This window comes from Balaenoptera ricei, chromosome 8 (genome assembly GCF_028023285.1).
Source record: "Balaenoptera ricei isolate mBalRic1 chromosome 8, mBalRic1.hap2, whole genome shotgun sequence".
Lineage (NCBI taxonomy): Eukaryota > Metazoa > Chordata > Mammalia > Artiodactyla > Balaenopteridae > Balaenoptera > Balaenoptera ricei.
Genome location: NC_082646.1, coordinates 110,676,363 through 110,942,703, shown reverse-complemented (window position 1 = coordinate 110,942,703; position 266,341 = coordinate 110,676,363). Strand labels below are relative to the sequence as shown.

Here is a 266,341-nt window from a genome sequence, read left to right as displayed (position 1 = left end):
CTAGTTGCGGCAAGCGGGGGCCACTCTTCATCGTGGTGCGCGGGCCTCTCACTATCGTGGCCTCTCTTGTTGCGGAGCACAGGCTCCAGACGCGCAGGCTCAGTAGTTGTGGCTCATGGGCCTAGTTGCTCCGCGGCATATGGGATCTTCCCAGACCAGGGCTCGAACCCGTGTCCCCTGCATTGGCAGGCAGATTCTCAACCACTGCGCCACCAGGGAAGCCCCAAAGAATGGTCTCTTAAAGGGACCCCCAAAGAGTAAGCACTTTATCAGCGGGTCTCAGTGCTGCCCCAGTAATCCAGTCTCCTGCGGAGGAGGTGAGGCCCTGGGCTTCATTAGCTTGATGACTTTAGCCATTAGAACCAACCCTGTCTGGGTTTCCCATGTATCCCTGCCAAGGTGAGGAGGGGTTCACAGACAAGGAGAAAGGGAAAGAAAGAAGACTATTCGTCTCATTTAGTTCTTAAGATAATTCCCCACGCGGCTGTTCCTGTATCCTTCCCACTGTACACATGAGGAAACTGAGGTCCCAGTGGCCACTAAGCAGGGAAGATCATCAGCCTGCGTGGTCCAGTTTCCATGGCAGTTCTGTTTCCCACAGTTGACCAATTAGGTGAAGTTTTGGCCCATGACCGAGCCCGTCCGGAGCTTGGTTGGTGCGCGTCCATCCCCAAGAGCAGGAAGGAGAAAAAGCATTTACAGAGAACCCCTAACTCGTGTAGCCTCACTCAAGCCTCACAAGTGTATCTTCCATCCTTTTACGAATGCGAACACTGAGACGCGGAGAGATCAGATTACCTGTCCAAGGCCCACAGCTTATGATTTGGTAGAAGCTGGGGGTCTTGAACCCAAGACTGCCTCCAAAGCCAGTTTTCGTGCTGCTACAACAGAAGGAGTCCCCAGGCCGCCAAAGCTGGGGACAAATCCCCTAGACCAGTGCATCAAGGCACTAAACCTGATGCCCACTGAGGGTCTACGTGCCTCTCCACCTCCTGGTCTGAAACACGCCCCATTGTCCCAACACAGTGCCAGGCACAGGGAGTTACCAGCTCCTAGAGGACCTCAGAGCCTTGCACATGGACATGAAGACGTCGATCCCTTTCATCTGTGTAAGTTTATTTATTTATTTATTTATTTATTTATTTTTGGCTGCGTTGGGTCTTCGTTGCTGCGCGCGGGCTTTCTCTAGTTGTAGTGAGCGGGGGCTATTCTTCATTGTGGTGCGTGGGCTTCTCATTGCGGTGCCTTCTTGTTGCAGAGCATGGGCTCTAGGCGTGTGGGCTTCAGTAGCTGTGGCACGCGGGCTCAGTAGTTGTGGCTCGCAGGCTCTAGAGCACGGACTCAATAGTTGTTGTGGCGCATGGGCTTAGTTGCTCTGCGGCATGTGGGATCTTCCCGGAGCAGCGCTCGAACCCATGTCGCCTGCATTGGCAGGCGGATTCTTAACCACTGCGCCACCAGGGAAGTCCCTGTGTACTTATATTTAAAAGCAAGTCATAAGCTCCTTGCAAATTGCTTCTCTTGACAACTTCATTATGCTCTGCAGATAGAGGGAATCTAATAAAAATGCCCAGCAATTGGAGGAAGAAGGGCCTGGGCAGGTAGTTCAGACTCTCTGAGGGCTCGGCTGGGGCCCCAGCCCTGACCTTTACCTTAACCTCAGGTGGGGTCCACACCCATACAAAGCCTTGATCTCTTCATCTGTAGACAGAGATAATAACACCCACACTAACTATCACGCTGGGATGTTGTGAGACTCATGGCTGGACATGAGACGTGACCACCCTGGCAGCCCTGCTGGTTCCCTGCTGAGTCTGGTCATCAGGCCTCTCTTTGAAAGGCACTTTCGCACAGTAGTTATAATTGTAGGCTCTGGAGCCCAGTGGCCTAGTTCAAGTCTTGGTTCTGCTTCTTTTTGACATGGCCGTGTATTCTTAGGCAAGTCCTCTCTGGGCCTCAGTTTCCTCATTCCTAAAGTGAGGATGATAGAACCGCCTCATAGGGATGGCTGTGAGGGTTATGCTAGTTGGGAAGGGCGATATAGAAGATCTCTATTATCACCTGAGGGGGTCCCTTTCATCCAGGCCATGCCCACCCACCCTGGAGAGAATCAGGATTGAGCTGAGTTCTCTGGTATCTCATTGCTCTTTGCCTCCGAAAGGCTAAGAGAGGGGCTGGACCCTGATCTTGTCAATTCCACGTAAGGGACAGTGCAGGGGCTTGTGGGGTTTTCTTCTCTGTCAGAAGAGAGAACAGCATGGGAGAAAGCCTTGTGGTTCTTCTTCCTATTTTCCCCCTGACCTTCAGGACATGCGGCCAGGAGCTGTGGCAGTGTCCTGAGGCCACAAGGGGAGACACTGCCCATTGGGTTTCTAGGCAGGAATTCTTTCCCACCATTTCTCATGAAAGTTATGTTTTTCCTAATCCCAAATAAAGATATCAGTCAAGACATAGAGACAAAGGGAAAAGCATTAAAATTCTCTTTGGAGAATGAAATAGTCAACATGAAGAGGTTACTGGTTGGAAAGAATCCATTGGTCAGGTCAAAAGCGAGGTCAGGAAGTGCTCTCACGTGGAGTTGAAGGATAAGGTTGAGATTTTGGGAACCAGGACAGAAGCACAGGGGCAAGAACCAGCCACTATGGAACCAGTCTGGCTTGTGGCTGCAGCACATTGTGACTGCCTGCTCGGGGCCCTGCCTGTGCCAGGGGTGAGTCATTCATGTGAATAAAATAAACATGAATGAGTTTATACACACAGGATACTTCACACAAATCCTATGAGTGGTGTTCTAAGGAATAAACAAACAAAGTCCTTAAATCAGCGAGTTTGTGATTCTGTGTAGTGCTATTAAACTTGCTCAGGGATCTCAATGTTACATGATTTGAATCCCACTCAGCAATACTTGCTGGCACTTCTCAGTGTTTGAATATTCACTGTAGGCTATGGTTTTGTGAAGCAGATGAAATAGTTTCACCACTAAAAAAGTGACCTCGTGGGGATGGAAAAAGGTATTCCATGCAAATAGAAATCAAAAGAAAGCTGGAGTAGCAATACTCATATCAGAAAAATAGGCTTTAAAATTAAGACTGTTACAAGAGACAAAGAAGGACACTGCATAACAATCAAGGGATCCATCCAAGAAGAAGACATAACAATTGTAAATATATATTCACCCAACACAGGAGCACCTAAACATATAAGGCAAATGTTAACAGATATAAAAGGAGAAACTGACAGTAACACAATAATAGTCAGGGACTTTAACACCCCACTTACATCAATGGACAGACCTTCTAGACAGAAAATCAATAAGGAAACACAGGCCTTAAGTGACACATTAGACCAGATGGACTTAATTGATATCCCTAGAGTGTTCCATCCAAAAAACAGCAAAATACACATTCTTTTCAAGTGCACATGGAATATTCTCCAGGATAGATCACATGCTGGGCCACAAAGCAAGCCTCAGTAAATTTAAGAAAATGGAAATCATATCAAGCATCTTTTCTGACCACAATGCTATGAGATTAGAAATCAACCACAAGAAAAAACTGCAAAAAAAGTGACCTTGTGGATGAACCTTGAGGACGTGATGCTAAGTGAAACATGCCTGCCACAAAAGGACAAATTCCACATACAGGAGGTCCCTAGAGGAGTCAAATTCATAAAGACATAAAGTAGGACGTGGGGGCCAGGGGTAGGGGGAGGAGGATGGGGAGTGAGAGTTTAATGGGGGTAGAATTTCAGTCTAGGAAGACAAAAAAGTTCTGGAGATGGAGAGTGGGGATGGATGTACAACAATGTGAATGTACTTAATGCCACTGAGCTATACACTTAGAACTGGTTAAGATGGTAACTTTTATATTCTATATATTTTACCATAATAAAAAAAAAAAAAAGCAACCTGTACTCTCCTATTGCCCAACTCGAAGAATGCTTTGGACTCTTAAAAATCTGACCAACATCATTGTCAAGTGAAGGAAGTTTTTCTACAACTGGCATATTTGTCATGAAACAAAGGCTCAAGACTATCAGACAGGGCAATTAATCTTTTTAATATCATGTATTTGTGGAATTATCTTTAAATTTTTAATAATTTATTTTTTTATCAAAGAATAGTTGATTTACAATGTTGTATTAGTTTCTGGTGTATAGCAAAGTAATTCAGATATATATATATAGAGAGAGAGAGAGATAGATAGATACAGATATAGATATAGATTCTTTTTCAGACTCTTTTCCATTGTAGGTTATTACAAGATATTAAGTATAGTTCTCTGTGCTACAGAGTAGGTCCTTGTTGTTTGTTTACTTTATACAGAGTAGTGTGTATATGTTAATCCCAAACTCCTAATTTATTCCTCCCCCCCTTTCCCCTTTGGTAACCACAAATTTGTTTTCTAAGTCTGTGAGTCTCTTCCTGTTTTGTAAATAAGTTCATTTGTATCATTTTTTTTTTTTAGATTCCACATATAAGTGATATCATATGATATTTGTCTTTCTCTGACTTACTTCACTTAGCATGATAATCTCTAGGTCCATCCATGTTAAAATGATTTTTAATTGGCATTTGTCTTTTACTAATAGTCCCTTCTTTTTATGTTTTCTGTTATCCAATATCTACATCCGATAGAGATCCTTCCCACATGTTATTAAAATATGTAATATTGTCAAAATATATTAGTTTATAATAATAAGAAGCCACGAGTGTATGATTTTTTTTTTTTTACAGAAAACCTCTGAACCTGCTTACTAGGGACCATCATTATTGAAATCATATAAATACAGTGTTTTGAAAAATAATTAGGGTTTGGGGAATTCTGATACCTCATTCCCAAGTCTCAAAGATGACTATCTGTTGGGAATTTGGAAACCGTGATTGCTGACTTACTGAGGAACAAGGATCACACTGAGAGGCTATGCCACCCAGCACCCACGCCCAGGGCCCTGGGAGTCAGAACAAGAAACGAGCGTGTTGTTTGAGCTCTTTCCTTGAATGAATGAATGATCTCACTGCATCCGGCAAAGCCTTTTCTTTCTTCCTGACACTTCCTTAAAAATCACTTTAACTTTGATAGATGACATGACAACTGTGGGGCGTGGCCATTTTTATCCATTTCATTAATTTATTCAACAGACGTGATCATGTCGAGCCACTTGATGCCAGGCGCCGGGCCAGGCGCTAGAAATCAGATAGTAAATCAGGATGGCAGAGCTGAGTGTCCAGCGTCGAAACAGACAAGCAAACAAAAACTGCATCTGGTTTGAAAATCACACGTGCTGCAGCCATGAATGGCTCTGGAGACGGGCTTGCATCAGTTGGATCCCCTACATCGAGAAGTAGCGTTGAGGTTGCCCCGTGGCTGAGAGCTCCTCTCTGCCCTTCTGCTCCCCACCATTACGCGGGACGGGAAATGAGTTTCCCCGGGCAGAAGCCAGAGAGAGGTGGACAGACGTGAACTCAGCGTCGATTAACTGATGAATCCGTGTGTCAAGCTAAGAGCTCCTATGTGCATTTTGGATCTTTGCCTTGGAGGGTCTGGTTGTCCATCTTCACTGCTGATACCAAGTTAATTTGGAATCAAAGGCTTAGCATTTCATGCAAAAAACCCCAAAAAAACAAAAAAAAAGCTGAAAAACTTTTTCTTTGAGATTGGCATGTGTTTTAGTTTGCTAGAGCTGCTGTAACAAAGTTCCACAGCCTGGGGGGCTTAAACAGCAGACATTTATTGTCTCCAGTCCTGGAGGCTGGAATCTGAGACCCAGGTGTGGGCAGGGCTGGTTCCTCCTGAGGCCTCTCTCCCTGGCGTGTAGACGGCTGTCTCCTCCCTGTGTCCACACAGGGTCGTCCCTCTGTGTGTGTCTGTGTCCTTTTCTCCTCTTTTCATAAGGAGACCAGTCCTATGGGATTGGGACGTGCCCTAGTGACCTCATTTTCCTTTAATCACTTCTTGAAAGACCCCAACTCCAAATACAGTCACATTCTGAAATGCTGGGGGTCAGGACTCCGACACATGAATTTGGGGAACACAGATCTGCCCATGACAGCCTGCCTCAGCAGCGTCCTTGGCAATGATGTAGATACACCAGTAATCTCCCCCCACCTTCAGTGTTAACTTCCTGCCTATCACATTTCCATTTACAAGGTCTGACCACTAACTTCCAGTCTAAGCTGGAACGGCCAGGGCTCAAAGACTGCAGCATACATTTTACCCCACTGAGAAACTTGTTTTAAAAATGAATCTGGAAATACCCGAGCTGGGGGCAGATTCTCAAATTCCCATTTTTTAATGATATTTTTTACTACCATGCCTGAAGAATACCTACAGTCGTTTCCTTATTCCACGTTGGTGAGGTTGTAAATGATTAATGACAATTTGCCTTTATGTGTAGCTTCTGGCAGATTTCTTCAACCTGGCTACTGACTTTGTCTAATTGTGTGTGTGTGGTTTTTGTTGTTGCTGTTGTTGTTTTGGGTTTTTTTTTTTGGCTGCGCCGCGTGGCTTGTGGGATCTTAGTTCCCCGACCAGGGATCGAACCCGGGGTCCCAGCAGTGGAAGCACCGAGTCCTAACCGCTGGACCACCAGGGAATTCCCATAATCCTGTGTGTTTATACCACGTTTAGGGAGGCACCTGTGATTTTCTTGCGCTGTATAGATTTTCACACATCTGATGCTCATTACAGGCCGCTTCTCTAGATAGCATGTAAGTTTAGGTCACAGTAGCAGATTTTAGCAGGTGAGTCAGATCCAATGTGAAAGGAAAAGCATCCCCACATATGAGGCAAACTTACTTCCCACAAATGGAGCCTTGACCGACTGCTCCAACCCCACGGTGCCCCTGCCCCATCCCACCCTCCTCACCCGACCCTGCCTCAACTCCTCCGCTCCCCGCTGCCCAGGCAGCCCTCTGGCCGTACCTTCTCCTGGCCCGGATGACAAGATGCTGATGGCAGGGGTGGCTCACAGCTTGGCAGGGACTGATGGGGAGCAGTGTCACCGTCCCCTCCGGCCCAGCGTTCTCAGAACCTGCTGGCTGCGGTTCAGGATGAAGAAAGGGAAACGAGGCCCATTTCTTGGGCAGTGGGTGTGGGGATTTTTTTTTTTTTAATTTGGATCAAAATACTTAGATCTGAGTAATGCCTTCCTTGACCCAGACAGCAGCGGAGTGTGTGAACACCCATGAAGGCTCCAGGCAGGGTGTGAGAAGCAGGGCTGTGAAAAGGAGTTTGCCAATTCCCGGAAGAAGCCGGACAACTGGAACACAAATCCACCACCCACGCTGTGCTGGGAGGCGCTGCCCCAAGGGATTTCTAAGAGCTGATCGCCAAAGAAAAGCCGGGCAGGCTCACAGCCAGAGTTCTGGGAACTGCCCATCCCAGGGCCTGTCCGTCCGAGGTAATTCACAGCGCTGGCTGGTCTGGGCTTTCGCACCGGGCAGGATGGGAACACGTGCGATCTCTTTACCGGGCTTCCCAGCATGGAAGTTGTAGGCAGAGGCTTTGCACAGGGAGGATGGAGGAGGCATGGGGGAGGGCCCAGGGCAGGGTCTGCTCTCGGTCGGGAGGCGGGGCCTGGCAGAACTCCGTCCCTCTCTCTGCCTGTCTCTCTGCCTTGATCTCCAGCACCGAGCAGGTGAGCAGTCGTCACCTGTGGAACAACTGCTGTCCCCGGAAGGGTCCCAGGGAGCCCACGTGGAGCAGTTCCTTCCTCCTGGATGGGTTGGGTGCCTCACTGTGACGCAGCCCACCCTGCTGGCTCCCTCGGACCAGGGCGGGAAGGTTCTGGATCACTCACACCCTGACCTCATTCATTCAGGACACGGTGATCTCTCGAGGGCCTACAGGGAAGGAAGGAACCGGACAGGCAGGATCCTGGGGAGGAGATAAGCCTTAAAGAAGTAATTACCCCAGCATTTCTTCAATCACATGGTGAGACATGCCCCACTGGAACGGATGGGAGCCAGGAGGGCTGACGGCAGTGGCAGCGGTGCTCTAACCTAGTCTGATGGGGGACGGTGGTGGGCGAGATGGCGGTGCTGTGGCCGCCAGGTGCGGGCAGGAAGACCCGGCTACCCCTCTGTGCTTGGCCCATCTTAAGAGGCCTGAGAGGGCTCCTGAGTGAGCTTCCAGCAGCCCCGACCAGACCCCATCTCCTCCATCCCATTGGGCAGCTGGGGGACCTCAAGGCGTAAGATGTGGTCCCGCCCCGAAGGAGAGGCCATGCCAGAAACAGCCCCACTCTACGGGGTGCCCTAGACTTTTGGATCAACACATCGCTAAGTAAATTTTGAGCACCTTCCTCTATGTAATGGTGGGTGGGTAGATATGTCCGCGTCCTACTCCTGGTCCCTGTGAGTGCAATCTTACTTAGAATAAGGGTCTTTGCAATGTAATCAAGTTAAGGATGTCAAGATGAGACCATCCTGGATTTAGGGTGGGCCTCACATAGAATGACTGTGTCCTTATAGAAAGAGGAGAGGACGCAGACACACAGGGGAGAAGGCGTGTGAAGATGGGGGCAGAGATTGGAGGGATGCGGCTGTAGGCCCAGGAGCACCAAGGGGTTTGGCCACCACAGGGAGCTAGAGGAGCGGCATGGGACGGATTCTCCCTCTGAGCCTCGAGAAGGAACCAACCCTGCCCACACCTTCATTTCGGATTTCTGGACTCATTTCTGGTCTTCGTTTTGGATTTCTGGTGTTGGAGGTGCTTAATCAAAAAGTCTAGGGCCGGGACTTCCCTGGTGGCGCAGTGGTTAAGAATCCGCCTGCCAATGCAGGGGACACGGGTTTGAGCCCCGGTCCGGGAAGATCCCACATGCCGCGGAGCAACTAAGCCCGTGCGCCACAACTACTGAGCCTGCGCTCTAGAGCCCATGCGCCACAACTACTGAGCCCGCGTACCACAACTACTGAGCCTGCGCACCGCAACTACTGAGCCTGCGCCCTAGAGCCCGCGAGCCACAACTACTGAAGCCCATGCGCCTAGAGCCCGTGCTCTGCAAAAAGAGAAGCCACCGCAAGGGGAAGCCCGCGCACTGCAACGAAGAGCGGCCCCCGCTCGCCACAACTAGAGAAAGCCCGCGTGCAGCAGCAGAGACCCAACGCAGCCAAAAATAAAAAAAAAAATTAAAAAAAAAAGAAGTCTAGGGCCCCCAGAATAGGAGAGAATACATTTCTGTTGTCATAAGCAGTCCAGTTTACTACAGGAAACGAATACATTAAACATTCCCAACTAACATCCTATGTGCACTCTAAGACCACAGAGCAGCTGGCATAAGGCAGGAGGAGCCCAGGAAGAGGGGAAGATAAAAGTGAAATCCGGGGTCATGGTTACCTGTGGGGTGGAGTGCAGGGGAGCCGGGAGTGAGGTGCACTAGGAGGTGTGATTGGTCCTGGCTTGTTTTATTTCTTAAGTGGTCGGTGGTACGTGGGCGTCCCTGTTATCTCGTTATTATTTTCACCTCTGTTCTTTTGTATAAATGAACTATTTCATAATAGACGTGTTTTCAGAGGGCACAGGATTGGGAGTCAGGTGCTGAGTTCATTTTCTGCACATTCCAGCCTGCGGTTTGGGATGCTCACGTGGGGGTGAGTGGTGGTGGGGAGACCGGAGTGCTTGGCTCAGGTGGGCACACCTTATTGGACCCCCCAGGGGCCGGGTTGGGACCCCAGCTCCAGTCACACAGCTGGTCCCCATGGCAGTGCAGGGTCTTTCCAATATGAGAGGAAAAGACGGGTCCTCTCTGTCAAATAATTTAACACCTGATTACATTTAACTTAGACCTTTGTGTAAATATCTTAAACCCAGATGGGGTTTAAGACAAAAGGCGTGCTGTCCTTGTTTAAAGGCTTGCGTGCTGGGGACGTCCCTGGCGGTCCAGTGGTTAAGACTCCGCGCTTCCACTGCAGGGGGCGCGGGTTCCATCCCTGGTGGGAGAACTGAGGGCCCGCTCAGTGCTCTTTGCGCCCAGTCTCCATCCCTGTGGGTGGCAGAAAAACAGGTTCTCTCGCCCCTGACCTACTTCTCACTGTGTAAGATTAATATTTCCTCCGGGAACCGGAAGCTGAGCTGTACTCCTGCTCCCCAGGATGCTTTCCTCCTTGCAGTGCCTTCTGGGAATACCGCCAAGTACTGGCCAGCGTCTGCGGGATGGGGGCAGGGGTGGGGACCGCCGTGAATCCCCCTCGAGCCCTGTCCCTCAGCCTCAACCCAACAGGCCACCCTGGCTCAGGAAAGCCCGCCCGCAGCAGCCCAGGCTGAGTCAGACCGTGTTCCTCCCTGGTTTCTGACACACTCGGGATGAAATCCACAACTCACCCAGCAGCAGTCACACTGGCTGCCTTAGTGGCTCTCAAACCTGCCAGGCTGGTTCCTGCCCCAGGGCATTTGCACTGGCTGCTCCTCTTTTCCCAGAACTCTCTGACCTGACCTCTCACACAGCTGACGTCTCCCAGTCTCTGAGTTGTCACGCCATAGAGTCACCTCTTCCAGGAGGTCACCCCGCCAGGGAGCCCCTCTCACCCCGCTTCCCTCTCCTGCCCCGTCCCTCACACAGCTCTTCGTGCAGCTCCTGGCCGTGGTCCCAGTGGGGAAGGGGGAAGCCGGGAGCCTCAGGCAGTGAGGCGATGAGCTTGGTCCTGGGAGAGGAGGGAGAGAGAGGTAACCAGGCCAACTCTCGTCCCAGCTACCGCAAGCCTATGAGGTTCCGTGGGCCCAGGTGCCGAGGACACAGGGAGGGCAAGAGGACATGGCCTCGGCCCTCAAGGAACCTAAATTCCCCGTGGGTGTAGACAGAGTGCAGGGGAAAGGAGGTGGTGGGGTCTGGGAGCCTGGGGGAAGGCACCACCTCTGGCCCAGGAAAAGCAGGGCGGTCTTCCTGGAAGAAGCAACATTAAAGGCAGGACAGAAAGGACAAGTAAGAGTTAGTCATGTGAGGAGAGTGGAGGAAGAAGGTCCATGCAGAGGGACCAGCAGCGCACAGGCTGGGAGGAGGGTATTCACTGAGGCTGGGGCGTCTACTAGACACTTCACCCCCTCTTCCCAAAGATGGGGGGGGTACTCAGGTTTGCTCTGCCTGAGGGAAGGGAAATTCCGCAAAAGGGAGAGGTGGGGGACTTCCCTGGTAGTCCGGTGGTTAAGATTCCGTGCTCCCAATTCAGGGGGCACGGGTTCCATCCCCGGTTGGGGAACTAAGATCCCGCCTTCCACACAGCGCGGCCAAAAAAATTAAAAATAGATAAATAAATAAATAAAGTTGAATTCCCAGATGACAGTCCCAAAAGATGCACTTATATATGGAAAAAAAAAAGAGGGGGAAGGGGCTTCCTCCCTCTCACCCCCTTTCCTGGGGCCCCCTGGCACAGTGAAGCGAGCCCCCAGCTGCTGCCAGGAGGAGCGGAGGCGGGGTGGGGGGGTGGCTCTGCCCCTTTCCCACGCCTGCAGGCTCCTCCCCCTGCCGTTGTGCCAGCTGGGGCTCCAGAGGGGTGTGGGAGCCGAGCTGCAGGCTCCCACCCACTGGCCAAGCGGCAACCTGCCTGGGGATGACAAGCTGCAGACTTGTGAGAAAGGCGATGAGGTCTCCTAATAAGAACGGAAGAAGCCAAACCCAGCCAGAGCAGCGAACCTCACTGGTGCGGCGTGGCGAGCCAGGCGGAGCCAGGAGTGGCTTCTCTGGGCTTTGGGCTGACCTAAGGCCATCTGCGGCCGACGGTGGAGAAGGAAGGGCAGGCTGACCAGCAGGGCCAATGCGCCGGGCCTGGGGGACGCTTGCTGGGCAGACACAAGGACCGTGACAGCCGCACGGAGGTCTGGATTCCCAGCCCGCGTGTGCAGGTCCGCTGTGATTATTATTATTACGATGTAGTCTCCCTCATTCCTTCCACACTCTCAGGGAGTCGGGGGTAGGGGAAGGGATGTGTTTCCCTCTCAGTGGCTCCACGTGTTGCCTCGTCCTGGGGGTGGAGCATGAAGGTGGTGAGTATTGGGGTGAACAGCATCAGGGGTGCCCCTTCTCCGACACTGGGGACCTCGGACAGATCAAAGGCCCAGCGGTAGCCAGGAGGCTGGCCCCAGTCACCGGCTCACTTAACAGGCACTCCCTGAATGCCTGTTACATGCTGGCCCTGTCCTGGGGGCTGTGAGTGTCACAGTGAACAAGAGCAGGTGGGGGTCCCTAAGCTGGAGGGGCTTCTGGTCCTACAGGAAGCACTGACAGCATCAGAAAAGCAATACATAAAAAGAGCCACTTGCTACTCCCCTGGCCTCAACGCTCCAAGGCCAGTGTGTGAAAGTTAAAGCCCAAATCCCGTGCGGTCTGGGTTTTCCCCAACCGTTCCCCGGAAACTGCTCTCTTCCCGGAATCCAGAGCCCCGGCTCAGCGCTTCTCTTACTCGGTACCCACAGCACTCTGCCCTGTTCACCCCACACCCTCCTCCCCCTCCCAGCCGTGGCCAAACCCCCTGGTCCCTTTTTAGGGCTCCTCACCCTATGGCGACTCCCTTAAACATTGGGATTCCATAAGGCTCCATCCCGAGCCCTCCTCTCCATCTGTACTGTACTCCCCGGGGAATCACATCCTTTCCTGAGGTTTCAATGACCATCTAGACAGTTATGGTCCCTGTAATGGGTTGAATCGTGTCCCCCCTAAAATCCATGTGTACCTGGAACTTCAGCATGTGAGCTTATTTGGAAACAGGGTCTTTGCAGATGCAGTTAGTTAAATTAAGATGGGGTCACACTAGAATAGGCTGGACCCTAAATCCAGTGACTGGCATCCTTACAAGAGGACCGTGTGAAGACACACAGGGGAGAAGGTCAAGTACCAGAAGGGGGCAGAGGTCGGAGGGATGCAGCTGTAACGCAAGGTACACCAAGGATCGCCGGAAACCACCAGAGGCTGGAAGAAGCAAGGAAGGATTCTTCCCTGAGTCTATGGAGGGAGCCCGGCCATGCTGATACCCTGATTTCAGATTTCTGGCCTCCTGAACCACGAGAGAATAAATTTCTGTTGTTTTAAAGCACCCAGTTTGTGGTCACTTGTTATGGCAGCTCCAGGACTCCCATGCAGCCTCCAATCTGTCTCCCACCATGACCCTGAATGTCACCCCTGCATTTCCACCTGCCTACCAGACGCTCCTCTCTCGACATCTGTTCCTATTCCGGAACTCCTCGTCTGGGGAACCGCATCCAGGCTGCCCAAGCCAGAGCCCAGCCGCCCCCCGGACTCCTCCCTGCCCTCTACCCCGACATACAATGACTCACCAAGCCCTGCACGTTCCACCTCCTGAATCTTCCTTAAAAGCCAAAGATTGCAACCAAATGCAATCCTGGAAACTTGACGGGTCCCTGGATTTCAAAACAAACAAAACCCAACTCTGAAAGACATTCCTGGAATAACTGGGGAAATCTGAACTCGGACTGGACACCAGATGCCATCCTGTTGAACTTCCAGCGTGATACTGGTCTTGTGGTTAAGGAGGAAAATGACCTTACGCCAGGAGATGCAGCTGAAGGGCCCAGGGACAAAGCATTGTCATGACTGCAATTTCAAGTGGTTCAGAAAAAGGAAATCTACCTGTTTCGCTATCTATCTACTGAGCTAAGGCAAAAGAGGAACATGGTAATGACTGTTGAATCAAAGTGGAGACTGTGGTCGCCAACTGTTCTTCCAACTGTCCTGCAGGATGAAGATCTTCAAGAATAAAGAGTTGGAGGCAGTCTTCTGATCTCATCCTGTTCTCTTGACCCTGCTGCCCGTGCCCTGCTCCAGGCCCCATCACCTTCTCCTGCCCCAGGCGTCTCTGCTTGAGCTTTCCAGTGGGCTCCCTTGCACCACTTCTGCTCACCCCTGCCTCCCATCCCTCCAGCCCACTGTCCACAGTGCAGCCAGACTCAGGGCTCCAGACCCAGACCCTTATCATGCCCTTCCTTGCTTGACACCCTCCAAGCCTGCTCTTGGGACAAAGTTCAAACTCCTCATGTCACTACGAGGTCCTTTGTCACCTCTCCAGGCCTGCGCTACTCTCAACTTCAAGCTCAACGCTCCATCATGTTCTCCGCACTGACCTTACCTCCCACCCTTCACAGGGAACATGCTTCCCGTCTTTACCTGCCTGTGCCACCTTCAGGTCTCGACTTAGATGCTGCTTTTCTGCAAGTCATGTGCCATCACTGTGTGCTCCGTGGCGCACATTTAGTCTGTACATAATCTAGCAAAGCTCGAATGCTGTATAGTAAATACTTTCTGATGGTGTCTCTCCCCTACCTGACAGATGTCCCCATGAGGGGAAGGAATGGAACTGTATTGTCATTATCTCCTACCCTCCTGGCAGAGGCCCTGGCACATTGTAGGTATGCAATAAATAACTGATGAGTGGATAGCTGTACTGGGGCTGGATGGGTGGATGGATGGGTGGATGGATGGATGAAATAGGACAAGCAAAGGTGTCATGAGACCCTGGAGGAGGTGGGGAACAGGTTTAACTGAAGAAGGCTTATTAGAGGAGCTGAGAGGGCAGCATTTTGATGAAGCTGTGATTTGGTGAGCACTTCTTCTTTGCTGGACACTAGACCGGGTACTTTACATGTATAATCTCCCTTCATCCTCGTGGCAGCCTTTGGAGTGAGATATCTTTCCCTTTTCTAAGTCTTGTTTCATTAGTGATTATTATTTTAATAAAATTTTTATTGGGAGTCACATAGACACACTATATAAAATAGATAAACAATAATATATAAAATAGATATACTGTATAGCACAGGGAACTCTACTCAATATTTTGTAATAACCTATATGGGAAAAGAACCTGAAAAAGAATATACATATATTCATATACACACACACACGTGTATGTATATATAACGGAATCACTTGCGGTACACCAGAAACTAACACACATTGTAAATCAACTACACTTCAATTAAAAAAAAAACTATAAAAAATTATCAAAAAAATCTTTAAAAAATTAAAAAATTTTTAATTAATGAACACTTGCATATAACACAGCATTGAAAAGGTACAAAAGGATAGACAGTGAAAAATAAGCTTTCCGAGCTGCTGAATTCCCAGACTGTCGTGGACACAGCAGGATTTCGATAAATATGCATTGAATTGAATGACATTTTACACGTGAAGAAACTGAAGCTCAGAGAGGTACGGGAATTTGCCCGATGTCTCACAGCTTGATATGAAGGCAAAGTCAGGGTTATAATCAGGTTCCTCTAACTCCAAACCTGCCCTCTCAGCCTAGGAGGAGAAATGAAGTGAGGAGGGCGGACATGGGGGGAACCACAGACAAAGGCTCAGAGGCAGGAAAGCTGGGGCCCGTTTTGGGGATGGGAGGAATTTGGCCAGAGGAGAGGGCTTGTGTCAGGAAACGGGATGAAGCTGGAGTTGGCACAAGGCCTTGAATGCCAGGCTCAGGAGCAGGCACAGCGCTGGGAGCCGTAGAAGAACCAGGCGGAAGACAAGGGCAAAGGTGGTGTTTTTGGAGCGGGGGTGGCAGGAGGCTGGGGCGAGGCAGGAAAGCTGATTTTCCGGAGTAAGGTGAAAACAGCTGCAGAGAAACCAGCCAGACAGAGAAACTAGCCTCGGCTGGGATGCCTGCACCTGGTCCTACCTGCTCGTCCTCCCCGCGTGGTCATTAATCACCTCCTGGCCCAGGGAAGGAACACGCCACCCTGCCCACGCGGCCACGGCAGTGCCTGGCAGAGACCGGGCGGCATCAGGGCGGCCGCTCCCTCTGAGTGCTGACTCACAGGGTCAGGGCGCACAGCCTGGTTTCGGAGGCTCACAGGGGCCCCGCGGCCACTGTGGGAGAGGTGAGGGGTGTCTGAGTCCCTCTGTCCTTCCTCACGGAGGTGGGAGGGTGTATTGACTTAGAATTAGGAGTCCTAGCTCCTGGTTCCGGCTTTGCCACCAAACAGCTTTGTGACGTGACCCAGAGCAAAGTTCCTTGCCTCTCTGAGCCTCGGTCTTCCCTTCTGTGAAATGGGATGATGCCTCTCTCAGGGATGCCGAGAGAAGCAAGGACACACTGCACGCGGCACCTGGGAGGCATGCAGTGTACGTCAGTCCCGGTCTCCCCTCTTCCCTGGGCCTCAATCTCCACCTCTTTGAAATGAGGGTGACGGCTGAGGATGGTGGTATAGCTGTGGGGCGCTGCCGGCTGAGCCTACGCAGAGGCCGAGTGCGGGCCGGTTCCGCCCTCGGCAGCCTTTTGCACGTGTGATTTGCTTACGGGGATGAAATCTGCAAGGAGGAAACTTCATAAGGGTGTCAGGGGCTCGAGACTTGGGGAGGGGATGAGGAACAAAGAGCCCTGGGCTCCCCAGCGGCCAGTGTCATCTGGGACAGCAGTGTTCAGGGTGGTTGGGGGGGGACCGTCCCTAGGGAGTGTCCGGGAAATGCAGGGTGGCAGGTTGCTTGTTACGGTAATTGTGGGTTCTACTGGACATTTAGTGGGGACAGGGGCAAGGTGCTAGATTGTTCTAGACACTGCATTTCCGGAGAGTGAAAAGGGCTTTATGGGTTGCTTGTTATAAAAAGCCGGCATTGGGATTCTGACACAGGCTGCCATATGGATGAACCAGGAGGACATGGTACTGAGAGAAACAAGCCAAACATAAAAGGACAAATCCTGTAGGATTCCACTCATATGAGGTCCCTGGAGTCATCAGATCCACAGAGACAGACAGTAGGGTGGTGGGGCCCGGGGCTGGGGGAGGGGAGGGGGAGTGAGTGTTTCATGGGGACAGAGCTTCAGTCTGGGAAGATGGAAAGTTCTGGAGATGGATGGTGGAGATGGTTCGCAGCAATGTGAATCTACTTAGTGCCATTGAACTGTGAGCGTAACATGGTTGAGATGGGAAATTCTATGTTATGTGTATTTTATCACAGTTAAAAAAGCGTGGGCATGAGGTTCGGAACAGCTGGTCCTGATGCTCAAGGCCAAGCCGGCAGAGGACCATGGGAGGATTTTACAGTGCGGGGTGACAGGACTGTAGGTAGTGGCCGGTGGAGTCAAGGCCCGCCCTGTCTAGATGGCCGGGCGTGGGGTGGGGTGGGTGGGAGAGAGAGAGGGGCCCAGGGGTCCTGCCCACCTCTCCCTCCACCACCCACTCAAGGAGAGAGTCTTTTTCCTGATCCTTTTCCCCTGATGTGACACATAGCAGATGCAGTTGGGACCTGCACAGATTAGAAAGCGGGGGGAGAAGTCATACCTGCGAAATACCTGGTCTTAAATGAGCTTTTAATTTTTTTAAATTAAATTAAATTATTTAAAACATTTATTTTATTGTGGTAGAGTTGATTCACAATGTTAATTTCTGCTGTACAGCAAAGTGATTCAGTTATACATATATATATATATACATTCTTTTTCATATTCTTTTCCATTATGGTTTATCACAGGATATAGAATACAGTTCCCCATGCTATACAGTAGGACCTTGTTTTTCATCCATTTTATATAAAATAGTTTGCATCTGCTGGTCCCAAACTCACAATCCTTCCCTCCCCCACCCCTCCTCCCCCTTGGCAACCACAAGTCTGTTCTCTATGTCTGTGAGTCTGTTTCTGTTTTGTAGATAAAGTTCATTTGTGTCATATTATAGATTCCACATATAAGTGATACCATATGGTATTTTGTCTTTCTCAGTCTGACTTACTTCACTTAGTATGATAATCTCTAGGTCCATCCATGTTGCTGCAAATGACATTATTTCCTTCTTTTTTATGGATGAGTAATAGTCCATTGTCTATATGTACCACATCTTCTTTATCCATTCCTCTGTCGATGGACATTTAGCTCGCTTCCTTGTCTTGGCTATTGTGAATAGTTACATGCACTTTAAAAAAAATGTATTTAAAAAAATTTTTTTTAGGTCACACTGCGTGGCATGTGGGATCTTAGTTCCCCAACCAGGGATCAAACCCATGCCCCCTGAATTGGGAGCACGGAATCTTAACCACTGGACCTCCAGGGAAGTCCTACATGCACTTTTTAAAGAGTAAAATCTTTTTCTTTTTTCTGCCATGGTTGGTAAGTCAGAGAGAGGAGCTGAATGGGCCGCCTGAACCAGGGAGGTGTCAGCAGAACTAGGGGGGTGCTAGGGTGTGTGTAGCTAGGAGTGGTAGTGTGTGTGTGTGTGTGTGTGTGTGTGTGTGTGTGTGTGTGTGTGTGACCTGCAGCTGCTGTAACAAATGACCCAACAAATGGAGTGTCTTAAAGCAACAGAAATATATTCTCACACAATCTGGAGGCGAGAAGTCCTAAAATTAAAGTGCTGGCAGGGCTGGTTCCTTCTGGAGGTTCTGGGGGAGAGTCTGTCCCACGCCTCTCTCTAGCTTCTGGAGGTTGTGGAAAATCCCTGGCGTTCCTGGGCTTGTAGCTGCATCCCTCCAACCTCTGCCTCTGTCCTCACACGGCGTTCTCCCCATGTGTCTCTCTGTCCAAATTTCCTCTTCTTAGAAGGATACAAGTCATTGGATTTAGGGTCCACCCTACTGCAGTATGACCTTATCTTAACCTAGTTATATCTGCAAAGACCCTATTTCCAAATAAGGTCCCATTTGGAGGTCGCAGGTGGACGTGAAATTTTTCGGAACGCTATTCAACCCAGTAGAGGGCGGATCACGGAAGATACCCCAGGCTAGGGTCCCCTGCCTCGGTGGCCTTCCATGCTCTCTGTGATCAGGGATCAGGATGTAACCGAGCGGGAGGACCCCACGGGGTCTTCCCGGAACAGACGGCACCCCCGTCCTCCACCTGCCTCTCGTGTGTAGAAAAACTTTAGCCTCTGAGGCCTTTTCTGAGTTCCAAAGAATAAATTTAATTTAATCAGGGAAATGAGAATGTGCAGAAACAAAGGAAAATAGTCAAGCAGGACAAAATAATAATAGTTTAGCCATTAGACAGAGTCAAGGACCTTTAGTTCCTCCTCAGGGGCTAGAGATCATATTCTGAGCCACATCCTTTGAGCCGTTTTGCAGAGACTGAAACCCCAGCAGGTGGAAGAAGTTAACTGCATGCTGACCACCAGCGTGGAGACCCTGACTGGCTGGAACCAGAAGGTTGATGATACTCTCGGTTAGCTCACCACCAGCCAATCAGAAGAGCGTCCACGAGCTGATACACACCCCACAACCCCTTCCCAGCACGTAGCCCCCTCCTCTTTTCCCTATAAAATCTCTGAGCAAGGGCTTCCCTGGTGGCGCAGTGGTGACAAATCCGCCTGCCAATGCAGGGGACACGGGTTCGAGCCCTGGTCTGGGAAGATCCCACATGCCGCGGAGCAACTAAGCCCGTGCGCCACAACTACTGAACCTGCGCTCTGGAGCCCTCGAGCCATGACTGCTGAGCCCACGTGCCACAACTACTGAAGCCCGCTCGCCTAGAGTCCATGATCCACAACAAGAGAAGCCACCACAATGAGAAACCCGCGCACTGCAACCCAGAGAAGCCCGCGCACCACAACCCAGAGTAGCCCCCGCTCGCCGCAACTGAAGCCTGCACGCAGCAATGAAGACCCAACGCAGCCAAAAATATAAATAAATAAATAAATTTATAAAAAAAAAAAAATCTCTGAGCAAAACCTGGGGAGGGGGGAGCTGGTTCTTTGGGACATGAGTCCACTTTCTCCCCAGGATTGCCAGCTTCCTCAGTCAAGCTGTCTTTCCTTCTACCCAGCACTTGCCTCTCAGTGTTGGATTCTTGAGCAACGAGCAGCCGAACCTGAGTCTGGTAACAAAGAGCGCTGCCAAGATGGATCCAGGAAGGCTGTCCAATAAGTACATACTCTGGCCCCTACCGTGGACAGTTTCCCTTCAGCAGAAATTCTTAATTCAGTGCTGCTGTGTCAGGGAGATGAAATCAAGCCACAAGGCTCTCCAGGACCTGGAAGGGACTGTTTATGCAGAGGCCGTCACACCGATGGTGGAGGCTGAGCCCTCCAGCTGGGGCAGTGTGGCCACCACGTGCTCACCCGGTGGAATGGAAACGCCCCTTGTGAATGCCCAGCTCCCATGTGCTGTCGCCGAAGCTCACCTGGCCTGGGCTAAGTGCCCTGGCACTCCTTCTGCCAGGCGTAGGGCCACTCCAAGTGAACCAACAGATCCTTACTTCTTCCAGCTGTCTCCTGGGAGTCGATTCCTGTGGATTATGAACAGGATGTAAGCTGACCAAGGAAAGGTAGGAGGGGAGCCAATCAATCGTGGTTGTAATCACCACAGAGGTCACTTATTAGGCACCTACGCTGTTTCAGGTGTTTTCCACCTAGAAACCCTCCTGGGTCCCCTCTGAGGCCGGCATGAGTGTTATCATCTGTGGCAACTGTATTTTCCAAAAGACGGTTGCAACAACATCTCCTGTCCCACACGCTCTTCTAGAACCTTCTCACTGTCCCACCAAGGAGTGGGGTCTAATTCCCCTGCCCTTGAACCTGGGTGGGCTGCGGATTCACACTGGCCATGAGCCCCGAGCCACTCGTAGGTGATTCAGCCACACTCAGGCCGCCATATTGGGAGGAAGCCCAAACTGGAGGCCTGGAACCAGAACCAGTCCACTGAGCCCTCCTGAGTGTCTGACCCACAGGAACCCCGGCAGACAGGACATAACTGGTAGTTTAAGCCGCTAAGTGTTGGGGTCATTTGTTATACAGGAATAGATCACGGCATCAACAGCCAGTTTCTCAGTGAGGAAGATGGGGCTCAGAGAGCTCGGGTAAACTTGCCCAGGGCCACACAGCAAACACACAGGAGAGTTTGAATTCAAACCCAGTTTGATGACTTCAAGGCCTGGGCTCCACACAGCTAACATTTCCTCCACCCGCACGCCTGCACACGTGTGTCAGTGAGGTCACCTGTGCCAGGAAGAAAGCCACTCAAAGCCTTTTGCTGCGGCTGCAGAAGGAACGGTGCTGGGCTGGGGGCGGAGACCTGGGTTGGAAGGAGCACCTACAGGTCAGGGGCCCTGGGCCGCCTTGCCCTCAGCCTCGCTGTCCTTGCCCATCTGGCATCTCACACGCGCATTCCTCTGTTGAAACCCCTGCTGTGTGTAGGCTCCCGCTAGGCTAGGTGCTCAGAAGTCAAATGTCAGTTGAGTTCCCTATCGTCACGGGCCCCTGTCTAGTGAGGAAGACAGGCCCCTAACGGTCCACCACCATCCAACCCCCATCACAGCAGGACATGCTCAGCGCAGAGGGTGTCATGCTGCCGGCAGGGCTGAACTGTGTCTTCTGAGCCTCTAGGTTACCCTGCCTCCCCAGGAGAGCAGAATCCTCACCTGCCCGGCTCGCTGCTGTAGCCCCCTCGCTTGACATGTAACAACAGCAGCTAACTTGTGTGGGGGGCGGGCTTCGTGAGTTCTGGGCTGTGTTCCAAGCACATGATATGTACTGATGGATGTAACCCTTTATGCCCATTTTACAGATGAGTAGGACTGAGGTGGGGAGAAGCTACATAACTTGCCCAGGTCACCCAGCCAGCAGGGAGCAAAGCGTGGTTGTCTGGCTCTGGACCCGTCGCTCAGAACCACAAACGGTGGGTTCTTGAGAAACATCTGCTAAAGAAGACCCAGGGGAACGTTTGGGCGGAGGCTGGGTGGTGGGGAGGGCAGCAGGAGATGGAATTCCAGAGGGTGATAAACATCGTCTGTGGCTGGAAGCTGGGCTGCTGCTTACGGCGGAGCCCTGGGGGAGGGCATGGAAGGGTGGTTCCAGGCTAGGAGCGGGGGTGTCAATAGGCGGCTGTGCAGGCTTCATCCTATTGTGCTGTGCTTTCAGCCTGTGGGGTGTGATCAGCTGGATGATTTTAGGGAGCAGTGAGGTAAGGGACCTGGCACTAAATAGCACCGAGTCACATGGTGAGAAAGACGTTCCATTTTCAATGATCCATCAGTCCTGAACAAACAGATTCAGTCTCAGCCTAATGATGACTAATGTCTTTTTTTTTTAAACAGAAAGAGCAGCTCTTGGGTTTAGAGCCTTGAAGGGCAGCTGAATCTATCCACAGTTTTAGAATATTATTTTTCACCGCATTCATTGTCATCTTCTGCTTACTCCAAGTGACATGGTGTTTCAATCAGTATTGGGTTTATGGCAAACGTCTGAAATCCCCAAATCACAGTGGCCTCCGTGAGAGAAGTTTATTTCTCTCATACAAATGCAGTCCTGAGATAAGCCTTCCAAGGCCAGTAGGGAGGTTCCATGACCATCAGGAACCCAGCCTCCTTCTATCTTGTTGCTATACTCCCTCATGGTCTAATGTAGCTGCCCATGCTCCAGCTATCATGTTTGCATTCCAGCTAGAAGGAAGGAAGAAGGGGATGCTGAAGCACACATCCCCCTCCTTTTAAAAATACTTCTAGGAAGTTCCAACCACCGCTTCTGCTCATGTGCAGAACTTCGGTTGAATGGCCATACCTTGCTACAAGTGGGGTTGGGAAATATAGCCTGGATCTGGGCAGCTAAAAGTCAGGGCTCTAGTGTAAAGCGAGAAGGTGTGAACAGACAGTGGGGACACCAGCCACCTCTGTCACAGATTGTTTTCCTTTTGTCATGAAGACATCCTATTCCCTTTTCATTTAAAATTCAGTGAGGAAAGAGAGTCACTTCGAAGGAAAAGGTAAGTAAATAAAAGAACAGGTGGCACATGGCTAAGGCAAAAATTTGCAAGCTGGCCCTGGAATCACTGAGATTTGGGAAACATGCTGTGAAGACAGAAACATGAAGTGAGTGTGTAAGCTGAGAACCAGGCTGGCTCTCAGGCCCGGGTGTGGAGAGGGGCCTGTGGCTGGAGAGATCCCAGGGGAGTCGGGGAGGAAGCAAGTGCTTGTTCCAGAAGAGAGGCTGAGAGGGTCTGAGCCAGGCAGCGGAGCTGGAGGCCAGAGGTGTGGGGTGAGGGCAGCCACCGGCCTGCTGAGAGGGGCCAGGAAGGCTTGCAGGCTCCTGCCGGCCTGCCTGTTTGCTTTGGAGGTAGGCGCTGAGGTCAGGGGCCCATGATGGGGTTTCAGAAGAAAGAGAAAGGTTTGGAGCCAAGGCGGTGAAGTTAAAGGGGGACAGGTCAGAGGTCAGTAGCTCAGAGGCTGCTGGGAGGAACCCACGAGGTCAGCTAGGCTAAGCCCACAGGGGGTCCTGAATAAGTGAACGAACAATGCACTGATGCGGGCGGGACTCGTGACCTTGTCTGCATCTTGTCACTGCGTCCTCACAGCACGATGAACCCGCCCTGATCTGCTCCCCACCCCCAGGCTTCCTGCACCTTGGTTGGCCGTGCTCCCTGGTGTGCCCTGATGCCAGGAGCAGGGCCTGGCACAGGAAGGCCACCGCGGGGACGTGCTGGTGAACGGTGAGTGGGTGACCGACCTCTCCTGCGTCTGTGTCCAGACTCCCTCCAGCACGCGTTGCATGGATCGAGGCAGCTCCGGTGGCGGTGGCGAGGGCTTGATTTCCCCAAATAAAAGTGGTGGGGACGGAAGTGTGGCTTTCGTGCTCCACCCTGATTCCCTGGGCGGGAAGCCAGCAGACGGGCCCATTTCCAGGACCACAGTGCTTTCAGCAGAGTATTTTTGGAGCACACGAGCCTTATTTTAGCTTTTGGGGTTGCTCCCGCCCTGGTGGTGCCTGTGGTGAGACGGGACAGCCTTCCCCGGGGGGTCCTGGCTTCACCCCCCCACCCCAAGCTGGGCCACTTTCGGGGCCTGTCTGGGGACTAGAAAGTTCTGCAGGGCAGGCTGGCTCTCTTGGTCTGGCAGAGTGACTGGAGACCTCACTCCTCCCCTTCCTGCTGCGTGACCCCGTGCTAATCACCAAATTCCTCTGCACCCCCATCTCCTCACCTGTCAAAAGGGGAAGACACCTCCCTTAATACAATTCAAGGTTTCTGTGAGACTAAAACAAGAGGCAAGCCCCAAAGCACTTTAAAAAACCCCAAAGCTGCTATACAGCTTTAACCAGTGCCACCTTCTTCCTAAGGGATAATATGTGTGTGCTACCACATTTTTTTCCGTGTAACTCTCCTGAACCTGCCTGGAACCAGCCCCACTAATCTACTTGCTGCCTCCTGAACAAACCCTCCAATTTCATGCCTCTTGGCCTTTGCACCTGCTGTTTCCTGTGCCTAAACTGCTCACCATCTGGCAAACTCCTATTTATCCTATGAAACCCAGCTCAGAAGGCCCCTTCCCTGAAACACAGTTAGATGTCCTAGATATTGCATGGGCCTTGGAGTCAAGAGGCTTGGGTTCCAGTCCTATCTCTGCCTTGTGACTTGACAAATCACTGCCACTCTCAGGACTTCAGTTTCTCCACTTATAATTGTTTCTGTTTGTCTCCACATCAGCACCATGCTTAATTTGTCCCAAGTCCTTTTCTTCCTCCCCAACGCCTAAGGCAGTTACTATCTCAGGATAATAACAAACCAGCACCAAGTTCACTGGGCTCTGCGTTGGCCTCGTCCCCTGGAAGCCCCAGGGGAAGGCAGAGTACCCCCAAATTGACTCACGGGAGATGCAGGCTGTGAGTTCAATACCGGTGAGCAGTAAGTGCCTGTAGGCAAAGCTGTGATCCCTCCCTCCGCGGGGCCTCCTCCCCCACGTGGGTCCTGACACTGGATGCTCAGAGTCACGAGGACCCAGAGCCCAGCTGCGGGGACCCAGTGGGTGTCGCAGGCAGCCCAGTGTCGCCCTCCTGAGGAGGCTGTGAGCACCGCGCCTCTCCCACTGGATTGGAAGCTCCATGAAGGTAGCTCCCGGACGCAGCTCCGTCCTGGTGACGTCCACCCCGTACACAGTAGGTGCTCACCAAACACTAGGTGACAAGTGGCTGAGTGGGTGACTTTGGGCAGGCTCTTCACCCTTAACTTCATCTCCTTCAGCTACAACCATTTCACAAGGGGTCATGTCTTCAAACTGGTTTATAATATTTTTTGACAGGTAGGCATTTTTAGTTTTTTATGTAGTCGAATTGATCAGTCTTTTATTTTATGGCCCTCTCCTTCCTCTTCAAGATGATAAATTCTCCCAGGGTTGCTTCATATTGAAAAAAAATCCAAATCTTGGATGCATTTGGGATTTATTTTGGTAGAAGGAGGGAGGTAAGGATGCAACGATCTTTCCCAGTTGTCCTAACCCCAATTATTGAATTTTTTTCCTCACTGATTTGAAACACCATCTTTATGTTCTAAATTCCCATTTGACCACTATGATGCCTTTCAGTGCATCAAATATCAGAAAATCCAACCAAAGTGTCTTAAAGAATTGTAAAAAGAAGTGTTAGCAAGTGATGGAGCCCAGAGGCAGAGCAAGTCAATTCAGCAACTCAGTGACACGTCTCTTGGCTCTGCTGTCTGCTACGCAAATGTCATCGTGGTTATGACACAGCACCCGGAACAGAGGCTGCAGGCGCCCTTGTACCCACCTTGTGCTTTAGGAACAAGTCATAGAATGCCCCCAGCATCCCATTCCTTCGAGGCAGGTCCTGTAATAATCCATTCTGCAGGTGAGTTAAGTTGCCCAGCGCCACGTAGCTGCGAAACAGCAGAGCCAGGATTCGAACCCGGGCAGTTGGCCCCAGGGGATGCCAGGTCTCTCATGGTACTGCTCACTTTATCCCTATTACATCTACCTTATTAATTCTGTTCTCCTTTGCCTCTACAGGGTCCCCCACCGTGTGAGGGAGAAGAGTTGGTCTCTTAGTCTTGTCCGTCTACTTACATTCACTCGAATTTCCACAGTCTTTGGTTTATGGTCTGGGCCGCAGACAACATCAGCGGGACCAGATGACAGAGGACCCCCTTTTCTCACGGCAGGACTCGGTGGCTGGGCCTGGGTCACGTGCTCCTCGGTGACAGGCACTGGGGCCGGTTCCCCAGGTATCATCTGATGCCTCCAAAGACCTCAGGAAATGAACGTGTGATCCGAGAGTCTCATACCCACTCAAGTTGGCGTAAAGGCAAGTCATTTTAAACATGTGCCGTCACTCCGGAATAATTACAGTAATGACATCGTGGTCTTTACCATGTGAAAGCAACTCCCAGCCACTCACCATCACTCATCTCCCTGGAGCCCGCAGCAACGGGCAGAGGGCTGGTCCTGCCAGGTGAGAAAGGGAGGTGGGGCTCCACTGTGCGGTCACCAGCTAGAGGGAGGCGAAGGGCCCCTCCCCACCGCCCCACCTGAGCCGCTAGCCCTTGGCTGAGAACCTACTGAATGAAGGTGTGGATGCGTGGGTGGGTGTGTGAACGGACCACACATTTCAGAGCTCCCAGAACCCAGAGGTGTGTGTTCTTGTGCACGTGGCATCAACCCTGCCCGGGGAGGGGACCCTTGGGGTGGCGGGTGGCGATTCGGGGGGTGGGAGAGCCGCCCTAGGGTCCGTGGTGGACCTCTTGCTGGGACTAGGCGGTGTGAAGGGCAAATCCTGGGTCTCGGTCACGGCCGGGCACGATGGGCAGAGAGGCAGCCTGGTCCCTGCCCTGGGGCCCCTGGACCTGGTCTTCTATCATCGCAGTTCACTCACCTGCTTGGAGAGCCGCTGGGCAGCTCTGGAAGCCACGGTGATGAGGAGGCCGCGCCTGGTGGGGCACGAGCAGGGCAGGCGGGGTCCACTGTGGGTGGTGGGGGTCAGGCGAGGCCTCATCACACGGGGTGTCTGAGCCGGTCCTCAGCCCCCCGGGAGGTCGGATCAGGACTCGCCTAGAGGGGCCTGGGTACCCTGCAGGTGGGCTTCTCCAGCTGGAAGCCCCGCTGGAAGGAGTAACAGGGACTCAGACTCCCAGGGATGGACAAGGTTTTATTTGTGATAATGTTACTTCAACACACACAGAGGCCGGAGACGAGCTTATGCTCCTAGCCCTCGCAACTTATAAAACGCCAATAAAATTCAAATTAGACAGAGAGAAGCCCACGAAACGAATACAATTTAGATTAATAATATAATTAAATGGTTAATTTAACGTGAAGGATGATTTTAAAAATTGTGGTAAAATAATACACAACATAAAATTCACCGTCTTCACTCACAATGTTGTCAACCATCATCCCAGCCATCTCGGGAACTTTGTCATCTCCCCAGACAGAAGGTCTGTCCCATGAAACCACACGTGCTGAAACAAAATCATTGCCTGTGTCGAGACTGTCACCAAGCAGGTGTGGGGAAGGGAAGCTTAGCCCTGCCTGGTGCCTGGGTGACCAAATGGCCCACGTTCTTCGGTTTCCAGCCTCTGCTTCATGAGGACACCGCTCACGCACTGACGCGGCCTCTGTTGCCTGGTGACAATTAATGTGGTTGGTACCCACGTGGGACTCTTGCCACAGTGTCTTAACTTAGTCACTGACTTAAGAAACTGAGGGCCTCTGACGAAAACGGGTTTCAATTGCACATTTTCCTTGTAAAAGAGAAGTTTTGCCTGTTCCGGCCGATGTAGGGTGACTGGCCATTTTCGCATAAGCACATGCTACCCTGCGTCACGCTCGCCTGTCTGGTTCCAAAACTCGCTGCACACAGGAATCCTGTGGTTAGAAAGCAGTCAGCGAGATGACTCAGAATACGTATCATGGGAAGAAAGACACAAAACTGAAAAATATGTGGAGAGAGCTTGCGGTTTCTAGGAATACAGTCAGGAGTCTGTAGTACGACTATTTCTGGCGGCTGATGGGGGCGGGTCAGAAGGGGCAGAGGCGGGGCTGTCCTGAGAAGGCCGGAGCCCCGCTGGGGGGCGGGGTGGGGGGAACGAGAGAGGCTTGCGAGGCAGGGTCCAGAGAAGCTGGTGCTGCTGCGCACCGGAGCGCGAGCCCCAGGGAGGGGGCCGCGGTCTGCGCCGAGGGCAACTGACCCGGCTGTGGCGCGAGGCACGGAACCGGGCACGCGTGGGGGGATGCTGAGGCGGAGGCGGCGTGCGCTGGGCGGAACACCTGCCCCCACGACGCCCACGTCCGAACCCCAGAAACCCGTGATCCGCTCCCTTGCATGGCAAGCGTTGCCCGCAGCTATCTGACAGTACGGGTCTGGGGGCTTCGAGAGAGAGGTGGGAGGCACCAGGGACCTGGGAGAGACGAGGCCAAGGTGCTCCCACGGGTGGGGGGCTGGTGCTGGGACAGGGTAAGGAGGCCGGGGGGAGCGGCCAGGAGAACAGGTGCCCTAGAGGCCGCACAAACCAGGAGATCGCACCGTGGGACCGGCAGCCTCCACCCTGCAGTGCACTTTGGGGGTGGCCGTGGGGTCGCTAGGGAGGAAGAGGAGCGGACGGGAGGCAGGCCAGCCAGTGGGGAGAGCAGGAGGGAGTGGGGGCTGCCAGGCCCCGCCCCCAACGGAAGAGTCTGGAGGGGGCGGGGGCCCTGGACGGGGGCCCACAGCCCCGTGCGCCCAGGAGCAGGGGTGGCCTTGGCGAGGTGTTAGAGGGAGGCTGTGAGGCCGGGAAACCTGCGGGCCGGGAGAGGGAAAGACCCTCGTCGAGGAAACACTTGTTCAACTTCTCCTCCATTGCCGGCAGATCTCCCGCACAGCATGTACACCTGGACGCTTCTTTCCCTTCCTCTCAGGGGAAAAAGGATCGAGAGCAGAATGTCGCTCCTAACGTCAGCGTCCAAGTAGAAACCACACGACTCGTGTGCAGCTTTATCAGAAACAGTTAATGTTACGTGACTGAAGAAAAAAAAAAGGGATGGTTGTTTTTGGAAAGTTGCTGTGAGAAACCCTTGTCCAAAAACTGCGGCAGTGCCCTGCCTACGTGGGGTGTAGCTGACGGGTCCCCGGGGTCGCAGTTCTGGTTCGATGTCAACCATGTCTGTCCCAGGAGCGGTTATGAGAAGACCCGGAACGGGACCTCCCTGGCGGTCCAGCGCTTAGGACTCTGCGCTTCCACTGCAGGGGGCACGGGTTCCATCCCTGATCAGGGAGCCAAGATCCCGCAAGACGCACAAAGGCCAGGCTCGATGTTCTGAGACCACACAGAGCAGAACAGCCTTTGGCAGACCTCCGGGGCTCTGGGTGACATGTGTTTGTTTTTAAGGTAAAAATAGTGCCACAGACTTGGCCAAGCACTTCATATTTATCCAATGGCCCCTTTTCAGGGAGGTGGAGCCCCAAGGGACAGAGCCCCCGGTTCACAGCCAGGTCAGGCTCGAGAGCCCACGCGGCCCCCTGCGCTCCAGGACACCCCCCCTCACGGTCCACATCACACCTGGGACTGGTATTTGGCGGACAACTGAAACCACGTTACAGAATCAGGGAAAACGTAGCTAGCATACAGAAAAACTATCATTCAGAGAACTGTTCTCCAACGTTTGCTGTGTACCTTTCCACTTTTAGGGCCCGTAGAGGCATTTGTGCTTGTTCTATACACTTTTTTTGATGTGGACCATTTTTGAAGTCTTTATTGAATCTGTTACAATATTGCTTGTTTTGGTTTTTTGGCTGTGAGGCACGTGGGGTCTTAGCTCCCCGACGCACCCCCTGCATTGGAAGGTGAAGTCTTAACCACTGGACCGCCAGGGAAGTCCTTCTATACACTTTTATTGTGCCTTTTCCTGTTGTGTCACAAAACTGGGGAAATTCTGTGCTTTCTGAGGGCAGGCTGCCTCCTTGCTCAGTCTCACCTCAATGCCTGGCAGCGCGGCTACAGTGGAAGCCTCCTGACCACTGAGGACCGAACAAACGGAGGATTCTACCTGGCCTAGAGCTCCCGCCTTCCGGGGCCAGTTTCTTGTGCAAGCTCACCCACCACCAGGCTCTGCAGCTTTGCCCCAGTGGCCCAGAGCCACCACGGCTGGCCCACCTCCAGGCCCTGGGAGGCGGACCACAGTGCCGGAAGGAGGCGCTTTCTCATCCATCACCTCTTCTGTCCTGGAACTCAGATCTGTGCCTCGGGTGGTGAGATTAGGTCACATGACTGGTCTACTGAGGCTGCTCCAACTCCCTCACCACGTGGACCAGAGCAGCTCGCCGAGGGAAGCCTTGGGATGTCAGTGCCCAGGGGGACCAGTGCCTCACCTCACGTGGCACGGAGTCGGCCCAGTGCCGGGTCCCAGGCATCGGACAATCCCGAGTGCTGTAAGCATGTGTTGTCAAAGCCTCCATGAGAACACGTGGTGCGACAGAGGGTACAGGTTCCTTCCAGGGCTGAGGACCGTGCCGGGGGTGCAGGCCGGAGGCCAGGGTGCCCAGCACCCTCACGTTTCAGTAGCATGTGCCATAAACCGTAAGAAGACTGGCAACACCTCTGAAATCTGCCTCCGTTCAAGAAACGTGGACACATTTTCCAGATCACCTATTTCCCAAAGCGACCCATTAGCCAAGCCACTCTCATGCACTGACGACGACGACGACGTGCGTGTTATCCACAGAATGAGCCCCGACCCGAGGTCCTGAAGAGGCAGATGCTCCCGGCAGGCGGGGGGATGTTCAGTGCACAAACCGGGCCAGGCCACGCCACTCCGGGGCTGAACTGGCTCAACTCCCACACTTGTGATGAACTGGCTAACACCCGTGTTCCCGGCCAGGCTTCCGGGGCCAACAGAGTAGGGCCACTTCTGTCCTGTCTGCTGCATGACCCCAGCTCCTAGCAGTGCCTGGCACTAAGCATCTGCTGAAGGCTGGGTCCACAGCCTGGTGGGGAGTGCTACTAGGGTCTCAGCAAGCCAAGGTCAAGGCGGCAGGGCATGATGTCACAAGTGGCTTTCCCAAGGTCACAGCAGGAAGGCGCACGGCATGGCCGCTGGGCTCTGCCACTTTATACAATACACAGCAGTGTGTATATGTCAATCCCAATCTCCTAATTCATCCCACCCCCCTAAACACTCCCCTCGTTAGTGGTCCCCGGAGCTGTTATGAAATGCAGCCACCCTACTCCCAGGTTGGGCCTGTAATAACCTTCAAGGGACACTGAAATCGACTACAATGGGACTTCTGAGAGCGTGTAAAATGAAATCATCATCAATGGGAAGAGAGAATTCTTTGTAATGTGGAGGTTTCCTCTGTAAAGGCCCTTGCTTCACTAGGGTTACCTGAGAAGCAGGAAGAAAGATTACTTCTTAAAATCACAGGCTCCAGCTCCCTTGCCAACTCTGTTATCAGAAAGATAGTGGTTTTGACACAAAATAGTAACACACTGTGGAATCACAGGAATCATACTTCTCCGAACTAGCATCCGCCCAGCCCTGTGTCCACATCTGACCACCTCACAGGCATCGCCTCACCCCCACGCCACCTGCCCTGCGAGACGGGTCTACACCGCCAGCCTCGAAGCCTTTGGCAACCGTGGGGACGGCAGAAGGAGCCAGTGGTTCCAAGCGCGGGCTCCAGAGCTGGACGGCGTTGGCCCCCAGCCCAGCCCCCCCATTACTACTGACTTGCCTCCAGTTCGACTGTGCACCTCCTCGCTGGGACAACGGCCAGGTTTATAACCCTAACTGCTACCTTTTATAGGTCCCTCCTACGTGTCGGGTGTGGCCCGCAGTGACCTCCGGTAGGAACTCGTTTAACCAGGAGGAAAGCACCTCCCTCTGAGGGTGATTACAGTGCCCAGAGCCCGCGTGGGCCCTCAGGCGGCTCCCTGCCGGGTCTTCACACGCTGGCACGGAGGGGACGTGTCAACTGCGGCGGAGGGGACCGAAGTTCAGAGTGGGCAGATGCCTTTGGTCCTGGAGAAGAGCAGCTGGGTCATCGCGAGGCCCCTGAGGCGGGCGAGTCTGAGTCCCAGGACGAGAGGGACACAGGGTCCCCACTCTCGCTCTGGAGGGCCCGGGCCCGCTGACCCTCCTCGATGAGGTCTGCCACCAGGTTCAGCCGGCAGGCCCTGAGTGCCCTCACCAGGTGGGATGCGGCTGCATCCTCCCTCCTGCTGTTCTTCCAGACTCTCAGCGACTCCCTCACCTGTTCTGCCAGGTTCCGGGGATACTTCTCCTCAATGGCTTCAATCTTGGCGTCAGACACTCTGAGGTGACGAGCCAGTTTCCTCCAGTCCTTCCCCACATTATCACAGATGATGTCAAACGCTGCCTGCAGGTCTGGGGAGGGAAAGAACACAATGACTGACCAGAGATTACGGGAGCTCTTGAGGAGACAGGTAACCCCACACTGCCTGATGGGCTCCGCGGTGCTGACCCAAGGGCTGGGTACCAAGAGGTCCTCCCGCAGAGGCCAATGACACGCAGCAGCAGAGGGACCCGGGGAGGTCGTAGAAAGCCCAGTCCTGCCCCAGCTAATCACACCCTGAAACACTACCCAAGAGGCGTGGCCTGCTCTGAAGACTTAATGGTTGGGGTGTGTCGTAACGGAGATACCTACGCAGGACAGGGAGATGGAGTTGCTCCCCCATCTCACTCTACAGTGGGTTGAATGGTGGCCCCTAAAAAGTATGTCCACGTCAAACCCCTGGAACCGTGAATGTTAACTTATTTGGAAAAGGGCCTTTGTAGATGAGATTAAGTTGACGATCTTGAGATGAGGGGATCATCCTGGATTATCCAGGTGAGCCCTAAATCCAGTGACAAGACCACGTGCCATGGAGGCAGAGACTGGAGTGATGCGGGCACAAGCCAAGAACGCCTGGAGTCCCCAGAAACCAGAAGAGGCATGGAGGCTCCTCCCTGAGAGCTTTCAGAGGGAGCATGGCCTACTGACACCCTGATTTGACTACTGGACCGAGAACTGTAAGAGCATCAAATTCTGTTGCTTTAAGCCACCAAGATACGGTAATTTGTACGCCAGCCCTGAACACCCCGATTCTTATTTTGGAAGATGTCCTGACTGACACCAGTCCTCAGTCTCTGTCTACTATGTCCTCATCTGCTGAAAAGTCACTACTGAGATCAGCATGAGAAACTACAAAAGGCTGTTTCTGGACGGGGGCAGGGAGAAGAGGAAGGACAAAATGCTTCTTGGAAGGCTCCTGTGAAGTTGCATCTTCAGCTACAAATCCCTGATATGCTGTCAGCCTGTGTGCCAACTCCTCCAGCTCTGTGAGGTGGGCACCTGTGTTACTGACCACTTGTACAGAAGAGGAAATGGAGACACGGGAAGGTAAGTGTAAGTTATTTCTTGAGATCACACAGCTAGACAACAGCAGAGCCAGGACCACACCTTGATGGCCCACTGTGCAAAAACTGTCCCTTATCAACCAACCCGTACCTGCTGGGACGCTCCTGGTGTACTTCCACTGCACCGGGGAGGTGAGCAATGTCCTTTCCTTTCGAGTAATCTCTAACTTACCCGGAGGGAGGGGGGAGGTGGAGAAAATACTGAGGCTGGGGGATGGGTGTCCATGCTCTGCAACTTAGGCTGTTAACTTCTGTGCACTATGGTTCTCCCATTTGCAAACGGGGTACATTACCCGTCTCCCAGGGCTGTTTAGAGAAAACCCACGCAAACCGAACCCGGAAGAGGTTAGGCGCTCGGGAGATCGAAACTACTGCTGGTCCAGCTGACCTTGCCTCCTCAGGCCCCCGCCCCGCCCCCCGGCTCCTCCGGCACGGCCCCGCCCCCACCTGGCTCCTCGGGCGCGGCCTCGACCGCCCCCCCAATCCTCAGGCCCGCGCCCCCGCCTGGCTCCTCCGGCACGGCCCCGCCCGCCCCCACCTGGCTCCTCCGGCGCGGCCCCGCCCGACCCCCAGACCTCAGGCCCGCGCCCCCGCCTGGCTCCTCCGGCGCGGCCCCGCCCGACCCCCAGACCTCAGGCTCCCGCCCCCACCTCGCTCCTCCGGCGCGGCCCCGCCCGCCGCGCCCGCCTCGAAGTCGTCCAGGCGCCGCAGTAGGTCCTGGCGCCGCAGGGAGACGAGCATCTCGCGGAGCAGCACGGTGTTCTCGGGGCTCATCTCGTTCTGCTCCAGCAGCACGGAGAAGAGGTCCAGGCCACTCTGCACGCGCTCCAGCTTCCTCTTGCCCACGCGGCTCTGACACAGGAACTTGAGCTCGGTCAGCTCGCTGCTCGACAGGCCGGCCGACACCGAGTGCAGCAGCACCAGGAACGGGTCCATGGCGGCGGACGCGGCGGGGCCCGGCCCTCCTCTGGCTTCCCCCGGCTCGGCCCGCCGCCCGCTCTCTGGCCCGCGCCCCCGCAGACCCGGCCCGCGCCTCCTCTAGCGCCCCGCGCCCCTCGGCCTAGCAGCTGAGGTTCCCACTTCGAGCGTCTGGTGCCCCTTCACCGGAAGTCTCCCTTGGGACTGCTTTCTCTCGCGAGAACTCCCGGAGCTCGCGCATGCGCCCCGAGTCCAACGTAGCCATTTCCGCCCGGGGGTGGGGGGGTTGGCTTGCGGCCGCCGCCAGGGGGCGCCCCAGACATGCTGACGGCGGGAGTACTGGGACCACCTCTGCGCCTGCGCCCTGACGACCTTCTCCCTCTGGGTGGGCGCCTGCGGCCGTGGGTGTCCCGACGGTCCGGGCGCGGGCTGCGTTTTCTGTGGAAAGTTGCACTGCGGATGCCGATAATAAATGCATTTATTTATTAACATTTGTGAAAATGCATGTCCTTTAGTGCCCCCTGGAGATCTGTGTGCAGAAAAGACTATTCAGAGGTTTATTTAGTTTTAAAAGTTTAATAACTACTTGATTTTTTAAAGTTATCCTCATTATTTTTCTGAATGCTTATTAGCGTTTACTGACGCCTACTGCGTACCACGCAGTAGGTTCTGGAGACAAATCGGGAACAAGGTGCCGAAGGCCCCGCCTGCCCGGAGCTTACAGCATCAGGACACAAGGTTACCTAACAGATAAGAAAGTGCAGGAAAGCCAGAGGTTAATGCGAGTCGCGGCCAAGAGGATAGGGGGATGGGGAGTGTGGAGGTGGGGCGGCGCACGTTGAGAGGGCGGGGTCCCAAGGTGCAGGTGCACGTGCCGGGTGTGCGGGGCCAGGTGTGTAGGCTTGGGGGGAAGAGGGCGGGGCCACAGTAAGAGCAGAGGCAAAGAGGAGGGCGGAGGTTGCAGGAGCAGAGCCGGGGAGGAAGGGGGTGGTCAGCGAGGGGAGGGAGCGAATCAGGAGGAGCCAGCTAAGACCGCGGCTTTACTGCCCCTGAGCCCCAGCAGAGGGTGAGTGGAAGAGTGAAGTCATCTGAGTTACCTAGAGGAAAAAAAAAATGTATATATATATATATATATATATATATATATATATATATATAATTGAGATATAATTCACATTCTCTACAACTCACCCTTTTAAAGTGTACAACTCAGTGGTTTTTAGTGTATTCATAAGGTTGTGCAATCCCCACCATTAGCTAATTTTAGTTTCGTCTCGCCCATGTAGAAACCTTGTACCCATTATTAATCACTTCCTTTCCCTCGCTCTTTCTCCAGCCCTTGGCAACCACTAATTTACTTCTGTCTCTCTAGATATGACTGTTCTGGATATTCATGTAAGTGGAACCATACACTTTTGTGTGGCCTTTTGTGCCTGGCTTCTTTAACTGAGAGTAACATCTTCAAGGTTCATCCTTGTAGCCTGTGACAGCGCTTCATTCCTTCTCATGGGTCAGTACTGTTCCGTTGTACGGATAGACCACATTTGTGTATTCAGTCATCAGCGGATGGATCTTTCAGTTTTTTCTGCTTTTTGGCCATTATGAATATAATAAATCCCCTACGTAGGAACCTTCAAGTTGCGAACTTTCAAAGATGCGAACGTGGAACTTACTAACGAAGACCTGATAGAATTGGAGGCCCAGAAAGGACAAAGAGAGACAAGAGGAAGAAGAATTAACTGAAGAACCAAAGAGATTCATGATGCAGGAAATGGCAAGGGGATTTTCTTTATCTGAGAAGGCACTGTTAGTCTTTGAGGCACAGGACCCGAACGAAGAACAGTACACGAAGGTTGCAGCAGCCATTCAGAATGCAATCCAGTGCTACTGTGTCGTCTATGATGGGCAAAAAAGAGCGACTACCCAGACATCACTGGATCATTTTTTCAAGAGGGTAGATAGAATTGAATCCAGCAAGGAACTAGAACCTGTGCCATCAGTGTCAGGCGTGAGTGAAATTGCAGCTTGCCCTCCGTCTCCTATTGCTGACGATCCTTCAGCTCTACCGTCTCCCACTTCCTTTCCCTCCTCCAGTCAGTAACTCTTCTTGCCTGTTCACTGGATGCCAGCCCCTGTATGCCAGCTGTTGTACTACTGTACTTTTCAAGGTACTGTACTGTAAGATTAAAAATGTTTTATTTTTTGTGTTTGTTTTTTATGTATTATTTGTGTGAAAAGTATTATAAACCTATTACAGTACAGTAGTATGTAGCCGATTGTGTTAGTTGGGTACCTAGGCTAACTTTGTTGGACTTACAAACAAATTGGACTTACGAACACGCTCTTGGAACAGAACTTGTTCGCGTGTAGGGGACTTACTGTAATGCTACTGTGAGCTCTGAGTTACATTTTTATAGAATCACTGGGTAGAACTCAGGAGACGCCACAGTAATCCAGATGAGAGGTGCAGCCTTCTTTTGATTTTGGGGTGTACGTAAACGAGAGGCATTGAGGATGCTTGTAAGGTATGAAAGATGGAGCATCCATTGGCTGACCTGGGGAGGGTGTGGGCGGGGTTGAGGCAGGAGATAGACGGGCCCCAGTTTAGACATTTACAACTAGCCTCCTATTTATGCTTTAAAAATAAAGATAATAACAGGAACAGGATAAGCAGCTGGACTTTGTCTCCTGTGGACGCTTCAAGGGAAAGGGAACGGCAGAAACAGAGAGGGGCTGAGCCCTGCTGGCGTAAAAGACAAAGAGACCACACAGTTCTCATTCTTGGGGCCAAGGAGACCCCCCCCCCAGACTACGCATGTGCAGAAAGGTTAAAGGGAGGGGGAGCTAGACCATAATATGTTCTGTTAACCTCTCAGAGACCCTTGCGCTGGAATCCATCTTGGCTAAAAGATGCACGTGCACACAGGGGAGGGCCCTGAGTCAGACCAGATATGGACTCAGAGCCAGACAAAGCAAGATGATTGGCCAGAGGGAACCTAGAAGAACTTCCCCCATATGATTTAAACCACCCCCAAAGGCACACGCCTCTCTCTCTCTCTCTCAGCCCGCCTGTGCTTTCTGTCTTCTCTCCTAATAAACACTTGACTTGCCTCACTACTTTTCATCTCTTTGCTGAATTCTTTCTTCAAAGCAGATGAGAGCCAGGGCCCTGCTCCTAGCCAATATTCCCTGGTGGTCTAGTGGTTAGAATTCGGCACTTTCACTGCTGTGGTCCGGGTTCAATTCCCAGGGAACTGAGATCCCACTTCAAGCTGCCGCTCACTGTGGTCGCTCACAGCCACCTGAGATCAGGGTGAGTTTGGGGGAGGATCTAGTAGAGATGTTGACTGGATAGTGGGATGCGTGGACCAGAGTTCGGAACAGAGATCTGGGCAGGAAATGTGAAGTTGGGAGTATCCTGCAGATAGATGGTGTTTGTGATGGTTAATCTTATGTGTCAACTTGACTAGGCTAAGGGGTGGCTGGATAGCTGGGAAAACATTATTTCTGGGTGTGTCTGTGAGGGTGTTTCTGGCAGAGATTAACATTTGAATTGACTAACAAAAGCAGATGGCCTTCCCCAATTTGGGTGTCATCATCCAAATAGAACGAAAAGGCAGAGGAAGGGAGAATTCGCTCTCTCTGCTTGAGCACCGTTGCCCCCCTCCCCTCCCCCCCAATTTTCAGGCCTTTAGACTCAGGCTGAATCACACACCAGCTTTCCTGGTTCCCAGCTTGCAGATGGCAGACTATGGGACTTTTTGGCTTCCGTCACTGTAAGTGAGCCAATCTTACAATAAACCTTCTCATTTATCTCTATATATCCTATTGGTTCTGTTTCTCTTGAGAATCTTGACTAATACAGTATTTAGATCACCTACAGAATGAGGTCACCAATGGAGGGAGAGGAGAAAGAAAAGAGGACCAAGGTCCGAGGCCAGAGGACGGCTACTGTAAGGGAGACATGGAGGAGCCAGGGGGGAGGCTGGCGTGGGAGGGTTAAACCACATCCCCATCTGCCCCAGCCCTGCTGCCGCATTTCTTGGTCCCCGGCACGTGGCATCTCCTGACTTTACTACACATTTTGCTTCCTGCTCTGTTTTTTGCCCATCTCCCCTGCAGAACACTGCAGAAGCGCCCTGCAGAAGAGCCCAGAACACTGGCTGGCACTTCATCGGAGCTCACAAAATATTTCTGACTGAATGAATCTTGTACCAGGCGTGGTTAATCTGAATCTCCATTAGCACAATTATCCCTGCGTCTGACCCACTACCTCGCAGTTTGTAGCTTATCTTTTTATCCTCTTTACATGATCTTTCACAGGGCAAAAATTTTAACTTTGGATGAGGTCCAGTTCATCAAATTTTCCTTTTATGGATTTGATGGTTATAAGGCTATTCAAATTGTCTATTTCATCTTAATTGAGTTTTGGTAGTTTGTGCAGTTTTGAGGAATTTGTCCATTTTTCTAAGCCTTAGACTTTATGAGCATGGTGATTTGTAGTATTCGCTTATTTTATGTCTCAGTCCATTTTGTGCTGCTCTAGAAAAGTACCATAGACTGGGTGGCTTATACACAACAGAAATTTATTTCTCATGGTTCTGGAGACTGGACTTCTGTGATCAGGGTGCTAGCAGGGTCGCATCCTGGTGAGGGCCTGTTCCAGAGTGCAGACTCTGAGTTCTCATTGTAGCCTTACATGGAGAAGAACAGAGAGGGAAGCAAGTTCTCTCCAGACTCTTTTAAGGGCACTAATTCCATCATGGGGGCCCCATCTTTGAACACCATCACAAGGGGGGGAGGGTAGAGTTTCAACATGTGAATTTTGGGGGAACACATTCAGTCTGTAACATTATCCTTTTAATGGCTATGAGACCTATAATGAACCCTCAATTTCATTCCTGAAATTGGTGATTTATGTCTTCTCTCTTTAAGTTTCTCTGTCTTGCTAGAGGTTTATTGATTTTTTAAATTTGTAATGAACCAGCTTTTTGTTTCAATGATTTTTCTCTATCCGCCCCCCCCTCCACTTTTTATTTCATTTTTTTTTTGCTTGTCTTGGCTATTTTATTTCCCTCTCCTTGCTTTGGATTTATTTTGCTCTTTTTTTTGTTCTAGGTTGTTGAGGTAGGCACATAGGCTATTTATTTCCAAGGTAAGCATTTAGTTTTATGGATTTTCCTTTCAACATTACTTTAGCTTTGTCCCACAAATTTTGATATGCTGTGTTTTCATTTTCATTCATTTCTATGTATTGTTATTTCCTCTGGGACTTTCTCTTTGACCCATGGATTATTTGGAAGTATGCTGTGTAACGTACATGTGTTTAGAGATTTTCGTATTGTCTTTCTGTCATTGATTCCTAGTTTGATTCCCTTATGGTAGAGAACACACTCTGGATGGTTTCAATTCTTTTAAACTTGTTGAGCTTGTTTTAGGGCCCAGTATGTGGTCTGTCTTGGTAAGTGTTCCCTGGGTTCTTGAGAGAAAAAAAGGGTGCTCTGTTGTCATTGGGTGGCATGTCTATAGATGTCAAATAAGTCCTGGAACACGCCCCCCGCCTCCAGCCCGCCCCAGGCTCCTTCTCATGCCTTCAAGTATTCTGATAGAAGTTCTGCCCACCTGAAGGATTTCTCTTCACTGCTGTCCCTCAGGGATGCCTCAGAGACGGGCTGTAGTACTGCAACTGTCCACTTTCAGGGGGTGCCTGTGTATCATGTAGAACCCCCCATAAACCAGGCCTGAGTATTCTCTTCCTCTGTCAACTGATCATAGGGAACTCCCTGTGAAGCCACAGGTGAACATGAGTGTACAACTGTCTATTTGAGTCCCTGCTTTAAATTCTTTTGTTTATATATCCAGAAGTGGAATTGCTGGATCATACGGTCATTCTATGTTTAATTTTTTTGAAAAACCATCGAAGTGTTTCCTGTAGCAGCTGCACCATTTTACATTCCTAACAGCAATGCACAAGGGTTCCAATTTCTCCACAGCCTCAACAACTCTTATTATTTTGTGTTTTTTGGATAATAGGCTTCCTAATGGGTGTGCAGTGGTGTCTCGTGGGTTTGATTTGCGTTTCCCTGATGACCATCTTGAGCATCTTGAGTATCTTTTCATGTGCTTATTGCCCATTTGTATGTCTTCTCTGGAGAAATGCCTATTCAAGGCCTCTGCGCACTTTTATCTGGGTTGCTTGTCTTTTTGTTGCTCAGTTGAAGGGGATCCTTATATATTCCGAATATAAACCCCTAATTAGAAACATGGTTTGCAAATATTTTCTCCCATTTTGTGAATTGCTGTTTCACTGTTGATTGGGTATCCTTTGATGCAAAAAATTCTTAAATTTTGATGAAGTCCAGTTTATGTGTTTTCCTTTCACTTGACATTGTCTCTTTAAAAAAAGAAATGAGAAGCCCGCGCACCACAACAAAGAGTAGCCCCGGCTCGCTGCAACTAGAGAAAGCCCACGCACAGCAATGAAGACCCAATGCAGCCAAAAATAAATAAAATTTAAAAAAAAAGAAAGAAAATGCATCTTTTGCCTGTTTCATGGATGGACATTGGTCTTTATTCATGAGGACGGTGAACAGAGTTACTTTCCTTTCTTTTTCTCCTGTGTCGTCTCACTGTGCTCCGGGCTCTTTCTTTTTCTGTTTGTTTTGGTCTTTCTCATTCCTTTTGAAGTCTCTCCTTAGATATTTGGGGACTCTGGGCTTTGCTTGGGGGTAGTTAGTTTTTTCCAAAGAAAAAACAAAAAAATCTCCTTCCTGGGGGCAGGGGTACATGGTGGACAGGACAATGGCCCCCAAGGTGTCCAACCCCAATTCCCAGACCTTGTAAACGAGTTAGTTTACATGGCAGGAGTGACTTTGCAGGTGTGATGAAGATGAAGGACTTTGAGATGGAGCGATCATCCTGGGTTATCCCAGGGACCCAACCCATCACGGTCCTCATGAGCGGAGAGCTGGAGAGACGGCCGCGGGAGAGGGACTGGCCACCACGGCTGGCCTGGAGATGGCGGGAAGGGCCCAGCCCTGCCCACACCTTCCTCTTAGCCCAGTGAGACTTGTGTCAGACATCTGGCCCACGGAACTGTAAGGTAGTACGTTGGTGTTTTAAGCCACTGGGTTCGTGGTCATCTGCCACAGCCACAAACAGAAAACCTACACAGGCCCCACATGCTGGGTCTCTTTCTTCCCTAAGGGCAGTTCCCACAGACAGCCAGCAGGAGGTGGCAGCCACCTACAAGCGAAACCAGACAAACACTCCTGCTGCAGTCAGGATAGGGATCAGGACAGGGTGACAGCTGGGTGAGGAGGGGTGACCAGAGGGGAGCACCAAAGGAGGCTTCTTGGGTGCTGTAACATTCTGAGTCCTGACTACAGAGGTGTGTGATTTCTGGGGAAATTGCTTGTATACTCAAGATCTGTGTAGTTTTCTGTATGTTATACTTTAATAAAAAATGTTGGGGGAGAGAGAGATGAGGCGGAGGGGGCGGGGGGTGTGGAGAGGGGACAGCAGGAATGGGCACACTAAATAAATTAACCTGGCAGAGCTCAGGAAATCAGACCTTAGTATGTACAAGGTTGCCTTTTTCCCAGGGGTGCATCCTGGCAGGCTCTTGGCAGGGGCAATGTCCACCAGCCCTTCTGAGCAAACCAGGCTTAAAATGCTTGTGCTGAGCCAAGTCGGTGTCTCTGGGCATCAGATGTATCTTTGCTACAGGCTTCTCTGACAAAGGCTGTGAGTGAGCATGGGGTGGGCTACTTGCTGTGGGCATATCTGTGGTCCAGAAGGCACCAGACCTTACCTCCCATGGGCCCCTTACCTCCTCCACCACCATCCCTGTCAGCTTGACTCAGAGGTCCACTTGGCTCAAAGGCAGAAAGGCCCAGTCATCAGTCTTTTTGCCATCCATCCATCCATTCAAATGTTCATCCATCCATCCATCCATCCATCCATTCAAATGTCTATCCATCCATCCATCCAAATGTCCATCCATCCATTCAAATGTTCATCCATCCATCCATCCATCCATCCATCCATCCATCCATCCATCCAAATGTCTATCCATCTATACATCCAAATGTCCATCCATCCATTCAAATGTTCATCCATCCATCCATCCATCCAAATGTCCATCCACCCATCCATCTAACTACCCAACCATCCATCCATTCACCCATCCACCCATCCACTCATCCTTCTATCCTTCCACCCATTCAAATGTCCATCCATCCATCCATCCATCCATCCATCCATCCATTCATGCATCCATGCAAATGTCCATCCATCCATCCACCTTTCCTTTCTCCCTCCCTCCCTCCCTCCCTCCCATATCCATCCACCCATCCATCCACCCATCCATCCATCCATCCATCCCTCACTCACTCACTCATTCATTCAGCACTTTCTGGTGCCTCCTCCATGCCTGGCACTATGTCAGTGCTGCTTCCTGGCCTCTTTTCTGGCGAGTGTTAGCATTTCTCTACTTTGCTGTGGCTCTTACAAAACATGGATGGGTGAATGAGTGTTGCCAAAGTGCGGGGCACACACCACCTGTGGTGGGGGGCACGGGAACCTGTAGGTGAAAGGGTGTGGGTGCTGGGGATGTGGGTGCCGGGGGCAGGGGCTCTGAGTCCAGCCTTGGGGAGGGGACAGCCCTGTCTCAGGCACACACCTTGGCCAAGCTCTGTTCCAGGGAAGCCCACAGCTGGTCCTGGATCCCAAGACAGGGACTGGGACTGCGGCTTGTCTAGAAGGGCCAGTGACTCCAGGAGCTGCAGTCTCAGCCGCCCCTTCAGCCAGTGGGAGAGTGGGGAGAGGGGCCGTGATCGTCAGAAAGGACACGTGCCTTCTAAAGAAGAAGGGCCACCACTGGTCTCCAGTCAAGTGCAAGAATGTGACATGGTGAAAAATACAGCTGTGTCATCAGATGGCGTGATTTTTCAAGAGAACATACAAATCTGGATTTTTATGTGTATGTACCGGGTTTTTATATATTAAATTAACTTAAAAAATTTAACAAGCACTGAACCTATCAAACAGAGGCATCTTGGGCTGATTGCAGCTCACAGCAGGCTCCACCTTCAAGAGAGCTGCTGAGTCCCCATAAAAGATGCTGGCATGAGTGCCCCCGGCCCCAGACCTCAGGCCCCCTGCAGGCCCTGGTCCTTCACTGTCTGTGCTTGGGGGCCCAGCCCTGCCCAGCTCCCGCCACACCACTCCAGGGACCAGAAGCAAAAACTGTTCAGCGCTGGGTGCCAGGGGCCTGGGTCCAAGGGATGGCTGTGTAGCCAGCTTGCTGTGTGACCGGAGCAGAGCCCTGACCCTCTCTGGGCTTCACTGTGTCCATCTGTGAAATAATGGCACCGTCTGACCAGCTCATCTCTGGGGGTCCTTTTGCTGCCAGATCCCAGGTCTTTGTGATGTTAATCTGTTGGCTTTCTTCCACCCACATCTACCACCCTCGTCCAAGTCCCATCATTGCTCATCTGAATTTCTGCAACTCTCCTCTGTGGCTCCCCACCCCACTGCAGTGTCCACCCAAAGCCACCAAGACCTCAAAATGTGAATCAGGTCCATCACTGCCCTAGTTAAGACTGCCAGCCCCTGCTGTGGACTTACCACGAAGCTCGAGGTCCTCACTAAGCCGGGGGCTGGTGAGAGTTGGTCCCCGATTCCTGCCGCCTCCTGCCCCGTCTCCTGCCACCTCCCCCCCGTGCCTCCCCTCCAGGCATGATGAACTTCTTGCTGCTCCTCCAAATCACCCAGCACACTGCTGCCTCAGGGCCTTTGCACATGCACTCTGCTGCCTGAACCATCCTACCTTCCTCCAGGGTTTTACATTCTGGCTCCTCCTTGTTTAGACTCCAGGGGCCTCCCTGCCCAGCTTGGTCACTCTGAGTGACTCTCAGTCACACCCCTGTTTTATTTTCATCAGCGCCCCTTCCTTCCTCTGAGATGATCTGGTGCTGGGTTCATTATCTCGTTCAGCCTCTGATGCCCACTGCAAGAGGTCATCCCCTGAGGGAAGGGGCTGCGTCTCCCTTGCTCACAGCTTCATCTTGAACGTTGCCTGGATGGATCTCTCTAAGGGGTGCCAAGGAGCCCTGTCATCTTGGGCAAGTCACCTCCCCACTCTGAGACTGTTCGCTCATGTACTCATTGGGGCCAAAGATCCTCCCCCTGGGAGGACCCATGAAAGGGGAGGGCTTCCGGCAATGCTGGCCCTGGGAGCCACCCTCATCAGGACTAAGGAAGAGGTTCCAAAGCTTTAGAAGGAACTTTTATTTTTTTATTTTTTAATTTATTTTTTGGCCGCCTTGCACAGCATGTGGGATCTTAGTTCCCCGACCAGGGATTGAACCCACACCCCCTGCAGTGGAAGCGCGGAGTCTTAACCACTGGACCGCCAGCAAATTCCCCAGAAGGACATTCTTGACCGAGCAGCAGTCAGGGCCTCGTGAGCTCGGGTTTGCTGAGACTTCCCTGGGGACGCAGCAGCACAAGGGGCGCCCGAGGCCCGCCCTGGCCCTGCAGGTGTGCCGTTCGAGGCCTTGCTGACGTTTGAGTGCGAAAGATAGTCTTTCTTTCATGAAATGATGGTGATTATAGGTAATGAATTAAAGAAAAAGTGCCCCCACTTGCCCAAATGAAAGCACTGGCAACCCTGGGATGGTCCCAAAAAGGTTTGGGGGAAATTTTAGGTCCACAAAATCCAAAATACTAAAATCTCTGTCGGGTTGCGGGCACCAGGGGTTGGGATTTGGGTATCGTGGAAGAGGCTGCTGGGAAGGTGTGACCACAATTCCCCCCCCGCCCGGCACACATACATGTACAGGCATGCACACACACAGACAAAACAACACAAACGCATATGCACGCAAATCACACACGTGTGCACACAGACACACACGCCCATGCACATACTCGCGGACAGACAACGTCCCAGGAACATCCTGAACGAGCCATGTGTCTGGGGCTGAGGATGCGGAGGCTTATGAGTCCCTCCGCATTTGCAGGTCCAACCACGGGGCTCTGGGGTTGGCCCCTCGAGTTTCCTGGGGCAAAAGTCACGCAGACAGGGTTTGAGAGGAAGGTGTCATGTATGCAAATTTATTCAGACGAGCGTTCAGCCACGGTCCTCTGTGGATTTGTGTACATTCACTTTTTTTAAAAAAAGAATGGTTTCCATAAAAGGATTTTTGGTAATCACCTCATTTTTAATACAATGTTTATATACAAAAAACCCCATTTCAAACCACTTACTGTACAAGAGAAAGTAGAAGCATCAGATTGCATGACTTTAGCAAATAACGAAAATCTGCTACACCTACGGACTTCCCCCCTAGTTGACAGCTCACAGGAATGTCAGCGTCTCACCGACCACACGTTCAAGACAGACACGTTTATCTTTTCGTGCCTCCCTTCGGTGAAACATTTCTTTTATGTTTCTCTGGGCGCTTGAGAAATTTCAGATCATCGGTTAGTATAATGGCTGCAAATTGAGATCATTCTTATCAGCTATGAGATTTGTTTTCACAAGCTTTTAAAATGATAACAGTCCAACAGTAACATTCCTGTAAGTAAAAATATAGAGAAGTGTTACCAAAATAGAAGCCTTTATTAATAAAAATCTTTGGTATTAACAGTATTTTAAATTCCTCTCAATGATATTTGGTTAGCTAATAAAATAAACGCCTTCCGCCTTTGAGCTACAGAGAAAAAACCCTTACATCCACTGTAGAATTGATTAAAAAAAAAACCCAATAAATATTCTGAAGCTGCAAAAGTACCCCCAGAAGCCTTAAGACTTCTTGCAACCCTGAAGCCGTCTGCAGAAATGCCTCCGAGGTCATAATCCCTCACCGCCCGTTTTTCTGTCACCCTGAGGTGGGGGAGGCATGTGGTTGCTGGTGGGGACCCCAGAGGTGCCAGTCACCGCTCATTCAGGACACCTGCACCCCGCTAGTTCTCCAAGAGTAAATTCAGAGCTTCCTGGCCCTCTGGGTGGACAGAGCCAGGGCACCTCTCTTTCTGACCAGTGTCTCGGTTTCTGAATCCAGGGAAGGAAAAGGTGATGAAAAATCTCACTTTTTCAACCTAGAGACAGGTGATGTCTTTTGGAACTGGTGTCAGCATCGTTTATTCCTTACCCACTTCTCTGTTTGCCCTCAGATCTCGCACCAGCTTTTGTCTAATGCCTTGGAATACCACCTCGCCTCTCTCTTAAGGCATCAGGAGGATTAAAGACGATGTCTTCTGGGGGCTGTTGCTCACCGCCAACGGCCAAGGAGACCCCAGACTCCAAGCATCGCTTCCGCAAAGCCCCTGCGTCCGCTGTGTATCACCCTGTCCCCAGCAATCACTCTGATTAACCTTGAATACTAAAGATAACAGAATTCCCTGCCTAATGGTTTTGTGCAAAAACAAGAAAAACAAAACAAAACAAAACAGAAAAAGACGGGGAAATGTTGTCCTATCAGAAGAAAGTGGTCTTCCAGGCTTGTCACAAACCCAGGGGCCACTGGACCAGGGGGTTGTGCGAAGTCGCCTGCCCCGGGAGAGGGTGCGCGTCGTCGACGGGGATGCCCGCCAGCTACAGGGCGCCCCCGGGGAAGTCGGGGCTGTCTGGCGGGGCAGGGGGCGTGGGGCTGTGGTTGTTGAAGGGCTCCGCTTTCTTCCGGTCCTTCTCCATCCACGTGTCAAGCAGCTGCTGCTTGCCCTGTTCCTCCCTCATAAACAGCTCCACCATGAGGACCTTCTCCTTGTGCATCTGCTGGCTGATGTCCTTGGGGATGTCAGGGATGACCCAGTCCACAAAGTCGCTCATGAACATGACCAGGTTCTGGAAGGAGAGCCAGCATCAGGGGGTGGGAAGGAGGACCTGGGAAGCACTCCCCCTTCCACCTGCACCCCACCTGGCAGTGCCTTGTCCCGTCACAGCCCGGCCCTGGGACCTCAGACACACCTGGACTTCCCAGGCCTCGGTTTCCCGGAAGGTATAAATGAAACAGGAAACCAGCCAGGGGGGGCCTCCGGTGGCCGACTTTCTTGAAAGAATCTGAGCTCAGTAAATAGGAAACGTCTCTGAGTGGTTCTGAATCTCTTGGCTGGGAGGCTTAAGAAATGATCTGATTGGTTACACATCACCAAATATAACAAGTGTTAAGGCTTTAAGGGAAAATAGTCAAAATACAAAGAGTTCAGAAACGCAGGGAGCTTAAACTGTCTCTGATGATTCCGCAGGCCCTTCTGCCATTTGTAAGGTCTCCCGGGATCACCCTGAACGTTTGCCGCCTCCCTGGATGCATTTCTGGTCCATAAGGTGCAAATGAGTTGGCTTTTACGGAAAAACGGCAATCTCTGGTTTTTAAACTTCCGTCTGACTGGCACTTGTTAGTATGTATGGCTGAGTTAGTCACCTTGTCACGGAAGGTGCTGGTGCCCCCCATCTGCCATCACCTTTCTGGGTTGACGCTCCCAGCCCCCAGCTGTGGTGGGTGCTGGCCGCTAAGGCTCACAGAGGCTCGTCTCCAGGGAACCGTCCCCCCCGTCTCCCTGTTCCTGGCCTGGACGGCTGCAGTCAATGACTGGCCAGGTGGGCAGACTAAAGGCACTCTTTTGCGTCAAGGTGGGCCCACGTGTGTGGTGGGATTCATGGTCCAGCCCAGACCCCCTCCCAGCCGAGCTCCGTGCCCCCAGCCCCTTGCAGGGCCTTCTCTCAATGGCCGGCTTGCACCAGAATCCTTGGCTCAGGCTCTGCTTCTAGGGAACTGGGCCCCAGACACTAGTTCTGGCTCCAGAGGGTTATGGAAAGCTGGAGGACAAGGCAGTGGGGCCTCGGGGGCCGGAAGCCCTGCCAGGGCCCACACTGTGTAGAAGGGGCAGGGTTGGGGCTTGAACCCAGTGTCTGGATTCCAGGTTCTGGGGGCCACACAGGAGGGCAACCCCAGCACGGCCTCCCCGGCTGGGACCTCAGGGCCGCGTGCATCAGCTGCTCCCCAGTCTGGGGTCCTGTCCACTGGGAATCGCTCGGGCCTCAGAGTTAGCCCCCCTCCCCAGAGACTGGGCCAGGCGGGCCCAGGTCCCCTGCCTGCGGCAGGGGGCAGGGGGGCACTGGTGTCAGCCGGGAGCCCACTGCCCTCCTGTCCCTGCCAGCCCTGTCCGCTAGGGCGCGTCTCCCGCTGCGCAGTGACAGGGGAGACTGAGGTGGGTCCCTCCCAGGTCTCCTTCAATAAAGATGCCTTGCATTTAACTAAACCTGCGTTCCCTGAACGACTCCAGTCCTTCCGGCACCCCGTCCCGCCTTCCTTTAACTGAGGAGGGTCTGGGACCTGTCCTTGCCCAGGGCCTGGGGTCACCAGTACTCCCCACCCTTGGGTGCCCAGGGCAAGTCCTCCAGCCTCCGAGCCCCCGACACCGGCCAGCTGCTGTCCCCCTGACCCTGCTCTGGGCACAGAGCGCCTCCTCGGTGCCTCAGTTCCCAAACCTGCTGGAAGCAGACAGGGCCCTCGCACCTGGAAGACGATGACAAAGGCCAGCCGGGCGGCCAGGACGGCCCAGAAGTCCTTGGAGATGTCGTACTTGTGTTCCGACCATGGTGGCTCCCGGTAATCTTTGTACCTGCAAAATGAAGGTGGGTCTTCGACAGGAACTGGGGTCTGGCCGCACCGAGGGGCTTGTGAGTGTCAGGAAAGCCTGAGTCGGACCCTGGGCCAACTGTAGGACAGCACCCTCCCTGGAGGAAGAGGCCCCCCTCCAGCCCACTCACACGCCCAGGGAGTCTCCCCACGTTGGAGGGGGTGCCAGCACCCATGTGGGCTGGACAGGCCAGAGGGGCGTCCCCATAAGTCCAGCCGTGGGCCCACAGAAGGGGGCTCTGGGACCATCTGGTCCAGGGGTTCCAAACTTCTGAAGGCAGTGGAGCCCATTTTCCAAAAAGAAATCCCACCTGAGACTCCGGTAGGTCACACAAAGCAAGTGGGGCCTCCCTGGTTGAAGAGGGGTGGGGTCCCTAAGCCTAGAACCTCAACCCAACCCCCATCATCCGCAAAACTCCAGGCAGGGTTCCATGAAATCCAGTTCTCCAGTCTCAACCCTCTCTGTCGGGGAAACGATTGGAAAAAATGAAACATTTTCTCAAAGTAGCCCTTGTACGATGTTAACCATACAGTTGGTGTGGTCAGGGCACCAGGGAACTGTCCCCAGGCCCGCCCTGCCCCACGGGGCCCAGTGCATGTCTCTCCCTCTCCCAACTGTTAGCTCCTTATCTCCGTGTAATAAATACCAGCCCACCCCTCTTCTATCACTTCCAGACATTGCCCACGAGCGCCTGCTGGGAGACAAGTTTGCTTACTTCCCTGGCCCCCAAGGTCCCACCTCTGTCCCTTGTGCAGTGGGAGTGGTGGGTACCTCCTGGGCTTTAGGTCTGCCTTTTTCTCAGAGGCCCAGATATGCCTGATGTGGGGCAGGTGAGGATGAGAACCCGGGTTTTGTCCCCACCAACCGCCCCCAAATTTGGGGGGTGCTTGGTTTTTAACAGGACTGACCCCCTCTGTGGGGGAAAAACTTCCGTAAAGCCGTGTGAGGAAGCCATGGCCGGGGCGGTTTCTAAGTGCTGGGCTGCAGGTGTGTCCTGCTGGTTACTGAAAAGCTGAGGCCCAGTTGGGGAGACCGGGAGAGGAGGCACCTAGCTCTGTGGGCACAGGCCTCGCATAGACCCAGAGCCGGCTCCCGCCTTGCTGTGTGTCCCTGCACCATCGCTTGGCCTCTCTGGGCCTCGGTCTGGCATTCCCTCACTTAGTCACGTCGCAGGTATTTATTGAGCAGCTACTGCATGTCCCTGCATTCCAGGGGCAGAGCTTGCAGGGGGCACAGACAGGGCCCCTCACCCACAGAGCTTTGTGTCTGAGGGAGCTGGATGGGAGTCTCGGAGGGCTTGTTCAGAGCTAAGCTGCCAACCCCAGAGATAGGATTGGTCTGGGAACACACCCTCTGGTGCCAGCTGCTGAGCCATGCAGAAGATGCACCACCTGATCTCCGATGGGAACAGGCATCCCCTGTTCTCCCGGCATCAGAAGCCACACACATTTTCTCTTCCCTCTTCTTTCTGTTCTCAAGGCCAGCTGCACCAGGATGCTGGGAAATGTGTTTGGGTCACCTGGCAAACTCCTATGCATCCCTCAAAGCCCACTTACATAAGAACCGTCCAGATGCCAACCCCCACCACCTGCACTGACCTCTAACAGAGATGATCTTACAGTTTTCCTTGCTTTGCTCTTGTGCTAAGCCTGCCAGCTCTCCCTGGGGAGAATAATAATGCCCTCTCTGGGGCTGCTGTGAGCATTCAATGAGACCATGCCTGTTGCAGTGCAGGAATAAATGGTAGCCAGCAGTGGTCACAGTGCTCAGCTCTGCTAAGCTGCCTTTCCCATACTTGCTGCCCCAGGCTGGGCTGGGTGCTGCTCCTCCCACAGCCAACCCCTCTGGGAGGCGGCTTGACAGGGGAGCGGCCGGCAGTACGGAGCTCACGGCACCTACAGCACTTAATAGTGGGCAACGGTTGGGTGGGCCTGGCTAAAGCCCGAATCCCAGGGAGCAGAGTGGACTGGCCCATGGCCTTCCTTCTCTGTGGGGGTAAAAGTAACAAGGGTCTCACTTAAAAACCAGGTCTCTGCTCTGTCTCCTTGGCCTCCCCCTGCGTGGCCAGGACTCCTGACCGATGCTTGGATGGGGAGCTGCTTCCGGGGGCTGGATGCCCGATGCCCGATTCTTACCCAGGAAACACCAACACTGACATTTCTGAGGGAATTTATAATAAAATGACCACCTATATCCCTGCCTTCTTTGTTCTAAATCATTCTTCCTCTAAAATTCATTTTGAGTTAAATTGGTCGGCCTGAGTGTGTTCTTGGCGTGGGATGTTCAAACAAAGCGAGAGAAGTGCAGCGCTGGCTGAGAAGCGGCAGGGGTCCTGGACCGGAAGCTCGGGGGTCTCTGGGGCCCGTGCCTGCGGAGGAGGGGGAGGAAGCGACCTTGAGCCCCTGCCCTTGACCCCCAGCTCTCCAGGCCGACCCTGCCTGAGGCGACCACGAAGGGGGCTGAAGCAGATCACCTGGGCCTTTCCTGTGATGTACGTGCTCACATACATGTGCCTTGAAACATGCGGTGGGTGGGATTCTGAAAAGCGGGAAGCATGTCGTGTTGCATGTTTGTCTGTCACATGCCCTTTCTCGTTGGCAGGCCTGGCTGTACCGGGTTCCAGAGTAGGTGTGGTCCCTGCCCTGACACAGAACACACGGCACGTCGTGTAATTTCTCTTCAATCACTCGGGGTCACCCGGGCACATCTGCTGTTGCAAAGCCATCGGTAGCACCTATGCTGGATAGGTCTGCCTGCCTGTTCCAATGACCGCACGCGGTGCTGTTTTTCCATTTCTTGGGCCAGTTTTTTTTTTTGCAAGCAGCCACATGCCACTGCTTGTTGCTGTCAGCACCCTGGACCCTGGCAGTCTCCTCCACTTCCTGCTACTAGGGCAAGGGTATGAAGACAGACAGGTAAGCTTGATAGAACTATGGGCAAAGTAAGAGTAAATAGCCTTGGGGTAAATTATCCGCCCTACGCAGACAGGGCTGCGCGTCATGGCGTGGGCTTTGTGACACGTGTTCTGGCCCTTGCAGTCTTTCGTGTTCTGAATCTCAGCTGGGCTGGAGGCGGTTCGGACTGCCAACAGATGCTGAGCGTGCCCCACTCTGCCTCCCCAGTCTCAGCCTCATGGCAAAGCCCGTGGCCAATCACTCCACAGTCGTCTGTTTCCTGACCCAGGATGCCGTGCCCCTGCCTGCGCCTTCAGTCCTACCGTCCACCACGTTTCCCTTTATGCTTTACGCTCCAGAACAGGCTGCAGTTTCCCACCCACAGACACCCCTGCTCACCACTCTTCTTCTACCCACTTTGCCCCTCCCCTTGGAGTGACCCCTACTGCCTCCACCCTCTACCTGGGCAGCAGGGATCATGTGGCCCACTCCCGAGCCCCCAGCCCTGAGCCCCCGGCCCCTAACCCAGCCAGGCTGGCACGGGGAAGATGCACAGCGAATAGCCAGGCCTGGCTCTGCCCCTCACTCGTGCCACCCCCTTCCCCATCTCCGTCTTTCCTGGGGTGCTCTCTGCCCGCCCTGAGTGTCTGGCCAGCTGATGGGGCCCCGCAGGTTGGACCCTCTCAGACATCTGTTGCTTTTGCCTGCCCGGCACCCAGCACCCCAGTTTTCCTTGGGATGCCCCCCCAAATCTATGGCCATGACTCCATACCCTGGCACACAACCCAGACCTAGCCAACAAGAGCCCCGCACACTCTGGCAACAGTGATTGGTTCAGGGATGGGCCTCTGACCCAAGACAGGTCACTGAGACTCAATCCTAGGACTTTTGCTGACTAGTGGGAAAGAAAGTCCCCCTACTGGGACTGCTGAGCAGAGAGGACTGCTGGGGGTCGCTTACTGCCTGTCAGGAAATGATGCCCACATGCAGGAATGTATAAAATCGGGAGGCAGTGTCAGAATGGGGCCGGATGACAAACAGCAGCCCCTGGATCCAGCCGTGCCTGAAGCCTACCATGGACTTCTTAGTTAAAGAACTAATAAATCACCTCCTACCCCCACCCCAGGGATATTTTGTTTTTTTCCCTTGAAGCAAGATTGAGCTCTTCTGTGATTTGCCCTGAAAGAATCCTGGCTTGAACCGGGGTTTTCCCAGAAGCCCACCAAATGGGGCTCTTTAAAGAGAGCTGCCTGGGTGGTACCTGCAGATCTGCACCTCGTAGCCCAGGTCTAGGGGGTCGCTGGGGGCCGTGCCGTTCTGGAAGTCGCTGACATTGAAGGAGGAGAGGGTGTGGTTGACAAAGCCGTGCATGGTCCCGTTCTCACTGTACATGTAGAGGTACACCAGGCGAGGGATGAAGTCCGACGTGAAGGAGATCACGAACGCCTGGGCCGGGGAACAGAGCAGTGAGTGTGGACGCCAGCTGGGAGGGGGAGGGGGACGCACCCCACCTGAGCCAGGGCAGCGCTGGCCCTGGGGCCCGGCCATGTGACCCAAGCTGGCAAACATGACCCCATGGCCTCGGCTCGTCAAGTGACAAACGAAGGGTTGGGGGCATTCCTGTCAGCCCCTCCAGCACCCTGAGGAGAGGGCCTGGGGGCTGGGAACAGGGCGCCCCTGAACGAGAAGTCTTGGGGACAATGTTGGCTGCCTCTCACTGAATGTGTGGCCCTGGACAAATTGCCTGACCTCTCTGTGCCTCCATTTTCTCTTGTCAAACAGGGCTAACAGCGCCCACTCTAGGTGTTTCTCCTTCCTGGCTTGTTTGAAAGAGAGCAAGGCAGGGAGGAAAAGTGCTTTGTAGACTGTGAAGTTCAGATCCAGCTCACCCTATTCTAGAGCAGTCCCTGGGGCAGCGTAGTGTGAGGCCAGTATCAGAGCATGGACCCGATGGCCTGGGGTAAAGTCCAGCTCTGCCTCTTGTTGGCTGTGTGACCTTGGGCAAGTCGCCTGACCTCTCTGTGCCTCGGGTGTATCACTTGTAAGATGGGGCAATAACCCTCTGCCTCCATGGGCCGTGTGTGCACTAGTGGGTGGGTGCACTGAATGGGCTTAGAAAGGCCTGGAGCATTCTAGATGCTCAATAAATGTTAGCTGCCATTATTATTATTGTTGCTGCTGGCTGTTCTCACGAGACATCCAGCTTGTTCCTAGCTGCTCTGCTCTCAGTGCCCCCATGCTCATGCCCCAGAGGGGCTGTACCTTGGTGTTTCCAGCCTCTCCCCATCAAAATGTGCCCCCCAGCTCAGCTCGGGTCGCGGTGCGGAGATGTCGCTGTCCAGTGTGCAAGCTCAGCCCACGGCCTCCCTGTATAAGTGGGGTTTCAAAGCCTTAACCCAGGGAGCTGTCAGCCAGCAGGGAAAGCAGGTCCCAGGGCTCTGAGGGTCCCTTCTCCTGGGCCGAGCATCACTTCCTATGCCATGGGAACTGAGTATCAGGGCCTCACTGTGACCCTGACCCAGCACTGTGACCATCTGCTCCAGGGAGCTGCCTGCCCGCCCCCCGCCAACCCTGCAAGACGCAAGGTGGCAGCTTCTGGGGGCTCAGGCTTGGCCGGCTGGTGGAGGGGTTAGGGTCACAGGGCTGAGGCATTGCAGACCCCACTGGGGTTCTCGTGGACCAGATGCCGGGGCAGGGCCATGGAGGGTGGGGCACTGTCCCCAGCAAGCTCGTGTGTCTGTGTGTGCCTGTGTGCGTGTGTGTGCGACTGGCAGCTTCCTCTTCTCTCCGTGTTTCAGTATTCCTCAAACTTTCTTTAAAGAGCGGGCATGAGTTTCACATAAAGGGGAAAGGTAATTTTGTTTTTTTGGCCGTGCCTCGTGGCCTGCGGAATCTTAGTTCCCCGACCAGGGATCGAACCCGTGACCCCTGCAGTGGAAGCGCGGAGTCTTAACCACTGGAGCGCCAGGGAAGTCCCCACATTAACTTTTTTAAAAAAGAGCAGAAGAGTTGCTAATGAGGAATCTCTGTGTCTCTCTGTGTCTCTGTGTCTCTGTGTGTCTCTCTCTCCCGCCCTCCCTGTCTCTGTCTCTCTCCCTCTCCCACCCTCCCTGTCTCTGTCTCTCTCCCTCCCTGTCTGCCCCTATCTCCTTCTCTTGTTTGTTCTCAGGACTTGGGAGAGAGGGGACTTAGGGGCCAAGGTGGGCACGGTGGAGGGTTTTGCCCCCGGTTGCAGAGAAAGGTCGAGGAGATTTTGTCATTCCCGCCTGAGCCCGCCCCGCCCCTCAACAGGACCCATCCCCTCAAGGGATGCTTCTGAAGAGGAGATGCCCGTGCCAGCTGGGAACCGCTCCGAGGCTGGAGGGACGGACCAGCTCCCTGCAAGGGGAAGGGGTGCCCGACCACGTGGCAGCTGGGCCGGGCTTCCCGGCCGAGGTCCTGGCGTCACCGGTCACTTACGTTGATTATGACAGCAAGCTTCCCGACGCCTCTGAGGATGTTGTACCAGATTCCTGGGGGGAAGGGAAGCACAGGTTTAAAGACCCCCTTGCCCTGGCTCTCAGTAACCCGGGCTAGCAGGCAGCAGCCTGGCCTTCACAGGGGCCGGTCTGGTCCTTTTCTGGGGCAGGTCAGACACGTGGTAACAGGGAGTTGTTTGGGGAGGGCCTGGGGGAGCCTGGCTGACAACAGAGCCCGTGGCTTGTCCTGGCTCGTCAGCTGTCTGTAAGCAAACTGTGTAGCTTCTCAAAGAGATGCTTAGAGACATCTGGTCCCTGGTTCTGAACAATCTCCTGCGAAGCTGCGTAAACTACTGATCGGCTTGGATGGAGCCTTTTTCTAGAGAGACAAAGATTCCGTTTGGATGCAGCTCCTGCCCCAAAGAGCCCACGCAGCAGTAACTGGAGACTGAAACCACGAAGTTTGATGTCCTATGCATTTTCCGTAGCTCTAGTGCCAGGAAAACTGAATTTAGGGACAGGCCAGATGCAGGGCCAGTGTCAAGGAGCAAAGCCAGGGCCCCCGGCTGGTGAGGCTGGGACCATGGCCTGGGTATAATGACTGGACAGCAGTGCGGTACAAACCGTTTCCCGTCTGGATGCCCCCTTGTTCCCATCACCCCAAGGTGCAGCACTGCACCTAACCACAGGCGAACAGGAGGAGGATTACACAGCACCTGGAGAATCACGCGCTGCTCCACTGGCCTCGCTCCCAGCAGAGACAAGGACCAGAAAGCCCAGGAAGGAAGCACTTTACCCAGGGCCAGCCCCGCTCCTTAGGGCCTCAATGCTGCGACTCCTGGAAGGGCGCCCCGGGCCCCTGCTCGCCCCTGCCCCCGACCTGACCGCGTTCCTATCCCGCTAGGCACACATCATCGAAAAGTTGGGGCTGGAATCCTGTCCCAGGCACTCTCTCTCCCTGCCCGGAGCCAGATCTGAAGTGGTGACGACAGCACTTCTCAGAAAGGGCTGGAGGGGACAGTGGCCAGGGCTTGGGGGTCTCTACCCAGGGCACATAGAGCCGCTCATGGGCGTTCCTGCCCTCGCAGTGAGCGCCCGTCTCGGGGGTGTATGCTGGGGGTCTGCAGAGACAGCAGGGGTTCAGGCCCATGTAGCCCAGAAGCTGGAAACCGCAGGCTGGGACCCGGCACCCGAGGTCTGCTGTGAGGGAGCTCCCCAGCCCCCGCCGGGGACCACTCCATGAAGCAAGCATTTACGATGCCCGCTGCAGACCCTTCTGCGGGGCCTCGTGGGAGTAACGCTCACCTCCCTGCCCATCAGCCGTCCGTGCAGGCTATCACCGAACCCGAGATGGGAAGTTCGTCCCGGTTCTGTTGGGTCTTCCCACGAGGGCAGCGGTTTTTGACTCACTTTCGCGCTGGAGCAGTGGCAGGGCGGTCTCGGGGCCTGCGCTCCTCGGGGCGCTAGATCCACCCACCCTTCCCGTCTCTCCCGAAGGAAGCGCTCGAGGTGCAAGTGAGCGGGAGGCGGCTCCTCGGGCAACGCATCCTTAGGGAATCAGCGCTGTGCACGGCCCACCCTCACGGCTGGCCGTCTCGGGGGCTGGGAGCCCTTCTGCAGACTCCGAGCTCCCGGGGAGGCTGTGAACGGCACATCCTCCATCCCTCCCGGGCCTAGCACGCAGCCTGGCACGTGGGGCTGGGTGCTGTTGGGTAAGCGTTGGCTGAATGACCGTATGAACGTAGAAAGCCCTTCCAACTAGGCTTCCCGCCCGAGCAGAGGTTGCCACATCCAGGTGCCACATCCAGGGTGTTTCCTCGAGCTTGCCCGCTACTTAAAAAATGTTGATGGATGTTTACAGATCGGGATGACGTATTATTATTTTTTTAAATTAATTATTTATTTTTGGCTGTGTTGGGTCTTCGTTTCTGCGCGAGGGCTTTCTCTAGTTGCGGCAAGCGGGGGCCACTCTTCATCGCGGTGCGTGGGCCTCTCTCTATCGCAGCCCCTCTTGTTGCGGAGCACAGGCTCCAGACGCGCAGGCTCAGTAGTTGTGGCTCACGGGCCCAGCTGCTCCGTGGCATGTGGGATCTTCCCAGACCAGGGCTCGAACCCGTGTCCCCTGCATTGGCAGGCGGACTCTCAACCACTGCGCCACCAGGGAAGCCCCGGATGACATATTTTTAAAAAGCGAAACTTGCTGCTTCTAAAGGAGCCTCAGCTCTGAGTCAGCAGCGGGCTGGCATCTCCATGACAACAGTTGGCCATGGCTGGCAGTGGTGCCTCCTTCAGACCACACAATGCACTGCAGGTCTCTCTGTACCAAGGCAACTCCCTTTATCACCACCAGTCGCTTAGAGAAACATTTATCCAAACCCAGACCTGACTAAAGCGGGGAGACAAAAAACCCCGAGGGTTGGGTGTTTCGAGGGAGCTGGGAACAAGCACGCCTGGTGCGTGTGTTTTGTCCACTCCTTCTTGCGGCCCCGCCTGGCCCCGAGGGGTCTGAGTTTGAGAACTCCGAGTGGGGGACCGGGGTGCCGGTGAGCCGGGCAGGTTGAGGTTTCCGGGCAGGGGGCTGCCTCGGGAGCTGGTTCCTGAGCACAGCAGGAGGAAACGAGTCTGCGGCCGGCCCAGGGAGTGGCCCAGCGGGCCGAGACAGGTGACAACAGAAAATGGGGTTGCTGAGCTGGGAGACGGATGGGCCAGTGAGAGCTTTCCCCGGCCCGGGACTGAGCCTGTCTTCCAGGTCCTGCAGTGCCTTTATGTCCAGGCCGATGGTCCTCTGTGCGATCCCCACCCCGGAACTGTGGGCTCCTGTTGAAGAAATGCAAAACCCGGATGCTGCTCCGGCCCGCACAATCAGCCTCTTTTGGAGCCTTGACCCTGCGAGTTATTCAGACACACGCTCCGCACTACAGGATAAGAATCATTGCTCTGACGACCTGGAGGTACAAGGGGCTGATGCTGTTTGGGACAAATCTTGGCTTCCTTTATGAAAATCTCGCGGGGCGGATGCCTCATTTCCATCTGCCTACTTCTTCAAGGCATCACTGCTGTCCCAGGAGACGCTAAGCCCCGTTTCCAAGCACACGTCAGGGAGGTGTTTAGATGTGCCTGTCAACAACTCTCAGCACCCAGGAGCTGAGCTCAGGCAGAGTTCCCCACTCGGAAGGCTCTGAAGAATGAGCATGAGGGCAGGGAGCACGTTGGTCTGGAGTCAGAGGTCAGGACTGGGATGCTGGAGCCGGTTCCCACGTGCGCACGGGGCTGGGTCCCCGCAGCCACTCGCCATGACCCGCCCCCCCACTCCAGGGCCAAGCAGGGCAGTCGCAGCGCCTGTGCTTCGTGGCAGAGCTTCCTCCAGACACCCCTGGCGCCGTGGGTGCAGGTCATGGGGGCCACTGGGGCCGTCTGTCCCTTCAGGGCCCTGCACGGATCACAGGAGGAATACAAAAGCCTCTTCAAGGAAAGGTTACCGTGGAGGAGTCCATAAACAAACCCAGATTATGCTCCAACTGACCAGGCAGGAACCAGGAAGTGAGCAGCCAATCCGTAAGGACTGGGAAACATCGAGGAGCCGTGAGCAGAAACCCTGAGGATATGATCCAAGCCCTGCTCGTGGTGGGAACGACAACGCCCACCAGGGCCGCGGAGGGCCGGTGGCAGCGTGGCGCCCTGGTGCTCCCTTCCACCCTGGGGGGCTGCAGGGTCTGGGTGCTGCTGCAGGACACGGCCACGGCTCTGCCAGGCACAGAGGCCAAAGCAAACTCTGGCCGCTGTGGACACGCCTGGGGCCTCCGGGTGCCTGAGAATCGGGCCTTTGTAAGCAACAAGTGGCGGGAGGCGACACTCTTTTCTTCACGGCCACTGGGCACGGGCTCAGGATTCCCGAGGACTGTCCAGGGAGCGCCTGACAGGCTGACCGTCTGCCCCATCCAGGCCTCAGGCGTGCACCTCACGGAGGTGTGCCAGGAGGGGCCGAGGGCTTGAGTTCTCCGGTTCCAGCTCCGCTCCGCTAACCACCTGGCCTCAGTCTCCCCATCTGGAAAGTGGGACCAAGGATTTGCCCCAGCTTCCCCATGAGGCTCCTGGCGGGACTCGACAGATGAAAGCCCCAGAGAAAGTTCAATGCCAGACACAGCTCTCCAGGGTCGTCCTCAGAGCAGGGCGTGGTACGCTTCCGAGAGCCCTGGGTTCCACGTCACCTTGATCTAGAGGGGGGGATTTGCAAATACGGCCTGTGGCCCAAATCAGTGCATGGCTGGTGCTTGTTCGGATGACCCACGAGCAAAGAACAGCTGTTGCATTTTCAAGTGTGAGTGAAAAAAGCGTGAGAAGCTTCGCCTTTCGTTGAGAATCCGGCACATCACCTCACGGTCCACAGAGACAAAAAACGTTTACTCTCCGGCCATTCATGGAAACGTGAGCCGGGCTCTGACTCAGCGCAGCAGCAAATCCACTGCTTTGGACTGCTGTCCCGCCCGGCCCTGTGGCCACGGCCCTCCCGGCTCCTTAGGGGTGTGGTGTGAGGGGCGAAGCCTCGCTCCAAGGCCACAGATGAGGCAGAATCAGGGACCCTGGGGGCCAGAAGGGACTTCACAGGGCCAGTGAGTTCAGGGGCCTTAAAATCTTTTAAAATCATAAACGAAGTCTAGGAGGGAGGACATCTGTTTGCTGAGTCTTTGCTGATTGTCTGGGTCGTCCAGATGGGAAGGAGACTAAAGTGTCAAAACACAGGGCGATGACCTCTGTACTGGAGCTGGGCTTAGACGTCCCTCCTGGTGGAACAGCGAGCGTGCCTGGACCCTCTCTAAGCCTGGGGCCGGCAGGTCACATCATGGACCCCAGAGCACAAATGTAAACCAGGTGAAATCACCGATATCTGAGCGTGTTGGAATTGTGAAAACGGCAATTTCATCCGGTTCAACCTGAGAGGCTGCACCGTGTAAAGCCGGATTCCAGGCTTCTCAGGGGGCAGGGGTGGATGGTGGAGAATCAGTGGGCCTGGAATCATCAGCGGGTGGGGCCCGCACCATGGGGCCCAGCACGGGCCAAGGAGCCCCTGGCTGGGGATGCAATGGCCTCAGGGGCGTTTTCAACAAGGGCGACCCAATGCCAAGGGCAAGAGAAGGTTTTGGAAGGAGTGATGAAGCCCCTGCATTTTTGCAAGATTATATTTGGGCTACAAAAGCCCAACCCAAAGATCTTGCTGGTGTGCAAACCTTATTTTGGTAAAATGACAGATAACATCCCTAACACACAATTCAATCTTGTTTATTCTAGGAACCAGCACAGAACTAGCACAGGTGCTATTGTAAATAAAATTGTGTTCAATAGGAGATAAAATGAATATATTTTGTAATTTTCCATCTCATTTCAAGATAAAATCCCAATAAAGACTTTCTTGTTTTCACCCTGAAAATTGGGTCCGGATTAAGTTGATTCCCTTTAAGATACGATGAGCATTGTCCTTGCTGGTGAGGGCCAGCTCTGGCCAAGGCGTGCATGGGGCTCTGAGCCCTGCCTGCTAGATCCCCCCACTCCTGGACAGACGGGCACCCACATCTGCTTAAATGCCTCTGGTGACAGGGAGCTCACTACTCCGCAAGGATGTCGGTTCCACTTTCGACACCTTTGACTATTCGAAAGTTATTCCTTATGCTGATGTTAAATGACCCCCAACCCCAAGCCCCTCTTCCACATGGATGAGGAGCCCCTTAGTGACTCGGGGTTAAAAAGCCCAGGCTGCTCTCGGCCCTGACCCGACAGGCAGGTGACACGATGCTCTTCCTTCATTGGTGGGAGGGGGCTCCCTCCTTCCTTTACTCTTCTGTGAACGCTAAATGACTAAACGATACACTCTGTAGGAAGGCACTGCTGAGCAGCTAACATTAGCTGGTCTGGCTCTGTGCTCTGGGGCCATGCAGACATCCGGGGAGGGGCAGGGGTGCTGAGGACCGTCAGAGGGAATGCATCTTGTGGACCTCCTGGAGCAGCACGCCGGGGAGATACTCAGATATCCGAGACTCGAGCTCTTTCCCAAATGTTCTCCGCGGCCCACACATCTCAGGAGTTGGGAGTTCGGGGTAGGGTGGAGAGGGGCCTGGAGGTCCTGCGTCCTCACCCCCCGCCCCATCTCTGACTCCCTCCCCAGGGCAGGTGCAGTGAGGAGCCCAGGACCCCACTTTGCCAGCTCTGCCTCTGGTTTCCGGGGAGCAGGATCCTTTCCCCAAGCCCAGTATGTCCTCCAACCCCAGTGCCCGGGGCACTCACCGATGTCCTTGGCTCTGACGGCCACCGGCCTTCGGAGCTCGGTGATGAACTTTTTGGCGTCCAGGCGGATCTCAATGATGTTGTTCAGCAGTGCAAAGAGCGGGGCCAGCGGGAAGGACGCAACGAACAGGGTGACAAAGCCGAACTGGATGACTGCAGAGAGGAGGAGGCGGCGGTCAGCATGCACTGTCCCTGTCCCGGGATGGCAGGACCCCCGCCCCACGCACCCGGGTCGGACGGGGCCCTGCCTCGCGTGTGTAAGAGGGGATCTCGGACACGCCCAGGCCGGGAGGGAGCTGTGGGCAAGGTTCCAAGTTCTGCTCTGGACCTGAGTCTTGCCTCTTGAATAAAGGACGTGTACTCACTTATCATATGTCTGATCTTAAAAAATCACCAATAATGGGAAAAAGGTGCCCATGAGCACCAAGGCCCAGCCTCAGTCACCCCGTGTGCGGGTTGGGACGGTGCCCTAGTGCTTCCCAGGACCTGGGGGGCCCGCGAGCATCACTGCGTCTCCAACAGCCCCCAGCGTCCCCCTCCATCGGGGCTCGGGGAGCCGGTCGGGGACCACCGCCCACTGTTCGGACAATCTCGCCCCTCTGCCGCACTCCCTTGCTTTTCCTTGTTCTCCTCATCATGGACCGGCGGGGCAGGTCGGGGAAAGGGTGCCGGATGGAAGCGAGTGGGGGAAGCTGGCTCAGGAACCGTACAGCCGGACCCGGCCCAAGGGCGCTCGGTGCCAGGCGGGAAACAAGGAAGCCGGCAGAATGTCGCCCCAGGCCTGGCGGGCTGAGCGTGACCATTGTTGGCGCGGCGGGGTGCGGGTGGAGGCCCCGTGTGATCCCTCATCCCGGAGCCACGTCCCCGGCCCCTCACGTGCCCCACGGGGGCTCCGCGGGGTGCTTCTGTGGATACTGGCCTCGCCTGAAGGCTCTGGAGATGATGGAGGGGATGGAGGCCACTGGATAAGCTCGGCGTCGCGGCCAGGGGGCTGCTGAGCCCCGAGGCTGCGGGTTCCCCGACTCCCAAGTGACACTGCCTCCTCTTGCAGGGACAGCAGGGGGGAGGGCAGCTGGAGGTGCGGGTGGGTCATGCCCACTGGGCCTTTTCTTCCACCTACCCCATCCCAGCCCGAGTCGGCCTGGAGGAGACTGCCAGGCACGGGGCAGCTGCTCCTTGGGTGGGCAGGAGGGACCTGCCCCAGGAATTTCATTTCACTAAACCCCAGAGGACCCAGGACTCTCCAGCCACCATAACAATTAAAATTTGGGGACTTCCCTGGTGGCGCAGTGGTTAAGAATCCGCCTGCCAATGCAGGGGACACGGGTTCGAGCCCCGGTCCGGGAAGATCCCACATGCCGCGGAGCAGCTAAGCCCGTGCGCCACAACTATTAAGCCCACGTGCTGCAGCTACTGAAGCCCGCACGTCTAGAGCCGGTGTTCCACAACAAGAGAAGCCCCCGCTTGCCGCAACTAGAGAAAGCCTGCGCACAGGAACGAAGACCCAACGCAGCCAAAAATAAATAAATAAATAAATAAAATTAAAAAAAATTAAAATCTGGGGAAACGACCGACTGCAGTCTCTCAGCGGATCATAGGCTGCTGTTCTCGGTGTCCATCCTCCCACGGGGTCAGGCAGTGGAGACCCTCCTCCCAGGCCCCACGATGAGTATAAACAGCCGGGCAGAGGGCAGGCCTGGGGAGGCGGCACCCACAGGGCAGGGAGCTGCCCGCCTGCCTCGGGTTCAGCCTGGGTTTGATTCCGGGACAAAACAGAGGATGTCACCCAAACACCACACCATCTCCTTGTTTTAAGTCTCAGAGTGTTATGGCACCGTTGTCTGGGAAGCTGGGAGTGACTTACTGGGACCAACTCTGCCAACAGGGATAGGGCAGGGAAGCGCCCGCGGTACAATTAAACAGAACCACTCCTGCAACCCAAGGCCACCCCACCCCTGACCAGCTCACCCTGCAGACCAGTCCCTGGCTGGTTCGCCCAGGTGCCTGTTAAAACGCAGAGTCCTGGGTCCCACTCCGCGCAGACCAGGATTGGGCCCGGGAACCAGCATTAAAAAAATTTTTTTTTTGGCTGCACAGCGAGGCTTGAGGGATCTTAGTTCCCCAGCCAGGGATCAAACCAGGGCCCCGGCTGTGGAAGCCCAGAGTCTTAACCACTGGACCGCCAGGGAAGTCCCCCAGCATTTAGGATAAGCTGTCCATGGTGGTCAGGGGGCACGACACTGTGGGACCCCTCTGCGTGAGTCTCAGCCTTCACTCATCCATTCATTCAGGGAGCACGTATTGAGCACCCACTGTATAGCTGGACCTGTTCTAGGTGCAGGGGGTACAGCAGTGAAGAAGAAAAAAGACCTGCTTTCATGGAGCTTTGATTCTACAGGAGAGGCAGATGGGGGAGGAATGAGAAAAGGGGTGGGGACTAAAGATATCAGCTGTGGTGAGAGCCAGAAAGCAGGGGGAGGGGCTGCCCCTTGTAAACGCTGCGGTTGGGAAGACCCCTCTGATGGGGGACATTCGGAGCAGAGCCCTGGAGGAAGGGAGAGAGGGAGTGACGCTCATACCAGGGGAAAGCATTCCGGGTGGGGCACAGCCAGTGCAAAGGCCCCGTGGCAGGAGCGACCTCAGTGAGTTTGGGTAACAGCAAGGAGGCCAGTGTGGCCCAAGTGGAGGGAGAGGTCGGAGGTGGGGTCAGGGAGGCTCCAGGTGTCTGCCGTGCAGGCCACACCCGGCCTGTCCCCCCTCTCCCTCGCCCCACTCCTGGGGGTCATGTGCCGCCTCCGGCCATCCTCCCATCCAGCGACACAGCTGCAGGTGACACGGCTGAGTCTGGGGTGTGTCCCGCTCCGTGTAGGGACCGCAGCGAGCCCCAGGCGGCCAGCTGGCCCTTTTCTGTCCTGCCCCGTCTCCCAGGACAGGATTCTCCCGTCACTCACTCATCTCCATGTACTCCGGGGTGAGGCCCGCGAAGGGCTCCAGGGTGTAATCCACCTCGTACCGCTGCTTCTTCTTCACGTACTCGTCGTGGTCAGAGGGGCTCTGGTGCTTCAGCCTCAGATAACGGATAAACTTCTTCATTTTCCTGAAAGACACACGACGTCACCTCGGTTAGGTTTCCAGGAAGGTGGGCTTGGGGGTCTGGCCCCTCCAAGTTGTTTTTCCAATTCTCTGAGGCATCGAGTGTTCTAAATCCTGAACTAACATCTTTGCGATGACCCCTCTGTGGATGATTTCCTTTGCCGTTTTCCCCAGGGGCAGGGGGCAAGCGTCACTGCTTTGTTTGTGACATAAGGAAACGGAAGCCGGAGAGGGCCCCTCAGGTGTCAGGGGTCTGGCTGGGCCCAAGCAGACTTGGCTGCCTTGGACCATGGAGGCTGGCACGTGGGTTTGGGGCCGCCTAGGGGTACCCTGCATCCTCAGCCAGTTGGGAGCAGGGGTCATCCTGGCCTTGTCCCTGCCCTCGTCCACTAGGGGTGGCTACTGCCCGTCTTCCTCCTGTGTCCTCACCACCTCCCCGTTCCCGGTGCCCCCACACCCTGGCCCAGGCCCCGCATCACCTGCCACCCAGACTACTGCAAGGGTCTCCCGAGCAGCCCAAGGCCCTGATCTCCCCCCTGCTCCGCTGTGACCTGAAGCTGGCGCTACTCACGGGATGCCAATCTCAAACAGGTTGTTCTGGATCAGCTGCTTCCCCAGCATGATAATGCTCAGCTGGATGCAGAGTTCCATCAGGCATCCCCCTGGGGCGCACTGCGGCACAGAGAACAGGGGCGTCAGCCCCGACCCCCGCCCTGCCTATCGGGAGAGACGACCCCAGCCCCCAGCGAGGGGAGGTCGGCCCCCGTGCTGAGGGTTGAATTGTGTCCTCCACATCCCAACCCCCGGAACCTTGGAATGGAACCTTATTTGGAAATAGGGTCTTTGCGGATGTGACCGAGTTAAGATGAGTTCGTGCTGGCATAGGGTGGACCCTGCTCCAATGGCTGGTGTCCTGATAAGAAGGGGAAACACACAGGCACACTGAGGGGAGGAGGCCCCGTGAAGACGAGGCAGAGATTGGAGAGGCCCGTCGATTAGCAGGGGGACGCCAAGGATTGCCCGCGGCCGCCAGAGCTGGGAGAGAGGCCTGGAGGGACCCTCCCTAGAACTTTCGGAGTGAGCGTAGCCCTGCTGACACCTTGATTTTGGACTTCTGGCCTCTGGACCCATAAGAGAATAAATCTCTGCTGTTTTAAGCCACGTGGTCTGTGGTATCTTGTTACAGCAGCTCCCGGAAGCTAGTACAACCTGGCTGACAGGCTCTCGGGGCTGGAACAAGGCTCAGAGAGCGAGCACACTGCCAGGGAGTAGGCAGCGGTGGGGCTGGATCTCAGGGCTCCTCCTCCCCCAGGGCCACGCAGGCTTGGGCCGTGCAGCTGGGAAGCCGTGGGGTGAGGAAGCCGGCCACCCCTCGGAGGCCTTAATGCCCTGTCCTTCGTGGGCTTGTACTGGGGGCCGGGCGGGCGGTCAGAAGCTTAACTTGTCCAAGTGAAGGGAACTCAGGGGACACTGGGTGACACTCTGGGGCACAGCTCACTCCTGTCTGAGTCCTGAGCAAAACTTTATACACCATTAGCAAAAAATTTATCTGGGACAGCCATCATCGCATTAAAAAAAAAAAAAAAATGTCCTCTGCTTTATTCTACTCCACAAAGGCATCTCCCCAACTTCTCCAACCATTAAAGAGCTTGACAGGGTGTCATCTATGTAAATGATGTGTTATATAGCGGGGGAGCACATCGTGGGCTTTTTGCAAACATCCCTTACTGCGGATGAGGCCTATGTCTTGGGATGTTCAGGGGCCGGCATTCAGGTGGCTGAACTTCTAGACTGTGCCCCAGGCAGCCAGATCACCCCGTACCTGATGCCCACCCCAATCCTCCCTACCCTGTTTCAGAGAATCTTTATCAAGAAGACCCTGATAAAAAAGAGCCTTCTTTTCCGATAAGCTGAATTATTCTGGAAGTTGGGAATTCGGACTGGTTTCCCTAAGACCTGAAGCCTGGCTTGGTCTGACGGAGCTGACAGACCAAGTCTGGGGGCCAGGACTCAGCGGCACAAGGCAGCTGGACGACTCACCAGACCTGGAGTGGCCGGAATCGCTGAGCAGAAGCCAAAGATCACCAGCATTGCGCTTGGCGAGGAGAGAGGTGGGCATTTCAATGTTAAAGTAAAAGAAGTCTGGCTGAGTCCTGTTTTTTCCTCACTAATTCATCTTAACCAAAGAGAAAAACATTCAAGGTCTTACAGAAAAAGAAAAAAAAAAGCGGGTGTAACTTTTTGGCTTCCATGACCCTGAAGAGACGTTCTCCTTTTAGGGTAATCCTATATGGACAGGCCACAGAAGATCGAAGCCCCATCCCTGCAGCTGGAGAACAGAGCAGGGGTCTTTCAGGGCAGGGAACTGTCAGGTTTACTGTGTGAACAGAACCAAGAAAGCAGAGCAGTGCGTACGATCTTGTTACCTCTTCCATCCGGAAAGAATGGAAAATGTACACATAGTCGCCTGGGCGTCCGACGAACCTGCAACAATTGGGGCTCATTTAGAGAGGGGAGAGCGGGCTCGGGGAGACCCCCAGGTGGGGACTGGGCCGTATCATGATTCCCCAGGTCAGAGCCTCCGGAACCTCACAGGCTTTTCTCTCCGCCCATTTCACCGACTAAGAATCAGCCACAGGGGTTTTCTGTTGGTCAAACGTTCATGTGATTCCCAAACCAACAGGTGGGTAAGAAAACATAGCTTCAACAGGAAACCGAGAGGCTGAAGGGCAGATGGAGGGGAGGGAGCCCAGGAGGGGAAGAAGGTACAGCAGCCTAAGGGCAGAGGGTGCCCCCCGCCGTGGCAGGGTCACGGAACCACGCTGGGGACCGCGGACCGGCTGCGGTGCGGGTGGTCCCTGAGGCCGCCTCTCAGCCTCCTGTGGGATGTGGGAGTAGGGGGCCTCTGAGAGCCTGCTCCGATGTGGGTGCTCTCAGGGGGGCCTGGGCACCTTGGCCCAGCTCCAGGACCCCAGGGTGGAGTGGTACTTATAAATCACATGATGCCGAGGAAGGTGACTTCGGGAGGGGTTCTGGGATCAGCCCTGCCAGCCCCTAGGCGGAGGGGTGGTGGGGAGTCTTGGTGGGTGGGCCACAGGCCCCGATAAACCCAGGACGGCTCCAGAGGGTCAGGGCATGGGGTTCACACCCCCCACCAGCCTGGAACACCAGCGGCTGCCCTTCCTGCATCTTCTCCTGCAGCCCTCATCCCCCCCACTGTGGGACCCCCTGGAGCTTGCTGCCTGGGGTCCCTGTTCCCTGGGGTCCCTGCTTCCCAGGGTCCTGTTCCCTGGGGTCCTCAATGTCTAGGGTCCCTGCTTCCCGGGTCCCTGCTGCTTGGGGTCCCGGTTCCCTGGGGTCCCTGCTTCCCGGGGTCCTTATTCCCTGGGGTCCCCGATGTCTAGGGTTCCTGCTTCCCAGGGTCCCTGCTGCCTGGTGTCCCCAATGTCTAGGGTCCCTGCTTCCCAGGGGACCCTGTTCCCTGGGGGCCCAGCAGGAGCCAGACCTCTTCCCAAACTCGGCGGCAGTGGGAGCCACACTGACTGCTCTGCCCTGGGCCCAGGTGCCTCCCACCTGAAGAGAGATGAGGGAGGGGAGCCTTGTACTGGACTGGGGAAAAGCAGTGCGTTTCAGTCACTGAAGAAGCCCCTACCGGCCTTTGAAGAACGCCACGTAAAAGATGGGGGTGTAGGAATTCACGAACTTCAGCAGGAAAGCCTTGAAGATCAGCCTCTCCTCGAAGCTCTTCTCGGTCTTTGGAACCTCTAGAAGGAGTGAGACACATGCTGCTGAGCCACTGCCCCGGGCCAGGCTGACCACTTCCCTCAGCTGTCACAGCAGTGAGGCTCAGAGAGGGTGAGTGACCAGCCCAAGGCCCCACAGCCGGAGGGAGGCGACCTGGGGCCGCCTGGTTCCAGGGCTTGGCCGGGGCACTCACCGATCTTGGTGAGCCACCTGGCTATGCAGCCGTACACCTCGTCCAGCAGGATGATGACCACCAGGTTGATGATGACCGCCGTGGCCGTGACAGTGACCCGGATGTTGGACCGTACGGAGGGGGAGGAGTTCATGGCTAAGGCGGCGGCCGTAGAGATCCTGTAGATGATGACGCCGAGGACGATGGCGAAGGTCACTGCGATCTGCGGAGGGAGGAGGGGACTCTTGGATGGGTCCCCCTGGGCCCATCGGACCACCTCCTCTGGCTCCCTGGGCCCAGCTGTGCCCCCACCCAGGAGCACTTCCGCTTCAAAACAAAGATGGGTGTTTCTTGACACCCACCAAATGCCACGGGCTTTATCGGTGCTAACTTCACAGATGAATGAGTGGCTAGATTCTGTTTTATAGAAGAGGAGACAGAGAGGTTGGGTCACCAGGCCAGGTCACCCAGCGCATGAACTGGGATTTTCCAGGGGGGTCTACCAAGCTTGGAACGCAATGTTCTGCTGCTCGCTATGGGGCATCGCGACATCTTGCCCCCTGTCCCCGACAGGATTTAGGGTCGCTGCAACCCCAGTAGCTGCCTGGCTCGTGCGACGGCAGGCTGACTACAGGGGGGGCTTCCCCCGAGCCTGGATGACCCTGTGTGGAAGCAGTGACGTTCTCGATGCTATTGCAGGAGGTGGGTGGGGCGTGGGGCGGTCTGGTCCCACCAGGCGACGCTGCAGGCCTGGCTGGGACAGACGGATGGGGTCCCTTCTCCCAACCTCCCCAGGAGCCTCCCACACCCTTCGGCTTGTCCCTGGGAACGAGACCCTCATCTTGCCCAAACCACTGTGGGACCAGAACATTCCCTGAAACTTGGACTGGCGGTTGCTCGAGAGAGCGGGCTGGGCGAGGATGACAGGTCTGTTCCCCGTGGAGCTGTCTGTCTGCCCGGGCTCCTCTTCCTTGCCCTCCAAGGCCCTGACGCACCCTGGAAGACCTTGTCCTCACTCTGTCCTGCCCTAAGCGTGAGGACGCCGGCAAATCCCAGTCCCGAGGGGACACTGAATGGAGGGCAGCTGTGCAGCGGGGTCACCCGAGCCCGACTACACCGCACCCTCTGTGTGTCCCGGGTCCCGGGCGTGTCACTCCCACTGAGGCAGTGCAGGCCCACCCCTGCCAGAACGGCCCCGCGAGGCCCCCAGGACAGCCCTGGGGGGGCACCGAGCCATGCTGTGTGCCTCTGACTGCAGCTCGGAAGGGCTGTGGCTGCTTCACCCCACAGGGAGGCCACAGCGACGGGCATCTCCCAGGAAGCTCTTCTTGTAAATTTCGGACCAGTAACTCTGTAGCTGTCCACATCTGCGGGCGACTGAACGGTGACCACACATGCCCGGGGAACGTCCTGATGAAGGGGGGGTGCCCTGTGGTGAGGTGTGGGTACCTCTCCCCGCCAGCTCCCAGCTCCCGGAATGCGGGCTTTCCTGGGAAAATCCCTCGCTCCTGCCCAGAGGCCCCTCCCAGGGGAAGGCACCGCCCTGGGCCCTGGGACGTCCCTCCTGCCTGTGTGTGGAGGTGCAGACGGGGCGCCAGGCCTGCAGGGTGACTCAGCGAGGTGTCCCCTTTCCCTGTCAGAGGGCCGGTGCACCCCCATGACAAGCCCTATAGCTGCGTCACCTCCTGCCCCTCTGGAAGGAAAGGGCTATGAGGGCCAAGGTTCGGCCATTGTGCTCATACCAGCATCTCCAGGGCCAGGAGCATGGGGGCACCTTGTAGGTGCTCCATTGCTATTTGTTCGGAGAATGAAGCTCCCGAGTGCAGGACAAAACTGATTCATCTGTGATGGGGTCCCCAGTACCTCAAGGGCCAGCTAGTTCCCTACCCACTGTCCCACCTTTGCGGCAGTGACAATGTGCCCATTTCCCCGCCTCTCTGCAGACAGGGGTGGCCAGATGCAAGCAGAGGTGTGGGCAGGCCTTCTGGGAAAGCACATTCAAAGAGGGGCTGCCTCCGCTGGCCTCTGTCTCCTTCCCCTTCCTCCTGCCTGGAAATGGAGGTGATATTGGCGGTGGAGCAGCCATGTTGTGACCAAGAGGGACACAGGCACAGGACAGGTGCGCAGAAGGCCAGAGAAACCTGACGGAGGTGCCAGACCAGCCCTCCACTGCCCACCACCTTGATCCTTATTACGAGAGAAACTCAAACCCCCCTGAAGATGATTCAAGGAAGTGACATGTAACCCGAGGGCTCTTGTCCGAACTTGCCGTGGCGCAGAAGGGCCCACAGCCTCCCACCTCCTGTCACCCCCTTGCTGGACCTTCTGTGCTGACATTGCTTCTTCTCTGCCAGGAGAGGCTGAACCTTGGTGCCTGAGTCCCCTCTTTCCCGCACCCCATCCCCCATGGGGTGAGCCCCGGGGATGCTCCGGGCAGGGACCACGTCATCCTAGGTTACCCCGCCAGCACTCCTGTGCGTTTGGGGGGTGTGCTCCAGGACCCTCAAAACACGGCTGGGCCCACTGCCACCCAGTCATCCTGACAGCCCAACGGCCCTCCCCCCACCCCCCAGTGGCTCCCACCCCGTGGTCTCGGGGGTCCCCACCATGGACTTCTTTACATCAGAGAGGTCCTTCTTGCCGTGTGAGAGAGTGTGAGGGGAAGCGGAGTCCTGCCTCCGCTTCAAACTGTTCAGCTTAGGGGGCCTCAGATGCCACCCCCAGTGGAAAACCAAGGCAAGCCCACCTGTGTGTCTCCAAGTTCATACGGAAGGGCGGGGGCGTCTCAGGGCAGACTGTCTGTCTGGCCTCCAGCCTGGGGAGGGGGTGAGACCTCTGGCCTCCGTTTCCTCATCAGCAGGAGGGGGACAGGCAGGTGTGAGGCCCTCAGGCCACTGGGCACAGCCCAGCCCTTGGTCCACAGCAGCCATGCGGATGACCTTGATAGCAAGGTCATTGCTACAGTGACCACAGGTGGCCCTGACCCATTGTGGGGGGAATGAAAGCACAGCTAGCACGGGCCTGAGGCCTTCCAGGGATGCAGCCGAATTAACTGGGGATTGAAATCCCCTAATAGAGCCGGCCACGGTGTTGGCAATTTATTCAAATCAGCAGCGTCTGGATGAGCCTGGCGTCACAGGCCCTCCAGCACCTGAGTGGCATCGTCCTGATTTTTGTCCTGTGTGTTCTTCACTGACTGGTTTTCTTTAAAAGCCCTCCGTTTTGTCTTAAATAATACCTGTGAACTCCTGGGTTTGAATGACTAGTTACTTATATGTGTCACTCTCAGAACGAAAGATGTGTGTCAGGGACCAAAGGAAACCGCCGCACGGGCCCCAGGGCTTGGGAAGCCCCCTGGGGGTCACTGCACAACCCTGGCCCCGCCCCAGTTTAGGGGGCTGGTGGAATCCCCCCATCACCCTGCCCAGCCTGGGTTGAACACAACTGCCACGAGGATGGCTGGCCCCATCCAGGTGAACACCGCACACCTTGGTACACCTCCCTCCTTTACCTCCCAGAGCTCACCATGAAGATGATGGAGACCAAATTGGTGAAGTAGGCTGGGAACCGGTCTTGCCAGGTCAGCTTCACCTTGTCCGTCTACAACACGAACAGGGCTGGGTCAGCGGTGAGGACCATCCCAGTGGACAGATGTGTGTGTGTGTGCACATGTATATGGGCGTGAACAACTTGGACAACAGAAACACGGTTAAAAAAAAATGATGATGAACGAATGCAAACATCTGGCATCTGGGGCCTTATCCCTGATGAAATGATGCTACGAAATGATAGAAATAATAGTTGTCTAAAAACGTGAGTCCTCTGTGTACGGGGCGTGATGGTGCCAGAGGCTTTTCTAAATTAGATGATCAGACCCCCGTCTGGGAGAAGCCCGGACTCCTTTTCTTGGCTGAAGGTCTCATTTCCAAGGCCAGAAGATCTAAGCTGTTTTCCTTCGCCACCCAGACCATAATAGTAATTTTCCTTTGCAGAGCAAGTTGAAACAAGCCACCAGCACTCTTAAGTTCAAACGCTGCCCGCCACGTAGCAACGGCGGAGAGCGGGGACACGTGGTCCGAAGGCTCTGGCACAGGGAGAGCAGGGTCTGGAGGGACCTGAAGTGGACGCTTGTTGCTAACCTGGGATGTTTCAAGAATGGGGTGGATTTTTAACGGGAAAAATGCATGGACAAGGTCAAAGAATGGTGGCAGGCATGACACCCGAGGCCACGCGTTCCAGGGCAGGTGGCATGCATGTTAATGAGACCAGGGACCGCTGGCAGGCAGCTGTGACAGGCACGTTTCACAAGCTCCAGAGACAGCCGAGCTCCCCACCATGAACCCACCATAGCCATGCACAGACATCTCAACACACGTCACAGCCCGGGGGTGCCGAAGGAAGGCAAAGGAACGTGGATGTGAATGTTAAAAGGATGATACAGCAGTCAGAGTCGGTTGAGGAAAACACAGTGGACTTTGGTCATCTGCAAACACTCAAGACTCGCAACGGCCCGACGTGACATGTACCAATTTCACCCCCGCCATGGCTGTCTTAACCCTCTGCCTCCATTTGTTTGTGGGCTCCTCCGGAAGGTGCCGGCGCTTCTGGGGCGGGTGGAGGGAACAAGAGAGCACCGTGGGGTGAGACCGCCACCCAGGCCCCCATCGGCCCCCTGGACAGCCAGCGCATCCCTGGCTGTGCCGGCTGCTGGGGCTGATTCAGGCTCTGGGCATCTTAAACCCATCGGAGATGGCAGAGACCCACGTTCTAAAAGAAAGGCTGCCACAAAGGTAATGGAAATGAAAACTCCAGCCTGGAAGCTCGGTGGGCTCCACGGGGCCCCTCTCACCAGACGGTGGCCGTAATTCGGACGGTGCATCTTATGCAAAGGCGAGGATGACCCTGAGCATTTTACGCCAACGAGAAGGAAGCCACGCTCAGAATCCTAACACGCCAACGAAGGGGTGGACCTTTTCTTTCCTAAACAAATTTGGTGCCGTAGCTGGGGGAAAAATTAAAACCACAAAGTTGGGAGCCAGGGAAACGGAGGAGAAAATCAAGGGAGGGTGTGGCCCCGCGGAGGCATTCAGGGCCTGGCGTCACCACCAGAGGCTGGCAGAAACGAACCCCGACCTTTGTCTCTCTTGTGATCAAAGAGCTTGGGTCAAAGCCAAGAAGCAGATTGACCGGGGAATCTGGCATGGCTGCCCGGGCCGGGCGCTCGGGCTTGGTCGAGCCTCTGGCTTCAGTGGATGTGACGTGGGCCACTGAGCCCTTTTTCCCTTAGGAAGGAGTGAAATCCCATCCACGTTCACGCTACAAGGGGCCACCGTAAAGCCGTGGGCGAGGATGCCGCACTGTACGCGGGTCGTGGTGGCTCACCGTGGGGGCCTGGGGGCTTCAGAGCAGCGGCGATCACGCCTCCCCCTTTAGGAGAGGGGACGCAGCCCGGGGTGGGGGGGCTGTTGGAGCCCTTGGTTCAAGGCCACAGGGCGGCTGCTCTGAAGGCAACGTGCACGGGACATGCAGGCGTTCGGATGCGTTAAGTTAAACGGACTGTCTCCTCATTTGGCGCGAGGACTCACGCTTTTGTGCTTATTTTCTCTGCACCCGCGGTCCCTCTCGGACTCTGAGCGCAGGGAAGTGCACCCGCTTTCTGGCTGCAGGAGGACTGAGCTGGGCGTTTGCTCTGTTACGGGAACTGGGGCCCGAGAGGGGGTTTTTCTGCACCCACTCTGCCCCCCTAGAGGGGACTTTTGGTAATTAGGACCCCCGGCCACTCTGTACCAGCAAACTCTGTCCATGGGACACAATGACAAGAAAAGATCAATGCAGGGGTTTGCTCTGGTCACTCCCAGCGGCCGAGGGTGCAGATGTGGCCCAGAACTCCGGGATCTGGGAAGAGTGTCCGCAATTGCTCCCCATCCCTTCAAGACCTGACTTTCCAGACTCAGTGAGAGGTTGACAAGGGCCCGGGGGCTCTGTGCTTGTCCCATGTCATATAAAAAGGCTCCGTTAAAAAAATAACCAAGCACCCCCAGAGGTCTGTGAGAATTCAGGCTGCAAACATGACTGCCAGTTTGAATGAGAGGTTTTGGGGGAAAAGAAAGGCATTTGTTATAAAAAAAGGTGATGGCTTCAGGAACATCACAAAAACACTTCTCTCTCTCATTCTCATGGTCTGTGAGTGAGACAAGGAACTGGCCAGCTGCTCAGGGACCCTGCTGGGGCAAACCCTTCCAACCATCATTCAATGTAGAACTGGAGGGCTGGACAGAATGACCACCCAGAGCAAAAAAGCTGCAAAGCTACTCGGTTCTTGATGTTGAAATGTTGGCTGAAGTTTGAGATCACCCTCAGGATAGATCAAGAAGGTAGATCTCTACTCTAGCAGGTTTGACAAATCGGCCCCTTGCTTGTTTTATAAATAAAGTTTTATTGGCACACAGCCAGACCCATTTGTTTACCTGTTGCCTATGGCTGTTTTTATCCTACAATGGCAGAGTTGAGTCACTATGACAGAGGCCTGCAGGGTCTAAAATATTTACTATCTGGCCCTGTCTGGGGGCCGGCCCCCCAACTACACGGTGTTTGCTGATCCCTGGTCTGAAATGTTGATGAATGTAGAATGTTTTACTGCTGGGAAAGCCAACTGGCAGCGGCCACCGTACCTCTTTGCTTTTGGATTCTTTCCTAAGAGACTTCTCCAAAACTCTGGCTTCGTATTCGGCTCTTGGATGGTCCTGTGAAAGAAACCAAGTCAGCGGGGAGCCTTTGTTAATTTTGTGAGTTTGAGACCCTCAACAGGAGCACGCATGGCAAAATCAGCCCAGACATTCCCTTGGACACCCTTTGGGGCCAGTTCCTAGCTGGCTGTTTGTACCATTTCCAATTTAGAACTCATTGTATGCAGTTCATCCAGGATTCTCCACCTTGTGGGGAACCCTAGCCCACTGGGAATGCCACAGAATCGGGCTCTGTGTCCTACAGGCAGGTCAGTCTGCACCAAGCTGCAGCCCATCCTGCAGGCCACTCACTCTGAACACCCAGCCATGAACTGGCCCCTGAGAATATCCTATCTGGAGCCGTGGGGGTCAGAAGAGATGGCAGTAAGTGTCAGCAAGCGGGGGCAGACCAGAGGCACCAGACCTCGGGGGAGCCCAGAGCAGACCAGCGAAGGGCACTGGAACAGAAGAACAGGGGTTAAGAGAGACCCAGAGGTGGGGGAGGAAACGGAGACCCCTGCCCGCCATGGGAGAGCTGCAGGGAACCGCTCAGCAGAAACAGACGGATCAGGTGTGCGAGAAGGTCCCTCTCCCAGGGAGACAGGCTACCGGAAGACAGAGGAGTGACAAAAAATTCCAAACCTTGACAGCCTCCTTCCGGGAACCAGAAACGTAAAACAAAAACAAAAAGATTTCATTACTTGTGTTGTTTTTTTAAGAAACAGGCTACGTCTGCTAAAGATGATATTCTTAAGAACCTGGATGAAGGTAGTTGGACGTGGGTGGATAAGGAGGGCTCGCTAAAGGCTGATGCTACTTTAGGGTGACCATGTGTGTTGCTGCTTCTGCAGGTCACATGGTCTAGGTAATTCCCGAGGGAGTGCTGGGCTGAATTGTCTTAGACTCAGGGAAGGAACACACAGGCCAGATGACTGGGTACAGGTTTCCTTCTGCTCTGAGAGCGGACACCTGGGGTCCTGTCGCGGAGAGGCTGCCCCTTCGTCTCGGGTGATTAACCCCAGAAGAGGCCCTGGCCAGCCGTGGGGGGCTCGCTTTCGGGGACTCATTCAGGGCCCTTGGGGACCCAGTGGCTCTGATCGCCACCCCACCATCTAGGGTCTGAGCCATCAGGGTGAAGAGTTCATGGGACGGGTCCCCAAGGGGTTGAACTGCCCCAACCCCAGGGACATCATGAAAAGGGATGTTCTAAGTCTACTTCCAAAATAACAAGACAACACTGCTTTTTGTTCTATTTGAATCTTTAGAACACGCTCTGGCAAACAGCTGACCCAGGGCCCGTCATAGGGGATGGAGTTCCACGCCTGTCTCTACTCCTAAGGAGCCGCGTGTCTCTCCTTGCATCAGCCTTGGTCCCGCCATTTGTGAAACGGGACGATGAGACCCACTGGGGAAGAGGTTGAACCCAGAGGTGGGAGACGGGTTAAGGGACACCCGCTGGTGCCAGGCCCTGCTTGAAGTGCTTTATATCTGCTGACCCAGGGAGACGCCCTCAAACCCTACTCCTCCATCCCTGTTTGAGAGGTGAGGACACTGAGGCACAGAAAGGTTAAGCAACTTGCCCCAGGTCACACAGCGAGGGTGGTGCAAGGACAGCCTGGTCCCAGAGGCCGTCTCGTCTCCACTAAGCTGGTGCCTCTTCCAGCAAACTAGTGCCCTTGTCTGTTGACAATACTTTCAGCACAGAGCCTGCACAGGGGATTCTCAGCTACACATTTGGCTAAAAAGTGATCCAGTCTTGGAGGGAGTGCATGTGTGGGGAAATATAATAATAGGGATGTTTAAAAAGATGATGGAAGAGATTTTCACATTACAGTGAAAACGGATGAGCAGTTTCTCTTTAAAAAAACTGAGCAAAAGATTTCATAGCATGAAGTTGTGGTCATTGTGGCCACACCTAATGGCTCTGCTATTTGGGAGACCTTGTTCCTTTTTATTCCCACTCATACCATGGGGATTCTGGCTGGAGCTGGCAATTCGGGATGGGGCAGTGGCAAAGTTTCTCCTGAGCAACCCCGGGGAGGGGGGTCCACCTGCCATCGCAGTGGCCATTCGATCCCGAATGCCCTTCTCTTTGGTGCACGAAGATGCCCAGTACGTGGCTTCCCTCTATTAGGGAAGGATCTGCCCCACTTCTCAGCCACGTCCGACTGCAGGCCAAGAGCTGGCTCTAAGGATCGTGGGTTTGGCGCCTGGGGCAAAGCCTCGCGGCTGCCTTTGGGGACTCAGCCTCGTGGGTGGTGATGATCCCCTCCCCAGACCCGCGGTGCTGCCCCCAGACAGGATGAGATCAGCATGGTGAGCCTTGGCCGGAGTCCCCGACCACGCTGCTGGGTGGTGCGTCCATGTGAGCACGGAGATCAAAAACACTAGAACAGACATCATACGGTTGCCCTGGCAACTGCGGGGGATTCAAACATCAGGGAGGTGAACTGAGAAGCAGGCAGGGAGCAGCCTCGCCTGGGCTTTAGGACCTAAGGCTTCCACGTGAGTCTCCCAGAAGGAGCAGGGTGGGGGCCCGGGGGGGACACGGGGGAGGGCACGGGGGGGCGCGGTTGCCGAGCCCACTCACCTCCTCCTCCTCGAAGCCTGTGAGGTCCCAGCGGTAATTGAGCCGCATCTGTTTCCGCTTCCAGTGCTCCATGAAGGTGGCGGCTGCAGGGAGGGAGGAAAACCGGGAAGTTAGGGGCTCAGAAGCCCCACGACATCAGATGCCATGAAAGCATTCTCCTCTTCTGCACCATTTGGTAAGTGAGGGCAACAAGTGCTGGACCAAGAACTTCACATGAATTAAACTGTTCAGCTCTCCCACTGACCCCGTGAGGCAGGGATGATCTATCGCTCATTTAAAAAAAAAAAACTTATTTATTTATTTATTTGGTTATTTATTTATCTGGGTCTTAGTTGCAGCAGGCGGGCTCCTTAGTTGCGGCTTGCCGGCTGCTTAGTTGTGGCGTGTGAACTCTTAGTTGCAGCATGCCTGTGGGATCTAGTTTCCTGACCAGGGATTGAACCTGGGCCCCCTACACTGGGAGCACAGAGTCTTATCCACTGCACCACCAGGGAAGCCCCTATTGCTTACTTTACAGTTGAAAAAACTGAGGCACAGGGAAACCGAGTCCCAGCCAAGGTTATTCTGCCAGCCGGTGAGGGGCTGGGCAGGCTGGTCCCAGAGCTTGTGCTCTTAACCATCTTGCTCCACTGATCTTGGGGGCCCCAAGTCACAGGTGGGGTCCAAAAGAGTGAAAGGGGAGCCAAGGCCACTCACTCAAGCTTCAAACCCCTGCAGGTGGCCTGACTTTTGAGCTGCACTCTTAGCTGCTACATCCTGCTTTGTATTCCCAACAGACTAAGCATAGTTCAAATGCCACCTCCTCCAGGAAGCCTCCGATCATCCCCCTCAGTGTCAGGAAAGAAACCAACTCCTCTTGGGACCTCTCCTGCTCATGCCGTTCACGACACCTTCAATTATGTTCTCTGTCCCATGTCTCGTGGCCCTTCTGGGGTGTGGGGCAGGGATGGGGCCTTGTCATCTGGGTCCCCCACAGAGAGCCCAGTGTCGGGCACAAACAGGTGCCTCAAGAGAGCTCACTGAATGAATGAATGGCTTTTATGAGTAGACACTTGCAAATGGAGATACCACTGACTGAAACATTTATCATTAATTCTTCCAACCCATAAGGGAAAATCAGCAGAGGCTGAGGGTTGGAGTAGTGATAAGGGTGGCCATAAAGTTAACCAGAGCTCCGGATTCTTGAGCTGCTATGTGCCAGGCACTGTTCAAAGAGCTATCACGTGAAGTATTAATCTCATTTAAACCTCATAGTAATCATAGGAGGGAGGTGCTATAATTTTCCTCATTTTACAGATGAGAAAACTGAGGCTTGGCAGAATTAAATGGCTTATCTGATAAGTGGCAGTGTCAAGATGGACATTCAATGAGGACTTTAGTGCAAATTCTCCAATGTCATCCTTCACCAGGAAAGAATACAGGCGTTGGACCTGGCAAGAGATGGGTCTGAATCTGACTCACCTCCTGGTTCAGAGAACATGCCTGCCTCCCCATTAAGGTGAGGTGAGAACAGGGCCTCTGAGCTTGCACATATCTGTGCAAAATGGGTATCTGCCCATCAAGTATTAGCTACTGTACCAACCAGGTCCAGCCAGGAAACAGGAACCTCTTAGGTCTTTCGGACTGGGGTAATTTAATCCTGGGACTTGGCCACATAGACAATGGAAGAGCCGAGAAGACAAGCAGCGGATGGTGAGACCACCCAGAGATTAGCAATAGCAGGAAGCTGCTGCCTATCTAGGGGTGGCGGGACAATGGGAGGTGGTGTCCCCAGAGCCAGAAACTGGAGCTGCCCAGAACCTAGGATCATGGAGGAAGGGCTTTCTGGAGGGAGGTAGAGCCAGGGAGAAGGCGAAACCTTTGCCAGAGGTGCCCCAGGAAGCAGAGGAAGAGGAGGAGAAATACCCTGACTTCTCCCTTCCTCCCGCCTTCTGGTCCCCCATCAGGGCTTCCCACTGGCTGAGCCTTCCAGGAAATGGGACAGCAAGGGAGCCTGGGAAATGTAGTTCCCTGTGATACAAATGTACTCTCAGCAGACACATATGGCTGGTGGGGCAGGCCCATCTGCAGCCTGCACCGCCTCCTAAGAAGGAAGGTGTGAGGATGTTTCCTTCTGTCTCTTTCAGCATGTCCCTGGGTCACTGTAGTGGAGGCCCTTGGTTGGGGCCCATTCCCACACTGCCACCAGTTCTGGAAGGCCTGTCTCTCCTTCACTGTGTTCTGACAGCGGTCTCTCTCCAGCCTCCTCTGACTGCCCATGGCAAGGCCTCCTTTGAGACCTTGGGCTGAGTGGGGGAGGAGGGCTGGCTCCACTCACAGCAGGGGAGCTGGCCTGTTAACCTTCCCTGTCTCAGCCTTCCCATGTCTCCCCATTCCTAGGCTCACCGACACACACCTCTACCTCCTGGACCTCCCCTTCCCTCCACTCACCAGCCTGCAGTGTGATAACTGTTACCTTTTAATGAGGACTCAGCCTGCACCAGGCTCTGTGCTAGTGATTTAGCGACACCAGTTACACGAACCCTCAAAACAACGCCATGCAGTAGGAGTGATTTCCACTCACTCTTTTACAAATGAGGACAGAGACTCAGGATTAAATGCTCTGCCCAAGGTCAACTTCAGGTTAACAGCAGGAGTGGGGTTTGAACCGAATTCTATTTGACCCCAGAGTCTACACTTAACCACCATACTTGACCGACCTTCTGCACAGATATTTGATTTTCTTTACGGGAATAACAACTGTAGTCATAATAAGTCTGATGATTACAGCAAAACTTGTATTGCCATTTTATGGATGAGGAAATAGAGGCACAGAGAGGTTAAGTAATTTGTCCAAGGTCACACAGCTAGGCAGCTGGTATTTAAACCCAGGCATTCTTGCTCTAGAATTTTACTGTTAAATGTCTTAAGATAGATACAAGGGCCCTCTCCCAGGGGTATCTGTAGGTTGACCAGGACCGAGACTGGACCTGAGGTCACACCTTGGAGGCCAAGGAGTAGAGATGGTACATAGACAAGGCTTGTTGTGCTCGGCTATGTTTAAGAAATGCAGGCATTTTATATAAAATCATGAGTTTCCTGCTTCTCTTTTAAAAATCAGAAACTCTGGCACCAGGAGGCTGGAGCCAAGGAGTGACAATCCATTTGTCAAGGTTTGGGCATGCCTTCTCTGCTGGGCCACAGACCCCACCATGCCCTATTGCCTGGGCTCTCTGGCTCCAAGTTTGCCATGCTTTTGCTCTGCAGCAAAGGAGCGGAGCTGTGACGTTCAGGCTTGGCCAGTAGGACGGGCGATGGGAAGGCTAATGCTGAGTTGGGGGCAGTCCTGAGGTCTCAGCTCAGAATCGGGCATCGTGAGCAGTGTGGAAACCCACCTGCTACTGGACTGGGCAGAGGCAGGAAGAAAACCGAGGGCCTCTCCTTTGCAGCTGTGCTACTGCAGCCCTCCCTCCCTATACCAGCCATGTGGACAGCAGCGGGTCCTGGCAGGTTCCCATCCCTTCCCTTCAAGGTACCCAATAATGGTTCTCCTGGCTGACGTGCCAACTACATCACACAGACGTAACGGGGTGTCTACCTGGTGTCAGGTGCTGGGTGTGCTTGGGGCATCTCCTTTCATCCCACCCGCAAGCCCTCAGCGCAGAGATAACGCACTCCTTCACACCGATGGGTAAACTGAGACCCTGAGGAGTCAGGTGACTGGTTAATATACAGCAGAAACCTGGATCCAGGACTTCTGACCCCAAGATCGACTGGGGTTAGGGGTGTGGCTTCCCACCCACATGAGGACAAGCTGTGGGCCAAACCCGGTCCAGGGTACAAAAGACATGAAGAGATGGCCTTGACCCCAGCAGCCATACAAAGGGGCCAAGGAGACAAGACCATCCCCCCAAAATCCAGAGCCCAGAGGGCAGTGCAGCAGAAATCGCAGGTAGTGAAGAGGGAACCCAGGCCAGGGTGCAAGCAGGTGTTTGAGCTTCTCCCTTCACACATTTGTTTTAATGACACAGTGTTAGACAAACACATTCTTGTAGAGGAGCCCAGAGGCAGCAGGTGAGCGATGGACCCTGGATCTACTGTGGATCAAAGCAGGTATGAGCTTGGGCATGGGACCGCCCCCCCCACCTGCCTGCCAGCCTCAGTCTCCACGTGTGTACAATGGGCTTGATAACAGTGCCCGCTGTGGGGCCTACGGTGAGGCGTCCATAAGCCGATGCGCCGCGGAGCCCAGGGCAGGGCCCACCCGTGGCAAGGGGCTTGACAGAGGAGCGGTTCCATGACCCGGCTCACCTGAAGGATCTCCACCACTTCTCATTAAGAGGCTGACGATAGAGCAAAACATATGGTTGGTTCCATTTATACAAAGCATCCAGAATATCTACAGATAAATCCATCATAGAGGCAGAAAGCAGACTGGTGGTTGCCAGGGGTGGGGACAAGGGGAAAGGGACGGATTGTTAAATGGGCCCCAGGTTGCCACCTGGGAGGATGGTGGTAATGATGGCACGACATGGTGAGTGTACTAAATGCCACTGAACTGTGCACTTAAAACAGTTAATTTATGTTATGTAAATTTCACATCAATTAACAAAAAAAAAGAATCACAGAACAATGGATACAGATCCTGCTTATGGGCTTAAGTGCCCCTGCTGTACGCTGGAGCTGCAGAGAAAATGGACCAGGACACACCCACATAGTTACGTGGGGAGGGGACAATCTGTCCATTTCCCCCAGGATTTCTTAGAGTGTGGGCTGTACCGGAAGCCGCACCGCAGGGGGCTTGCTGAAATACAGATTCCTGCACACCACGCTGACCTGGAATCTGCGTTCTGGACAAGCTCTGCACGTGGCGCTGTCCACACAGGCGTCTGGACGCACTGACCTACTCACTGTCTGTCCTTTCCTTCCATCCATCTCTCTATCCATCAGATGAGCTGCCCCCACAGGACCCCGGGCCTCTGCTTCGGCTCTCCTCCCAGGCCGCATCCCACCCTACCTCCCTCGGGCCCTGCTTGACCGGTCCAAACTGCTTTCACTCCCAGGCCTAACCCCAATTTCCCTAATTCTGGATGCTTCCTGGGCTGGCTGCTGACCAGCCCCCCACCTTTCTGAGCTTTCACCCACCCCTGAAACGCTGCTGCTGACCCTGTGGCACGATCCTGGACGTGTCATTAGACGCTCCTGGGTCGGCCGTCCCGTGGTCTTTTGTGCCCGTGGGAACCTCACAGACCACGGAGGGCAGGCTCTGACGGATGCTGGGGCGCTGCTGCAGCTGCCCGGAGAACAGCCCCGTCTCCCTGGTGAGGTCCAAGCTCCTTATGGGCCGGGGTCTTGTCTCCCAAACCTGTGCCAGGCACTCTTGAGCCTCGGAGGCCCCGGGGGGCAGGCAGGGCCGCACCCTCCTTAAAACAAGACCCCTGAGAGCAGAGACCAGCTTCTCAAACCTCTGGCTGCTGACAGTCCGACGTCTGCTCAGCACAGACTCCTTTCTCTGCATGTGGAGATCAGAGATGCATGTCCTCGGGCTGCAGGAACCGGACAAGAGAGTGACCTGAAGCTGAGCGGGGCCCTGTGGGGCTCCCTGGCACGGAGGCCCTTTTTGTCCCCCATTTCTTGTAGGCAAGACTGCAGCCCCCATGACCGTCCCTGAGTTCCGAAGGGTGGATTCAAACAGCTGCTAATCAAGGGAGAAGCAGCCAAGCAACCACCCGGGGCAAGATTAAAGGGACCAGAGAAACTCATCAAAATCAGGAGACAACCGCTGGGCTTCCCTGGTGGTCCAGTGGTTGAGAATCCGCCTGCCAATGCGGGGGACGCGGGTTCGAGCCCTGGTCGGGGAAATAAGATCCCACACGCAGTGGGGCAACTAAGCCCCCGCACCGCAACTACTGAGCTCCGCGCCACAACTAGAGAGAAGCCGGCGCACCGCGATGAGGAGCCCACGTGCCGCAGCGGAGGATCCCGCATGCTGCAACTAAGGCCCGACGCAGCCAAAAATAAAATAAATTTAAAAATCGGAGATGACCACCTGAGATGAGATTAAGGGAGTGCAGGCCCTGCTCACCACACCCTAATCTTGTCAGAGAACCGCCCCCCTGCCCTTTGAACCACTGCCATAAAGCCCTTCATCAAATCCTCTGGCGGGGGACACACACAGTTTTTCGAGGCAGAAACCGGCGTGTCCCCCTTTGCCTGGCAAAGCAATAAAGCTCTCCTTTTCTACTTCACCCAAAACTCTGTCTCCGAGATTTGATTCGGCACCGGTGCACAGAGAGGCCGAGCTTTCGGTCACAAACACACCTGTTGGCCCACAGGGGAGACAGGGCTCCCGCACAAAGGCCCCCCGCCCTTCATTTTCTCACTGATTCTATTTATTTATCCCCTGAACAAGTATTCGCTCACAAACCCGCTGCTGGCCTTTTAATTCCAGCAGAGACTCAGTCTCTCTCCCTTCGTCCCCACCCAGTGTGGGTGACTCAGCCGGTGACCTGCCCACTCCATTCAGAGTCTCGGGTGCAGCCCCCCCAGGAGGGGTTTCAATCACACCTGTCATTCCACTAATGCCAGGACCATCTTTCTCCAGTTTCGTGCAGCCAGGCTCAAATCAAATAACCCCCTTTGTTCTGCCTGGAACTGACAAGGCTTTAAAGTCCCATTATTATGCCATAATTTCAGAAAATTGATCCCGGGTGCCAACAGCTAAATGGAGCTCAAAGTTTCTTCGTGTTGACACCTTAGTGAATGAAGGCTTTGAATTGTCATAAATCCCAGGCAGCGGAGAGCTCAGCCAGAGCTCAGGGCTCCAGGACCAGCGGGTCAGCCTCTGGGCAAACCGGACCCCACAGCGGAGCGGAAGCCACGTGAAAACAGCGGCCAGAGGTGACTCCTGGGGCGGTACAGCCCCGCTACCGTCAGTGTCAGGTTTGGGGTTGCTCTCTGTCACCGTGCGAGCAGAAACCTTAGCAGCTGGAGGACAGGAAAAGAAAGGACACAGCGGGAGAAGAAACACCAGTGGGAAAATGATCCTTTAGAGGGTAATGAACAAGTAACTGAATAAGGGACTAAAAAAAACCCCTCAACAATGGCAAGCTCGCTGCTAATTACGCCTGACAGCGTAAAGTGTGAAAGAGCCCGGGGGGATGATGGAGGGACTGAGTCTCCCTCCACCCTGGGGGCAGGGGCGGGTTGTCAACAGGCACCTCTCAGCCCAGCAGGCCCTTTCCTGTTGCTTCTGTCTTGATTTATAATAAGCTCCTCTTTCCGTAAGTGCTTCATGAGAGTGGTTTGGCTTTTTTGTTGTTTTTTTCTTTCTCCCCCAAATGGGGGGTGTGTAGACTGAACTTGCCCTTGACAGACAGGCACCTCTGTTGTCTCCTACGGTGCAAGTGGAGCTGGAGGACGTGGGGACAAACAGCGGAAACACAGATTTGCCCGTTTCCCTGCATCTTGGATAGGGGAAGGATGGGACCATCTGTTTTTCTCCCAAGGACGGGGCTACTGGTAAGGGCTGGCCAACACCTTTGAGGCTGTGAAGTGGTACCCCTTTGCACACAGTAGGTGCTCAATAAAGAAGCATGACGTGACCAAGCTGGCTTCATTGAGGGGGTGCACAAAATTCAACCAACTCCCTGCCTCCTGGCGGGTTGAGTGGCATTGCTGCCTGTGTGCCCCTCACCACCAGCTCATGGTGAATCTCTGCTCCCCCAGGAGGGCACAGAATGGGGGTGGAGGATGTTTGGATGGAGAGGTGAGACCAGGGCACTAGCTTGGACCATGAAGGCTGGCGGGCCAGGCACGGGTCTATCATGTCTGTTACAAATCTGCTAGCTGTGTGACCTTGGGCAAGTCACTTAACCTCTCTGTGCTTCCGTGTCCACATCAGAGAATAACAGGGTTTCTCTCCAGGGTTGTTGTGGGGACCAGTGAGGTAGCCTGTGCAGAACTCTGTGCAGAACTCTGTGCAGAACTCTGGAGGGGAAAAGGGAGCCTGTTTGTTTGGAGGGAGCTGGGGAAACTATTCCAGGTGAGAGAATGAATTTCAGGTAAGTCTGCCAGGAATAAGCACACACATGAGCTAGACCTGATTAGTAACGCTGACGGAGGGAGTAAAGCCCAGGGGTCAAGTATTTGGGGCTGGGGAGCCAGAACGCTGGGGTTCAAGTCTTGCCTCTGCCTCTTGTTAGCTGGTGTAACCCTGGGAAAGTTGCCTCAATTTTTTCATCTGCTAAATGGGGTAGTAAAGCCTGTTTCCCTCCTATAGTTACTGGGAGAATTATTGAGTCGCTCACATAAGATGCTCAGGACAGTGCCTGGCACACAGTAGGAACCAGCCAGCCAAAGCTAGTGTTCTTTTCTGAAGGAGATGAAGTGACATAATTCACAGAGGCCCCCAGGCACAAGGTGACAGGTTAGATCTGAGCTCCAATCTCCAAGGGTCTAGGCTGTTTTCACATTTCCAAGAAGCAAGGGCTCACTGATCCGATGCAACAGCCAGCACGACATGACAACTGGCACCAGGCACAGCCCTAAGACATCACAAGACGTGACTCATTTGACATTCCCAACCACTGTCTCCATTTTACAGACGGGGAACCCAGGGCCCAGAGAGTTGAAGCCACCTTCCTGAAGTTGCACAGCTGGCGGGTGACAGAGCTGAGAGTTGAACCTGAGTCTGGCCCAGGGACTGGTACTATTACCTGCTGACTAGTCATCCTGACTCACAGCCAGCACAGCTGGGTACTGAATTGGACCAAACCGTCTAGCCGGCAGCTGTGCATCTGGGCTCCGCCGTGGGCGTGAATGCTGACGGGTGAGCCTCCCCCGCTTGGAGCTGGGGAACCGGGAGGCTGGGTGCCCAGCCAGGAGGTGTTCCAGCCTCAGCTTGGAGCTTCCTGGGCCCCGATCAGAGAGGAAGGAAGGGAGCCAACCAGAGATCTTGAGGAAGGCCAGGGAGGCTGGCAATGAGAAGCAGAGGGTGGTGGGGGGCAGGGGGATGGTTCTGATAGACGCAGGGTCCAAAGAGACAGGGGCGGGCAGGGGAGGCGGAACAGGCTCAGGGCAACGTGGGCTCCATTCTTGGCCTGGCCAGTGGAGACCCACTTTCCTCATCTGTGAAATGGGGACAATTTCTCAGCTGTGGGATAAGGTGGGATGAAGCTCAAGGAGCATCCAGCCCAATGTCAGACACGTACACATCAGCTCAGTGAAGATGGCCATTGAGCCTAAATTTATAGTCAGATTGATCCCAGAATTAATCATCCGAGCTAGAGTGTGGTGCGGGGAATCTTCTCATAAGCCACCATGAACCACACACAGACATCACCTCCCCATGCTCTGTGGTAGCCCCGGCAAGGACTCCTCCAACCTCAGCTTGAATGCCTCCTGAAACAGGCTGCTCACCACCTGCCAGGCCAGCCCAGCCCAGCACTCACTGCTGGAAATCTCTCCCTTACGCTGAGCTGGTGACCTGTGACTCTCATTCTCAGCCTCGTTAGGAGGACCATCACGTGCCCATGACGACTGCACTGATCGTGAAGCTGTGCTTTGAGCTCCCGGAGCTTGGGTGGATGGACAGTCCTGGGTGTCTCTATTACCCGGGTGTCCATGGGCTACAGGCCACTGCCGAGCCAGGGGGGGAAGGATGTGGAGGGGTGATGTCCATGAGTGGGGCGGGGGCTGTCATTTGTACCCCTGTGCTCCACGCGACACGGGCTTCGCCAAGCCTGAGGCATCTCCTTAGCTCACAGGAGGGGTGGGCACGAGGGTCCTCTGGAATGACCAGAGTCTCCTCCATCGGAGGCCCTCAGTTTGGCGCAGCTGTTACTGGGCGTCTAGGCAGGACAGTGGGAACAGATGGCACACAGTCGGGGAGCCCAGGGCCAGTGAGGGAGGGCGCGAGAGGCCCGCTAACTGCTGCTCTTGCGCTTTCTCACTGGCCTTCTTCCCCCCACGGTGCCGCCCTCGGGAGAAACAGCTTCTCGCTATCACGTGCGGGTGGTTGAGCATCTGCCCTGGAGCTCGCGTGGGTCTTGAGCGAAAGCCCCGCCGCTGTCCCCAGTCAGAGCTGGGTCAGCCTCCCTCTGTCACCTCCTCAGCTGCTTCTTACGTAAGTTGCCGTCTCTGACTCAAGTTTAAGATGAGAAAATGTCTGATACAGCAGGCCGACTGCACCGGCTTCTGAGTCCTCCCAGCGAGAACACAAAGTCCTCTGCGGCCCTTGCTGGCCTCCAGGGTCCTCCTGCTCTCACTCCCACTTGCTCCCTGCACCCGCAGGCTCCTTCAACAGGCCTGCACCCTCACCACAGGGCCTTTGCACATGCTGTGCCCTCCTGAATCTTGGACTAAGTCAGTGGATGCAGTGGTTTTTCCTCCCATGGTTTCCCCTGTGCCCAGCACAGGCACTTGGTAAATACGGGTTGGTACACACGCTACACGCAAGGCACATCACCTTACTCAGTCTCACACCCCCGCTGTGTGTCAGGCAGCCCCGCCTGTGGTCTGTGGTCACAAGGGCAGGACCGTTTACTGAGAGTCAGCCATGTACGTGCTAAGCACTGGCTGAGATTTTGCGCCCGCTGTCTCTGATCCTTGTCACACCCCCATTTTACAGGCAAGGAAGCTGAGGGTTGAGTTATGCGGGGAAGGGCAGAGCTGACGTCCCTCCCCCAGGGCTCCTGTGCCCTCTCTGTGTGCAGCTCCATCTCCTACTAGCTGGGAGCCCCTGAGGGCAAAGACTGGGGCTCTGGTGCCCAGGGGACGGCTCAGCACACGGGTGCCCGAATCCTGAAGGCCCTGCTGGCAAAGGCTGTGTCACGGGGCCACAGAGGAGGAAACAGGCTTATCTGCTAATCCAGAAACGTCGGAATGCATCCAGCCACCACTTACCCACCTCCCGTGCCCCCCAAGCCTGAGATGGGTACCAGGTAGGACCTGGATTCAGGAAGAATCCCGGAGGAGGAGCCGTCTGCCCTGGACTCCAGGTAGCAGTGGAGTCCAGTGGTTAAGGGCACAGGCTCTGGAATCGTATGTTCACTCCTTACCTTGTCCGCTCAGGAGCTGGGTGGGTGATCCTGGGCAAGTCACATCAACTCTCCCTGGGCCTTGGCTTCCTTACTTGTAAAATGGGCATGTGACACCTGTAGAGGTGCTGGGGGATAATGAGAGCTGTGCCCCAGGGCCTGGGCCTGGTCAGCTTTCCCAGCATCATCGGGAGGAAGGGAGAACCCTCGGCACTCCTTGTTCTAAAGCAGCAACAAATCCCAGCCCCAGGGAAGAGGTCCCAGTTCCGGGAGCAAAGCATCCTCCTAGGCTTTTCATGAGGGGCTCTTGGCCGGGTCAGATGTATCTGTGGGTCGTGACCCAGTACAGACCCCGGTAACCTGCAGACAGAAACCTGCGGATTCTTTCTGCTGACCGTTCCTCCTGTGTGCATTCCTGGCAAACGGTCCTGCGGGTAGCCTCAAGGAGAGGGAGGGAATGTCGGGACCCACCCGAAGTTGCCTCTGCCCCACAGATGGGGTGGCGGCGCTCGGCTTACCCCAGAGGGCCATGAAGACGGAGAAGAAGACAGTGGCGGGGTTGTCGAAGAGGTGGCTGGCGCGGGCCGTGGCGCACGCAGAGCTCATCTTCCAGTAGCTGCAGGTCTTGTCACACAGCGGGCACATGGTGATGTTGTGTCTCTGGTCACACATCTCCATGCTGGAAGAGATGGAGCAGCCCAGAGTCCCCTGGCCGATGGGCAGGGTCCCTGCCGGCCCACGTGGACCGGAGCCTCCCGGAGCCATGTCGGGTGGGAGAAAGTGCTGGGGGTCCCCGCCGTGGTGGTCATGGTCTGGCTCATCAGCCAGCTTCTGCCGGCGCCCACATCCCTCTTCTCCATCCCAGGTGGGCTTCAGGGACGTGTGACAGGTGCTGCCACACAGGGGCCCCAGCTCGGTTTCACACTCTGTCCCCACCTTAAAGCCTTAATGATTTTTGAACAGGGCCCTGAATTTTAATTTTGTACCCAGCCTGCAACATCTGTAGGTGGTCCTGGGTGTGGACCCATCGGACTTGCCGTGTGGCCGGTGAGCGTTCATCTTTGAGGCCGAGGTCCCAGCCAGCCTCCCTCTGATAACCAGGCACCGTCAAGGTTGTGCTAAGAGGGAATGCTGTCCAGGTCCTGACTTGACAAGACCCTGGAGACCCGAAGGAGGAATGGGATCAAGGCCCGAGAACGCCATGCCCCTCCTGAGCCCTGGCCGTGAGCCTGGCACCTGCTAAGCGCCGTTCCTGCGGGCTTCAGTCCCTGTGGGGACGCCGTGGGACAGCTGGCCCCGGGCAGGCCTGGGTACCAGCCTGCGGACATCGCTGGACACTCTGGGCCCCTAAGAGGATGGAGAAATGGTTCTCCCGGACCTCGTCCCGGGAGACGGGTGGTTGGGTTGGAAGGAACACACCCACAAGCTGCCTGGAGTTGGGGACCCACCACGCCGGGCTCACCCCGAAAGTGAGGGGGAGTTTCTGCTCAGGATACTAGTCCGGCTCAGGGCAGGGCTTTTGTTCTGCTGAGTCTGGGGCTCAAGCCCAGGGGGTGTGACTGGACAGGATGGGGAGCTGCGCGATGCCCAGCGGCCTTCCTCCTCCGCCCTGCCCAGCACTCAGGCTCTCTCCTACTAATACTGAAAAATACAATACGGGCCATTAGCTGTGTGGGCAGGAGCCTGCACCTGGCCTGGACCAGCTCTGGGGCTATGACAATCCCATCTTCATAGATGAGGAAGCGAGCCCAGAGAGGGGAAGTCACTTGCTCAGGGCCACACAGCAGAGTGGGGATTGAGCCCTGGGCTCTGTCTGTCAAGCCCGTGCCCTGCACTGCTCTCAGTTGATGCCCAGAGGCCACAGGAGGGCTCCCTGCTGAGACCAGGGGGCGTGGCCCAGGTCCTTGATGGGTTATTCCTGCCCTCTGTGCCCCCGGCCCAGTCCTTTAGCCTCAGACTCAGTTTCTCCTTCTGGAAGGTGAGAATGGAGGCCAGAATTAGGCCCTGCCAACTCTGCCCTGCCCTGCCCTGCCCTTCTCCCTGCTAACTCAGACAAGATACTGAGCTATTGTTAGAAACCGGGCAGGAGTCTGATTCCCAAGGGTTAGGTGGCTATCGAGGAGGGGGTCGAATCGGGTGGTTGTTTTTGGCTTTTAAAAAAATTTCTGGATGCACAGAATCGTGGCTGGGCCACAGCCATCGGTGTTGGAGAAACACTTGCTGAGAGGCTGTGAGGGACCCTCCTCTGCTAGCACCGCGGGCATTCAGCTCAATTCTCTTCTCACAGTTTCTCTTACCAAAGACTTATTAAAAGATTGTGCACATGCTGTATGTGCCAGGCACGGTGTCAGGCATGGGAGAGGGAAAGATGGACCAGCTGCTGCCTCGAAGCATCTGGGGGAGTGCGTGTGTGAGCATGCGTGTGTGTGCCTGTGTGCACGCGTATGTGGGGCGGGGACAAGCACACAGAGGCCGTAGGGCACCATGGACTCGGGAGCGAACCAGCTCTGGATTTGAATCTCAGCTCTACCGCTTGTGAGCTGTGTGGCCTTGGGCAGGTTGCTCCAACTCCTTGGGCCTCAGTTTCCCCATCTATAGAATGGGGATGCTGAGAATAGAGAACCCATTTTTCTTTTTTAAAAGGCCATGGCATTTTATTCAAGTATATTGGGTTTTTTTTTTTTTTTTTTGGCTGCGCTGCGCAGCACATGGGATCTTAGTTCCCCGACCAGGGATTGAATCCAGGCTCTCGGCAGTGAAAGAGCGCAGCCTTAACCACTGGACCACCAGGGAATTCCCTGAGAACCTGTGTTACTGGGTTGTTAGGAGGATTAAACAGGGGAATGCACGTGAAGCCCTCGGAACGGCCCTGGGACTCAATCTCCTGTTCACCATCATTATTGTGGGAATAATGGAGCACCGGCAGCTGCTGTGACTTTAAAAGGAGGCGGAGGAGCCGCCTCGAGGGGGTCCATCTCTTGTCCCTCCCTGAGCTTCCTCTCTTCTGGGGGCCTCTCCTGAAGGGCAGAGGGGCAGGACACCCCACCCGTGCAGGACCCCAGCCCCTCTCAGGGAACCTGTGGATGGAAGGCCCCCTCCACCATTGTCAGGGTGCCGCCTGGGGCCCTGAGGATGGGAGGGGCCGGGGCGGGGCCGGGGCCCACGTCTCTGCCTGCCTGTGAGCCCCACGGCTGCCCAGCCCTCCTCCCTGCCAGCTTAAACAACGTCAACCAGTCAAAAAGCCTGTTTCTGCTGGTTTTAAACCCTCAGCCTCTCCCTTCACTGCCTTCAGCCAAAATAAAGACAAGCCATGGGTGGGCCTGCTCTTTGGGGGCAAATAGAGGGGCAGGGGCAGCAGGGCAGCATCGTGCGGGGCGCAGGGGGTGCAGGGGGCACTGGCTATCCTACAAACTGGCTTGCGCCAGATTCCAAGCGGAATGCACACTTCCTGCTTTGTTCAAGGCACCAAGTGAGCAGAGGCCGAGGTCAGACGGGGCTCCAGAATTCCCAGTAAACGCTGTTTGCATCCCTGGCTGTGTGACAGCGCTGGCCTGGCCTGGCCTGGCCTGGGGATGTCGGCGTCCTTGTCAGGGAGCCCGCGCCTGCCTGGGCAGAGCATCCTGGACGAGGCCACCAGCGCAGCTTCCCTTCCAGGACCGGCAGGAAGGCAGATGGAGAAGTCTCCGTGGGGGGCCCTCACCCTCCACTCACAGCGTCTCTCTGGCTTTGGAGTTCAGTCCCCTCCGCGCCTGGGCTACTTTTTGATCTCTGCCTTCGTCAAACCCAAGCACAGTGAACTCGTGTCATTAGCAAACAAAGGGACAAGCTTTCTCCTGCCTGTGCCCAAAATAACCCTGGAGGGACATAAGCCAGATTCCTTTAACGTTCTGATTCCGGGTGGGTGGAATATTTTAGGTGTTATTCATGTATTCACACATCACTTGCACAAAGTTACTGGATGTGGCCTTTCTGCACCGCTGAGTCCTAAGGAGTCAGTTTCTCCACCAAGTAAAAGACTCCTTCATTGGCTCTTTTCTGATCAGAACCACGGATGGATTGTCTAAACCACAGCTCTGCTTCAGAGACACTGGGCTGAGCTGTAAGAAACGTAAACTGCGCTGATATACCGGGACTGTCCCCGACAGACCGCCAGCTCCCAGGAGGCAGGGCCAGGGGCGTCCACTTTTCTATCCAGTGTTTTGTCCATCGGCACAGTGTTCCCTAATGGAAGTTAGGCCTGAAATCCTGAACTCATAACACAATCAGTTATCCCTGGGTCGGTATTAGCAAGTCTAGGAAACCACTAGAAAAGAGGGGAGATGGTGTCCTCAAGCTCCCGCTGCTTGACTCACGTTCTGGCTGCCATTCTGGGAGAACCACACCCGGCACGACGCCGGGCTGTCGCTGGGGTCCTGGCCTCCTTCCAAGAGCCCCCCACGCCTGGCCCACCCCTTGGTGAATAGTAGCAGGACTATCAGCCCTGCGTTCAGAGACCGGGGCCTGTTGCACCAGGTCAGCCCTCATGACGGTCCTGTTGTTGCAACATTTCCCAAAGCCGTGGGGACAGGGGATGCGGCACGGACAAGGGCCTGGCTGGCTGAGTGCACTGCCCCGAGGTCTCCAAATGGTCATCCGTCTCATTTCCTGACCGCACAGGGAAGCAGTCAATTTTCTTGTCACATAATGACCAAGAACTAAATGGGAAAAAAAGCTTCAAAGAACGAAAAGGAGTTGGATATTTATTTTATGTCTTCCTCTCGATAATAAAGCGTCTCCGAGGGCGATCGTGCCTGCAAAGGCCGCCCATGCGCTCAGACGGCTATTACACCCTTTGGACTGGGCAGCTCTCTTTCTGACAGCGCCTGGCCTGGCCTGTGACGTCCCCGGGGGGACTGAGCGGGCGCACGGCGGGGCAGGGGTTGGGGTGCGGGGCCCGAGCCCCAGGGAGTTCTGCTCCTGCAGTAATAGGAACGCGGCTCCTTAGTAAGATAAGGATGTGTTCGGAGGGAGGGGCTGCCCGCCTACCTGGGGATGTTCTCATCGACGGTGGCCCATCCGTAGAGGAAGACGATGATCCCGACCACGGAGGCGGGGATGAGCATCTGGGTGTAGACGCCCAGCCAGGCGAAGTACAGGCCAATCTTCTCCCCAAAATACTTCCTGCAGCGCAGGGCAAAGCCAAACAGAGACACATTCTCAATCCACATCAGGGGGAAAAAATTACACCGTACCCGCTCCCCACCAGCGAGGAATAGCTCATGGGGGGCCCCTGATTCTCTCAACCAAAGAAGCAGAGACTGGGGGCCCCTGAGCCAGGCTGTCAGGTTTGGGGTACTCTCTGCTTTCCCTATGCCAGCACTTCTCTGCTGTGCCCCGAAGGTGGGAGCATTTCCACTTGTGATGCCCACGCTGAAGGGCATGATGTTGCCCGGAGGCTGTCAGCTCTGTTCCAGCCCTGCTCAGCCTAAGGACAGGAATAAACTCCGGCCCCGAGGCACCAAGAGAACCGATCACTCTGCATATTAAGCGTTTCTGGCTCCTTGATGGGCTGAGTTCTGGTCTACGTGTCCCCCAACAGCACACCCATTGCCTGATCTGTTCGCCCCTTCCTGGCCCGGGATGGAGGTCCCCTCAGGAGAGGACGCATTGCCCAGAGGGGCAGTTCTTACAAATTCCCAGGCAGCTCTTTTCTTCCTTTCAACACAGAAAGAAATCACGCCAGATGCCTGGCTGGGTCAGGCTGGACTGTGGATTTAGGGAGAGACAGTGAATATGACAGATAAGAGCCCGTCCTGCAGTGAATTTGAATAAACTGCTTATCTAAGGCTCCGCCAGGCTCTCGTCCTGCCGGGAGACCTTGGCTTTCCTGCACAAGCTCTTCGAGTTCAAGCAGGCCCCCATGCACTGCACACTTATCACAGTCGAAATGCACAGGGACATCTATCCGACCAGGCCTGCTCCCAGCGTCCCCTCTCACCTGACCAGGTCGATGGGCTGGTACTTGTAGAAGACCCCGTAACTCGCCCACTCTTCGTACAGGAGCTGGGAGAGAGGAAGTGGTGAAGGGCTGGGGAAAATGTAACGCTCCCAGGTTGCTCCCCAGAACACAGGGCTGCTGGGCCCCCGCTGAACTGAGGTGTCCGCTCACAGCTACGTCATTCATTCATTCAACAAACACGTGCAGAGGGTCAGCCCTGTGCTGGGTACTGTGGTGGTCGCCGGGTTCTGAGATGAGCACAGCAGACACAGCCCTGAGCCCTGGAGCTCCCGTTCTGGTCAGGGAGACGGACATGAAAAAACGGGTCAAAACCTTCAGCTCTGGTAAGGGCCTTGAAGAAGCCGCGGGTGGTGGCGGGCTTTCCGACGAGGAATAGGCTTACGTTTTTAGGCGACGGTGGGGATGGGAAAGAAACTTCTGGCATCATTATAGAGTCCTCATTGCTCACAGTTTGATCTGGAATTGATCTCAAATGGCCCGCCACTGTCAGACAGCTCACTTTCTTTGTAAAAAGACAGACCCACCAGGCTTTGCAGCAGAGAAATACCAGTGGTACGATTTTTAAAAGTCTCACGGGATGCACAGAGAGCCCGATGTGTGTCTCCTGAGCTGGGCTGTCTGATTAACACAGCTTCGTGAAATAAATGAAATCTACACACCCCATCGTGCCCCAGGCTTTGGGCAGGATGGCAATGAGCTTGGCGACTGGAAGCCTTGTATGAACGCATGGGTATAGGGTGTCCTCGGGAAGACGCTGGGTTAGGACTGCTGGTTTTAATAAAGAAATCCCATGCATGTGGGTAATTAATGCTTTACCAACCTTAACTCAAAGCCTACGGTGACACTGCTGGCTGGAGGGGAGCTGGGCCCCAGCTGGGAACCCAGGGCCTCGGCTGCCCATCTCTGCTGGCAGGAAGCAGGCGTGGGCACGCCCGTGAGAACTCACCATGGGCCCCAGGTCTCTCCTGTACACTGAAGCTTGGCTCGCATCCTTTTTCCTTTTCTTAATATTTAGACTTAAAAACTTGGGGGTCTCCTATATACAGATTCTGCTGTGGCCCCCGAACACAGCCTTTTATATCATCGCCCCAAATACTCTACACTATGGACTGAATGTGTCCCCCCAGATTCATAGGTTGAAGCCTTAGCCCCCAACGTGACTGTATTTGGAGGCTGCGTCTTTCCGGAAGTAATTAAGGTTAAACGAGGTCATGAGAGCAGGGTTTTGACCTGACAGGACTGGTGTCCTTATAAGAAGAGGAGGAGACACCAGAGCTTTCTCTTTTCACGTGCACACACGGAGGAAAGGCCGTGTGAGGACACAGTGAGAAGACGGCTGTCCGCAAGCCAGGAAGAGAGCCCGCACCAGAACCCAACCCTGCCAGCACCTTGATCTGGGACTTCCAGCTTCCAGAACTGTGAGACATAAATGTCTTCTGTTTAAGTCTGGTATTTTGTCACAGAAGCCTGAGCTAATATTACATTCTCCCCCACTGACTTGGAAGATCCAGAGCTGATGGGATGGATTTCTATGCACAAAGATGCCTTCAATTGAGTCTCTGAAAATTAAAAATGTGTAAGAGGCTCACGGGGACGGGGCCAGCTTCCACAGACCAGAGAGTCAGGGGTCCCTGGAAATGACCTTCTAGCAAACTTTTCCATTTCCTCTCTCCTTCTGCAGCTCTGAAAATAATACTCAGGAGAACACAAGTGCTGTGTTTCATCCAAAGTCAGCACACAGGGACAAAATAAGCAGGGAGGAAAAAACAGGGAGGAAAATAACATAGAAAAGCTAAATGCATTCTTAATAAATTATGAGCGAACCTTGCTGTCAAAATCCTGGGTTTCGCCGGCTCTGATCTTTATTAAGGGTAGCTTTCTTTAGATTTTAAGTCTCTCTGTAAGTGGCGCAAGCAGGATGTGTTCAGCATGATTCCAAGTTCTGAAAGACTTAATGGCAAGTCTGGCTGCTGGTGCGGAAGCCTCTGTAGCTTCTGGGTAAGGAACTGGGATGCCCAGGGCCGCCCCCCATCTCAGAGGAGAAGGGGTCCAGGAATTGGAGCCGTGGTGCCCTGCTAGGACGGTGGCTCTGCTGGGTCTGGAGTGGGTATCCAGGGCAGATTCCCTCCCCTCTGAGCTCCATCACCTCCTTGATGCTGAAGGAGTCGGTCCTTCCTCCCAGGTCACGGAGTGGACCCAGATGGGCTCATGCTTTGTGAAGTGAAGTGCTGGGCGCTTGTTGTGTGTCATCTGTCTGATTACGCAGAAAAGGAGGAACAGCCTACAGTTTTACTCTCTAAAGGAGGGGTCTGAGCCAGCAAACTCTGTTGAGATCGCACAGCACCTCTGGAAAAACAAAGCAGCCGTCACCAGTCACCGACCCTGGCAGCTTCCTCCCCTCAGCTGAAATTTACACCATAGACCAGCATCCTGGGGAGGGAGGGAGTGGGGAGGGATGAGGGGAGAGACCCTGGGATGGAAAGAGAGGGAGTGGAGATTGCCGCGGGGGAGGGGAGGCTCAGAAAGATCCTCCGGAAGGCTTGCCCTCATCATGCTGGTCACCCTGTTCCCGGGCCCACTGGGACTGGCCACAGCAGGCCGGCCACCGTCCCCTGAGAGATGTGGCAGATGGGGGCACACTCCAGCTTTCTCCATAAACCACTTTACCTCGGTGGACTTTTCTCCCTGCCAAGAAGAGAACATCAATCACCCTGTAGCTGTCAGCGTAAGGAAATCAAGCATCAGATTTCCTGGCTATGGTTGGCAGAACTCTGGGGGCCCCTCAGTCTGTGAGCAGGTGGGAGGTGTCGGGGGCCCCTGGGGCAGGTCAGCTGGGCACCGGTGGCTCTGGTCACGGTGACGCTGGAGCCTTCCAGCACCTGGACCTCAGAGGGATCCTGGCTCCCTCCACCGGCATCTCTCCTGCCCAGACCTCCCACCTGGGCCCATGTGGCTGGGCAGGTCCATCACAGCACTGACGCTGTCCTTAATTACTGTGTGTGTACTCAACCCTTGCTGTCTCCCCTTAGGATGGAGGCACCAGGTTTGTCTGGTCTGTGTCATCCCCAGCTTCTCAAACAGGGCAGATAACAGGTTTCCAGTAAGTAATTGTTGAATGAATGAATGAATGAATGATGGGCCAGGGCCCCGTGGCTCTCAGTGCAGTACAGGAATGAGACCAGCTCAATCCACACCTGGAGTAACCCTCCCGCCCCCCAATCCTGGAGGAAGGAGCGCTTGGCCCCAAAGCCCCGAGTGTTTGTGGCCCAAAGATCAGGCCAATAGTTATGGCCTTGCTCAGCCCTGGCCCAGGCCTGCCTCTGCTGAAATATCCCTACTGTGCCCCTGCTCTGCCAGCTCAGCACAGGACCAGGGCCTTGGCTTGGCTACGTCCCCCCTTCTGTCCTCGGGCACTTGGGGCTCCTGCCACTGAAGGGATGCCACAGATTTTGTCATTGTGAAAGCAAAATACTCAGAACCAGATCACTTTAGATGGAGCGACCAAGGGAGAATGAGTTCTCTGAGTTAGGACACAAACACGTTATCTGGCGCATTTCCCCTTCCTCCCTTCCTTCTTTCCTTCCTTCCATCCACCCACCACTACTCACCATCCATCCATCCATCCACCCGTCCACCTATCTGTCAGTCCATCTGTCCACCCATCCACCCACCCATCCATCCATCCACTCATCCAATACTCCCTGATCATGGACCAGGCTTTGTATTCATTGCTGGGACATAACATTAAGTGAGGAGAGGGGGGTGGAAAGTGGACCGCATTCCAGGCAGAGAGCTTTTGGGTCTGGATGAACCTGGAGCTGTCTTCTGGGCCAGCACACAATAGTGCCCAGTAAGTAGTTCCTGAGTAATAACTGAATGAGACAGTCTTGGCACTGACGTGACCATCAGCCGAGTCGTCTTTAGATTAGAAAGGCGGCAGTGCGGCTGGAGCATGGGGAAGAGGGTGGGAGATTAGGGCGGAGGGGCCTGGGACCTGGAGGCTAAATGGCCAGAAGAGGGTCTCTGTGGAGGAAGGGCATCAGGCAGTGGCAGAGGGCTGCAGAGGGACGAAGGGGGCTGGGCTCTGAGGCCAGGTTTGGTGCAGGGCAGGCCCGTGGACGGGATGGAGGAGATCTGCAAGTCACGGGCTCTCAGACGAATGCCAGATGTTACACTAAAAATAACCAAATATGTAATTTTTGTGCTAAATCAGATAGCATCTTCAGCTGGATTCCCGGGCGGGTGGGCAGGCGAGTTGTATCAAGTACCGGAGGCTTAAAAACACATATGGGGGGCTGGAGGGAGGTGGGAACAGAAAGCATTCCACACGCAGAGTCTCCTGGGCCTTGCAATTTGGGACAAGGCCTCCATTGTGAGGTTCTCAGGGAAACATCCCCACCTAGCACCTTGGAAGGATCCGTTCTTGGGGAGCAAGAGATGGGACAAAGGGGGCTGAAAGGAACGCAGAGCCCAGGGAGGGCTGCTCCCTGAGGTGAGGGAGGGCAGGGCTTGTTGGGGAGCTGCGAGGGGCTCATGTGGAGGCAGGGAGGCTGGGATCCGGGTGTGGGCATGCGAGGGAAGGAGAACTGGCTGTGGTGGTGCGGATGTGGGGTGGGTGCAGGAGCAGAGCTTCCTGAGAGCCTGGGTGGGTGGAATTAGGGAGAACCATTGAAGAATAAAGGATCTCTAGGCATTTCCCAAAGTGTGTCCCATGGGACACCGGCTCCATAACTTTCCCATTAAAAAGGGTTCCAGGTCAAGTAAGTTTGAGAAACACTGGCTTGACCACCATCCATCGTGTTCCCCGTGTGCTGCTGGGGGCTGGGGCACTCCAGGCGGCTGGCCCCGTGGCTCCCAAACTTATTTTCCCGGAAGCAGGCAGGCTTAGGCCAAATGTCAGCAAAGAGCCCTGGAGGTTCTGACCGATCCAGTGAGACACGGGTTTGAAGCTGGCCAGGTCAGTGCAGGAAGGAAGGACAGAGGAAGTGCAGGTTAGTGCAGGAAGGAAGGGCAGGCGGGGGGCACGTCCCTTCCCTTCACACTCTCGGACAACCTGCCAAGGATGCTTTTGAGAATCAGAGAGGAAAACAGTCCAACGAGGTGAGTTCACCAACCTTCTCGTTCAGATGTGGGGCTGCAGTGCCGTGACCCCTGAGCCCCTGTCCCCCGCTGGCCCCCAGACCCCCAGACCCCGAGGAGCGGTCTCCCGGCTCTGTAGCACCTACCTTCCGGTCGTTGAACTCCACGTTCTCCCCTTCATAGTCTCCCTGTAAAGAGAGAAAGGTGTCTTACTGTCCTGTAACCTTTCCAGACATACACTCCGGCTGCCCCCACTACGCAGGTGAGCTAGTCCCAGGACAGAACTTCACACAGTGCAGAAGGGCGCCCAGGCCCCCTCCTCCTAGGATAAAAAGTGTCCCGGGAAAGCCCGAAGTGCCTTCCCCTCAACACAGAGACAACGTCCAGGATGGGAACATGGTCAGGTCCTTGGAACTGGTGACACAGAGGAAAGGGGGCTTCAGGGGCTGGAGGGATTGTCAACAGGATGAACATGCATCCCACTCTGCCAGGAGGGTCCTGGCGTCTCATGCCAGGCCCCACTAGGGTGGTGCCCCCTTCCCTCTCAAGTGTCCCAGAAGGGACCATGAGTTAGATGATCCCAGTGCCTACAGATCGGTGAGCCCAATGTTCCCATTCTACAGATGGGAACACGGAGGCTCAGAGGAGCAAACTGACTTTCCTGGCAGAGACAGCAAAATCCGGTCAGACCTGGGACTTGGATCCAAGTCTCCAAATCCAATGGAAGAGAAGGAGTGTCTAAAGGTCGAAAGCTAGCCCAGTATTCCAACGGGTGACACTGATGACTAGACGCCTGGCCAACCGGTCCTGAGGGCTGCCGGGCAGATAAAGCTCTGAGGGCTCTGGGAGGTCTGCCTGGTGCCCTCTCCTCTCACCAGCTCCTTCCGTGACCCCCCGTTCCGGCCCCGTCAGCCCCCTCCAGGCGGGGAGAACTTGAGCACCAGGTGGGCAACCGATGCCTGTGGTCTTTGAATGAAGATGTTCTGGGAGCAGTTTAACCAAATTCCCCCCCGGGTCTTCAGGGGTCCTCCCCACCCAACCCAACCTATCCCCTTCCCAGAGTTTTCCCTCTTGTCTAAGACGGCCCCATGATTCCAGCAGCACCTCATTTCTGTAGAGGTCAGTTAGCCGGTGACCTTGAAGGGGGCAGATGCCAACCAGGAAGGAAGCCAAAAAGCCACCCAGCAGCGGCTGAAACGCCAAGTCCTTCTCCGGATTCGAATGCTAGTTATGGAGTAGAAGGCTCTTCCTCTATGTGCAGTCCTAACAGGCTGCTGTCTGGTTGGCAATGACCCCGGCCCCTGGCCTGGCAGATGCTCTTGTTGAATGAATGAATGAGTGAGTGAATGCAGCAAGCAAGGCCCTGGAGAGGGTGGGATGCTCTGGGCCATGCACTGAGATGTGACCTAGGACAGCTCAGGGGTGAGAGGCAGATGGTGAGAAGCGTACACGCGCGGGAGGGGCCTGCTGCCTGCCAGAGGCCGAGGTGCAGCCTAGCAGCAGCCGGCATCCTCTGTTTAAGGCATGGGGTCCACAGGGCTAGCTTCAGAAGGATTTATCTCCCCAAATATTTGAACATCAGCTTTGGTACTTAACGGGGTGTGTGTCCATCAGCTGTACGGAAAATTCATGGATGTAAAAAATCTCATATTCCCTCGAGATGACCGAGATCCATCATCCCGCTGGAAAGAACCCTGGAAGCAGAGCCAGAGGATCTGGGCTCCACTCCTTGGCTGTGTGCCCGTGGGCAAGTTGCTTGAGCAGCTGCAGCCTCAGTTTCCCCATCTGTAAAGTGGGAACAGACCCCACGTGGCGGGCTTCCCTACTGCTGTGTAAGGGACAAAGATGATGGTGTGCAAGGAGTTTCTAACATGAGGATCTTGGAGATGCTTTCTGGGGGCTCAGTGGAAGTCTTGTACTCGTCGGTTTAAACTGCTGCGAGAATCGATTCCTAAGACAAATGCGGCAGCGAAGCCTGAGAAGAGGGGTGCCTCGGCCTCCAGGGGAGGACGCAGTGGTGGTGCAGCCAGGGGTGGAGTAGCCTGCTGTCAACCAGGGCTGGCCTCTGGCCCCAGCTCCTCCACGGGGGCTGTGTGAACTTGGGCGAGTCACTAAAGCTCTCTGAGCCTCCGTGTTTGCACCAGATTAAATGAGATAAAGCTCCTACTAGACACAGTTCTTTGCACACAGTAGGTGCTCAGAAATGTTGATCTTTCCCCTTTCCCTTTCAAGACTTAAAAGGCTGAATCAAACAGGCAGGGAGGCCCTGAAACGTTTCGGCTTCTGTCCCTGACGTCTTGGCAGGAGTGACAGCTCAAAGGTCAAGTGGGGCTGAGCAAACCTGAGTGGCACAGACGGGACGGCTGAGCGAGGCGCCTCTAGGGAGAAGCCAGGAGCGCCAGCGGGGACCTGCGGGGTCTGAGTCCTCCCTCGAAACATTCATCCCGCAACAGGTCAATCACCAAGACAACTCGACTTAACCCCACACTGCATTTATTGAGCACCTACTAGGTGCAGAGGCTTTCATGAGATGCATGCATAATGAACGGTGGCCAAACAGTGTTGTCTTTGTGGGACAGGGAGCGTGGAGGTCCAGAGAGGAAGGAAGACTCAACCGTGCTGGGGAGGTGGGGAAAGGAAGGTTCCATGGGGATGTTTTGTTTGCCCTGGGGAGGGGTTGTCCAGGCAGAGGAGGAGGGAAGAGCGCCACAGGCAGAGGGAACAGCATGAACGGAGGCGCAGAGGTGGGAAAACGGGATCAGTTGAGCCCAAATCCTCACAGTGAGTGACGGGGGACGGCGGCAGGTCGGCTGAGCATCTTTCCCTCTGAGTCAACAGTCTGGGTGGACAGCCCTTTGCTGTCCAGCCCCACCCCCCGTTCGTCCAATGTCTTACTGAAAGCCCTTCTGTTTCTGAATTCCTGCTAACACCCTCTGCAGCCCTGGCAACTGGACAGGGCAGGTATTATTTCTGACTTGCAGATGGGGGCACTGGGGCTCAGAGAGGACAGGGGCTGCCTCTGCTCAAGGTCACAGAGGAGTGAGCGGCCAGGACTAGAATCTGGGTCCCCCGGGCCCCCATGCCTGTCCTCTCTCTCTCCTAGCCTTTGCAGTAACACACATTTGGAAAGTTCCAGAGATCCTCTGTCCAGAGTTCCCACACTGCTCAGGCCCCATGGCCCATCCCCAGTGCCCTGTTGAACTCTAGTCCTTGTTTCCATAGAGACAATAAGAAGAGAATCTTCTCTCTCTCTATCCCAAGCCAAGACAACGCGGCCGTGGCCACAGGCTATATTTGTCAGGGGGATACCAGTGGGATTTGGAGATTCGGCTCAGGAAACTGGCCACTTGCTCTGCAGAAATAGATACATAACAGAGCTCTCTGGTCATTCTGCCAGAGCCCGGGCGGGGCGGGGTAGGGGAGACTGAGCCAGGGAAAGTTCTTGCGGACCAGCTGGCTGTGAGGTTCAGATATGGCCGTGCAGAGTTTCTGCTACAAGTGCCCCTGTCTTGGTGGAATGATTCAGTAAGAAAAGATGGCTCTGTGTGTAATTCTGGTCCCCACCTGGGGAACCAGGAAGGGCCGTGAGTGGCTGACATTTACAGGAGCGCCAAAGCAGGAAGCCCCGACCACAGGATAAGGAGATCTCCCTGGGGGGTGTGGCCCTTGGGGTTTGGAGAATCGAATGACGCGCAGAGATGAACTATGTTTGTCAAGGTTACTTACATCGTGCAGTGGGTAGGCTGCCGAGTAAACGCCATTGGCCAGCAGGCTCGTGATGCCTTGAAAACAAAGGCAGAGAGAGGATTACGGACCAGGCCCGTCTCCGACGGCTCCGTGTTCAATCAGAGTGGTCCCAGGGCTGTCTCAATCACCGAGAATTTTCTCAAAGCGAGCCACACCTGGTTGCACAGAGCCCGACCACCTTTCTGGGGTTTCCTCCCCGGGTTCGACTAGGAGATGATAAAAACATGCTCTATTGGCAGAATTAGGAAGACACAGAGGAAACCCCAAGAGGAAGTTACATCTGGGAGGAAGGAGGTACCCCCAAACCTGCGATTCACCAGCTACCCCCGCCTGCTGGAGGGCAAACCTGCAGGTGAGGAAGGGGGATTGTAAGTGGTTAGAAAAGCTGAATCATGAGAAAAATATGGATGGAAAAATTGATGGTGTCAGAAAACACACATACAATTTGGAATTAGATTTTAGGTTGATTGGAAAAGCCAAAGAGGAGGCCTGCGTGCCCCACGCAGGGGCAGAGCACTTACCGTATTTACCACATTTTCGCCTTTTACTTAAAAGGGCAGAGTCCTTCTTTCTTCCCTCTCCTTGCCCTGTTTACACATCCGGCTATTAGTTACATGCAAAAGGGCCCGAAAGGGTCAAAGCTGCATTTGGGGAGCAAAACACTCACGCTCACAGTCTAGCACTCCTGGGGGCAGGGGAACGATGGCTGGGCCCCTTGTTTGCTGCCTGAAGCCCTGCGCTGGGAGCAGGATAAAAATAACCACACCTGCACCTCCTAGAATCCAGAGGTGTGGGCTTGGGCACCCAGCCCCAGAAGACAGCGTCGTGAGGGGGTAAGGCAGAGCCCGGCCACGCATGGGTCTGGGGCTTCCCAGAGATCTGATCTTGCTTTGCACACATCCTTGGGGGCCAGTACTGCCCAGGAGTTTCCACGAAGCCCTTTGCTGGTCACAGAACCCTCTGCCTGGATGAAGAGGCTTTCTAGGTGGGAAGGGGGTCAGATTTTTCATTGGCCTGGCCGGCCCACTCTTGACTACTCTGCTGTGACACTGGTGGGAAAGGCACTCCCTGAAATCCACTTAAAAATAGACCATCTCCTCAGCTAGTGATCTGGAATGGTCAGGGCACCTAGGGACACTTAGAAATCCAAACCGGAGCCAGGTGGGAGCACGTGGCCAAAGCCCCATGAATGGAAAGTTCAGCTGCAGTAAAAAATGAACAAGGGGCCGGATTCAGGTTCACTGGCTTCTCACCGTCCCTAGAATGCTCTCAACACCGTGCTGCCACAGGGGCTCCCTCTATCCGGAAGCTTCACCCCTCCAATGTCACCTCATCAGAAAGACCTCTGATCACCGGTTCAACATCCCACATCACTGGTTCTACATCCCCCATCAGAAAGACCTCTGATCACTGGTTCTATATCCCCCATCACTGGTTCTACATCCCCCATCAGAAAGACCTCTGATCACTGGTTCTACATCCCCCATCACTACATCCCCCTCAACCTGCAAGATTATGTTCTGGTTTACCTGGTCATCTCTCCTGTGTTCGTCCTCCAGAATGGAAACTCCCTGAGGGTAGGGACCTTCCTGGCACAGAGGCTGGTGGGTGACTGAACCCATCAATGAATCTGGAGGTCAGGAGGGCTCTCAGACAAGGCCAGTGTGAAATGGGGTGCAGAGAAGGCCCCTCCATCTCTCTGCTTCGTCACCGGCACTGGGAACCAGTGCTGCCAGGGAACTGGCCAGAACACACAGCATGGCCCGGGGTGGGGATCAGCTCTAGCTGAGAAGCGCCAGACCCTGGACTCTCTGCAAACCTTCACAGCAACCACACGAGTCTCCACCAGAAGGGCCCCTACAGGGACGCTAAAGGGAGACTGAGTTCTGAGATGCGTCGCTGGGACTAGACCCACGCTTCTCCCCACCTCTGGTGGCCGGGGCCATGTTGCTCCCTCGGGGACGGTTTTCCTGGCCTCCTCTTGACTCCTGAGTGTCCATCCCCCGCCATGACTTAGTACACGGGCTTAGAGAGTTCAGGCCCAGAGGGCGGGCCCGTGCCTGACCGCTGGGCCACCCTGGGCAGCCTGTCTGACCCTGGAGGTGTCGTCTCCCCCCCCCCCCCCCCCACATCCTGGGCCTGCCCCAGACTTCGGCTGCGAGCACCTGAGTCCTCTCCTGCTCTTGCCTTCCTTCCCTCGCAGGAAGCCAATAGGCAGGGCATCTCTCCCGATACAGAGGCTCTTACCAGCCCTGCCCTGCGCCCTCGAACCACAGGCTCAGAGCTTCAGATGCTTCCAGAGCATGAAGGATTGTGCTGTGAGCTCCGCTCTCAGCGGGGCACAAAGCAGCTCAACAGGAAGGGGGGAAAGACTGGGGAAAGGCATCACTTTGCCCTGAAACGTTTTGCTTTAGCAAACTCAGCCTGCGGCGGTGGGCAAGGGACCTGCATGGTGGTGGGGGTGGGGGTGGTTCCCTCTGCACGCTTTAATCGAGAAGGTTTTGCACCTGTGGTTGAGGTGTTCTGTAAACCGGTATCCTAGGATCCCAGCGGGGACGGTTTTGTGGCAGGTTCCGCCTAAGGGCACACGTCGAGGGGCACCCCTTCCAGCAAGGCCACGGCCCGGGGTGGGGCACCTTCTAGACTGTGTGCGTGTCTGGCTGCTGCATCAGGCTGCTGCCCCGGCTGGAACCCTAACTACCTCCCCCTGGACTGTAAAGGTCAAGAGAGGGTCAGGGCCCCTTGGTCACCCTCCAGTTTCCAGCAGCCAGGATTTACCGCCTCTGCATTGAGAGGCTCCACAGGCCACCACAGATGCCTCAAGCCAGAGAGGAGGATCCTTCGGTGCTTAAAAGGGCTGTAAAACCGCCCCTTGGTCCCGGAACGGCCCTCCTGCCTGAGACTGTTACACCAGGCTTAAATCAAAACCCTCTAAAAAACCCCAGCCCAGCCACCCGCCTCCCACGGAGAAGATGGGGAGGCAAGATTACACAGCGAGATGAGTGCTGAGCTCAAGCCCCAAGCACGCCCTTACCCATGCTGTACTTGGCTTTGGTACACGTTGTTCTCTTCAGGATTTCGTAGACCTGTTGTGGAGACAAGGGGGGACCAGAGCTACTCCATCACGGGTCACCGGGAAGGGAGGTGGTGACTGTTACCAGCGCCAGCCTCCTGCGTCCCCCAAAGATGGGGTCAGGACTTGCGTTCTTGGGGACAAGGTCACCTCGAAAGGCCCACACCGTGCTTGGGCTCAGGAGTACGGGGGTCCTGTGCACTCTGGTGGTGGATTTCCACCCCTTTTGGCTGAGAGGTGAGTTGGAATTCAGAGGCGTGAGGACTCCGCTGATAGGATCACTCTCGGGTGTGGCCCTGAATGTTTTAGAAACCTGTGCCCCTTTTACGAACAAAACATTTCACTTCGCTGCCTCAGGAGTCCCGGCTTGGGGGTCTGCCTGCCTGGGTCTGCGTCCTTGTAGCCGTGTGGTCTTGGGCTATCTACCTCGTGCCCCGTGCCTCAGTTTCCCCATCTGCAAAATGGGGTGAAAAGAATCAGCCCTGTGCCATAGACGCGTGGGTCAGAGCACTCTAACCCCCCGAGACCCCCTCGAGGTCCCACCCTCCAGTGCCCCCCAGGCCCTGGGCCAGCTGACCTTCTCTCCTCCTCTCCGTCCGCCCAGCCCTGTCCCAGCAACCCGGCCTCCTGGCTGCCCCCCCTCACTTGCCAACCCTCTCCTGAGGCCACAGGGCCTTCACCCTGGCTGTTACTTTTGCCAGAAGCGCTTCTCCCCCTGAGAGCTAAATGGCTACAGAGCCACCTTAACAAACAGGTCATCGAGCAGACACCATCCCTGTTGCTCTGCCTTCTAACTTTGCTCTTTCTTTTTTTTTTTTTTTGGCCGCGCCACTCGGCTTGAGGGATCTCAGTTCCCCGACCAGGGATGAACATGGGCCCTGTAGGTGAAAGAGAGGAGGGCCCAGTCCTAACCACTGGACCACCAGGGAGTTCCCCAACGCTGCTCTCTTGTTCCGGATTACTCACCCCTGCCATGTGCCTGTTGCCTCCCTCACCTCCCGCCCATCTTGGGCAGACACCAGGTGCTCAGTAACGGACTGATGAATGAATTAATGACCCAGTTAGCTGGCTCTCTCCCCGGCACCTCTTGAATCTAATCGGTGGCCTCATCCTGATCTTGCTGATTCTCCCATAACCACCTCCTCCCTTCCATGTGCAGCCACAGCCCCCCTTCACAACCACCCCTGTGATCCCACATCCACCCTCCATCTGCCCTTCCACGACTGGCCACTGGCAGTGATCTTTCTAGGACCTTGCTCTACAACCATCTATGGCTCCCTAGTGCCTACAGGCTGAAAATCCAAGTCCTAAGACCAGCACCTCAGGGCCTTCCCCATTGTTCCTTGCTGATCCCGACTCCTACCCGCCTGCACACTGGGCTGCTCCGATATGCTAGGAGCACAGGGAAGGAGACAGGAGGGACTGTTATATCTTTGTCTAGAAGGACGTTGGGTCTCAAGACCACAGGGTCCAACTAACCAAGGGCAAAGTTTTGAGTCACCAAAGAGTTTCTCTGGAGCATTGGTGTTTTACAAACAGGCCTTCAGGGTCTCTGGGAGAGAGTGCCCCCCACCCCAGAGGTAATCAGAGTCATGGATCATTCAGCTAACACTTACTGGCTTGGACAGAATTGCCTTCTGTGACTTGGGGATCACGGTCTGAGCTCAATTTTAAAGTGGATTCTCCACGAGAGGGGGCCTAGAGCTTCCATTCACATATGCCCCCCAACCCCAGGCCACCACCCTGACAGCAAGAGTGAATTTACGGGGACTTCCCTGGCGGTCCAGTGGTTAGGACTCTGCACTTCCACTGCCAGGGGCCCGGGTTCGATCCCTGGTCGGGGAACTAAGATCCCGCAAGTCACATGGTGTGGCCAAAAAAATAAAATAAAATAAAATAAAACAATAAAGTAAAAAAAGAAAAAAAAAAAAAGAATGAATTTACGAATCTGTACCCTGCCCTGTGCTTCCAGGAGCATCCTGGTGGCTCCAGATAATGTAAAAACTGGGGTGCACATACGTATGGAAACACAGCACGTGCCTCAGTTCCCCCAGCTGGCCATTCCAATTCTCTCCCATCCCAACATGACAGAGAAAAAGTGAAACCGTTCAGGTTCAACTGCGTCTGGTTCTCCCGAGGGGTCGGTGTCCGAGAGGGAGAACTTACCTCTCCTGGACCACATGTCAGCCCCGAGCTACACTGGCTGCTGACATTTTTGCACAAACGAGTTCCTCATTGTTTATTATAATGAGATTTAATTGCTAATTTCATCAGTAACATGGTCAATAATAAAAACCACAGCAGCGGCTGTGTTCCCAGCACTGCATCCAGGGTACCCTTGGTGTGCGCGCACGGCTGCCCTTTGAGCAGGACGCCACCTTGTCCCGTTTGCCAGTTGCTAGGCTGGGAGGGGACACAGGGTTGATGGGAACGGGCTCTGTCTGTCCAGGCAGTGGCCTGAGCCCCCCACGCCAAGGCGGCCTACACCACTCACTGTCCTGTGCCCGGGTGCCTGCCAGTCTCAGGACGAGGCTGTGAGGGGCAGTTATCTGCTCAAGGTCAAGCAGCCGCCTCCTCCCAGCCCTGCCCCTCTCCTCGCCAGGCTGGGCTTTCTGGGCCAGGAAGAGAGAGAAGCAGCAGCTTGGCTGTGAGGTTAATACTTGTTTAGATAGAAGTTGGGTCCTGAGCCGCGCACAGCCCAGCTTGGCTGGCGGACAACTTGGCGGCCGATGGATAAACATTAAGCCAATACCTGGCGTAGGGCAAGGCGGCCTGGTCAGATTTCAAACCACAGTTTGCTCGTCTGGCAAAGCTCTGGAAATCTACCCAAACCCTCGCCCCTTTGCCTACACCACCCCATCACTCCTGCCAGGCCTGCCTGCTCACAAACCTCCAGAGAGACAGGGACGTACTGATTCCACTAAGGGCAAGTGGCAAGGAGGCTGGAGAGGCGTGCTGGGAACTGCAAAGATGCGGGAACATTTTGAGATAACCCAGCTGGTCTGGAATCCCTCTGCTTCTTCCCTGTTGCCCCACCCCGGCCATCCCCCGGGTCCCTCGAAGCCCGCTGGTTTTATTATTCTAATGATTTCTGTTACAGACAACTAGAGCCCCTTCCACCCAGAGGAGCTTGGCTGAAATGAAATTATCATCCCGTTTCCCCGGGGCCACCTTGCTGGGGAGCTACGGATTCCCACGAGTGAGCGATACTTACTATCGTGCTCCGGGTTTTGCTGTCGAAAAAGGAATCCTTGTCAGACAGGTCAAATCTGTTGAAATTTTGGGAACAAAAAGAGACACAGCTCACTGGAATCAGCGCTCCCGGTTTCCGAGGCCTTGGGGGGCCACGCTACCCCCATGAGCGGTGACCGTGAAATTGACAAAGCTCTGTCCGCACGCCGGGTGTGACCCGACCCTGGGCATTTGGAAGAGTCTATTCATCCCCTCACACCTCGGGGAGGCGGGGAGGCTGGGAGACCCCCGTGGGTGGGAAGTGACCCCAGGGGCAACTGAGGTCAGACCTCCCTCGCCAAGGATCCCTTTTCCTTCCAATGATACTCTCGGGGGCAGATTTTAGTCTCTGCTGCAGCATTCCTGGGGTGATCCCACCATCGGACACTTTACTATTTAAGGCAGTCTCCCTATAATTTCCAAATGGTTTCCGTCCGGAGGTCTTGGGCCACACAGAGATTTCCTAAGGCTTCCTGAGGGCAGAGGGTTGCCTCTGGAACACATTACCCGATTCCCAACACACTCAGGGTAGAGCCGGGGAGGGCGACTCAGGGTTGGGGGTGGCCCAGAGCCTGGAGGTGAGCCAAGCCTGGCAAGGCAGGGGGTGCCAAGGGAGGTGGCCAGGGCCCTGGGGGTCATGGAAAGAGGGCATCTCCCTCTAATGCGCAGGGGGCCCGGGTCCTGGCGCCGGTGGGAGGAGTTGGGCCGGAGCCACTTCCTTCTCTCTTATGTCTTATCCCCAGGAGGATCGGGAAACAGCGAGTGAAGCATGTGGCCCCGGCCCTGTGACTAATGCCCGGGCCAGGGCGGAAGCCCCAGTTCTGAGCGGAGGCTCTTCATGTCCCGTGGGACCAGGGGTGTCCAGGAGCCTCCCATTCCCTAGAGCTCGTCATCCTAGCCCCACAGGATTCCCAGACTCCAAGCTTTCTATTCCCACCCCTGCCCTCGCTCCAGCTCTGCCCAGTGAGGCCCCAAGGAGGCCTTGCAGCTGCCGCTGACCCAGGTGGCTACGCCTCATTGCCCCTCAGGAGCAGGGGAGGAGGGAAGGTTCCAGAATAGGTGCAGCCCTGCCAGGCAACTGCACTGGCTGTGAGTCTCTGGGGCCTCAGGACTCCAGCTGGGGCTGCTTTTAGGTTCTTGGCTCCCAGAGCTCGGCAGCCTTCAGGAGGTGCAGCTAACCAGACCCAACTCCTCGGGACACATCCCAAGAGGGACAGAGAAGGGCAAGGGGAGGGTACCCAGGCCACTGCTTTGGGGCTTTAATCCCAGGCCCAAGCCTTCCCTCACATGGGCTCAAGCTAGTTTTCCCAAGTGTCACCCAGCAGGACAAGACTTGTCCCCTTAATTCCTCAGTGAATAATGCCCTTGGATGTTATTTCCAGGGCCTCTTCTGTGCTCAAGAACCACAAGCTCTTATGCGAATATGCTCCAGGGGCTGAAATCCCCACTTCATTGGGGGGATGGAGAACTCCCTCTGGCCTCAGAGGACCACGTCCAACACGGGGTGGAATCACCACACAGCGGGGGGGGCCCTCGGGAAGGGGCAAGTGGGTGGGGGGCGGTCCCCACTTACAGGTGCTGCTTCTCCCGGGAGAAGGGATAGGAGAGCCTCTTTGTGGTCTGGGGTCTGTGCTCCGCCACCTTGGGCTGGATGGGGTCCGTGATCTTCTGGAGCACAGAGTTGATCTTTTTCAGGAGGCCACGGGTCTCATTAATGTGATACAGCTGCGGGCGAGGCAGGGAAGGGGGACGCATGTCACCTGCTGAGCCATGACTCTGGGAATCTATGCTGAGACGGGCAGGGAACTAGCCCCCCGCCACAGAGACGGCCCGGCCTGGGAACAGGGGGCGGGGATGGGCCACGATGCCCCCTCCACGCCCGCGTTTCTAGATGAGCCTGAAGGCTCAGAGTTTCGGGAGATCCCGGCCAAAAGGGCAATTCTAGTACATTCCAGAGAACTTCCCCCAGCTTCACTTTTGTTTAAAAAGAGGTAATCCAGAGGATTCTGGAGGATTTGAGAAGCTGGGAGCTGACTTGCTGCCGAGAACAGCTTCATCCCCCCCTGCTTTCCTCCCCAAGGACCAAAGTAAACCCCGATGCCTCGCTAAGCTCCTCGGACGAACTGGCAGACTGCTTCCCAGCCCGAAGCTGTCAGAGATTAAGAAGAAAAACCCCAGCAAGCGAGGAAATGGAATTAAAGTGAGTCTGATAAATTAGCTGAAATACTGCAAGTACGAACGGTCAGAGCGGGAAGTTTCACTGTGTTTGTATTTGTGAGAAGTTCCCGGGCTCCTCTGGCAACTGTGGGGGAGCGGGTTATACTCTCCGCCCGCAGGACACGGGAGCCCTCCTGCCCTCCCGGGGGTGGCTGAAGCTCCCTTGGGCTTTCATAACAGCTCAGACCCTCCCGATGACGCTTTCCTGCCGGGCATCCCCGAGACGACCCCTGTGGAGTATGGGCACCACTCACCTTCTTCGTCGGCATCTTCAGTTTCAAAAACTCAGCCTCTCTGCACAGCACGTTCCAGGGTGCATGGATTTTTACAAACCCAACCCCGTGAATTTTCGTCTAGAAAGAGGGGAGAGGTCCTTGGTCAGCGTGGGCAGATGTTTGGGGCTGAAAACCATTTTCACCCTCGGGGGCAACTACCGTTTACTGGGCAGCTGCTTCTGCCTGTCACCTCATGGCTCCTCTGACGATGCTTTGAGGCACTGCTACAATCCCCTCCTTCCAGATGATGGAAGAAAGCTGCGGGGCTGAGAGGGCTCCCCCCCCGCCCCGGGTCCCACGGGAATGATCAACAGCCGGGAGGGTGCCTGGAGGGAGGTCCCGGATCCCACAACACCTGGGAAGTTCTCAGAGGGGTAACCGAGGGGCCCCAGAGCAGCCTGAACCACAGAAGGCCGTCCACAACTGAGAGCCCAGGCCCTTCGACTGACTGGATGTACTCGGTGTCCCCGGGGTGCCCAAGCAGAGGTGAGGAGGTGATGGTGAAGATGGTCCCCTCTGGGCATCTCTGTGGGGTCAGGACACACTTCTGTCTGGACCCGGCCACCCCCCGGGTTCCCTGGGTCAGCACTGACTTTATCCTAATGCGAGAGGACTCGAGGCAACCCTGCATTCGAGTCCAGCCCTCCTCCTCCACTAAGCTGCTGTGAACCTGGACGAGTCACTTCTGGTCCAGCGTGTCTGAATGACAGGACTGGGCAGCCGAGGGTCCCTGAGTGCTGCCCCACCAGGAACTGCACAAGCTAAGAGCTTCGAGAACTGACTCCAAAGCTCGATGGGAAAGGCAGGACCACTGCCCCGCTTCACGGAGGGGGACACTGAGGCTTGAGAGAGTAAGTCACCGCCTAGGTTCCTCAGAAAATTAAAACTAGAGCCACGATATGATCCATCCATCCCACCTCTGGGTAGTTATCCCAAGGAAATGACATCAGGATCTGCACCCCCATGTTCACTGCAGCATTATGACAGCCAAGATACACTAGCAACCTAAGTGTCCTTGGACGGATGAATAGATCAAGAAAGTGTGGTAGACATATACAGTGCAGTATTATTCACCCATAAAAAAGAAGGAAATCCTGCCATTTGTGACAACGTGGATGAACCTGGAGGACATTCTGCTACGTGAAATGGGTCAGAGAGACAAGCATTGCATGGTATCACTTATATGTAGAATTAAAAAATGCTGATTTCATAGAAACGGTGTAGAGTAGAACGGTGTTTGCCAGGGGCTGGGTGTGGGGATGGGGATGGGGAGATAGGTCAGAGGGTACCAGCTTTCAGTTATAAGATTAAGTTTTGAGGACCTAATGAACAGCAGGGTGACTCTAGTTACTAATATGGTATCGTATACTTGAAAGGTGTTGAGAGATCGAAGTGTTCTCAGTGCGTGTGCACGCACACACACACACGCACACACACACACACACACACACACACACACACAGAGTTAACTGTGTGAGGTGACGGGCGAGTTAATTACCTTGATCTGGGTAACCATTCCACGGTGTCTATGTGCATCAAGTCATCACAGTGTAGACTTTAAATATACACAATTATATTTGTCAATTACTCCTCAGTAAGGTTGGGGGTGGAAAGTCAGGGCCTGGCATCTTGCAGCTGGCGGGTGTGGGAACCCGGGTTCACATGCAGGCCACACACACTCTTAATCGTGGGTGAGACCACACACATCCCAACAACTCTATTTTTCTGGTTTTCTCTGTTCCCCGTACATTTCGTGTTTAAGAGATTCCCTTTATTGAGCGAATAGCATCAATGCGGCGATAACACGTTTCCCCATCTAAGACGCAGGTAACACCAGCAGACTTCCCAATCACCCCGAGATAACTGGGGTGCCCCATTGCAACAAAAAGCAAAGAAACACAATATTCCCCTCAGACAGAGCCGCCCTATGGCAGTGGGGTCCTCAGTCCACCAGACATCTCAAGGGGACCCCCAGGGGCTTGGAGCCCATGCTGGGCCCCCAGGTTGAGGCCCCACTTCACCTTTCCACAATTCCGGGGGTCCTGGCAGAAGGGAGCCAGGCCACGGCAGGGGGTGTGTGTGGCCGGCACTCGGGACTCAGTGTGGCGCTGACTCGGGTCTGCGCTGGGCTCTGAGCCCCAGGTCCCGTCACCAGCCTCAGTGTGTACCCAGCTCATGGGATCACTGCAGGTTTTTGGCAAAAAGCAACGGAGTCAAAGTCACTTGGGACTGATTTTTAAGAAAAAATCCTCAGTGGTCCAAACACATTCATCCAGCGCCAGCCTCGGCCCCCAGTGAGACGTGGGGCTCCTGGTCGTCCCCGTGGAGAGCCACAGATGGCTCTGCCCACACCCTGCCTGGGCAAGGGGACCCTCCCGGATGCCAAGCTCCATGTGGGGCTCCTTCCTCACCTCGAGAGAAGGGCCACACCTGCTGGCAGAACTCTGGCTCATCTCTCCATCTCTGATGCAGAGGCCCCCATGCCCCCCACGACAAAAGAGCCAGCCTCTCCCTGGGGCCTCAGTGTCACCGCAAAGGCCTTGTCTATGTGGCCCCAGCAGGCAGGCGAGTCCTGTCCGGAGCCTCCCAGCTCCCTGGCCCTGCTGCCCACGTCGGGGCAGTGCACATGCTCCACGTGTCCACTGAACGAGCGGATGAAGTCCCCTAACAATGATGATGACGGGGGCGGGGAGGAGGAGGAGGCTGAGACCCACCGGGCACTCACTACGTGCCAGTCCCTGCTTCAGGCATTTGTGCGCATTCACTCATTTAGCCTCACGACAGGCCCGTGAGGGTGACCCTGCCGCTGTCCTCACCTTGGAGCCGAGAGGTTCACACTCTGCAAGTTCACTGTGGGTGTCCAGGGCAGTCTGCAGCCAATGGCCACAGATTGGGCAGCTCTAACAACACAATTTCATTGCCTTCCATTTCTGGAGCCAGAAGTCTGTGACCAAGGTGTGGGCAGGGCCGCGCTCTCTCCAGAGGCTCCAGGGGAGGGGCCCTCTCGCCTTGCCCAGCCGCCGGGGACCCCACGCCTTCCTGGGCTTGTGGCCCTATCACCCCAACCTCTGTGCCCATCTGCACAAGCCTTCTCCCCTGTGTGGCTCTGAGTTTCAAGTCTCCCTCCCTCTCTTTTCTCTTCCAAAGACACCTGTCACTGGATTTAGGGTCCACACGAATCCAGGAAGATCTGGTGCAGAGATCAGTAACTTACTTACATCTGCCAAGACCCTTCTTCCAAATAAGGTCACATTTGCAGGTTCCAGAAGGACAGCTTTTGGAGCTGCCACTTGGCCCACGATACTCACCATGAAGCAGCAGGTCAGAGCCCCACAGGGCTTGGTGCAGGGAGCTTATCAAAGTGGCTGGAAGCTTTGAAGAAGCAGGTCCAGGAGCTGGGTCCTGAGGCTACTTCAAGGACCAGGGTGCCCAGGCACAGGGACCAGATGTGCAAGGCTCTAGGTGTGCTGGCTGGCGTGGGGCACACCTGCAGGGAGCCTGGGGCCCGACACCACGGCCCAGGGCTGGGGACTCGGCGCACGGGCTTGGGAACGGACGCGTGGACTAGTGTGGACCAGAGGAGGCAGCCCGGGGGCTCGGGCAAGGGGAACCCAGATCTTCCTGCTGCCCTCAAGGGGCAGGTCGGGTGGGCACCGGGGGAGGCCATGGATTGGGCGGCCTGGGTCCGAGTCCTGGCGGGCTGCTGTGTTGTCTCCAGTAAGTGACTCAACCTCTCTGAACCCCCTTTTGCTCAGCTGCAAATCTTTGCAGTACAAGGCTTGCTTCACAGGTGGGGGAGTCCCCGATGCTCCTAGCACTTCCATCCAGCCCCGTGGCAGGGGCTGGGGCTTCTCTCCGTGACCCTGAGGCTGGTGAGACCACGCCTGCATGGACTCCTTTGGCCAAGAAGCTTGAAGCTGCCTCCCCAGCTCCAGGAAGCCCCGGGGGCACCATGGAATGACGGAGAAGTGACCACGGACGGCCCCGTGCGGCAGACCCCCTCTTTCCCGTTACAGCCCAAGTTTATCTCTGTGCGCACTGCTCAGCCGCATGCAAAGACCCAAAATATATTCTTCCGAGTCCGTGGAGAGTTCTCTCGATGGTGGTCAAGGACCAGTGCCCAGGCCGGCCTCCCTGGGAAAACACTCTCTGCTGTTTACGTGAGCAACGGGGTCCCTCCCAGGGAAATATCTGGCAGGATTGGGGAAAGGGGTCGTGGGACCAGTTCGATAAGAACACATATGGGATGTTTTAAACCTTGGTGCCCGGCCTGACAGCAGCCCGGCCGCTGCAGGAAGAAATCGTGAGACGTCGGGTCCCCTCCCTGAGCCAGATGCCCCGGAGCTGGGTTCTGTCCTGACTCTGGTCCCTCTGGTGTGGGGAGGTTGGAGGTCCCAGAACTGCCGGGGCCGTGCACCATGGTGTGGGCATGGGGAGGGCCAGGCGTCAGGGTCCCGCAATGGCCTGCCACCAAATGCTGGACAAAATAAATAAATAAAATAAATGGCACGTCTTAAAGTTGCTGAAGACCTGAGAAGACCCAGAGGAGCAACCTAGACCATGTCATCCAAGGGGTTTCTACCGATGCAGACACTTGGGCTGGAGGGGGGAGGGAGGTTTCTGCCCCAGGCCCGCCCCAGATGGGGAGTCTAACAGAAGACCCTCCCCCATGGAGCCGGACCCCCATGAGATGACACTTTCAGGTGACCCAGAAAGGGTTCCCTCCTCCAACCCTGGGGATTACAAGGCAGGCAGTCCTGGTGCTGAGCAGGAGAAGAGGGGGATGAGGACCACCCCGAGAAGTCCTGGTCCCAAAGGCCACGCCCCAGTGGGTCTGGGCACCTCAGGTTGTGACCTTGGCTCAAGGTGGTTCTGTCTATACTGCCCTCAGATGTGACGAACGCAAGCCTTTCTGGACAGGGGCATCTTCCTCCTGGGCTTGGGGAACCACCGCCCCCCACCCCATCATGGGCTACATAAGGGTGGTGGCCAGTGGGCAAGGGTGCCAGGCCCACCAGGATGGAAGACAGCTGGAGGAGAACCAGCAGAAGTGACCCCCTCAGCCTTGGGATTCTGAGAGGATTATATGGATAATAAATCAGCTGTGCTCACCTCGTTTAAAGAAATAAACCTCAAGACAGAAAGGTTCTGCAAAGGACAGGAAACTATTAAAAAATGACACAGCCAACTTGGAAAAGAACCAAACAGAACTTGCAGAAATAAAAAAGTGTCATAATGAGAAGTGAAAATTCAACAGACACGTTTGAAGGTACTTGACCTCTCCAAGGAAAGGGAGACACATGGGCGTATAGCAGGGAGATGCCAGTAAGGAGATGCCAGTAAGGTATGCAACCCTCCACAACCCCCCTGCTCTCAGGAAGGAAAAACCAACCCTGATCTGTAGCTGCAGCATTTGCCAATTTCCACAGTGTACATACTCCCGCCATGGTCTATTTCAAGCTACCAAAGTGTTAACACCTGGCTGGCAGAATTCCTGATGAGCCAGAAAGAGCTGACTCTGGCACACCACAGGCCTAGAGACACAGGAGGATGTCAGAACTGCAGCCAGAATGACACAGATTTTAGCCCGACTACTTGGGACCTGGGCAGAGCTGCCCTTGGGGAACTTTAAAGACATGACTTTTAAAAAGTGTCCAGAATTCACTTTATAGCAAGTATGCTTCCACAAAACCAAGCCAGGCCCAAAGGAAGTCAGGTGGGGTGTGTAAAAGCCTCAGCACTTAAGACTCAAGAGACATAAAATCTTTAGGGCCAAAGAAATAAACGCGTAATGGTGGAATTGTGGAGAAATGAGAGCTTCAGGACTAGACAATGGCCCCTAACATCCCACTGTAGGAGAGGCTCATGGCAGAGGCACTAAGCCTGGGGATGGGAGTGGGGGGCTGAAGACCACATGGTTCAGGGCAAAGAGCGTGACACTGGGAGCCAGGACCCAGGTTCGAGTGCTGGCCCTGCCCCTGTTGGCCTGGTGGCCTTGGTCTCCTTGCCCCACCTCTCAGAGCCTCAGTTCCTTCCCTCTGTAAAGGGATCTGATCCCTGTGCCACATGGCAGGCTAGGGCGCCCACACCAGGTGGGCTGGGGTTTGCTTCCAAACTGACAAGTCCCTGAGAATGTCTGTTGCGCCTTTGTCCTTATACATGCAGATGTCGGGATTAGACCTCAGGTTCCTCAAAGTCAAGGACCCCCACCCCAACGCCCAGCCTGCGAGGAGGGACCACTCCTCTGTGCTCATCACCATGCTTATCCAAGCCCCAGAGCCGCCTCAGAAACCAGCTCATGCCTGCAAAACCTCAGCTGGAAACTGCAAGAAACACGTCCCCCTGCCTGTCCCATGACCACCCCTCCAGGAGGAAGGACGTGCCATCACCTCCATTCTACAGATGGGGAAACTGAGGTCCAGAGGGGGGAAGCCACTTGCCTGAGGCTGCTCGGCCAGTGGCTGAGCAGGGTCTGGACCTGCACACGTGGCCCTCACAGGGGCCAGGCGGGGTCTGAGCCTCATTGGGAGCTCAGATACACTCACCACCTGACGGTGCATCCCGAAGTTTGGTGTGGAAGCAGCACCCATCCTCCCGCAGTCAGTTCCTCACTTGCTTTTCAAAAGCAACATCCACAAAGATGGGAAACAGATGCCACGACGGCCCACACCAGCTTCGGGTAGGAACACGGAGAAACAACAGCCCACCAGCCCCGGGGCGAGGAGAGGAGCCCCGAAGAGCAGCATGAAAGCAAACTGATTTTACAGGGTTCGCGTGTCCGCGGCCTTAACAATTCTGCCAAAGCCGGGGTCAAGTTCAACTTCAGGGCAGTGTGGGCCTCGGTCACCCCCAGCACACAGCCGGCATTTTAGTGTGTGGCCTTCTTGGCAATGGCCAGTGGACATAAATAATGTCCCAGCTTTGAGGCTGGACTTGAAAAATGCTGATGGATTTCAGTTGCAAGGAAATGTGTTGGCCACAAGCTGCTCTTGTCCGTTTACTGGGAACCCTGGACGCTGACCCCACTGCCGTGGGGGGGGTGGGGTGGGAGGAGGGTCTCCTTGAGAAGGAAGGCCTGGGCCGCCTGTCTCCACGACCTTTTCCTCCCTCATTTCCTATCACGTGTGTTGTCCCAGGGGGTCTCTGACAGGACACCCCTCTTGGACCCTCATGTGTGAAACCGACTTTGGGGGCCTTCCTCTGGATCAGGCGCCAGACCCTAACTTGACACCCAGGGCCCCTCTCTTGCAGGGAAGCAGTGTTCACATTGGGTTCCCCTGAGCCTGCAGTGCCCGGGGGAGGGTGGGAGCAGTGGGGAACCTATGGTTAGAGCCTGTTGGCCAGGCTCAACCTCTATCCATCCTATAATGAGGGTTATGAGCACATTTCTTCCAGACCCATCACTTCCCTCTCCACGGTTCTTGGCCCAGTGTACCCAGTACGGGGGTCTCTGTCTGGGGCTACCTCTGGGGCACTGAATGGTGGATCAGGGGCTTGCGTGGATGTTGGGGGCCCCTTCCCTGGGATGTTTCTGATGGCTCATGGGGAACAGGCTTGCACGTTCCTCACACCTCCAAGTATGGTCCAGGGTCGGCCGCGTCGTATGCCCTGGGAGCAGGTTAGAAGCGCAGTGCAGGGCCCACGCAGACCTGCTGAGTCAGAGCCTGCGTCTCGGCAGGACCCCACAGGGTTCCCGTGCACATCCCGGGCCCTGCACCGAGACAGCCAGGCCAAGGCTTTGTCCCCGCAGACCACCTGCCCTGCTCTGCCCTCCAGCCACGAGCCATGCCTCCCCCACCCACTGCCGTACCTCTAGGGGTCCTGCACGAGCCACCCCACTCCTGGGCTAACACCCCTGTGCAGAGTCTCAGCTCTATAGCGCGGTGAATGGTACCCCCCAAAAGAGACGTCCACACCCTAACTCCCCGTATCTGTGAATGGGACCTTATTCGGAAATGGGGTCTTTGCAGATGTAATCAAGTTAAGATAAGGTTATACTGGATTAGGATGGGCCTTAAGCAGAATGACTGGTGTCCTTATGAGAAGAGGAGAGACATACAGAGGAGGAGGCCACGTGAAGACGAGGCACAGGTTGGAGGGATGCGGCCACAAGCCCAGGAACACGTGGAGCCCCCAGAAGCTGGAAGAGGCGAGAGGAATGCTCCCCTAGAGCCTTGGGAGGGAGCGTGGCCCTGCTGACACCTTGACTTTGGACTTCTGGCCTCCAGAACTGGGAGGGAATCAACTTGTGTTGTTTTAAGCCCCCCCCCCCCCCAAGTTTGTGGTCATTGGTTCCGGCAGCCCCAGGACACTCACCATTCTGTGTCCCTAAGAACCGCCCCCCACCGTGCCCTCAGCCAGGCCGGTCTTCCACTGGTCATCACGGGATGTCTTCACAACAGTAAACCTCCTGACTCGGGAGAAAGGCTCGCACGGCACACAGGGGCCCCATCCGTGTGGGGCTCGTGGCCCACGCTGCCCAGGAGCGGCTCAGTCTCACACACCCGCTGGCCCCTGGGGGAGCAAAGGCAGGTCACACACCTCTGTGCTGCTGGTGACCTCCATGTGCTGCCTGGTCACAGCCGGGCTAGCAGAGAGTTGAGGAGGGGTTGCCAGGTGCTCAGGAGGCCTTATTTATCTGCCCCCCCCCATTTCTCTCGCTCTCACTTTCCTTTTGCCCTCCACACCCACCCCTCCACCCCCATCCAGCCTTTAAAGCAGGCTCTCAATGTTGGCTCCCGGGGATATTGGCGATGTCTGGGGACATTTTTGGTTGCATTTAGGGATGCTGCAACATACTGAGTGCCAGCAGTGCCGAGGCTGAGAAATCCCGCTTTAAAGCAACGATTCTTCATCTTTTGGGCGTCATTGTTTGAGTATCTGATGGATTCCACGGATTTTTTTCTCCCCAGGAAAGTGCACGTAAGTCCCTAAATTTTGCTTCGAAGTGGGTAAGATTGTGCGACTGGGCTCTCTCTCTGAGGCTATCTTGTTCCCCAAACTGCAAACCCTTTCACTCCTTGTAATCAGAGCACACCCCGGGAATGAGTCATGAGCCGGGCATCTCTCTGCTAATCTCACTGGCAGGGGACCGTATACACCCCGCAGACTGCACGCACCCGGCCGGCCGGCCCCTGAATAGATTCTGGTCTCAGGTGAGCAGGTGAAAGCAACAGGCTGCAGCGAACGAAGGTCCTTTCAACAGCCTCGGGGCCTAGCTCACCTCAGAGGGAAGCCTGGGATTGCAGGGGCCCATGGGAAACTCGGTTATGATCTGAAAGACTACAGCAGGAAGATGGTCACACTCAACTCCAGCTGCTTTGAAACCTTGAACTGTCTAGTTTATGCCACAGTAATATTTTCATTTAAAAAAGACCCAATCTGCATGAAGAACCTAGGGGCAAGATGGGAATAAAGACACAGACCTACTAGAGAATGGACTTGAGGATATGGGGAGGAGGAAGGGTAAGCTGTGACAAAGTGAGAGAGTGGCATGGACATATATACACTACCAAATGTAAAATAGATAGCTAGTGGGAAGCAGCCGCATAGCACAGGGAGATCAGCTCAGTGCTCTCTGACCACCTAGGGGTGTGGGATAGGGAGGGTGGGAGGGAGGGAGACGCAAGAGGGAAGAGATATGGGAACATATGTATATGTATAACTGATTCACTTTGTTATAAAGCAGAAACTACCACACCATTGTAAAGCAATTATACTCCAATAAAGATGTTAAAAAAAAAAAAAAAAGACCAAATCTGAAAAACTGAAACCATTTCCTCTAAGATCAGGAACAAGACAAGGTTGCCCAATCTCACCACTATTATTCAACATAGTTTTGGAAGTTTTAGCCACAGCAATCAGAGAAGAAAAAGAAATAAAAGGAATCCAAATCAGAAAAGAAGAAGTAAAAGTGTCACTGTTTGCAGATGACATGACACTATACATAGAGAATCCTAAAGGTGCTACCAGAAAACTACTAGAGCTAATCAATGAATTTGGCAGAGTAGTAGGATACAAAATTAATGCACAGAAATCACTTGCATTCTTATACACTAATGATGAAAAATCTGAAAGAGAAGTTAAGGAAACACTCCCATTTACCATTGTAACAAAAAGAATAAAATACCTAGGAATAAACCTACCTAGTGAGACAGAAGACCTGTATGCAGAAAACTATAAGACACTGATGAAAGAAATTAAAGATGATACAAACAGATGGAGAGATATATTATGTTCTTGGATTGGAAGAATCAACATTGTGAAAATGACCATACTACCCAAAGCAATCTACAGATTCAATGCAATCCCTATCAAACTACCAATGGCATTTTTCACAGAACTAGAACAAAAAATTGCACAATTTGTATGGAAACACAAAAGACCCTGAATAGCCAAAGCAATCTTGAGAAAGAAAAACAGAGCTGGAGGAATCAGGCTCCTGGACTTCAGACTATACTACAAAGCTACAGTAATCAGGACAGTATGGTACTGGCGCAAAAACAGAAATATAGATCAATGGAACAGGATAGAAAGCCCAGAGATAAACCCACACACCTATGGTCACCTTACCTTTGATAAAGGAGGCAAGAGTATACAATGGAGAAAAGACAGCCTCTTCAATAAGTAGTGCTGGGAAAACTGCACAGCTACATGTAAAAGAATGAAATTAGAACACTTCCTAGCACCGTACACAAAAATAAACTCAAAATGGACTAAAGACCTAAATGTAAGGCCAGACACTATGAAATTCTTAGAGGAAAACAGGCAGAACACTCTGACATAAATCACAACAAGATCCTTTTTGACCCACTTCCTAGAGAAATGGAAATAAAACCAAAAATAAACAAATGGGACCTAATGAAACTTAAAGGCTTTTGCACAGCAAAGGAAACCATAAAAAAGACAAAAAGACAACCCTCAGAATGGGAGAAAATATCTGCAAATGAAGCAACTGACAAAGGATTAATCTCCAAAATATACAAGCAGCTCACGCAGCTCAATATCAAAAAAACAAACAATCCAATCCAAAAATGGGCAGCAGACCTAAATAGACATTTATCCAAAGAAGATATACAGTTTGCCAACAAACACATGAAAGGATGCTCAACATCACTAATCACTAGAGAAATGCAAATCAAAACTACCTCACGGGCTTCCCTGGTGGCGCAGTGGTTGAGAATCTGCCTTCTAATGCAGGGGACACGGGTTCGAGCCCTGTCCTGGGAAGATCCCACATGCCGCGGAGCAACTAGGCCCGTGAGCCACAACTACTGAGCCTGCGCATCTGGAGCCTGTGCTCCACAACGAGAGACCACGATACAGAGAGGCCCGCGCACTGCGATGAAGAGTGGCCCCCGCTTGCCGCAACTAGAGAAAGCCCTTGCACAGAAACGAAGACCCAACACAGCCAAAATAAATAAATTAATAAAAAGAACAAACAAACAAACAAAAAAACTACCTCACACCGGTCAGAATGGCCATGATCAAAAAATTTACAGACAATAAATGCTGGAGAGCGTGTGGAGAAAAGGGAACCCTCTTGCACTGTTCGTGGGAATGTAAATTGATACAGTCACTATGGAGAACAGTATGGAGGTTCCTTAAAAATCTAAAAATAGAGCTACCATATGACCCAGCAATCCCACTACTGGGCATATACCCTGAGAAAACCATAATTCAAAAAGAGTCACGTACCACAATGTTCATTACAGTACTATTTACAATAACCAGGACATGGAAGCGACAAGTGTCCATTGACAGTTGAATGGATAAGTAAGATATGGCACATATATACAATGGAATATTACTCAGCCATAAAAAGAAACAAAATTGAGTTATTTGTAGTGAGGTGGATGGACCTAGAGTCTGTCATACAGAGTGAAGTAAGTCAGAAAGAGAAAAACAAATACCATATGCTAACACATATATATGGAATCTAAGAAAAAAAAAAAAGGTTCTAATGAACCTAAGGGCAGGACAGGAATAAAGACACAGATGTAGAGAATGGACTTGAGGACATGGGGAGGGGGAAGGGTAAGCTGGGACAAAGTGAGAGAGTAGCATTGACATATCTACATTACCAAATGTAAAATGGATAGCTAGTGGGAAGCAGCTGCATAGTACAAGGAGATCAGCTCGGTGCTTTGTGACCACCTAGAGGGGTGGGATAGGGAGGGTGGGAGGGAGACGCAAGAGGGAGGAGATATGGGGATATATGTATATGTATAGCTAATTCACTTTGCTATACAGCAGAAACTAACACAACACTGTAAAGCAATTATACTCCAATAAAGATGTTAAAAAAAAAAAAAAAAGACCCAATCAACTTCTGAAAAAGCTTTTTAAGCTCTAGAGCTAAATTATCAATGAAATTTTGGGTCACTGTGACCTTGTGATTTGTAATAAGAAATAGATTTTCAGTCTTTGTCCCCCGGTCCTGGCACAGAGTTCCTAAAACTCTAGGAATTTCCTAAGTGGGGAGAGCAATAACGGTGTCTCTTGTTAGGTGAATGAGGTGACTTTTTGGAAAGAACCTCCTTTCCAAAGGATGGGGACTGGTTGCCAGGGGAACCAACCACGTAGTTAAAGGGTTGGAACTTCTGGTCCCTGCCCGGATGTCTGGGCAGGTGAGAAGGGCTGCAGGTTGAATCAATCGCCAATGGCCAGTGATCTAATCAATCGTGCCTGTGTAATGAATCCTCTATAAAAACTCAAAAGGACAGGGTCTGGAGAGCTTCTGGGTTGGTGAACACGTGCAGATTTGGGGAGAATGGTGCTCAGAAAGCATGGGAGCTCCACGCCCTTCCCTCACACCTTGCCCTGTGCATCTCTTCCATCTGGCTGTTCCTGAGTTATTTCCTTTTATAATAAACCCGTGATCTAGTAAGTAACAAGGTTCTCTGAGTTCTGTGTGTTGCTCTAGCAAATTAATAGAACCCAAAGTCCTTAGAACCTCTGAACTGTAGCCAGTGGGTCAGAGCACAGGTGACAACTTGGGCTTGCAAGTGATGGCTGGTGGGGGGTGGGTGGCCTTGTAGAGCCCTTAACCTTGGGGTCTGACGCTACCTCCAGATGGGTGGTGTCCAAATTGAGTTAAGTTGTAGGACACCCAGCTGGTGTCGGAGAAGTGCTGGGTGGCGTGGGGAAAACAATCCGTACGTGTTGGAATTGGGTGCAGAATCCTCATCACTTATTGGGACAATTCAATCTTTTTTGGGGGCCGTAATCAATGTCTTTATGTTTGCTATTTATTTCAAAGTCATGGAGCTTTTAAAAAGATATGTGTGGTGTAGTATTCAATTGGACTTGGAAAGATTCTTTCCTCTGTCCTTCATGAGCACGGCCATTCCATTTCCATATGAGCAAAAATATATGATTGAATATTCACATCAGCCAATGAGAATTCCCCGACTGCCAGACTCTGAGTTAAGTACTTTATGACAATCCAGTGACATAAACACGATTGTTATCTCTGTTTGACAGATGGGGAGGCTTAATAAGTCTTGCAAAGGACAGGTCTGGGATCTGGCCCGGAGAGGGAGAGTGAATTACCAGACCCAGGGGGCGGGGATGTCCTTTCAAACATGAGATTTCAGAGCTGTAGTCAGGAAAGTGAGAGAGAGTAAATCTCTCGGTGAACAAAAAGGCACGCGTAACACTGTGCCCAAGATCACAGCTCCCAGGAGAGGCCTCTGCCACCAGCCTCCCTCCAGCCTCCCCTGCCTCCAACGAAGGCCATTTGTTCCTCCAGTTATAAAGGACACTCTGAAGTCAAGCCTGTATCGTAGCAGTATTGTTTCGACAAAAGGCCGTGGGGCTGGCCAGGCGGGACTGGGAAAAGTCAGCGTGAATGACTATTCTCTCTCCCGAGCGGCCTCAGCTCAGGTCTAAGACAAAGTGAGACAGAAACCTCCAAAGGACCAGCACAGGCCTGTCTGCAGCTGCGGCCCTCAAAGTCAGAGAGACAGGCTCTCTGTCACCCGGTCAGGATCCAACCTTTGCTTCCTGATCATCAAAGTGTTTTAAGGTCCCTCGCGCCCTCGCAACTCCAGCTTGAACCAACCCTACAGCCAGAACTCACCAACACCTGCCGGCAGCCAAAGCCTCACCCAGAGGGGTGGTCCCCGTTGAGAGCAAGACGCCTCTACCACCAACCAGGTCAAGGTAGAATGAGGCCCGCTGAGCATATCTGGTTGCTTTCAGGGGAAGTAACATCATCTTGTGAAACAGCATTCATACCGGCTCCGCTATTGTAGCTGTCTAGTCTAGGTACCCCCGAAAGTCTCCTCACCACCAGACCCAAGGCCTTCACTATTTAAGGACGCGGTGGTTCTCATTGATGAAAATAGCCAACTAAGACCAACTTCTATTTTAAACATTCACGATGTACTCATGGGTCCCTAAGTCAACCTGCTGACTACTTTTTCTGCTCCTAACGTGTTGTAGAGACATTGGCTGATTCTTGGTTAATCTGCACAGCGACAGCTCCTGCGGGCTAGAGAACTGACTCCCGCTGTTCATGGGAGAAATGCTCCCCACCCCACCGTGCACAGAGACGTTAAGGAGTTGTCAGGGGAGCATCAGCAAACCCGCTGAGAAGTTGAGGGGGCCGCCCCGCTGTCCCCAGGGCTGCCAAGGTCAACTCTCCGTGCACTGCCGTGCCTTCTGCCACCGGGGCAGCCAGCCGGCCAGGCGGCCGACCTTTTGCTCTCCCCAGAAAACTTCCCTTAGAAAGACCCTCAGGCTTTGCCAAGGAGAGAAGCTCTGGAAACCAGTGTTACGGTCACAGATTTCAGTGCGCCGGGGGGCCCCCGGGGATCAGCCAGGCCAACCTCCCCCTTTGACAGATTGAGAAACCGAGGCCCGAGAAGCCAAGGTCAAGCGCCAGGGAGACTCCTAGGAGACCTTCGTCCTCCGCCCGTGAAACGGTCATCTGCCCATCTTCCCAGGGGAGGAACTGACCAGAGCAGGAAATGCCTTGACCCCGGAGGTCACTGCCGAGAAGGCCAGCCCCTCCCCGGGGCAGATGTGGGGAGGCCGTTGGCTCGGGCTCCCCACACTCGCGCAGAAGGGCGCTGGCCTCGGCGCTTTTCTAAGAGCAGGTGACGGGAGAAGGCCCTTCCCGCCCGCCCGGCCGCCCGCCCGGGAGGAGGGGATAGTTACGTCCTCGTCCCGCTCCAGCTCCAGGCCGGCCTCCGCCAGGTTGCCCTCGTACTCCTCCCGGCGGAAGCGCTTGCCATCCTCGTGGTAGTCCAGCGGGGGCTCGGGCTCGCCCGCACCCACGGGGCCCGCCTTCCCGGGCAGGGGCCGGTCCTGCCGGGCGCTGCGGGTGGCCAGGCCGGCGTCGCTGTGCTGGACCCTCCTGGCCAGGGTCCTGCTGCCCGAGGCCCTCTTGTGATGGTACACCAGGACGTAGTCCGCCTTGCGCGCGCCGTCCCTGAAGTACAGGCCATACTTGCACTCGGCGTCGGGGTCCACGGACAAGGAATTCAGCAGCTGCGGGGCGAGAAGAAGAAAGCCACTCGCCGTCAAGGGCTCAGGGATGGGCCTTCGGAGGGGAGCGCGTCTCCAAGACACCTGGCCACCCACCTGCCCCCCACCCCAACTCTTTCCACTCATGCCGTGTGATCGCTAGGGGCCCAGATGGCTGAGAACACTGCAGAAGGCCCTGCCTTCAAGGAGCTGACATTCAATAGACGTCGCTGCTCACGGCACATGAAGATGCCAGGCTGGGTGCTTACACGCAAAGGCCCCCCGCCTCTCCCCAGCGAGCTCAGGTTGCCCGGGAGGGACCAGGCGGCTGGAATGCGATGTGAAATCTGCATGGCCAACCCCCTGGGGGGGCGCTCTTCGCACAGGCCCACAGGGTCCCAGGCAGAGCGGAGCTGAGCTCAGGTTCTGCACATCGCAACCTCTGACGGCCAGCAGGCGTGGCAACGTCGTGTCAGGGTGGCTGCGGGACTGTACCGGCCCTCGCCTGGCCCGGCTCTGCCACTGATTAGCTGTGTGGTCGGGGCCAGGCAACCACTGTGTTAGTCTGGACTCTCCCAAGTCAACTCCCAGACCGCAGTTTGTCTGGGGGGGTGGTCTCAGGGGCCAGAGCGAGGTGGGGGAGGGAGGGCGGTGGCCGGTAGTGACGGGATTCAGGGTGGGTCGCTGCACATACAGTCCTGCCTTGGTTTCCTTATCCTTATCTGCCTGAAGGACTCCAGGGGGCCAAGGAGACGGGAGCCCGCCTGGGGTGGAGGATTCAAAGTCCAGGTGCCGCGGTTCATGGCTTCTGCTAAAGCCACACCCGGATCTCCAGCATCCCCGTGGGACTCGGCTGGTTACTGAGGGTATTAGGTTCTGCTGCAAGCTGGTCTTAGGAAATAAGAGAAAATAAATAAAATCATGCTGGGAAGAGGTCACATGAGCAACTCTGCACCATTCAGAGTCTTCGGAGCTGCACCAGGGCTAAGGAGCCAGGTCCACACCCAGGCGGGCGGCTGGTGCTGGGAGAGCTGGGGGCCTGGGTGGGAGGAGGGAGGCCCAGCCCCCACCAGCCCAGGATAGAGACCATGGGCCACCCCAGCGTCTTTGGTGGGTCATGTTGCAGGAGAGGCGGGAAAGAGTTGTTTATCTCAATTTGTCAGGGGAAACTGAGGCCCGGTGGGGTGAGGGGCACCCGAGGTGACAACGCAGGCAGCCTGAGCCCAGCCTGCAATCCTGTCTGCACACCCAGGGCGCCCCTCCTCAACAGGAACAGGGACTTGGGGTGACACTATTTCTCAGCATGGGGCACATCCTTTCACGGAGTCCCCGCGTGAGGGCCACTATAATCAGGGCTACTTGACCCGGAGGAAGTTGGGGCTCACGCGGGTGAAGCGATCGGGCCCTTGCTCCCCGGCTGATCCCCAATGGCCTGCCCCACTGGACACTGTTAGGGTGAGTGTAGCCGCTCAGCTGAGCTGCAGTTCCACCCTCACTGCTCCTGGAACCACAGGTCAGGTCAGGGTGGAGGGGAGCTGTGGGCAGCGAGAGGCCTCAGGTAAGTCCAGGCATGGTCCCTCTCCAGCTACGAGTCCTGGGGGGATACTCTACCCTCTCCGGGCCTCGGTTTCTGCCTCTGTAAAGTGGGTGGATAATAGAAGCCGCCCCCACTGGCGGCCAGGAGGACTGAGTAAAAGAACGTCTGGGCTGGGCGGACTCTCCCTCTAACCCCTGGGACAGGCGTCCCGGGCCCGTCCCGCCTCCCTGCCCTCCATCCCGGTGTGAAGGCAGGTGCTCATTCTCCTGGATTATATCAGGAAGGGCAGAGAAATGCAGCGTCACGGGGAGCTGGCCGCTAAAGGTGGTGCCTCTCCTCGCAGGAGAGTGGGCAGAAAAGCCAGACCCGAAGGCTGCCTGGGGGGGAACGTGGAAGACGCTGGCTAGCGCTGGGGAATAACGCTGCTGCTGACGGGCAGGGCAAGAGCATGGGAGGTGGTCAGAGCCAGGTGGACACGCGGGCTCTGGGCGGGCAGGGCACACCGCCTGCTGCCAGCATCCTGGGCACTCCAGACTCTCAGCGTCGCTACAAGGGGCTCATCCCTATTTTCCAAACGGGGAACGCGGATCTTCTGAGCTGAGCCAGGGGCCGTGTGCCGCTCCCGAGGGCCGGAGAGGTCATCCTCGTCTCCTGCCTGCACCACCTCGCCAGCTTCCCCTCCCACCCCGCACCCCGGCACACACCAGAGCCAGGGCATCGCACCCCCTCCTCCCTGCCTTTGCACGTGCTGTGCTCCCCAGCTGCACGCCTTCCCTCCCTCCTCTGTCCTTCGTAGTTCTCCCCAGCTGCCCCAGCACTGACACACCCCCTGTCCTCTGTGACCTGAGGTCCCTGACCTCTCCAGATCTCATGTCCTGGGACTGCCTCGGAGCCGTCCATACATAAGCTCTTAACTCACGGGGGCCCCTCAGCAGGCTGGCAGGACGCCGGGGGCTGGGCCAGGAACTGCCCCTAACGCACTTCCCTCCAGGACCTGCTGCACACACAGCGGGCTCAGCACCTGGTGTGGGTCCCAGAAATGCTCCTGGTTGGCTGGAATAATGGCTGGTACTGAGCAAAGTGGACCAATGAGTCCTTAGTGAATGGGAAGGAAATTCAGAGTGACCCCCATCAAGTCAGAGAGCAGGGAAATTAACGTAAGGAGAGAATTCCCCACCAACACAAGACAAGAAAATGTTACCAGGTTCAAAACTGAACGCCCATCCATCCACTGGGGCCTGATCGAGGACCCTCAGAGTCTGACAGTCTGGGGAGCACATAAACATCCCCTAAACATCTCCTGCCATTGGGGGGAGTGGTAGCATGGAGGCCAGACAAGAATGGGTGTCCTTTGCTTTCATCTGAAGACCAGCTCTGCCACTTCTAGCTGTGTTACCCCTAGGCACGTAGCTTAATATCTTTGTCCCTCTGGACTTCTCTTTGTAAGATGAGGGCCAGAGGGAATAAACAGACCTCCCTCAACTAATATGACTTCCCTCAAAGGGTGGTTGGAAGGATTAAACATGTTAATATATGTAAAGGGTTTACAACAGGGCCTGGGATACGGTGAACCCTCAACAGAAATTTGCTCTAATTGGGAACTGAAACATGGCATAAGTAAAGAACTAGGGGAGGACAGGAAAAAATAATCTCATGGTCGAAGTGGACCACAAGTTAAAGATGGTGGCAGCGGAAAAGGGAGCAGGTCCAGCAAGAGGCAGAACCAAGCGCTGCTGTGAGAGTCCCAGATCCTCCCCCAAGACCTGGCCCTGTCACTAATTTGTTGTGTGATCCTGGGCAAGTTGCTTTGTCTGTCTGCATCTTGGTTTTAAAAATTGGGGATGATCCTACCCGAATAAGTGTAAGGGGCGCGCAGTCTTCAAACAGAAAGTATGGGCTCTCTTCCTAGTACATTCAACACAGGCTGGTAGGCCCGCAGGGTTTGGAGAGCAATTCTGAGCGGGGCTCAGAGGGAGCTGGGGAGGTAGATGCACAGCGAGGAGGCTGTAAGGGTGGCCACAGAGGCTGTCAGGGTGGCCATGTGACCTTATGGGGCCCTTCCATGGAGCCAGAGTGGTTGCTTTTCTTGTGCAGGACAGGACAAAAAGGCAAAGATCTAACTTGCAGTGGGAGCGATATGGGTTAGACTGAATGCCTGACTTCCCAATTCAAAGGCTTGGGAAAGTTTCAGAATATCCCTTCTGTATCCTTAAGAAAGGGACAGTGACCTCTTGGTGCACTTTTGCTAAGGGCGAGGGATTTCTCATTCATCTTTTTAATGCTCGGCACCGAACGCACGGTTCTGGAATGAAGGCATGCATGGGGGAATGAATGACAGAGGTGTGGGGTTTGCACTCTGCTACTGGTAGGGGCCACCAGATCAAGGACATCGAAGCTTAGACCCAGCCAGACCAGAGCTTAAACACCACACCCCCCAGCTCCGAGCCTCAGTTTTTCCATCTGCGAGATGGGGACAAAAACATCTCCTCAACTTAGGTCACAGGATTCTCGTGAGGACCAAGTGTGATGGGAGAACTGAACGTATTTTGAAGATGAACCCCCGAGCTGTCCCAAGGAAGGTAGAAAGATGGCTGTCTGAGGTTACGTGGGAAGAGGTCAGGGGCCAAAAGTCCCCTTCACAGCAGGTGTGCCCTGACCCAAATACCACAAACAGCGAGAGGGCAGTCTACCTGTCTCTGCAAACTTCCTCCCCAGACTCTTAGAAAAGGGCAGAAGAGGAGAACGGAGCCCTGTATCCACACCTTGGTCGCTAGACTGGGACCCAGTGCATTCTTTCTTTTTATTTATTTATTTATTTTTATTTATTTTTTATTGACGTATAGTTGATTTACAATGTTGTGTTAATTTCTGCTGTACAGCAAAGTGATTCAGATATATATATATATGTATATATATACATTCTTTTTAAAAATATTCTTTTCCATTATGGTTTATCATAGGATATTGAATATAGTTCCCCGTGCTATACGGTAGGACCCTGTTTTTTATCCATCCTCTATATAATAGCTTAGATCTGCTAACCCCAGCCTCCCACTCCATCCCTCCCCAAACCCCTCCCCCTGGGCAACCACAAGTCTGTTCTCAATATCCAGGATCCAGTGCGTTCTTTAATTTGGCTTCTTACCTGGAGTTTGGAGCTCCAGGAACGGAATTCACACATTTGGGTGAAATAGCCCAAGTCAGGGAGAGTCTCAACGATCATTCTAAGGGAATCTACTGTATTCACTTTTTCCATTTCATGGGGAAAATGAAATCGGTGACCTGCAAACTTTCTTTCCATTTTGGGACTCTTTGAATTGCAACTCCGAAGGGAACATCACTCTTAAACACTTTTATTCCAAAAAAATTTAGATTAAATCACTCACACTGCATATCAATTTATGATTACTGGGCGAATTCCGTGATCTATCAACAGATCATCGCCAACAGCAGATAAAGAGGATGCTCTTATCTTGAAGGCAGGCAGATGCCAGCATCGGGTGCCTGTCCCTGGGGTGTCTGGGCTTGTTGGGACACAGATCCCGGGCCACTGACAGCCGTCAGTTTGAAGGAAGAAAGTAGAAACACTCAAAGATTAACATAAAGAAAACTTAATGAAATTAAGTTTGATGAAACTGCACCCAACCTGGGCTCTAGCTTTTGAGTCATCACTTACACATCTTTTTACAGAAACAATGAAATGACTTTTACCCTTGAACTTGGGAATGACAGAGGGAGGAGAGGCACAGAGACAGGGGCTGGAAACCGCAGCCTGCCTGAGAGGGGTGTATTCTGATGGCCGATTTAAATGACGTTGACACCCCAAGTATGCGATGCATGTTTGGGAAGGGCTGGGAACTTTCTGAAATGCAGTCCCCGCCCTCTGGCCTTTTTGCCTGCACAGAGCCACCTTCGCTGGGCGACTCAAAGTAATGACTGAGCAACAATTACTGGCTTGAGCTGTGCCGGGGATGCCCTCGGAGGCTCTCCCTGGCACACTGCCTGCCCTGCACGGACAGGCCCCCAGCTCCTAAAGCCACTGCTTCCAGCCTGTCTGTGGCCATTTCTCTGGTGGGACGCTGCTCAGCCCTCCTTCCTGCGCCCACGTGCTCCTGATTCACAGCCCTCCAAGCCCGTCATACCTGAAGCCTCCCCACCGTTAAGAGTTGTGTGCAAAATAAGTCACTAGTCTCCTCTGGGCTTGTCTGCTTGCTTCTGGGCTGTGAAAAGCTTGAAATAAGAGCCGAGCTGCCTCTTTGCAGACTTTGTGGCCCTCACCAGAGTTTGGGGGAGCCGAGAATTTCTGGATTGGGATAGACAATGGGTGCCTGAACTAAAATTCCAGAGCCCAGGGGCCATTTGTCAAGGGCTCCATTTTTAATTTCACAGCCTGTTCATTCTCAAGGTGAATCTGGTCTACTTTGGAATGTCTGTTTCTCTCTATTTCCTTAGCTGCCACCCCTACCTCATGCCTCCTAACTGGTGTCCCCCTCATTCCCACCTCTGGGTCTTCAAATATGTGATTTCCTAGTGTGAAAGGCCCCACCCCACCCCATTATGGGTATAACTGGCCCCTTCTCCTTCAGAATGCTCATCCCTCCAACAGGCTGTCCGTGGTCACCTGCCTCTGTGTCTTGGCCCTTCCTAGCTCTCCTCCCAGCTGGTGGGTGACATGGGACAGTCATCTGCCCCCTCCTGGCCTCAGTTTCTTCATCTGTGGTAACAGCACCTACCCCATACGGTTACTGAGAGAGTGAAAGGAGTTAACACACAGCGGCTGGCCCATCGCTCTGGAAGCGTCCCTTGTCGCTGTCTTGGGTAACTTCCACCACTGCTCCTTAAGCCCCAGCTGGGCGGGGTTCCCCGGCTCGTTCGCTCTGGTGGTGTCCAGGATCCCACAGGGCCTGGCACGCAGCAGGCACACAGTGTGCGCTGAAATGATGACCCTAAACTTTCAAGGTCACCACCAACACTGGTCCCTAACATTGCCAGCATTTCTGCGCAAGCCCAGCTGTAGAGGACACCCCCAAAGCCCACAGGAGCCCAGTCACGACCCCAGGGGGTGCAAGGCCGGAGGGTCTCTGCCTTTCCCGGACCGCACCCCGCAGGCACCGCCCTGGATACCTGGCCGGACTCCGGCCGAGGCTAGAGAGGCAGTCTAGGGCAATCCTGGGCTTGGTCAGAGGGAAACACGGGGCTGGGGCCTCCGCATCTCCTGGGGAGGGGCTTTGGCAGTGGCTGTGTGGGCACCGGGGAGAAAGGGGAGTCTATTCTGTGGCCCCGGAACTAGCGGCAGCGGGGCTCCCCGGCTGAGGGCGCTGGTCTCAGCCCTTCCCCCTTCAGGCAAACTTCGTTCCAGCGTTAAGCCAAAACCCACTTGGGCGAATTCTGCCCTCCGGGGATCCTTACGACCGCTGGGTTCCGCCCCAGAGAGAGTGGTGGGGGTACCGGGGACCCCAGCCAGGGGACCCAACCACGTGGTCGGCCAGGCGCTGGCCCACGCGGCCCGGCTACCATCCAGGTCGGGCGCGAGCGCCGGGCTGGGGACCGGGACCAGCGCGGAAAGTCAGTCTCGAGCGACCGGCGCCCGCCTGCTGCCCGGGGTGTGCGGAGCTCCCGTGCCGGACCCCGCGCCGCCCCGGGGACTCCGCGCCCCGTACAGGTCGGTCCCCGGAGGGTGGCGGCGCGGGGGGCCTGGAGGCTGCCACCCTCCCGGGGCGAGGCGGCTATCCCACCCGGGGCCCCAGCGGCCCGCTCGGGCGAAGCGGCTGCGGGCTGGGATATGGGGCCGGTGGCCGCCCCCCCACGCGCCCCGAGCCCCGCGGACCTGACGCGCCCCGCCCCCCACCAGTCGCGCCCGTCCGGGGCGCGGCGCAGGTGCGCGGCCCTCCCGCCGGATCGCGACCGCCCGCACTCACCGTGCCCTCGGACGGCAGGTAGCCGATGTCCTCGATGGCGCAGATGTTGATGATGTGGACGCTGCGGTCCGCGGCCGGGAGCGTCGAGTACTTCTCGTTGACCCTCATCGCGGCCGCCTGTGCGCCAGGACCGCCGGGCGGCGCGCCCTCCCCATCCACGGCCCCGGCGGCCTCTGCAAGCGGACAGGCGGCGTTCGCTGCGCGCTGGCTCGCGGGGGGCCGGGCCTCCCGCTCCGCCCGCCGCCCGCGCCGCCCGCGCCGCCCGGCCCCGGCCCCGGCCCCGCGCGCTGCGGTGCGGGAGCGCCCACCCTGCCGGTCCCGCGGGGCCCACACGCCGGCCGGCTTCCTTTGCCTCCAAGAAAGATAATCCGCGCTGTGCGCCCGCTTATGGCCGGGGCGGCGGCCACGCGGGTCAGATTTTCCGTAGAAATTTAAACACAGGAAGAAAGTATTCCATTCCTGCGGGCCCCTCCAAGTTTTATTTTTATCCGGGGAAAGCGCCCCTTGGTGGCCCGGATTTCACGTCAGGGAGGAAAGGTCCAGTAGCCCCTACCTTGCAGAAAAGTCTCTGCTCCTCGCAGTTCAGTTGCGGGTCACCTTGCAGGGGAGACACGCTTCTGAGACTGAAGTCAGGAATGCTCTCCCTGCCCCTTCCCGCTCCACCCGCTGGCTGACTCCGGCCGGCCGTCACTCAGCTCTCACCTCCTCGGGGGAGCCTCCCCTGCTTTCTGCATGCCCGCTCCAGCTCCCCGGAGCCCCCTAAGGTTGCCCGCAGCCCCCATTTATGGAATGTTTAGTTCTCTGTGCCTAGGCACGAGCAGAGTCTGGGACACAGTTCATCTCATTTAACCCCACACCCTGGTCCTCCTTTTGCAGAGGGGGCTGGGGACTTCGGAGGCCAAGGAAGTGTGGGCGGGGGGTGGGGGGGTGGGGGGGGTGGGGAGCTCATGCAGAGTTGCCTGCACTCCTTCATGATGCTCTGCTGCCTCCCTGAGGGAGGGACGGTGACTTGGATGGTCTCATCCCAGGACTAGCAGGGCTCGGGCACACAGTTGGCACTCAGGACATTTTTAAACCTCCATCCCTGCAGGAGGGGGATGCAGGTCTCTGGGGGCAACCATGCTGAGGTTTAGCCCTCGGGGGCCACACTAGCAACCCTGCCCAGTGGTAATGAAGTCTCCCGTTTTTCTGTCCCTCTGCATGCCATTAGATCCTCAAAGTGTGTGTGCCAAATGCCACCTCCTCCAAGAAGTCATCCTGGACTGCTCCTCACCCAATCACTCAGGCCCAAGAACCTGCCTGTACCTTGACTACAGCACTTTCTTTACTCCACCTCATTTTACAGTGGGTTCATACAGTTGATGCTCAATAATTGCTTGTCAAATGGCCACGGAGGAACATTCAGGGCCTACAGAAATGATTCTAAAGAATGATTATAAAGTTGCCTTCTAAGGCCATGATGTCATCAGCCTGCTGTGGTTTCAAGAATGCATTCTGGGATCAGACAGGACGGGGTGGGGGAGATGGGATGGGGTTGGGTTCCCGCTCTGGCACTTTCCAGCCCTGTGACCTTGGACGAGGCTCCTTAAGCCTCACAGAGACTCCGTCTTCTCCCGTGAGCATCTAGTGTGTGTGAAGCTGCAGCTCAGTGCCGGGCACAGGGGAGGCTGGGCAGTGGCCACCACTGTTACTACAAACTATCATCTTGTCATTGTCGACCTTCTTCCCTCCCCCATTTAGGCTCAAGTTCATGAATTTCTTGAACTTGGAGAAACGCAGGAAGGTTACTCCATCCTTGGGCTGGCCTTGCCAATGGGAGCTGAGTGGCCCTAAAGGACTCTTTATCTGCACCTTGGACAGCTAGAGTAGGTTTGGAGAAGTGTGCTAGGCTGCCCAAGGCCGGAAACAGTCCTCCACAGTTTCTGCCACGCCAGGGAGACCTTGCCCCTAAAAGTTCAAGTTTTCAGGGCTGGGAAGAATCTCTCTCTCTCTCTCTCTCTCTCTCTCTCTCTCTCTCTCTCACATACACACACACACACACACAGAAGATTATGTAACTTCATTCTCTTATCCGTGTTGGTAAACAACCAAGATTGTGTAACCCTAATGTACCATCTTTCTAAATTTATTTTCATGTGGCAAAGGGTCTTGTGGAAGTCTACGAGATATAATCTGTGAAGAAAAGAGGAAAGATGTAATTCCTCAATTCTAGGTACGTTGGCATTTCCAAATGTTTGGCTGGTGACACTTGACTGCTGACCCTGGGAGGGCCTGGGGGCTTTGTGCCTGAGCCCTTCTGGGGGCTGCAGGGTGGGGGACAGTCTTTCAGGCTTGGCAGCTCCCCACCTCCTCCGGAGACAGCGCCCCCTCTGGCTTTGCCCCAAAAGCTGTGTTTCTCCACTTGTTTCTGTGATTCATGCCTTAGCCAGGTTTAAGACATCTGCTTGCCTGTAAAGCATCACTTTCTTTGCCACATGCAGTCGATTTCCTTGCTTTGCCCCGCTCCCTGCATCTGCTTCCTCTCGCCCCCTCCCCTAAGCTTCTGAGGTGGACGGTGTAGAAATGCTTCATCAAGGGGAGGGGAAATGCAGGGTGGCCTCTGCACAGATCAGGTGCAAGCATGGGCCAGCTGGGATCAGTTCCGTCCCCGGGCCACTTATGGCCTGGGCCGGGGGGTGGGGGTGGGGGTTCTTGGGTCTTGGGATTCCAGGGACCAACAAGTAGTAAAAACATTCCCACCAAATCAGGAAGGAGGAATGGGATGCTTCTAGCTGAGGTATCTCTTAAGTTAGAAGGACTTTAAAGGGTCCCTTTTGTTCTGGTGATGATTTCACCTCCTGGGTTCCCTGCCTTACACTGTCTCACGGGCCATCATGTTGGGATTCTGTCTCTACTCTGAATCGCTAATTGCTTATAAACAGATCCTCTAGATAAACTGTTTCATTAATTTTGCATTTTCTTCTTTTTGACTCAGTGATTCTCACCGTTAAAGATCCAAAGGGACTGATTTCACCAGCAGGATTAATTCCCCGCTCATGAATTAGTAAAAACCCGTCTCATTAGTTTAAGTGGTACCTTTTATTATGGGAAGTTCTGGGCCTCACGGCTCACCCTTTTCTGCCACCGTGTTGCCTTTTCGTGTCATTGTGATGTCACCCACCATTAGGCACTTTCATCTCTGCTGACATTTTAATAGTCACCAGGAGTGCAAGCACAGAGTGACAAGGGACGCAGGAGAGGAGGCCGAGCATGCTACCGGGTGAATGCCTCCTTTGTAAGTGGCTCAGGAGGGGGCCCTTTCCAGTGGTGTTTTCTTTGCAACGTCAGTTTCATCTCCTTGGCATTGTGCAGGAGAAAGAAAGAACTGTGCACGAGAAAGAGAGAACGTCTCGCATTCTTCCTGCTCAGTGGCACCGGTCTGAGCCTCCCCAGGAGAGCAAATCAAGCTTTGCACAGCGAGTGGAATGAGGCCATAGTGAGCCCGGGGCAGGGATTTTTCCCGCAAAGGTCTCTCTGATATGGCGCTCTCCGGCGGGGCTCCTCACCTTGGCTCTGTCGACATCTGGCGCTGGATGGTCATTTGTCCTGGGGCCGCCCTGCGCCCTGTGACATCCTCAGCAGCACCCCTGACTTCCTCCCACTAGATGCCAGCAGCACCATCTCCCTCCCAGTGTGACAACCAAACACATCACCAGATATTGTCAGGTGCCCCCTGGGGGCAAAACCCCTCCCTGTGGAGAACCCTATTCCCAGGCTGCAAGGAGGACCCAGGAGGCTGATCTTACCGCCCCCATTTCTCTGATGGGAATGGAGGCCTGGAGAGGTACTTGGCTTTTTATTAGATATACACGAGGTGGGAGTTATGATTTGTTTTTACAAAATACACAGATGCCCCCCCAGGGCTGCTCTCAGTTGGTGGAGGGGCTGGCACAGCCCAGGGCACACCAGGCTGCTCTGTCCCTCGTTCTGGCCACCCCTGCACGGGGCAGCCTTCTTCCCAGGACAGATCTCTGCACTCAGAGGTGCTAAATAAATGCCGTTGACTCACGGGCAGCCTGGGTGGGGAGAGGAGTGTGGAAGAAGTGAGCAGCTCATGACTCAGGGCTATTATGAGCGCCAATGGCCACCCATCCCCCGCTGGCCCTGCGCCCCCTTCGAGTATCTGGTGGGCAATCCCTGTAGGAAAGAAACGAACACCCCACAGGTATATGACCTAACATGCTAAAAGTGACTCAGGGTGTAATTATGCCCGGGGAAGATGTGCCTGGGGAATGTGTAACTGAGATACGGTGGGTGGGAGACGGGACCCCTGTCATTTCCTTCCTTCGAATGATATCAGACCTCTGAGCAGAAGCTTGCAAGCTGCAGCTGGATGGGAGACTCCTTGGGCACGGAAACTGCCAGCCCAGAGTTGTGGAATGTAGCCAAAGCATGCAGCTCTGTCTGGGGGACTTCCCCCACCCACACAGACTCCATGGGTGTTGTTTCCATCAGAGGGTTTTCAGATGTTTTATGTGTTTTGTTAACCCAAGGCCCGCCTTCTGAGAATTCCTAGGAACTCTCAAAACATGCCCAGGGTAAGTTAGAACCCAGCCCGTCACCTCCTCCTGGAAGCCCTTCTGGCCTGAGTCAGTTGGCATTACTCATCTCTGTTCTGCTGGCTCCATCCAGGCACTCAGGCCCATTTCTGCTCCGTCTTCCTCACGTCTCCTACTTTATTTCTCCACTCTTAACCCGCCCCACCCCCGTCCCATCTTTGGCACAATATAGATTTCCCTGTTTATGTTTATTTATTTAACAAGCAGTGGGGCAGTGCTTACTACAAGCCAGCACCGTGCTAAGCTCTCTACCAATATTAACTCGAATTCTTATAGTGATTACAACCATTTGCAAGTGGATTCACACAGATGTCACCCCTCCACCCCCGGCCAAGGTCCTTTCTTTGGAGGTCTTGGGGGAAGTCCAGACTGAGTCTCCAGTGGCTGCTCCCTCCTCCCCAGCGACCCTACAGGAATCATGATATTAATTCCCATGATGACAGACACTTGGGCACCAGAAATCCTGCCCACCGGGGATGGGATGCAGGATTCAGCCGAGCCGGTCTCTGGACCACCCTGCCCAGCAGAGTGTGGAGACTCCGGTCACAGCGTGCTGACTGACCGCTTCTCAAAATGAAAGCCCTGCCCAGGGGTCTAACGCTCCTTCTTGGGTCTTGAAAGAATAGCAGAGCTTCAGCCTGCCTTGCTCTGAGTAGTAGCTATTCCCTTTCATCAGCACTCCCCAAGAGAACAAAGGATTTCCAAGTCCCACGCACAGATCGCCTTCGTCTGGGCTCACACCACACCAGGCAGAGCCTTCCAGATCACAGAGCTTCTGAGAGATAAGAGCCAGGAGCTCCAGGCTGAAGGTGGCGTGAGGCCCCCAGGCTGCGGAGCTGGGATGGAGCTCGGCCCACGCCCTTGAAACGTGTGAACAGGAGCAACCGCTCTCACCTGCACAGCCCAACCGCCTGCATCCTCCCCATGCACGCATGCGTGTGTTTTGGAGTGCATCACATGTGCATTATTGCTGTCCTGGGGTCAGTGGCCACACACAACCCTTAATTTCCCTAAAGACCCATCTCGCGGGAGCCTGGACCCTGACGTCACAGCCTAGGTCGGTGACCTGGGTCTCCCTCCAGAGCTGATCCTCTTGGACCACTCTGTGTGACCTCACACAGCTTCCCCAAAGATCAAGCAAAACCAGAAATCCTTGGACAGAGGACCAGGCTTAGGTATCTTTATGGGAAGACCCTGATGCTTTCCTGTGAGACCCCAGGGCTGGAATAAAAGATCTTCTGGGTTTTTTGTGAGGCCACGAATGGCCTTTCCCTGGAAACCTTGCTGTTCATGTGGTTGTGCCTTCAGGTGTGTATGATTCAGTGCAGAGCTTCTGTTTTGTGTCAGGCCTCTGCTAGGTCCTGGGTCTCCGTCCTGCAGCCAAGCTGCTGGGCTGCAAGCTTCTCTCGGGTACAAGCTCACTGCATCCTGTGTTCTGGGGCCTGCCTGGCTGGACACCCAGCCCAAAGCAATGACCCAAAGTTTTCGGGAGGCGTGAGTGAGCTGATGAACCAGAAGTCTCACCAACAAGGCACTGGCTCTCCCTGCCCCGGTGCTGCGGGTCAGAACCACAGGCCTCCTCCAGGTTTGGGACCCTGGACCTCATCCTCCGATGGAACTTTCTGGTGTACTAAAGGAGTGGGTTCTTGGGCCCTACGGAACAGCCCTGTCCAATAGGAACGTGATGTGAGCCACTGGTAATTTGCGATGCTGAAATAGCCACATTACAAGAAAAAAAATCATCAAGGGAAATTGATAAAGTATTTTATGTAGCTTATTCTAGAAAATGTTATCTTTTCAACACGTGAGCAATAAAAAAATTATCGATGAGCTAGTTGACATTCTTTTTGCCCTATAACAATTTGAAATCTAATGTGTATTTTATACGTACACAGCACATCTTAATTCAGACAAGCCCTGTTTCAAGGATCAGATCTGCCTTTGGTCAGGGGTGAGGTACTGAACAGGTTAGCTACAAAGCCTTTTCTTATTATCTAGGAAAACTATATCGGATGGCATTTATTTTCTGCTTTACATTTCTCTGTGTCTTTTAAGATTTCTGCATTGAACCCAAATTAGTTTTATCACCAGGAAAAGGGAAACTATTATTAAAAACTCTGACATACCATATAACCTGCAGGGTTACATGGTACCCTTTTTACTGTTTGAGGGAAAATGGCCAGTTTATCGGATTTTTATCTGTACAGCACCAATTTAGAGAAAACCACCTTTGCTTAGGGCCAATCGGAGACACGTTCCTAAAATATTTTGACAAAGTTTAGTCTTTAATTACAAAGCTTATATGATTACACAGCTGGTCACAGCGGCTTTTGAGTGGAGGAGGTGAGAGAGCTCTCTATTTGGAGACCCAGAGGGTGGCCACCTGGTCCACCTGAGGGCATCTTCCAAGGGTCCCCATGCTAAGTGTTAGGTTCAGCAAACGTGGGCTGTCTGCCCCACCATGGAGCACAGGAGCGGATGCTGTCTGAGACGCCAGCCCAGTGCATGGGGTGGGGCATCTTACCCAGCTGCCTGCCTGGAGGACTCTTGGCCCCAGGCTCTTCTGATAGCACTGCCTGGGGTGGTGGTGGGGGTCATTCATTCACTCACCCATGATTTACCCACTCAGTCATTCATTCACTTATTCATTCACTCACACAGTCATTCATTCATTCACTCACCCATCATTCATTCACTCACCCATGATTTACCCACTCAGTCATTCACTCATTCATTCATTCATTTACTTATTCATTCACTCTCACATTCATTCATTCATTCACTCATCCACTCACTCTCTTGTTACCTCCCCCCCAACACCCTGTCCATCTCTGCAGATTTCACCCCACCCCTCATCCACTGCATAATTCCCTTCATTGTCTCGTTTCTTGTCCGCCCCACCCCCTCCCTTGGCTAGAATGTCAGCTCCAGGCTATTTTGTCATGATTCATTCAGTGACTCCAGATTTCCGTGCCTGAAAATGACACCAGAAGTAAGCCACCGAGACGAAGACAAAGGTACAGAATTGAGCCAACGATTCAGTGAGTTTGGGCCCCAAAGCATTTTCTCTTAAGAGGTAAAATGTTGGGAGGAGGGGAGAGGGTGAGAGAGAGAGGAGACTCTGTGAGCTAGAACGGCGTCTGACTTTGAGAAGGCATTAATAACCCACAAGGAATTAACTCAGCCCCTTCCATCCCTTTGCTTATGGAGACAAAACCCCAAAGTGCGTGTCCTGTAGAGTTAGTAAGTACACACACACACACACACACACACACACACACACACACACACACCACCTGATCCCTAAAGGGTTAAAAATGGGCCCAAAGTATATGACCGTCTCCCTCACGCTTATACAATTTGTGGTCCTGGAATCTCCCCAGAAGCTCACCACGACCACGGCCCAGATCCTCCACAATCTGTGATCCTGCAGATGTTGGAGGGCCCAGGGCCGCCCCCTTTGTGGTGCCCGCACGCCTGCACCTGACACCATCACTTCCCAAAGCAGTGCCTGAGTCACCTTCCCTGCTTCTTGTGTGAGAATTATTACATCTGAAATCAGGCTTTCTGGAAAACCCAATGTCTTCTTTTTTTTTTTTTTTTTTTCCCTGCCCCTTCCATCCACCCCTACGTGGCAAGAGAGTCCCTTGGAGGAGAAATTTTTAATTAATTCATGTTTTAGTCTACAACTCGATTCTCAGGGCAAGCGCCTTGAGATCTTCGTAACCACCCCCCCCTTCCTGCTTTCCGCCCCATTTGGCAAGAGGCTGACCTCTGACCTCAGCCCCAGACCCCTCACCTCCCTGTAGAACTCACTCCCGGCTCCTTCCGGAAGAGAAAGAGCATCCTGTCCTTTGTCAGGGAGGATGTCGGTGTCCCCAGTTCCTTCCTGGAGAAGGAGAGCAAGGGAGAAGCATGGTGCCCTGAGGTGGATCCTGGCCCGTGTGAGCAGAGGCATGTCAATCGTCTCGTAGGGCAAAGCGTGTAGGGGAGGATGCCTTGTTATGGGGGGGGGGGACCGAACCAGCCCGGCCCTCCAGCCTGAGGAAGCACGCGGGCACATCGCTGTCGGCTGCGACCCCGGCGTGGTTCTGGACGGGCCTCTGCGGCGCCAGTGACATTTGGGAGCAGCTGACAAGGGAGGGGCCGGGGGGCAGGGACCCTTCCTTCTCCCATCACGGCCTGTTGACTTTGGGGACCCCAGCAGGGGACTGTTTTTCCTTGAATGAGGGCCGGGATCCCCTCTCCATGGCCAGACACTTGTTAATGGCTTCACAGGAGTTAACTTTCTCCCTGGGGTTCCCGCTCAGGTATCGCCTTTCTCGGCTGTGTTCTCAGCACCTAGCAAAGCACACAGCAGGTTGCAAAAATATTAGGCTGGCCAAAAAGTGCGTTCGTGTTTTTCCATACATTTCGGAAAAACCCGAATGAACTTTTTGGCCATCCCAATATTAATCGGAAGCACGAATGAGTGAATAACGTGTGCTTCGCCAGTGTCTGCGGACTCCAGCACCACGCAGAGCAAGCACTGTTACGAGGGGACGATTTTAATCTGACTCAACCAACCCTTGAGCTGCCTCTTGGCCAAAGGAGGTGCGGAATCTTCACTAACGGGTTCTCCCAGGAGCCCGGAGGGCGGAGCTAATGTCTTAACATTTTCGGGCCGCTGGGGAGAGTCCTGGGGCCACTGGTCCAACCGCCACAGGAGCCCAGTGACCAGCCGTCATCAGACCTCTGAGCTGCAGGAGGGAGGGAGCAGGGCTGGGCTCTCCAGGCAGCTGGGTTCCTCTCCCTCCACTGGGCAATCAGCATGTTCACTAAGGTCCGACTGTGTACAACCACAGAGCTGTGAGCCCCAGACACAAACAGAAAGACAGACCTGCCCGCACGGCGCTCACATTGCCGGGGAAAGTCAGAAAACCCAGGGAGAGGCCCGAGAAAGAAAGATCACGGAAGCTCCTGGAAGGTTCTCCAGAGCGAGTGGTTCTCAGCCGAGCCCTCAAGGGTGACCGGGAGCCAGGAGGATGAAGAGGAGGGGACAGCTGCTCCAGGCAGGGGAAAGGCCTGCAGGCGAGGGCGCCAGGGGTCTGGTAGGGGAGACGGTACTGTCTGGAGGGGAGGGCAGTGGGGAAGGGCGAGGGACTGCCGATTCATCCATCAGATAGCTTCCCCAGTAGTGCTGTCGCCCTGTCCCCGTGAAGTTACAAGGCTGCCGGCGCAGGGGAGAGGGGAGGGGGACGCCCCCAGAGAGTGGGGTGGGTGATTTTTCATGGGCGGCCACAGTGGCCTCTCCGTGAAAGGGACATTCATAGCCACTCAGGAGAGAGAGACCTTGGAAAGGATTTGACAACCAGACTCTGTTTCTATGCAAATAAAAGGATTTCTAAGGATGTGCGCTGGTGCTTCCTTTTCAAGAGCAAGGTCTCCCCTGCAGGGGGGGAGTTGAGGGGGGCAGGAGAAGGGACCAACCCAGGCTGAGCTGGTCTGGGGGGTGTGGGCGCCTCCTCCCTCTGGACCGCAGTGAGGCTGTGCCTCGGGGACCCCTTCATCCAGCATCCACGGCGGAGTGGAACGTCACGATGACGGGCTGGCTGCATCCCTGCACCTGCAAGTAATTAAAATTCCACGGGACAGCAGACGCCTCTGCTGTGCCATTACCAGGTGAAGGCCAAGGTCAGCCTGCCTCTGCACATCCACGCACACCGAATCCCCAACGAGAGGGAGGTGTCACGTGCTTCGGCCCTGACACACAGTACGTGCTCACAAACGCTCGTGGAAGGGATTGTCCCAGAGGACACTTGAAAGTGTTGACTTATCTGTCAACATGGCGTAGGCTTCTTCCCTCCAGGGACCTGCGTGCCTGCAGGGTGACCTTGGACAAACTAGGGAGGCTCTGGTGCAGGACCCAGCAGCATGAGAGGACCCGGCCCTGGACAGTCCGGGGAGGAACATTCCAGGTGGAGGCTGCAGCCAGGCGGGGCCCTGAGCTGGGATGAGCGTTGAGTGAGGGGCATGAGCATGGAGGCTGCTGAGGCTGGTGGCGGACCTGGTCAGGGCAGAGGTAGGGTGGTCGGGCTGCAGGGCCTCGGCCCCTCTGGGTGGGGGAGGAGCGCAGGAGAAGAGGGGTGCGGTCCGAGCTCTTTGGCTCAGCAGATGGAAGGGTGGTGCCAGGGTTTGGCAGAGTGTGGGGACCCAGGATGTGCATTTTAGCCAAGGACCCCAGAGCCTCTAATCTGGCACCACCCCTCGACAATGGGCAAGGCCTCCTCTGATGACGGCTGAACCCAGGAGATCTCAAGCCCTGTGATGGAGGTTTCACTGCCTCTGAGGGCAGCTGACTGCCCCTGGGGCAGCTCTGAGGGAACCTGCTCTGAAAAGCCAGCTCTGCTTCCAGGCTTGGGCCACCTGCAGAACTACCCCATCACGAGAACAACATCCAAAATTTAGAGTCAGCCGTGCAACAAAGCTCCCTGTATCTCCTCCTTGCTCGGACAAGCAGCCACAGTTTTCTCTACTGCCTGTCCCCGGTAATGCCACGAATCACTCTCAACCGTATATTTTCAAAATCCTTTGTTCTGGAACATGGACAGATGCAAGCTAAGTGAGGACTCAGTGTTGGCAGCTCGGTGTGTGAGTGCAGGGCTCTGCAGAGGCCCTCCTGGGTCGCATGCCCCTCCATCCTTAACTCCTGTTCTCCTGGAACTGCCCCAAATGTCTATATTGTGGCCCTAAGCTCTTCATTGACTGAGACAGCAAATCTCATGAGAACAGGCAAACTACTGATCTAATTTATACTAAGGTGTAAATGACTTTTTTCTCCCACGTACTTTTAATAGGTGAACAGGGCAATGAGCATCAGGTCCACGGACATCTGGGGATGGGGGAAGTGGAGAGAGGGAAAAAACTTCCCACGGCAAAGGGAAAGGGGAGAAGGAAGAGGTTTGGGAGAAGGGGGGCAGGGAAAACCATTATTTCCTGTTGGTCTGGCCTGGACTGACCCAGTCCTTCACTGCCCACTGACTTGACTTTGGAGGCCAGCACAACCAGGGAGGGGCCAGCATCTGTCTGATCCCTGGGGGCAATTTTAAAGCTCACTTCAGTCCAAGGCTTCCAGCTGAAAAATCTCTCCAGAGCAGAAACAGAACCAAGAACAAAGGAGAAAAAATTGTGAAGCCCACAACAAAGGGCGCATGGGGGACGGAGAAACCTGTTTCTCAGATAATCATCTGGCCTTGGAGAAGTGTTCCTTCTTGTCTGCGGGGCTGAGGCCGGAGAACCAGCCCTGGGGGGCGGGGGTGAAGGAGACACGTGGTGCTCTTCTCGACAGATGGACAGATGGACAGACAGATGGACGGATGGTGCCCGAGAGGTGGCCATGCTTCTGCTCCTCGGGCACAGGCTGTGAGACCCCTACCCTGGCCCCGATCTACCCTGCAGGCTGGGGGTCCAACCACCCCAGCATGATCTCGGGAGCAGGAAGGGCTCTGCCTGGCATTTCATAAGCCTCCTTCCCTCAACAAGCCATAAATCTGCCACATACCCATTGCGGGAACAGCCTCTGTGAGCTGGGAAAGTGCCCCCCACCTGTACGCGCCAGTCCGCTTCCAAAGCGTGAAGACTTCTAGTACAGAAGAAAGAGGAACGAAGAAAAGAGGGGAAGAAAAAAGAACTAAACAGGAGAATGAGGGAAATAAAGGGAGAGCAAGATTCCCTGGAAACGTAAAGACCTGCATCTCAGAGAAGAGGGACGGGGAAGCCCCAAGGTCAGAGTCAGGACCTCCCCCCGCCCGTGTCATATTGAATATAGTTATTGGTGGTGGCTTGACTTTGATTCATCAAAAATTTACCCAAATATCATATAATATTGCTTATATGTGGAATCTAGAAAAATGATACAGATGAACTTATTTGCAAAGCAGAAGTAGAGACACAGACGTAGAGAACAGATGTATAGGTATCGGGGGGGAAGGGGGAATGGGATGAATTGGGAGATTGGGATTGACATATATACACTATTGATACTATGTATAAAATAGATAACTAATGAGAACCTACTGTATAGCACAGGGAACTCTACTCGGGAAGGAAATCCAAAAAAGACGGGATATATGTATATGTATAGCTGATTCACTTTGCTGTACAGTAGAAACTAACACAATATTGTAAAGCAACTGTACTCCAATAAAAATTAATTAAAATAAATAACCTCTCTCTCTAAAAAAAAAGTTACCAAAAGAGGGGGAAAAAAAGATTTGCTATGACCAGGTCATGTTTCTCCAGAACCAACGGGGTTGTGAAGCCCAAAGTGGGTGGGGTACGGAAGGCCTGATTTTCATCATCACATGTAATGAGACACCAAAAAAACAGTGGGTGAGACACTTGGGGAGGGCTTGGCTTCTCAGGAAAGGGTACTAATGCCAGGTGGTGTGGTAAGACTTGCATTAGCGTAAATTTAATCTTATCTTTAAGAAAGTGGGGGGCTTCCCTGGTGGCACAGTGGTTAAGAATCCACCTGCCAATGTGGGGGACACGGGTTCGAGCCCTGGTCCGGGAAGATCCCACATGCTGCGGAGCAACTAAGCCTGTGTGCCACAGCTACTGAGCCTGTGCTCTACAGCCCGCGAGCCACAACTACGGAGCCCGCGTGCCACAACTACTGAAGCCCGAGTGCCTAGAGCCCACGCTCCGCAACAAGAGAAGCCACCGCAATGAGAAGACCACGCAGCACAACTAAGAGTAGCCTCCGCTCGCCACAACTAAAGAAAGTCCGCGCACAGCAACAAAGACCCAATGCAGCCAAAAATAAATTAAAAAAAAAAAATTTATTAAAAAAAAAAAAAAAGGCGGGAATCGCTCAGCTAAAATGCGTGCTCATGCTGCCAGGCCACTGGTCAGCAGACCAGGGTGGATCTTGCTGGGATTCGAGGGGCTGAATGCTCCTGGCCCCTCCCCACTTGCTCTCCACCTTCCCCTCCCCGCCCCCCCACAACAAACATAGAGTACCAGGCACGCTTGGGCCTATGGCAGTTTCTACCCCAGGGAAGTTCAGTGTCTTGACTAATGTTTGTGTCGGGCTTCACAATCTGAGATTTTCAACTGCTCCCAGGGGCTCAGAGGGCAGCTAAGTTTGGGACCCACCTAGTCTCGGGGGGACAGACACGCACACTGGTACCGTGGTGCCGTGGGACCAGTAACCCTTTATGGAGACAGGCATGGAGCCCACGGAAGCCCCGTGGAGCGAATGCTGAACAAAGCTCCAGAGGGAGGGCGGCTTCTGGACCCTCTGCCCACCTCACTCCAGCCTGGTCCCTTCAGAACCCGCAGCGCCAGTGCACATTTGTTCCCAGGGTTCTGCCTTGGCTTACAAGATTCAGCTCACTGGGCAAGTGTCTTTAGGGTCTTCTGGAAGATGGGTCCCCTGGGGAAGGCTTCCTGGAGCACATACCAATCCTTTGCAGATGTTTGTAAATATCTATCAGGGGTGTGGCACCTCCACACAGCAAAAGGCTCTGGTCCTGATTCCGCCCCTGTATTCAGGGCTCACAGCATCTTCTTAATTAAAAATAAAAGTCACATCTCTCTTCTCAAAATACCCTTGGCTGCATTCCCTAAGACTAATCCTCACACAAAGTCTATGAAATACACGGCACAGGTGTCATTAGACCCATTTTGCAGATGAGGAAACTAAGGCCTCAGAAGATCCAGTGGCTTACTCAGGGTCATGCATTGGAAGCAACAGAGGTAGGGGACCCTCCCCTGACCACCTGAGCCCAAGAGCATGCTTTTCCGCTGTTGTCTGAGAAGTTCCAACTCTCAAGGCCACGCTCTGTATGTACACCCCTCTAAGGCATAAAAGGGTCTGCAGGAGGTAGCAGCTGGTAAGATGCATAACGGGAGCTCTGCTTCTGGTCACAAGAGTGTCAGAGTAATCTTTCTGCCAAGGACAACTGTAGAAGCTGGATAAAAACAACACCCCCAAAAAACACCCCTAGGTATTGGAAGAAATTGGAGGACAACTGAGCAGACAGGACTCAAAGGCTAAGACCCCAGAGAGAAGGGAACCATGGAGAAACGGGCTCAACATTCTGTTCACTTTATTCCCAAACTGCTCATGTACAAGGCTGAGCAGCTGAGAAATAAGGCAGAAAGTGATAGCTAAAAGGATACAAAGGCAATCAGAGATTTGGGCAGTCTCTTGATTCTGGGAAAGCAACAACTGGAGTTCAGGGCCTGCCAAGAAAGGGGTGGGTCCTGGTAAACTGTCCAGCTTTCAGATGAGAACCCTGAAAGGCTATGTTCCCGAAGGAGACCATCCTTCCCCAAATCTTGAAGTCCAGCCTCAAATCACATCCAACCCTGATAGAAACAAGCTGACCTGTCTGTATTCTGCCCACCAAAGAACCTAAAATCCTCTCTGGAAGAAGCAAACAACATCCACCCCGTTTTTCACACACAATGTCCAAGATTCAATGAAACACTACCACAAGTGCCAGGAAGCAGGCTCAACTCATTAAAAATCAAGCAATACAAATAAGCAAAGGAGTCAGAAGCAATACTTGAAAAGAGTTCGACCAAGAATTTTCCACAACTGCTGACAGATACCAGGCCACATTTAATTATGGATGTGAGAAGCTCTATCAACGTCAAGTGGGGACATACAAAGAAAACCACATGTAGCTACAAGTGTACCTTGTTTTATTGTGCTTCGCTTTATCACGCTTTGCATACATTGCATTTTTTACAAATTGAAGGTTTGGGGCAATGCTGCATTGGGCAAGTCTCTCAGCCCCACTTCCCAACAGCCTTTGCTCACTTTGTGTCTCTGTGTCACATCTCAGTAATTCTTACAACATTTCAAGCTTTTTCGTTATTCTTACATTTGGTATGGTGATCTGTGATCAGTGACTTTGATGGTACTATTGCAAAAAGATTACGACTTGCTGAAGGCTCAGATAATGATTAGCATTTTTAGCAGTAAAGTATTTTAAAATTATGTACATTGGTTTTTTTTAGACATAATACTCTTTCACACTAAAAGACTACAGTATAGTATAAACACAATTTTTATATGCACTGGGAAACCAAAAAATTCATGTGACTCACTTTATTGTGATATTTACTTTATTGCAGTGGTTTGGAATCAAACCTGTAACATCTCTGAGGTATGCCTGCACATAATAGTGACACTGGTGAAAACAAAGGACAAGGAAAAAAGATCTTAAAAGCAGACAGAGAAAAAAAGACACCATTTTCAAAAGATCAATAATAAGGTTAATGGCTAACACTTCCACAGAAACAATGGAAGCCAAAGACAATAGAATGGCACATTTAAATTGCTGAAAGAAAACAACAGCCAACTTAAGATTCTATATTCTAAGTATTTTTCAAGAATGAAGTTGGACTGTAAATATATGAAAGATTTAAATGGAAAAGTAAACTTGCTCATGATGCCATGGAAACTCAAAGAAAAAATATTCTTAAAATGTTACTATTGGTATTTTCTTTCTATGAATACAGACTGGATTTAATGTTGCTCTGGGGGGTCTTAAAAGCTGAACTAAATAAAGATTTGTGAAATAAGTTTAAAAAAAAAACAATGAAGGTGGAATAAAGATGTCTTCTGAGGAACGAAAACTAAAAGAACTCATTGCTGACAGGTCTGCTTGGCAAGAAATACTAAAGGGAGTTTTTCAGACAGAAGGGAAATAATCCCTAATGCAGGTAGAAAGGAATGAATATCACGGGAAAGGGAAAATCTGATGAATATTGATTGTTTAAAATGGCAATAATAGTGTCTTGTGGGGATTGAAATATAGATAGAATTAACACCTGACAAAAATAAGACAAAAGGTAAGGGGGTGAATGAAGTGAAAGGCATTTAAGGTTCTACATAGTCCAAAAGTGAATGGTAAAAGCACTATTATAAGACAGACTCAAAAAGCTAGGATGTATTTGAAAAATACATTGTAACCACCAGAGGAAGAATAAAAGAATGTATAACCAGACAATAGAATAGAAATCGGAATTAAAAAAAGATTTGATTAATCAAAAAGAAGGAGGTAAAAATGTACCCCCCAAAACCCAAATGGGACAAATGTGAAACAAAGAGTAGATGATGGGTGTAAACCCAGATATGTGTCAACAATTACATTAAGTATAAATGGGCTAAATCCTCCAATTAAGTGGCAAAGTAACCAGACTAGATTTTTTAAAAACTTCAACTCTATACTATTTACAGAAGATGCACTTTAATATAAAGAACCAGAATGATTAGATGTTGAAGGGTGGAAGAAATATATACCATGCAAACACAATCAGAAGGAAAGTTGGTGTAGCTATACTAATATCAAATAAGGTAGATTTCCAGGTAAGAAATTTTCCTAGAGATAAAAAGCGATGTCTTAGATCAGTTCAGCAGAAAGACATAACAATTCTAAAATATGTTTACCTCAAAGTACATAAAACAAAAACTGACAGAATTAAAATAAAAAATAAATCCTCAATCATAATCGTATGTTTAACTGTGAAAATTTAACTTTCAGAGAATGGTAGGATTGCAGACAAAAATATCAACTAAAACTACAGAATACAGATCCTTTTCAAGCAAATGCAAACCATTTGCCACAATGGCCCATGTCGGGCCATAAAGCCAATCTTAACATATTTTGAAGGACTGAACTGTTATTTTCTGATGACAGTGGAAATAAACAGAAACCAATAACAAAATGACAATCCCCAAATGTTTGGAAATTAAGTGATACTCTTCTGAATAATCTATAGACCAAAGAAGAAATCACTTTGACAATGTGAAGATAGTTTGAGCTGGATACAATGAAGATATGATATCCCATACCATATTATCATATGTAGCTAAATCTGTGCTTGAAGATTGTATAGCCCTAAAAGCACGTGCAATCAAAAAGAAGAAAGGCTGATATCAATGATCTAAGTGTGCCTATCAAGAAGCTAGGAACAACCAGCACATCAAACTCAAAGCAGAAGGAAGCAAATAATAAAGATGAGAGTAGACATCACTGGTTTAGAAAACAAATGCATCATGGAGAAATTAGCAAAACTAAAAGTTAGTTCTTTGAAAAGACTGCTAATATCGATAAACCTCTATCAAGACTCAGGCCTGCCCCTAACAAGAGAAGACTGTATGCCATATATCTAATATTTAAGTTATAAATCAAGCTAACAAACTATTAAATAAAATATTTTCTCTCCTCCTACTTTGAGAAATACACCTTTGCACAACAGAGAAGGTAAGGTCCACATCTAGAAGTGGCAAAGTCCTCAGAGATCTGTGCTGGAAGATGGGGTGTTGGGGAGATGATGCCTTCCCCCAGTCTTGTCACTCCGGCACCACCTCATACCATGAGGATCCTGCACGTCCACGCTCTGACCACAACTCCGCAGACAGCTGCCCTCAGCCACCCAAGGGGCCTGCACAGCAAGCCCATGCTCTGCCTTTGAGAGGGCAGTCTAGGGAAGGGGCCCAGGCAGGCTCTGGAAGTGGGCTGGGGGCCATTTGGGTAGGATCTTTGGAGCCTGAGTGTCCAAGCATGGTATCAGAAGTAGGTGTGGGATCAGGGTGGGCAGTGATTTCACCCCACGGGGAGGGGTGAAAAGGAGGAGATACAGAGCAAGGCACATGTAGAAGTGTGTTCTGAGCAGGGCCCCTCTTGGTGGGGATAAAGAAAAGGAAGTCCATGATCACTGACAGAAACGAGAAGGCAGATATCACTACAGCTCCCACAGACATAGAGAGATAGCATGAGGGCATCATGAATAACTTTACACAAATACATTGGAAAGGTTACACGAAATGGACAGTATTCCAGAAAAACACAACTTCTTAAAGTTTTCCTATGAAGAGATAACCCCAATAGTCCTATATCTATAAAATAAATTTGATTTAAATCCTTTTCACAAAGAGAATTCTAGGTCCATATGGCTCCGCTGGTGAAATTTTCTAAATATTTCAGGAAGAAATAACACCAAGGTGCCACAAACTCTTCCAGGAATAAAGAGGGACTACTTCTCAATTCACTTTAACCAAGAAAGGACATTACAAGGCACAATCTCTCTGTTAAACATATATGCAAAAACCCTAAACAAAGAGATTCCATTAACAAGGGTAATATATTATGACCAAATTGAATGTATTTCAGAAATGTAAGGTTGGTGTAATATTTAAGAATTAACAAAGTAAAAAAAAAGACAAGTGATCATCTCCCTAGGTGCTGAAAAAGCATTTGGTAAAATTTAACACCTGTTTATGATAAATACTCCTAGCAAACTAAGGATAAATGTCTAAACCTGCAACAAATAGCAACTAAATAGTGAAATATTGAAAGCTTCGACCCAAGGTTAGAATTGAAACACGTCTGCCATCTCCACTTCTATTCAATGTTGCCCTGGAGGTTCTAGGAATGCAATAAGGCAAGAAAAATAACTACGAAGCTATGGACTGGAAAGGAAGAAACAAAACTGACATTATCCACAGACAACATAATTCTGAATGGAGAAACCCAGGAGTATCTACAGATAAATCATTAGAATTAATAAATGAATTAGGCAAGGTCATTGAATATAAGATTAACATTTAAAAGTTAATTATTCTTCTGTATTCTAGGAACCAACAAAATCTGAAAAACTTATGCCTTTTAAAATAGCATCTGGGGGCGTCTGGTTGTGCAGTGGTTAAGAATCCGCCTGCCAATGCAGGGGAAACGGGTTCGAGCCCTGGTCTGGGAAGATCCCACATGCTGTGGAGCAACTAAGCCCGTGCGCCACAACTACTGAGCCTGCTCTCTAGAGCCCGCGAGCCACAACTACTGAGCCCACGTGCCACAATTACTGAAGCCTGTGCGCTTAGAGCCTGTGCTCTGCAACAAGAGAAGCCACCACAATGAGAGGCCCGCGCACTGCAACAAAGAGTAGCCCCCGCTCGCTGCAACTAGAGAAAGCCTGCGCGTAGCAACAAAGGCCCAACGCAGCCAAAAATAAATAAATTTATATTAAAAAATAGCATTAAAAATGTGAAGTAGCTGAGAACAAACAAAAAAATATGCATGACTTCAACAAAGGAAACCAGGAAATCCATTCTATGTTTATGGATTGGAAGACTCAATATAGTATTATATGTTGTCAATTCTCCCCAAGGTGATCTATAGATTCAATGTGATCCCAGTCAAAATGCCAGAAGTGGTGTGTGTGTGTGTGAGAGAGAGAGAGAGAGAGGGAGACAGAGAGAGAGAAGACTGACAGATTGACAAGCTGATACTGACATTTATATGGAAATGCAAAAGGCCAACAATGGTAGAGAAAATTTTAGTTCAGGGTAGAGGACTTATCTTATCTGACATGAAGACTTTTCAAGCTACAATATTTAACAGTGTTGTGTTGTGCAAGGATAGAGAAAGGGATAGAGAAATAGATAAATGGAACAAAGCAGAGTCCAGAGACAGACCTACACATATACTGTTATTTGACTTACTGCAAAATTGCCACTGGGGAGGAAGGGATCATCTTTTCAACAAATGGTGTGAAATCAATGAATGGTGTGGACAGTCCTAGGGAGAAAGATGAACCTTGACCTCCTACCTCACACCATACACAAAGCCAATTTCAGATACAGGAATAATACAGCAAAGCTTCTAGGGATACTGTAGGAGACTATCTTCACGACCTTGAGATGGAGAAACATTTCTTAAACAGGACACAGAGAACAGTAACCACAAAGGAAAAGATTAATACATTGGACTTAAAATGAAGAGCTTCTGTTGATCAAAAAATACCATTGAGTCAAAAGGCGAGTCATAAAGCAGGAGAAGGTGTTTGCAATACATATATACCTCAAAGGACTTGTATCCAAAATATATAAATAATTCTTATGAAGGAATCAAAAAAGACAAACAACCCAATTTAAAACCAAAACCAAAACCAAACAACGACAAAAACAAACCTGTACAAGCTCTTCCTCAAAAGAGGCTTTCCAAATGGTCTATATGCATGTGAAGTGGTGATCACCATTATTGGTCACTTCCTGGATTACTACCACTACCTTTTAGCATTTGTCTAGTGAGCTAAATTTAAGACTAAGATTTATAAAATCCATCCTTAGTGCCTGTAACAGTGCCCATAACATAGTAAGTACTCAAAGCACCACCTGCTGAATGAATGAACAAGCTACCATTTATTCAATAACAACTACGTGGTAGGCATTGATTGCATTTTATACCTGTTGTTTTGGTCATCTTTGGGAAAATCTCTAGGCAGGGACTAGTATTCCCATTTGACAGATGAGGAAACTGAGGCTTAGAGAGGCAAAGTAACCTGGCCAAGGTCAGGGCTTGGAACTGCAAAGCCAGCGTGGTGGGCACTGAGGCCCCCAGGCTGCTGCTGTCTTGGCTGGGTGACTGGGAAGTTGCAGGCAGCAGGAGCTGACGTCCCCGATCTTACTTCCTGCCAGGCCGTAGCTTACTCTGCTGAGCTGGATTTTGACACCTTTTTGGATGTTGGATTTTCACCTTCCAGGTGCTGCAGCCAACTCCCAACATAAGCCACCAGAATCAATCAGGGGCTGTCGCCGTTGGCAACTCCTGTGAAAAACAGTCGTGGTTCAGGAAGAAAACATATCCTGCCCATCCGGGAACCGTATGCCCATGTGTTCACAGGACACACAAATCAACCTGAAGAAACTAGGCATAGCCCTTGACATTCAAGAAGAACCTGTTTCCGCTGGCAAACACAGCACCTCAAATCCTGTCTATCCACTTTCTGGTGCGGTGGTGAGGCCCCCAGGTATGTCATTTCCTGATAAGCAGAGACTACTGCCAGTTTGGCTGCCTCCAGGGGTGTGCTACACAGCACCTGTGGCTGGCAAGGTGACTGCCACCTGTGCCCCACTCTGGGCAAGGAGAGAGGGGGGAGGGGGGGGGAGAAGGAGGGGGGGAGGGAGGAAGGGAGGGAATGAAAATCAAGGATAAAGTTTATTTCAAGTTTTGGAGTTCCTGACGTTCAATCTTACATCTAATCAATAAGCCACTCCTCACTCATTGCCTAACCTCAAAAACTTGATTAAACACAAGCAGAGGTGGCCTCCATAATCATTTTTGAAGCAAGATGGGGAAGAATATAAACTCATCTTAAAAAAAATATTCTGGGTGAACCTTAAACTTTATTCAACCTTCAAAGAAGCTAAAACATCTAATAAATTGATACAGTTTATAGAAACTAGATAGATTATTAAATAGGAAAATGTTTACTATGTTTCAAAAATTCAAATCCACCAGTTCATCCATTGGGTAAATGTTTATCTAAAAGTTCAGGGGCAAAGTTAAACAGTTGAAATAAAATGGAATTAAGCCTTAATATTTTGTTTTACTTTGAGTACAGAGGGGAGACAAAAATAATATCTCATAAAACGGAAAGTTTCTATTTTCACCAAAATATTTGGAAAAGTTATTTTATTTTTAATTTGGATTACCTAGATTCCATGTAACTTTTGCAAGGGAGGTTTCAACATAATACTGGGAGCTGGAGCCTAGCTGGAAACTGGCTTAGGTTATTATTTAAAACATTCATTCCACAAAGATACAATTTGTTTCAAAAAGTGTCAAACCAGCCAGAAACTGCCTGTTAATGTGGTGCTTGTAAAATCCTGATGACTCCAGGGGAATTTCCATTCTCCCTTCCTTTCATTTGACTGTATCTCAGGTAAAAAGGCTCATCCTGCATCTTCATACTTAGGTGCTGCCCTACTAGATGCTGAGTTCTTCATTTCGGAGTGTTTTTTTTTTTTCTGGGTCTTTCGTTTATGATGATGATTTTATACGCAATCATCAGAATTCTTTTAAAGAGTGGCACGGAAATGCGGTATTACAAGAAAAGGTCGTTCTAATTCAAACAATGGTACCGAAAATGTTATCTTTTCTCCCTGTTTTCAGTTGAGAAGAAGGTCTTCAGAGACCCAAAAGTAAACGAAGTTATTCTTAATAGAAAGCCCTTCTTTGGTCTTTTTTTCCCCCCCACCCCCAACTGCAGAGAAAGAATTAATTTCAGCCTATTTTTCTGTCTTCTTCATACTGTATCAAGTCTCGGCCTCACACATGTAAGCTTTCAGAGTCATATACCTTTAATGTCTTTCAATCTATTGTGGCCATTATTCTTATTTTTCCATACATTTTTTGTTTGTTTTAAAATAGTTTCAGATTTACAGAAAAATTGAGGCGATAGTACAGAGAGTTCCCATATACCCCCCCTATTACTAACAGCTTATATTAGTATGGTGTATTTGTTACACTTAAAGAACCAATACTGATACATAGTTATTAAATAAAGTCCAGACTCCATTGAGATTTCCTTAGTTTTTACTCACTATCCTTTTTCTGTTCCAGGATTCCATCCAGGACACCACATGATGTCCTTATTCTTTTTGATGCTCTTTCTGACTCACTCATTCAGCTTTGAACATTTTGTTTGCTGCCTGGTACAATCAGATGCTCCAGGCTCATTTTGGTCCTTTCTTACCCTGGGACCTGGAATCATCCAGTTCTCACAGGATCCCGGGTGGTCTCATTTGCCTTAAATTGCCATATTCCTAGAAAAGCTTGAAATCACAATAAGCCAGGTTGTGTTTGTGTCTCCCAAATGTTAGAGCTGCTTTTGCAATATTTGTAGCCTTTTTTTTTTTTTTTTGGTGCTCTTTGCCCAGGTAAGTTTTGCTAAGCTCTCTGGACTAGAGGTTCCCAAGCCTCACACATTGTTAAAGGGCTCCTGGAGATGGAGTCTTGGGTGGATGTCAGGTGACAACCAGCTACTGTTGCGTGTCACCCTTACACTTTGCATCCCAACGCTTGGATAAATAAAAAGAAACTGCTCCACAGGGGACCATGTGTGCTTTTACGGCATTTAAAGGGCAGAAAGTTGCCACTGCAACACAGGCGGGCACTGGGCATTTTCTGCAGAGACAGTTCTTTTTCATGGTTATCCGTCACAGCTTTCTTGTGCATTCAGAGTTTTTTTTTTGCTCTTCCCTGTGAGGCCCGTGTTGGCTTGTGTGATGCCCAGACCGACTCAAAGATCGGATCTCGGTGATCTGGGGACTGAACTCCCTGCTCCTGTCTTGCACCTAGTTTCTGAACAGTCATCTAAGTTGATGTCACATATTCCAGAGCAAGAAAAGACTGGACTGTGGGGGAAGGGACAAGGAGCATCCCTTTTTCTCCCAAGGCCGGTTCCAAGTGAATGAAACCCTCACCATCTTGGATCCCTATCTGTCCAGATTCTGTACCACACACAGAATCCTCCTCCTTTCCATCTGAAGCTAGGCAGTCTGCTGTTTGGTCCTCAGATGCAGGGGTGCTTATCCAGAAGTGCTTTTTCCCAGGGATGGGAGTGGGAGGGGAGAGAGCTCTGGAAAGCAAAGCTCTTCCCTAACACATCTCATTCATAAGATATTGAAAACAATCTGTTGTGTAAATCATGCTCAGCTTCACATCCGGGTGAATTCGAAGCTCCATTAATTCATTAGCGACTGAACCTTGGCCCTGGTGGCCTGGCCTGGAATGTTTGTTGATTCTTTTGCTGGTGCCTTCCGTGTCTCAGTTATGAAATTTTAGGGCCAAGTGGAGGACGATAGAACCTTTTGCTCTAAAATAGCCTTATTCTTCAGATTTGTTTTCTTTCTACATGAACACAGCTTCTTAACATCCAGCCAGTTCCAAAAATTCTGCTTTCAGAACACATTTGGGATGAACCATTACTTACAAAAAAGGAACAGTCAGTTCCAAAGCACTGAATTTTTAAACATCTTTTTTATTTTGGAAAGAAATTTAATATTGAATAATTTCGAACACATAGAGAGGTTTCAAGGATGGTACAAGGAATACCTGAATGCCTTTTACAAAGATTCACTAGTCATTTCTGTCTGCCCCGTTTGCTTTCTCATTCTCTCTTTACCTACTTCCATTTCTATTTTTATTTCCATCTGTATGTATCTACAGAGTATTTCTTTCCTGAACCATTTGAAAGTAAGTTGGTAACTAAATACTTCCGCGTGTATTTCCTAAGAATAAAGACATTCTCTTACATAACCACAGTACAATGATAAAAATCAGGACATTTTACATGGATACAATGCTATCTAATCCACAGCGTATATTCAAATTTTGTCACTGTTCCAAAAATGTCTTTAATAGCATCCCACAGCCCCACTCCAGATCCAGAATTCAATCAAAGACCAAGCGTTGCATTTCACTGTCGCATCTCTTTAGTCTATCTCTCTTTTTTTTCTTTAGTCTCTTTTGATCTGGAAGAGTTCTCCAGCCTTTCTTTGTCATTCTGGATCTTAAAAGTTTTTAAGAATACAGGCCAGTCACTATTTTTTCCTTTGTAATCAGGAAGAAATTTGTTGAGAGATAAGCTTATGACTATGTAAATGTTATATTCTTTATCAAGCATTCACTGTCAGCAGCAGCTTTAGCTACTTCTATATTTACAATTTGGTATTCAATTGTAAGGAAGATCTTCCTTTTCTCTCTCTCTCTCTCTTTCCCTACGGACTCATAGCTTTCTGTTTATTTAATGAATTACAATCTGTTACTATAGTATTTATTTTGATGGTCCAACTGTTCTGGACTTGGCCAGCAAGAGTCCTTTCAAGCCGATTCCTATTGTTAACAACACACAATTAAGTCTTATTTTTTTATCCAAATTGATAATCTCTGCCTCTTAAATGGAAAGTGTAGACCTTTTATATTTAATGTAATTATCAATAAAGTGTAGTATAAATCTACCATCATTATATATAACAAATATATATATATGCTTTCTTCTGAATTAATTGAGCATTTTTTATAATTCCATTTATCTCCACTATTGGATTACTAGTTATATAATTTTGTTTTATTTTACTTTTTAAGTGGTTGCCCTTAGGTTTACAATAGACATTTTAAACTATAATAGTCTACCTTCGAATAATATTTCACCACTTCACATACAGTTTAAAGACCCTACAACAACATACTTCCATTTCTCTCTCTCATCCTTTGTGCTAATGTCATCATACATTTTACTCCTATGTGTATTGTAAACCCAGTAATACCTTTTTTTTTTTTTTTTTGCTATAACAGTCAATTATCTTTCAAGGAGATAAAAAATAAGAAAACATTTTATGTTAATCCACATATTTGTTATTATTTGTTAATTATGGTGCTCTTCATCCCTGCGTGCAGATCCAATCTTCATTCATTATCACCTTTCTTTTGCCTAAAGAACTTCCTTTATCATTTCTTGTTCTTCTGGTAATGATTCTCTCAGCTTTTGTTTTTCTGAAAAAGTCTTTATTTCATTTTTAATTTGAAATATATTTTTGCTGAGTGTAAATTGTAAGTTGCCAATTTGTTTCTTTCAATACTTTAAAAATGCTGCTGCACTCTCTTCTGACTAGCCTTATGTTTTGAGGAGAATTCTGTTAATTCTTAACTTTGTTCCTTTTTATATAACATGTCCTTTTTCTCTGTCTTCTTTTAAGATTTTCTCTTTGTTACCTATTTTCAGCAGTTTTGACTAGGATGTGCCTTCATGTGTTTTCTTTACATTTTTTCTACTTGGGGTTTGCTAAACTTTTTAGATATATGGGCTTGTGGTTTTGTGGTTTTCATTCATGATGGAACATTCTTGGTCATTATTCCTTCAAATACTTTTTCTGTATGCACCCCCCCCCCCCCCATTTCTTGGACTTTGACATTGCCCCACAAGTCACTGCTGTTCTGTGTATTTTTTCCTAGTCTTTTCCCCTCTGGGCTGTATTTTGAAGTGTCTCTATTGCTGCGTCTTCAGCCTCACTGATCTTTTCTTCTGCAACACCTTATCTGTTGTTCATCCCATTCTGTGTATTCTTCAGATCTAGAAGTTCTATTGGGATCTTTTTCATATCTTTCATTGTTTTCATCATTTGCTAATGATTCCTTCTACTTTTTTAAATATATGAAGCATATTTTTAATTGCTGTTTTCACATTCTTATGCTCTAATTCCATCATTTGTATCATTTCTGGGTCTTTTTTGTTAATTGACTTTTCTCCTAGTTATGCGTCATATTTTCCTGCTTCTTCACTTGTCTGGTACTTTTTAAATTGGATGCCAGACATTGTGATTTTATGCTGTTGGGTGCTGGATTTTGCTGTTTATTCCTTTAATTAGTGTTAGACTCTGTTCTAACACTAAGTGAGGTTGCTTAGAATCAGTTGAATTCTTTCAAGGTTTGTTCCTATGCTTTGATAGTGCAGGTCCAGAGCAGACTTGAATCCAGCTAATGCCCTGCTGTGTGATGCCCCATGTATTATGGGATGCCCCCACTTCAGCTGGTGGGAACACAAGCCATTCCCAGACATCTGTGAGTCCTCAGAAGTGTCTGATTTACTGCTTTCTGTTGGTTCTTTCCCCAGCCTCAGGTGGTTTCTTCTCATGCCTGGGAAGATCAGTACTTGCCAAAGACTCAAGGGCACTCTCTGCAGCTTTCTCTCTCTCTCTCTGCTGCATCCTCCTCTCCATTCTCTGCTTCACAAATTGTAACTGCCTTCGCCCCCTTCGCCTCTGATCTTTGTATCCTCAACTCAGTGAGACTTCTGGGCTGTTTGGGCTCCTCTCCCTGCACGGCAGCCCGAACACTACCTCTAGGAAGGAAGGTGGGGCAGTTATCATGGGTTCACCTTCTTTGCTTCCCTTTTATGAGGAATCACAGTCTTGAGCCGCCTGTTGTCCAAAATTTGAAAGCCACTGCTTCATAGATTAAAAAAAAATTTATTTTATTTTATATTGGAATATAGTTGATTTGCAATGTTGTGTTAGTTTCAGGTGTACAGCAAAGTGATTTAGTTATATGCTTCATAGATTTTATTTCGATTTCTAGTTGTTTAAGGCAGAGTGGGGACTGCTAAGTCTGATCCCTCTCACTCCATCATGGTCAGCATCATGAGTCCTGCCCTGTGTCTTTTTAATGCTCTCCTCACCTCAGAGCACATCCTTGCCCTGGTCTCATTGTGTACTTTCCTGGCCCCAGCCTTGGAATCAGCCATCTCTCTGAGAAGCCTTGGTTCCTTTTATTGGAGAAGGATATTTAGAAGCGAAGATCTAGGTAACCAGGTGTACGCATCACTTCCGGTTTGTTGGCAAGTTTTTAAAAATAGAAATGAAACACCTATGCAGGAAAACAAGCAGGAACCTCAGGGGGAGTTCCGTGTCCCTTTTTCTTGAAAATGAAACGTTGCAGAATAAAAAAATTCCTTTCGCATTCTCCACTAATATAAAAAGGAAGAACAGGGAAACTGCTCTTTCAACAAATCTGTGTTGAGAACTCCTGAATGCCAGGCTCTGTTCTAGACGCTGAGGATACAGCAGGTACCAAACCAGACAAAGATCCCTGCCTTGATGGTGCTTGCACACCATGACCACTGCTATTATGTTGCTGTTGTAGTGTCTCCTGAGGTCACACCTTTTTTATGACAGTAAATGTGGCCATTTCTACATAGTTCCAACATCTGCTCAAATCTCAGCCATGTTAACAATCACTTAAACGTGTGTGCTTTGAATCGTTTAGATGTGTGTTTCCCCGAGACTAAATAACTGGGTGTGTGTGAACTTAAATTTCAAATCTCAGGGTTATATTTGTAAATGCCCTCCTGAAAAATCAATGACAGGGCTTCCCTGGTGGCGCAGTGGTTGAGAGTCTGCCTGCCAATGCAGGGGACGCGGGTTCGAGCCCTGGTCTGGGGGGATCCCACGTGCCGCGGAGCGGCTGGGCCCGTGAGCCACAATTGCTGAGCCTGTGCGTCTGGAGCCTGTGCTCCGCAGCAAGAGAGGCCGCGATAGTGGGAGGCCCGCGCACTGCGATGAAGAGTGGCCCCCACTTGCCGCAACTGGGGAAAGCCCTCGCACAGAGACGAAGACCCAACACAGCCAAAAATAAAAATAAATAAATAAAAAATAACCAGAATAAAAAAAAATGAAGCCCTGAGGGGTTTCCAGGTGGGGCAAGGGCTGAAAACTTCCTCTGTGCTCTTTGTTAAAAAAAAAAAAAAAAAAAAAAAAAAAAAAATCAATGACATAAACCCAGATGTTAAAAGAATAAAAAGAGTACATGCTGTCGTGAGGAGCAACCCCTTGCTTTGTTAGGAGGGTCAAGGTTCTTTCAAAGCGTTAATTTCCTTGCACTCTCATGTTTGCCACTGCAGCAAGGCACTCACAAAAATTCACAGTTTTTACAGAGAACTTGAAATGTGATGTGAATGCAAATGTTGCTTGTGATTTAAGGGGTCAGCATCCTGTCCTCCCAAATGCCATACATGGGATCGGGCGCTCAAAGCATACGGCTCCGTGGGGGTCTTTGGGCTGTAAGGGGATTGAGACCCCACCTACTTCAGAACTTTATTCAATGCTTGAACCCGCAAGCTCCTGGGATGTCTCCACTGACAGAGCTCCTTGAGCTGAGATGCTTAGAGAGCTCTTTCTCTCTCTGGTCATTTAAACAGCACTAGTCAACTGTTTCTTTATAATTTTTGCCCACTCTTCTATGTTCTGCTTTCTGAGGTCACATGGAACACATGCAAGTCTTTCCTAGTCCTGCCCTTCAGAGGCAGCTCTGTCCCCCCGCACCGGCCAGTCTTCACGGGACCTGGTTCTGAATCCTCTCACGTCTGGCCACATCCAGCTGTCACGTTTCCATCGTCACGCTCACTTGCCTCTTCTTTTACAGCATGAGGACAATTTCCTGCTTCCTCCTTGGGTTGGAACCCAAGACTCTGCTACAGAACGAGCTCGTGATCCTAGACGAGCTTCTTGAGCACCTCAGTTTCCCCATTTGCAAATGGAAGTAACCGTGTGCAGCCCAGGGTTGATGTGAGTGTCAAATGGTGATGCAGCTGTCTTCTCACACAGAGCCCAGGCCCAGGAAGCCCTCAGCAAACACGAGCTAGTGATGCTGTGCTATCTGGCGGCTGTTTTACTACATGCTTTGGGTTTATTATTTCAAGTCTTCAAACAACCTTTTCAGGAGTCCAAAAGGAGGCTCAGAGAGGCTGGGTAACTTTCCTGAGGTCCCACAGCCAACACACCGGATCTCCTGCCTGTTTTCCAAATGGGGATGTTCCCAGGGTTGGCCCTCCTACCCCCCAAGTTTGTGCATTCTTTCTGGGCCATCATATCTCAGCCATTGTCTCCATCACCCCACGTGTTAATTAACCCCAAGTCCAAGTGCTTTTTCCTCTCTTACCCTTCTCCACAGCTCCAGACCCCTATTTCCAAAGACCCCCCCCACGGCTCCACCTGAGTATCCCAGGGGCATCTCTCCCATCTTTCCTCCTCCCGTGGATCACGGCCCCTTGGTGTGCTGCCTCCAGGTTAGCAAAGTGCTTTCACAGGCATCATTATTTAAAACGACCATTCAACGGATTTACCCAGCAAGGCACTGGCGAGCCCCTTCTGCAGCCCACGCACTGCATGCATGAGTGCTGGAGGGCCAGTGACGCTGGGGTACAGACGCAGTGACACTGGAGTACAGACGCACTGGGGGCTATGCCCAGGCACGTAGCCAGAAGTCCGAGGGCAGAATTCTGAGAGCCATCCTCGTGAAGGGGATGCTTATTAGGTAGGATGGTGGGATACAGGGTGATGGAGGAGGGGGAAGGAGTCTTCCATATCGTTCATTCGCTCATTCACGTATTCATTGAGTAGGTGTGTACTGAGTGCCAGCAAAGCACCAATCCCTGCCTTAGACGCTGGGAGGCAAACATGCCTGAGACGGGGCTCCCGGGCTTTGGGAGAGAAAACAGGTCAAAGACTAGGTGTAGGGGGCTTCCCTGGTGGCGCGGTGGTTGGGAGTCTGCCTGCTAATGCAGGGGACACAGGTTCGGGCCCTGGTCTGGGAAGATCCCACATGCCGCGGAGCAACTGGGCCCGTGAGCCACAACTACTGAGCCTGCGTGTCTGGAGCCTGTGCTTCGCAACGGGAGAGGCCGTGATAGTGAGAGGCCCGCGCACCGCAATGAAGAGTGGCCCCCGCTCGCTGCAACTAGAGAAAGCCCTCGCACAGAAGCGAAGACCCAACACAGCCAAAAAAAAAAAAAAAAAAAGACTAGGTGTAGTCGAATGTCAGAGCTGGTGGGGGGTTGGGGGGGAGGGAAGGGTCCTCAGCCCTTTCTCTCTTCATCCCCAAGAGGAAGAGTCACCAGCCGCACCTCAGTTACCAGTGGGCAGGTGCAGTGGACCGAACGGTGGCCCCCAAAAGATGTGTCTACATCCTAACTCCTGGGACCTGTGAATATAACCTTATTTGGAATAAGGGTCTTTGAGAATATAATTAAGGATCGCGAGATGAGGTCATCCTAGATTATCCAATGCAGGTGTCCTTATAAGAGACACACAGGGAACAGACACAGGGGAAGAAGACAAGGCAACATGATGACAGAGGCAGAGGCTGGAGAGACACAGCCACGAGCTCTGGGATACCTGGAGCCCCCAGAAGCTGGAAGAGGCAGGAAGGATCCTCCCCTGGAGACTCTGGAGGGAGCATGGCCCTGTCAACACCTTGATTACGGACTTCTGGCCTCCAGAACCCTGAGACAATACATTCCTGTTGTTTTGAGCCCCCATTTGTGGTTATTTATTCTGGCGGTGGCCCCAGGACATGCACACAGCAGTCATGATAAGAGAAAACGTCCCAAGTGGTAGAAGGACTTGCCTCCTTGCCTGCCCTTCGCATACTTTAGCCCACGGCTATTCTCCTAACCTGGCAATACAACCTACAACCTGGACACAAGCCTCGTGTAGATCTGGACCTAAGACTCGTGCTCCTGTCCAGCTGCCAGGCAGCTCTGTGGGGGGCACAGCCCTTGGTTGGCTGGAAAGGGGGACCCCGTTTCCCCTTTGCCTCTGTCCCTCTGTACACAGCACACTCGGGAACTCACAGGGAGAGGGGAGGCTCACCCAGTGGGGTCCCGCCCCGCTCTGGCCATCAAAGTGTCTAAGAGCACCGGGTCCCACAAGGGCCCAACGTTAGGCCACTTGGGTGCAGAGAGGAAGGTGTGGCCACTAGATCCTGTTGTCCTGCCCCTTCCTGGTCTGGGATGCGTTCAGAACAATACATTTGTCAGTTCAGCAAATATTGACCAAGAAGCTCATTCCCTGCTGGGCCTGGGCCACTGCTCACTGCTTGGGCTTTTCTAGCTCTGGTTTCACTTCTTTAAATTTATATCCCATTAGATGCAAAAGCCCCAACATTGAAAACAATTGCTTGTGCGGAAACTCTAACTTTTCTGCATGTAGTTTGGAATGTCTTTGCTCCCTGCCCATCTTCTCGAGTTTTTTTTTCTCTTCTGAGTTATAACCTTTGTCCAGATCTGTCCATGAAAGCAGTGCCCTGGCAGCCGCCTTTCCTGCGGCAGAGACCACCCAGCTTGTGGCCACGACGGCAAAATAAACGCCAGGGGAGGTGGGCAGAAATCAGTGTGTTCTTATTCTTGTATGATGAATAATTTATGTTGGTTTTGGACACTGCATTGATCAGGGAAGAAGAAAGGCTGACCTTCCCTCTTGGTACAGCCGCGCACGAGCTGACCTTGTACTCTGTGCACGTTTGCCTTCCCACCCACAGTCTGATGCCGCAGGCACCAAAAGCCCGTGGAGCTTTCTGGGTCCCTCAGCTAGGAGGGACTTCTCTGCCCTCTGAGCTCCCGACATACCGTACCTGCCCTTCCAGATGGCACACAACACTTTCTACCTTGAATCTGTCATGAGTTGGGTGCCTGTCTTATTTTCCAGACCAGGATTGGCCAACTTTTTCTGTAAAGGACCAGATAGTAAATATTTCAGGCATCGTGGGTCATACAGACAGGACTCGCTGCATAATTGATGGGCCTCAGTGCAAAATGAAAGTGCAGAGCATTTTGTTAAAACATTGTTAGGAATTTCAAGATTGTGACACAGATGATCAAGATGGTGACATGGAGCCCTTCTAAGTGCAGGGCCTCATGAGACTGTACAGGTCACATTCTATGAAGTGGTCCTGCATATGGTCTCTGTAGCAATGACTCAACTCTGCCGTTGTAGTGCAGAAGCAGCCAGAGACAATATGTAAATGAATGTGGGTGGCTGTGTTCCAATAAAACTTTATTTACAAAATCAGGAGGGAGGCTTCCCTGGTGGCGCAGTGGTTGAGAATCTGCCTGCCAATGCAGGGGACACGGGTTCGAGCCCTGGTCTGGGAAGATCCCACATGCCGCGGAGCAACTAGGCCCGTGAGCCACAACTACTGAGCCTGCGCGTCTGGAGCCTGTGCTCCGCAACAAGAGAGGCCGCGATGGTGAGAGGCCCGCGGACCGCGATGAAGAGTGGCTCCCGCTTGCCACAACTAGAGAAAGCCCTCGCACAGAAACGAAGACCCAACACAGCCAAAAATAAATAAATAAATAAAAAGAAATCATTAAAAAAAAAAAATCAGGAGGGGTTGGGGGAAGGTTTGGCCCCAGGATAAGAGTTTGCCACCCCCCGTTCTATACAACTGTAAGTTCCTTGTAGGCAGGGCATCTCCCACCCATACGCTCAACCACCCATCCATCCATCCACCCACCCATCAACCATCCATCCATAATCCACTCATCCATCCATCCATCCCCCATCCATTCATCATCCATCCAACCAACTATCCAAACATTTACCCATCATCCATCCATCCATCCACCCCTCCACTCACCCATCAACCATCCATCCATAATCCACTCATCCATCCACTCATCTATCCATCCATCCATCATCCACTCATCCATCCATCCATCCATCCATCCATCCATCATCCACCCAACCAACTATCCAAACATTTACCCATCCATCCATCATCCATCCATCCATTTGTCATTCATCCATCCACCCACATCCATCACCCATATATCCACCCAGCCATCTATCCATCCCGTATTCATCCAACAAAGCATTACTGATCATCTACTATGCTTCAGGCCCTGCACTAAGTGGGAGGCTACAGAGAGAAGAAGCTGTTCCCTGCCTTAGGGACATCTCAGACTCAAGAAGGCACATGATCATCTTGGTGCAATATGGTGTCAGAGACTCATGGCAGAGTTTGAATTGCACTAAGGAAGGATTTATTTTCACATCCTCCCAGGTCCTCATAGGCAGGAGAGGAACAAACATCAGTGAAAGATTGAATGAAAGCCTGTTATGATGATCTAGATTCTTGGTCTTGGAGGATTTGTTGGAACCCCAGATAAAAGCTGGGTCTGACACCATCTGCACCTTCTATGACTTTGGGCAAATGACTTAATCTCTCCATCTTAGTTTTCTTGTCAGTAAAATGGGGACAAGCTGGTCGCCTGACAGGGATGAAGGGAAAGTGGAATGGAATAACCCAACTTGGAGCACAGAGCCTGACACCTAGATGCACATCACCTGCGTCTCCTTCCTTCCCCTGGCTCAGCACCCAGCAGGCCCAGAGGAAGACATGCTGAGCTGAAGCGTTGGAGATACAGGAAGATGCCGTTAAAGGGACCTGCTTATGTTTGTACAGACACAGAGAAAAGCCTGGAAGAGAGCCATGTACACTGTGTGCCGTAGTCTTCACCTGGGGAGACAGTCACTTATTTCTTCTGTAACATTTCAATTTCTCTTCCCTCCCTCCTTCCCTCTCTCCCTCCCTTCCTCCATTCTTCTTCCTTCCATCCTTTCTTTAATTTCTCCTCCTCCTCTCCTTCCTCCCTCCCTCCCTTCTTTCCTTTTTTTTTTTAAACAATGAACTTGCATCAGTTTCTAATCTGAAAAAACAAAAGGCAACCCTCTTCCATCCCCAAATGAACTGACTGGATTAAAACACAGGCACAAGGATCCCGGATCCATTCTTTCTTTTTCCAGATGAAGGGAAGCTGCAGAGTTTCCGACCTCGTCTCAGTAGAAACTAGAAACTCGGAAACCACCACAGGTGCCTCCCTCCCCTGCACCCACCTGGGAGGTTCTGTGGATTAGACTCTTCAGGTTCACCCCGAATCCACCCACCTCTCTCCACGTCCACTGGCCTCGCCCTGGGCAGGGCCCCTGCCACCTCCCCTGTCCCCACTGGTCCTCCTGGCTCCTTGCTCCCTCCCCACCTCGTCCCTTTTTCCTACCCAGAGTGGCTTTTCAAGACACAACCAGATTGGGTCCCTTTGCTTCTTTCAAAGCCACCTGGGCTCCCTATTGCCTTAGACATAGGTCCCCAGCTTCTCACAATGGTCCACGCCCGCCTCATCCCCCGCCTCCACCCTTTCTGATAATTGCTCTCCTGTCACAGGGGCCCCTTTTCTGGCCCTCAAACCAGCCAAGCCCTTCATCGGCCCATGCTGCTCTGGCTGGCCTCTCTCCCCCTCTGTCTCTTCAGGACCCCTGGTCTGGGGTAACTCCGGGGTCCCCCCGTCAGCCCCATGTTTACATCCTTCACCACACAGACCACAGTCGGAGCTGTCTAGCCGTCTGGTCTTTTCCTGCCATCTCCCTCACTAGACGGCAGGCTCCAAGGGGCAGGGCTCGCATCTGTCCTGCTCTTCTCTGAGCTTCCCATCATGTGGCGGAGCCTCAGTAAATACCGTCGAGTGAATGAAAGCAAACGAGTGGACAGTGGGTGAGGGGGTGGGTCGGGGTGGGAGTTTGTGGTCGGGGTGATGCTCAGATTTCCCTGGCATCGAAGTCGCTTCCACAGGCAGAAAAAACGCTTCTGGGCCCCTAAGGATCCCTTCAGGGCGGCGGGGGCGTGAGTCTGCAGCCTCCTGAGTCGTGATGCTCAGGGCACCACTGTCCCCGCGAGTGGCTGGGGCAGCCTGGCCAGTACTAGGCAGGTGGAGGCTTCTCCATCAATGCCTGAGACGGTGGCCCTGGCGACCCAGGGTGTGGCTGGGGTCTTCAACGAGTCCCCTGCTCACGTCTTCACCCCTGGGCTTTCTTTGTTCCCCCACCTTAAACACGAGACCCCACCCTCCCTCGTCCGGTCTCTTGGTCTCCTGGGCACCCCTCTCTGGTTCGCAATGGCTCCCCTCAAAAGGGGCCCTTCTCCTCTACTCCTCCCTCCTCTCCCCAACGGGGTTCCCTCCAGCTGGTGTCGTGGCCTTGGTCAGCTGGATGATGGCCCCTAAAGATGTCTAGGTCCTACGTCCTAAGCGCTGGGACTTATGACTATGTCATCTTATATGGCAAAAGGCACTTTGCAGGTGTCATGAAGACTCTTGAAATGGGAGATTATTTTGGATTACCTGGGTGGGTCCTAAATGCCATCACATGTGTCCTTGTAGGAGGGAGGCAGAGGGACATTTGACTACAGATGGAGACGGAGGCTGGAGCAATGTGGCCACAAGCCCAGGGACGCCTGGAGCCCCAGAAGCTGGAAGAGGCAGGAAAGATCCTTCCCCCAGAGCCTTTGGAAGGCGTGCAGCTCTGCCCACACCTTGATTTCGAATTTCTGGCCTCCAGACTGTGAGAGACTAAACTTCTGTTGTCTTAAGCCATCAGTTTGTGGTCATTAGTTCTGTGGTCACAGGAAGCCAACAGAAGGTTCCAGCAGGAGCCCCAGGATGCTTTCAGGTGCCTGTGCACTACCTGTGACCTTCACGGCTTTGACCCTTATTGGCCGAGTCATGAGTCACAGTCACGGACGTGGGTGGGGCTATTTGCTGGAAGCGATGATGGAAGACCCCCACCTGACGCTGTAGCAGCTCCAGGGGGCTCTTGGCTCTCAGAAGCCCTGACAAAGGGTGCGGGGCTGTGAGCTCGGAAGGCTGCTGAGGGCTGTGAATGTGCAAGTCTCCCCATCCCCTCCCCCTGAGAACAGGCGGTTTTTCCCCCACAGCCCCTGCCAAGTGGAGGTCGACCTCCCCACCCCAGCCCAGCCTAGGGCAGGGGGAGGAAAGTCCGCCCTGTGAACTTGAAGGAGGAAGGGGTATCCCATCCTCAGGTGCCCCATTTTCTCACCCTGCCCACCAGCACAGAAGTGGGAGAATGCTCCTGGGTTCCAGCTGCCCCGGGACACGAGCCTCTTCACACACATGTGCAAGGTGCATGCACACACTCACACACCTGCCCTTAACCTTAGCTCGGCATTTTGGAAATGAGAAAAGAGAACGATAACGGCTGGAGTGCGGGGAGACGGGACCCGACAGACACTTGTAAGATAAACACTAAACCCCAGGCCCGGCCTGGCAGCAATCACAAGTTATTAGGGCTTCAACGAGACAGACCTGTCTTTAAAGACACTTCATTTTTACACCCAACAGCTCTGAAAACATATCAGTCTCTCTTTGGTAAACCTGGAAAAGTCTCTCTTTGGTTTGGTAGTACCTTAACTTTTAATGAAATGATCTACTTGTTAAGAAAACAGAAATACTTTCTACCCTTAAAAAAACCCATGGGTATATTTAATGTAATTGTTTTAAATACAAAAGAAAACCACAGAAGTTCAAAAGCCAGATGCCTTAAAATAACACAAATGCCGAAATGACATTAGACAGAGACTATGATTTTCATGGTGTGCTTTAAACGGCGCTTTAAACATGTGCAGAAATGGTGGGAATTTAACTACTTTCAGCTAAAGGTGAGCACTATTTCACATCTTCACACCAGTGAGAAGTTCACCTGCATCCAAAGCATCCCTGGGCATCATCCTTCCCCTCCAGGTAGGACCACAACAGAGCATCCTGCCCAGATCCACCTTTATCGTTATTTCCACATTACAGAAATGGCAAATTTTGCTGATTCAAGCACAAACAGTGGGCCTACTGTGTGTGAGGCACTGTCCCGTGGGCCGAGGAAACAGGGCCCCCGCCTCCTGTGGCTTACACGTTAGTAGGGGAGATGGACAACCAACCACTCGCTACGTGGTGTGTCTGGGAGCGCTGAGTGCTGTGGAGAAAAGTAAATCGGGAAAAGCACATAGAAAGGGTCTGGTGGGATGGAATTAGGGGTGTTGCTGTCACACTTAGAGGTGTAGGGGGACACCTCTTTGAGCATTTGAGACCTTTGAATAGAGACCTGAATGAGGGGAGGGTATGAATCTTGTGGATAACTTGAGGAAAAATGTTCCAGGCAGAGGGAACAGCATCTGCAAAGGTCCTGAGGTGGAAACAACGTTGGGTGTATTTGAGGACTGGTAAGGTGGCCAGTGTGGCTGGGTCGGGGGGGGGGGGGGAGGGGGAGGGTCCTGGGGCATGAGGTCAGCAATGTGGGCAGGGCCAGACCCGGTAAGGTCCTGCGGGCCATGTACAGTGGACAGCCATTGGAGGGCTGAGAGCCAGGGAGGAGCAGGGTCTGCAGTTCAGGAAGGCGCAGCATCTTGAAGAAGATGGGAGCAAAATGCTGATCCACTGTCTGTCTGCTCACTGCAGTCTCCTGATTGCAGCATGTCTTATTGGTTTGAGAAAGTGAGCCCAGTCTCTAGAATAACAATAGCAGGGATGATATTCCTCATCCCACTCCCATCATCACAACCATCATCGCCACCATCATCACAACCAATCACCTTCAGGATCACTGTCATTATTGTCATCACCATCACCACCATCATCATCATCACCAACACCATCATCACTACCACCACCATCATCATCATCACTAAACCACCACCACCATCACCTTCATCACCACCACCATCATCAGTAAACCATCATCACCATCACCTTCATCATCACCACCATCATCAGTAAACCATCATCACCATCACCTTCATGATCACTGCCATTATTGTCATCACCATCACCACCATCATCACCATCATGACCATCATTACCACCATCACCATCACCTTCATTATCACCACCATTATTGTCATCACCATCACCACCACCATCATCACCATCACCCTAATCACTACCACCATCATAATCACCACCACCCCCATCATCACCACCATCATCATCATCACTACCACCATCACCATCACCTTCATTGTCACTGCCATTACTGTCATCACCATCATCACCACTATCATCACCACTGTCACAGCAGATATCAAGTATGTCCTACATGTCAAAAAGACTGAATATTGTTTCATCCTCACAGTCACCTTACGGGCTGGGTATTCTGTCCCATGATGTCGTTTGGATGAGACACAGAGAGATGAAGTGACTTGCTCAAGGTCAACCAGCTGGTGAGGAGAAGAGCTGGGCATGGAACTTGGATCTGAGGCCAAAGCTGGGCTGTGAAACTGCACTCGTGTCTGTCTGGTGTCCTGAACAGCCATGGACAGGCCTTTATTTTTTTCTGTTGTTTTCCCTCTAACTTAGACCCTCAGATGCTCTTCCACTGTCAGGGGAGCCCAGCATTTCATCACCGAGTCCTTGCAGCTGTCTGTCCCCTCCCTGCTGCCCTCAGAATGCCTGTGTGGGTCACTGGTGGCCCCCTGGTGTTCTCTGCCTCCGTATGTGACTCAAGAGACCAACGTGTGGGCCGGGTCCTCCTCTCCAGTGGAGACAGCTCTGGCCACAGAATGCACGCAGTCCTGACGCAGCTGTCAGCTGAGCCTGGGTGTCTGTGCACAGAGACCACTCTGAGCATATGCAGCTCAGACAAGACACTGGTCATGGCAGTGGTTAAGAACTTGGGGTCCTGGCTCAGAACAGATGTCTCTGAAACTCAGTTTCCTCCTCTGTGAACTGGGAGGAGGGCCATGAACCCTGACATCCCACAGTTGTTGCAAGAATTAAAGCAGATCGTGCCCGTGGAGCCCCCGACACAGTGCCAGATCTGTCAGACCGGAGAAATCTGGGTTGTTATAGTTCTTTTGGCCATTGCCCGAGGGACCCCTTGAAGAGAAGTTATTCTCTATGGGGTGGACCCAGCCCCCCGCATGAATGTCCTCTGCCAGCTTCTGTTCTCTGCCTTTGACACTCTGGTTTTCCTTGAGGAACCACTACCGTTCCCTCTCAGCCTACATGGTTCAGGGCAGTGGACCCCCCCACCCCCGGCCAAGGCTCCAGGAGTGGCCACAGGGCCTGCTTCTGGCCAGTTACAGTTTAGCATCCCCCAGGTCATAGTGACTCATTTAGGAATGATCACAAACCTGACCCAAGTCAGTACAATCAGAGCTAACCTTGGGACTCAAGCTGGAGGGCACAGGGGACAAATGTTCTAGGTTTCCTGGAGTTGTACGGGGTGGAGGCCAGGAGGTATGCTTATCATTTGGTTACCAAGAGAATCTTCCTGTGGGTGGACCCAATCCAAAGAACAGCAGAGTCAACAGATGGAGAAAGATAAAGCTTTGGAGACATTGAGCCCCTGGATCCAGCTATACCTGAAGCTGGTTTTCTTTCACTTACGATCCAAACAGACTTGAATAGTACAGATGGGTTATACTGACCCACCTGTGTTCTCTTGTTCAGTCTCTATCTGGTGAACAACCCCAAATTTAAAGCACAACTAACTGCAGCCCTGTTTTCTTCCTCATCTTCCTCTCAGCAGCCATCTTCTTTCTTTGACTCTCAGCTCACAGATGGCCTGGGGTAGAGACACACACTCTTATGAAGATTCTGGGAAAGAAAGTTCTACATGAATTCATTAACAGAGCCTTTATTATTTTAAGCCATCTAACGATGGTTTAAATATTTGGCATTTCTTAAAATAAACAGATCTTCCCATTTGGGTCGTCTTGAGGTCTGGGCATGAGGCTGTGACTCTATAACCAGAAAGAACAAAAGCCAACCTCGCCAAGCCCTGACTTTGGCAGAGACCGGGACATCTCAGTGCTGGTCCAACCTTACCCTGGAGGAAAACAATGTGACCTTGTCCCCATTCAAAGGGTTCCGTGGTCACCTAAATTTGGGGAAGTCTGCACTGCACCTTTCTTGTGGGCATTCATCATGTATGTTAGCATCAGAAAAGACATGCTATCCAGAAATGGACTCAGCTTGGTTTAATGCAGGCACCCCCAGACTGGTCAGCTCCTGAGGACGGGGGTCGTCTGCCCTGGTGCATGAACTCAGCGCTGAAGCCTCAGAACACCTTTCCCCTTAATTCCTAATGCAGCGTGAGTTTCCCGGAGCTGTTGTAACAAATCACCATAAAACAAAACACATCTACTATCTTACAGTGCTGGAAGTCAGAAGTCTGAAACGGGTCTTGCTGGGCTAAAAGCAAGGCATAGACACAAATCTCTAGGGAAGAATTTGTTTCCTGGCCTCCGCCAGCTTCCAGAGGCTGCCAGCGTCCTTGGCTCATGGCCCCTGCTTCCATCCTCAAAGTCAGTCACTGCAACCCTGACCCACTGTCACATCCCCTCTGGCTCTGACTCCCCTGCCTCCTTCTTTAAGGACCCTGGGATTCCATTGGCCCCAATCGCATCATCCAGAATAATCTCCCCACCCCAAGATCAGCTGATCAGAGCGCTTTTTCCTAGAGATTTGTGCCGATGTCTTGTTTTTAGCCCAGCAAGACCCATTTCAGACTCCTGACTTCCAGAACTGTAAGATATTAAATGTGTGTTGTTTTATGGTGATTTGTTACAACAGCTCTGGGATCTTTTTTTTTTTTTTTAATGACATTATAAGTGCTTTACTCAATAACCTGGGCGCGGCGCGGGTGAGGTGGGAACTGCACCGTCATAGTGCAGTACCTGGACATTTGTGGGGACTGATTCCAGAGTCTCCTCTCACCCTTGGCTGCATTTGGGGGGCACCCTAGGGTCAGGGCTCCCGGGATCATTCGGTCGAGTGGTGCCGAGGCCTCAGACCCGGGGTTGGGGGGTGTTGCCTGAGCGCCTTGGAGCCTTGCTTTACCTTCAGTTCCTCGACACTTGTATAGACAACTGTGCCCCCGAAACGTTTTGCCTGCGCCGGACTGGTTCCACATCCGGTACCAGCTGATCATAGTGGGTTGGGTACAGGGCCTGCTGCACGCATGGCTGTGCCCTCAGTATCCCCTTTGCGCATCAGATACTTTCTGCACACGAGGTCTGAAAGTCGGATCTGAGCGGTCGGTCCGTCTCTACCGCAATCTCTTTCCAGCTGCCACCTTAATTCTGCCTTGACACGTGATGAAAGATACTCACAGGTTCTGGGGATCGGGATGTGGACATTCAGGAGGCTGCTATTCTGCCCACCCCACCTGCTAAGTGTGGACACATCCAAATGTGGATAAAGAAGAAACCGGAGTTGATGATCTCTAGGGCCCTTCCTGCATTCGCTCATTCAATAAATGTTTATTGAGTTTCTACTGCGTTCCAAGCCTATATAGGTACTGGGGATACGGCAGCCAAGGGGCGAGACCAAGTCCTACCCTCTAGGGCTTTTTTAGTTAAAATAAAGAGGCTAAAGCAGAGGACGACCCCTATCTGAATAGGTCGCAAAGGGAAGCTGGTGTCTTGCCCACCCTGAGGCCGTCTGTGGTCCAGTCTCAGAAAACCTTGTTTTTCTCCGGAGTTCTGCCTCAAAGTGACATGAAATGTCAAAGGGCCAGGATGGCACACCTGTGTTTGATTCCGTTCCCCTGCTTCTTCTGACATCCAGGCTTTTGGGGGAACAAGCTCTCTCACATGACGGCAGCTTGGGTTTTAAAATACTCTGGGATTCGGTTCACACGCTCCTGGCTTTCAATGTCAATGCCACCCGGGGACGCAGGGGAACGGGACGGCGTGCAGGGGTCATGGGTTCTCACTTCACATCTCTGGATCCTCCCTGGGCAAGAGCTGGCTCCTGGGGCCTCGCCCAGCCACGGGCCGGCGTTGGATAAATCTCACCGCTGGGATTTCTCAGACGATTAACATGGGAAAACAGAGGGGGTGAGCAGGCCGAGGAAGTGGACGCATTAAAAATAATGAGGCTACTTTAAATGGATGCAGGTTCCGGGGGAGAATGTGAACCAAGCTCTTGGTTTATTTTAAAATATACTTCATTTTCCATTCTGTCTCTGTTTAATCTCTTCTGATAGAGCTAAAAAAAACCACAAAAAACAAAAAACAAAACACTCCCTATTCTAAAAACTGAAATGTATATATAGTTTAAAAAAGAAAAAGTGGGGCTAAAATACAGGTCAAAAGAGCACTCTGAAGATGGCGCTTCCTTGTGTCCAGCGGGGCCTGAGACAAATTGACAGTGAAGTGGAGGGTCTCAGCTTAAGTGGGACGACAGAAAGGTCCATCACTTTCCTTGACCATGGTGACACGGTGAGGGTAAACACTAACCGGGGAATCCGGAAGATCAGGGTTCGAATCTTGCTCTCCCTTAGCAGCTGGGTGAGCCTGGGCAAGCCGTTTGACTTCTCTGAAAAGTAAGTACTAATTCCCACAGGAGGTGTCCTGGTGCCAGGGCTGACGTGCGTAAAGGAAGCAGCCAGTGCCACGCCTAGCTCAAAGTACCCGCTCAATAAATAGACCGGTAGTGAGGAAGGAGTAGCGATTACGCCGGCAGAGTATTAGCAATGACCTTGCCTGTGAAGGTAGCCCCTGGTTTCTTTGAATCATCAAGTCTTGTAATGCGCCTTGTTCTGATTTAGGCTAATGACTCCTGCTTGGATGTCACTCACCAAGGAGGTGACCACTATGGGGACCCTCAGCCGGACACCGTCCTCCAGGGTGGAAGAGGGCTGGAGTTACAGTGGGCAGGGAGAGAAGGTGTCTAGGGAGAAAGCTGTCTGAGTGGAGAGCTGTCCCCCTGCCCGATGCTGGGGGGACACAATGAGAAGACCCCTTGGGGGCTTGGTCAGGTCCCTGGACTTGCGGGGAGGGTGGCCCAGAGTCTGACTTGTGCTTCACAGTGTCTCTGGCAGAAGGCTGGCTGGAGTGTCCTGGGCAGCAGTGACTGTTCCCACCGACAGTGTGGGTGTGAGGGGTGTGAGGACGTTAGAGAGTGTCCTGTGGACCGGAAGGGGGCCCTTGGGAGGGAGCCAGCCAGGAGCGAAGAGACCCTGCGTGTTACTATCAGCTACAGATGCTCAGGGGGGTCTGAGTGGGATGTTTTCGTTACACCAGGGCCCCCAAACCCACAAAAGCAGTTCAAGAGAGTCAGCTTCAAATACAAGCCCAGCTGGGAGCCCCCATGCCCCTCCGGCCACTTTCCCCTCCCCCAGCCCTGGAGGGTCCAAGGGCCTAGAGATGGGTGGGCAGAGGGAGGGGAGGAACCAAGGAAATGAGAGAAGGCGGAGGCAGGGGTTAGGGTTAGCGAAATCTCACAGGGGACCGGACGCTTTAATTATCCTCATGAGACCGTGCATTTGTGACTCAGCAGGGCTGGGAAAGCTTTTCTTCTGACAGTGACCAGAAAGTCACGGGGCCTGCCCTAGAATTACCCGGGGGGCTGGGAAGAACCAGTCCCAGACAGTGGTGGGTGGTAAACGGGCTCCTGGATCCAAACAAATCAGCCCTGATTTACAGTGTTTGCTGACGGCTGAGGTGTAAATTCTTCCACCCCTGCCAAGTTCAAGGTCCCAGTATGATGTCACCGAATGCAGAGCTGGGAAGAGACACAGACAGTTGGCTCTTGAGAGTGGGTGTGAGCCAGCGTGAGCAGGTATGAGTTGGCGTGAGCAGGTGTGAGCCAGCTCCAGCACGCCCAGGTTTGAAGGGGTGGTGGGGAAAAAACGAGACCGTTCCTGCTGTCCCCTCTGGATTCCTGCTCCTTTAATGTAATGGTTTCCCTGCTTTATTTTCCTTTGGAACACCCCTCCCGGCCTTACATTTTCTGCATGCACGTGCATATGGGGGTAGGGAGGTCTTCCTTCTCTCCCCTGCACCCCAAGATACGTGAGAACAGGCGTGCTGTTTTGATCACGGCTAAATCCCGCCGCACAAGCCTGCACAGATCTGGCTCTGAACAGGTTCTCAGCGTTTACTGAATGAATGGATAAATTAGTGAATGGGGCCCCTCCTCCAGGAAGCCCTCCCCGGCCCCCAGGCAAGGACAGGTCTCCCTGCCACACGCCTGCACTACGCCATGGATTTTGCAGCACTTAATGTGACAGCATTTGGCAATTCCCTGGGCTCCAGGTGTGCACGTCCTGCCGGAAGAGAAGCCGCTTCACGGCCGATTCCGAAGCGGCCTTATTTATGGCCACATCCCCAGCCCTGGCTCCGAGCCCGGCACTTAGCAGACGCTCAATAAATACTCCCAAACAGATGGCCAAATGGATAATTGGCGTGTGGCATAAACACAACAGGGGTGGGCTTCGGGGGAGCCCCAGATTCCTTCTCACTCTTCCGAGCACCTGGGGCTTCATCAGATAGGCAGGTTCCACCCAGCAATAACAGCCGGTCCTCAAGGCATCGGATGGCCCTTGATTCCTGCTTGTGCTTCCACGTCCAACCCCGGTGGTCATGCCGCGTCCGGGCAAGGGGGCAGTCGCCACGCCAAACATTGCCGAGCACCGGCCGGAGTGGAGCCTGGAAACAGTCAGAAGTGCTCCCGTCCAGAAGGGACCATGTCCTCTCCACTCACTGCATGAGAGCCGGATGAGCCCACGGCCCACCGCCCACGAGGGGCCAGGAAGCCCCACCCATCCTCGTCCCCGGGAGGAGGGGGACCTGCTAGTGAGCACCGCCAAAGGCCACCTGACTTGCTCCTGAAACACAGGCGGGATCGGCAAGGGCGGGCACAGTCCAGAGCAGAAAGTACCGGGGAGCACGGAGCAGCGAGCAGCCCGGCCCGGCGCGGCCTGCGAGGGGCTGTCGGATGGAACCAGCCAGGGGTCCTGTGGATTTCATTCCGGGGGTACGTCCCGCACGGGCCCCCAGGACCCTGGCTTTAATTCTCTGCTGCTGCCATCTTGAAATTCTTCATAATTTTTGAACAGAACCTGGCATTTTCACTCTGGCATGGGCCCCACTAATTATGAAGCTGGTCCTAATTGTAAGAGTTGGCGTTTCACAAAGGGGTAAAGGAGGGTGTCTTGCAAGCGTGTGGGCCGGGGGTTACCACCCTTGGCAATGGCAGGAACTGCCCAGAGCCACCAGGGCGCTGCCCGGAGACACCAGGAGGACAGAGATAAGTTTTACATGCAAACAGCTTCATTCAAATAGGAAGTAGGCTCGGGGCTTAAAAAGAATCTCTTTTGGCTCCTAAAGAGTTAGCTTTTATGATTCAGTGTAGGGGTGCAGTGCTGTCTCCTGGGGTCTTGCGGGGCTTAGATTTGCGAGGAAACACATCTGGGTTTCCGCCTTTATATAGCGGCCACACCCCTCTCCCCGCATCAGGACCCAAGATACACCTTGGCCCGTGTGTTAATTCAGTTGTTGGACAAGGATTTGATGCCAGGCATCTTTCGAGGGAAAGAGGCAGTGAACAAAACAGACAAAAATCCTGGCTTGCGGTGGCCTGCGTTCTAGTGGGGAAGGAAGAGCAGGAAAAGAAAGTCAGATGTACAGTGTGAAAGGCAGGGATCGAGCAGCCAGTGTGCTTAGGGGGCAGAGAGCTGCCATTTGGAAACGGCCTGATCACTAGTAGAACACGGTAGAGACCCCGCATCGCAGGCCCCATCCGCTTCTCCTTTGCCCACAATGTCCAGGGTGCAGTCAGCCTGGCCTGGGCTTTGACCCCCTTTAATTCATCTGCTGACCTGACAGCCGGGCAGAAAATCATTCAGGAAGACAAATGAGGCTGCCGCTGAAAGGCACCCCCGGCTCTCCCAGGAGCTCCCAGGCATGGAAGGAGCAGAGCCAGTCCCTAATGCCGTCCTAGTTTTGCTCTCTCGTGCCATTTTCCGTCCTCAGCATCCCTGACCTGCCTCCATCCTTCCGCTGGAATCAGATGACCGAAGTGGGGCCGAGGGACGCAGGCTCGGACCACCTCCTCTCTTTGACACCAGATCCAGGGTCAAAGGCACAGACAGGCAGTCACAATTTTCCATCTCTCTTTTTGCTCCCCAGAGCTGGCTCCTGAACTTCACCTTAATTTTGCTGAAATGCAAATTGGGAAAGCAGTGACACCCAGCGGTGCCTCCTCTGCGTTGATGTCATGTGAGCAGATGCTTGGAGGTGACTTTTCGTCACCCTCCTGCTGCCCCACAAAAAGGGGCGGGGGGGGGGTTGGAATGTGTCCTTGGAAAGTCTCTGCAGCTGTGTGGCCGTGGGCGTGTCTCCTGACCTCTGTGGGGTCACGTGCCCCCTGCCTTGTTCCCTCTCTCCTTCCCTTTCCCTGCTCCTCTAAGGGCTACAGGGCGAGCAGACCCCAGGCGCCACGAGCCGGCGCTGCCTTGTGGTGGCGTCATCTTCCCCGTGATAAGCAGGACCAGAAGGATGGAGTCTGAGTGACAGGAGCTTGCTGGATGGCTGAGTTCACGGTGTGGGAAGCTGTGACCAGGCGTCACCAGGGGCCAGATCACAGTGAGCTCAGCAAAAGCGGCAAAGGAAAGTTTCCATCCTTGGAAGCGCCAAGACCACGGTCTTCTCGATCTCCAGTGGGGGGGGGTCCCGCTCCTTCCCCATAGTGACAGAGCAGCACAGAGATGGGGCTCAATGTCTGCTGGGCCACATCCTGGCCTCGGCCCGGAGCCCCTCTGGATGGTACCCCCCTGAGGCCAGGAGCACATGTGAGCCCCCTGGATTATCCAAAAGGGCCCTGCACAGAGTAGGTCCTCAACATCTAGGAACTGGGCCAAAAGGAGATGGGGGAAAATTCCCCAAAAGTTAACTCACTGGTATTTCACCTGCTTTTCTCCTTCACTTGAGGATTTTAAGACTTTTTAGAAAACGATTACAGCCAGGAACACCCAACCATGGGTCCAAGAGTGCCCCTGGAGCAAGAGACCCCTGTCAAACAAGTCAAGAGGCTGGCGCCCCAGAAGCACACAAGCGTTGCCAAGAAAAAAAAGGTGGAAGAAGAGGAGGTGGCAGTGAGATACCATCCTAAAGACAGGAGCCCTGTGGGAAAGGCCAAAACCACACCCAGACCTAAAAAGCCAGGATTCAAGAAATGAGGAGCCAGGAGTGGCCTGGCCGCAGTGACCGAGGGAGGGCCCGTGAGACCACCGTGCTGAGTCTGAATGTGATGGACGTGTTGGGGGCGACACAAGAGCTCCTCACCCCAACTCTCGGTTGCAGCAGGACCTGGAGGGAAGAGCCCCGACCTCAGACCCACAATAAAGTTTGCTTTGCTAGGAAAAAAAAAAACAAAAAAACTACCCTACGGGCAACAGAAAGCTGCTGTCCAATTTTAAGCAGGAAGGGATGCCCTTCCTTTAGATTGTTATTTACTTTTATTTTTGACTTAGACTTTTAATCCTGAGATAATGGTAGATTCACGTACAGTTGTACAAACTGATACAGAGAGAGCCCCAATGGGAACATCTTGTAAAATTGTCCCCCAATGGGAACATCTTGTAAAATTGTCCTTCAGTATCACAACCCGGACAACGACATGGATGCAGTCAGATGCAGGACGTTTCCAGGACAGCAGGGTCCGTCCTGTGGCCCCATGATGGCCACACTCACTTCCCACACTCACAATGAAAAGACGGGAGAGACAGAGCATAGCCCCAAAACCTCATAAGTAAAAGGGGCTGCGGGCCTTTCATGAAATAAGGATGGTCTGCAGAGCCCTGGGCGCAAGGCTTACAAACTGTCACTGGTCCACATGTCTGGATCTCCTCGGCCACCGCCCTCTCTCCTCTGGATTCCGGGAGCAGCCCTACGCTGCCTCCCCACCCCGGCTGCCGTAGCCAACGCTGGTGGGAGCATCGCTTGTAGAGCGATTTTGGAAAGTGTTGAGGCGTCATCTACTGGAGCCCCATCTGAGCACACCTTTGACTCAGCAGTTCCACTCCCAACAGAGATGCTTTCACGTGTTCACCGAAAGCCCTGCACAAAACGTCCAGAGGAAGCCGCTCTGCTCTCCACAGCCCTCAATGCAGCCCGCGTGGACATGGCTCACAGCACGTGCTGAGCCAAAGAAGCCAGATGCTGGAGTACTTGCTGCCCGATTCCATTGGTAACGATTCAAAACCAGGCAAAATGTTCCATGGTGTTGGAAGGCACAGGAACAGCTGGGGGTGGGGCTGGGGGTCATGGAGAGGATATGGAGGTCACATTCTTTTTCTTTCCTGAGTACTAGTTACCTGAGTGCATTCCCTTTATGAAAATCCATTGAGTTGTACTGCTGTGGACGGAACTGTGTTGTTCTCAAATGCACACGTGGAAGCCCTAACCCCAGTGTGACTGTATGTGGAGATAGAGTCTTTTTTTAAATTTATTTTGGCTGCACTGGGTCTTAGTTGCGGCACGCAGGATCTTCGTTGAGGCATGCGGGATCTTTAGTTGCGGCATGCGGGCTTCTTAGTTGCAGCATGCATGTGGGATCTAGTTCCCCGACCAGGGATCGAACCCGGGCCCCCTGCGTTGGGAGCGTGGAGTCTTACCCACTGGACCACCAGGGAAGTCCCAGAGATAGAGTCTTTAAGGGGGGAATTAAGGTTAAGTGAGGTCATTAACCTCAAGGGTGGTGCTCTAGTCCTGTCGGGACACCAGAGAGACACAGAAGAAAGGCCATGTGAGGACACAGCAAGAAGGTGGCTGTCTGCAAGCTAGGGAGGGAGCCCTCACCAGAACCCAGCCTTGCTGGACTTTGATCTTGGACTTCCAACCTCCAGAACTGTGAGAAATACATTTCTACTGTTTAAGCCCCCTGGTCTATGGTATTTTGTTATGGGAGCCTGAGCTGACTACTTAGTGTATGCTTAGGACGTGTGCACTTTTCTCTACATACGGTATATTCAATTAAATCTTGACTTTAAAGGCAAATCTGGTCCTAGCCCTCCTCTATTTGCAATTCTTCCCTGGCTTCTCATCTGCTCTTAAGATCAAGTCCAAATTCGTAATGCGGTCGTGAAGACAGCATAATTGAGCCCCTCGTGGCCTCTCTAGTCTTGGACCACTCTGCCACAGCTTCTCTGACTTTGCTTCAGTTGCTTGAACATGCCAAACACTTACCTGCCTCAGGGCCTTTGTGCCTGCTGGTCCCACCACCTAAAACACTTTCTCTACCTTTTTGCATAGCAAACTCCTCATCCTTCAGGTTCCAGCTTAAGTTTGTTTTTTCCTTGGGAAAGGTTTTCCTGATCCCAAGCTGGGTCAGATTCCTCTAGTATAAACTCTCAAAGCACCTGCCTTTTTCTTCATGACACCCCTTCCAGTTGGAAATATATGTAATATTGCTGCCTGTTGTCTGTCTTCCCCACTAGATTGTGAACTCTTTGAGGGCAGGGGGCGGTCTTGTTCTCTGGTGGGACCACAGTACCCACTGTGAATAACAGGATGGATGGATGGATGGATGGATGGATGGATGTAGAGTTGGATAGATGGATGGTTGGATGGAAGGATGGAGGGTTGTATAGATGGATGGTTGGATGGATGAATATATGGACAAATGGATGGATGGACAAATGGAGAGGTGGATGGAAGGATAAAGGGTTGGATAGATGGATGGAAGGATGGAGGGTTGGATAGATGGATGGATGGATGTTTGGATGGACAGATGGATAAATTTATGAATAAATGGATGGATGAGTAGATATCAATCCCAATAAAAATATCTCCAGCAGGCAACAATTCTGCTTACAACAGAATCCATCTGTTGAAACTTTGAGGTGCACAAATGAGTCAGCACTGTGCTCTGCTGATTTTTAGGAAGTGATCTAAGAATACATCTCTCAGCCTTTCATCGATGGGGCAAATGGTGAACCTCTTTAAATATTTATGTTTTTAAAGTGCTAAAGTTTGGAAACACCTAAAAAATACTCCTGTGATGTATTGTCTACCTTAGGCCTTCCAGCTATATGGAAAGGGGAAAAGAAATTTTTTTTTTGGAAAATGGATGAAGGACATTTTCCCAGCACCAGAGTCGGGGAAGTGAGAAGATTCTGGTTCCTGCATCCTAGGTGTGTGGGCAGCTGGCACGTGCCGGGACGGTGGCTGCAGTGGGTGTCAGAAGCCCATCAGTGCTCGTCTATGAGCTGCAGGGTCAGACATAGGTGGGGGTGTACGATGAGGTGCTGGGTGTCCCAAGGCCTGCGTAACTCTTCCAGGTCACCTCCTCGCGCATCCCCAGCTGAGCTCTGTGTCTTCCAGTTCTTCCATCCTGCTCTCTCCCCTCCAGGTCTTTGCATATGCTGTTCCCTCCGCCTGGAACACCCTTCCTGAGCCTTTCCGCCTGAGTAACGCCTGCTCTTCTGGAGGTTGTCACTTCCTCCAGGATGCCTTCCTGGGATTCCCCCCAACACATTCCATCAGACTCTCCTCCCCCTGCTCACCCTGAGTGTCCCTGTCCCAGTACCTTCAACCCACATTCACAGAGCAGACAGGTGTCACTATTTGCAGACAGGTGTCGAGGCACTGGGAGTGGGTAGTGAGCAGGACAGCCCCTGCCCCCTGGAGCTTACATCCCAGTGGAGGAAATACTAATACCCACCAAGAACGCAGAGTGTAGTGAACCAGACCCAGGAGGAGGGGAGGGGCCTCGCGCGGATGGGTGGTGGCGGAGGTGACGGAGGATGTGCAGCGGGACGTGGGCAGGAGGGACAGCAAGGACCAGGGCCCGAGGCGGGAGGGAGGGGCCTGTGTGGGAGGGACAGTCAAGGGGCCCGTGGGCCCCTCCTGGTCCATCCTGTTGTTGCTTGAGTGTCCGTCTGTCTGTCTGTCTGTCTCATGACGGTTTCCTTGAGGCCCGCAGAGCAGCTTCTGGAAGGCGACTGGGGCTCAGCCAAGCACCGGCAGGGTCTGTGTGGGCTGTGCTGGCTGCCCGCCCTCACCTGCAGATGGAAGCCAGAGGGCCTTTTCCCCCGCTTGTCTGATTCCCTTTCCCTTTGCCTCCCACGACCCTGCAGTGCAGACGGTCCCCTGTGATGACGGAGAAACTCAGACCTAGAGACAGATACCACTAGCTTGGTCAGACGTATCAGCAGCCCCTGCGGGAGGACCCGGGCAAAGCCTGCAGAGACCGCAAACCTGCAGGCACCAAGAAGCAATCCGGGCAAGTGGGCAGGAAGGGGGAGCAGTACGGGTCCCTGGCTGTGTGGCTGAGACCAAAGCTCCATGTTACGGGCTGAATTGTGTCGCCTCAAAATTCCTGCCTTGGAGTCCTGACCCCCGGCACCTCAGAGTGTGGCTATATCTGGAGCTAGGCTTTTAGAGAGGCGATTAAGGTAAAATGAGGTCACTAGGGTGGGGCCCTAGTCCAATGTGACTGGTGTCCTTATAAGAAGAGGAGATCAGGACACAGACACACACAGAGGGACGGCCATGTGAGGACACAGGGAGAAGACGGCTGTCTACACGCCGAGGAGAGAGGCCTCAGGAGGAACCAGCCCTGCCCACACCTGGACCTCGGATTCCAGCCTCCAGGACTGGGGACAGTCAATCTGGCTGTTTAAGCTTTCCAGACTCTAGGACTTTGTCATGGTGGCCATGGCTGACTAATGCATTCTCCTTTAAGGGGAAAAACAGACCTGACATGCAATCCTCCCTAACTTCTGTGACATTCAAGGAAAATCCTAAGGCTCAAATCTTTGGACACGAGCTGCAGAGGTTATTCCCGGATCTCCTTCTGGAAGGCCTATGAGTAAGCAGGGGCTTTCTATTGTTCTGGGGAAGATAATAATAAAAGCAGGATTTATGCAGTTTGCTTATCTGCATTCACTTCGCAACCAACCCCCTCGAGGGGCGCCCTCCGACCCCACCTCACACCTGGGGACACTGGAGCGCCGGGAGGGGTAACTGTCAGTCCCACTGCAGGAAGCAGACCCTGCGCCTTCCTTGGGTGCAGCCCATGTCCCTTCTGGACCCTCACTGGCATCGGTGGAGACTTCTAGCGACTATTCTGGCAGAGCTGTGACTCTCCTGAGAAAGAGCTGCATCCAGAGATGCTCAGAAATCCCTTGGACAAAGTCCCTGCCCTGAACGAGACCCTCCCCATCAGTGGGTCCTGGCTTGTTGAGACTCACGCTGGCTGTTCCATAGGCCTTTTGTCCTTTGGTCCCCAATTGGCGTGAATTCTTCTGGGTGTTAAGAGAAGGAAATAATGAAACCTGCCAGGGCCACGTCATCATTTCCAGACGTCTGGGCGCGTGTGGGAAACGCCTGTGGCGTCTGGATCCAAAAGGGCTGTCTGGGCGCCAGGGGCCCATGGCTAACTGCCTGTGGAACGCGACTTCGTCTCGCTGGAGACTCTGTGGCTGGGCCACACTCTCCCTCAATTGCTTGATATCCCCTCACTGAGATGTGCAGAATGTGGGATGCTGAGTGCTGCATTCACGTGGGCTTCCTGGAGGTGGTGTCTCGGCTCCCGGGCAGGGGAGACTGGGGGAGGTTCCACTATGGACAGTGATCTGACAGCGCTCAGGAAAGCACTTGGCACAGTCTCCCTTTGTAAGGTCTCTGTGGTCATCACCTGCCACCAAATCTAAAGGGCACTTGCTTCATTCAAAGTTGGAGGAAAAGTGGAAGCAGCTTAAGGTGCACATCACTAAAGACAAAGGCAAATACCACACCCTTTAAAAAGAGCTAATGGCTCACAAACAGGGTGATGGTGGCAGAAAGACAGACACACAGACCAATGAGACAGAATAGAGAATCCAGAAATAACCCTTGCATATACGGTCAAACCATCTTCGACAAGACCATTTGGTTGAACCACTGAACGCAGTGGAGCAAAGGACAATCCTTTCAACAAATGGGTTGGGAAAGCTGGATCTCCACATGCAAAAGAGTGAACCTGGACCCTGACTTTCCACCATCTACAAAAATTAACTCAAAATGGATCAAAGAGCTGAACGAAAGACTTGAAACTATAAAATTCCTAGAAGAAAACATAGGGGGAAATCTTCATGACGTAGGATTTGGCAATGATTTCTTGCATATGACGCCAAAAGCACAGGCTGCAAAAGCAAATATAAACAAGTGGGATTACATTAAACTTGAAACTTCTATGCCGCCGAAGAAACCATAAATAGGGTGAAAGGTAACCTACACAAGGGGAGAAAATATCTGCAAACTATGTATCTGATGAAGGGTTCCTATCCAGATGACAGAAAGAACTCCTCAATTCAATATCCAAAACCAAAAAATCTGATTAAAATTGGCAAAGGACTTGAATAGACACTTTTTCAAATAAGATATACAAATGGCCAGTAAGCATATGAAACGATGCTCAACAACACTAATCATCAAGGAAATGCAAATCAAAAGCACAAGATATCACTTCACACCCATTATGGTAGCTACTATCAAAAACCAGAAAAGAACACATGTTGTTGAGGATGTAGAGAAATCGTAACTCTTGTGCACTCTTGATGGGAACGTTAAACGGTGCAGCCACTATGGAAGACAGTATGCAGGTTCCTCAAAAAATTAAAAATAGAGCTACCATGTGATCCAGCAATCCTGCTTGCGGGTATATCCCCAAAAGGAATGAAAGCAGGGTCTCAAAGAGATATTTGCACCCCCGTGTTCATTGCAGCACTGTTCATAATAGCCAAGAGTTGGAAGCAACCCAAGTGTCCACTGACAGACAAATGGATAAAGAATATCTGGTCCATCCACACGATGGAAGGTAATTCAGCCTTAAAAATGAAGGACATTCTGACACACGCAACAACGCGGATGAACCTTGAAAACCTTATGCTCAGTGAAATAAACCAGTCACAAAAAGACAAATACTGCATGATGCTACTTTTATGAAGCATCCAAAATAGATAAACTCTTAGGAACAGAGAGTAGGATGGCGAGTGCCTGGGGCTGGGGGGAAGGGGAAAAGGAGAGCCGTCCAATTAGTGCAAGAGTTTCAGTTCTGCAAGATGAAAAGTTCGAGAGATTTGCTGTACGACAGTGTGTATCCAGTTAACACTGCTGCACTGTACATTTAAAGATGGGCTGCAGGGGAAATTTTATGTATTTTTTGCAATAATAATAATAACAGAGCTAAAGGCTCTTCAAAGGATCAGAATTTGTAGGAAAGGGTAGGTGCACTGGAGTCAGGGCAGAGAGCAGAACTGAGGAGAGAGGTAGGCAAGCAAGACGCATGCTGGGCTAACTTCCGAGGTAGGTGTGGACACCGGCCCCCAGCTGTGCCGTCCTTGGACTTGGCAAGTTCATTTAAGGGAGCTGGGGCCACACAAGGGTTGAGTTAATACAGGGAAATCACAGGCAGGCAGGAAGAAGCCACAAGGGCTAAAATGTGATGGCGGAGGGAGAGAGCAAGGCTGGCAATTGGGACGCATGCTCGTGTAGGAGACAGTTTGGGTACCAAATTGGATGCAAACTCCCGGAGCATCTGCGATGTGCTAGGCTATGTGCACAGGTGAGGAGCTGCCCTGCAGGTGGAGATGAGGTGTCTCAGGGGATGCGTAGGCAGGATTAGGGACCCGGGCTTGTCTCCATACAAGTAAGAACTGAACATGCCAAGTGTAAGTGGTCTCCAAAGAGTTCCAACCAACATCGTCCTTGGTTTCTTAATTGGTGGCCGTGCCAGGCAAGAGCTCCTGCAAAAGCCTCCCTTAACATTTGTTGAGGGTTTGCACGGGGTCTTCCATGGCCGTGATTTCAAGGGGGCTCGGGTGCCTTGTATTGGGAGGGCACTCCCTTGTGGGCCTGGCCTTGGATCCTTAGAAACCAGAACTCAGAGCAGCCCAAGTCTTGGGGGCTATGGGTGCTTCAGGATCGCACATTGGCGCCAACTGTTATACAGAATGAAAAATGGAAATGGTTTTTATCACTTGGTCTACCCTGCTTTCCAATTCAAAAAGAGGATTGCTTTCAGTTCAAAGAGAAACAGTCCTTAATTGGTAGCCTCATCATATAATTATCATTAAAATTATCAAATTGCACTCGCGGACAGACTGACGCTCGCTCTTAACAAGGCGTGGAAAACCACCTCGTGGTGCTCCAGATGGAGAAGCTCTTTAAAGACCGAGACTGTCCCTTCTCTGTCACTCATGGGAACTTTCCATTTTGAGTTCTTTGGAGTTGGTAACCTCATTTGATTGGTCAACTCACTTGTGAGTCGTGCACAGGAAATAAAATGAGACGGGTGGGGGGGGGGGAAAGCCATGGCTTTATTTATAGAAACCTCATTTTTGCTATCCATCAAAAAAATAAACACAACCCACCTCACACTAAAAATATGCTTCTGAAGATCAACAGTGAGGCCATGTTTGGCTGACTCCCTAAGAAGTGGAGATTTCAAACGGTAGGAATTTCTCACAGACGTTCCTAGAATAATCCAGGACAGTGTGCCAACAAGGCTTTTTTTTTTCATTGACATTTTAAGCAACATGTCACCTCCTCCTTGACTCTGAAACTGGCAAAGAGAAGCCTCATGCTCTGAGAGTCTGGTACAAGCTGTGTGACCTTTGCCAGTTTACTTAACCTCTCTGAACCACGTTTCCAGTGTAGAATGATATCTACCTTTCAGGGATGCTGTGAGGAGTAAACCAGATAATAAACCCATAATAAAGTTCTGAACACAAAAGAGATGCTCAATAACCAGCAGCGACAATCATAATACACTCATGGTGAGAATTTTTTGCCACCAATTCTGATTCCACAAGTCAAGGGCTGTTCACAGACCTGCTGGTGAACGTTGGCCTTCCTTGGGACCATATGTTAAACCTCTCCCAGCAGCACTGAAAGATTATTTTTTAGGTTTAAAAGAAACCAGGGAAGTCACAAAAAGGATAGGTCTGTTGCTCCATGATATATCTTAAAGACAGAACGATGGAGAAGCCCTAAGTCCCAGAGGAAGCCACATAACGTCTCAACAGGTTTTATTCCTATCGCATCCAGTGGAGAGGTGGCCTGGAGCACTGCAAAGGGCATGGAACGTGACCCCACCACTTCCTAACTGTGTGACTGTCACTGTCTTCTCCTCTGTAAATGAGGAGGTAGTAGCACCTGCTCGGTAAGGCACACACACAGCATCTGGTGTATAATCACGCACCACACATCTTAGCCATTATAATTATTAATAGTGATAGCATTTTATAATCTGCTCCTTTTTCTCTCTTGTCACTGAACTGCATTCTATGTTTGTTTTACTCATCACTGTAAACCCCACACCCAGCACAAACCAGACACTCAACAGATTTCTGGCTGACGAGGCAAGAACATACCTTGTCCTGAAGGAGATGAAGCTGAGTAGATGGGAGGGTGATGATAACACCACGTGATGAGGAGCCCACGGGAGGACCTGCGGGGCTGCGGGGTTGGGGGGGCACGGGCGGAACCCTTGATGAGCTCCTAGGGAGGGGGAAGGTGTCAGGAGGGAGGAGGAGATTTTCCTCGTGGGACGTCCACAGATTGTACCTCACCCCTCACTGATGAGCACTTAGGCTGCTTCCAAACACTTTTCACTGTTCTGCACAAAACAATTGTTGCCCAACTCCTACTCAATCATTTCCTTAGGATATGTTTCTAGAATTGGAGTGTAAACATCTGTCTTATTCACTCCATCTTCCACCCACCCACCCACCCATCCATCCATCCATCCATCCATCTATCCAACATCCATCCATCCATCCATCCATCCATCTATCCAACATCCATCCATCCATCCATCCATCCATCTATCCAACATCCATCCATCCATCCATCCATCCATCCATCCATCCATCTATCCAACATCCATCCATCCATCCATCCATCCATCCATCATCCATCCATCCAACATCCATCCATCCATCCATCCGTCTATACATCATCCATCTGTACAAACTTCCTTCCTTCCTTCCATCCATCAGTCCATCTATCAAACCATCTATCCATCCATCCTCCATCCATTCATGTACCCATCCATCCATCTATCCTTCCTTCCTTCCTTTGTCCCTCAGTAGAATGTTACATTTTTGTTCATATTGGTATTTTATTCCTCTTAAATTTATTCCTAGGGTATTTCTATTTCACACCCCCCACCTTGCTCTTTTGTATTGGATTCTTTCTCCATTGTAATTTCCAGCAGTTACACCTGATTTGGCCACACGTTGACTCTGGAGAGCTGTTAGCCTCTGACTCCCCGGCTGAGCTGTCCTGTTAGTTCTAACCAGGTTTGAGCTGATACTTTTGGGTTTTTCAGGTAGGCCATCATATCATCTTCAGTCAGTGACCATTTTATATCCCTCTTTCAATACCTATAATTATTATTGAATTTTCTTGCCTAATAGCACATTCTAGAACTTTCAGGACATTGATAACTAACAGAGCTGATCACAGCATCCTTGACTTGTTCCCAACTTTAATGAGATCACTTTTAACATGTCACTATTCAATGTGATGTTGGCTCCTGGCTTGAAACAGATATTTCTAACCCTGTTATGAAGGTGTCCTTTTTGTTCTTTTGAGAGTTTTTGGCAGGCAGAGATGTTGAGTTCTATCCAATGTCTTCTTCAGCATCAAGTCAAGAAGATCACAAGTGTAGCGGATTGCAGGAGGCCACGATTCTCCCACCCTGGCCTGTAGCTGCACCCTTTGCCACGTCACTTTGCAGTGCTTCACATCAAGAGGCAGAGGGTGTTTCTGTAGCTTGAGCCTGGCCTGGCCTTGTGACTTAGTTTGGCCAATAGAAAGAGACAAAGTGATGGACCTCACTGGGCCTCTGTGTGCCTCCACTCTCTATCCTGGACCTGGCTACTGCCTGTAAACAGGCCTGGGCCAGCCTTCTGGAGGATGAGGGACTGATTTTTACTGCAGTGTCCTGGCAATCACGGAATGAGCCTGCATGTGTGATTGGGCCCAATTTTTTTATATCCTGCCTAGTTGCCAAAACCTTAGCAAATGTGACCAGGCACTCGTGGTCAGAATGGCTACCTGAAAGACATGGAAGCAACCTAAATATTCATCGACAGAGGACTGGATAAAGAAGATGTGATACATATGTACAATGGAATATTACTCAGCCATAAAAAAGAATGAAATAATACCATGTGCAGCAACATGGATGGACCTAGAGATTGTCATACTGAGTGAAGTAAGTCAGACAGAGAAAGACAAATATAATACGATATCGCTTATATGCGGAATCTAAAAAGAAATGATACAAAACAGAAACGGACTCACAGACTTAAGAGAATGAAATTATGGTTACCGGCGGGGGAGGAAGGGTGGAGGGAAGGGGTAGTTAGGGAGTTTGGGATTGACATGTACACACTGCTATATTCAAAAAGGATAACCAACAAGGACCCGCTGTATAGCACAGGGAACTCTGCTCAATGTTGTGTCAGGCTGGATGGGAGGGGAGTCTGGGGGAGAATGGATATATGTATATGTATGGCTGAGTCACTTTGCTGTGCACCTGAAACTATCACAACATTGTTAATTGGCTATACTCCAATATAAAATAAAAAGTTAAAAAAATAAAGAATTGGCTACCTGAGACTTTATAAAATTGAAGGCTCATTTTTGAACGCCTTATTGCTTCAAAAAATAATGCTACCATCAACTCATGGGAGAGGATGGGTGTGGTCTCTGTGGTTGCCCAGGAGCCTGGGTTCTAGGTGTGCGATGCTTAGAGGAGAATGGGCATGATATCCAGAGTGAGGACATGGCGGCCGACGCCCAGGAGGTCTTAGGCCCCAGAGGCACAGCCAGCTGAGGCCACTTTCTAAGCGGGTGGGCCTAGGGAGCATTGGTGCCATCCCACAGTGGGTCACAGAGTCTAAACTGAATGAAGCCCCCAGAACACTGCTGTCCCTAGGGCTTTGCTGTGTTGGCTTTAAAATATGTCTTCGAATTCTTTGAGATTCCTCTACTCAGAGGGAGCCTAATCTCCCTCCACTTGAGTGTGGACTGAGCTTAGTGACTCACTTCTAACCAACAGAATAAGGTAGAAGTGACAGCATGTAACTATTGAAACTAGGTCACCAGAGGCATTTCAGCCTCTTCCTCACCCTCTCTTGGACCACCTGCTCTGGGGAAGCCAGCTGCCATGTTGTGAGGATGCTCAAGCAGCCTGTGGAGAGGTTCCTGTGGTGAGGAGTTGAGGCTTCTGCCAACAGCCCTGTGAGCGTGCTATCTTGGAGGTCAATCCTCCTGCCCCAGACAAACTTCAGATGCCTGTAAACCTGGATGACATCTTGACCACAACCTCATGAGAGATCCCCAGGCCAGAATCACCCAGCTAAGCTGTTCCTGAATTTCTGACACACAGAAGGAATCTGAGATAATAAATATGCATTAAGACACAAGGTTTTGAGGTCGTTTGTTACACGGCGCAAGATAAATAATATTCTTCTTATGGTGGCTCTGAGTGGTGACTTCATCATGGTCAACTTGCTCTCTTTCATGAACTCAAGGGCCTGGCAGTTTTCTCATCTCTAACCTCCCACTAGTATAGACTTCTTAATTTACTGGACACTCTACTTAAAATGTATGCCAACTTGTTGCTTGATAAGCAGCGAGCCCGGGTTTCTCAGACCGGTGTTGTACAAGAGAAGCAGGTCTCTGGCCAAAGCCCTTCTACAGACCACTGTAGGAGAAGCCCCCAGAAGCTGCCCAACATTTGTTCTAACTGCCCTGGCATTGGTCTCTCACCCTTGTGGGGGGATTGGCAGCAGGCTAAGCTCAACTCAGGGCACCCCTTGAAGACAGAAGCCAGGTCATAATTCCATGGTGGAATTACATGGTCAGTGAGAATGCTTTCCTGCAGAGCTGCCTTAGGTGGCTTGAAGCAGGGGTGAGTTCTGGCACTGCCCTCTCCTGATGTCTTAAAAACAACTCATAGGAGCTTCACACACACACACACACACACACACACACACAGACACGCACACATGATAACATTTTTGGTAACAAAACTTGAATGTGGCCAGCACCAAGAAGCCCCCTTCCTGACCCCCAAAGGGAAACCACTATCCTGATTCCTGTCTTCACAGATGCATTTTGCTGTTGTGTGTCCTATAAATGGGGTTGGATGGAGTTCTGTTCATTCTATAAGTGGGATCCTACAGTGTGCACTCTCTAGTGTCTGGTCTCCTTTGTTCATCGCGAACTTGGTGATTCCTCCCCATGTTGGGAGCAGCTGTGGGTGGTTCACCCCAGGGCTGTAGAGGGCTCCATGGTGGGAAGGGACCACAGGTGTGTATCTGTCGCAGGGCTGGTGGGCATTTGGGGGGGTCCTGATTTGGGGCCATCGTGAACAGTACTGCGAGGAACCCTCATCTGTGTCTCTGGACAACCAAGGGCGGCGTGCGTCTCAGTTGAGTCCCGCAGGGAGAGGTCTGCTGGGCACCAAGTCTGCTTGGTTCAGCAGCAGTGACTCCCAACTATTGAGTTTCCAGTATCAACTCCCACTCCTGTCAGCAGCCTGTGAGAGCACCTTGGCCCCATGCTCTGGCCTGTGGTTGGCATCATCTGCGTTTTGCATTTTAGCCCCTCTGGTGGGTATATGATGGCATCGAACTGTGGTTTCACTTTGCATTTCCTGATGACTAATGAACCTGAGGGCCTTTTCATGTGCTTACTAGGCCCTTTCTTTTAAGATGCTTGTTAATCACCTAATGTGATTTTCGGGTTCCTGGGAAGCATGCCTACCTCTTGAGAACACACTGATAAGCTTTCTCCCAGGAGCAGTGACACATTTCATTTTCTTCCTCCAAGACTAGCCCAAACACACAAACGAGACTTCGAGCTGCTTGTGCCGATCCATTTTCTCCCCAAGGGATCATTTTGCATCGCTCTGACCCCATTTTAATATCTGCATCCAGCAGGTAATCTGGCTGAGTTACAGTTACAAAGGTTTTGTCATGGAGAGCTCGCCGGGAGTTCTCTGTAAGTGCCTTCCTGAGATTTCACTTTGGCAGAGGTGAGCATCTGGTTACACCTGACCCCGAGCCTTTTCAGAACACAACAATTGTGGCTGGGCTGTATGGAGGACACTTGGGACTCCCCTGCCCTCTGTCCTTGAGGAAACCCTTCGCACTGTTATCAGACACCCCCCAGGTGTCTCCAAGTGGACGTGGGAGAGCCCTCGTTCAGACTCTCACTATCTCCACTTTCACAAAAGGGTGGGGGCTCGGGCCCACTTGGTCCTCAGCAAGACACACAGGTCCCTGGACAATTAGCATCAGGAAAGAGCTGTAGAACGGGGAATTCATTCATTTGGCAAATGTTTATTGAGCACCTACTATGTGCCTGGCACTGTGGGCATGCTGAGGATTCAGGACACATGAGAGATGCTATCCTGGGCCACCTGGTCTTTACATCAGTGGAGAAGGAGGGGCAGATAGTAAATAAGTCCAATAAATCAAACCCAATTATGATTCTCAGACCCTACTTGGGGGGATGGAAAATGGGGTGCACTTTGGCCAACGGTTTGGCAGTTTCTTAAATAGTTAAACACACTTTTCCTCATATGACCCCCGTATTCCAGCTGGAGGCATTTATTGGAGAAATGAAAACATGTTCATAAAAAGCATTGCTCCTTGCAGCTCCATTCATAAAGGCTTCAAACTGGAAACAACCAATCCTTCCAGGAGGATGGATACGCAGGCTGTGGTCCCTCCACGCGATGGGATGTACCCAGCATCAAAGCCACTACTGCTCCGCATGACTGAGCACCAGAAGCTGCACATGGGGGAGTCCTCACCCTACGCTTTCTTTTATAGGAAGTTTAGAACAGGCAGAATTAGTCCTTGGTGGTGGGGGTGGGGGGCTGATGGGGGACAGGTGTGAGGCCACTTTCTGGGGGCGATAGGACTCTTTCATATCTTAACGGGATATAGGTTATACAGGCATAGGAAGTTGTGTTAAAACTGATGGCACCGTGCACTTGAGATCTGGGCGTTTTACTCTATGTGGATTACACCTCATTTTAAAACATCTAATTAAGACATGTGCTCAGAGCTATAAAGGAGAGGGGCTGGTGTTAGGAGTGGGGGTAACGAGTACCCCCAGTGGGATGGAGAAGGCTAAAAAGGTCTCCGTCAGATGACATCGAAGGCCAGAGATGAGAAGGGGACAGAGAAAGAGGGCTCCAGGGGAGGAGGCTGCTTGTGCAAAGGCCCGGGGCTGCCGTCTGGGGTGGCTGGGGGACAGCCTTTCCTGAGCCACCGGTAGACTTTCATTCTGTGGCTCTGTGGCTGGTAAGACTAGCGGGTCCAGAGCCTCAGGTGAACTCTACCTGGTCTCGGTCCTCACTCTTCTCTGGCTCCACCTTTGGCTTCCTTCATTTTTTTTCTTTCATCTTGATGTTAATTTATGCTATTTGCTTATATTTTATCCACAGGTATAAACTGGCTATAATCTTTTATTTGAGGGATGGGAGGACAAAGGAGAATTAAGGGTGGAATGTGAACCAGCCCAGGTAAGGCTTTGGGGGCCATCCACGTTCTCCTCGTGGGCATGGCAAGCTCACAAAGATTCAAATACAATAGCTATTCCCCTCCTCCCTGTCCAAAAGAACAGTGATAAGAGCAGACATTTAAACTTTGCAGGCGGTTCCACCCACCACCCGCCTCCCAGGGAGCCTGAGTCGAGGGAGGTGAACCTCCTGTGCCTTATTCAGGTCTCATGCCCTCGTGCCTTTCAGCATGTGGGCGTCATCCACCCCCCCCCAGGACCCCAGCCCTCGAGGAGCTGCATGCATTCTCTAGACTCACTGTCCTTTACAGGTTGAACTTCATCTGGCACCAGCCAAAGACACAGGTGTCTCTTCTAAGGCAGCAGGAAACACAGTTGGCGCTGGACCTGTCTTAAAGATTGGCCTCCCATGTGGCCTCCTCAAGGGACTTTCAAAGTTAATCATCCTTTGACTCTAAACCTCCTCCTTAGATTTGGGAATAGCGGAGAGAGCACAGGACTTGGAGTAAGCAAACAAGAGCTCTGGTCCCATCTCTGTCACCAAACTGCTGTGTGACTTTAGGAATATCACTCAACCTCTCTGAGCCCCAGTTTCCTTCTGTCACCAGGAAAATGAGAGGGTTGGACCTGGATTTCTCATTCTGGGGTCTCTGGAAGGGATCCAGGACATTCATTAGCCTCTTTAAGGGCAGAAAAACACCTGTTCTAACGACTATTTATTAAAATCAGTGATATAATTATTCAAAGATTTCCCCCTTGAGATGGAAGTTGGAAGCCTCTGTGTGTAAGTGCGGTGGTCAGCTGAGGTCAAGACTCGATTTATGGCTCAGCTGGACACTTCTAGCAACTCTTGGAGCTTTGGCCAAGCGAGAGTTTTAAATTGTTTGTATTCTTAGTCACATATTGTTTAATATATAACTCCAACCGTCAGTGGTGGAAGGACCGCTGATGTTAAAATACTAATTAAGAAAGAGCACACATACGATAAAAATTTAGTAAATTCAGCTTAAGATGGTTTCATAAGTTGATGGCTATAATCTGAAATCAATAGCTCATTAAGAAATCTCCAGAACTTCAACCACCAACGTGAAAAAAAAGAACCGAGTAACTTCACACAGGAGAAGCCTGACACCTCACCTCAGCTAGGTGAGCAGGCAGCACCCCAGGGACCAGCCGTGTTGATGGCGTATGCCCTCATGCGATGGGATGAGAAGGCATTTCCCCTCTGTGGTCCTCCCCCCAGACCCACAATCCTGGTCTCATCATGACAAAAAGTTCCGGCTGAGGCACATCCACAAAACAACTGCATTAGTCGTCCCCCAAACTGCCGAGGTCATCAAAAACAAAGAGTCACAGCCAAGAGGAGCCTAGGGAGAAATGACAACTAAATGGATGGGATCCTGGGACAGAAAAGGACATCAGGTCAAAGGACCAAGGAGTCTGCATAAAGTGTGGACTTCAGTTCATAATAACATATCAATATTGGTTGGTGCGTTGTGAGGATGTACCGTAATAATGCAAGATGTTAACAACGGGGGAAAGAGTTGTGGGTTATATGGGAACTCTGTACTATCTCTGAAATAATTCTGTGCATCTAAAACTGCTGTAAAAGAAAAATTTATTTAAACAGAGACGGAGTAACAGTGGTGACAATTACCCAACTGTAACTGGCTGGGTGGGAGCCTTGCTCACGTCTGCCATGTGTTTCTGCTGGGGAAGATGTGGTGAAGAGTGTGAACCCAACCCTGAGTCGTCATGCAGAAACAAGTCACGAACGTACAAAATCAACTGGCTGATTTTATATTTTAACATCTTTATTGGAGTATAATTGCTTTACAATGGTGTGTTAGTTTCTGCTGTATAACAAAGTGGATCAGCTATACATAAACATATATCCCCATATGTCCTCCCTCTTGCATCTCCCTCCCACCCTCCCTATCCCACCCCCCTACGTGGACTCAAAGCACCGAGTTGATCTCCCTGTGCTATGTGGTTGCTTCCCACTAGCTATCTATTCTACATTTGGTAGTGTATATATGTCCATGCCACTCTCTCACTTCGTCCCAGCTTACCCTTCCCCCTCCCTGTGTCAACTGGCTGATTTTTAAAATGCATCACTCAAGATAATGATGATAGTTCAGACAAGATAACCCCAGACCAGTCATACTGATGACAATTTTATTTATTTTATTTTTATAAATTTATTTATTTTATTTATTTATTTTTGGCTGTGTTGGGTCTTCGTTGCTGCAGGGGGGCTTTCTCTAGTTGCAGTGAGTGGGAGCTACTCTTTGTTGCAGTTGGTGTACAGGCTTCTCATTGCAGTGGCTTCTCTTGTTGCAGAGCACGGGCTCTGGGCACATGGGCTTCCATAGTTGTGGCATGTGGGCTCAGTAGTTGTGGCACAGGGGCTTAGTTGCTCCGCAGCATGTGGGATCTTCCCGGGCCAGGGCTTGAACCCGTGTCCCCTGCATTGGCAGGCGGATTCTTAACCACTGCGCCACCAGGGAATTCCTGATGACAATTTAAAATTCATATATATATGGGACTTCCCTGGTGGTCTGATGGTTAAGAATCCGCCTTCCAGTACAGGGGATGTGGGTTCGATCCTTGGTCAGGGAACTAAGATCCCATATGTCGCAGGGCAAGTAAGCCTGTGAGCTGCAACTACTGAGACCGTGCACTCCAGAGCCCTCACGCACCTCAGCTAGAGAGCCCATGCACTCTGGAGCCCGAGTGCCACAACCTGAGAAGCCTGTGTGCCACAACAAAGAGCCCACAGGCTGCAAAGAAGACCCGATGCAGCCAAAAAAATTTTCATATATATATATTTATCTACCTCTATATATAGGGATTATATATATTATACAAAACACATTATGTAGAGCTATCTCTGTATCATCTACCTGCCTATATGCATCTATCTATCTATCTATCTATCTATCTATCTATCTATCTATCATCTATCTATCAATCAAGGGGAAAACTTTCCATGCTATACCAATATCCAAAGTGAAGTATTTTTCACTTAAAATCACTCCTTTTTCATATAGCACACAAATGAAATACAATGGCATGCTTAACTCCCAGGAGTTCGCCTGGGACCACGAACACTGCGCATGGGTGTCCTGAGCCACAGTGGGCGACGCTGATCTGGCCCAGGCAGCCCCCAGGTCTTCTCCAGCTCTGATCTTGGGGGTTTAAGGACAAACGGGTGGTGTAAGATCAAGTTGGCAAAAACACACTAAGTCCTGTCCTGGAACTTTGTGGAGTGCAGTGAGAGCGACACTGATAGAATACTGCTAGCAGCAGATATAGGGGCAGCTGTGTAAGTGCTCAGGGGAGACGAGACTGGTGCCGAGATGCCACTGGGGTCAGGTAGGGCCTCCTGAAGGAGGTGATGGAGCTTGGAAGAAGAAACGGCCAAGAGCCCAGGGAGCAGGAAAGAGAGGATGAAGAACCATAGGAAGGTCAGTGAGGCTGAGGGCAAGCGCTGGGGGTGAGAAGGAATTGGAGAGGCAGGTGAGCCCCACCTGTGGGCCAGGGCTGGGTGAGGGCTGGCGGGGGTCCACTACAGGGGGGAGGAGGGGGGCAAGGCGGACACAGGCCAGTGCGGAGGCAACAGCGGAACTGAAGAGGGGGCAGCACAGACACGGGGAGCCGTAGGCAGCTTTGAGAGAGGCATAGGAACTGGCATCAGGTAGACCAGGTAGAGGGCGGAATGTGGGCCTGAGTGGAGGGCTGCCAGCACCACGTGCAGCTGTGTGACTCGCTTAAGCCCTGGAGGTGGGAGGGATCTGAGCCCCCTTGGACTGAGGACAGGGCTGGGAGTAGGAAGGAACGCCCCATGGGCTCCCGCTCCAGCCCGGAGCCCAGGGTCCTCAAGAGCAGAGTCTGCAATCGGAACACGAGTGCAGTCTGGAGCTGCCCCGCACCCGCCTTACTCCTGTACCCCCAAACCCCGGCCGTTCTCCGTCCAGGAAACACAATGCAATAAAAATTATGCCCAATTATGCCTTCCTTCTAACAGCTCACATCAATAGCTCCATTTCCACCCCCAACGGCGTGTTCAGACTTCTGCAGTGAAGGTGCCGTGTAAATGCATTAAAAAATCATTCTACACCCAAGGCCGTACGTGGGCAGAAATCATTCCAGTTGGGTGTGAAGGGAAAGGAGGAAATCTTGGGTGTCACCGGGAATGTTTGCACACCACCCCCAGAGGCAAATGGGGGTGCAGCTGGAGGGAGGAGCTTTTGGCTGACTGGAGGGGGTGGGGCCTGGTGGGTTCGGCTGTGTGTGTGTGAACCCAGAGCCCAGCTGGACTGCGTCGCAGTGCAAGGTCCAGAGGGGAGCAAGGTGACCCCCGGGCTGCAACAAGAAAGCAGGCTGGATTACCAGGCAAGACATCTACGTGCACGCAGGCCCTCTGAGGGCTGAATGCAAGAAACCAGGCGTTTGTCTACCCAAAGGCCACGTGACCATCGTCAAATGGATTTCTGAGGGTCGGCAGGCTTTTAATACTTCATTACACAGTATGAAAACACCGCCACAGGTGCCTGGTGCTGGAAGCGGGGGGCCGTGACTGCTGCTGGGGGTGCCCACGCCAGGCAAGGGCAGACTCTGGGGAGGAAGATCTTATCTGCCACACCCGGCTCCCTACTGGGCTTCAGCAGCAGCAGAACACCCCCCCCTCGCTCCCCCCCAGAGGACTGCCTTGTCTTTGGAGAGCTGGAGAGGTGGCAGATGCGTTGGGGAGGACCCCAAGTCTGGAGCTGGGGACCCAGTTCCGGTCCTTGTCCAGCTGCCCCAACTCTGGTCTGAATCTAGGGTCCCCCCATCTACCCTGACTGATTCACAGGGTACCCTTGGCTGTGTGAGCATGGACATGTTGCTTGGTGTCTCTGTGCCTTGGTTTCCTCATCTGTCAAAAGGGGCTCATAATATTGCTAACAATATTACCAACTTAACAAGTGAATATTAAAGGAGGTGACGTATGTAAAGGGCTCACAACAGTGTCTAAAACAGAATGAGTTGACAAAAACAGTCAGCTATCATCCATCCCTCCATCCCTCCACCAAGCCCCACCATGCCAGGCCCTGTGCTGGGGCTAGGGAGTGAATCCATCCAGGGAGGCAGACATTATGGATGCAGTTACCTGAGACCTGACCTGTTGTGTGTCTGAAGGAAGTGACAGCTGAGGTGAAGCAGGCAGGGCTGTAGGATGGATGTGCCCTCGGCGCACAGAGCTTACTTAGCCAGAATCAGAACCTTTCCACAATGTACACCACAGCGTAAATCAAGATAGGCTGTAAACTCCATGAGAGCAAGGACAGTGGCCACCCTGTATCTCCAGCTCCTGACCGTGTAACTGGCCCAAAGACAGAGACTCATCTACCTCTAAGTTGAATTGAATTATGCATCAAACTGCAGGGGTACAAGACAGGTTTCTCAATCAGCCACGTGACAGCACAGAAGAGCAGCTCACTGTATGTACAAGGGCATCAGAGGACATGATCAAGAGAGTGAAAAGACAACCTACAGGATGAGTGGAAATATTTGCATATCTTATAATTGGTAAGGGTTTAATATCCAGAATATATAAACAGCTCCTACAATTCAATAACAAAAAGACAAACAACCGATTAAAAATGGGCAAAGAAATTGAGTATATTACAAAGACTATATACAAATAGCCAATAAACACATGAAAAGATACTCAACATCATTAGTCATTAGGAAATGCAAATCAAAACCACAATGAGATGCCATTTCACACCTACTATGATGGCTGTCACGATAAAAAAAAAAGCAAAAATAACGAGTGTTAGTGAGGATTGAAGAAACAGGAACCCTCTTACACTGCTGGAGGGAATGTAAAATGGTGCCAGGGCTGTGGAAAACAGTTTGGTGATTCTTCAAAAAGTTGAAGATATGCTCCAGCTATTCCGCTTCTAGGTATATACCCAAAATAATTGAAAACAGGACAGACAGTTGCATGCAAATTTTCATTGCAGCTTTAATCACAACAGCCAAAAAGGGGAAATAACTCAAGTGTCCATTGAATGAATGGATAAGGAAAATGTGGTCTCACATTCAATGGAATGTTATTCAGCCATAAAAAGGAATGAAGTTCTGATACCTTGAACCTTGAAAACATGTAAAGTGAAATATGCCAGACTCAAAAGGACAAATATCATGTGACTTCGCTCCTGTGAAGTATCTAGAATAGTCAGATTCGTAGAAACAGAAAGTAGAACAGAGGTTACCCCGGGCTGGCATTGGGGGAGGGAAATGGAGAGTTATTGCCTAATCAGTACACAGTTTCTGTTTGCGGATGATAAAAAAGAGTTTTAGAAGTAGCTAGTGGGGGCTTCCTGGTGGCGCAGTGGTTAAGAACCCGCCTGCCAATGCGGAGGACACGGGTTCGAGCCCTGGTCCGGCAAGATCCCACATGCTGCGGAACAACTAAGCCCGTGCACCACAACTACTGAGCCTGCGCTCTAGAGATCCGTGAGCCACAACTACTGATCCCGTGTGCCACAACTACTGAAGCCTACACGTCCAGAGCCTGTGCTCCACAGCAAGAGAAGCCCCCGCAATGAGAAGTCCATGCACCACAATGAAGAGTAGCCCCCGCTTGCTGCAGCTAGAGGAAGCCCGCGCGCAGCAACGAAGACCCAACGCAGCCAAAAATAAAAATAAATAAATAAATAAATAAATACAATTAAAAAAAAAGAAATAGTGGTGATGGTTGCACAACATTCGGGATGGACTTTAATGCCACGGATTTGTATGCTTAAAAATGATTAAAACGTTATGTCTATTTAACCTCAACTAAAAAAACAAAAAACAAAAAGATGAACTCCTCACCTACCCCGACCCATACCTGTTTCTCCTGCTCAATCCAAAAATCTTGGAGCAGTCCTTGATTTTTCTTTTACTCTCAGACCCTCCATCCGATGTGTGGGCAATTCCTGTCAGCTCTACTTTCAAAATATACCCAGAGGCTGACCTCCACGGGTCCCGGCACAAGGTCATCAGCAACTCAAGCCTGGATTATTGCAAGAGTCTCCGGACCGGCCTCTGTCCTTCCCCACTCAGCCTGTTCTCCATAGCGGCCAGAGGGATCCTGCCCAAACCTTGGTCAGCTCCAGACCCTTCCAGCAGCTCCCATCTCACCCAGCCCAGTGGCCAGGGGCACACCACAATCTGGACTGCCCCTCCCACTCTCTCCAGACTCTGTGAGCCCACTGGCATGTTTCGGGCACTTCAGGTGTGAGGCTTTGCACTGGCCGTTCCCTCTGTCCCGAGTGCTCTTCCTCCCTCCACTTCCTTCAGGTGTGCGTTCCCACGCTGCCCATCAATGAAGGCTTCTCTGGCACACCCTATTTAAAATCGCCCCCTATTCTGTTCAGCTTTTCTTCATGGGACACATCACCAGCCAACATATGACATATTGAATTCTCCTACGTGGTCAAAAAAGTTTCATGAGGGCCGGGCCTGCATCTGCTTTGTTCCCTGCTGTGTCCCAAGCCCTGAGGACACAGTGGCAGGCAACCTGTAGCTGTTTGTTGAAGAGGCTAGCGAAAGTTTCGGGAGGGACAGCTCTCCCATCCTCTCTGAGTGGGTGCCATAGCGTGGTGACAACGCACAGCCAGACTGCCTGGGATTCAGATTCCGCATCTGTCATTTATCAGCTGTTTGACCTTGAATAATCTCTCCATGCCTTAGTTTTCTCATCCATAAATGGGGAGATAGCAGTGTCCATCTCATAAAGTAGGTGAGGCTCACATGTGACGACGCCCAGCACACAGTGAACTGCTCAACCAACAGCCATCTTTGCCCACCAGCCCTCCCTCCCTCTCTCCACGTCCAGGGTGCCATCAGTGTAGAGAGGCACCTGGGCTACTTTCCAAGAGGAGGGGACTTCCCGGTAGGGTTTTGAGGGATGAGCAGGAGTGAGCTGGGCAGACATGTCCTGGGGGAGGGGTGCCCACCCCCACCTCATCCTAACTCCACCTGCCCTTGCGGGAGGTGCCGACCATGGGCTTATGAATAAATAGCTTATTAATAAATAACGAGGGAGCTTCTAAAGAAGGCAGAGAGGGAGGTGGCATCTGTAACAATCGATTGCTCCAGGGAAGCAAGAATGAGCCGGCCCTGGGATGAGTCTCAGAACGTCCGGTAGGACTTCACATCTGGGTCTGTGAACTGAAGCTTGTAGTGATGAAGATGCAGGAGGAGGGGGAGGAGGGGGGATTAAGAGGGGATGACAACAATGGGGGCGGTACTGGTGCACAGAGCGGAGCCACTCCAGCAGAAAGGCTATACACTCAAGTCATCTTCACAAACCCTCTGGGTTGACAGCTAAGGCACAGAGTGGCTGAGTACGTTGGGCAAGGTCACAGAGCTGCAGGCAGCAAAGCTGGGATTTAGAATTGGGTTCTCCACAGCTGCACCCCCCTGAGAGGACGTCCCCTCTCAGGGCCTCAGTGCCTGGCACGGAGACAAAGCAGAGGACTAAGGCCCCTTTCTATCCTCCACCTCCCCGACTTTATTACTTCCTATTTACCTGCGAGCGCCAATGCAGCCTCTGGGTCTTAATTACACCGACTGAGCTAGAGAGTAGTGTGATGCTGTCAGAGTTTGCCCACATTTCTTGCATGCCAGCTGTGGTGGAACAGTATGCCCAGTGGCAAACCCAGGAATGGAGGCTGGGGCACTGGTCCTAGGGTCTTAGACCTGTCACTGCTAAAGCCCAGAGCAGGAGAAGGGGGGCGAGAACCCTGCCCACCACAAAGAGTGGAGACGCAGGTGAAGGGAGCAGGAGGTCTGCTCTAGGAGCGGGGTCTGTCCATCATTACGGCTCTGATCTGATGGATCAGACCCTCCGTTAGGGAAAGCCTCCCGATCCGCACATCGGAGATATGGCCCGCCCCCACTCCCCCATTTAAAGGCTCTCAAAACCAAAGAGCGAGCCCCCAGCTAGCACACTCTTGTGTGCTAGGAATCAGTTTCAGCGGCATCACTGGGTGATTCTGCTTGGGGTGGGGTCAGAAAGAGCCAGAAGCCTCATGGGAGCTGGACCCAGACGTCATGGGCTCCACTCTTGGTAGCCCCATGTACTAACTGTGTGGTCTCAGTTTCTTTGTCTGTGCAATGGGAAGATTCCGCTCCCAGCTTACAGGGTTGGACTGAGGATGAAACGAGTGAAGTGCTTAATTCTGTGCCCAGCGGGAGGCAAGAGCTTGGTTAGATGCTCACAGATGCTGAGTTTGGGGCTCCTGTGCCCAGCTGGTTCCAGAACTCCTCATGTCCACACAGGAGCTGGAAGAAGCCACTCATGCAAGCAGGCCAGTGTGCCCAGAACTGTCCTGGCTGACTTCTCAAGCCTGCCCCTTCCTTCCTGTTCCTAGGTCTGGCCTCCCCCCCTCTGGCTGGCAGTGCCCCCTCTCTCTTCCTCCTGGGAAGAATTTGATGAGTATACAGTGTCATTTCTAGAAAGAAGCCAAATTGGGGCTGTTTAAGAAGCAGACATCAGGATAAGTTGCTCCATGGGAATCCAGCCCACCCCCACCAAAAGAGATCGGGGGCGGGGGATGGGGGGGAGGAGGGAGGAACAAGGAACAAGGCGGAGTGCTTCTGCTATAGTTAGCGGCTCCTGGTTCCAGGTGGCTCTGATCACAGGGCACAGCATCCTAACCAGGGCGCTCCCGGCTGGAACTCAGCTGTATAATTAAATAAGGCCGAGCGCCCGCTCTAGCTCCTTCACTGTCCCGCTCTGAGGTTTATTTAATAACCTCTGAACTGGGAGGGGAAAAATCATTCAGGAAACATTGCTTGGGTCATTTATTTTAAAATTATTGGTATAAAAATAGCCAGGGTCGTGATTTATGTGCAGGGAGGGGCCGAGGAAGTCAGGGACTCCCCCTCCCAACTCCTGTCCAAGCCTCATTTGTCTCTCCCCCCCCCCCCAAATTCCACCGCAGTTTCCATTATGACTTCAAGTCATAGTAGTTACTTTACATCGCAAATAAATCTCCAGAATAGCACGGAAATATTATGTGTATTAATAGCGCCTGGAAAAACATCCGAAAACCTTCCCTCCGCCGAGGGCCTCGGACGCGGCACGGCTGGGAGATGCTCTCCCATGAATTGAAACCCGCACGGCAGGCCTGGCGTTTGCCCGCCAGGGGGCCACTGCCTCCCCCAGCCCCGCCCAGCCCGCGGTCCATCTGTCCGCCGTCAGTTTGTCTGTGAGTGCCCCCAGTGACCTGCGGCCGACAAAGTCCGCCCCCCCAAAAGCTCGCGGGCGACGGTCCCCGCCACCGGAGACGCGGGTCCTTGTCGCCCGCTCCTTGCGCGCCCCTTGGTCCCGGGGAAGCCGCTGTCCCCGAACGTCCCCGACGCCGCTGCCGCCCCGCCCGGGGCCCTCGCCCCCCTGCGCCGCCCCTGGATACTCACCAGCTGCGGGGGCTTCCTTGGGGGGCAGCCCCTCGAGGCCGATGTCGCCCTCCAGCATGGCGTGGCTCGCTGCCCGGCTCCGGTGCGCCCCGGACGCACGGGGTCCAGGAAAGGGGGTGACGAAGTCACCCCCAGAGGTCTGCAGCGACTCTGAGGGCCGGGGTCCGAGCCCAACTCGGGAGGGGACGGTCCCCCTCCGCCTCCCCAGACGCAGCACGCGAAGCCGCAAGTGCAGGAGCCAAACTTGGCCGCCCACGCGCACCGCCGCGCCGCTCCTCCCCCTCGGCTTTTTGGGCTGGGGGGTCCTGGCCGGCTCCCCGCCACCGCCCCCCCCCCCGGAGCTACCTGCGGACGCCGCCCTCGCCCCGCCCCGTGCGCAGCGCGACTCCCCCGCGGCCACCCGGACACCGAGCGATGGCGCGGGACGCTGGAGACCAGCCGCAGCGATCGGCCTGCGGGTCCCGCCCGCCCCCGGCCTCCCGCTCTGCGCTCTGCGGGGCGAGTCTCTACCAGCTGCCGGACCGTCTTATCGGTCGGGGTGAACAGTGGGGCCCTGAGCGGCTGTGCTTGGCGGGTCCCCAGCCAGGGCTCCAGGGAAGGGGTGCTGACTGGGGGGAGGGGGGCAGCGATCCAGCCCCGAGAGGCTGGCACAGCATAGGGCATCAGTGGAGAGTGCACCGGCCCTCTCCCCCAGGCGGGACCCCAATTCATCTCTCTGAATTTGTCAGAAGAGGGAGGAAGTGAAGCCCAGGGATGGGAAGGAGATCTGGAGGTTACAGGGCAAGTGCCTGGCCTGAACTTGAACACCAACCTATGCAGAACTTGGGAATCTGGATAAAGTGAGAACTGCCCCCAAATCGGAGAAAACTGTGTTATTTGAGGATTCTAATTAAGCGAGGCTAAGAGAACTCAGCCAGGGCTGCCGGCAGGGACTTCCCACCCACATCCTGCAGCCTGGCTCAGGGCTGGGAGCCGGGAGGTACCACTCTGCAGCCCTGTTCCTGTTTAGAAGGCAAGGTCTGGACAATTCAGCATCCTCCTGGGCAGCAGAGATGTGGGCATCAGGAGAGTGCGGAGAGCCTTAGGCAAGGGGCCTCCTGTCTCTCCAAACTTCACACCCATGACACCTCCAGATAAATAACTATAAATTCTGAGGCACAACTACCTTAAACAAAACGTTAATTTAAGCTGCTCCCTGATCACTGCACGGGCAGTGGCAGGACGGGGCAGCCTGCCTGACCTTTTGAAAGGCCATCTCCCACTTTCCACACCCTGAGGAGGAGCCAGGCTGGTGCCGGGAGCCCACCCGGGCCGGGGACCCCTGGATCACCTGCCAAGTAAACACCCCACAAGCCCCCGGCTTTGCCTGGCTCCGGGTGGAGACAGATCCAGCCACCCTGGGGAGACAGACCACATCCACGTGAAAGGAATCTATGCCTCCTTGAGGATGGATGACCAGTCCTCCCTGACCCCTGCCAAGCCTGCTGGCATTGGTACCCACGCGTACTGTTCTGGGCGGAAACGCTTGTAGTAGCAGCAAAACCACAAAGAAATGTCTCCAGCTGGGAAGTTCTTCCCTGCCCCCCACGCAAAGTGCTGTGTACAGAGAGGAGATTCAAGCCTCCTTCTTCCCAAAGGGTCAGGGAGAGAGGTGACCTGCGATTGTCCTTTGTATTTATCTCGTTTCAGTCTGGACTAAAAAATTGGAAGACGAGGCACCTGGTGGGGTGCTGTGGATGGATGAAGTCTCATCCTGTGAAGAGGCTGCCAAGAAGCCCCAAGTTGTGTGCTGCGTACCCCACATGTATACCTAGGATGGCCGAGGGGTCTGGATGGAGAAAAAGCACCGTAGGGGCCCTTGCTGGGGCCATGTGCATTTCACAGAGCCTAGTGATCTGACCCAAACCATTGGTGTGCGGGAGTCCAGATACAAACTCATTTTTCTTGGAAGAGTCTGATGGCCAACGTGATACATAGCAATAGCTCAGTTGTGTAAATACACAGAGAAAATTCTAGAATTCTAACCCCTGGAATGATGAACAATAAACCAAAAATGCCCAGGAGGAAAAAAATGTAAATAGGTCTCAGGGCTATTTTTAACCATCATTGTTTACCTTTTGGGGGCAGAGATGGGCTATTGTCTAGTTCACCAGCTTCAAAAGGCAGATTATTTAATGTATTATTATTAGCAGAAATATTTTAAACCGCCATTAATGGATGTTGATTCATTCCGATTGAAGCCATTTTTCTTCTTTTCATTTCTTGGCTCCAATTAAGCTGCATTCTGATGAAACCCTTCAGCTGCGTCCAACATATGCAAAAGAGCCGGTCAGAGATCCAGACCCTTTTAAAAAGGTATTTCATCCTATCAAGTTTTAAAAGATATTTTAGTAAATACCCGAACTGGCGCATTTTTACAAAGATTGGTTTCGGCTGCTATTTTGGTAAATGCTGCCAGGCCGGGGTGAGACCGGGCTCCTGTGTGGCGTGAACGGGGAGCGAGTGCCCTAGAAGAACGGCTGCCTGGGGCCCCAGCTCGTTTCCCAAGGAGCCCCCTGTGCAGTCAGGAAGATGTTTCTGTCAAAAGTAAAGTGGGGCAAGTGGACTGTCCTGGGGAGGGGCACGCCTGCCGCCGGAGCCATCATTACCGGATACAGGAATCATGCCGCACAATGCTTATAATTATGGAAAATGGTTTCCCTTTTCGGCAAAGCGGGAAGGGAGGGAGGGAGGAAAGGCAGTTCGCAGCAAAGCTGGGGCCATCACTCAGGCCCTAGGGTTGGTTTAAAATAGGCTTTGCAGGGTGAGGCCAGGGCCCTGCTGGGCCAGGCTCAGCCCTCCCCAGGCCTTATCAGACAGGACTCAAGGCCACCAAGTAACAGCACTTGGGTCTCCACTGCCCCCAAATGCCGCTCAGGAGTGGGTCAGAGGCCAGAGCTGACTTGACAAGCAGTGTCACAGGGCCTAAGGCCACCCGCCTCTGCAGACCCCTCTGTGTATCACCTGCAGTCACTCAGGCCCCTCAGAGAGACCAGGAGATGCCCAAATTGTCACATACACCCTGCCCCCACTGTCACTCATTCTCAGAACACGTCCGGGGTCACGGGTCACTTGAATACTCACTTCTGGTAGTCTCGGGAAGTGTGTTTTGATTTCGATCTGGTTCTCTGAGCATCCCTCACGGTGGGTAGGGCCCCTTCTCAGGCTTGGCAGGGGGTGAACCCCCCGCCCCCCCCAGAGCCGTTGTACAGCCGGAGGAGATAAGCAAGGTGGCGGAGGAGTTAAGCCCGGGGCCTCTCGGGGGAAATGGAAAGGGGCTGGCACCCAGTCGTGGACAAGTTGCTTCTCGGCACCTCGGTTTGTGCATCTGTAAAAAGGGCCTCAGCAGTAGCTACCTCTGGAGGTTTGGGGAAGCTGGAAAGAGAATCCAACTTCCAGCCCAGAACCTGGCGCGTTGTAAGCCCTGGATTAGAGGGTCTTGTTATTTGTATTATCCTCAGGTGAGGCAGGCGGGGACATGTGGCGGACCCTGAAAAGCAGGGAGGACGCTCCCGAATGGGCAGCTCAGAGCCGGCAGTGGCCCCTGACCTGGGGACCATGGCGGGGGGGGGGGGGTGGGGGCGGGCGGGGCAGTTGGAACAGGCCAGCTTGGCAGGTGATGGGTCGGGTGAGGGATGAATCTGAAGGCAGGGCCGGGCAGACAGTGGGGTCCCAGGCAGCTGCACTGAGCAGGACCAAGCAGGTGTTTTTTGCAAAAAAAAAAATAGTATCAGGGTGAATTTCACATAATATAAAATTAACCATTTTAAAGTAACAATTCAGTGGCATTTGGTACATTCCTGGTGTTGTACAACCATCGTCACTGCGTACTTCGAGAACGTTTCCATCACTCTGGGTAAAACCTAGGACCCTGTAGCTGTCACTCTCCGTCCCCCACCGCCAGTCCCTGGTAACCACCAATCTGCTTTCTGTCTCTTGTGGATTTATCTCTTATAGTTCATACAAATGGAATCATACAAAATGTGGTCTTTTGTGTCCCGTTCCTTTCACAGTAGTTTTCTTTTTTCATAATTTTCTTTTTTCATAATTCATAACGTGTTTGAGGCTCATCCACAGTATAGCACGTTTCAGAGCTTCATTTCTTTTTGTGATTGAATGATATTCCGTGGTCTGGCTGTGCCACGTTTCTTTATCCATTCATCCACTGGTGGACCTTTGGGCTGTTTCCAAGGTGTCTTTGGAAAGGACCTGAGGGGTCTCACTAAGGTGCCTGCCGGGGCTGGGGAGGGTCCCACTGTGGCCCAGGGCCCCGGGCAAGGCTGGGCAGAGAGCCCAGTGGCTATGAGAAGAGGGGGGTGGAGAGGGAGGAGGGGGGGAGGAGGGGAGGGGGGAGGGGGAGGAGGGGAGGGGGGAGGGGGAGGGGAGGGGGGAGGGAAGAGGAGGGGGAGGGGGAGGGGACAGGGGGACTAGAGAGCAGACGGTGAGCTGGGGAGAGACCAGTCAAGCCTTCTCTGCAGCTGGAGACTGGAGGCAGCTGCTTGCTGCTGATACCAGGGGCTCCTGACAGGGGCACGCAGTTGCTAGAGTGAGCCTGGGCCCCGGCACTGATGCAGGGGACCTACAGCTGAAGCGGGTCTATCTCTGAGAGCTTAACCTGCAGAGGGGCCTGCTGAAGAGGCAGCCGCTGGGTGCTTCCCCGCGGGAGTCTGTTTATTTAACAAGCACTTACATATAGCACTTACTGTGTGCCAGGCCCTGTTCCAAGCACTTCATAAATATCAGCTCTATGCCATCCATTCTATTATCATTCCTACTTTACAGATGAGGAAACCGAGACTCAGAGAGGTGCAGTCACTTGTCCGAGGTCACACAGCAGTAAGTATAGAGCTGGGACTCGAGCCCAGGCAGTCTGACTCCAGAGTCTGTACCGGAACTGATGTGCTCTAAGGTAGAAATCCAGTGTTTCCCGAACATCAGTCATCCAGAGTCCCACATTCTGGTTTGAGCCTGAGCAGTGATCCCCTGGGCTATGATTTGCTTCATATTTTCCTTTAATCCAGCTCACTTTTTCAAACTTTTGGGGACTGTTTTTATTGTTTAATTGTGGTAAAACATACATAACATAAAATTTACCATTTTAGCCATTTTTAGGTGTACAGTTCTTTGGCATTCAGTACATTCATAATGTTGTGCAGCCGTCATCCATCCACAGAATCCTTTTCATCTTCCCCAACTAAATTCTGTCCCCATTAAACACTCACTCCCCATCCCCCTCCTGCAGTCCCTGGCGCCCACCGTCCTACTTTCTGTCTCTATGGATCTGACTCCTCTGGGGACCTCATATGAGTGGGATCATATAGTATCTGTCCCTTTGTGTCTGGCTTATTTCACTTAGTATGATGTCCTCAAGGTTCATCCATGTTGTAATGTGTATCAGAATGTCCTTCCTTTATAAGGCTTATCAAACTTTATTTTAAAAGTACCCAATATCACTATTGGAAATGGAAAATCAGAATCGCTGGCCATAAACAGAAGGTGATAGTTTAATAAAGGACAATAAAAATACAACAATGTTCAGGTCTACCTGGATGCTCCGCCCCGGGGACCCTGAACCTGAGATGGTGCCATCGCCCGGGAGACAACCTGGTAAAGAGTGCATGGACCTCCTGGCAGCAGGCTGAGACTTTCTCCTTGACATGCTGCAAATATCTGCAAGGGAGGTGAAAACCGCACTGCGTTCTCACTACGCCTGTGACCCTCCCATTGCCCTAGATTGGTTCCCTTTGCACCCGAGCAGGTCTGCAGAGCACTTGTGGCCCCGGAGGCTGCATTAGGGGACATACCAAAAATAATAATGATCGCTTCAGTGCATTGCACACGTTTTGTGATCCGACACTGTGACCCTCCCACCACTGGCCATCTTCCCCCTTAGACGCAGGAGGGCAGCCTCAGCCTCAGAGATCTCAGGCAACACAAGGTCGCCGGAATTCAATATTTGCTTTGTTGTCTTTACCTGGGTGACCTCAACCAAGTGAGGTCTGAGTTATGCTTCCCACTTACAGCTGAGGAAACAGATGCCCAGAGGGGACCATGGCTTGCCCAAGTCCACACAGCTAGTAAGTGGCAGAACTGGGAGTCAAATCCAGGTCCAACTGATTCTAGAAATTGCTAGTTAACTCCAGAATTCTTTCCAATGCACTGTACAAAACTCCCATTTGTTTCTCTAGAATTTGGAATTCTCATGGATAGACCCAACACACTCATTGCAACACATTACTACAGAACAAGAAGGCTATGGAAACAATAGAAAAAACCCATAATTAGTCCCTTTTATTTTCTACGTCCAAAATCCAGGCTCGGGGCTCCTTGACCTCTCCTCAACCTTCCTCCGCTTGTTTGTTTGCAGGATGAAGTCGGCGAAGGGCCCAAGGGAAGACACTCAACTCACAGTCTTCCAGGTATGACTAACATCTTGTGGTCTGTTTACACTTAAAGGCTGCCCATATTGTTTGAATTTGGGGAACTAAACAGACTCTAATTAATGGTGCAAATATTTACCCTCAATGCCCTGTCAAAGAAAACAGCCTGTTTTTTTCCGAGTAAATAACATCAATGCCAAGGTTCTTGGCTATAAACCAGAGGGGAGATGACAGTCTCCAGATGGTCTCTAAGTTATCTGAGGATGGTAGATGCATCTGTAATTCAACACACCTGGTGCTTTTTCATCCCCAAAGGCCCAGAGAATATTCAATGGGTCCTCAGTAGAGATAGCAAGCTTTTACTCAGGAGTTGATGGTAAAACGGTCTCTAGAGAGGGATCGCTTCCCATGGAGTTTAGTTTAAAAATAAAACAATCAAGAAGGCGTCTGTCATCACCCAGGGAATCTGTTTCTTAAGGCTCAGCCTTTCTCAGGTGCTTGGTCTACAAAAGCTTAGACAGCACCATCTGATCGCAGGTACTTGCCAGGCAAGATGGCCCATCCAATGGCTGGAGGGCCAGCCCCAACTAGATCCGCAGGGCACGCCTCAGTGTCACGCGGGGTCTTTTGCACAAGGGGGCAGTTGTGCCTCAAATGCCAACCCCTTCTTCAGGGTTGGTTGGGGGATGTTGATTCCCAAAGAAAACGTCAGCAGCAGTGCCCGTGGGGATACCGGCTGCCTCTTGCCTGAAGGCCCCGAGCAGGGCTCCTTGAGGCCCCCTGGGGGGTTTCCTTCCCCTTTTCAGCCACATATGAAAGAGTTCTGTCTCTTTCAGCCACTCAGAGACAGAACTGTTCACAGACCCTCGGGATAATGCTTTCCCAGACATTTGAAGGGAATCTGAGAAGGAAAAGTGAAACTCTGACCTCAGCTATCTCCAGAGGACTCAGAGCCGTGACACGGTCCGCCCACGATGCACTGGCGACGACGGGTGCACAGGGCCAGTCATCTGGGGGACAGCCCGACGGACCGGGAGTCGGCTTCCTTTGTCCTTGAAAAGCAGAGGGTAAGTCATGTCCCCAGGCCACCCTTATGCTCTCCCTTACAAAACGTTTGATTTAAAAAACCTCACGCTCAGAGAATCAACCAACATCAGCCCTCAAGACTCGGGGCCACTCTGGCGGGCGGGCGGGCGGGCATCAGATGCTGGGCCAGCTTGCTGGTCGGGCCCGCTCTGCAGGCTGCCGGGCTGTGCTGTGCCCCCTTTTGGAAGGGCAACCCTGTTGCCCAGGCCACTGCCACTGCAGCTGTCAGCGTGCTCCTGCCCAAAGCACAGGCGGCCTTGCTGGCGAGCGGCAGGCCTGGCCCTCAGCGCCCTGCTCAGTGAGGGGGTCCTGGGCGCAGGACTTGCGCTTCCAGGGCCACGTCGCAGCGTCTGGACCAATATCCGACTGTTTGCAGCACGTTGGCCGTTTCCGTGGTCTTTGATCACGGCGGCCGGAGTTGTTTTGGGATTGAAGGACCTCCTCCGGCCGTTTCCATGCACACGGGCAGGACCCCCGTGTCATCACCTGGGCCAGGGCTGGTGTAACAGGTCAGGAAGCACCCAGACCTGTGTTCCGGCCCCTTCTTTTAATTTCAGTCTAAAGAATTTAGGACCATTTTGGGGGGAGAGGGTGGTTGCGTTTTCACTCTGGACGACGAGTCCTCTCGCGGTCAGAGAAGCTGGGGGGAGTTGGGTGTGGATGAGGCCGCCCGGGGACAGGCCCTGGCTGTGCACCCTTGGACGCCTTCTCAAGCTCAGCCTCAGTTTCTGCTTCGTGGTCTGGGGTAACAGGGGCACCAGAGCGCCCATCTTCAAGGGTGGGGAAGAGTATGAAGTGAACCCATGCAGGGAGCACCTTCCAGCCCTCGATACGAAATTGCTGTGATACGTACCAGTCAGGGCCTGGCAGCAAACAGACGGCTCCCTCCAGAGGGGTTTTGCATGAATCGGTTCAGGCCCCCATAACAAATATGACAGATGGGCGGCTTAAACTACAGGGTCCCCTGTCTCCAGTCCTGGAGGCTAGAATCCCAGATCCAGGTGTGGGCAGGGCTGGTTCCTCCTGAGGCCTCCCTCCTCGGTGTGTAGACGGCCGTCTGCTCCCTGTGTCCTCACGGGGTCATCCCTCTGTGTGTGTCTGTGTCCTGACCTCCTCTTCCTATAAGGACACCAGTCCTGTGGGATTAGGACCCACCGTAGTGACCGCATTTTACCTTATCCATCTCTTTAAAGGCCCCGGGTCTAAACGTAGTCACATTCTGAGGTGCTGGGGGTTAGGGCATCGGTATATGAATTAGCAGGGGGGAACATAATTCAGCCCATGACAAGTTTAATGAAAGAATAGTTTACAGAGTCGCGGTCAGGTGAGAGGAAATCAATAAGGGGTGAAGGGCACCCAGATGCTGGCAACAGTGGGCAGCTGATACCCAGAGACAAGGGAGGGGGCTGGGCTGGAGGAAAGGGCTGCCTGGTGCGGGTGTGGCAGCCCCTGCAGCAGAGGGGCCCAGCCTGGCAGGAGTGGCCAGAAGAATAGATGTCCAGTGTCTCTCTCCTGTCCTCTGGTCCCGATGGCCAACCGTGTCCAGAATCCAGAGGGTGGCAGGGACAAATGGACACAGTCCATAACGGCTGGCCCCTGTCCTCTTCTCGGGGCACAGAGCAGAGCAGGGCAGCGAGAGGGCGGGGCACACAGAGGCTCTGCAAAGCACAGCGTGTGAGTGCTTTGACCCCAACCACGTGGACAGCTTAATAAACCAAACAAAGCAGAAAAAACGAAAACAAACAAACCGGTCAGCTGTTCTGTCCCTGCCAGCCAGTAAGTTTGGAACACACTGTCTAAAATGCAAGTCACCCCACCTGGTAGACGGCCCCAGCTTCTCACTGGCTTATGGGGCTGACATTGGGTCTGGGACCAGAGACGCTGTTTGGGGCAGCTGGTCCTGGAGAGCGGGGGTGCCCAGAGCCGGTGCCCCAGAGCTGCCACGTTCACGATAAGGATGCTTTTGCAAGTTGCCGAGGACCAAAGGATCCCCAAGCACCCGTGAGTCTCTGTGTCAAAGGGGCCCACATGGCCCCTGAAGGGGGATCATGGGCCTACCCTTGGGGTCTGCTCAGCTCCCCACACCACCCCGCTTCATTCAGGGGCCTCACTTACACAGAAAGGCACCAGCCCCTCACTCCCTGCTTTTCAGGCAGTTAGAGCTTGTGGTTCTCAGTGGACCCCATGGGAGGCTGTCCTGGGGGACTCCTCAGAGAGGATGTGGTGGGTTTTGGTCATTTGGGGGAGGGGGTTGCCCAGCACCTAAGCCCCCTTCCTATTGGCAGATCTTCCATGTGTGATGTTGATGGATAAGAGCCCACGCCTGTGGAAGAGGGTGGGAAGTCCTCCAGGTCTGTCTCCTTAGCAACTGGGCCATGGACGTGTCACCCAGGCTTGGCTGATCAGATGTGCCCATGAGAGGCTCAGCTTCTGGACCAGAAAGGGCAGGGTTAGGATTCTCCTGGAATAGCGTGGCACTGTCCCGTTGCTATGGCAGCCGTGTGCAGTGGCAGGGTGTCCTGCGGCAGCGCTGGGGGCAGGACACTTGCCCAGCCCACTCGTGGCCTCCCAGGCTGTCTTTACTCCTGCCTCTTACAGGGCCTTCCATCATGTTCTTTTCCAGATGGAGAACCAGACTCAGCTTCTGTTGCTTGCCGCCGGGAATCCTGGCCCACGGAAAGTGAAACTTGCACTCGTGCCCAGAAGCAGCTGGTCTTGGGCATCTTCCTTCTGAGCAACTGGTCTTATTTCGTGGACACTGACTTGTGTAATGGCTCTTGTTTCGCTCTCAGGATTGGTTGCTGGGAGGCTCAGGGGAGGTGCCCTGAGCAGGCGTTTAGGACCCTGTGCCACCCGCAGATGGTCCCACATTCCTCGATACAGGCGTCAGGGCCAATAGCACTGGGAGGGGGGAGTCCCATTTGCTAAGAGACTGCTGACTCACCCCACCTGCCTTTTGCCAGCTTGGTGATCTCGGGCAAGGGCCTTCTTCCTTCTGGGCCTCACTTTCCTTATCTGTGAAATGGGATCCATCACAGTGCCTGCCCCCAGCCTCGTTGTGGAGAACAAGTGAGCCAGAGCCAGGAAAACACCCCATATCTTGCTCACAGCCGCCATTCAGTAAGTGCTGAATATTATTTTTAATCATCTCATTTCCAGAACCTTATTTTCCCTGTGCCTCACTTTCCTTGCAAACTTCTAAATTATTTTATTTCCTGAGGAATTTTAAAGATCTTGGTAAGCCACCTTAAAGTCCTTTAGCTGGGATCTAAAAAGCTTCTGCTCAAGTAGAACACGTGCTCTGACATCTTATACCACCTGAGAAGGATCACCCCCACCATCGCCAGACCGGGGAATTAAAAGTATTTCCATCTTAAAGATGCTCATCATCACTAATTATTAGAGAAATGCAAATCAAAACTACAATGAGGTACCACCTCACACTGGTCAGAATGGCCATAATTAAAAGTCTACAAATAACGAATCCTGGAGAGGGTGTGGAGAAAAGGGAACCCTCCTACACTGTTGGTGGGAATGTAAATTGGTGCAACCACTGTGGAAAATGGTATGGAGGGTCCTTAAAAAACTAAAAATAGAGTTGCCATATGATCCAGCAATCCCACTTCTGGGGATATATCTGGAAAAAACTGTAATTCGAAAAGATACCTGCACCCCAATGTTCACAGCAGCCCTATTTACAATAGCCAAGTCATGGAAGCAACCTAAGTGTCCGTCAACAGATGAATGGATAAAGAAGATGTGGTACATATATACAATGGAATACTATTCAGCCATGAAAAAGAATGAAATGCCATTTGCAGCAACATGGATGGACCTAGAGATGATCATACTAAGTGAAGTAAGTCAGACAGAGAAAGACAAATATCATATGATATCACTTATATGTGGAATCTAAAATACAAGACAAATGAACATATCTATGAAACAGAAACAGACTCACAGACATAGAGAACAGACTTGTGGTTGCCAAGCAGGAGAGGGGGAGAGGGATGGATTGGGAGTTTGGGGTTAGCAGAGGCAAACCATTATATACAGGATAGATAAACAACAAGGTCCTACTGTAGAGCACAGGGAACTATATCCACTATCCTGTGATACACCATCATGGAAAAGAATCTGAAAAAGAATGTCTATATAGGTATAACTGAATCACTTTGTTGTACAGCAGAAATTAACACAACATTGTAAATCAACGCTACTTCCATCAGATAAATTAAAAAAAATAGATACATAAAAAAAAGTATTTTTATTTTTAATAGAGTCTCTAAGCACCAATAGAAAATATTTAGAAAAGTGGATGACTTCAGACGATAAATATTCATTGAGCACCTATATTGCTCTGGCACCAGTCTAGATGCTGGGGGTAGAGGGCTTTGAAAAGTCTTTGCTGCTATGGACCCACATCCTTATGCAGGAGAAAGAGAATAAGCAACTGATGTGCTGGAGAATGAGGGGGCTTTGAAGAAAAGTTAAGCAAAGGGAGGGGAGAGAGAATGAAAAGATGCCAGAGACAGGGGACAGGGAAGGGGTGTTTGCACAAGGCCTGAGTGAAGGGAGGTGGGGAGTTGTGCAGGCATTTGGGGAAGAACATTCTGGGCCCAGGGAACAGCCGTGCAAAGGCCCTGTGGGCAGCTGGCTTTAGTCTCACTGGCCCGACTCTCTCAGGAATGCTGGCAAAGAGTAAGGACATGGAATCTTCCTGGATTTATGAACCACGTCTTCAGGCATAATCACAGGTAAATGTTGATACAGCGTATGTACACGGAAATATCTTACCACAATACAGTGTGAACTTGAGAGGAAAATCCAAAGGGTCTCAGATTGTTTTACAGCTCCAGGAAGATGACACATATGATGTTAATGACAGCATTTTACAGTTTCCAAAGTGGGGAGAAACACAATGTGTGTGTAAAACCTACCCAGGAAATGAGGTTCTTCAATTGTCTGTGAGGCTTGTCTCATAATTGATTCAGTGCCCGCTGCTTGTGCATTTGGAATAACACTCATATTTTGCCAGGACTGGAAAATATGTATCCAAATGTCTATGTACTCACTTAAAAAAAAAAAAAAAAAAAAGTCTAGGCACCCACGCTCACTCTACTTTGGAGACTGAGATAAGCTAGCATTTCGAAACACAGCCTATTAGGCAAATACTCCAGCATTTCTCTGAATTCACCTTCACTTTTCTGTTAAATGGAGTCGTTTATCTGAAGAAGAGACCCTGGGAGACCCACTGACCCGTTTTGCAGATGAGTGGCCAAGGCTCAGAGTGAGGAGAGGACACCCAGGTCCCTTGCCAGCTGATGGCCTGCCAGCACCAGGACTAGGGATTCATCCTGAACCTGTGCCACAGACTCCCAGGTGCCTCCCAATATTTATTCTTTGCCTTTTTCTTAGTAAAAGAACTCCTAGTTTTTCAGCTGGCATGTGACTACCCAGAAAAGCGATGACATGGCTAGGCTTCCCATGCAGCTTGGTATGGCCAGTGGGAATGAGTCAAAGTGTGTGAGCAACCTCCAGGGAGGGAGAGTACCCTTCTTTGCCATTTCTCTTTCCTGCACTGGAATGCAGATTTGATGGCTTGAGCTCAAGCAGCCATCTTGGGCCATGAGGAGGACATCTTTGCTGAACATGGCAGAGCAGCCTGAGAGATGAACCCTGGGTCTCTGATGAGTTCATGAAGCCCCCTACCAGCCCTAGAATCACGAAATGCCCACTTCTGGACTTCTCTTATATGAGAGAGAATTACTTTTTAAAGATAGCTTTTTTGTCCCTTGCTGTTGAACCAACAGAGACCTTCCCTGGGTCTCTTCTCCCTGCCATGTGGCTGTTTCTGCAGCTCTCTCATCATGATAGAGATAAAGAACAACCCCAGAGAGGGGGCATGAACTGCCCGAGGTCACAGAGCTTCTCTTATATAAACATCCACTTCAGACCTGCACAGAATAATTGCTAAAACAAATAGGGCCTGCCTCCAGAGTGCTGGGCAAGACTGTGGCCTAGAGAGCATTTCCCAACAGGATGTTCACATGACCACTAATCGATGAGGCTGGTGACATTTTGAAGGCCTTTGCCACTGCGGCTGCTGTCAGCCCAGCTCTGCCCCACCCTCCTCAGGGACACGCTGCAGGGCCTGGTGGGTGACCCCTGTGGCTCTGAGAAAACACTTCCCTGGAGGCCCAGCCTCTGGGACAGTTGGGGGCATTGATCCACCAGGCCCCCATCAGGCTTCTGATGTGAAGCATCACCCCTCCCGGGTTCCACCCAGGAGCAAGAAGGTCCTTCAAGATCTCCTTCCCTCCCTCCCTCCCTCCCTTCCTATTTGTCTGCATTTCCTGTTGGCAAAGATTTTCTTTGAGACCCTAAGGATACTGCAGTGCACCCCCCCCTCCCTGTAATTGCCTCTGACCTTCGGCGACTCCTCCCTCCTCACAGGGACCCCCTCCTCTGATTGATGAGGAGTGACATAATTCATCCCAGCCACGTTCCTGCCACTGGGGTCTCACAGAGCTCCCCAGCCGCCTCTTTCTCCTTACCCTACGAGCCCACGGCGGCATTTCATGACTTCTCCACTTAGTGAAAAGAGAGACACAATTTCTCAGTAGAGTCAGATACTTAGGGCCTCACTCTGAAGAGGAAATAGAGGCAATAGCCAGAGAGTGGTCCCTTCCCGGCTCCAATATCAGACAACAGGCGTCGGCAGGGAAAACGCTGCCATAGCCATCCTATCCTCCTTAGGAGTCCTCTGTGGTGGGACATGCCCAATTTACAGAAGAGCAAGCTGAGAGCTGAGAGTTTGATTTGCCCCAGGTCACACCAGCTAGGCAGTCCCGGCACCGGGATCCAGCCCTGCCTCAGACCAGATCCCGTGGTCTCCCTACTGCCCTTCCCAGCCTCCACCCTGGGAGGAAGTCACCACACATGGCCTTGAAAGGTAAATCTTGGATCTTTGGTGACAGCTGGAGAAGGAGAATTTCTTACTGCTAGCCATGCACCCCCATCCCTTGCCAGGGACCCTCCCTATGTCCCCTACACCCCTTGCTGTCCCTCAGCTGTCTAAGGTCCTGCAGTGGCGCCCATTTCCATTCAGTCAGCAGTCAGTAAGAAAGGCTGGTACTAACCTTGTTTATACTAGGGTGCGACTGACTGGTATGTGTCTAACTGCTCCTCTTTGGAGATGCTGGCTTTATAATTGAGGGCTCTGAGCACCTAGGGCTTAGTGACAAAGGAATGGAGACGGAAGGATACAGCTGCCAGCAGCACGGCAAGGGGTCTTCCCAGGGGACCCCTTCAAGTTACAACCCTGTGCTGCCAGCAGGAAGGTACTTAAGGCCAGGTCGCAAGTCCGTGGGCTGTGCAGTTAGCATAGGAGTATCACTCACTCCTGGAGAGAAATCCTGCCCAAGAAGTACTCCTGGGAGAGGTGGAGGCACCCCCAGGGAACCTGGAGAGCTATATGCTCATCCCCTCTAGATGTAGATGGCACAGATGTAGATCCCAGCCCTTCCCTGAAAGGACCCCAGTGGCAGCCCCTCGTTCCTGACTTCAGTTGCCCCCTCCCTTCCTGTATTTGCTCTGAGATTCAGCATTTCCCACAATTCCCGGAGTGGAAGCCCCATCCTCCTCTGTGTGCATCAGGCTGGCCCCTCCCACCCTCCCTCCTCAGGAGGGCAGAGCGATGCCACTGCCTGGGGGTCACCGAGGAGGAGACGGGTCCCAGGACAACCTCAGTGCAGGGATGTCCAAGCTCTGGCGACGCTTGGCAGGTATTTGAAGGTCCCTCTGGACATTCGATTGCTCAACTCACATTCTCCTTCCTCTGGCTTGACTCTCAGACACTTTGAGAACAAACCAAAAATAAAAATGAATCCTTTTCCAGCTGATTCGCTCATATTTTGCAAATCCTCACTCTGTCCCCTCCGCCCTTGGGACTTGTCTCCCAAAGGAGGCCAGAGGGTCATTCCTGGGCAGTGTTCTGGCTTTGGCCAAGGACGTCTCTGGGAGGGCAGCTGCCCTGTAGACTTGACCTCTGACCCCTGGGGGGAAGCACAGAATGGGGGCCACCGAGAACCACCTCCCACCCCCTCTGTCCTACAGGAGAGGACGCCCCGGCTCGGCTCCTGGAATTCCCTCTGGGGGCCAGGGGTGGTAAGTCCGCCGCCTCATTCATTCCTCCATTCATTCACTCATAGGCGGAGTGATGTCATTCATTCATTCACGAATCCAAGGACGGAGGGTAGGGCTGGTCAGACGGATCCAAGTATTGGACTTGGTGACCGAATCCTTATGAGGCAAGAGGAAGACTCTATCTTCAGAAATAACTTCCGCTCGCCCCAAAGTGATCCGCCTGGTCCCTGAGGCCAGGAAGGCCCTCAGAGCTGCTGCCCCCAGCAAGCAGGACCCGTCCCTAAGGACCACAGGCAGGACGCCAACGGCCTGGGAGAGTGGGGTGAGCCGTCCTCGGTCCTTGCCCACCTGGCGGGGCCTTGCTAGGCAGACGGAACCCCTCAGAGCACAAGAGGCCTTGTCCCAAGACAAAGGGAGCTGCCCGGCCACTGTGTGGAGGAGGGCAGGGCTGGGACCAGGCCCCCATATCTGTCCCCTCTTCCTGCACACGGGGCAGCCTGGTGGCTACAAGAGGAGGCCCTGGAGGGGGTCACTCACGGCCCTGAGGCCACGAGCTGTGTGACCCACGGGCAAGTGACTTCACCTCTCTGGGCCCCAGCTTTACCCCCTCATGTAAAATGGGATCAAAACAGCACGTGGTGAGGACCAGGCCCTGTGCTTAGCGCCCTTGACATGTTTCAACTCAAGTGTTTCCCGCCCCAGGGTGCTGCAGGGTGGACGCTATTCTTAGCCCCAGTTAACTGATGAGAAAACAAAGGCATGGAGGGTCAGGCAACTTGCATCGGGGCCAACCTCGTGAGGCCCCGTGAAGCTCAGCTGCATCGCGGCCCGAGGGCTCAGCTAGTGCTCCGTACAGGCGGCACGGGAGCTCTCAGAGGGGATGCTGGGCGACATCTGGGGGCACTTGTGGGTTGTCACTACAGAGGAGGGCACTGCTGGCCTCTAGTGGGTGGAGGCCAGGGGTGCTGCTAAACACCCTACAGGGCCCAGGGTGGCCCGCACAAGAGTGACTCAGCCCCAAATGTCAACGGTGCCCAGGCTGAGAAGCCCTGGGCTGTGATTACTGTTCTCAGGAAGGGGCTTCCCTCCTAGGAAGGGTCTTGCATGGACATACCCACTGTTGGACTGCCCACCCCGGAGGCGCCTCCCCGGCCAGGCTGGGCTGGACACCACGGAAAATTGTGCTCCCTGGGTCCTCCCTGGACCCGTCCAGGGTCCCAGAGGGCAGGTGGGATGTCCAGCCGGGGCTGGGCTGGGCTGGCAGCGAGCAGCGTGCCCCAGGCCGCCACCCCATGGATGCCCGCTCCTTACTCGCCAGCAGAGGGTTCAGCGCCATCTCCTCCATCTGAGTGTGCCCTGCACACTGGCCTCAGGTGGGCGCTGGCTCCCAGCGGCTGGTCGGGACACCTCTGCACCGGTATCTCAGGCAAGGGGGTAGAGGCCGCTCTGGTGGGCCAGCAGAGTTTGCAAAATGAGTCAGCTGGCGAGAGGGCTCAGAGCACGTGGGTTAATCATTTACGCACAGCTCAGACACTTCCCCGGGATCCCAAAGGACCCTGGCCTGCATGGCATCTGCCAGCCTTGACCGTGGCCCTGGGTGACCCACCCCATCAGGGCCAGCTTAGTCTGATTATGTGCTGAAGGGGAGCTTCAGGGCCCAGGGACCCTGTCTCCCTTTATCCCTACATTTTCAGCTCTGAAAAGTCAGAGTTGTTGAAGGAGAGTGGTCCCATCTCACAGCTCACACTAACCCCCTGGCCAGTAACGGCCCCTTCAGATCACCCTGCTGCGCTTCCCTGAGTCTGCTCCGTTCCCCATGCTGTGCCAGGCACTCAACGTACACTCCTTCTTTGAATATTCTCACCAGCCCTGCAAATGAAGGGTTGTGTGTCTCTGTTTCGTGGGTGAGGGGGTGAGGTCCAGACAAGTGGCTGTCCAGCGACAGGTCTGGTTGAGAGCAAGGGAGAAAAAGAGTAAATCATTTCTTCCCTTGGGGCCTCTGTTTCCTCACGCCGTCCCTGCAGGGCAGGGCAGGGCGTGGTGAGGGTTAAGTGGGGCAAAGCAGGAAAAATTCTGAGCACCGTCCCTGAGCACACAGTAAGCACTCAATAAATATTGGCTGCCTCTCATGTCACCGGGCCGTGTCTCAGAGCCAAGGATCCTTGCCCAGTTTGCTCACTGGTGTTGTCAGCACGCGGCAGGTGTTGAAGGAAAACTTATGTCAGGTGACTTGGCCAAAGCCACAGGGCAAGCCACAGGTCTCAGTCCAGGAGGGTCTGACTTTCAGTGCTGCGCTCTTTAAAAAGGCTGCATTCGGTCCCTGAGATATTACTTGGGAAAGTGAATTACACTTCCTTTAGGCGGGCGGGTTTGCAAGCAGCGGTACCTGGGTGTGGCCGCGGAGCTCCCCCTCACGGGCCCCAGGCCAGCTGCCCCGTGTTCCAGCTCACCGTCAGTGCAGACCCCGCGCAGAGCCCAAGCCTGGTGACAGTCACTCTCCTGACTGGAGGAGGGGCGTGAGGGGGTGGAGAGGTGGCGGGCAGGTGGTGGAGGCGGGGAGGCGATGTGGGGAGACTTCTCCCTGGGGGAGGGAGAAACTGGGACCATAGGGGGACTCTTGGGGGCGTTAGGGCATGAAACCGAGGACTGATCGCTGTTGGTCTCCCCAGAAATCAACTCTGGGCTCGAGAATTTTATCCCAAAGCTTGCTTGGCCACTGCAAACCCCTCCTGCACGAGATTCAAGGGTGCTACATCAGAGGCTGCCATTGGCGAGAGATACAATAATAAACTTCATGCATTCATTCATTCATTCATCATTCACTCACTCACTCATTCATTCACTCATTCATTCTCCCCTCCAGAAAACATTTCCTGAGCACCTGCTTTGTCCAGAAAGGCTGCTTTGGGGTAGAGCAGAGATGAAAGTAGCCTGCATTCCTGACAGCAAGCAGTGCATGGGAGCAGTGCACGGGGTCTCGTGGGGAGAAAGTCAGGTTCAAAATTTCCATTTTGAAAGTGAGGTTGATGCTCTCCTGTTGTCCTCGTTTTGCAGGAGCCGTGTGTCCATCCTGGGCTCTAAACGTGCTCCACGCAGACAGTACCGGGTTGCGTCGACGCTGCACAATCCCCCTGGGGTTCCATTATCTCAGCTGTAGGTTAGACTGGTCCACACACAGGGTGCAAATGCCAGCAAGTTGAAGCTTTGTTTAGCACTTAAAGCCTCCTAATGGGTTTAAAACATTTACGCTTGTCTTATTATTAATACCAATTACTAAGGCTCGGCCCTGCCAATCATGCGTCTCGTTTTATAAATACTGTCGGGACGAGAAGGTCACCCACAGCTCTTTGCTGCGGCAATGGTCTTATTTGCAAAAGAAAGTTTGAAATAAATTCTCAGGGCAGAAAAAGGCACCTCACGAATGAATCTCTGAAGTTGGCTCTTTAAGAAGAGTCTCTGTTTTTGCTCAGGCCCTGGAATACAATTTTTAGAGGACCTTTAAATCATGCTTATGGAAGTTCAAAGCCGGGTTCCACCACCCGGCTGCCTGGAGGCGAGACTGGGTCACCTCTGGGGTTTGTTAGTGTGTTTAAAAAGTGACAAATGGTTGTTTCTATAAGGAACTTATAACTGGCTTTGGACAGAGTTATTGGATGCTGGGGATGGAGAGAGCATGGACGGCATTTCTCCCTGTGCCCTTTGAGCCACCCGCTTCATGCCGCTGTAAACAGTGAAATGTAATATTGCCTTATTTGGTCACAGAGCCAAGTGATCACTTGCAGAGGCCTCTTTGCCTTTGACTGTGTGAGAAACAATTAGCTCCACATCCCAGCCTCGCCTGGGCTGCGGATGTGGGTGCCACCTCCGTCGACCTGCTGGGGCTTCAGGACCCCCTTTGGATGGGACCCCCCAGGGTCTGGCGCTGATGGGCTTCTGGTGCAGCTTTTACAGGCGCTGCCCAGGGTGCTGCCCGAGACAGGGGAGCGTGCCCCCCAAATCCAAATCTGGGCCCCGCGGGCTTGCAGTAGGCTAGGTGTCTAGGTGCAGGAGACCAGGTGTCAGAAGAACCTCCCATTTCTTTGAAGTTCGTATGGATACACAGATTTGAAACAACAAAATTCATTGTCGCAGAGCCCGATTCAAGAAGGCCGGGTGTCCCTGGATTTCTGGGGTGTCCAGGGAGCGCACCAAACCCGGGCAGGGAAACTAAGAGCAAGATATCGGCTGTGGCTGGTGTCACTGGGGTGCCAGGCTCGGGCTCAGCACTGCCACGCGTCCTGGACACTGAAGCTGAGGTGGCCCTTTTGCTCACAGAGAAGGGGCTGGACCACCGGCTGCTCTGTTGGAGGGGCAGCTAGCTGGGGTCCCAGGCCTTGAACCAGGAGCCCAGCAAGAGCCATGCAGCGGATACTCCTGCCCCCAGGAGCAGCCTGGAGGAAGTCCCCTTGCAGAGCCAGCTGCCTCAGCCCCTGGTCCAGGGACAGGAGAGGCCCTCATGCTCCCTCCGTGAAAGCCTAGCCTCCATGGAAAACGCGGCTGTCCCCAGAGGTCATCTGCCCAGTCACCGCTCTCTACACCCAGGTGTTCCCTCCAAGGGGTGATTTGGGGTGGATCGGACAGTGTGAGTCACAAGGAAACGAAGAGGAAACACAAAGGGGCCGTGACCCACTGGATGGCCCAGAGTGCGAAGGAAGCTCTGGTGCCTGAAGTGATGGGGTGGTGGAGCCGGGCCTGGCATCAGAGGGCCCTGGGCTCTGGCTCCAGACTTGCTGTGTCCTTCGGGTGGGGCTGCAGGCAAGTCAGTTCTCTCTGAGCCTCAGTTTCCCCATCTGTGAAACAGGCTTACTGGGACCTGCCTTAGAGGGCTGTTGCGAGAAATACATAGATGGATATATGTAGAGATGCCAGTGGTACATGGTAGGTGCTGAAATGATGTTGGTGGGATTAAATAAATAATTGAATGAGAAAATGTCACTCAAGTTTTCCAAAATGTTATTATTTCACCTACCAGTTATCATGATGGCACACAAGAATGCAACTTCCGGGAAGTATCCTAAAGAGAGGATGCCCTTCCCCTTTCCTCTCCCTCTCTTACTGGCTGGGATAGACCTGTGATGGCTGGAGTAAGAGCAGCCATTTTAGACTATGAAGTGGCTTGGGGAGTGGAGGCTTCACAAAGCAGAGCAGCAAAAGGTAAGAAGCCTGGATCTCTGAAACCAGGGAGCATGTTTCCTTAACCACATACCCCGGGATTTTTACATGGAGAATAAACAACAAATTTCCATTTTGCTTAAGACAGTGCATGAAAGTATTTTGTGAACTGTGAAGATCCCTGCAACAGTAAGGTAACGACCCTATCTCCAATATCCAGGGTGAAGGACAAGTTAGTTAACTTTCTGCTGCCTTTGTTTTTCACCTTTAAAATGGGTCCAATTTTTATTATCATTTTGATTATTGGCCTTCGTTTTGCCCTTACCCTGCCATAACTCCTTTGAGTTGACTGTCATCATTCAATGTCCTCACTCTATACTTCTGGGTGCCCAGCCCTCCCCACCCCCTGCCCTGCACTGTGCCCTTTCCACCCAGGCTGATCGTCTTCTGCGTGCAGAATGGGCCTCTTACAGAATCCTGGGACTCAGGGGATGTTAGACGGTGTTGATTGCAGCTCTCACCCAGTACAGGCTGGCCTCGCAGCGTCCCCCCAGCCTCTCTGCTTACATGCTTCCAGGGACGGGGTGCTCACCACCTCCCAGGCAGCCTGATCATTGCCGGCCACCTCTTCATGCCAAGAAGCATTTCCCAGAGCTGAGCACCAACTGTATGCCCTGGTGGGACTTCCCTACCTACCTGGGATCTGACTTCGCCTGGGACTGTCCTGGGTTTGGCGCTGCAAGTCTCACATCTCAGGGAACCCCTCCACTCTGGGCAAACTGGGCAGGCTTTCCAAGTGTATTAATTTCCTAGGGCTGCTGTAACAAATTACAACAAACTGGGTGCATTAAAGCAACAGAAATTGGGGACTTCCCTGGTGATCCAGTGGCTGGGACTCCGCACTCCCAATGCAGGGTGCACGGGTTTGATCCCTGGTCAGGGAACTAGATCCCACATGCCGCAACTAAGAATTCGCATGCTGCAACTAAGACCTGGCACAACCAAATAAATAAATAAAATATAAAAACAACAACAACAACAACAGAAATGGATTCTTTAACAGTCTGGAGGCCAGAAGTCTGAAGTCAAGGTGTCAGCAGGATTGGCTCTTTCTGGAGGCTCTGAGTGAGAAGCTCTTCCTGGCCTCTCTCCCAGTTTCTGGGGGCTGCCGGCAATCCTTGGTGCTCCTGGGCTTGTGGCTGCATCCATCCGGTCTCTCCTCCATCTTTGCGTTGCCTTCCTCTCTGTGTCTTCTCCCTTTCTGTCTCTTAAAAAGACACTTGTCATTGGATTTAGGACCTAATCCATCCTGAATCCAGAATGAGCTCATCTTCTGACCCTTAACCTGATTCCAACTGCAAAAACCCAACTGCCAAATAAGGTCACATTCGCAGGTACTGAGGTTAGGACTTGGACATATCTTGTGGGGGACACCATTCAACCCCTTACAGCAAGGAATGAAGTTGACTCTTGTACTGGAAGGTCAAACAGGCCTTCACTAGGTGAAGAGGTAATGACAAGAGGAATTCCAGCCAGCAGAAATAGCATGTGTAAAGGCCCTGTGGCCGGGAGGAGGTGACACATTAAGGAAATGTGTCTGAAAGAAGCCCAGTATGGCTGGAGTGGGAGGGAGAGGAAGCAGCACAGAGGCACTCAGGCAGGGCCGTGCAGGCCATGAGGAGGAGCCTGGCATTTTTTTTTGCAGGTGGGAAGGGAAGTCTCAGCGAATGATAAGCCTTGAATAGCCCTCCATGCGCTGCGACGGCTGCTTCAGTGCCCAAGCCTTGACGACTTTCCCAGGCTCCCGATCGCTGGGCCACAATGGACGAGTCCAGGTAAGCAGGCAAAACTGCCTGGACCACCTGCTTCTTGCCCAGGCTTCTGCTGTCTCGGACAGGTGGGGCCTGTGCTCTGGAGATTCATCAGAGAGCAGCCCTGCTGCTGGGGCCCCCCATAGCCCAAGGGGGCTGTCCCTCGGGCAAGGTTTACCTCCCTGGGCACTAGTTTCCTCGTCTGTCAAACCAAGTGATGTAATGGTCCTTACTCCTAGGGACTCGGTCATGACAAAATGAGTGAAAAGCCACAGGACACGGCTGGGTGCAGGCCCGGGGCCAGGTGAAGAGTGGAAGAGGGCAGAGAGGCCTGGAGACAGCCGTCCGAGGGGTCCAGGCTGGCTGTGTGAGCTTAACATGGAACATCTACTCCCTTGGCCTCTACATGTGTAAAAGCAGCAAGGTGGCCTGGGGGATGGCAAAGATGTGGACGACAGTTTTCCGTGAGCTTTCCAACGTACCCGGCGCTTTTAGGAACCTTGTTTTCTCATTCAGTGTTGAAGCCCACTTGCACCAGTTTGGCTGGTGAGGAAGCTGACACCTGAAGAGATTAAGCGATTTGGCAGAAGTCACCCTACAAGGTAAGAGGTGGGGCTGAGACCTAGAGCCAGGTCATCCGGGCCTGTCCCAGCGCTGAGATGTAGTGGGGAGTCAGAGCTGGGAAGGCCGAGGCCACCCCTCCCGGCCCTGCTGGGCTCCTTCCAGGGGGAGGTAAGGATGTTGGGTCTCCAGAAACATCTCTTTGGAAACTTTAAAAAATCCCTGTTATTAAAAGATTAAGTGGAGAGGCAGGCACGATGCAAACATCAGATCTGAGAGCAGTTCCTTCTCCAAAAACCCTTCCAATAACTAAGAATAGTGGGTTTCCTTCTGCCCATTAAACTTGAACCCCGCTTATCATTTTCCAACACGTTATGCAGTTAATTTGAATTGTCGGCAACAGGGCCCGGAGCTGCAGGGGTTTGGCGGGCATCCCACTAAGCGCTTTTGTTTGGGCCTCGAGATACGATCTCAGCTGTCTTATAAAGAGAGACCCAAGAAAAGGGGAAGAGCGGCGTTTTTTTCCCTTCTAAGATATGTTTCAAGTTCTGCCTTCTGGGCTGGGTTCCTGGAGAAATGCATAGGAGACCTTATTTGGGATTATTGAGTTCCTTGGATTTTATGGGCATTAGACACTTGCTCTCAGCACTGTGTCTGAGCTTCAGTTTCTGTGGTGGGTGATGGTGGGAGGCTGGCACCACGTGGGGGGCTGCGTGTGATGGGGAGAAGCTGGCAGACCAGGCCACCGTCGGGGGCTGCTGTGTGGCTGGGCGAGCTCCTTGACCTCTCTGGGCCGTCTCCCCTCCTGCTGAGGTGAGACGTGTGTGCTGAGAACAGACAGCAGAGGTTTGTCGAGCACTCGCTGTGTGCCCAGAGCAGACCCAGACGCTGCAATATCCGTTTAGCCCTCACAGCAGCCCCATTGGATGGATGAGGAAAGTGAAGCTCAGAGACATCTAGTAACTCCCTCAAGGGCACACAGCCAGCAAGTGGTCACACCAGAATTTGAATCTAGATCATTGTCTGCATAGGTTGTACTTCCGACCACCTCCCTTTCACCCTCCACTGTCCAGCGGATGCTTACAAGTGCCAGGGACTTGCAATTTGGCAGGCCAGCTTTTCAAAAACCCCTTTCCGGACTATAAAATGATGCAGCCACTACAGAAAACAGTTTGCTTCCTCAGTAAGTTAAACACAGAATTACCACATGACCCAGCAATTCCACTTTTAGAGTATAAAGAAGTGGAAACGTGTTCAAACAAAAGATCTTACATTAATGTTCACAGTGGCCTTCCTTACAATAGCCAAAAGGTGGAAATAACGCAAATGTCCACCAACAGAGGAATGGATGAACAAACTGTGGTCCCTCCCTGCCGTGGAAGATTATTCATCCATAAAAAGGAATGGCATTCTGACATGTGCTACACCACGGATGAACGTTGAGGACATGACACACAGTGAAAAGAAGCTGATCACCAAACGCTGCACATTGTATCATTTCATTTCTACGACCTTCCAGTATAGTCAGAGCTATAGAGACAGAAGGCAGATGGGTGACTGCCAGGGCCTGGGAGGAGGGGGATGGGGGTGACTGCCATGGGTACAGGGTTTCCTTTTGGGGTGATGAAGACATTCTGGAGCGAGATGGTGACGATAGTTGAACAACGTCGTGAATTCATTAAATGCCACTGAACTATGCAAATTGAAATGCTGCATTTTATGTTACGTGGATTTTACCACAATTTGGAAAATCTCTTTTAGGTCTGAGGAAGCTGAGGCTCGGTCCCACACTAGCAGCGGTTTTGCGGGGCAGTGGGGAAGGTTGGCGAGGAGGGCCCCGTGGTGGGCCGCGGACAGGGAGACTGGGATACAGACACGCACCTTCTCGGGGTTTGGCAGGAAACACTCCTGGCTGTGAGATGTGAACACCTGCTCTGTATCACCCAAGAAATCTACAGCAAAAGGTTTTCTTCGCAGATTCTCTGATGTGAGTGGTCTTCGTGGTGAGGGGTAAGACGCCGGGGTCTCGAGGTCAAGGCTGGCACGGAGGGAAAGCAGGTGAAGTCTCCAGGAGCTGCTCGGGGGCCTCATGCATTCTGGATCTGCGTCTAGTGAGAGCATCAGTTAACAGCCTGCAGGGAATGGCCGCGTGCCTCCACGGGCACAGGTCATTCATGGTCCCTCCACATCCTCCCATGCCCACAGCGGGCGGAGACCGCGTCCGGGGTTTCTGGGATGTGTGGCTTCTGCTTCCTGGGCCCCCGGGGGCCACCCTCCCCACTCCAGTCATGAGGCCCAGGTGGAGCTTCCTCCCCTCTCCAGCTTTGGGGTGACTGGCGCCCCAGGGGGAACCTTGAGCCCCGGCAGTCTTGGGCTACAGTGACAGGTCCGGGGATGGCCCCGTGGCCCGAGCTGGCCCAGTGGCTGGGAGCCTGGGTGAGACACAGCCTGGAGATGCAGGTGTATCTTTGCCACCCCTTGGGGACAGTGCAGGGGATGGCCGAGCTGAAGGAGGCAGCTGTGTATGGGGGTTAGTGGACACCTTGACCTCCCCAGCAACGTGACCTGCTCGTTCTCGTCTCTAAGATTTCGTTAGGTTTCTGTCACTTGCAGCGGGAAGCACAGAGGACCGCAGGAGCTGTGGACATTCTAGCTTCCTCAAGGGCTGGGGTGAGAGCTGCTTGAGTTAGCAGCAGCTGACTGGCCAGGAGACCGCCAGACACAGGAAGGAAGGGGGCTCGGGGCCTGCCCGCTAAGAGAAAGCAGAGCAAGTAGGGGGCCCTGAGAGGGGAGCACGGGGTCGCTCTTCTCCTCACTGTGGCCATGGGGTCCACGCCTCCTCGGAGGGCCAACCTTCCGCGCCGTCCAGTTGAAAGGAAAGAGTCCTGCCTGGGCTCAGCCAGACGTGGGTGTGGCTGCAGCTGTGTGACCTTGGGCCTCCTTGAGGCCTCAGTGGCCTCACCTGCAAGTCAGGGGCCATGATGTGCAACACCAGGCACGTGGTCCTGAGTGCCACCTGGGTCCTGGGCAGCCTGGCTCAGATTCTGGCTCCATCACTTACTGGCCGCTTAAGCCCCACCTGCCTCAGTTTCCCCGTCTATAAACTGGGGTAATAAGGGTACCTCCTCCCTAGGGCGACTGTGCAGCAGATGAGTTTGTGAGTGTAAGTGCTCAAAACGGTGGCCAGGCGAACATCAGCTGTCACTGGTCCCTGGCAGGGCTGTGGTGAGGACAAAGTCTGGCAAGGACACAGAGGTGTCTTCCAATGGGGTCCCCTTCTGCACCCCCCCTCCCAAGCCATTCCAGGAGTCAGAGGTGGCTGAGGCTGGCCTCCCTCTAGAATAGACCCATTTGTCACCTAGTGACAGCCGTGCCTGAAGCCCTTGCCTGGTCCTTAGCGGAGACGCCAGCATGCAGGAATGCCCGGACCCTCAGTCTCTTCTCCGGGAGCTCATGCATTACGGCTGAAAAGATAAACAAATGCCGCAAGCCTCGCTCCCCGACGATACAGACGTCTACAAACACAAGGGGCCCCCAGCACATGCTTCTCCTTAAAAATGGGGTGTGAAGGAGGCCCAGCAGGGGGTCTTGCAGCTCCCTCATCTGTCCTGCTGGGAGCGGGCACTGGCCCGACCTGGCCTGACCCAGCCTGGGTGAGTGTGGGGTTCCTGCAGACCCTCAATCAGATTGTCGCTCTGCCCTGTGCCTCCCCCTCGACCCCCTTCCTAGCCCCTCTCCTGACTCTCCGCCTCTCCCTCCCCTCTCCTCCCACCCTCAGTTACACCAAAGCTCCCTGCAGATACAGCCCCTCATCTTTGGCTTATGGAGGGAGCACAGAAAACTCAAGGAAGCTGAAAACTCTCCTTCTGGTGGTCTTTGGGGATTTGGATCAAGGCAGATTTGAATTAAAATAAGACCTGGCTAAGTCGAGAAATCTTGATGTTAAAAAGGAAAAAAAAAAAAAAAAACAACAGAAGATGTTAAATTAAATCTGTGCCCCTAATTTTACCCCATTGGGAAGGAACTGTACTCATTAACCAAGGAATGTATCATTTATAGGATTTTTGACCTAGATAGAATCCAGAGACCTCCTATTTCGAGCACTGAGCACAGGCCAAGGGTTCCAAGAGACAGTGGGAAGAGGGCCTGATGGCAGAGCCAGCTTCGGGGCGTGGGACCCCACCGTCACCCAGAGCCCCGAGCTCAGAGGGCCCCAGCTTGGTTTAATGCTTTGCTGTCTCTATCTTCAAATTCGTATTCTTTTACTGAATTTGGGTTTTTAGGTGGAGTCTGATGCAGTGTGCTCTGGCACAGGTGCCAGGCGCCAGATGCAGGCTCACCCTCTCCTGCAAGCTGTGAGGCATCACGACGGAGAGTCCAGTGAAATCCCAGGGAGCACAGGGTCACCACGTTCCGAGAAGGTGGGACCCTCACAGCCCCGGGAGGGCAACTTCCATTCAATCACGGGAAGGCGGTGCTGGTGGTCCAAGAACCACACACAGCCAAGGCGCCCATCACCCCCTTCTCACCCCTGTCACCTCTCTGTATCAAAGCTCTTGCTCCAATACTCACGATGCAGGAGGAAGGGGAGAGACGGGGAATGAAACAGTGGAGACAGTGTGTGCAGTGTCTCCACTGCTCTGGTGAGAACAAAAATGCACACGTGTGTATGAGCTACAAAATGCAAGCTGAGTAATTTCCGTGATTCCACGCACACGTTAACATGCTCTTTTTCCCTCCCAGTATATATTTTTATTGAAGGACAGTTGATTTACAATATTTTAGGGGTACAGCAAAGTGATTCAGTTTTAAATATATATATATATATATGTATCTCTTTTTAAGATTCTTTTCCATTATAAGTTATTACAAGATATTGACTATAGTTCCCTGTGCTATACAGTCAGTAGTTCTCGGTTGTTCCAATATATACATATTTAAAAATTTTTTATTTTATTTTGGAGTATAGTTGATTTACAATGTTGTGTTAGTTTCAGGTGTACAGCCAAGTGATTCAGTTATGCATATACATACATCTATTCTTTTTTAAATTCTTTTCCCATTTAGGTTGTTACAGAATATCGAGTAGAGTTCCCTGTGCTCTACAGGAGGACCTTGTTTAACACGCTCTTATATTTGAATTCAAAGCTGGCACCGCACAAGATCAAGATGAACAATAAAATTCACGCTCATAATTTAAAATTCTAACTCTTTTCTACTTTACAACAATATTAAACAGCAAATAAAAAACATGACAAGCCGAGAAAGACATTGCAGAGGAAAGACAAAGGCTTTGTGGTTTGGCACCTCCGTGGGCATTATTCCCCTGCTTTTTGGACCAGGACCCCACAGACCACACAGCCGCCCTGCTGGTTTCATTTCCGTTTCTCCAGTAGCTCTGCAGTGAGCGCGTGAAATCACTCCCGCCACGTTGCTGAGACCACTTTGCTGCTGGGTGCCCCTTGTGCAGGCAGGAACTCCGAGACCTCTGCCTCCCCCGCCTCTCCCGCCCCCTGGAGAACGGTGGGCTCCTGGTTTTTCCCTCCAGGACTCGGCCCTCCTCCTCCCACTGCAGCCGATTCCTGCCGCGTCTCTGGCCCCAGCGGTCACTGTGGTCTGTAGGACCTGTTTGGCTGCAGGACCACTGCTCCCAGCTGTGGCCTGGTCCATCCAAAAGTCTCCCCTGGCTCACAGCTTCAGGGGCTTCCCACTGTCCACAGGACTGAACCTGCCCTCCTGGACAGGCTCCAGGCCCCTCGGCCCCTCAACCCCCCAGCTCCAGCCTCATCTGTGTCTTCCCTTCCTCGGCGCTAACCACTTCTCTCTCCTTCCGGGAGCCCCTTGCCATTGGAACACACTCTCTGGGCTTTGTGCATGCTGTTCCCTTGGCCCAGAAGACCTTCCTGCTTCCTGCACAGGCCTGGTTCCTTTGCAGCCCGGAATTCTCAGGGAGGATGGCACCTTCCCTCCCCGACCCCCATCTAGGAAGATGCTCTGTGCTTCCACAGCCCACCAGCTCTCTCTGTCTCTCTCTTGCCATCTCTCTGCCTCTGTCTCTATCTCTCTCCTCTCACCTCTCCTCGTGTTGTCACAACTGTCTGTGAGCAGCTGCTTCACTGTGAGAACAGGGATGAAGCCAGGACCAAGCTCACGGTCTCGGACGATCACGGTGTCTAATGAGCATCCCCTCTGACTGGCTCCCATCGGCTCATTTCTCTCGGACTCTGCCCTGCAGGGAGACACCCTTGCCACCCGAGTCTTCAGGTGCAGAAATCGAGGCTCAGAGCCCTGAAGTACCTTGTTTCCGGCCCCCACCCTGTGCCCGACCATGGAGGGCCGGACACGGGGACCCGCACACAATAGGTGTTTTGTAATGTTGTCCAGCCTGCACACCTGGACTGACCCCAAGTTAGGGGAGCCTGGGACTCGGGGCTGAGCTGGCGTCAGAGAACCCGCCCTTCATCCCAGCTGACCGGGGACCACGGGTAGGGGCTGGTGACCACATCCTCCCTGATGCCAGGAGGTGTGGTTCTGCCAGGAGGTGCCCCTGCCTGTCAGGGAGCCCTTCACAGGGGCTGCCGCAGAGGAGTCGTGGGGCGTTCACAAACGGGGCTGATCCCGTGCCATTTGAGTGCCCCCCAGGCTCTGAGGTCTGTGTGCGCCCCAGGGAGGGCAGGAAGGGACATTCTGGCTTCCTGGCCTCTGTGAGGTGGAGCCCCGGGGGCTTTCCTCCGTGGGAAAAGGCAAGCTCTGTCCATGAATGTAAATAGATCGACAGATGCTGGTCCTTGGCAGCTCGACTCGGGCCAAGGTCACTTCAGTGAAGCCAGAAGATCCTCTGGGGGTGGCGAGGGCCTCAGGATGGCACTGGGGGAGAGTTCAGGGTCCACAGAGGGCAGTCCTGTTAGGGTCTCTGCTATGGGGCTGGCGTCCCCCTCGACTTACCCAGAGCTAAGTCCCACGGGCCATCTTCCCTGCTGCTCCCACCTGGGTTCCCCATCCCCGTCAGGGCCAGGACAGAAACATTTGGTCCAGAGAGCCAGAGGAGGTGGAGGAGAAGCAGCATTGAGTATGTGGCTCTAGGGGGGCCCTGTTCTCAGCCCCTATCCTCAGGGATCCCCAACACACCCCCGCATTGCCTTTGATTTGGCACAGGTGTGAAGCCCACTAGTTAGGGAGTAATTAGGCTCAGGAACTACCTTTTCAGAAAACACTAATAGCTCTTAGATGGTCCGCTATCTATCGGTCATTGTCACTATAGTATAAATTAGTTTGTTTAGTAGGCTTTCCTTCTAACACCCAAAAGCAGATGAGCAGCACCGAGAGGATAGGACCTCTTGGGGATCCCACCCAGAGCACCTCAGGAGGCGTGCTGCCTGGAGAGGGGCTGCCCGGGGGAGGGTGGAACAAGAGGGCACTGGGACACACGAGGCACCCAAGGAAGGCGGGAGGAGGACAAAGTCCCATTTCTCCCGTTTCAAATGTTCCTGATGGGCCAGTCCTGAGTTGAAGACAGCTGAGGAAGAACTTGCCTTCCTCCTCTTCCTCTTCCCTTTCCCCCTGTTCGTCTCCCCCCTTCCCCTGCCCCACTTACCCCACTCCTCCCCTACCCAGCCCCCACCGCCGCAAGACCCGGGATTCAAGCAATTACGGTCCGCACCAGAGTTCAGGGTGTCAGATGGGGTGAAATGCCACTTTTTATTGCTGTTAAATGCCACTTGTTCTTCCGACCATGTGGATAAAGAGGGCACCGGTGTAGACAAGGGTTCTGTGAGTGGGGTCTGGAGGGGATGGAGTGATTTGGCCTTTTCCCTCCAGCGCCCCTGAGGAATGGTGCTGAGGAAGAGGTGGGCAGACATGTCCAGGGCGCAGGAGTCTCTTGGGGGACGGAATGGAAGCCCTGGCCCCTTGGCGATGCTCTCAGATGGATGGGAATGGTTCTAGCTGAGGTCACAGACAAGAGAGGGACCAAGGACCCACAGGTGTCAAAGGGATCCCACACCCGCAGGCCCCCAGCTGAGCCAAAGTTTGAGGGGTCTGGTCCTGCCAAAGTGGGGCTCCAGCTGGGGAGAAGTGACAAGCCCTTGACCCCATAGGCTCTTTGTAGCCTGAGCATGGGATGCCACAAGGACCTGAGCAGGGGGACCCCCAGGCCAGCAGCAAGGATGCTCTGGACCAGTGTTTAACAGCGACACCGTGTGGCAACAGCAGAAACAACGTGGGTCCAACGTGGGCCCTGGAGGCCGATTCAATCCTTTGGGCTCCCGAGGTTCTTGGACCATTCACATTGGTGGAGGAGGATTCAAAAGGAAGATTCTAGACTTCTGGCTAAGATGGGGGATGATGGAACAAAGAATGGGAAACTACAAAGGAAGTGAGTTTCTGTATCTAGGTGGGTGCTGGTCATATCGTCACGGGGGACACGTGTATGGGGCCAGCCTGGCAGTTTGCTAACAGTTTAGCACAGAAACAGGGATGGGATTTCCTGCTGGAAGCAAACAGCCCTCTCCCAGTGGAGCTCAGCCAGCCCCCTCCAGGGCTCATGACCTTCCAAAGTATCCTACGAGGCCCCTCAGTCTCTCACCTGCCTCACTGAGCTGAACTGTGGGCTGATGCCATGCCTCCCCCAGCCCTCCTGGGGACCACAGTGGGTGCCCCCCGACCCCCCGCTCTGCAGCAGCCAGATTGGAGTCCATTGATGGTGGAGGCAAGGACTTGACTCGCCTCGCGCTTGGAGGGGAAAATCCATCCATTCTCAAAAATGCCAGCCCCCAGTTTCTGGTTGCTCCTACTCTGGTTTGTCCCCCACAGACCTGCTGTCCCAATCCAGGAGAGGGTTGGTCTGTCTGAGTCGCCGGTGGGGTGCCTGATGTTCGGCCGTAGGGGTGACTCTCACGTGACAAGTCTGACCCGACCCGCAAGCAAATTCGCCGATGGCACCAATGTGTATTCACCCCCAGGAGCGGGACTCAGCTTGTCCCCAGTTCCTCCACCAGCGGATACGGCAGGTCACCAAGACCAACACCCTCCTGAGGGGCAGGGATCTTGGTCCTGTATCCCGGGTCAGGGCGGGTCAGACCCCCCGGGGTCCCTCATGCCTCCTTGCACCCTTCTCAGCCCTGTGTCCGAGGGACTGGCCTGCACGGGCGGCGTGTGGACAGCTGTCCTTGCCCTCTGACTTCCGGTCGGGTTGGCCGCTGGGAGAGCCTGGCAGAAACAGGTGAAGGAGAGGCTGAGGAATTAGTCCCCGCTCCTTCCTGGCGGCAGTCGAGTTCCTCTACCCAAATGGGCTGTCCTACAGCTGCAGCTCTATCCTGTTCTGGCAACCCCTCCCCGGCCACTTTGGTCTGGGGACGCAGGGCTCCCCACCCACTGCTGCCAGCCTTGGGGGCCCTGGGCAGGCCCCCCCCATCTCTGGTTTCTCTTTTCTCTGTTCACACCTGTAACAATAGTTCCCTTCAATAAATGTGCTCAGGTCCCCCCTTCTGCGTGGGCTGTGTCCTCTCTCGCCATAGGGACACTTCTAGGAGGGGTCTCAGTCCTTGGAGAGGTGGCTGGGCAGCTCAGGTATGAAACGGCCCTTTCTCTAACTGTTTAAAATCTGTCCCTTATCACGGCCACTCATTATCCTGGGGAAAGACCAGCCTCCCCCTGCTCTCTGCTGTGAGTCAGCCCTGAAGATGTCCGGAGATAGCTGTGCAGCTCCCTGTGTCTCCTTCCCTCCAGCCTAAGACTCCTGGAGGTTCCGGCCCCTCCCTGTCCCGGTCTTTGTTCTCCGAGCACACCCAGTGACTCAGGGTCCCCTTGACGAGCAGGCCCAGGCGTGAACTTGTGTCCACTCTCCGATGCTCTGACGGCGGGGCTCAGATCTGCAGGGAGAGCCCAGGGCTGGGGCCAGGCCAGGCCCGGGCAGGGCTGTGGACGGGCCCTCCCCTTCATTTGTTTGCAGGCGGGGATGGGAGCAAGTCCGGAAGCCTTCCACCCCGACTCTCCAAAGGGCGGTGGGGAGGGTGGCTTGCTGAGGCTGTGTTTGTCGACTCGGAATTCCCTGCTCAGCCGTGACACACAGCCCACCATGTGGGGGAAGAGGCTGGCCTGGCAGCCAGGAGAAACCGCAGCCCCACCTGGGGAGCCAGCCTGGCTGTGAATCGGAATCATCTGGAGAGATTTTAAAAGTACAGGTGCCCAGGGTCAGCTCAGGGAGGATGGTTGGATGGGGTGAGGCAGGGCTGCCTCTCTGTGCCAAGAACACCTGGGTCAGCTGGGATCATCGTTACTCAGAAGCACAAGCTGAAGCCTGGGGATATTTCCATGTACTGTAATGCTGGGAGCAGCAGGAACTGGGGTTTCTGGAACATTCTGGAATGTTCCAGAATGTTCGACGTGCCTGGCGGGGACCACGAACCACGTTGGGTTTTCATCTCTTTTTGTAATCGTAGAATGTGGAAATGCTGGAATCTGGATTTGTGGGTGTCCCCTTGACCAGTGCAGGGCGCTCTCGTGGGGGGCCTCCAGGCCACATGGCAACGTTATGCAAATCAGGTTAAGGAGTCCCTTCCACCCGACAGAGCTGAGCAAGATGCAGACCTACAAGGTCTGAGCCGTGAGTGATGCCCTGAGCCGGGCCCTCGTGCAGCACGCAGAGCGCGTACGACACAGGCGTGTGGTTTTCGGGGGAGTCCAGGAGATCTCTAAACTTGGCGGTTTTATTTCTAGGCTGTTTGGGCAATTTCACAAGGGAACAGAGGAGAGACGCTGTTGTGTGCTCCCAGATTCACAGTTTGGAGCCTAACGCCCCGTGGGGTGGTGCTGGGGCCTCTGGGATGTGATCAGCATTAGAGGAGGTCGTGAGGGAGGGGCCTCACTCACACACGGCAAACAGCCCCCAACCTCCCTTTAGACACTTCTTGCCTCTGTCAGACCCTCTTGTCCAGCGGCCCACTTTGGGGCCATCAGCCGAGCTCCTCTTTGTCTGCCCGGGGCCTCTTCTCTCCCCCTCAGTAAAGACGAAAGTCCTCCTGCCTGGCAGGGCGGTGAGAGGCTGTGCTGATACTCTGTCATGCTCCCGGCGTCCCATCCTGTTACACGCAGAAGAACACAAAGAGGAAAGTCAAAACCACACGCAATCTTGCCACCTGGAGGCAGATTTTACTGGTCTTGTGTCCAGCATTATTGTGAAACGTCTTTCTACAGTATTGGGGTTTTCCTCTCTGGAGCCTCTCTGAAGCATGGAACCTGATTACTCACCTACCCACCCACTCACTTATCCATCCACCCACATATCCATCCATCCATCCATCCATCCATCCATTCATCCATCCATCCATCCATCCATCCATCTATCCATTCATCAATTCATCCAGCCACATATTCATCCATCCATCCATCCATCCCTCCCTCTTCCCTCCCTCCCTCCATCCATCTGGCTATCCATCTACAATCCAACTTCCCTCCCCTCCTACCCCCTTCCTTCCGTCCTCCTCTCTTTCCTCCCTTCTCTCCTTCTTTCCTCTCATCCAGTAAATAGTCACTGAGCACATGCCATCTCTACTATCCCTGATTAGGTTCCTCTAGGAAATGAGTGCTTCCTGATTGAGGTCCCTTGAGGCTAAAGGCCCACATCCCAGGGACCGGTCTCAGAGAAATGGCAAACAACAGGGGCATGCCCCAATCCTATGACTCCCATGGATTCTGATTTGGAATTGCTTTCCTGTGACTTTCTTTTGCTGATTTGCCTCACACTGTCAGGTTCTGGGGGGCAAGAGCCCCGCATCACTGGGACCCTTAGCTGTCGAAGCGGTGGTTAGTTGAGGTTTGATTTGCTTCTTGGCTTCCACCAAGTGAGACCTGTAAGCAGGTGAGTGGAGCCAGCCTGATCCCGGGCAGGAGGTGACGCCTGAAGCAGGTGGGAGGAGGTGGCCCAGGAGAAGGTGCCAGTGGGCACCAAGGAAGACCCCTACATTATGCCTTGTGGCTCAGGAGCAGGAGAGCCCCAGAGAGAGCAGGCAGGGGTCCTGAGACCGGATTCGTCCACGGTCTGGGGGACACGATCCTCTCCCAGCCCCAGGACCCTCTGACCAGAGGACGCCAGACCTAGAGCCCTGGCCGCAGAGGGTGGTGGTGTATTCCGTGCTGCCTCGAATTAGCACAATGAGAACCTCGGCCGCTCCAGCCCCGGAGAACGGCAGCCTTTCCCGAACTCCCCCTGGGTGGCCCATTCTGCCTCAGTTTCCTCCTGCGTTCCAGCCCCTCCTCCCACCTGGGCTGGGGGCCTTTCCTTGAACGCTGACCCAGCTGAGCAGGGACCTGGGGTCCTCTTGGCAGTGTTTTGCATCCCAGGCACCGCCCCGTCCACCTGGCCCCTGAGGCAAATTAAAAAGAGGCACTGTTGTTTCCTCAGAAGGTGTGACGGCTTTGTCAACAAGGAGTCAGCGTTTCCCAGGAAAAGGCTTGCTTGTCAGGGGGTGGAAGCATTCCAAGTGATCTTTACCAAGAATCTGCCTAACAGGGCAAGATTAGATTCCTTTCTACCAGGATGGATTTTAATCTGCCCTCCCCGTCCCCCCCAACCGCCCATGCGAGAAGAACAGCACATTTCTACGTAGTCACTGACGCCTTTGCTGATGCTGGAAGAATCCAGAAGGCCTCGCACCTGGATCCTACCTTCAAACAATGAAGCCCGGGGTGGTGGGGAAAGAACCCCTGAAGTCTTTTAGTGACAAGTCCAAAGGTATGAAATCAGGAAGGGCTGTCCAGGGTCCATGATCCGCGTGGGCCCACCCAGGGCGGGGTCTCCCCCACCCCACTCCCTGCCAATCTGGGGTGCACGGCAGCCTCGGTGGGCTGGCTCAAGCCTCTCAGCGGGGGGCTTCTGCTGTTCCTCTCTCAGGGCCGGTCCTGGAGAGACTCCCAGCACTGGCTTCCGGGTTTGGCCTGGGTCAGTCCCTGGAATAGCCTCCCCCTGGGACCCAGTCTCTCTACTGCACGAGGCAGCGTGGGAAACGGCCGAGGCTCTGATACAGACCCCCACCTCCCTGCAGTCTGGTCCCCGGGGGAGGTGGGAGGGGCGCCGACGCAGAGAAAGCGTTCTGTCCTCCATATCCATCACTTGCCCAGCGGGACCGTCCACTGCCTGTGGCCATGTCCCTGGGCCACTCAGCCTCCTCTGGACCCCGCGTTCAGTAGGAATTCCACACGCAAAGTTCTCCTCTTTCGGGATCCCTTTAAGGACCTGCGCCCAGCCTACAAGACCAGCGTCAGCCGCCTTCCACCTTCCAGTCTGAGCAGTGCCTGGACTCATGCAGTGTCCTGGTGGCCAGCAGCGGCCGGCCCTCCTCTGGGGTGGGTCCTGTGTGTCCTCAGCACCTCCCTAAGGCCTCTAGATCCTGCCGGCCTGCCTATCGGTCCCCGTCCGCCAGCACCAGCCTTTGGAGGTCACCATGTGTCACTGGCAAATCTGTCTTCACCATCTAGAATAGAAGCTGCTTGGGGGGGTCAATGTCTGGGCTGGGCAGTGCCTCGATAGTCACCGCGGTCTGGAATCTGGCCCTCTGCCCCTAGAAGAGAGACAGCCCTCGTCCGTGTCAATTTCATTCATTCATCTCTCCAGTAGGCGCTACAAATGTGCGCGGGGACCAAAGCACCACATTCCTGGCCTCCTGGGGATTCAGGTCTGATGGGGGAGATGGACCTTGATCCGAAAAGGCACACAGACCAGTGAAAATTGTCATCTGGGACTTGTGGTGACGGCGAGGCCCCTGGAGCCAGGAGGGTATGCCACAAGGGCACCGGTCCTTGCCAGGGAGGCCAAGGAACTCCTCCCAGAGGTGATCACACAAGTTGGGAAGCAAGCCACCAAAGGCTTCAGCCCCAGGTCGTGGCTGGTTTGCTCTCTGGGTGGAGCAGATTGGAGGGGGTCCCAGCAGAGGTGGGTAGGAAGCCAGGGCAGCTGTCCAAACAAGAAGTGGTGGTCCCCGGGGCGGTGTGGGTGCAGAGGGGAGGAAAGGACGCATCTGCGATGTTTGGAGAACACTGCCCTTCTAAGATAAACCAGGTCATAGCAGGTCACCGTCGAGTCCTGGTCTCCAGCATAAGAGCAGCCTGGGCCTGGCCCCCAGCTTTCCAATCCTAATTGCCCTGACCTTTGCTCTGCTGGTTTCTCCAGGGTCCCTGCCTGTGTTGATTTGGGCCTGGGAGAAAATCGCTGTTTTTCTGCCGCAAGCCCACTGGCGCTGCCCCCTTGGTGGGTCCGGGCAGACTGGCACCTGTTGTGGCTTTATTTGGTGAGCCAGTCCTCCTGCATCTGGGTTTCGTGAGCCTCTTTGCAGTAAAGCTCCTCTATTTCCTGAACGATGTTGTCTGAGTTATCCCTTCACAGGCCCACGGAGGGAGGCCCGAGGTCACTGGTGGGTGGGGTCAAGGGCCGGGATTCACACCTGCTCCCAGCACAGCATACCTGGCCCCGCCCTGCCCCACCCACCTCTGGGAGTTCCCTTCCTTGTTGAGAGGAGTGGAGAGGAAACCGAACTTGACATCAGGATGGACCCTCATTCTCTGCCTTCCTCTTTCCTGTGGGCCTCCCTGGGGCGGTGGTTCTCAATGGGGCTGCGGCTGGGGTGGGGAGCCCGGCGATTTTGTCCCCCCCGGGTACACGTGGGGATGTCTGGAGGCAGTTTTGGCTGTCAGAACCTGGAGTCGGGGTGAGACTGGTGTCTAGTGGGTCAAGGCCATGAATGCTGCTTATCTTCCTTCCTGGCACAGGACAGGCCCCACAACAAAGAATGTTCCAGCCCCAGATGTCGACAGTGCTGATGGTGAGGACCCTGCCCTGGGGGAAGCCCAGCCTCACTGGTTCGTGGATCTGAAGCTCCGGTGGTCCCAGCACTGACTTTGGCCCCTCTGGGGCTGAGAGCACTAGCCCACTATTTTTACATCTTTAATAAAAATTTGCTGTGGGCACCGAGCTGCGGTTTTGGAAAGAAGGGAGAGTAAGAATTGAAACACAATCAGGGGACTTCCCTGGCCGTCCAGTGGTGGAGACTCTGCGCTTTTGCTGCAGGGGGTGTGGGTTCGAGCCCTGGCTGGGGAACTAAGGTCCCTCATGCCACGGCCAAAAAAGAAAAAGAAAAGAAAAGAAAAAAAAAAAAAAAGGAACGCAGGCAGGAACGGCCCATGTCACTGGGGACAGAGCCAAGCACAGGGCAGTTACAGCCTAATGTGGTCCCTGCTGTCACGGGGGTAACACAGGGCAGCCTCCTGACCTGGATCTGCCCTGGGGACACGGCTTTGACTTCGGGCCAGGACAACCAGGCCAAAGGGCGTAGCATGTGCAAAGGCCCTGAGGAGTCACCGCTGGATGGATTAATGCCCATCTGTCTGAGTTGAGAAGATGGAAGAGGGAAAACTCCCCACGGAGGCTCAGGGTCAGGCCTCCCTGGGCACCCTGGGCACCCTCCCTGGGCACCCTGACTCCTCAGCACACAGCTGCCTTTTCACTCCATTGTCTCTGGGGGACAGATGCTGATGGCAGCCAGGCCATCAACCCAGACTTTGCGAAATGGCAAATCCTGGGACCGCTACCCCAAAACACGGGAGAGGACAACCCCCATTCTCACACTGTGGCTGGAAACACAGCCTGGGATGGCCGTGCTCACGAGTCTTGGAATCTGCCCAGTGCCCTGGCCTCGGCCATACTCGCGGTCTCTCCCAGGACTGAGTGACCCATTCTCACTGCACGGCACAGGACGGAGAGGGCAGCGCAAGGGGACAGCTTGGGGGCGTTTGCCCGGGAATCCACATCCAAGCCCACCCTGGTGTTCAGGAAAGCTGTGCCCTGCCGTGCCCTCCTGTGGATACCCAGGAGGGCTGGCGACCGCGGGAGGGCTGGCTGGGAGGATGGGGCTTTTGTTCTGTGCAGAGCCGTCCACTTTCTCTGCCGTGAAACCACGCCGTTGGTCTTCAAACTTGGCGGATAGACTTCCCGGCCAAGATAATATCCTAGCAACCTCTCAGGGTGACCGGGACACCCGTGGTTAGAGTTGCAAAGTTGTTTACATTGAGTTTTATGGCATTTGAGGGAACTTGGCGCTTTCAGGCTGGGAGGATGGTTGTTCAGAACTTCCAAAAGTCAATCCTGGGGCGGCGGGGCCTGAAAACAGATGGGCTGACTTTTCAGGAACCTGAATCTCTAAACTTTCCACTCACCCCTGGGAGTTTGGAGGCTGCTGGGAGGGGGCGGTCTGTGTCTTCTCTGTAGAGCTGCGTCTCCTGAGAGAGGCCGTGGACACGTACCTCACCGGTCCTGCCTCCCCGAGCTGTAGGTGCTGGGCTCGTGGCTTCTGGGACCTCGCTGGGAAATGTGTATGTGTGCGTGTGAGTGTGAGTGTGTGTGTGTGTGTGTGGTGGGGAGGGGGGGATGCCTGGGGTTGGATCAGACAAAGAAGCCAAAAGTTCTGAAAACTTTGTGTTATTGTCTGTTTTTTAAAATCGAGGTATAGTTAATGTACAGTGTTATATATGTTTCAGATGTACAACATAGTGATTCATAATTTTTATTTATTTTTTTTTAAATTTTATTTTATTTATTTATTTTTTATACAGCAGGTTCTTGTTAGTTATCTATTTTATACATATTAGTGTACATATGTCAATCCCAATCTCCCAAGTCATCCCACCACCACCCTACCCCTGCGTTCCCCCCTTGGTGTCCATATGTTTGTTCTCTACATCTGTGTCTCTATTTCTGCCTTGCAAACAGGTTCATCTGTACCATTTTCTAGGTTCCACATATATGCATTAATATAGGATATTTGTTTTTCTTTTTCTGACTTACTTCACTCTGTATGACAGTCTCTAGGTACATCCATGTCTCTACAAATGACCCAATTTCGTTCCTTTTTATGACTGAGTAATATTCCATTGTATATATGTACCACATCTTTTTTATCCATTTGTCTGTCAATGGGCATTTAGGTTGCTTCCATGACCTGGCTATTGTAAATAGTGCTATAATGAACATTGGGTGCACGTGTCTTTTTGAATTATGGTTTTCTCTGGGTATATGCCCATTAGTGGGATTGCTGTGTCATATGATAATTCTATTTTTAGTTTTTTAAGGAACCTCCATTCTTTTCTCCATAGTGGCTGTATCAATTTACATTCCCACCAACAGTGCAAGAGGGTTCCCTTTTCTCCACACCGTCTCCAGCATTTGTTGTTTGTAGATTTTCTGATGATGCCCATTCTAACTGGTGTGAGGTGATACCTCATTGTAGTTTTGATTTGCATTTCTCTAATAATTAGTGATGTTGAGCAGCTTTTCATATGCCTCTTGGCCATCTGTATGTCTTCTTTGGAGAAATGTCTATTTAGGTCTTCTGCCCATTTTTTGATTGGGTTGTTTGTGTTTTTAATATTAAGCTGAATGAGCTGTTTATATATGTTAGAGATTAATCCTTTGTCTGTTGATTCATTTGCAAATATTTTCTCCCCTTCTGAGGGTTGTCTTTTCCTCTTGTTTATGGTTTCCTTTGCTGTGCAAAATGTTTTAAGTTTCATTAGGTCCCATTTGTTTATTTTTGTTTTTATTTCCATTACTCTAGGAGGTGGGTCAAAAAAGATCTTGCCATGACTTATGTCCAAGAGTGTTCTTCCTATGTTTTCCTCTAAGAGTTTTATAGTGTCTGGTCTTACATTTAGGTCTTTAATCCATTTTGAGTTTATTTTTGTGTATGGTGTTAGGAAGTGTTCTAATTTCATTCTTTTACATGTAGTTGTCCAGTTTTCCCAGCACCACCCATTGAAGAGACTGTCTTTTCTCCATTGTATATCCTTGCCTCCTTTGTCATAGATTAGTTGACCATAGGTGTGTGGGTTTATCTCTGGGCTTTCTATCCTGTTCCATTGATTTATATTTCTGTTTTTGTGCCAGTACCATATTGTCTTGATAACTGTATCTTTGTAGTATAGTCTGAAGTCCGGGAGTCTGATTCCTCCAGCTCCGTTTTTTTTCCTTCAAGATTGCTTTGGCAATGATTCATAGTTTTTAAAGTTTATATTCAATTTATAGTTATTAAAAAATATTGGCTATATTCCCTGTGCTGTACAATATATCCTTGTAGCTTATTTATTTTATACAAAGTAGTTTGTATCTCTTAATCCCCTACCTGTCTCTTTCCCCTCCCCCTTTCCCTCTCCCCACTGGTAACCACTAGTTTGTCCTCTATATCTATGAGTCTGTTTCTTTTTTTCTTATATTCACTTGTTTGTGGTATGCTTTAGATTCCATATATAAGTAATATCATACAGTATTTGTTTTTCTCTGTCTGACTTACTTCACTTAGCATAACACCCTCCAAGTCCATCCATGTTGTTGCAAATGGTAAGATTTCATTCTTTTTTATGGTTGAGTAGTATTCCATTATATATATATATATATATATATATATATATATATATATAAAATTATCTTTATTTTTTTTTTTAAATTTGAGCCATCCTTGTGAGTGAGAAGTTGTTTATCATTGTGATTTTGATCAGCATTTCTCTAATGACTCATGATATTAAGCATCTTTTCCTGTGCTTATCGACCATTTATATGTCTTCTTCGGAGAAATGTCTATTCAAATACCTGTCTTTCTAAATTGGATTGTCTTGTTATTGTTGAGTTATATGAGTTTTTTATGTATTCTAGAAACAAGTTCCGTATCAGATATATGATTTACAAATCTTTTTCTCCTGTTCTGTATGTTGTGTTTCCATTTTCTTGATGATATTGCTTGCAACACAAAAGTTTTTGATTTTGATGAAGTCCAATTTATCTATTTTTTCTTTTGTGGCTTGTGTTTCTGGTGTTGTATCCAAGGAGACTTTGCCTAACCCAAGGTCATGAAGATCTAGTCCTATATTTTCTTCTAGGAGTTTTATAATTTTAGCTTTTACATTTAGGTCTATGATCCATGTTTAGTTAATTTTTGTGTATGGTGTGAGGAAGGGGTTCAACTGAATTCTTTTGCACATGGATATCCAGTTGTTCCAGTGCCATTTGTTGAAAATATTATTCTTTCCCCATCAGATGGTCTTGGTACCCTTGTCAAAAATCAAGTGGCTATAAATGTGAGGGTTCCTTCTGGACTCTCTATTCTGTCCCACCAGCCTATCCTCATGCTAGTGCCGCACTATGTTATTACTGTAGCTTTGTAGCAAGTTTGAAATCAGGAAGTGTGAGTCTTCCAACTTTGTTCTTCTTTCTCAAGATTGCTTTGGTTATCCTGGGTCCATATGAATATTAGGAACAGCTTGTCAATTTCTGAAAAAATACAAAAACAAAACCCAGGTTTGATTTTGAGAGGGATTGCATTGAGTTTGTAGATTAATTGGGGGAATATTGCCATCTTAATGCTAAATCTTCTGATGTATGAACATGAAATGTCTTTCCATTTATTTAGAACTTCAACTTTTTACATTTCAACACTTTTTTTAGCTTTCAGTGTACAAGTCTTGCACTTCTTTTGTTAAATTTCTTCCTAAGTATTTTAATCTTCTTGCTGCTATTACAAATAGGGTTGTTTTCCTAATTTTATTTTCATATTGTTCATTTCTAGTATGTAAAAATATAATTGACTTTTTGTATATTGACCTTGTCTCCTGCCACATTGATGAACTTTATTATTAGTTCAAATAGTTTTTTTAGTGGATTCCTTCCTAATTTCTATACACAAGATCATATCCACTGTGAGTAGAGAGAGTTTCACTTCTTTTATAATCTGGATGGCTTTTATTTCTTTTTCTTGCCTAATTGCTCTGGCTAGAACCTCTAATACAATGTTGAATCAAAGTCTTCGTTTTTTTCCTGATCTTAAGAGAAGAGCATCCAGTCTTTCATGATTAAGTTGATGTCAGATGTGAGTTTTTCACAGATGCCCTTATTGTGTTGAGGAAATTCCATTCTATTCATAGTTTGTTGAGTGTTTTCATCATGAAAGAGTGTTTTGTTAAATGCTTTTCCCACATCTATGAAGATGAACTTGTGGTTTTATCTTTTATTCTAACAATGTGGTGTATTACTTTGATTGATTTTCATATGTCAAACCAACCCGGAATTCCTGGGATAAATGTCAAGCGGTCATACTGTATAATTGCTTTATATGTTTCTGGATTTGATTTGCCAGTGTTTCATTGAGGGTTTTTGCATCTATATTCATTAGGATTTGTAGTGTTCAGTGATATTCTATTTCAGATTCTTGCATGGTCTATAATTTTCAAAATTTTGTCCTATCTTTATTGAATTTAGTATCAGTGTTACACTAGCTTTTTCTAAACATTTTTGAAACTTTTCTGCTTTTTCCATGCCTTGGAACAATTTAAACGGTATTGGAATGATCTGTTCCCTAAAATTGTGTTAGAATTCCCATCTGAAATAACACAGCCTGGTGCTGTCTTGGCACGAGCTAGAGCTATCTATTTAAGAATGTCATTTTTTTATGGTAGTTGGGTCATCGTCTCTTTTCTGTCTCATCTGGGGTTAAGCCTTATAATTTATATTTTCTTAGAAAGGATCTGTTTCATCCAAGTCTACAAATTTATTTGCATAGAGCTGATCAAAGCATTCTTTTGTAGTGCTTTCCAGTTTCTCTGTCAGTGTTTCTCTATTTGTATTGTCTTATTCTGTACGTGTATATGTTCTCCCTTTTTCTTGATTAATTTCGCTGGTTTAACTACCTTTTTCCCTCCAAAGAGTCAGCTTGGCAGGAACTCTCTTGGGATGATGCTGCAGTTGGAGACCCACCCTGCATGGTCCTCTGGTCCTCCCTCTCTCCTTCTGGAGGTGTCAGCCCTGCATAGTGGTCTGAAGCCTCTTTGCTCCTTCGCCCGCTGCCTCCCTCAGTAAACCTCTTCTAGGTCAAGTCTTAGCTTTGCGTCTGGCTCTTGGCAGACCCAAACAAGCCCCTATCGTTTCCTGGCTGCTGTGTGGAGAATGGACTAGAAAGGGTGGGAAGGGAGGTCAGGCCGTCTGCTTGGCTGTTGCAGTGGTCTGGGAGCAGAGGGACCCTGGCCTGATCCTAGAAAGTGGGGAGCAGGAGGGGGTGTATAGTAAGGGGTGGGTCTCAGAACTGTTTAGGATCAACAGGACTTGGGCATATAACTGCATAGCTTACATTTTACCATTTATTGCTTTCGACATTCCTTCTCAGGACCATAGGAACTTGGCAAAACTACGCATCTGAAGGCAGAGTTGGAATGCTTATTCACAATCTCTCGACTTTCCCTTCGTTCCCTTCTCTGCGGGAGGGTCTGACTAGCTCTGTTGAGGTCTGGACAAAACGCCCGACCCAGGATGCCAGCTGGGTGGCCAGCAGCTCACCTTCCCCCCAAGATGCTAAAAGAAGGAAAAATCAAGCAAAACCTGACACTTTTCAGGTGGGTTTTGTGCTGTTTGTCTTGGGTTGTTTTTTTTGTTTGTTTTTTGTTTTTGGCCACCCTGTACATTTTCTCTTTTAGGAAGTAAAATGTTCTGGTGAGAGGGAACCTCAGAGATCATCTTAGCAGAGAAGGGAAAGGGGGAGGCCCCGTGGAGAGTGTCCCTGCTGCCCAGGACCCTCTGTCTGGCAACTCCAGGTTAATCTATGTTCTCCATTAGACCCTCTCCCCAAATCGTGCTTGAACCAAGAGCTCCGGGTCTACACACTGTTTTCACACCCTGTGGCATGCAGATAAGGAAACCGAGGGGCTATCTGAGATCTGGAAGCAAGTGCAAGGCTGAGCTGGGAACCCTGGTGTCCCGCCTCCCCCCTTCACCTTCCCGCAGCCAAGGTGAGCAGGCTCAGGTGTGCAGGCTCAGGTATGCGGGCTCAGATGTGCGGGCTCAAGAGTGGTTCCTGCGCGGGGTGCATATGCACTGAAAGCAGATGCAACATGTCAAGCAGGTGTACACCTGTCCAAGGTGTTAAGGTTCACCAGGTGTGCCCTGCTCCCGGCATTAAGGTTCACCAGCTGAAGCTGGGCCACAGAAGTTGAGCTCATTGCAGGCAAATGCCGTGTGCGTGACTCTGAGCCCCTCTCAGGGCTGAGGAAGGAGCAGGTAGGTGGGTCCTAACCCAGAGGACCAGAGGCCTTACAGGACACCTGACCTGAGGGCCCATCCCTTGCGGTTTCTGACCAGCCCCTCCTCTCCCTCCCGCCCCTCCCTTTTTTCATTATCCTGCATTCACTCTATAGGTAGCACAGTCAGGCCTGAGCTGGCTGCTGGGTGTCTGGGTGAACGTGCTCACAGAATAGGGCCAGCCAGACCTGAAAACTGAGTACACATCAGAGCAGTGCGTCCCCCCAAATGCCAGGGCGCTCTGGGGGTGCACTCACACACACAGTAGACACCTCCTGGGCTCTTTCCACAGGCTGGGTCCTGGGGACCACGAGGGAGACAGTCACAGGAACCAGCTTATCAAACAGACTGGCCTCCTGAGGTCCTAGGAAAGGATTTTGCTTTACCCAACTCTTCAAACATCCTGTCAGAAGTCCCCTCCCTGATCCGCGGTCAGGCGTGGATTTTTCGTGAAGCTAATGCAACTTCAATCTCAGGTCATCTTACTTGCCAGGGGCTTCCAAGGGCCCAGGAGGGACTTCGGCGTTGTGTTTACAAGGTCATGTGTTTTTGTAAAGTTTGCAAAAATAAGTGATTTCTATGTGGTGGACACACTCTAGGGTGACGGGGGTGGTCCCAATGTGTCACACCCTTGCATAATTCCCTTCCTTCAAGCATGGGCAGATCCTGTGACTTATTTCTGCCGGATAGAGTACGGCAAAGTTGATGGACTACCGTGTCCGTGAGTACGGTAAGTTATAGGGGCAAGGTGAAGGGATTTTGCAAAAGTAATTAAAATTCCAGACCACTTAACTTTGAGTTCTTCAAAAGATGGGCTTGGGTGGGCATGACCTAGTCAGGCAAGCCTTTGAGAGGGCCCAGGCCTCTGGTGAAGTCAGAGACTGTCTCTTGCTGGCTTTGAGAAAACCAGCTGCCCTGAATCCTAGAGCAGCGAGGAAGTGAAGCTGCTGAAAACCTGAGTGGGCTTGGGAGCTGCTCTCCCCTGAGCCAGCCTCCAGATGAGAACGCAGCCTGGCCAACACCTTGATTCCAGCCTAAGACCCAGGCAGGGGACCTGGGTAAGCTGCTCCTGGATTCCTGACCCAGGGAAATTGTGAGATTACACATGGGGTTTTTTCTAAGCTGCTAAACTTGTGGCAATATGTTAGGTAGCAATAGACAACAAATTCCTTAAATATTCTTTTTTTAAAAAAATTATTTATTTATTTATTTGGCTGTGATGGGTCTTAGTTGTGGCACCCGGGATCTTCGTTGCAGCATGTGGAATCTAGTTCCCTGACCAGGGGTCGAACCCAGGCCCCTGCATTGGGAGCGTGGAGTCTTAACCACTGGACCACCAGGGAAGTCCCAACAAATTCCTTATAGTGATATATTCTTTTTCTTCAAGTGTTCCTCCACCAACTGTATAAGCTTTGGGTCCCATAAAATCCTTGATGCTGTAGCTTTCTGGTGCCTTTTGGCCATAGGAATAGTCTTACTTCACCCATGACGACTGCCTTTCAGAGACGAAAATGTCCCGTCTGGTCCACAGAAAAAGTCCAGTCTCTCAACCAGGTCAAGTCTTCTCTCCCCAGACTCAGGCCCGCCCTGGCTCAGGCCCCTGCAGGGAGGAAGGGCTGCGGCCAAAATGTTGAAAGAGCAGGTGAAGCTCTCTGTGAGTGTCCCAGGGCTGCTGCAACAAACAACCACAGTCTGGGAGCGCTTATAAAAGCAGAAGTGATTCCCGGTTCTGGAGCCAGAAGTCTGTGATCAAGGCGTCGGCAGGGCTGCATCCCCACAGGAGGCTCTACGGGAGGGTCCTTCCTGCCTCTTCCAGCTTCTGAGGGCCCCAGGTGATCCCTGGCTTGTGGCTGGATCCCTCCAATCTCTGCCTTATTGACACCTGCCCTTCTCCCCTTGTGTGTCTGTGTCTCAAACCTCCCTCTCCTTTCTCTTATAAGGACCCCAGTCCTTGGATTTGGGGCCACCCTAAATCCACCATGATCTCAAGATCCTTAACTTAATGATATCTGCAAAGACCCTTTTTCCAAATAAAGTCACCTTCACGGGTTCTGGGGGTTAGGCTGTGAATGGATCTTTTTGGGGGCCACTGTTCAGCCCCTTACTGTCGCTTTCAGCGTCCTTTCTGCAAGTGAACGAGGAACCAAGTGTGGGACAAGGCGGGATGTGAAGTGAAAGGCAGAGATGGAGGAGGGCAGGGAGGTGCTGGGTGGAGAGGGTGTCAGGAAGGCACCTGCAAGGGTGACATTTAAGCCCGGACTGGACGGCTGAGAAGGGACCACCCCGTGAAGAAGAGGCAGGGAGCCCGTAGGCAAAGGGGCCCCCGCTGATGCAGGCCTGGGGTGTGAGGGCTGAGGGCCCAGTGTGTCTGGAGGGTGGCAGGTGGAGAGGAGGGAGGGGAAAACTGTGGCCTGGCCAGTTCGGACTGTCCTGCAGAGGAAGCAACCGTTCACCAGGAGCTGGGAGGTGCGGAGGGGCGTTTCCGGGGACGAGGTCCTGTGCTGGGGTGGTCTGGCAGCCTCCTTGTGACCCTGGATACGCCACCTCGCCTGTGTTTCACCCCTGGGCCTTGTTCCTGCTGGATGGGGGGACCAGCGTTGCAGGAGTCCTGTGAGCGTCAGGCTGGGCCCCCCTTCATCCGCCTGGAAACCTGATGAGAGTTGCATAAAGCAAAGTATGAAGCCAGGTAGCTTTACGGGGCGTTTGATGAAGACTTTAGGGCATCAGAAATCATTATTGGAGGCGTGGCCGCCTGCTCTGTGTGGCTCAAGACACTGCCTCGTGCGGGCCTCTGCTGGACCGCAGGCCACACCCAGGGAGCCTGGAGCCTGGCCAGAGTGTTCCCTTTTCCTGTGGCCCCTAACCGTTGGGCCATCCTACCAGGCGTGGCCCGGAGCCCTCCGTGTACGGGGTGTGTCCAGAGCCTTGCTCCCCAGGCCTGGCACCACAGAGCGACACAGTAACAGGGTATCAAATATCGTGGCGATTTTAATGGTTTTTTCTTTTAGACGGTGGATGCTGGGCTTCTGCTCCTTTGTGCCAGGGTCTTGACCGGGTCTTGTGGTCACATCAAAGCGACAGGTGCATGAAGTTCTGGCATTGAAGGGCTCACCTAAGGGGAGATGGGGGACAGTAGACAAACGAATAGATAATCCGCTGGGAGAGGGAGAGCATGGTGGGGGGCAGACCTGGGTGTATCCCTGGGCGTGGGGGGGGGGGGGCGGGAGGCCCCTCAGAGGTGACAGAGCAGGGCTCTGCGGCATCTGGGGCGCTGGGAAGAACATTCCAGGCAGGGGTGCTGTGAGGTTGGGTGGGGTGTCCACTTGGAGGGAGGTAAGGTGGGGCTGCACACAGGAAAAGCAGTGAGACCCGCCTGGGGGCCTGGGCCTGGGCCCCTGAGAGGGGGTCCCGAGGATGCTGGGCTTCCACCCAACAAATGTCCCTTTCACTTAAGGTGGCCCCAGCTGCTGTCTGAGATGATGAGCCCAACTGGGGCAGTGGGGGGCAGGGGCGGCGGTGCCCGCCAGGAGTTTGCAGCCCAGATGGACCGGCGTGAGTCCCACTTCACCTGGCCATGCCGTGGGCTCGGGAGGGAGCTGGCTGAGCCCTTAGCGTGTGGCTCTGTGGGGAGAGGGAGGGCGCAGGACCCCAGGCCTGGAGGGCGGGACCCAGAACCCAGGCTGCCGGTGGAGCCGGGGCTGCCGTGGGAAGGGGCCTGGCTCTCTGGGACCCGGGCCCCCACTGGAAGTGGGATCATCCCCAGAGAGACCCTTGGCTGGCCATGGCAGGGTGGAGGCTGGCTCCCCGACTCTGAGACTCCTCCCCAGGTTGCACAGCAGTGGGGATGGGGCTCACGGCCGCCTCAGGACACAGCTCCCACCTCCCTCAGCAGAGCAGCAAGCCGTCAGGGCCGTGGGCTCTGGAGCCAGTGATGGCGGTTTAAATCCCTGCTCCCCGAGAATGACCAGCTGGCAGCCCGGGGTGAGTGCCTTCTATCCTGCTGAATCTCGCTTTTCTCCTCTAACGGGGGAGCTGAGGGGTCAGAGGTGGGGCTCACAGGCTAGCCCCCCCCAGGTCCTGGCTGTGTGACCTTGGGCCATTTACACCCCCCCATCTCTCCCCCATCCCCCAGGGCTTTATTTTCTTGAGTGAGTATTAAATGTGTCAATATCCCAATAGCACTGACCCCTGTGTTCACAGCTGCACTATTACAATAGCCAAGACATGGAAGCAACCTAAATGTCCACTGATAGATGAATGGATGGAGAAGATGTGGTACATATATACAATAGAATACTACTCAGCCATAAAAAGGAAAGAAAGAATACCATTTGCAGCAACATGGATGGACCTAGAGATTATCATACTAAGTGAAGTAAGTCAGAAAGAGAAAGGTAAATACCATATGATATAGCTTATATGTGGAATCTAAAATATGACACAAATGAACTTATCTATGAAAGAGAAGCAGACTCAGACATGGAGAACAGACTTGTGGTTCTTGTATATATATATATATATATACACCAAAAGTGCTTAGAACCCTGTTTGGTGGCAAGAGCTTGACTACTTGTAGCTATGGGTATCAGTGCACGAGCCAGCCACTGCCCTTAACAACCCAAATGTGGAGCGCTTAACACAATGAAGGTTATTTCTCTCTCATATCACAATCCAGCGCAGGAAGGTGAAGGAGAGAGGGTCTGCTCCACAAAGTCATTTGGGGATCCAGGCTCCTTCCAGCTTGTGGCCCTCTTAGGGCTTCAGAGTCTTCCTCTTGGGTCCTCTGCAGATGGGGGATTCCAGGGAGGTTCCTCTGGGCCGGAATCTCCACCCACAGGCTGAGGCCACGCTAAGGGCAGGGAGGCTGGGACACGTGGGCCGGCTCTGTGTCCAGGAGGAAAGATGCCAGTCTGTCTTAGCCATTATTGCTCTTACATCCTGCAGCAGCTGCATCGCCAAGCAAGGTGAGCGGCTGGAAGGGCCTGCGAGGGCCTGGCAGGCGAGCGTGTTGATCATCCTTCCGGCTACATCCGAATCGGCTTTGCCATCCCTGAGTGAGGCTACAAAGGGAAGCTCAGCCCTCACAGGGCTCCCTGGGGACTCCTCCCATGAAGCGTATGTACAATATATGTCACCAGCCACCTCTTTCAAATTCCTTAATCTTATTATTCCTTGGTGGGAAGGCTTGAACATTCTCTTCGTATTAAAATAATAATAATAATAAAGCCTGACAAGTTTCTTAAATAACATTCTTTTTTTTACCCTTGGTCTCCAGGAGGATCATTTCCTGCTGGGGCCAAGGATGGGGTCCTGCCGGGTGTCAAGGGAGTGAAAGCATTTCTGAAACAGGGTCTCCTGGCGGCCTCTTCTGGCCCACTTGCTGCCAGCCCGGGTGACAGAGCGCAGGCTGTCTGCACAACTGAAGACCCAGGAAACGCCTTGCCCCCTCCAATTCCCTTTCCCACCTACTGTAGAAGGTTCCTGGCTGTGCAGAGGCACTTGCTAAAATGCAGATCTCCAGGCCCCACCCCAGTTGCCCTGATGCAGATAGTCAAGCAGGAGAGGAATCTGAATTTTTAGCAGGTGCCCGGGAGATGCCAACGCGATCTGTCCGTGGCCTGGAATCTGGGAAGCCAGGCTGTGGGGGACGGCGAGATGAGTCAGACACAGCCCTGCTTCTGAGACCATGACTGTCTGGCAGGAAAGGTAAGATGGGACCCCTATCGACTGAAAAAAAAAAAAAAAAAAAGCACAACCTAAAAGTTGTTTATGTTTTATTCGGCGGACTTGCTGAGAACTCAAGCCCCAGAGACAGCCTCTCAGACAGCCCTGAGGAACTGCCCCGGAGAGGCAGGGGAGAAACCAGGATGTACAGGGGGTTTTGAAACAAAAACGAGGTAGTTGGTACATCAAGAGATTACTGTTAATTAAAGAAAAACCAGCCATCTCAAGTTAATGAATTTAGCACTTTTTTATGTCTGGGAAAATTGAAATCATCCCTTCGACAAGCACCACAACTATCTAGGGCCAGCATCCTGCTTTTCTCCATCCTGAATCCTTTCAGGGTGCACGGTGGGGGGTCGCAGTTGCAATGGCTGCTGGCTTGACGGCTGCAACATCCTTTGTTTCCCGACATGGTGGGCGACATTCTTCGTCCACACCCCAATCAGAAGCACCACGTGGGAGCCAGGCTAAGGGCAATGGCCCGTGAGCAGAGCCCGGCTTCAAGCTGGATCCGGGGCCCTGTGCTTTCTGGTGTTGTGTCTTTGTGGATTCCATTTTATAGATGTGAAGACAGGATTCTTGAAGGCCAGTCATCTGGTCCAGTCACCCATAAGCAGTGGAGTGGGGTCTGAGTCCCCAGATACCGCCACCTCTTGGGCCTAGAGCTCAGACTGTCCAATGCGTGAGCAACTGCCATTGAAGGTGGTGACCTGTGTGCCTCTCTCCTCCGGGGGCTGCACACGTGGTTACCTGTCTGAGCCAAGGAGCCAGGTGGCACCACGCAGGTCCCTCCAGAGGCCACACTGATCCCCTCCTGCATTTTAAAAAAATTTTGAGGTCAAATTCACATAACATAAAATTAATCATTTTCAGGTCAACAATGCAGTGGCATTTTGTGCATTCCCAGCGTGGTATGACCACCACCTCTATCAAGTTCAAAACATTTTCATTACCCCCAAAGGAAACCCCACACCTATTAAGTAATCACTCCCCGTTTTCTCTAACCCCAAGCTCTGGCAGCACCCCTCAATCTGCATTCTGTCTCTATGGATTTGCCGATTCTGGACGTTTCATATACATGGGATCGTGCGATGTGTGGCCTTTTGAGTCCGGCTACTCTCACTGAGCAGAATGGTTTCCAGGGTCATCCCTGCCGTAACAGTGTCAATGTTTCATTCCTTCCCATGCGCACTCTTGCTTCCTACCCCTGGAGAGCAAGGAGCTGCCCTGGGGAAGACAGCTCGGCAGGTGGGATGCTGCCCCCTGGGGGGCGGGGAGGGAGTTTTCTTTAGACCCAGGCCTCCGTCCTGGCTTCTGCCCACCCCCAGGTGAGCCCAGGGAACAGGAAAGCACAGATGCATCTCTGATGTAGAGGAGGATGGGGCAGCAAACGGATCACTGCAAGCCTCGAGCTGGGCTCTGACTCCTTCCTTTCCTCCAGCTCCGGGAGGTGGTGCATCTGCCAGCAATTTGGCCTTTTATAAATAACCTCATTGGATTTTGTTTGAAAGCACCATTTGGGGGTGTGGGGGGGGGGCGGCGGCGGGTTGCTCCAAGCTCTGCTTGTCCTTCAAACCAATTTCCTCCTGAAGCAGTCTCAGCCCGGGCAGCGATGCGTGCCTGCCTTAGGGTGACTGCCTTCCCACCAGGCCTGGCACTCGGACTCCAACCAAAGCCGGTCCCTGGTCCTGGGGAGACAGAGCTGAATCCTCACTTCCCCAACGAGGGCCCACGGCATCGTCCTGCCCCGTGGAGCAGGGAAGTTGCCTCCCTGCCCCTGCTCCTTTCCTCCTAGAATCTCATCCAGGGAGGACCTTCAATCCTACAGTCCTGGCCCCGGGCAGGATGTCAGAGCTGCACCCTCCCCGCCGCACCCAACCCCTCTGCATCTTCCTGTGTTTTGAGAATTGTGATGTGTCTGGAGTGAGATAAGCAGCACCTCGGTGCCTGAAGACAGGCCGGGCTTGTGGGAATTCTTATGCAGGAGTACCTTCCTGTCGCTGCCCTTTCCGGGGCCCCTGATGGACCACAGGTTCTGGCCAGTCGGGAGGCGTGACCCCCCGCACTGATGACAGGAGGAAACCATTTATCATCAGGGAAGGATCTGGCTGCTGGTGTGTTTATCCAGAGGAAGGAAATAAGCTCTTTTCATCTCCTCTGAGCGGTGTCTGGCCCACTCGGCCGTCCGATCTGTCAGCGGGGGGAATTTTAAATAACGCGTCCTGTGTTTGTCGGTACCTGTTTTGTGTCTGCCTTGGAGCTCTCAGCTCATCACTTCCTGGGTGTTGCACTTTATTGCCGCTTCCTCCTTTAAATAAACTCCGTCATAAATTTAATGCTTGTCAGAGCCGAGTTTAGAAATCTGGCCCAGCAACATGCGCCGGCGAGGCAGGGCTCTCTCCTCAGGCCGGCGTCCAGTGCGGCCGACGCGGGACACCTGGGGGAGCGTGGGATGCCGGCTGCGATGGCTGCTGTGGTCGGAGAGGCTTGCAGGCTTGGGGATGATGTGGTTTGTTTTTCCACATTTCGAAGCCAGGGAACTAGTGAAAAATCTCACCTGGCAACTGGCATGGAAATTGCTGGAGGGCCGTCGCACAAACCCAACAGCCTGTGCCAGTCTGCATACTCATGGCCAACAAGACTGTTGCACTAAGAGTGCCTCCCGTGGTGTTCATACCCCAGGCAAAGTGACACAGGAGTGAGGCCATAAGACTAGCAGCTTCCCATCCAAACATCCATCCATCAAACATCCATCCATCCATCCATCCGTCTAGCAAACATCCATCCATCCATCCATCTAACATCCATCCACCAAACATCCATCCATCCATCCATTCATCCATCTACCCATCCATCAAACATCCATCCATCCATCTAGCAAACATCCATCCATCCATCCATCCATCCATCAAACATCCATCCATCCATCTAGCAAACATCCATCCATCCATCCATCCACCAAACACCCATCCATTAAACATCCATCAATCCATCTACCAAACATCTATCCATCCATCCATCTACCAAACCTCCATCCATCCATCCATCAAACATCCATCCATCCATCTAGCAAACATCCATCCATCCATCCATCAAATATCCATCCAACCATCCATCCATCCACCAAACACCCATCCATTAAACATCCATCCATCCATCTAGCAAACATCCATCCATCCATCCATCAAATATCCATCCAACCATCCATCCATCCATCCATCCATCCACCAAACACCCATTCGTTAAACATCCATCCATCCATCTACCAAACATCTATCCATTCATCCATCCACCCATCTATCTACCAAACATCCAGCTACCTATCCATCCATCCACTGAGGCACTGTCATCTCACATGTCCCTATGGACTGGACACCTTGCAGCCCCAAGAGAACAATGGCCCAGGGAACCCCTTGGCTGTGGGTAGAGGGGACTTTGGTCTTGGGGGTGATGGGGGGTCTTGGGGAGTTGGGGGGCAGCTTCCAGGAGGAAAGAGATGCCCCATGCTACTGCAGCTCTTAGAAGAGGGTGGGGTTCAAATAACAAATCCCTTTCTGCCCCCACCCACCACCTGCTATCTCACAGGTCCGGGGTAACTGGAGTTAATGGCAGGTTCTCCATATCTGCTGCATTAGTGTCCTGGGACTCTCGAAACACAGTATCACAAATGGAGTGGCTTAAACAACAGAAATTTCTTCTTTCATGGTTCTGGAGGCTGGCGGTCCGAGGTCAAGGTGTGGGCAGGGCTGGCGCTTTCCCCTAAGCTGCTCGGGATGGTCCATCCAGGCCTCTCTCCTGCATCCTGCTGGTTCCTTTCCTTGTGGCTGTGTCACGCCAGTCTTCACCTGGATTCTCCCTGTGTGAGTGTCTGCCTCCGTTTCCCCTCGTTACAAGGACACCACTCATATTGGCTTAGGGGCCACCATGCCCCAGTACAACCTCATCTTAGCTAATTACATCTGCAACGACCCTATTTCCAAATAAGGTCATATTCTGAGGTAATGGGGGTTAGGACTTCAACATATGAATCTGGGTTGTGGGGAACACAATTCAACCATAACATCTGCAGAGGCTAAAATCCCTCTTAGCGTGGAAAGGGGCCGCTGAGAACCCCGACCCTCTGTTGCCCTCCGACGCCCCCTCACATGGGCCCCTAGAGGAGCAGGTTCCGGCCACCAGGATCCACACAACCCCGCTCAGGGTCAGGGTCAGGGTCAGGGTCAGGGTCAAGGTCAGGGTCAGGGCGTTCAGATCCCTGTGGGACCTCAGTCCAGGTGCCCTCCTAAGTCCAGAGGCCTCTTGCAGGGAAGGTGCCAGGACATGACCAGGGCACCCAGCTCCACCTTCCACCTCCCCCAGGCCATTCCCAGCAGCCTCGGGTCCCCTGGGCCTTCTGGAGTGGCAAGTTCCCAGAACCAACCCGAGAATGTTGCTCCTAGAGCGGGTTTTTTGGGACACGTTCTGTCTGTTCTCAGGTCCCAGGCCTCCACCTACTTCTACCTGGAGGCCGTGAGGCTCTGGGCGCCCTGAGAGGCCAGGAGCTGTGCCCAGAGCCAGCAGCTGGCTTGAGACCACCTCGGCCTCTTAGAGAAGCAGGATGGGGGATGGTGACAGCTGATGAGGCCACGCGGAGGAGACACCGGGGCAGGGGACAGTTAGAGGTGCTGCTGGAGTATTACCGTCAGTCTCCCAGGTGGGCACCGTGCCCAAACCGAGCCTGCGGAAATCAGGAGCCGGCTCGCCACACACCCATTATCTGGAAAGGATTGCTCAACCCCTCGTCTGGCTCTCAGGCGGGCACAGCGATGCCGACGCCTGCTTCTGGTCCTTCCCCTGTTCCTTAATCCCTGGGCACACCGGGGACTTTCCAGCCTCTGGGCCTGCACTCCCCGGGCATGTGCCGTGCCACCCCTTCCGGCAGCTGAACCCCCCCTCCACCCACCAGGAAGACACGCCCACCCCCTCGTTCAGTCACATCTCTCAGCCGGACTGTGGAGCCACTGCGGGCCAGGGGCCTGGCTCTCCCAGCCCCGCCTCCCCCAGGGTCCCTGGCTGGGGCCACACAGCCCAGAGAGCCGGTCAAGGGCCCAGCGCTCCTGTGGTCTTGGAGGCCTGCCGTGGGTGGGCAGCAAGGCCGAGAGTCCCCAGCCTGCAGCCCCCTCTCAGGGTGCCCACTGCCCACCCGGCCGCTCCCCCTCCCAGTCTGAGCCTGGCCTCCTTCCCCTTCCTTTCGGGGTCACCGGCTTTATTTCTTGAAGGGAAATGCATGTATCTTCTGACAAAGGGTGGTGGTGAGCCTGGGGTCCTGAGAAGCCAGGAAGCTGTGAGTGACCCAGGAACCCAGTGCCCCTTCCCCACCTGTCAGAAGTGGGGAGGGGGTCAACGTCTCAGTAGCGGATCCCACAGGACAAGCATCTCATGACGGGAGGTGAGCTGTGAGCTAGAAGCTCAGAGGCTGCCCCGGACTCCTCGGGCCCCTGGGGAGGCAGCTCTGCCCCGTCTCCTGGGGAGGAGGATGGAGCTCAGATATGCCTGGGGCTGCAGGACCTACCCTTGGCCCGGGACCCAGCACGGGGCCTGGACCGAGCCTTTCCTTACCTCTCCCCAGCCATGCGCTGCAGGTGCAACGTAGAGACGGTCCATCCCAGAGAGCGTGGGGACGCTCCCCACCACCTCCCACTGATGGCACAGGGCTTGGGAGGCTCACGGGCTGCAAGCTCTTTGCAGACGCACTTTGTGGGGCAGGATGCGTGCATCAAGTTTCCGGGAGGTGGGGAGGGCACCACCCCTCCCCGCGCCCCTGTTGTACCCCTGCTGCACCCCTGCTGCGGGGCAGCTGAGGAAACAGACGAAGAGAAAGAAAAGGGCCCGAGCTGGTCCTCCTGGGGGGCCCGGCACACGCCGGCTTGCTGGGAGCTCTGGAGAGGCTCCAAGGCTGGAGGGGGGAGGGGGACCCCGAGGGAGGACTCACCCCAAGAGGAGCTCAGGACACAGGGAGCCTCCGGGGGTCGCTGGGGAGGAAGAACCCCGGGGGTGACAACACAGAGAGGACCCTAGAACGCTGGGGTGCCGTGTGTGTGTGTGTGAGTGGGTGTGTGCACATGTGTTAGTGTGCCGTGTGCCTGGGTATGTGTGCACGTGTGAGTGCCGGTATGTGCACGTGTGTGCACACGTGTGTGTGTGTGCACGTGTGTGGGAGCACCAGGGAGCCGGGCCAGCTGGAGTGAAAGGGCTGTGAGCGGAACACAGCTCAGGAGGACCATCACCCTTGGGGGCGCCAGGGCCCCCCAGTCCTCTCTGGGCGAGGCCTGGTGTGAACCAGGGGGACAGCAGCCTGGGGGAGGGGGGAGACCAGGATGGGGTCAAGGAAGGGGGCCTCAGGAAGGGGGTCGGGGAGCATAAAAGCCGAGGAGCATCCGTGAGATTTCACAGCAGGGACCCAGGCCGGGAGGATGGCCCACCAGGGCCTTTCAAGGTTCTAGTCAACCTTGGGAGCCACTCCTTAGGTGGGAACAGGGACGTAGTGTCTGGGAAGGGCCAGGCAGGCTTTCAGGGTCCACACCCCGCGAACCCAGAGGCCTCTGCCCTTGGCGGGAGGGGTGGGTGCCGCTGGGCCCCCACGAGGAAGGCTCAGCAGTGAGGGCCAATGCTGCCCCCTGGTGGTGGAGAGAACCTCGGTCAATCGGCCTGTAATACTAACTTTTCCATTGCACAACTTTGCCTCAAGGCCCTCGGAGGCTGAGAAAGAAAGTGTGTTCACACGAGACCTCCCGAGTGAGGCTGCATGGTCCAATGGCCTTGTGTTCGGGGGTTGGGGGACATTATTACAGGTCATTCTCCAACGCCCTCTAAGGCAGGGCTGCTGGCTTGT

General features: G+C 52.9%; 2 protein-coding genes and 1 long non-coding RNA gene across 10 annotated transcripts; 1 reads left to right on the top strand and 2 right to left on the bottom strand.

Moving 5' to 3' along the window:
* Nucleotides 1-26,775: 26,775 nt before the first annotated feature.
* On the bottom strand, nucleotides 26,776-34,163 carry FADD (Fas associated via death domain). Its single transcript, XM_059932268.1, has 2 exons — nucleotides 33,691-34,163; nucleotides 26,776-32,008 (listed from the first exon to the last, which is right to left on the bottom strand). Exons 1-2 carry the CDS (start codon nucleotides 33,974-33,976, stop codon nucleotides 31,662-31,664), a joined length of 633 nt encoding a protein of 210 aa, XP_059788251.1. The 5' UTR covers nucleotides 33,977-34,163; the 3' UTR covers nucleotides 26,776-31,661.
* A 2,865-nt stretch (nucleotides 34,164-37,028) lies between these two features.
* On the top strand, nucleotides 37,029-40,476 carry LOC132370102 (uncharacterized). Its single transcript, XR_009504520.1, has 7 exons — nucleotides 37,029-37,271; nucleotides 37,646-37,734; nucleotides 37,831-37,911; nucleotides 38,081-38,237; nucleotides 39,077-39,113; nucleotides 39,992-40,066; nucleotides 40,365-40,476. It is a non-coding gene; the product is annotated as an uncharacterized LOC132370102 (long non-coding RNA).
* A 4,607-nt stretch (nucleotides 40,477-45,083) lies between these two features.
* On the bottom strand, nucleotides 45,084-208,546 carry ANO1 (anoctamin 1). 8 transcript variants are annotated; one of them, XM_059932260.1, is made up of 27 exons: nucleotides 208,472-208,546; nucleotides 135,127-135,299; nucleotides 127,363-127,695; nucleotides 112,177-112,275; nucleotides 111,279-111,430; nucleotides 109,689-109,743; nucleotides 106,436-106,487; nucleotides 103,923-103,988; nucleotides 103,381-103,436; nucleotides 99,801-99,842; nucleotides 94,555-94,619; nucleotides 93,603-93,737; nucleotides 89,096-89,256; nucleotides 77,560-77,642; nucleotides 74,916-74,987; nucleotides 72,771-72,848; nucleotides 71,770-71,844; nucleotides 68,266-68,467; nucleotides 67,981-68,092; nucleotides 66,755-66,812; nucleotides 64,900-65,000; nucleotides 64,187-64,332; nucleotides 61,236-61,388; nucleotides 54,961-55,013; nucleotides 52,763-52,947; nucleotides 48,484-48,589; nucleotides 45,084-46,811 (listed from the first exon to the last, which is right to left on the bottom strand). In XM_059932260.1, the coding sequence occupies exons 1-27, from the start codon at nucleotides 208,527-208,529 to the stop codon at nucleotides 46,563-46,565; spliced, it is 3,120 nt and encodes a 1,039-aa protein (XP_059788243.1). In that variant the 5' UTR covers nucleotides 208,530-208,546; the 3' UTR covers nucleotides 45,084-46,562. The 8 variants fall into 8 exon arrangements, with proteins under 8 accessions (XP_059788243.1, XP_059788244.1, XP_059788247.1 ...); XM_059932261.1 differs by having other exon boundaries at nucleotides 72,771-72,845; XM_059932264.1 differs by lacking the exon at nucleotides 208,472-208,546 and adding an exon at nucleotides 135,680-135,956.
* Nucleotides 208,547-266,341: the final 57,795 nt, after the last annotated feature.

Bases quoted from the DNA above. Each gene is read 5' to 3' on its own strand.
- ANO1 (XM_059932260.1), bottom strand. From the start codon at position 208,529: ATGCTGGAGGGCGACATCGGCCTCGAGGGGCTGCCCCCCAAGGAAGCC. The intron at 135,300-208,471 runs GTGAGTATCCAG...GTCCGCTTGCAG, and splicing joins CAAGGAAGCCCCCGCAGCTG to AGGCCGCCGGGGCCGTGGAT. The intron at 46,812-48,483 runs GTGCGAGGGCCC...CTCTCCTTCCAG, and splicing joins CCTTTGTCATCGTCTTCCAG to AACCTGGTCATGTTCATGAG.
- FADD (XM_059932268.1), bottom strand. From the start codon at position 33,976: ATGGACCCGTTCCTGGTGCTGCTGCACTCGGTGTCGGCCGGCCTGTCG. The intron at 32,009-33,690 runs GTGGGGGCGGGA...TTCCCTCCCCAG, and splicing joins GGCCGCGCCGGAGGAGCGAG to ACCTGCAGGCAGCGTTTGAC.